General features: G+C 46.9%; 2 protein-coding genes across 3 annotated transcripts; one reads left to right on the top strand and one right to left on the bottom strand.

Moving 5' to 3' along the window:
- Positions 1-68,029: 68,029 nt before the first annotated feature.
- Positions 68,030-77,036, bottom strand: LOC115613577 (collagen alpha-1(I) chain-like). 2 transcript variants are annotated; one of them, XR_003993443.1, is made up of 4 exons: positions 76,638-77,036; positions 75,917-76,517; positions 75,615-75,758; positions 68,030-68,790 (listed from the first exon to the last, which is right to left on the bottom strand). XR_003993443.1 is itself a non-coding variant. In XM_030499213.1 (3 exons), exons 1-3 carry the CDS (start codon positions 76,951-76,953, stop codon positions 75,707-75,709), a joined length of 969 nt encoding a protein of 322 aa, XP_030355073.1. In that variant the 5' UTR covers positions 76,954-77,036; the 3' UTR covers positions 73,017-75,706. The 2 variants fall into 2 exon arrangements, 1 of the variants encoding a protein (XP_030355073.1); XM_030499213.1 differs by lacking the exon at positions 68,030-68,790 and having other exon boundaries at positions 73,017-75,758.
- Positions 76,352-223,891, top strand: MDGA1 (MAM domain containing glycosylphosphatidylinositol anchor 1). The gene is made up of 18 exons (XM_030499210.1): positions 76,352-76,554; positions 125,445-125,584; positions 128,379-128,553; positions 132,892-133,088; positions 135,924-136,056; positions 141,204-141,473; positions 141,875-142,204; positions 145,401-145,694; positions 170,294-170,563; positions 173,890-174,041; positions 192,949-193,126; positions 194,179-194,202; positions 201,283-201,435; positions 202,662-202,796; positions 220,216-220,346; positions 221,298-221,406; positions 221,513-221,589; positions 223,342-223,891. The coding sequence occupies exons 1-18, from the start codon at positions 76,488-76,490 to the stop codon at positions 223,402-223,404; spliced, it is 2,898 nt and encodes a 965-aa protein (XP_030355070.1). The 5' UTR covers positions 76,352-76,487; the 3' UTR covers positions 223,405-223,891.
- Positions 223,892-287,340: the final 63,449 nt, after the last annotated feature.

Below are 287,340 nucleotides of genomic sequence, written 5' to 3'. Positions count from 1 at the left end.
AGTCTGAAATTAGATACAGGTGCAAATTAACTAAGTCACAAGTGCATTACATTTGGTAATTTTTCTGTCAAGAGTAATGCTGAAGGGTTGCAGAGAATAACAAGAGCAGCCGAGAGCCAACTGACTGGTCCCGGTGTGCCCGGCCGCTGAGCATGCCTCCCTGGCAGTGACAAGAGGCAGCAGCGTCTATTTGCACATCGCGTGCTGCAAAGTCAGCCCCTTCCTGTTAATTTTCTACCTATGATTTTTGCCTGCCATGCCTTGTGGCTGGCTGCAACTGTCTTTTAGTACTCACTCCTCTGAATGCAGAGCGGTAGTTGTCATGGTTATGTTGCGGTCCTGGGATTTCGCAGAGGTAGCAGAGCAAGAGCCTGGATCCTCCTCCTCCTCTAGTGGTGTAGGCCCTGTGTTTATTCCAGCTGAAGGGAGAAGGGCTGTTAGCTGTCAGTCCACCCAGCTATGACAGGTAGATGAAGGAATCCAGCTCCATCTGCCACCAAGCAGGTACGTAAGGATCTTCTGCCGTCCTCAACCCAACTGCTGCCTCTCTCTGTAACTTGCAAGAGACCAGTGGTTGCGGGGGCAGCTTCCAAGCAGTCAAGATAATCCAATCAGTTGAGCTGTCATAACGCAACCATCAGATGCCTTGTCTGTCTTCCCTGTCTCTAGGGAGGTGTGAGCATCTTGTGTAGAGTACGGTATAAATAGCTTAAGTAAGGTGGGTGGCATAGGACAATAAGACAGTGGGAGAACTTGTGAAAGTGTTATTCTGCTGTGGCTGCTCACAGCTGCACAGTATTCATTTTGTAGAGGGGCCATTTCTGGCTCCCTATGACAACTCACTAGTCACTTCAGTTCCAAGGATGCTGAGATTCAAGTGCAGGAACTGTGTAAGTCTCAGTGCCAGCTGCTCTCCATGAAAACTTTCTGCCCTGATGCGCACTAATTGGCCCAACAGAGAGATTATGAGGTGCCTGAGCCAGGGAGCTGAGCTTCCTCAAACTCCTCAGATGAAGTTGTGCACTTATCTGCCAAATCAAGGTTTCAGTGTGCTGGCAGGTCAGCGTGTGGATAAAGCTTGTCCTGCTGCTGTCTCACAGGTAAGCGGAGGGCTTCATTCACCAAGCAGTTAATCTGGAGTGCTTTCACCAGTGCTAAATCCATACTGTTTATGTAAAAATTAAATTAATGGTTCTATGCAAATTTGCAAATTAGTTAATGACATAATTGCATCAAATGATAAGTATGGTGCTGCACAAAGCTGGGCAAGGAGGCCATTTCAGGCTGGGTTTCCTCTTGCTGTGGCATTCAAACAGCTCCTCATTCAAGAGGAGCTGAGCTCTTTGCCTTTGCTGAGCTCTTTGCCTTTGCTGGGATGTACATGTGGCTGAGATAGGGCTTCATGCCCCTCTCCCTCACCTGAGAGCTGCTGCATTACAAGGAATATTGCTCCCAGACATGTAGAGCATGCTGGAGATGCCTTCACTGTTTGGCTCCTTATTTTGAGATGAGGGAAAACTGGCATCAGTTGGCCACATTTTGCTCAAAAATCATATGCTCTGTAACCACAAAAATAGGTCAGCAGTTGCAGACCTGATTTCAGCAACATTTTTGTGTGTCAAAGTGTCGAAGGTAAACACACACTTTTAGAGCACAGCCTCTGTGAACTGCTCATAGTGTTCCATCCTTGACTGAGATCTTCCTTTTCCAGCAGCCAGAGCTGCCTTCCAGGAACACAGAATGTGACCATACAAACAGATGCTCTGGGTGAGACCCAAAAGCCACTTTGCTCAGACTCCAGTATCTGGCAGCAGCTGTTGCCTGGAGGAGCACCAGAAATAAGCCATTAGTCAACGATGTTTCCTTGGTGTGCTTTTGGCTGCCTATGGTGTGCAGCCATGGGACCTCCTGAGCCAGAGGTGGCACGGAGGGACAGCGACAAACTGGCTCTCATGCACACGCTGTGCTGTGCCCTGCCTATCTTTCAAAATAGCTTTGTTTTTTCCCTTTGTCATTCCTGAAACTTTCCTTATCCCAGTAGATTTTAGTGGATTTATGGAATAGTCCAGCTTCCTTCTTCGGGTTAGATCTCTCCCTAAAACATTTTAATTGTAGCATACATAGGACATGGAAACCTTTTGAGTATTAGATGAGAACATTATAGACAGTAGCCAGGCACCGTTAAAGTTGGGATCAACCCATACCTTCCAGATGCAAAAAGGAGTCAAAATTCTCTTGTATGTTTTAGAAATTAGAGTGGAAGTAATCATCTTTCAGGAGATGAAGGGGTGTGGTTCACAGACACAGGAAAACAGGAAGTCTGGCAAGCAATCACTGAAGTTGTTTAGTCCCTCATGGCTTCACATGAACACCCTGGTTAGTGCTCAGCTCTCCTGGGTGGTACAACTGCAAAGGTTTCTCCCCCACCTTTACTTGGAAAAGTGGTCGCGTATGTCAGGGTGAAGGGAGAAGGGACAAGTGATAGGGAGAGACTGGTAAAAGTGTGGTGTAAGGAAAGAATAGTTCAACCTTTTTGCTGGTACTTCTCCCACCGGCAGTTCTGCTTTCTGGATCAGATTTATAGCACATACACACACCCCACCAAGTCCCATGGCCCCTGTTTATTAGCAGAGGAACGCCTCTGAGCAAACTAACCTTATTCTCCAGCCAATGTCCTGGTTTCTGTCTTTAAAGCTGCAGAATTTCTAATCTGTTTTCACTTCTGTCAGTGATTCTGCAGTGGCTCCTGGCTAATCACACAAACTGTTCTGTAACCTTATCAGCTCTGTCCATGCTGATAGCATTGCAGCCCTCACTTACTCATAGCCACTTCTGTAATGCTGAAGTCTATGTTTGAACGCCGGTCTCCAAAACTGAAAGGTTAATCCTCCAAACCCTCCAGCACTCACATCTCCTCTTGAGAAACACCTTTTCAGGCCATTCTCCACTGTACTATCACAGTGCTGAGAAGAATGTAGAGAGATGTCCTGTTAAGATAATGACATTAAACTTCCGGTCTAAATTCACTTTACATGACACAGATGATTTTGTTACCGCTCCAGCAGAATGTTCCTATTTATTTCTCTGGAACATCTCAAGGCATCCTCACTTCTTTGGCTTACAAAAAGATTTCAGAACAGGGAAGAGTGGAAAGCTTTCTTGACCTTTCTGACCGTTGCTCTCCTCTGAGCATGCTCTCTCCAGGTAACTAGTCAACAGGACAAACTCATCTGGATAAAAGGTCACTTAAATTGTGTATACCATTCATACCATTCTGAATGATTATGTTCTACTTGGGGACATCATCTGCTGGAGGAGGAGGTTGAAGGTTAGGTCACTGGCCTTTGTAGCAAATTGACAGTCTCAGTGGTCTTGTTTCCAGGAAAGAATGTCTTGGTGCTAAAGTGAATGGATTGTAATCTTGTGACACAGCAATTACACATATTTTAAACTACTTCTTATTCTAGAAAGACGAACATTAACTACCTATCCAACCCCGTTTCATCAGAATGGTTTCACAGTTTTAATACAGCACTGATTAAATAGAACTGTTCCTTGGATGCAGGCCAATAACAAACTAGGCATATGTATGGAAGAGAATTAAAATACCCAAACCACGCCTGTCGCAGATCCATATAGCACAGCATCTTTTCTCTGTCAGGAGCCAAAAATTGGACCTCTCTGGAAAAATGTGAGATCAGTTAAGAAGCTAGTGATACTTCCCCACCTCTTCTCCAGCCTCCAACCTGCTGTGGCTCAACCTCTCTAGTGCCAGATGTGGTTTCTATATATTTGGTAGTGTTGGCATACTGCAATAAATAGTGCTGCCATTTCAGAAAGAGCTCTAAGAGAAAGAGCCCTAAGACGTTTCATAAGGAACTTAATTACTTTTTTGGGGGACTTTTATAACCCCCTCAACTGTCCAGAGTGTCTTGTCGACTTCAGTGGTAGAGAACATTATTTATCTTCTATAAGCAGATGGAGGGCAGGGAAGACAGTGTTGGGATTTGAATGTGCTGTTGTGGGTAGTGTTGATGCTCAGCTGAGTAGGTCACCTCCTTGACAGAGAATTTAAAAAGCCGTCCTGGAAATTAGCTATTCATCTTCGCTGTTAAGAGACTCGTGTTCATCTATGCAGTGCAAGGAGATCTGGCAGAATCTTTAGAGGTCACGTACAAAGTAAAGCTAGGATTGACTTTTTCCATTTCCGAAGGTGTTACAAGACAGAAACCAGAGGTCTGAAGGGGATAAAAGCACCAAGTGTATTAAACTTGTCCTCTGAAAAGAAAAACCCAGCAAGTGCTTTTCTGCTTAGACATACCCTACCTTTCCGTTCTCTTGCTTTTGGGAATATAGTATGACCATCAGGTGGATTAAGGGAATGACCCACTATCCTGCAAAGCTGAATATCTGTGCATATGTGATGATAAGCATTTTGAGAATATGTATTTTCCTTTGAAATGTGAATATGCCCCAGAGTACTGGGCCACAGGTCTGTTCTGGTACAGCAATTTCTGTGTTTCCCTTCCTGCTGTTTGCCCATGATCATGTTCTTTTGGATCTTCACCTGGATCAAAGCAAGCTGCCTGTAAAGTCTTTGTAGTTAGTAGCTCTCCCCAGCATCACAAATTTAACTCTATACATAACGAATGCAGGTTACCTCTTCAAGCAGGATAAAACTGCTGCATCCTTAATCTCATGTTACACAGATGCCCACATCAAAATAAAGACGTGTTTCCCTCTGTTCATCCTCTTTCAACTTGCAGCAGAGGGGCCACCAATGAGGTTAGATCTTGGGGAACTTTAAAAGCCACCATTTCCCTGGAGAGGGCTCTTGGATTTACCAACTCCAGAAATCACACAGTGACTGTTTAATTTCTAAAGTGTTAACTGAAATTTACTACAAATGCAACTTTATGCCAACACATTTTTTGTTGTTGTTGTAACTAAGGCAGCTATTCCATAGTTACTATTTTGGTTCCCATGACGACCGCATTGCTACCCGAGTTGGAGATGATAAAATTGCTATGTTGACAGATTCAGATTGACTGTTGATACCGGTTGGCAGAAGAAAGGAAGCCTTTCTGATAGGTTAATATATATATTTTCAGGAAGAAAACAAAAAGGCACAAATAATTTTTTTGGTACAGTTAAATTTTAGTAGCAGCAGAAATTAAAGTTCATATTAAAAGAACTGGCAGCCTGGAGGCTGCTGGAGAGGAAGGGAGGAAAAAAAGGAGAGAGGGAGGGATGAGACGATATCTGAATTTCCAGGGGCCTCTATACCTTATTGCCTGTTGCCCATTTTAGAGAAAGGTGGAAGCATGCATTGGGCTGGGTTGCGCAGGAAACCCCAGCACCTTGAAGGATGATCTGCTACCAGCTTGCTGGGACTCTGTTGAATACCAGGTTTTGTGTGTTAGGAAGCTTCTTCCAGAGTATTGATGGGATCTGAATATTGGCTGGCAGCCAGAGCAGTGGCTGGAGCAAGAGACCTTGGAAATACCAAGAGAAGGGAAACGGATCTTGGGTGGGAGGCTGGAGAGAAGCTGCAGTAGGATGGTGAAACTTGCCACATGTCCTCTTTTTGACCACAGTGACACTATAGACCAAGTTGGTCCTCTTTGCACTGGTCTGTTGAAGCAATGCAGACACTGTACAAGTGTGCTGAGGGAGTCTTTTGTGTTTGGCAGCTGTGGTGAAAAAAATCCTGGCAGGTTTTTCATGCACATAATTGTTCTGGAAGCCCTGAGAAGGTTTGCAGTAGGAGGGCTGCAGTCCCCAGCTAGCTAGGGACAGTCCTACAGTGGAGACTACTCTCTGGCATTCTCCAAAGGCTCTCCAGGCACAATTTTGTCCCAAAGCTTAGACAATGCATGTGACTCAATTTACAGTTTGGTAATCTGGGGGTTGCCTTTTCCCCCTTCAAAGGTGGTTATGGAAATGTACTTATTCTCAACATCAGAGTGGCTAAACAGATGCGGAGGATTTGGGCCCTGGACAGAGCCAGAAGAAAGATGGCAAAGCGTGCTCTGCGAGATGCGACTTGCCCAGGGAACTTGTCCCTCATTTTATACTTGAAATTACCTGGCCATCACCAGGACTGGGATCATGCATCTAGAGTGCCTGCCTCTGAGCTGTGGTGCACCCAGCACACTAGCAAACATTTGTGCTATAAAAGACCCCAGGTGCTTGCAGCAACACCGGTGATGGGGCTGGTGACAAGGTCAGCGCCATCATATCAACAGTGAAATGGGAAGAGGATGGAAGGATGGCGAGGAGAAAGTGAAGGGGAAGGAAAGGTGGAAAAGGTTGTTGTCTGCCTGAAGAAAATCTTCCCATGTGTACAGTGCCTGGTGCAGCCAAGTTTTTGGTTCTTGCCCAGCGCTCCTGGGTTCTACCACATTTGAAAAAGAGTCGAGGAAACGGTAGTCCATCTGTGGCTGTTCCTCATGCTTCCTGGGTACGGTAACACAGGGTACTGCTGGCCTGTTGCTCAGAAGACTTGCCCAGTGTTGATCCCAGTATTTACCAGCACCTGTCAGAGTCTGGAAATGACCATGTTCCAATGTGCATTCAGTGCCTGGCCTCCTTGTTCCTTACAAGGGAGAGTTTTGATTATTGTTCTATTTTCTTTTTTTCGTAAATGCTACAGTGCTTTGCTGCCTGCCGCTTCCAATCTCCTCCTAACCTCCCTGCAATCTCCTTGGCAGTGACTGTAATTTACTGTGAATTAACCTAGTCACCAGGGAGCTCCTAATGGCCGTTCTACAGGTTCACAGATTATCTTAAGCAACTGATATTTAGTGCAGAAAGAAGGAAAACTTCTAAAAGATTTAGTAAATGTCATGAAAAGTCTTTTACAGAGCTTGGGGCTTTTTTTTTTTTTTTGGCTTTTTTTTTCTTTTTCGCTAGTGCTGCTTGGCTTTCCCCACTTCAGGTAGAGGCCAGCCTAAGCACATAGCAAATCATTGTGGAGAGAAGGGCATGGAGAGAAGATGGAGGGAAACGAATGTGCCAGAGTGGAGGAAAGATGCCAGATCCTCTCTTGCAGTGTGGCAGCACAAGGAGGAGGTACATGTTGCCTGCTGAGGCTCCCCCTGTACAAAGATGTCTTGTTGTTCTTTATCTTGCTCATGTTACTTAACAGCAGGGCTGGTTTGTACAAACCCAGATTAGAGCAGATAAGGAAATGAAGCTCTAAATTATTCAGCAGGGGAGGGAAGATGTGGCTGGGGTTACTGGATAAAGCTGTGGCCTCCAATGGAGCTGCCTATCCCTTGGGGTTTATATCTAAATCTATTTGCACTGCTTAAGCCTGCTTTCTGGTTGTGGATAAACTAAGACAATGATTTATTTTGCTTACAAAGAGACCCTTCTCATAGCAGCTGCAGAAAATGGGACTAAAAAGGACCTCATGAGATCTGATGGTTCATCCTCCTCCACCAGCAGGGTTAGTTAGAGATGAGTCTCTCCCAGCAGACACATACCCACACCAGAAACACCCCAGGCAAGGCAAGCTGTGCCAGTGTGTTCCTCTGGTGTTTCCCCTTCTGAGGCTCATGATCCTGAGCCCCCTGTCAAAGACCCCTTAAATCCTTTTCTGCTGGACCTCCCAGGCCTCCCAAATCCAGTTTTGGGAGCTGCTCTAGTTCAGGGAGAACTCTTATTGCTCACCCTTTGTTTTAGTTATGTTGGAGACTATTTGTTCAGTATATCTCAGAGTTGGGTTTGGCTGGGCAGCAGGAAAGACAGGAGGCTTGGGCACCACTTGCCCAAGAAGGGGCTCTTACATCTCCTCTTGTATGTCTCTTCTCATGCTTTGTAAAGAGAGGCGGTGATGCACAATAGACTGGGCGGTTCTCCTGTTTGCTTTGCTGCTCTTTGCTCCCCTCCCAGTCAGTGTGGGATACTTACTGTTGTGGTGCTGAACCAAAATGCTCTCTGCAATAGCTAATTACCAGCACTGCTGCCTTCTCTGATGGCTGCTGCTCTATGAGTCTTCCCAATGAGTAAGCAGAACTTCTTCCATCTTCACACCAGTTAGGCAACACAGTGATCATAGGTGTCCTGATCTGCTAGAGAAGTCTTAGGATTGGGAACGCCTGCAAGCCCTGTAGAGCCACGGCAGACAAAGCTTTTAACTGTTGTTTTCACTGCTGTTATTTCACGTGGGATAGGTCGGATTGCCTGGATTACTTTTACTATAACTACACCCACCTAGGGATGAACAGAAATCCAGAGACAACAGAGACTTGCTGCTGCTGCGCTTGCTGGCAGGGTGTAATTACATCATAAGTTTCCTTTGCTCACAAAGCTGACAAGAAATTCCTGCTCTCGTACAATATTTTGCGGCCCCCTCAGTTGTCCTGATACCACTGATTGTAGCACTGTGCTGTGCATTGATGAGAAGGTTAACTTCTCCAGCCCTTTTCTGGAAGGTTTATTTTTAAACCTGTGCCTTTTTGTTTGTTGCTGAACACACCATATTGTGCAAACACCCCTTCAGCGGCAAGAAAGTCAATGCTGCTCCTGTTCAGATGAAGGGGTGTTCAGTGCTTTGATGCTTCTTCAGATGCTAAATGCTGGGATGGCATCCCTGTTCAGAAGTGGGAGAATCCTGATCACCCATTCCTCAGCTATGCTTTCCCCCCCTCACGCATGAAGCACATTGCCCATCTCAGGCTATGACCTTATCTGATCTCCCCAGCTGCAAAATGACTGACCTAGCAGAGACCTGACCAAGAAACCCGCTTACGGAAATTTGAGGTTTTTTGGCAAGAAACCACAGTGCTCATGCAATTTAGGATGTACTCTTAGGGACATGGTTCATGAACCTGATTTCATTGCTTTTGGGCTCTCGATGCTTCCTTTAAATGGAAGGATCAGTCCCAGCTTCCTGGCATGGGGTGCTGGCTGACACCACTGTGACAACTTCCCTCCAGGAGCAGATGTCCTTCCCTTTTCAGCACAGTGACTAATGCCTGTGCCGAGGTTTGTTGAAGACCCTGTAGAATCAGACAGTTGCAATGAAACTCTTCTTATTACAGACGCAGCCCCCAGTGAAGCCCGATATTCCTCACATTCCCTCCAGTTCAAAGTTTACTGTATGGCCTCCAAACTCCTGTGCGAGCAAACTGCTCTCAGCACCATCATCTATCTCCTTTTTGACATTGGAAGTCAGGCCAGGGCTTAATGGGTTGAAACACAATTCCTGCTCTCCAGCATCAGCTCTTCAGGGCCTGTTAAAGCCCTCAGTCCACACATTGGAAAAGCATTGGCTTTCACTGCTTTTTTTCTTCCTCATCAGACACAAATTAATGACCTTCAAGCAGTGCAGTGATACTGCCTTGAGCCATCTACTCTGCTGAGCCACTTTGCTCTCAGGTGCAGAGTGAATTGGATACAAACATTTTCGAGGTTCCTGGGGGATATCATGTTTGCTAGGAGCCAGGCTCCAAGGTCTCCCTCCACACCCCCGCTGAATTATCCCATTGATTAATAGTACAACTTGCAGTCCCCTCACTCCTTGCAAATAGGAGGTCGATCCCCCGCCATTTAACAGGGGTGTGGGACATACGAAAAGCTGAAATGTCAGCACATAACAGTGGCCATTAATCATAAAGCTGCTAAAGAAAAAATGAAAGAAGGAAACAAGAAAAGGAATAATCATAAATATCAAGGAGCAAATGTAATTGAGACAAATACATGTGTGGCGGCTGCTTTTAACTTTACCTACGTCTCAATTGGACAGGGTTGGAGTTCTCTTTGTTTCTGCTTTTGAAAAGTCTAAAACTCCACAGGTTTGATCAATGGTGAGGGACAGAGAGGAAATGAGCAGGAGACGAAAGGGCCGAGTTTCCCTAGAAGCTGTCATGGTAATTTATAGCCCTGGCAGATAAAACTTTTAACTAGTCAAATATGAGCTAGGAAATAGCGAAACCAAAGTGAGCCTTGGAGGAATGATCCCAAGAGAAGTCTTCTGGAAAGCACAACCTGGAATGAGCAGCTTCTTGCCTGGGAGCTTGGGAAGAGTCACTCTTGCCTCCTGCTCATCCCCTGGCTTGCTGTGGATGCATCTTGCTCTGGAAGAGCCAAGTGCTGTAATTTTTAGGGTTTTTTTGGCCAGGTCTGCTTTGGCTGGTGACAGCAATCTCTCTGCTTGGGATGTGGTGGCCAAGGGAAATTGAGGGAGATGATAGGACCAGTCTCAGCAAAAGGAAGTTATAGGAAGAAGATAAGCACATAATGACACTTGGGGCTCTGCTTCTAGCCTGTCCTACAAAGTAAGCAGCACCAATCTGAGTCAGTACCCCACTATGGGAAATAGCACTGGTATTTTGGTGTGTCTTTATTTTTGGGGAACAGCCACTCTCTGTCCTTGGAATCCATGCTCAACCAAAGATTCAGCAAGACCTGAAGGAATTGTGCAGCTAGTAAGATCTTTAATCTCTGGCAAATGCCACCGCTTTTCTCCCTAGGACAGAGTACCAGCACCCTGGACCAATTCTAACCCACTCTCTTCATTTATCTGTTTTCACATTTTGTGGCTGGAAAATGTGTAGTACTGAAACAGCTGCTGAACTGTGTCTGACCTCTCTATTTGAAGAGAATTGTGTGATGGTGAAGAGCAACGGATGTTTGCAGAATGAGAAGATGACCAGTTGGACACCAGGAGGCTGCTTTCTGTAGGGGGAGCCTGAAGCCAACTGTCAATTTGTTTTGTGGCAGAAATACGTGAAAGGGGAAAGTTAATGGAGTCTCCTGCTCTGTTACCCACACCATTGACACTGACATGGTTCTGTCTTTCACCCGAAATGCTGTATCACCCAGTGACAGTAACTTGCGGTGAGAGGACATTAGTGCAAAACACTGGCCGTTGTGTTTGCACTTCATCGCTTTAATACACCAGAGACCTTGGAAAAAGCCTCCTTTTTGGCTGGAGGCTGCCTTCTACAGAATTCATGTCCTTTCACCTCTGCTGGCTTTGTAAACTCCGTTTTTCCCTCCTTTCTCTTTCAACATCCCAGAAACACATTCCTGACTTTTTCACGATGCTCCAAGGGAGAGGCAATCAGGTGAAAGCTGATTCCCCTTTGCCCACTTAATGGTGTTCCCAGCAGTTTGAAAGTTCCACAGGGACCTAGATGGGCAGGAGGTACCACAGCCAGATCAAAGGCACAAGGGTCTGAGAAGCTGTCCCTCCTCCAGTTGCCAAAACACCTCTGTGCAGGACCTCATTCAGCCACTGGCCTGCTGCAGGTCCCAGGGTTTCATTCAGCACAATTTCTTCAAGCTAGAAAGTTTGAAGCCTGAAGCTCATTTTGGGTGCAAGGGATGGGGCACTGCTACCCTCTTCCCTCCAAACCAGTTTCTTTGGAGGATAAATGCATAGAGTGACTTGGAAGCCTTGGGGGATCTTGGTCATAAAACCATAATGCCTCCTAGTTGTGCTGGTCCATCCATCAGCAGTGAAAGGAGAGGCTGCATGGGCACCCTGACAGAAAAAGATGGTTTTTTGTGGAGCCGACAGTTGTTAGGGAAACCTGTTGCTGAGCAGTTGCTGTTCTCTGACTCTTGGCAGCTGCACTACCTCCTCCTCTAAGCCCAGGAGCCGCAACTATCACTTTGCACCCATAGGTGTAGCAGAGGAGCTCAGAGGGGAGCACTGCCCACGGCGGTGGCTACCTCAGTGTATGCTGGTATACAGTAAAACCAGTCATCTTCCCAGTTTTAAAAGGAGAGTTGATCAGCCTTGCTGCTGGTAGCATTTGCCAGGGGTTGAAAAAGTAAACTATACCACTGCTCACAGTCCTGTTCATATTGCAGCACGTTTTCTTTTCAGTTGGAAAAACACTGGCCTCCCTCCCCAGATTATCCAACATTTGAGCCAACATTTGATCCAACACAGTTAATACATAAATCCTAGCATGACTGGCAGCTACAGATGGGTGAACCAAGAAATTGCTTGACATATTTGTTTACACTGCACATGAAACTGGTTATCTTGTACAGGAAGGATAAGTCTAAATTATCAGTAATCCACTGGATCTTGGTAGTACTTGAAAGAAATTTGACAAGATTTGCCAAAACTCTGGGATATCCATGTGTATATCCATATACAATTATACATAAACATATACATGGTGTCACTGAAAGTGTTAACCTGCATGGTGCCTATTTCTCTCACAAGCCTAGACCCACATTAGTTCACTCACATGTGACCTCTTTGAGCATTCACACCCCTGAGAGCTACCTACAGCCACAAGCTGGTAGAGGGTTACTTCTCAAACATGCCTGTCAAGGTCATGTTTCCCTCCCTGCCCTCATATTTCCCTCCTTCCTCAACCAAGGTATTCCTCCTTTTCTCCCCCTTCCCATGTACCTTGCTCAAAGCCTTGGAGGGGCCAGTGCTATTCTGTGCTGTAAGAAACATTTTGGACCTGATTCTCATTTACACTACAACAGATTTTACAGCACTTTGGCAGTGAAAAGAAACCATGAGATGAATATAGATTACTCCAATTTAAAGCTCCTTTATATTATATAAGGGAACACCATGAAAATGGAAATTGGGTCCCCTATTTTTAAAGCCTGTCAGCAGGTGTCTATAAAACTAGGAAAGATACTTTTATTGCCTGGGCAATGGGAAATTACATCCTTCCCTGCATTCCTCTTGGTTGTACTGTGGGCCAGCTAAGGAGCAAAGTGCCCCAAAAGAGACCCTAGAGTGGTGAATTGCAGGGCAAGTTTGGATACTACCTACTTCTTGGAGGATGGGATCCATGTGTAGGGGGATGTTAGTGGGCTCAGTCCCAATGGGAAAAGCAGGCACGGTAGAAATTATTTGTATGCAGTGTTTGCCAGCTCTTCCATGTGGGCAAGGATGGGCAAGGCCAGGGGAAGAGCTGATTCACTGCTACAACTCATCACATCTTGGCTCTTCTGATCGCCTCCATCTCCACTTCCCATCCCTGCTGACTACCCTGCAGCATGTGGTGCCAGCAGCCATGGCTGCCCAGAAGTGAAGCATCTCCACCAAGCATCCCCTTCACTGGCTGCAGTCCCCACAGACTAGCATGCTGATGCTCTGCGGTGTGGTGGTGGCAGGATGCGGAGTCAGCTTTGCAGCACAGACCCTGCACTTTGCCTCACTGTCCTCTCTCTCCCTCTGAAACTATTTCTGTTGTCCCTGCTTGTTCAGTGGCCTTTACCTGACTGCCTCATTGCTCCCTGCAGGAACCCAAATGTCACCCACAAGTACTGCTCCTCTCCTGGGGGAATATTTATTTTGTTCTTCATGTCTCAGGTAGTGGGAAGTCTGGGTTTGGAGACTGATTTCCTGTAGCTCCTCAGTGGAGGGTTTAGGTCACACTGAAGGGGAAGAGGTCTCCATCCATCTCCATCCAGCACTGCTCCCAGTGGCTAGTGTGGGGCTGTGTGTGTGGGGCTTGCTCAGGGACTGGAGGGCAATTCGTGCATCCCTTAAACAGAGAGAGCTGATAGAGAATGTGACGGGTGGACAGGGATGCAGAGGATGGGAAACTGCTAATAATTTGGATGGGAAACCAAAGCCAATAATCTGTTTACTAAAGATGTGGGTACTATCCTGGGCGAGGAGAAGGGATTGATAATTTAAACCATTCAAAGACATTGCTGTGACTTCACTGAAGAGAAGGGAAAAAGTGAGCTTTCTGGTGCAGAGAGCTCCATGAAACCCCTCCAGCATGTGGGAAGGTGGTGAAGCGAAGCAAAGCAAAGAACAGCTGGAAATATGATAAGAGATCAACTATGTGGCAGTGCCATGATATTTCTAGATGGCTTGCTTTTCCTTGCAATACTGTACTCAGCCCTGGAGATCTGTCCAGAAAAGTTGTAGGGGAAGTGGAAGGAACTAAGAATCAGCCAGAAAAAACTTTGGGAAGGGGGTGAAAAAAAATGAATCTTTTTATTAAACAGAGGAGATAAATAACAATGCTAATGAGTAAAACAATAGATGGGCTAGTGACGGCATACTGGATGCTCCTAATTACTTTCTTTCTCAGAGATGAGTCATTGCATCAAAAAACTGTACATAAAAATCAAGAAAATTATTTTTGTGTAATACATAGCTCCAGGTCTGTGGAACTCCTTGCTGTTGGAAATTAATGTGTCCAAAAAACCAGAATGGGACCAAACAAAAAAATTAGGCATGAATATGGATTATGGAAATACCCCTAACTTTATAAGATGTGCTATCAATCCCCATGCTTCATGGCACAAGCCAGTTTCTGTGAGATGGGTGATGGAGGAAGTTTCTCCAAGGGACACACACTTATATAAATTTATGTTGCAGAGTGTTTTTCATTGTCCTCTGGAAGTCTCAGTAAGGATGTGACCACAGGATCAGTTCAAGGTCCTGCTCATCCCCATGTTCAAAATTGGAGGTGCAAGTCTGAGAGTCTCTGGAGCTCGCAGTCACAGATCCAGAGAATGGTGGCTTTTCCTTCCCCTGGATTTCCTCCTTCACAGCTGGATAGGGAGCTCTGCACACACCAGCTGTGCAAGACGAAGAAAGCGTCTCCCAGTCATCATGATGAGTAGACATAGGTGCAATCACTTTGGCAACTTCAAGCTCATTGCTTTACCATTAACAGGGTAGTAACACCTAGGACATGACTGGTGGGCAGTGCAAAGCAGGTTTTGGTCTCAGTAATGTAACATTTATTCCACAGGCTTTGAGCTTGTGCAGCCCTTGTGGGGGCTTCCATAGGGGAGTACAGTGCCCTTTCTGTTACGCTGAGGCTGTCAAGAATCCACTCAAGCGATGTAGTCAAGTTTATTGGAAAATCAGTGAAGGAAATCAGTTTGTGGGTCATCTTTAGAGGTGGACGAGCCTCATTTCCCTTCTCCCTCTTCTACTGTTGGAGACTGGCAGCACTGAGCGGGGGGGGGGGGGGGGCAAGGTCCATTTCCCAGTCCTGCTGCTGACTCATAAGCAAAGCCTGTCCTCCTGACCTCCCCTCAGGCTCCCTGTCTGTGGAGCAGAGATATTTACTTACCAGTAAGCACAGTTCCCCAAGCAGAGGAAGCCATCGAGCCACGATGCTCACACTCCTGAGTCTGGGCGAGCAGGCAGGTGGCAGCTGGCCAGTAAACTTGTAGAGACCATTTGAAATGGCCCAGCCCAGAAGCCTGCTGGCTGCAGGCTCAAGTCTTCACAGCTCTCCACTGGAGATTACAGGAGCCGAATTACTGTAAAAGTCAGGACGAGTGCCTAGCGCAGTGCCTCCAAAGCCTCCAGGGCTTGTTCTGGGAAGAGCTGCATGGGCAGACCTGCTGGGTGCCCTGCAAAGCCAAGGACAGTGCGGCAGTTGTCACTGAGGTCCACATCCATGGCCAGGGTCTGATATCCCAGCCCTGAGCTAGGGAGAGACCTCCCCAGCCAAGGGCAGTGCCTGTCGTTCTCCTCTCCTCCTGCAGTAGTGTAGCATCACTGCTCAGATGGAGTCACTCCTGGTGTGTGTGTCCCCCAGCACTGAAGGGGTGAGTGGGGCTACTGGAGGGCTGCTCTCAACCAAGGGGTCCAAGGTGAGTGGCAAGTGGGCATGTAGTGTGTGCGCCGTGCCTGGCCTGACCAGGCTTATTGCAGAGCAGTGGGTAGTTATTATTCTATCACTTGTGTGGCTTCAGCTCAGTGGCTTATTAGCAGGTAGGATATATTAGTAACTGTCAAACAACTGAAGAGCTACCTTGTTGGGTGAATGGATGAAAACATATTAACTCCCACAAAAGGGGGAGAGGCGGTGATTAGCTGGTGAGATGACAATATGAAATGTCAGAGGCACAGACAGTAAGCACAACTGTTCATTATTATATTAACAGCTTTAATTTTCTGCCTTTAACCACCAGTTTCCTGTCAGTTCAATTAGATTGTGTGTGTGTGTTTAATTTAGATCAATATACTGCTGTGTCTGGAGTTTTCCTCACATGTCATCTGCGAGGCAAGAAGTGGGCCAGCAAGCAGAAGCATCTTTTCTTACTGTCCTTGAGGTGAAAGGCAGTTTGTGAAGAGGGTATTTAGGTGATACATGTCCCGTTAGGTGAGTGTAACCTGCAGTGATTTGTGAAATTCCTGCAGAGTAGGGTGGCGAAGAGGTGATGGCACAGGAAGGTCTTGAAGAGGCAGCCAGAGTCAACAGCACATTGTAATATTTTTAGAGAATTATCTTATAGACAGCAGAAAATAAAGGGAGGAAGAGGGGGAGGAAAAGAGAGTCTCATGCCAGGAATGACTGAAGGCTGATTCTGATCGTGGTGACACCACTCTAAGTCTGAAGTTGCTCAGATGATGTTAATGTCTCCTTGATGCTTGTGAAAGTGAGATCAGGATTTGGGCTGGATGTTCAGTGCCAGACAACAGTGCGTTTAGGAATGGGATTTCCCTGGTTTCTCCTCTGTGAGCAAGTAACAGCATATTGACCTACTAGGCAAGAGGAAGGGACATCCAAGAGAGCACAGGACTTCCTGCACTGATTTCAACTTGGATTTGTTCAATGTCAAGGGACTTTCACCTTGCCTGGTGCCAAGCCCTGGCATCTCTCTCATCCTTACTGCTCTGCAGACACAAGGGTGACCTTTCTTCTTTCTGGGTTGGGTGATATGCAGCTTTCACTGGTACTTGAACCTTGTTGAGTGCTCATAACAGGGTAACACACAGAGACTGTGCACTTTCTCCGTCTTTCAGCTTTGGCCTAGGATTTTTGCACATATTTGCTCTGTACATTACTTAGGGTATTTTTCTCCTGCTTAAGTCAACGGGCTAGTACAGTATGACTCAAGAAACTTTATTTTGAGTAGCTAGTCATGTACTTTTGCTCTATTGCCTTTTATAGCTCTGATCTCTGCAAAATCTTCCTTCACCCTGCTGATACTCCCGGATCATTAAGTTCCCTATGAGCTCAAATGTTTTACACTGGTTTCTCATTTACTTTTGTCCAGCCCCTGGAAGGTCTGCTACTACATCGTCACCTCCTGGACTGGGAGGAAGCTCCCTGCTGTGGAGGGACTCTGACCTTCATGTCTTCTATCTCTATCTGTTGTCCCCACCCTGGAGAGAGGGATGAGCTGCTGAGGAGAGGTTCGTTTCCCCTTCCTGATCCTATTAGAACAGGCTTCCAGGCATAGGAGGAGATGGTGTCCTGTCAGCCATGCATCTCCAAGAAGTCCAGTGTGAGAATAACTGAACAAGGGATCCAAGAGCAGGGGAGGCAGAAGAGGGTGACTCACTAACCTTGCAAGGGAAGATGAGCAACACTGCTGCAGCACCATCCCCAGCACATAGCACATTCTGAGGGGGTGCTAGAAAGACGCCGCCTGCCATGGAGGTGTGCAGAAATGGCAGTGCTGGGGCTGGTGGTCACTCAGCAACTCCTAGCAAATGGGGCAAGGAGAGCAAGTGGGAGCCCCAGAGCCTGAGGCTGGATTCCAAAACCTGGATGTTGGGCCTAAGATGAAAGCCTGGGGTCCCTAGAATGTAATAGCCATCATGAATTATGGAGCACAGAGGCTGTCATATTAAATTAAACAAACGGTTTGTCTAGCTCAGAGCTACTCCCTGGCAGTGGTCAGCAGCACAAATTCAGCCTGCAGAAATGGCCAAAACAAAGTGCTGGGCTAGGATCCAGAGCTAGGCAGTGATCTGATTTTCAGTTCCTGAATATTTGGTTGATATTCTGATGTCATATATCATCTAAAAAGCTCTTCCTTATTCCCATCTCTAGGACTTATCACTCCTCCTCCTCCATTTTTCAGCGATAGCGATGATTATAGGGAAATATCAACACCTGAAAGCTGCATCAGAGGGAAGAACCAAGTGGCTGATTACACTCTCTGCCCAGGGAGTGGTGTTTGGTGCCAGCTTTTACCGGACTCATGGTGGAGCTGACTTTCCTTACTGTCCAGTTTAGAGAAATTTAGATGGGAGTTTAATCTCCACCTCTTCTCCCTATAACAGAAGAACATAGGTAAAATATCTCCCTGGATGTATAGGTATCCCTCCTGACCTGCCCTGAAACTCTGGCTGGACAGTAATTCCTACAGCCAGGTGCTCTCCACATTTCTTTGATGATAGGCTTCTACCTCCTTTTCAAAGTTAACAAAGCACCTGAGCCTGCATGTGTGTTAACTTCCCACCCAGAGCATAACCCTTTCTGCTTTCCGGGCTGGAGCATAAACATTACAAATGAAATTGCCAATGGGTAAAGAATGAACAATCACTTTCTTAATATTTTTTTTAAGGCACTTTAGTGCTTTTATCAGCAAAGCATTGTGTCCATTAAGAAACAAATTAAGTCATTCTGCAGGCAAGCTAAGTGCTGTTCCCATGCCAGAATTAATACTGCCTCTTTCCAACGGGGATGTTTAAGGGTCCCTCCCCCATGCCCTGGGATTACAGCTACTTTTAGTTCATAGAGGGAGGATTAATCAGTGGAGCTCCTTTGCAGAGCTCCTGAAATAGAAATCACAAATCAGGGAGACTGGGAAGGAGCCTGGGAAGTGACAAATGTGAAATTATGTTGCATTTTGTTTGGTGTCTGTGCAGGGAAGATGGCTGTGGCGACTTAGAGGTGCTCGCCTGATGTGGGGTGCAGCTAGTTCCTTTGGAAGGAGACCCGGAGTTCAGGGTGAGGGAAAGGCAGGGCAGGGAGGGTGGAGGGGTGGCTGCGAAATTCAGCACAAAGACAAGGAGTTGTGAGACTTGACAGGTCTGTGTGTAGGAGGAGATAGACAGAGGCAATATTGAAACCACCACATTGTTCTCTGCCATCAGGAGTGGAGATCCCGATGCTGCTGTGAGATCAGATGCTGTAACTGCCACTTTCTTTCAGAGCTTTCTTGACACAGTTCCCCAAATCAAATTTTTCTAGATTCCTTTTCCTTAAACCCATAGATGCTGATTCTCCATCTGTCCCACTAAATACAAGACCAGAGTGTAGGATGGTCTGCCTTGTTAGTATTACCTGTTGTGCTGGGTTTGGCTGGGCTAGTGTTAATTTTCTTCATAGTAGCTAGTGTGGGGCTATGTTTTGGATTTGGATTGGAAACGGTGTTGGTGGTACAGGGATGTTTTAGTTACTGCTGAGCAGTGCTTACAGTGTCAAGGCCTTTTCTACCTCTCACACCACCCCACCAGCAATGGAGCCCTGCTTTCCTGGAGATGGCTGAACCCCTGCCTGACCATGGTTAAACGGTGAATGAACTCTTTGTTTTGCTTGGCTTGCGCACAGCTTTTGCTTTTCCTATTAAATTGTCTTTATCTCAAGCCACGAGTTTTCTCACTTTTACCCTTTTGATTCTTCCCCCCATTTCCGACATGGAGAGGAGTGAGCAAGTAGCTGTGTGGTGCTTAGTTGCCATCTGGGGCTAAACCACGACACCTGCCTACACTTGGACCCATTTAACCTTGCCAGAAGGGTTCTGGTATTTCACCCCCAGTCCATCCCCTGGTGATGTTGCAGCTGTCCAGGTGTAATACAGGTGTGCAGCAAAGGAAGAATTAATGCAGTTAATTTTCATGTAAGTGGTACCATTATGAGTCCCTTTATACCAGTTAAAGTGTGACTGTGGAGGAGGAGGGAATACTACTGTAATTACATTGGCTTTGAAACTAATATAGTTAAGTCACTATGAAAAATTATGTGCAGACTATCCCTAAGGGTCTAAATTGAAACAATTCCTATTGAAGAAAAAGTCTAATAGAGAAAACCATTGACAAGATGGTGTAAAAACGGATAAACTTTCTCCCAGCTTCCCACTCAGTACATTTTGCCCAGCTAAAACTGCTGTATAAAGCTATACCATGGGGCTGAACATCTCCAGTAGCTGACGGAAAGAGGCAGAGCCTATCCTGGAACTTTATTACGGTTCCCCTGCAATATTACTTAGAGCAGGATGAGGTGATAGCCTGACCCCTAAAAGAAAAGGTGCACCACTGTTTTACAAAGACACCTGAGGTTGCTAATTGGGACTCATGAAACTGTCAAGAAAATCAAACAGTTGCTGCTTGTGATCTTTATCTGACCACACATGGGACCCCAGTATTTGCCCCATTAGAACATCAGAGGAGTTTTGCATTATCTGTTGGTTTTCTCCACAAACTTATGAACTTGTCTCAGAAAATCAGATCCAAAAAATATCCCAAAATGATTCTAAGTAAGTCCTTGTTTTTTTCAATGCAAAAAATATGGTGGGAATTATCCTTAGTTTCTAACAGTTTCAACTCCTTATATCACTGGACACATTAATTTAACCCTATTGTTCAGGGCAAGAAGGTATGATTGAAACACTTCCCTTCCTCCGTGGGTGGTTTATGCACAGAACCAAAACACCCCCAAGTGTGTGTTGATGGCCAGGCCCAATTCCACCCTGGGTCTAAGTGCAGGAGAGAGCAGATGCTCTGCCTAGCTTTAGCAGTCAGGGGCCTGCAAATATCCTGATGTGCTCGCACATCTCATCTGTCCATGCTGGATCGACATGGAAAGCTGCAGCAGTCCCTGCCACTTCACCTTGCCTGCGAATGACACTGGAGTCTGGCTAGCAAAATCTTCAGTTGTACACAGGGGAAGATGACATCTTCCTGCTCCCCTGTACCTCAACTCTTTGCAGCAGGTACTGAGTCACGGGCACATGTGATCCAGATATAGACTCTCTTGCGCAAAAGCTCATGGCACAAACACAGAAGCTTCAGTATTTTCTTTACACTGTCTCTCATTTAGGCAGCTCAGGTGTTTTAAACTGCGCATATTCAGGCTGGTACCTTCTGCACATCACTTTACAAAATCATAGAATCATAGAATAGTTAGGGTTGGAAAGGACCTTCAGGAGACCTGAGTGCACCATGCCTCAGAGCTGTCCTGCTTTTGACCATTTTTTCCTTGATATTCTTCTGTCAGAGTTGCTTTAGAAAATGCTTCCCCCAGTCTCTGAGGCAGTCAGATATGGGGACAGGAGGGGGGGGGGCATTCTTTCCAGTCTGCATGTGAAGATATTAATCAGGGGGCAAGTCCCCTGCTGCCAGGCCCACATGACGGTCCTCTCACACTTCTTTTCAATCTGTTAGACAGCTGTCATCCAACTTAGACCCCAAATATCCATCTTCTGAGGTGTCATCCTTGAAACAGCCTGTCATGCTGCCTTAGGCACTAGGGAAAATGACCTCACATCACAAGCCAGACACCAAATTCTCCCACCCTAGCAAGCCAGCACCAGTGTTTGACCTTTGAAGATGTGCTGCCTTTCTGCTTTACAGCTGAGGGCTTTAAGAAAAGGGTGAGAAGGTAAAGGGGTGGCAGAGGAGTGGTGCTGGATCTCAGCTTAACCAGCTGCTCTGTGGTGCTGCTTTGATTTAGGAGCCCTGAAGTATGGTTATCACTACGTCCTGTCCTTACTGTTGGGGAAACATACACCTGCCTTTGTAAATATCTGGAGGAAGAATGAATATTTATTTTTTCTATCATGTGATAATATTGAAAAAAATATTGATTTAACATTTTCTTCTTAAAAGGGTGGTATTGGGGGATGGTGCTTGTGATAGGCAAACATGGAAAATAGGAATTTCCACACAGGAATCAGCTCAAACATCAGATTGTACAGACAGAAGGAAATACTGGTAGCTTATAGGACAAGGAAGACAGGTAGAGGGGGAAAGGAGGTGAATGTAATCTCACAGTGTGTTGTACAGTTAAATATTATGAGCAGACAGATCATGAAGATCTCCATGATCTCCACTTGAGCATCTTAGGATGCTGTGTGTAAAGGCGGAAATGACCACGCAGAGAGGAGAAAGGAGCACCTCTGAAACAGACAGCCCCATCCGAGTGCGGGCAGTGTGCATCCCAATGGCTGGCACAGCCCAGAGATGAATAGCCATAGAGCATATTGCTGTCATACTGCAGCCCCCAAGCTGGGGGCTATCCGGCTCTTTCCAGAGCGCTCTCCAAACCTTATCACAGAAATACAGCCTCCAAACCAGTCTGACCATTTTGAATATTGCATTGCAGGTGAGGGCTTAGAAACACTTCCCATTTCTGGCTCTGCTTCCTGACAAATTTATGTTGCCTCTTCCTCCTCCTCCACTCCTTCCCTACATTCCACTTTGCAGTGCTGTGAGGAGCTGCTGTGGGTGGAGAGCTTTTGAAAGCTCCTGGCTGTTGCAATTCCTACCTACCAGAGAAGGGAGGAAAATCCCAACAGAGAAACATTTCTGAGGCCATGGGAAACAGCATCTTCTTGTCAGCTCCCCACACTTAGCAGTGATGCATACCTGGGAGAATGAGGCATGTTTATTACCCACTATACACACAATCTGGGACATTTGTTTGTGCCACAGCAAATAGTGGGGTCAGGCCCAAGAGAATGAGAGCTGTGATCTATGGCTGCATGCCCAGCTGCAGGGATTAGAGGTGCCTTGTCCTCAGCAACTTGAAGCAGAGAGTTCAAAACCAGAGACACTTGAGTTACTAAAGCAGCCACCCTCCAGAGCAACTGGCTTCAGTTTGGCTGCCCCTGAAGAGAGCTGAAGGAGTCTCCTATCCAAATGTGCTAAGACAAAGGACCTGGGTTGGTTTGACCCTTGAGCAGAGAGGTCTGGTTGTAGTGAAAATGGAAGGTTGTGCCTCGTAAGTAGTATCAGTGATTTTTTTTTTTAAGGGAGCATTTGTTTGAAGACCAGCTGTACTTCAAATGAAAGTTGGAGAGAACAGCTGCAGGCTTGTGAAAGCAGTGTAGGCAAATACAGCTTTAAGCGAGGTTCATAGCCCTGAATTCTGGCCTGCTGGTGGCAGTGGCCCCACTCGAGGTTTGAGTAGCCCAGGCACGTGGATCAGCCCCCACAGTTTTACACAGCCTTGGCAAAATAAAGGGTCTTTGTCAGCTCATTTTGCTACTATGCTGCTTGTTCCCATTACAAGATCACCAATGACTATGTTAAATAATATGATCTCCTGGTACTAAACCTTACGGTATCTCACTAATGGTGTTTTACCATAATGAAAATTGGCCATTTATACCTCTTGATTTTCTTTTGCTTTGCAGCCTTGCTCTAGTTTATGATGTTGCTTTGACTCTGGCTACTTAATTTATGCAATTCTGTCTTAAGAAAGACTTTGCCTGTAGCAACCAATTCTCCGTTGCCTTTTTATCCAAAGAAGTCCAATAGACCAATGAAACACAATTTTCTTGTGTTGAGAATTTGCTTGTTAGACCTTAAAGTATCTCAATCAGCGGCGCTGTAATTCTGTTTTAAATTTTCATTACAAAACTTGTTTATCAGAGTAAGATGTATTTCCTGATGAGTAATCCTAGTGTTTCTGAAAATGGTAGACCCAATGTTTGCTATCTTCCAGCTAACTAATTTTACTGAGACATTATGTATTTTCCTTCAAAACTTCTTTCTTAAGCACCTTCAGAATCTTTTAACCATCAGAGACTGGTGATTTACAACTCTTTAAAGTAATGCATCTATTCTAGCATTTTTTCTTTTGACACATCAATTCGTAATGGTGTCTCATCTTTATGTGCAGGTTGTTAGCCTCACATATAATTAAGATTGTCCAGCATTTCCCATCATAAGATCTTATTTTTAGTTATGCAAAACCTTTTCTGGGCAGAGATTTTTCATGGTGACTCAGCCTTCCTTTTAGGGGTACATGTATTTGTGACTGTTTGTTTCATCCAAAATGGTGTAGCAGTTTTCAAGAATAAAGCCAGAAAAAAATATGCCTTTGTCCATGTTAAGAAATAAAAATGACCTTTTGCTTTAAATGCTCTGTATCCAGCATGCTGTGGAAATAGGACTTGAAATTGAGTGCTTGGGTAGACTCTGGGTTGGGAATACACACTTTGTCTCTTCAGGAACCTGCCCCAAAGCTGGCTTCCAAAACCTGCACTTTGCACATGCCTACTGGAAATTACTTGGATTGTACAAGCAATGTTCCCCCAAGAGTCCAGTTGGTCCTGGCCATGTTTGATGCCCCAGGCTTCAGAATTTGCTGTACAAGGGCTGTAGCCATGTGACAACAGGTTTCAGTGGCTGCTGGCAGAGCAGATTTGCACAGGAGCCTGATGAGGGTTGAAGCTTCACCTGGGAGCTGATAAGAACAAGAGAGAGAGAGAAATGGGGCTGGGATCTGGAGAAGCGTGAAAGACTGAGACATGATGAGCAAAGAGACTGGGCCTGGAAAATGGTCTGGGTGAGGGAAGCGGATCAGGGAGCCAGGCTGGGGTTGGGATTGTGGAGATGGAGACTATGTCTAGGTGATGATGTGATTTCCGCCTTCTGGCCACCAGTGTGGCATTCATCTTGCAAAGCGTACACTCTATTTCTGTTTACTGTCAGTGGCACTCATAGGGAACAATTCCTCTGACGTATATTAAGTCTCTGTTTAGGATGAATCATGCCCCAGCTCTGCTGTGTTTTCGCTGCCTTGACTAGAAAAGTCTCCTCTGATGATTAGCTCAGGTGGACATCTCTGCATTTGATCAGATGGGGCCTGGGCTCACAGCCTGTCGGAGAACACCAGCTGCCCAGTCCCCTGGGTGTTTTAAGCCTTTGGAGGCTGATGACAACTGTGGATCTGCCTGTATTGCAGAGCCCTGGGCCCAAGCTGGCATGCAAACCCTCTGCAGGGCATGTCTCCATGTCCAACCCCTGCAGCCCCTGGATGAAGTGCTGATTCCTTGGCCCTTCCATCCATCTCTTCACCTGGCGTTGACAGGGATTTGCTGGATGAGGGTCTTGTGGGAGGCCAGTCTTCAGTGGATGAGGTTGGGTGGGTGCAGAGATAATGGTGGGACTCTGCAGGAGTACAGACAACCCTTGGATGTGGGTTGAGGAGGATGAGTGGAGCTGAGATTAAAGGGACAGGGTGTCTTGAAGACACTGATGGGAAGGGGCAGCAAGACTTGGTGTTGAGTCTGAGGAGGGGATCTGGCATGGGACACAAGCAAGAGAAGGGAATATAGCTGGGAGCAAGAAAGGGGAGAAGGGCACAGGCGATGAGGAACCCAACCGTGCAAGCAGCAGAGCAAACGCCAAGGAGAAAGGAAATACTGAAATGCTATTTATGATGTTAGTGCTGCCTACCTTATGCAGTGAATAAAACAGGGCCCTGCAGGGAAAATACTGTGTAGCCGCATAGTTAATGCATAAGGGAACAAGCTAATGGTTGCCTGAAGATTCTTGCCTTTTCCTAATTTTTCAGTGCTTGAATTTGTACTGTCATTTTAATAAGTTTTGTTATGCGTCAGATGTACATACACTGCTATAATGTTTCTGCAATGAGTGATGTGCATCCTCATTTTCACCCTGTTGCATCTCACAATGTTTCTGTGCTTTAATGCTTGGTCCAAAAAGCAGTTTATCCCTCCAGCTCTTTGCTGCTGTCCCACCAGCAGGTATGAGCTTGAAGAAAAATCTGAACCTCTGACCCTCCTGCCTAGAGTCAGGAACATTGCCCACTGAATTGCACTGTCACTTAATGCCTTATGCTGGATGCAAATGCTCATGTGGTTTACAGAACACACACTAGAGCAATGAAACACAGGCAAGGAAATCAAAGACGTATTTCTGCTCTGTTTTTGTATTACCAGTTGTGTTTAATGCAGTGCACTTAAAATGCCTCTCAAATACATTAGAGTGTTTTTAATGGTAAATTTAACTGCCAAACTACTGCCTGCCTGACTGAGATCCCTTCTCATCTTTGCATCTTATACTCCTTGTCTCACTTCGCCACTAATGGGAGAAGGGTGAAATGTGCCGCCAGCCTAGCGAGAGCAAATCCTGAGGAGTTTGGAGTCGTTCCTGGATTGTTCAATATCACCCAGGAGACAAGGCTCTTGCCTGTGCAATGAACATCGCCAGGTTAGGGCAGAAGAAGCAACAGTAACCTACTATTTTCTTCTTTTGGCAGACCTCTCTGAATTACACAGTGCTGAGGTCTGGGTTCATCTGGTGATTTGAGAACTAGCTGCCCTGCTACTGAGCAAGAAATAGAGATACTGGCCAGAAATAGAGATAAGAGACTGTCAATATCTGTTCTTCCCTTCATGCACACAGGAATGTTTTAGATTCATATAACTATTGCCTGGGGGCCACCATTTTAAGGGAAGCGCCAAGGCTAGGGTTTAACCTCCAGTACAGTTTTTGCTGGAAATAAGCCTACCCAAAAAATACCACAGACCAATAAAAATATTGCATGGCAATTCATTAAAAAACAAAAAAAATCCCATGAAAGAAACATTGTTAAAAACGAGGAAAAATCCCCTTTGGGGGCTTGCAACACAAATGTTACTCAGTGCACAAAATTCAGAGTAAACCTGACTAGAAACTGAAGTGAAAGCCAGGCGTCTGTTTTCATTGTCCATCAGAGAGTAATGCCAAAGAACAAGCAAACAGCAGAAAGTGAAAAGCAAATCGGATTTTCAAAAGCCTTGCAAGGACAAGTGTTTGAGGTATCCTCTATAAATCAGAGTACGCAATGTGTAGCACGCCAGCATCCATTCAGGTTAATTAGACAAAGTCCTGTGCCATCAGCTCTGTGAATAATCAAAACCTGCAACAGATGAGCAAGTGGCACCCACAATGTCGCAGGATAAAAATACAAATGTGGACACAATGGGACTGGTACAATTTGCACCTTCACACGTAATAAAGATGACAATTGCATGCACTGGTCAGTTGATTGCAGAGGAAGTGTTTCTCACCTACACAGCACTCCTGAGAGTCCCAGAGACCAACCTCTCCTGCATAAACAAGCTTCAGGCTCTACAGGGCACGTTTAGTCTGTGTCACCTATCATTAGTGGTGCATTAGGAATTGAAAAGAAAAACGGTTCTACCTGGTTTAAAACAGATCTATGAGTGGCAGACCAGGTCTGTCTTTGGTAGTGCTGAGAGGACGGTGTGGTTCAGTGCCTCTCTGAGCATCAGAGAGAGCTGAGCTGCGTCAGGGCTCGATATCAGGTCTTGAGCATAGTGACTGTGCTGGGCTGTATGGAGATCTGAGGTGGCAGGCACGGTCTGCCACAAGAGAAAGGCATGTTACATGAAAGTCACTTAACCTAAGGTCTTCAGGAGCAATTCTGTTATAAGCTAGCGATGAGGAAAGGAATAAAATTTACAGCAGAAAGTGTCTTCTTGCAGTAAATAGTTTTAATCATCATGGAAGTGAGGCAGACAAAAGGACTAGATAGCTCAAGGAAATGGTCTGAACTAGTCAAGCTCAGCAGTGATTAAAAGCTGCTAACACTTCATGGCAGTTCAGGGGATATTTGAGATGAGCTGATAGATCTCAGACCACAGGCATCAACATCTTTGTAGCATCACCTAATTGGCTCCCATGTTGGCAGTCTTAGCAGCGATGCCATGGTTTAAATGGGTTGTGGGGAGTAAATCCACTGCTCTGGGTGGGGAACAACCCGGAGCGCTCTGGCAGAGCAGGGGATGGAGATGTAGGCAAGCTTGTCATGCCAGTGGCTTTATTTTTCTTGCTCTGAGGAGAAATAAAAGCTCCCAGCAATTCCAGCCATCAGCCCAGTCCTGCCCGGAGAACTGAGATCTTTCCAATAAAGAAAGCCAACAGGAAGGCAAGAATTTGTAGCCCTGCTCTTCTAATTGCAAGTCTCTTCCCCAGCCCCATTAATTTCCCGTGAAACTGAGAAGTTTAGTCAGCATTAAATCTGGGAGTGTTGCCTTCCATTGGGGCTTTCTGTTATGCAGCAGACAGGCTTACATTTTTACAGTGACAAATATTTTATTGACATTGATACAATATATACATTGCAAAAGAGCATTCAGGATAAAGTATTTCTCTGTTTCAGTGGGGAGACATGTTTGCTATACAGACGGCTGGAGTAAATCTGGCCTCACAATTAAAATCTGTTTAGAGTTTGTAGCAAAATGACTGATGGATTAGGCTCAGTGCTCCATCAATCCCCCCTCCCTATGCCTCTCTGTAGAACAACATTGATGGCAGGTCATAAATAGCCATTTGTACAAAGTGCAGGAACTCTTTAAGTATCATTTTATAGCTAGTATATATATTCCAAGTGGCTGACAAAATGCAAAGTGCTTGGGGTCTTTAAGTAGCAAGGGCAATAGACAGTGGGTGGCAAGCAATACCTTTCTATTTGTACCAAGGATGCGCTGTCATACAGGAATGGGGATATTGTTAATATTCTGGTAAATGCCTTATTTGCCGCACATACAAAATTCAGGTCCTTTCCTAAAGAGAGTGGAGCGCTAAACAAGGTTTCCTGGCCACATTCCTGCCTGGTTAATTACATCCTGCTCTTTAAATCTCCCTAACACTTCAGATTAGTGCAGGGTTTCACTTTGCTTTTTGCCCTGTACTCTTGCCTAATTTTAGTGGACACCACTAAACGGCCACTTCATTCTTCTCCACAAGCTATTCATCTCAAGGCTGGAGGAAAAATTACGTGTTACGTAAAGACAGGAGGGCTCTACCAATTGTTAATTATTTCAGTGGTGCTTACCACCATGCTGGAAGGGCCCCATTACTCATCAAACAATGTTAAAACTAAAAGCAGAATAGAAATGTAAAATATTAAGGTAAAAGCACTACATTAACAGTAGCCACATGCCATAGGCAGGGAGGGCTGGCCGAGGCATGGAGCAGAATCCTGATGGCAGCCCCTTGTCTCACCAAGCAGAGAAACATCCTGAGCAGCCCTGAGCAGGGAAAGATGGCCTGGGCACCTCCCTTGCTGCAGCAGGTCTGCTGTGTGCCCTCATGGGACCTGCTCTAACTTAGCCTGTCCCTAAAGGCAATCTTATCCAAGAAGGCATCTTTGCAGTGCCTCTGTAGTGTAGTGAGCTCAGGCACATGTCTGCAGGCTACTGCAGAGGTGTGTGCCAGCAGTGCACGTGCCTCTGCCAGTGGGACACAAGCCAAGTTCCTGAGCTGCCCTGCTGATCTTCTGCTCTGCTGATCTGCACAGAGACCATGGAGAGTATCCTCAGCTACCAGAGAGAAGCAGCCAGCAACAGAGAAGGTTGAGCTCTGAGGAAACCTATCCTTTCAGAGCTCAGTATGTAGAAGCAATGCTCCCATTAGGAGCATTGCATTCCCATAGGAAATGTCCCTGTTCTCACCTGAGAGGTAAAGCCAAGAGTAAACTTCCCAGTGATCAGAACCTGAATCACAAGTTAAAGAGCTTTTCAAAAGTAGCTACAAAGGAAGAGAGCATATTGGGATGTGAGTACCAGCAACTCGTGTTGCCTCCTACCAGGGTGGTACAGGAAGGAGAGCTTCAGAGGAGGTTGTGATTCAGATCCCATGGCTTTAGTGAGGCAGCGATGTTCTGCTGAACACTAACTCCTTGGTACTTCTGCATGGAAATGTATGGCTTCAGCTCACAAGCTCAGTGCTTCCGGGAATGTTGTCCCCAGATTTGCCCTTAAATCCAAGCATGACCTCTACAGCTTCCCCATGGGATAACCACTTGGTGTCTGAGGTAAGAAAAAACCTCAGCAAAATTCTGCATCTTACCCTTTCTGTGATTTCTCACTTCAAGATTTCCATTGTTTAAAAAGTAGCAGTGATATTCCGACCCTTCGTATTTAAGAGGCAGAGATTACTAAACACTGGTGTAAATTATAATAGGAGCACAAGTCTTTTTCCCACTCTGGAGTCCTGCCATTTATTAATTTTCTGCGATAGTGAGTCATAATTTCTTTGAGGCACAGAGAACAATTCTCCTCCCTGACCTGTTATGGCCTGACAACAGCAGCAAAGCTCAACTGAAGAATAAACAAGGAATTATTATTTGTTCTTGGCTCAATTAATTCCTGGCTTGGAAGCTCAGTGAAGAAATCAGGCTATTTTCACATGTGCATTGTAGTAAAATGGTGTCAGGCTGAACCATGCCTGGCAGTACCTCATGCCTGAGAATTAGGAGGGAACCATTATATTTGGAAATAGAATCCTGTTATGACAATGGAAAATACATTCTTCCCACAACAGGATGCAGTAGACTCCATCAGCCAAAAGCCCAGGAAACCCAATGCCAGGAAATCCCATCTGCTTTCCTGGGATGCCAGTCCAAGGTGTAATCATGGTTGGTGTCAGAAACCCATCTGCAGAAAAACATGGGAACTGAGTTTTAGCCCTTATCACTTAATGCTATCCAAGCTCGACTTCTCAGGAGCATTCGGGAATCTGTCTCCAACAAATGCATCTCTGGAAGTATTAATATACCGGCTCACAAAGTTTTTTTTTAAAAGGATCACTCTTTCTGTTAGATGAACAATTCAAACACAGGCCTGGCTAAGCACCTCCTGTGGAGATGACACACATGTACCTGCAAATGCCTGCTGGCAAGTATCTGTCTTGCATGGGAGAGGATGGGGAGGAGAAGCCTCCCGGCCTCCAGTCACAGGCACTCTTGCACCAAGCAAGAGTATTTATTGCTATTACTTGATGTGAGAATGAAAACAATCAATCAGCTTGCTTTGCTTGATTTCTCATCCTACCAGAGTCAGCTACATTCTGAGAAAAGGTAGAAGTAAGAAAGAAAGAGGCAGGTCATGAAGGGACCACGTGTGCAGAAGGACTTGTACAAGATCGGATTGAGAGGTCTTCCAACCAAAAGCTCACATGAGTAAGATGCTGTGCATTCATCTACTGCTTTGGTTAATAGACAGAAAGCAGCTAGACAGTCAGATGCTGATCACCTTTACGCTGCTCCAAAACCATTCAGCAAAGAAAAGGCTACGCAACACTTGACCTGTGGGGTCCCAGCTATTGTAGAGCTGAGTCAATGGGACCTGGTAGACAAATGGTCTCAAACACAACAAGGGGCTTTGTAAGTTCCCTATAACACACAAATATCCCATACAGCCACTTAGGTCCAGCTTTGCTAAAAAACACAGTAACAGTGCTGGCAACTGTCTGGATGAGCCTTCTCATTTTCCATTGCTACCACTGAGGGAGCCAAAGCAGTCTTAGTAGCAGTGGGAAATTTGGGCCAAAAAGGCCTTGGACTGTGTTTGACATCAGGTATGTTGGTTCATTTTTTTTCAGTTGATTGACACTAAAGGGACCAGAGCGAGCTCACAATGGCATGTTGCTGCTGCTGCTGTTCATTTTAAGCTATCGGCATGAACAGAAACAGCCATTCTGTGCTGATGCCACAAGATTTTCAGCCATCTGTAACATTTAAGCCTTTCTCAGTCCACTATGAAAAATAATTCTGGGAGGACAGGTAGAGGAACAAATCCTTTGGCTCCTCTTAGCAGCTAGGTGAAGATGATAAGGCTTGGAAGGAGGCATTGCAGATCATCTTCTCTCCTGTAATGCTTCACTTCTATGAACCCAGTGGGGCAGAAATCCAACTGAAAACCCCTATTATATTCGTAGTAGTTAGTAAAAAGGTAATCTTCCCACCTTGCAAATGCCCAAGAGCCAAAGGTCCAAGAGACAAAGGACTCTTTACCCCATCTACTCAGGTAGAAGAGGAAATGTCTCTGACTATTTCCATTTGTAAGTATTCCCTACCCATAGTTCTGTATGTAACAGGGCAATAAACCACTCTAACCTTGGATTTCAGATTTATAAGATTCAAAATAATTTATTTTTAATTGCAGAAAACATTAATGTTTGAGGGTAACAATTAATTACTTGCCCACTCACCTGGATGCAGGTAAAGGGACAGAACTGATTCTAACTTGGAGCATATTGTGTTTACTCATGCCTTGCTGCTCACCTGTAGGTACCAAACGTTTGATTTCATTGACCTTGGTCCTTGCTTTGCTAAGCATTTTTATCTTTCATCCTGTAAGTATTAGCTGCAGAACATATAGAAATCAAGGAATTCAGAGAGTCAACATCGACTGAAAGCTTGACAATGACAGCTGTTATAGAAGACTGCTGAAAGATGATGGTTAGGGCACCACTAGAGCAGAAATGCCTCTGGTAAATTCCCCCCGTATGGATATTAATTGAGGTGAATAATTAGCTAGATTAAAAGAGTGAAGGCAGTTGATTCTGTGGGGATTATAGGAAGATCTGCAAAGGAATACTTGAGCTGAAATGCCTAGCCATGAGTGGAGTTTAGTAGATCAGTGTCCAGAAGCTATTCCCTATAGGACATCCTCATCAGTGAGTGAGAAAGGAATTTGATGAGTTGACGCTGTCATCAGGGATCCTGGGAAATTGGGGATTTAACTCTTTGCTGTCACTAGCATTCTGTTTTTTCCTCAGACTGTGTATGTGTTCTTCCTCTGCATGTTTTCTTTCCTTGCACAGCTAATGCCAAGGGCCAGTACATTTAGCTTTATGACCACCAGGATTGCAGTGAAAACTGGCCTCTCTTGGAGGTACAGATTCGCCACCAGCAGGAGGAGGAAGGCCTGGTGCCAGGCAAGTGCTGGCCCACAGCAATGGTTCCCTCCTCGTAGCGAAAGGTCCCAGACGGCGTGACATGAGGAGGTTTTGTCTGGCCTCCAGGGCTGAAATTCTGCCCAGTCTCTCAACATTTGGTTTTTCAGGTGGTCAGAAAACATTATTGAAAATGTAGGAAGTCTTGCTTTTTATTACCCTGCCGTTTTCAGTTATGACTCTGCAGCAGCCGTGGACAGAGACATATGTTTTATGGTAAAATATCCATCTCCATAGATTTCTTTTCCATGGTTATTTATCGTATTTGTCTTTCTTTAGCAGCACAACCATCAGTTATACACAATGTAAAGGAGAAGGTAATAAAGCGCCAAGTGCTGTGCTCTTGTCTTGCCAGCATCAGGACTGCTAATGGGACCGACCATCTAGCTCCAGAGCCCTGTTTATCGCAATGGACACAATTACCCCACACCTCAGTGTGAAGGGTAAAATCACCCATAATGGACAATTGTGAAACAGCAGGCCCATGGCAGGATGGGAGCATTCCTGCCCCAAACACTCCTGGCTCACACATGTAATATTACAGAAGGAGTTACACATCTGTCTTGCCTTTCTGCTGTATCAGTCAGATACACTATGAACCCAGTGGGGCAGCACACTGCACATAGCCCTTAGAAATCCTGAGGCAAGGTATCACAAAACCAGCTTGTTTTTTCCATTTTCTGCTACTTGTCAAGTGGTTTTTCATCCCACTTGTTAAAAGGTCGCTCAGCCCTTCTGTTTCTCCTCAGTGTTCAATTCTTGCTTCACGGAGGAGCTCTCTTCCACTTTTCCCACACTGTGCTGGTTGACAGACAAGCTTCACCACTCCTCAGCCCCAGCTCCATGGATCATCAAGGTTACAGGCAAACATCTCTCATAATTCTCTTTGTCCTTCAGGAAACCAACAGCATTTCTGAGAACCTGCTTTTTATAGGGAAGATGAGGAAAGAAGGAGAGAAGGAGCATCTCAGCATCTGTGTGACAGAGAAAGGCTAGCAGCATTATGCCTCTGCAGTGACATCTTTCAGGGCAAGAACACCAGAGCCGATCAAAACAAAAAAAAATTGTCACCCCTGGTTTAGTTTGTTCTTTATTTTTCCACTGTTTTTTTTCTGAGTTTCTTAAGAAACTGCCTATAGATATGCCATGATCCTGGTGACCTCCTCATTTTGGTGCCATCAACATCTGTTCTTATAGCTCTTCTTCTGCCATTCTTTCTTGTGCATTCATACCCCAACCTTTGTATTCTTCCTCCACTCAGACCAGTCTTTCTACTTCTGTCACAGTTCTCTACACTGCAACCACTACACAGTTGTCCCTTCAACTCCACCAGGTACCTGTCCTGTTATCCATGTTCTGGGGCAACCACAGTCAGTGGTACAGCACCTGCTTCTACTTCAGTTTCTAACCTCCAGGTTTTTCTGCAGATAGACCCCTGATACTGACTGTCCCATTTGTCTGCTGTCAGTTCTGAATCTTTGCAAAGCAGAGCTTGCCATCCTGATGGTATTCTGGTGTCCAGCAGTAGCGGTCAAGGTGAGACCTGGCTCTAGCCAGGACCCATATAAGCAGAGATGAAAGGCATTAACCTCTCCTGGCCAGGTGCTGGCTCTCATTTCAGGCTTGGTTAGAGTTGCTACTCCATCACTGGGTGGACTCTGAGATTGCTTCCCAGGGAGAAACAGCCAACAGGCTTTCCCCTTCCTCCCAGCAGCAATCTGCTGCTTATTTGGAAGGAGAGAAGGAACCAGTAAACTGGCTGTATGAGAAGAGGCAAAAATCCAAAACACGATACTGCCCGCCTGAAACTAAAGTTCTGGCTGGTTAAACTGGAGCCTGGGAGAAACACTGGGTCACAAGATGAAAAAAGCAAAATCTACTGCCAAGGAAGGCAGAAGACTACATGAGATGTTTAGATAATAGGGGGGAAAAACATCAATCTTGTTGGAAGCTGGAGAGAAAGGGAGAAAGACCACAACCTCTTTGATTCTGAAGATACTTCTGAAGATAAGGCTTACTTTTGCTGTGCATTTAAGGTCACTTCTGAGCTTTCTTTCTAAGCATTCAGTTTTGTCCATTGGTGTTCTTCTGTGGACCATCAGTTGCAAGATCAAGGGGAACATTTGGGCATAGTCCTAGCTTGTTTATGCAAGCAGTATCTCCACCAAATCTGGGAGAATTACTCTGGCTTTACATCCATATAAGAGCAAAATCTTGCAGATGGAGACTTCATATAACAAATGGTTCCATCTGTGAGTCAGATGCTAAGCAGGAGGCAGGTGTGACATACATCTGAGCAGTGGCAGACAGCCAGTCTTTAGGGGGACTAAGTTTATCTATCTGCAGCAAAACCAAGAGCCCAGTGGAAGAGAGAAGACCAGAGTCCATTTTAGAGGGCTAAAAGATTTCTGGGAATGGGAATGGGGATGGGATGGGGTAAGCCCCAAAACAGAGTCTGAGAAAGAGGAGGAAGAGAAAAATGTCCACCCAGGAAAGCTGGGTGAGAGAGTAGTGAGGGAAACTTGAGGCTAGAAAATAATAATTTTATGACGTTCTATTTACCTCTAATTCACACCCCCCAAATCTATTGGAAAGTACTTTGTTATTAGTTGGTGGAGCAATTTGTCTCGTTAATTCCGATAATGAACTATTCTATGATTCTATGACATCTCTTTCACAGTATCATAAGAATGATCTTGGTCATTGCCTTCAAACGTGGCTGAGTCATACGCCGGTCTAGACTTGCACCAAGCTGAAGGATACTCAGCTGGTAGAGTCTGATTTAGCTTGAGATGGAGATAGCGGAGGGAGATACTCACCACTGTACCTATTGCCTGGCAATGAAGGAGTGAGAGAAGTCCCACAGGCCTGGCTGCTAACAGAATTATACCTTTTTTTGCATAGAGAAGACTTTATTAGACAGCATTGGTGGGGAGAAACCACTCTTGACTAGAAAGTGGCTTTCCTTCAGGGTAGTAATGTACATTGTTAGCTAAAATCTCTGTTTTCCTCCACCTGAGAACCTTCTCTCCTCCATGCAATGCTGGTATGGGAGGAAGCTGTTTTGTCATTTAAAAGAAAGAAACAGATGGAATATGTGGCAGTGTTAAAAAGCTCCAGCTTGTTGCCACGGTAACTGAGGGGGATATATTTTTTAATTATTATTTTAAATTCTTCATTGTCTTCATTAAAGGTAACAACGATAGTGGAGAATAAACAAAGTGACGCCCTGCTGTGCAAATCAATCCCTCAATAAATAAAATGAAAGGAGTGCTCTGCATTGCAAATGCTGATACAGTCACCAGAAGGGTGAAAGGACTGCAGGTTATCTGAAGATGATGAATTATGCATGCTGGCACATTAAGGACACAACAGGGTACCTCTGCCCTATAACTTCTGCTGGGTGAGTTTGGACGAATCTGCTGGAGCACTGGACAAAGACTCAGCCCGTTTGCATCAGGGAACTGTCTGATCAGCTTTAGGGGTCAGGAAGGAATCCTCCCAAACATTCATCATATGGAGCATTGGCTAAGCAAGAAGCCATTCGCTTCTTGTGAGTCATTAAACAGTGGCACTCTGGAATGGAGGACATCTGACATCCTGAACTGATTGCCTGAGGAGTTACACTTGGGTAAATGATGAGTAAGTGTCTTCCACCCAAGGTATCTAACAAGCTTCACCAACTTACTGCACCTCATGCATATTGGTAGCACTCTGCCCAGCAATGAAATTCAGTTAGCCCTCCTGTGATCTATAGAAGTCACTTTTCAGTTCATAGCTACACATCAGTTTAAGAATATGAAGGGAAGAGGCATTCTTGGCCTCTATCTTGGATAGATCCAGCGTGGACTGCAACTCTTCTGGCTTGGAATTTGGTCCAGACACAGAAGTAACAAGAACACCAGCAGTAAACAGACTCAACTGTGGGTTTTATGGGGCATCTCATGTTAAAGAAAACATCTCCAGCTGCTTTGACCTTCCTTGTTGACTCAACCAGAGTTAGGAAGGTGTGCTTAGTCATTGACAGATTAAAGAATTAAGTACAAGAGGAAAGAGCTTAGGTGTCTGAGTGAAGAACAGGCCACCTTTGGAAAGAAATGGGGTTTTTTTCTTGATGAGCCCAAGGTCAGTGAAGAGAATGTCTGAACACAGTTCTAATTTGATTGAGAAATTACATTTTGTGATAAAGCTTTCATACACAGCAAAATCCGTTATTACTTTTTCTGACTGTGTTTGTTATTGTTGATGGAACAAATTAAAAATACATCCAAGCCTGGTGAGATTCTCCCTGGGGATGAGAGTGGGTACAGGTCCTCCAGCTTTCCTGCCTTTGCTCCCAGCCCTAGTCCTTTCCCAGACTTTCTGCACACCCAAGCATCCAAGCGTGAGGGAGAGAGAGCTCAGATGTGGGATCTGGGGCATAGGCAGCTGCTCCCTCTTCCCTCAGACAGCAGAAACGAATGTGGTCTAAATTTAACACCACTTCTTCTCCCTGCATCTCCAGTGAATTTTGAGTCTCCAGGGGCTGCGGAGTTGTCATGAGCAGGGATGGGGTAGCATCCCTAGCTCTCCCTGGTCTGGGAGCCCTGGATTTGCTAGACAGCTTCAGGCACAAATTCCCTTAGTTAAATAAATGGACAAGGGAGCCCATGACCCTGTGTCTTTGGTGCATAACCACTGCGATGAGAGTGAACAAACATCATTGACCAGGTATTAAGGCAGAAATGGTCTTTGGAAGATGAGAGCTATTTCTGAAATCATGTAAGCAAGAATGAATCTCACAGTTTTTACTGGCTTTACTTGTAGGCGACCTGGCTCTTCCAAGTACAAGGCAGAGTTGTCCAAGGGTCCCCTTCAGTTACTCTCTGGATCCTGCTTTATTCACCCCTTTAAGTGGCCACGGCATGTTAAGCAGCCAGAAAGCAGCTCTAAGCAGATCTCCTTTCTATTGAGCCAGAAATGAGGAGGTGTCTGCCTGCTCGGTTTCTCGTGACTACAAACGTGCCGGCCAGCCAGACCCTATCATTCCAGGAGTCTTCCTGACACAAGGGGAATAGTATTATCCATTTTGATAGCTGTTCACATGTCATTTAATCCTGACTCTTTTAGTAGGTCTAAGTATAGTATTAAGCATAAGAGAAAGTAGGAAATACTATACAATAATCATTAGAGAGAGAATACGATAGGAGTATAGGTAGTGGTTTCACACGTATGAGTACCCATTACCAAGACAGCTTTTGTCAGCTCAGCATTAGGCAGGTTAAGTGGAAATTAAATGTCCAGGAAATATTGGAGGTGTGAGACAAATTACTTGAGGCTTTGCACAGGCAAAAGATCAGAAGAAATGGCCTCATTGCCAAGAAGCCAGTAGATATGATTCTTTTGGCTTAAGTTATAACATAACTGAGGACACAGTTTAGATAAAGATAAGATGGTCTGGTCGTAACTGTGTTGCATTGTTCCTGATTTACTTGTGATATCACATTGCAGGATTGCTAAATATATTTCTTTGAACATATTACAGGAAATCCTAGTCTCACAGCGGAGGTTCCTTCAACCCTTTCTTGCTAATGTCTGTGGGGTCACATAATGCAGCTGAGTCCAGGTCTTCTGAATGGTGTAATGTCAGTCCTCACACAAATCTGCCGCTTCTCTCTTCTCCTTTAATCTAAAAATCCCTTTGATTTCCACCTGATACGCATCAGTGCTGTGGTTTTCTGAGAACTGGCTCAAGGGGGGGATTCAACTTGTATCTGGGAAAGGATGCTTGGGTACGTCTCTATTTTAACCTATTCAACTCATCCTTGCAGCGATAGCCCCAGTTACAGAAGGGGCGTTTTCTCCACTTGCTGTACGTGTCTTTTCACTCTTCTAGCAAAAGTGGCAGCAGGCCATGATCTCTTTACCTAGCCACTGGTAACAAACACAGCAAGGATCACTGGTCTCCCATGGCTGTTGTTGATAGCTTACAGTAGCTAATAAAACCCCAATAGTGTTATATCAAATAAACAGAAATTCCAGGTGTCCCAGGTGGAGCTGTCAGGAAATGGTATCCCATCCTCCCTGCATCTTCAGAATTTCAGAAATATCCCTGCTTCACAGAGGGAAAAAAATGGAAAACTTTTGGTCTTTCATGTTTTCTGGTGAGAGATGACAGTCTGGGAGCGGACACTCAGCATAGCTCTTGTGCAGGAGGCTACAGCATTGACCAGGGTTGAGTAAAACTGGAGTCTAGGTTTTTAAACTTAATTGCAGAGGCAATGGTTTTGAAAGTTGGGCCTTTACCACCGAACACCACCTCGTGTTGAGCATTCTGAGCATTGCAGATAATCACTTGTACTCTTTCTCCCATTTCTTTTAGAAACACCACCCAGGAGCGAAAGAGACTATTCCTGAGGCTGGGATGTTCTTCTGGAGAGGTTCGGTTTTTCAGAATTACTAATTTGTTACAAAAAATTTTGGGAGTTGAAAAATTCCCGCCTAGGCCTGGTTATAGGCATCCTCAGTGAGCACTATTTATCCCTCCAAAGCAAGGCTGACTTTGTACTTTGATACCACTTTAGGAAGTGGTATTACTCCTGAAGGAAGGAGGAGATCACATCCTTTTCTTTCTATGAAGTTAGTTTTAATATTTTTCTTGCACATGCATTTTTTATATGAATAAAATATGTACTATAGATATAAAATATGTATGCATATATATTGATATGTATATATGTGTATTATACATACGTGTATAAACACACAGAGTCCACAGTGAGCTTGCCCTTCCCTGAGATCAGAATGTGGTTCCTCTGTTTCAGCTTTCCCCTAGAGCAATGAAATAAGCTCTAGGGACAGAGATAGATTAGTCTTTGCATAAATGTTCTCCCTGGTCCTCATTTCCAGGAAGGCCCATACTGTGCCTCCATCTGCCTTGTGAGCTTGGAATTTTCCACGTGGACTCATTTTCCAGGTCCTTCCATGATGGTACTTACAGGGAAGTGCAAATGAGTGAGCTGGGAGAAGAGAATGCATTTTTGATCTCTCTTTTCCCCTGATCAACTTCAGTGAAGGAGCAGTTTTCAGAGGGTGGAGCATCTGACCTGTCTAATTTTATCTTTAAGGATGCAGATCTATCTTTTCAAAGCTGTTTTCAAAGTGACTCTGATAACAGGACTGCCTACAGATAGGGCTGCAATGATTATTCAAAACATTAATCAGGGAAAAAATTATGCCAGTTACTGATTAACTAATTACTGCAATCAAATATTCACTCCTCTCTTTGGAACGATGGGCACGCCACTGGGAAAAGGCGACAACAACAACAAAAACCCTCAACACAAAAACTAGTGCTTCAATCTTTCGTGATTGAGGAAAGGGGGAAGGGTCAAGCTGCAGGAGGCTGAAGGGGCTGAGGGAGGGCAGAGGGCTCCAGCTGGGGCCCCACTTGCCCTGTTTTCACTCCAGTACATGTTTGCCTACTCCAGCACATGTTTGCCTGCTCCAGCTTGTGATTTAATGAAACATCAGGAAGGAACAGACAGTGCCTCATTAAGGGAGAACCTTTTGAAAGTGACCCCTGCTTATGGCCACAAATTAGAGATTGAGCGATGCCACCCAGCTCCCTGCTTCTGCCATCTGAAATACACAGCAGAGGGTAAGTCCCTGCAGCAGCAGAGGAAAATCCTGTACTTGCAGAGAAGTTTTCCAGGAAACTTCCTCCATCCAGATCCCCCACTGTGGCTGGCAGACACTAATTCAGAGTCATAGAATCATAGAATGCTTTGGATTGGAAAGGACCTTAAGATCATCTAGTTCCAACCCCCCTGCCATGGACAGGGACACCTCCCACTAGACCAGGTTGCTCAAGGTCCTGTCCAGCCTGTCCCTGAACACTGCCAGGGATGGGGCATTCACAACTTCCTTGAGCAACCTGTTCCAGTGCCTCACTGGGAATACAGGGAGAAGGACATCTGGAGCCTTTGTGACACATTGCGCATACCACAACTTGCTTCAGAGGAGGTTTGAAAAGCATACATAGAGGCAATATGTAAAACAGGGGCAGGGAGGCAAAGTAACAGCAAACTGCATTATTCAGTCTAAATGCAAATCTTGACTAAGCATCTATCTGGCTGTGGAATAGTCTCCCAAGGAAAGGGGTGGAATATCCTTTGTGGTTTTCTTAAAATAGGCAGCAAAAGGTCTCAGTCTACTAAAACAAGGTCAACACTGGAATATTTTGTCTATTCAGAATTTTTCATACCTGCAACTACTGCTCTGCAGGTTGTGTATCTATACATCACTGCAATAGTTTTCAGTCTGAGTGCTGCAGATTCCTCAGAGCACAGAGGCTGCTCCTACAGGACTTGCAGATGATAAGAAGGAAACATAAATGTAGTCAGTTGTCTTACATTTTTTTGTATGGGAAATAAATAGCATTGACACTAGAATATTTTTAGGGAGCTGCTAAACTGGAAAAAGTGGTTTCATACATTACATCCTACTGACTGGAGACATTAGGGGAAGGAGATGGGTCAGAAAGGGTTTTCCAGTGAAAGGAAATGGTGCTATCTGAGAATTAGCTTTGTTTTCTTTGATAACTACATTTTCATCATTTCCAGTGTTATGTCTCTTACAGCACCAACACAGGCCTTGAAGGGTGACCTGAAGCTCCTGCTCTCCATCCTTCATCTCCACACCGCATTTTCACAAGTTCCAGTGGCAGTGGGGGCTTACCACATCTGCTGCTTCAGGCGCAATTAGAGACTCAGCATATGCACTTGTATCACTGTCAGTGAATTGCAGGAACTGGAGTTTCTCAGATGCCACTGACAGTAGAACACTGTCTGCAAAACTTTGTTACGGATCTTACTGTACAAGCAAGGGAAAAAAGTTTACACTTGGCAGTGAGGCACTAGAACAAGAAGCTGAAATACAAATCAGCTATAAAGTCAGCATGAGATTTGCAGACATTCTGCACTGCAAGAACTGACAACCCAGGAGTGGTCAGTGCATGTCAGTGCAGGAAAATACAGCAAAATCTCAAAGTTGGACAACACGCTTTGGATTAGTTTTTTGCCATTAGTGGTGATGTAGGGGTCTTGACGTTCTCTTCAGAGGTATTTGAATTTTAGAATGGCTGAAGTTTGTCTGATAGCCAAAAGAAAAAGAAAGAAAAAAGAAATAGAAAAGCCTTAGATGTTAATTGCTATTTATTCAAAATGTAATAACTGCAGAGCTTGAGATTCATACCAAATTCAGAAATGAGATCATGCTTCATAATAATTGCTATTTCATACTGTTAGCTCCTTAATGTTTTTTATTTTAAAAATCACCAAGAATTCCTTTCTAGTGCCACTGACACCCACTCAGCCACCTACTCACATCCCACATGCATACACACAATTTGCCCTTAAATGTTACTGAACATTTAAAAATCTCTTCCCTCTTGGTAATTTTCAAATATTAATTATTTCAAGTGTTTCATCTTTTAGTATAATAAGAAATTTTGTCTTGCAGTCACCAGTAAACTTTCCCTTTTCTGACATGTATGCAATGCATTGCACAGAACTGCAGAGGACACATCCATGATGTGGATTTATTAGGGACAGATCTCGAAAGCTGAGCTGACCATCAAACTGAGGGAAGTGATTATTCCCCTCTGTTTGCCACTCATGAGGGCATATCTGGTGCACAATGTCCAGACTGGGATTTCTCAGTAGAAGAAAGAGCTTGGCAAACTGTAGCAAGTCCAGTGCAAGAGCACCACGATGGTCAGGAGCTGCAGCAGACAGTGCAGAGAGAGGCCAAGGGAACTAGGTTTGTCTAGTCTTAAGTGAGGAAGGCAAAGGGGAGATCTAATTGTTGTTTTCTACTCCTTGAAAAGATTGATAGCAAAGATGTTCTTCCCAGAGATGAAAAGGCACAAGGCAGTCATCACAAATTGCAGCATGAGAAATCCCAGTTGGACATAAGGAAGAAATTTTTTACCATGAGGGTGGTCATCAGAGAGGTGCCCAGAGAGATTGTGGAATCTCCATCCTTGAAGATATTCAAAACTCAGCTGCACCAGTCCTTGAGTAAACCAACTCAACTTTGAAGCTAGCCATCCTATGAGCAGGAGTTGGAAGGTCACTTCCAACCTGGATTATTCATCAATTGTTTATTCTGATCCTTTCTCCTCCCAAGGTTGCCATCACACAGTGTTGAACTCATGGTCACATGGAAACTGCTGAGAGAAAACGCCTTTCTGAAATGCCAGCCTGTCTTCCTCTTGGAATGCAGGACTTGAAACTGAGTAGTAGAAAAACATCTTAAGAACACCTTGCAAAGTGGGTGCTTTCTCCATAGGCACTTTTGATGTTGCAGAAAATTGCAAAAGGCTATATAATCCAAAGAACTTGTGAAGGGAATGTGGTAGAGCATCTTCTTTGCTCAAGTCTCTGGAAGATAACACCATACCTGATAAAAATTTCAGGTCACAGAGTGAGATTTTATCTGGATCCATCCTTTGACATTGGGATTTCTTTTCACCCACATACACTCATACAATCTCAGAAACAGGGATGCAGCCTGTTGGTAACAGTTCTCCCCTCTCCCTCCGGTTGCTCACAGTTAGCCCTAGGCTATAAGAAGAAAACTAGACCACATTTGCACTTAGAGAGGGAAGAGGGCTGTAGATGCCTTGCAGGTGGCTCATTCCCTACTGTATGTATGTCTCCTTTTGTGCACAGAAGTTACCTGCCCAGCATGAGCATGGCTTGTTAATTTTGGTTTATAATCACAATTGATAATCAAGCGGAAAAAGATTTAAAACAGAGAATGTTGAAATCTGCTCCTTTCTACACACACAGAGGCATAATACTGCCACCTGCATATACCCCAGGCACGGGCTTCTGCATCCTCCAACATGCACACACAGCTTCTCTGCCTGTTCTCTCTCTCCCTGGCCAGTCCAATCCACTGGCAATGTCTGTTCCTTCCCACTGTCCTCAATTCCCCTTCACACAGCCTGGTCACCAGTATTTGTCATACTGGCACTGGTCTGTACTGGGAATTCCTGTGTGGAGTCTGGCACCTGAAAATGCCCAGGGAAAAGGAGGGCAGAGAAGTTGTCTGGGGGATGCAGAGTTTTTGCAGGAGGGCTATGGTCCGTACACCTTCACTCCACGTGAAGAATACTTTCTTCTGCCCCTCGCTATACTTGCTGAGCCCCCAGACAAAGGGGAATGTGGACTGTGTTGCAAAAAGTGTGAAATGGTTTTATTTAATTTTAAACAAAGTATTACTATATTACAAATCCATAATCTCTCCATGATCTTGCCTGTGGAGTCAAGGGGAGTAAGAATAGGAACTATAGCCACAGCTACTGCTTATATCCTTCCAACAGAGCTCCATGGGGTTACAGGTATGGCTGCTGCTGAAAGGACTCCTTTGTGTCTTAGGTATAGCTGCACACTCACAGTCCCACTGGGGGAAGGGGGAGATCTTTGCCTGTTGGAGCCACATTTTGCATCTGCTCTTTATGCACTGCTCCCTTCTGAAAGACACTTTAGAAATGTTAGGGATTATTAGAAAGGATGACAGAGAATTAAATATTTAGTCCCTTGTATTCCTCATTTGGATTATTTGAAAATCCTTTCCTTAATTGTCTTGTTCTGCTCCCAGAGTAGGGCTTTGCTGCTGGCTGCAGCTCCCACTCTTCATTGTTATTCTTACTTATCTCTCCTGCAGAGCAAGGCCCTGGCCAGAACTAGGGCAGATTGCATATGGGGCACTGTAGATACAAATAAGAAGACACGGTCCTTTTGCTGCTGCAAATTCACAGACTATAAAAACAAACAGATGGAGCATGGCAAAAGGGGTCACAATGTACAATCAAAGTGATCAGGGCTGTTGCTGGCAGCCATGGGAGCAGCATAATTATAGACTCCTTTTTTTTTTTTCCCTGAAGATACATTTCACTTGCCCACCATTTGGAGGGCTTGTCTGTGATAGTCAGAGATGAAGAAAGATGTGCAGGGGCACTTGGAAGGACAACAGCAGAGAGAGGCAAGAGGAGGGAGCAATGGTCAGGATCAGATAACCAACAACCTAGACAGAGCCAAGAAGGAGAAATAAGGCCATGTTCAAACTGCTGAAATGAGTAAGGAAGCAGAGGGGGGGGTGTTGCTGGGCCTGCAAAAGGCTGAGGAAGGCTGCTGGGCTCAATCCCTCTCATTTTGATGGACTGCAAGATCCTGGAGCCTCTATTCGTGGTTCAAAGTTCCTGTTGGTCAGAAATGAGCACCAATGCTCAAGCTTTCTCTAGGGCAATGACCTGCATACACCTTCCTCCTTGACACCTGACCCTCACCATGCACGGTGAGAAAAGACCACAGGATGATGGGCTGCCTCTGACTACCTTTACATGTGCAGAAACACCCGGGTCTTCAAGCACAGTCCTGTGTGTGGGGCTAATGTTGCCCCAGGGGTTGAAACAGAAGGGAGTAAGAAAGAGTGCTGGAGGAATAAACTGGAGATTAATTCATGTGAAAGGGAATGTCAAGGGAGGAGCTGAAAGGATATTGGGACACATCACACTGGGGTAAACCGGAAGGCCCTGCTTCCTCATCCCAGCCGGGAAAGGCTGTTAAGGGCTGCTGGCAGTGGAAATGGAGTAGGCAGTGAGTGGGGAATATGGAAAGAGCTGAACAGGCTGAGGCTTACTGTAGTAATAAGAAGGAAAATGACAGATGAAAAATAAAGCCCTAGAGAGGGATGAAACAAGTTCTTTAACTAATCAGCTTGTCCAGCTGAGTGGGAGGGTTAATCCAGCTATGACAGAACAAAAAGACTAAACACATGGGGCAGGGCCAGCCTGGCTGGAGAAGCACCATCTATTTCCCCTCCAGGGGTGAAGACAGTGGGGAAGGCAGGGCCAGGACAGTGCTGTGAACACTCAAAGACCCAGAAGCTGGGGGTCTTCCCCTGTTGTCTGAGAAGCATGTGGCTGCACAGTGGCTATCACCTTCCCTGCCTGAGCAGGAGGACATGCAGAGCTTTCCTTCACAGCTGGGAGAAGATGGTCCTCTTTGGTGCTCACTTGTAGCTAGCTTTCTGGGTTTGTTCTTGGGCAAAACAGAAGTAACACCTCGTAAAATCCACCTCATGCATTACAGTGTAAATGCTGAATTTGCCCAAGGTATCTGGCCAGGGCAGCTGGCAGAGATCTTGACTGTCTGTAGCAGCTGGAGGTAATCTCAAGGAGGCTGCTCGTGTGCTAGGCTATACCCGCAGCTGCTCCTACAGACATGGCATGTGCTTGGGTTACTCCGGCTGATCTCAGTTTGGGGTGGATGCTCGTTTCAAGCTGTGTTTGTGCCCCTAGGACATATAACCAGGTAGACTGGGAAAAGGAGGTGTAGGTTAGTGTAGTTCGTAGCAGATTTAGTAATTATTGTTCTCACAAGTGGTAACGGGTTTGGTTTGGTTATTATCTTTTACATGTTCTCCTTCGGTTCCCCAGAGTGCCTTCAAGCTAAGGGGGTCCCATTCCCCTATCCAGTAGTGATACCACTTCAGACAGACCGGGCCACACAGGGAATAACTGCTTCTGTCAAGTAGGTCAAAAAACGAGGGTGAGGGCATGGGAAGGAGCAATCTCCCAAGACAGAAAGGAAAAGGGAAAGAGTGCTGCCTTTGGAGGGCCCGTTGCCAAAGAAGAAATGTGACAGTCAGTCAGTCTGCTATTTCTCTGGCTCTGCAACAAAGGGCAGAAAGCCTGTAGCAGGGAATAGAGGCAGGAATGATTAACTTTTTGTTGTGCAATTGTGGGATTTTTCTCTGATATCTATTATCAATGGTGTTGAAAAGGCAAAATTTACAATGCTGACAGGATATGGGACTACATCCAGGTCCCTAACTATGCCTAATGCTGAAGGGTAAGATGTAGGACACAGAATTACTTGTATTATGGTTTGGGGTTTTTTGTTTGGTGGTTTTTTTTTTTTTTTTGCATTTGCTGCAGGAGATGTGTCTGAGAACGAGAAGGACAAATTCTGCTTTCACCCACCCTGGAGTATCAATCCCCAGAAAGACTACTGCCCATGTGCACCAGCACAACTGCAAGCAGAAGTAGCCCGCCGGTATGTGGCGTTATGGCAGGAGTGCACAGTGGGCAGCGTGATGCAGGGGTGGATCTGCAGTGGCATGAAACAAAGTGCCAGGTCTCAGTAAGCAGAGGCTGCACCACCCAGTGTGCACAGGGGACAAGGCCCCCCCGGATGACTTTTAACACGCAAGTCACTCACCAGTGGATAATGCGCAATTTTCTAATAATGGAGCCAGCAGCAGTGTACTGGAAATGTTTCTGAGCACAATGGCGTGCTTCTGTAGTTGCAGCCCGGGAGGCATGAAGCAGTGAATTAGGATGAGAGCCTCAGCAAGAAATTCTCGCTCTGGGAGGCAGGCTGCAAGAGAGACGGCTCCTCTTATTGCTGTTATTACTGCTTCTGAAAGGTTACCAGACTTTCTCTAGCCTGTTGTCGTGCCAGAGGGGATGGGTACCTGACTGCTGAGGAGTTCCTCGTACTCAGGTTTCATCATCCGCAGACCATTCCTGGCACTGAGCATATGAGGGATGTAGGAAAAGCGTGCTTTCACTGCAGCTGGGTAATCCCTTGGGGACTACTTAAGCTTAAGCTAGCCATTTAGTGATCCCCAGGATTTCTCTTCTCCACTCCATGACCACAACCAGTGAAAACTGGACAGAGAATCACTCTGTTTTAGCCACTTCCTTCACTGTCTTAGTTGTCAGAGTACATCTGCAAATCTGGGTCAATGCATTATCTGTCCTTCCTCCAAATGTTCTGCAGAGATATATAAGCAATGTCATCCTTTCCTTACAAAGGGAAAACCAAAGGGCACAGGCTCTGTGTTTGCCTGATGTCAGTTGGTAAGTTGGTGACAGGGCTAGGAAGCAAATTTTGCAGTCTGGATACAACTTCACCATCCTCATGACATGGTCCTTGCACTTTAATTAGAGGTGGCAGACAGTGAGTAGAAGGAATGAAAGCCACAGGGATTTAAAAGAAACAGCTCCCTGTCTTTGCACTTGGTCTTCAAGATTTTTGTGACAGTGAAGAACAATACTAAAGCAAAAATGCCTGGACAGCACCAGCGGGGCTGTGCAGCAGGTGGATCTCTGTCAGCTTCATAGGCATGAAGCTCTGCGGTTTTGGTTGAAAGTCCAGTTACTCTATGTAAAAAGTTCCAGAAAAAGCTTGGGCAAACCTGTAGCCCTGTAATGCAAACAACTATTGTTGTTGCTAGTAACAGGTCACAGCTCTGCTTGAGCTTTTCTTGACCTGCCTTCAGATTTGTTTTACTTGGTTTAGCTGTAAAAACAGCTTTGCTAACTGACCAGGTAGCTACAGCCAGTTGTTTTGCTTTTGTTTATCTTTCCATGGTATAACCGTATTTCTGACTCTAACATCAAGACGTAGCACAGAGAAATGTAAGTCTGGATTGACAATAGGCCTTGGGAAGTGGGGACATGGGATGCGGTTTAGAAAAGCACAGGTAGGGTGGGATAGCAAGAGATGGGGCACACAGGCTGGCACTGGAAGCCGCTTGTCTATAAACAGTGCTGCAACAGCCAATTAAAGAAATACAGCTGGACAAATGTCCTGGAGCTGGACAACCAGTTATTCTGGGGAGCAAAGAGAACAAGGAACAAGTATCTAGCATATGTAAATTGCATCATACATAATAAATTCTGATGTAATCTGGAGTTGCAGACTGATGAAGGAAGAGGAAGGTATAAAAGAAGGCATATAAAAAAAGATGCCAAGAACACCCTAGAGAGAGGAAGCAGAAAGCATCAATGTCCTTCCCATTGAAGGACTCCAGATGCTGGTGACGCATCATGATAACCCCCATCCCCTCCTGTCAGAGAGAAACCATCACCATCAAGACTCAGAAGAGCAGTGCAAGGGTGAGCATAACCCCAGGAAAAGGCATGCAAACTGAGAAGTTTTAAAATGCATTATTACTGTTACTGAGGAGAGGTTTTTTCTGTATGAAAGTGTGCTTCCTTTTTCTGTTATAGGCAAATCTGGAGCATTACTCTTGGATTACACTGTTAAGATTTTGATTATACTAAGAACAAATTCTTGGCTTTAGATATATATATGTGTGTGTGTGTGTTTCCACTGTGTCCATAAACACAAACTTCGTTATAATATTTGATTTCAACTTCCTGCAGATGGAAGATTGTTCTGGAATTTAAATGTAGTCCTTTTGCTATAGACTAACTAATGCAAATCCAAATCCAAAGAGGTAAAAGAAGTAAAAGAAGAAAACTGGAAAGGGTTTAAAAGATAAACTTGAACTGCTCTTTTTTTTTTTTCTTGAAGAGAATTGAGTAGAAAGACTGTTTCAGAGAGTGACCCCTGCACTTTCTCTGAAAAGACATGGTTATATCTAGGTGAACAGGAGCAAAAATCATCTGCATAAGAGCTTAAATGGAATAGTCCTCAGCCTCATGCAAATTGAAACATATGTCATTTAGCCAAGATAAATTCCCTAATACTCCTTCGTTATTTTGACACTTAAATCCTGTATCACATGCTTCTGAGCATCCTTCTGTCTGGTGCTGGGAAGAGTCAAAGTACATTTGAGCAAGATATGCCAGGCTCTGCAGTGGGCTTTCCAGGATAGGAGTAACCTGTAAAGAATTTCCCCCGCTGCACTTCAGTGAATGAGTAAGGGAGTATTTTTGAACAAAGGAGGCATAACTATACAAACACATCCAACCATCGGTGGTTCACTTAAGATTGTTATTCCAAACTACCTCCGCAGCAGGATATCCTTACTGCCTTGTGGGAGGCTATTCCATAGCCCTAACAGCTCTCATTACAAACCTGTGGTGTTTGTGAAGTCTGGTGGGATTTCACTGCCGTGTAAGCTGGCTGCAGTGAAGGCAGGGTCATGGAGCCGGTGCATTTTTTTATCTTGAGCTGACTGGTGTGGAGGCGAGGGGCTGGGGATGTGTGTCACTAGATCTGTTTGCCATCCATCCTCTACTCTGTCCTTGCTCTTTCCCTGGTACTGTCAGTGATGCTGGGATGCTGTGCCTGGTGGGCTGCCTCTGTGAGCAGGGTCCTGGGAGTTGCTGTGTGTGCTGGGCATTTGCTCTGCTGCTCCCCACTCTCTCCTGGAAGCAGTGAGCCAGATAGCTGAGCTTCTCCCGCCTTGTGCACAGCCACCAGAGCATTCGAATGTGCACCCCATCACTGTAGCTGTGTATGGAAGCGGGGGAAAGGCAGGAAACATGAGGTTTGAGCTTATCAGAGAAACACCTTCAGATAGCAGGTGAAACGGGCAACATTTGTGCACAGAATGAGCACGTATGTGCTACAACATATGCATTAACCATGAGGAGGGAAGCAGGGGGTTCCCATTTGCTGCTAAATCTCAGCTCACTCATCTGGAGAGCTGTTCCAGCTCATCTATTTGAACTATGTGATGGAAAGCTGTGGTGCCCAGTGTCCAGCACAGCCAGGCAGCAAAGAGAGCTGGTCCCTGCTGCTGACTTGCTGGGTGACTTTGCATATACCTGGTCAAGAGCATCCATTAATCATCTGGCTGCATCATTTTTTGAGGGCTGGCTATGCAGGACCCTGATGCTCGCTGGGTGTCCTTCCTTTGGTACTCGACAACCTCTGCAGCAGAACCTGAGCTTTGAAAAGAATCCCTCTCCTTGTGCCATGACATACCACTTGTCAGCCAACCTGAGAGGGAACAAGCACTTGTCACTAGGCACTGCTTTCCTGGCGGCTGGAGTGTGTGTGTACATGTGCCTGGGAAGTGCTGTTAGGGGGTAGCTTACACTTCTCAGAAAAGAAGTCGTGTGCTACCTCAGACAGGTCTCCTTAAATCTCTAGGTAAATAAAGACTCTAATGTCTGTTATCTGACTTCACAGCCTTTCAGTTTCATTAAGTTAATAGCCTCCATCAAGGGGCCAGCCCGGATGCTTGCAGTTGATTTAAAACCTGTGAATTCATCAATCTTAAATTGCACTTCAAGCAAAGTCAGCGTACCACACCCTGGGGACACAAGGAAAGCCTAATGCTCAGTGTAGGACTTTGATGCCAGCACGACAGGGAACAGATAACCAGGGTCCTTTGTGCAGTCCTTATCTGGGCTTGTTCAGCTGAGAACTCCCCTTGCTGTGCTCGTCAGCCACGTTTCTCTGGCGCACAGAGGGATACTTTGTCTTTGCAGGCAACGTTAAGCAGACAGCCATAGGGGGTTGTTCTTGCAGCCAACTACTTAGGGATGTATGAGCAGAGGTGGACAGGTCTGGAAGATGGGTTCGTGAAGCAGCTAAGCATTTTCTGTCTCGACTTCTTAGTTTAAGAATTGTCTTGTCTAGATCTCACATTTTGTAGAAGTTCTCCATCTTCAGTCTAGACTCACTGCATGGATTCAGAGGCGCAGCCTGGGTTTCCGGGTGCGCTGCAGAAACAGAATCAAACTGAAGATAGAAAAGAAACTCCGGAGTGACTTCAGTCGTGGGCCCCTTAGGCTGTTGGTGTTGCATCTTTCAACAGGAATAAAGAAACTAAAACTAAATCACAAGGGGGGAGAGAGAAAGAGGGAGGGAAGGCACGAGAGGCAGCCAACTCCCTATCTATCCATGTGAAAAACTCCTTATGTGAGCTCCAGACAGTTTCTGAAAGCGTCCAGACAGAGATGGAAGGAAGAGTGATATGAGCCTGTGTTTTTTTCCCAGATTTTTCTAATTTGTAGTTTGTAATGATACCTTATTTTTTATTCTTGGATGCTTTTCCTCCTTGCCGAGTCCTTGCTGATGCCTGCATTTCATACATAGCAAGGTCCTCATCACATCAAGAATTCATAATAATCCAAAAATATTCAATAGGAATATAAAATATTTACATGTGAAAGACTGTCAGACAGAATGAATCACTTGTGTTACTCTGTTGGAAATCGTTCACTTAGGGCATGAATTTTGCCAGGGCACAAGGCTCTGTGATCCTGATGAGCGCAGTGGGTACGATGCGGATGAGGCCCCAGGGTGGTCCTCGTAGCTCCTGTCCTTGGCTGCTCTGTGGTGTGTGAGAGTGGCTGGGAGCCAGGTATATTTCTTCCAGGATGGGGCAGGCTCCAGGTGTCTTTGCACAGCGATCCAGCTCTTGGGCTGAGTGCAAGGTAACCATATCAAACAGAAGGAGGCCAGGTGGCCAGGCTTGGTCCAGACATCTGACACTAGCAGTATTTACATCCCAGATCCTCACCTTCTTTTAAGTGCCTTGATGATTCTTTTTCAGCATAGGTGCACTTCTATTATACCCTACTTTTTTTGCTGAATCTGGCCCATGCACATACTTTTCTCCTGCACAGCAAGATCTCCATAGAGCCTGTCTGCCATCTCAGATTCCTTTCTAAGCTCTGCTCATGCTCTGACTTTCTTGAACCAGCCCTTCAGTACAGGCTCCTCAAGACTGTCAATTGCATCCTCTTGTGATCCTCTTTTTCAATAACCACAGCTGGATGCTGCACAGTTGCCATCCCATAAGCTGGAAGGAACAAAATGACTTTGGCAAGTGACCCAAGGGCATGTCCACACGGCACAGTGCACTGCTGTGCTGGAGGACTGAGTAAGCCCAACAGCAGGGTGCTGCATGGAAACATTAGCTTGGGTCATGAATGTGGTGTAGCAATGCCAGCAGACTGCTCCCAGCAGGACTAACTCCCTGGAGCCAGCACCACACAGTGCAGCTCCTCTGCCTTCAAAACCACAGCTAAGTCATGTCATGCAAGCCTGGAAATTTCTGTACGAGCTGCACTGCATGATGGACATATGCTCTCTAGCGTAACTGAGAGTAGGAGACGCGCTGTGGTTTTGAGCACACAGTCTAGGATCCATCCATGTGCATTATCACAGCAATGAATAAGTCAGTTGTAATTCTCTTACTGAGCACACCTGGTTACCGTTTGACACTAGTCAGCTAAAGTTCTTTTATAAACCCAATGTATAGAAATAAATGGCAGGAACCCAGATGCTGATTAAACTAGATCATGTCTGGGACAGTAGTCTCGGCCATTTGATATACCAATACAGTGCTCCTTCGAAGGTAAGGGGTTTCAGGGTGTGTCTCTGGAGAAAGATGCCTAGCCCAGGTCTGTTCTAGTACAGGAACTGGTAGCAGGACGGAAGTCTGATAAGAAAGGGTGTCTCGTAATTGCTTCTGGTTGTTGGAATGATTTGTAAATACAAGATTTCAGAACAGAGATACAATGCATCTCTGCAATCTGGTCATCCCTAGTGTAGTTTCTGTTCCTATTTCCATTCATGTACTAAACAGCAACAGCTGTCAGATCTCATGAGGCTAAGCAGGCTCCAATTTTCATCTGTTTGTTGGTTTAACTTTGACACACTGGAAAAAATATCATCATGTTACAATACTCAGGCCATAAATCCTGTGCTCTGGCAATATGCAAGGGGAGAAGGAGCTAAGAGGAGATTGGAATTCCCAGAAATCTATGCAGTGCAGGATTTGAAGGGCTCCTCTTCTCCTACTGCGTTGGTGTGGGACTGCTACCCTGTCATGGTCAAAGGTTCATTGGTAGTTGAGTTTCACTGAACCAGTCCCCAGAGAGTCTTTAAGGGATTGGACCAGAAGGTAGAGAGCAATCTAGAATTGTTTCACCCACTGGGAGCTTCAGCAAGTCACTTAACCCCTCTGTGCCTCAATTTGCATTCTTTAACCAAAGGCAATGTCGACGTAATGAGTTCTCTGGGTGCTCTGCTGCTAAAAAGGTGATAGTCGTCCAGACAATACCAGTATTGTATTAGCATTAGGGCAAGGAAAAGAACATTGCAGTCTCCTTTCAGGAGGCATCTAGGAGGAAAAACATTGGCCCATAGAAATTTCTGTCCAACATTTTCTCAGCATCTTCCTTGCATATTCCAAACTTTCTTGTTGCCCCTTCTCTGATGAACTCTGGGAGCCTAAAGGATGTCCATGCATATCTTCTCGCTCATACACATGGGGTATTTTTTTCTACAACATCAGTATATAAGAGGCTGTGAGGATCACAACTGTGCAGCAAAATGGAAAAGACATAGGGATTTGTATTTGCTGGGGATGGGGAAAAGGGGAGAATCATTCATAAATGTATTATAGATGACAATCTTGTGTTGACAGAGGGATGAACTAGGTGACCTAATAAAAACTGTTGTTACAGATTTTTTCACTTCTGTCACATAATAGAGGACTTCAGTCTCCAGAGCTGTCAATCCAACACCTTTCACTGGCAGTATTCACTCAAAAACAATCTTGGTGAAAGGAGAGAACCTCAGTTAACTGCTTGCCTGGGGCAAATAGAATACAGCCAGGAGGCTTGTTTGGCAAGTAATTATAAATGCACTTTTGCTGCCCAGGTGCAGGAAGCACAGCTTAAGCTTTTATTCATTATCATCATTAAAATTACCATTTCAGCTGTCGCTCTGGCATTGACAGTGCTTGCAAAATTGTGACCAGGTCAAGTCAAAATTGGCAATGAGCCTGGTGCTGGGCACCATGAGTTCAATTGCTTAAAAGAGCCAAAAAAACACTGATAAAAATGTTAAATGATTCAGCGGTACCTCCGTGCACTTTAGATTACAGGAAGGGGAGCATTGAGGACAGAAAGAAACCGAGGAGAACAAGAGTTCAAGAACACAGGAAATGCCACTTCTGATCTGGCCAGTTATCCATTTGTTTGGTATTTTGTCTTTCATATTGGTGGGTACCAGAATCTACAAAGGAAGGCTCACAGGCTCTCATGCTGGACAGTTAAGGATAACCATTGCTTAGGGAAATATCTTTCCTAGCACCTTCATTAGTGGTTGGTGTACATGCTATAATATGAAGCTTTTATATTCATCACTTGTATCTTAATTTCTTCTATTGTAAATCTGGAAAATTTCAATATCCACAAATATCTCCTTATTTGAATCCTTTCACACCCTGCACTTCAGAGATATCTTGTAGCAGAAATTTCCACAGGTGAATGAGAATGCCTCAGGAAAAGTATTCCCTTTGATGGAATACTTTCCATAGTGCTCAGTTTAATGAGATGTGCCTTTGGTGCTGGAGTGTGAAAGACAAGGTAAATAGAAACATTGAATTTGCTTTTCTACATAATTAATTCTAACTATTTGGAATGCCTATTTTATTCATATGATTTCAAAAATAAATACACCTGCCATTTAATTTGCTTCCTACATGGAAGTCATGCTATGCCTTGAAACAATTGTGTTGGCTATTTCTAGATCCTTTTGATTTCTGCTATGATTTTCTTTGAATACAAAACTGAACTGAACACAACATTCTGGGCATAACGCTCTTCCATATTGCTCTCACACCATTTTTAGTAAGAAACTCCACCCTATTCACTATGCACACCTCAACAAATGGAGAGCATTTGACTGCAGAGGAGCACAGTGCTGCACGGATACAGACTACAGCCTACAAGGCCATCAATGTTCATCATTTTGAACCTGGGAACACATACAGATACTTCAAATGAACCCATGCAATGTGCATTTTTTACCAAGAAACTTTACACCATTACACAGTTGATTCCTCTCATCTTTCTCTAGGTTTGACAAATATTTACCATTTGCAGGTATTGCCACCTTACTGACTATTCACCTTTACCACATTGTCCATTAATCTACAAACTAACACAGATCTTTCTAGGAGCTAGGTGCACGCTGATACTAATATTTTGCCCTGCTGGAAACGGCAAACTTGATGCTCAATTACGTATTTATTTTTAAAGACGCTTAGCCAGCTTGTCTGCTTGCCGCGGCATGATGTTCTCATTAATAGAGTACCTGATTGCCTACCCTCTTGTTTGGGTCCTGTTGAGAATGTTTTGAAAACCCAAGCTAAACCAGGCAGACAATTTTCATTTGTCCCATATTTGCTGACATGCTCAAAGAGTGCTAATAGACTGAAGTGGGTTTTGCAAATGCTCTTCCAGAATCCCTGGTATATCTGCAACTTTCAGATATTTTGTCATTCCAGTCTTGTTTTGGTCACAGGTAACCAACACTCCCTGCTCTGCTTTCCTAAACACCAATTTCAGAGCTGCTGCAACATCTGCCACCCCCTGATTCTCCTTACAGCTGATATCAGCCCAGCCGAATACTTTCTATTGCAACTTAGCAACTTCTTTCTTAAATTCATTCAGACCACCAGATGTACTGTGTGACTTTTGTCAAATTGCTCAACTATTCTGTCTTGCTGTTTCTCCTCCTCCCCTTTGTATAATAAGGTAAAAGTAGTTATCTCCCTCACAGTGGGTTGGAGAAGCTTACTTCATTCATTTTCGTAAAGTCCTTTAAGTCCTTCAGAAGGCAGTTGCTACAAAAGTGCAAAGTACTATTCAAGGACTTCGGCAGTGTTCCCAAATGCATATATATATTTTGAAAAATTTGAATCCACCTTAGAAAACATAAGTTCTATGTGAAATGCTTCCATGGTCATCCCTGTTTCTTATGTTTCACATAGAAAAGAATTGCCTTTCTTTGGATGGGTGCTCTAGATTAATTGTTTTATCCTATCTTTTTCCTACAAACATCCCTGACGTATTAAGATGTAATAACAAAAGGATTCTGATAGCAAGCCAACTGCAACCTCTGATTTCAATTTTTATTTCCATCTCCCCCTCTTATTTTTTTTTTATAAAGGCCATTTTTACTGCCTTGCCTTTCCTCTTTTGTTCTTTTCTGCTTGCAGAGTAGACAATGTGGTTTCCCCAAATTTCCAATGAAACTGAAACAAGGATATGATTTTGGCCTTTGCTTATGCCTTCATTATCACAGCAGCATCCATGACAGCGTCCCACCTCAGGGAACAGGGCTTACCTTGCCACTGCACACACTGGTTCTTGGAAGTTACTTTAGACACAACCAACTCCCTCTCCCAGCATCTTCTCCTCACATTTTATTTCTGTTCCTTTGCTCCTAACTGCACGTTCCAATAATCTGTCCTTTGTATTTACGTATTGCCAAACAGCTACCTTTTGACCCCAGAAGTCATTTAGTTTCTGTTGTCATCTCTACCTCTCTGATAATTGCTGTGGCAACTTTTTGCTGAGACACTTTCTTGCCACGTCATAGAGATAGTGATGGCTGTCAGGTCAGATCCCTGGAAACATATAGCTCATTAACCAGATGAATGTGCCTCTTGCCGTTCTCTGAGCCTCAGACAGACGCCCAGTCAGGATAGATGATTTTCCATCTAGCTGCACCCATCTCTGGGGCTTTTTCCAGGAGCCATTTCTCAGCTGATGGCTCTTAAAACTGGAGAATCATAGGCTTCTTTGCCCTGAAGTCCATCCACTCTGTCTGGGCTATCCCCCCAGCAGGACATCTGGCTATCACTGCAATTTAAATATGTTTAACTGCAATTAAGAAAGTGTATCAGTATTGCTTCATCATGCAGTGTTGCCCAAGACCAGACTGCATTTTAAGAAGCTTGCTCCACACTCAGTGCTTACCCTGGCCCTTGCTCCACAATAGCTCAGCAAGTTCACCTTTCTCCAGTGCTCTGCACCAGCTTCCCATGAATATCAGACCACATATCGCTTCCCCTTGCCGGAGAGGGGTAGGTACATCTTCTACGATGCTTAGATCTAGGGTTTATTGATGTTCTTAGATGCCCTGGGTAGGCAGGCTGCGGACATGGCTGCAGGAGGACCCTTTGCTCCAGACGTGCCTCTGCCACATGCTCACACCCAGCCAAGGCACACAATCCCCAGGGACTGGCCAGCATTAGCTCAGCAGTTGCTTTTTATAGCTTCTTCTGGTAACTCAGTAATTGATATCATCATCCAAGCTGCTTGAATAGATGTTTTCTGATCCATCTATCCCTCTTACAAGAGGGATAAAGGGGAGCAGGAAAAGCCAGGTGTCTGAGGCACCAAGAGGCAATTTGTAAACTGTATTTTGTCTGTTTATTTGAAAGCACAAAATTTGTCACTTGTGTGAGTAATTTACTGGTAATTATGAGCTTACAGTCTGCAGATAGGAAAATCAGAGCCAATGCGCATTTTCAGAGGAACAGGAAAATTATTCCAAGTACTATATAATTATGTACTTAGCTAGGACTTGCTCCTGAGCCTTTCTAGTACATTGTTTTTCAACTTGAGCAAGTTTACATACAGTTGCAGTAGCATGAATGTGGGAAGGGAAGGTAGTGTATGCCAGAGAGAGGGGAAAAACAGACCAACGGCAAAAAGAGCAGGAGGATAACACCCAAGGTGCTAAACAGTTAAAATTTAAAATTTCCTTCTCAAAACCCAGAAGAGGAGTAACTCTAGGCCGAGACTGTGCGGTATTTACACACCACTGCTGTACATCCTGCAGTCCTTACCTTTTGCTATTCCAGCCCTGAACTCCTCATGCACAGCTCTTCTCCCTCCTCTGGCTGCCACCATACACTGCTTCTTCCCATCCTAAGCTCACGAATGCACTCTGCTAAACTCAGCCCCATATGCCATACCTAGCAAGTGAACACAAATGATGGAAGGGAAAAATCTCAGTTTCATTTGTGCCTTAATGCAGCATTGGACTAGGATCACCAGAGCTGCCAGGCCAGTGCGGTAATCTCTTGCAGAGTACTAGGCACCCAGCGGGTCCAAACTGGGCTTTGTTAGTGCAGTATGCTACAGCTTCATTTTCATCTATATATCTCCTTTGTGAGAAAGTGAAACCCCAAAATATTTCTGTGGATTAAATCACATGGTTACTAAGTTGATAGTCTAAGGGCAAAGAAATGGGAGCCAGAGAGGAAAGAGATGTTGTCAGCTGAGATTTGAAATGGGAGGAAGAGTCAGTGAGGCAGGGAGCTACAGGAAGGAAAATGTTAAATACTTAATTGAATTTGCATAAGTGATTCCTTAATGATAAACTACGGATAGGTGAAGCAGAGAAATTAGAGATGGAAAAGAATTATTAGGTCATCTAGCCCATAAAGCAGTTGAGATAAAATAACAGTCTTGCCTGCTCATGCATACTTATGCTTTCATTCATTCTTGCTCCTTCTCCCTTTTGCATACATATATGAACTCCCTGGATTTCATTTGCGTCTCAAACCTACAGCAAATATTTTCAGAAGTTTTTATTATTTCTGATGTTTCTTTCAATGAAGATAATAAGGTGCAGAATTAATTAGCATCCTTGGAGATGGATGTTATTTGCCTGTTCCTACTACAGAACAGAACAGAGGCAATGTGTATTTGTGCTTCCTTTGCTGTGTGTCCCTTTTGCTGCAAAACAGTCTTCGCTAGATGTGGAGACTGAACCAAGCCCTGAGGCTGCCTGCTGAGATCCCTAGCTTGGCAGGCACCCCAGTGCCAAACAAGGCTTCTGTTTTCACTATGCGGACATTTATCTACCTGGAAATGGGCAGGCACCCCAGACAAAAATCATGAGGCACAGGCCTCAAAGAGCTGTAAAATTATCAGGATTAAGGCTTCCTGCTGAGTCAGTCACAGAGATGGATTCTGGGCACCAGAGCTCTGATGTTACACAGGGATCAGCATCCCAAGACCAGTGCTGAGCTCTCACCAGCAGCTCCCGCTGCTTGGAGAAATTTGCTTAACTTTTGCAGCTAGTTTTATCTGGAGACCTGTAGGAAGGGCTGTGCCAGTTCTCCTGGGCATCTTTTGTGAGCCTGAGTGTGTCTGGGAGCCTCTAGGGCTGTGGAGAAGACCACATATGTTTCAGCATTTAGCAGAATCTAAAGGGATTTTTATGTTTTGCCCATGACACTAAACAGCCTCTGGATAAAGTGTCATCTGTGAGGTTTCACCATGGAAATATGAATGACTTAGGCAGTTCTCCTTCCCACTCATCAGAAGGATAGTTGGGATCAATGCCAGCTTCACGGGGGAGAAACTAAGACAATAAACTAATTTTTCACGAATAATGGTCTGAAATTTTTAATGAATCTGCTTCATTCATGCTCACTCCAGTTTTGCCCTGTACATGCAGGACGAGCAGGATGAGCTGGCAGGTCTACTCAGGGAAGCAGAAATTTTAAGCAACTATTGCAGGAGAATGAGGAGATATTAAATTTACATTTACAGCAAAAAGTACTTGAGGAGCTGGTCTGAGATCAGAAACCCACAGGGAGATGACCTCCCCATCCAAACTTGTTTCTTTTTTGTGCAGTGACACCTTGCAAGAAACTGGCTACTCAAGGGGAACCATGAGCCAGATTTATTCCAGTAACTTCAAACTATAAGTGCATTTGCAAAAAGAACAATCTGCCCATTAATGGCCTGAAAGAAAGAACAAATTAATCAAATGAATGATTGAATATGAATTATTCTCCCAGTCCTTCAAATCTCCAAATGCAGTGCAAGTCCTTTCTAACCCAATCTCCTCATCGAATCTTCTCCCCTTTAAAAAGCTGTTGTATTATTTTCCTAAATTATTCATGTACTGAAATAAACGTGTTGGTTATGGAGTGGTCCCATCTTCCTTTCCTTCTGCTGAAAATATTATTTAACTTAAAGCTGGCAGTTACGTAATTTAATCCTTGCCTTCCATTATTAATGAATTTTAACATGAAATATGTAGGCATTTTCCCTATTCTGCCTTATGGGGCACTGGCCATAATTATGTCAGAAGGAATTTTTTTCTCCTTTTTTGAAGAAGTATTTATTAGAAACTGTCCTCCATGGTGCTGACAGAGGAAGTTTAAAGGGAAGAGTAATTTCTGCCTCCTTATTTTTAGCCTTCTTGTAGGCCATTTTCAAAAACAGACCTTTCCAGTGCCTCACAGCTTGTTGACTTGAGTCCTATGTCGCTTTCTGGGGTGATGGGTCTCTACCCCTGCAAGCAATTCTGATAAAATCAACAGATACGATAGTGAAGGTGAGTTTGGCTAGACCCTTTGCTGAGTTTTCTCATGAATTTTCTTGCTTGGGAGATGGTTATAATTCCTGTTTGGCTTATCTGGAAATAGAGTGTTGGGAAATGGTATGCCCATTTACAATGTGATTGCTGGCAATAGCATGTGGAGTTTCTCATTGCTTGCTCTTCCTCTTCTCATGAGACCAACCTCCTTTCCAGAGCTGCCAGCTCCCAAAGGACCTGGAGCTGCCCTCTCTGGTTGTCCTTTCCACCCCTGCATGCCAGGAGCCCCCAAGCTGTCACTGTCTTTTCTCATGCTTTCTGGTGTGATTATTCTCACTCCTGTTTGCACACACAGATGGAGCTCAATGGATCCCTAATAGCATCATTTACTTAATTAACATGCAATTAGCTTAATGAATATTTTAACCTCATTATGTAGTTACTCATCTTTATCTGTTGTGGGTAAGTCTAGTGCCCAGCTCTGGCCTATTATAAAGACAAGCCAAATTAGTCTGGTTCTTCAATTATGTTCGAGGGGCCTGTTTATACGGTTCTTTCTCCCTCCTTTTATTTGTCACATCCATGATGGAAGGGTTGGGATTTGTGGAGGCAGAATGTGTCTTTTTCTTCTTCTTCCCCTGAAGAATTAGAAATTTCCTTAGAGTTGAGACAGAGGCAGGGGTTGGTGATATTAAATTCTTGTAGGTGGGTGGTGTATTCTGCTGACTTGATCAGAATGAAACCTATTGCTCTACCCATGGGACAGACTTTCTTGGCAGTGAAATCTTCCAGTTGTGGGTCCTTCCTATTTTCAGCCTGCTGTATGTTGTGGCGATTATGTTACAGTGCAACAAATGTCTTTCTCCATCATGTTCTTCACACTCAGGATTTGTACCACAGCAGAAGCAATATCTATGTCTTGAAGGTGTGGGATGGCTGTTCAATTAGTTTGAAAATGCAGATAGGGGCAGGGGGAAGCAAGTGTGCATAAGGGAAGAAAGTTTGCTTGAGTCAAGAGTGACCTCTTGAGCTGACTGCAAAGCAATATGAAAGAGAGACTTGTTCAGTCTTAATAGATGGGCAGAGTGGTGACCTAATAGATCACGTCTTGGCTCTCTAAGTGGGACATATGTGAGGGGACATCTCACTCCTACCTTCCTCTGGGAAGAAAATTGAAAATATCCCTGTGTTTACTTGCTTACTGCTGGCATCTCAGTGGCACCCTTACCAAATGTCTTGTTATGTCCTGGGAAAGGCAGCCATGCCTCCTACCCCATGCCTGAGGAAGCAGACTGATAGGAGCCATTTGGTCTCAATGAGAATCCACACAGAAAGAGAGGAATGGACTTCAAAGATTTTAACAAAAAAGAAAATATCTCTGGTAAAATGCCATTAGAAAGTTAAGAAAGCAGTGAGCACCATTTCCTTCAGGCTATGCTTTTTGTTGTTTTGAGTCAGCAAGGCTAACCAGAGAAATAGAGCAGAAAGTTGAGATTATTGGGAACAGCTACAGTTGGGTTTTCAAAGGCTTCCCACATACTTCAAAGGAAAACAACAAACTTTATTTACACAATGCATACTCCTGCCTTCTTAACCCAGAACTGGCTGTGCAGAGAAGGAGAGAAGTGAAATACTAAGGGGCTGTTAGCAAAGAATAAGTGCAGAAATAATGAGAGATGTCTTTCTTAATGACAGGAAAACAATGGCCCTCCTCTGCAAAGCCACTGGTCCTGTCCATCAGGGCTGCTACATGTCTTTCTTGATCCTGCATTTTTCTGACAGGGTCTACCTCCCTGCCAGGCCAGGCCCAGAGCTCTCAGTTGGCTACTTCCAGCTCTCTGACTCAGCGTGTAGTGTTCAAATTCTGTCGAGGCATCACCCGGCTCCTGTCCCTACAGAGGAGCAGCTGCGTTCAAAGAGGTATGAGCTGAGAAGATTTGTGGGGGTGCATATTGCAGCAGGGTCAGCCCATGCAATCCATGTAAAGAGCACCAAGTCTGCATTATTTGTCTTAATCTGGCACTCTTACAGAAACAGCTGTTACTGAGCCTGAACACTTTATTGACAGGACAAACACAGCTAGAACAGCCATCCATCCCAAAGTCAAGTGGACAGACTCATAGTGCTCAGTGCTGTGACTGCTGAAGCCTAAGGATCAGGATTAACATCCATTTGTCCTCATCCTTTAGCTTGACTGAAGTAGACTTGTGTTGCAGGGTAGGTTGGTAGATCAGTCTCCATTTCATCCTGTAGCTACTGTGAATAGTTCCCTGTGCTCATCCAGCACTAGGGAGGGCCCTGTGCCCCCACTCAATATGAAAGACTAAAATTTTCCAGAGATAGAGGAGGTAACTGGTAAGATCCATGTGTAGCAGAACTTGAAGACCATGATCTCTGCTTATCACTGATTTCTACACAGGACTTCCCAAAAATTTTATGCTAATGTGGTGTAACTGAGCCAAAATGTCAGCCAGGGTAAACTGAAGTCAAGCCATTGACTCCAGTGGACTTGAGCCACTTTAACCCTAGACAAATCTTTTTGCCTTGTGACACAAGGCAAGACATACTACTACAGTCAGGAAAAGGACTCACACGTTACTGCTGTTGGACACACAGGGCTATATCCAGCTGGAAATATTCATGCATGTGCCAGAGGGAGCAAAAGCCTCCTCTCCTCTGGATCAAGAGGGTGAAGGCTTTCATTTTGGGTGTGAAGATGCCATTGTGTAAACTTTCTCATGACCTCTGGCTGTGCCGCCAGATCCAGGTAGGTACTGGAACCCTTTGTAGGTGTAGCACAAATGTGAATCTGACCCAACATACTAGCTGTTACTTTTTAAAGCGTTTTGAGTTGTCTTCATAGAGATTTCAGAGGGAATCCATGTTCACAGCCCCGCTCTGCATCAGCTGGCAAGCTCAGAGAGGTCAAGGGCTGGCTTCCTCACTGTTGGCCCTATTTGGGGAATAATCACAGAATCAGCTAGGATGGAAAAGACCTTCAAGATCACCAAGTAATGGCAGAGCCCTGTGTAAGAAACTGTTCTTCTCCTATCCCCTTGTTAGAGAGATCACTTTATTCACCAGGGCTGCCAATCCAACACCTTTCAGCAGCAGGAATTCTGTTTAGAATAAAACAATAGACCTGAAGTTGATAATCAGATGCAAATTATGTACCAGTATGCAGAAGACAAAGACAAGATTTGCATAAAATGTTTGTATGACAGTGGCTAAGTTTCCCTAATTTTTTCCCAGAAATATCAAAGCACAGAAAGCAATAATTCCCCACCAGCTCCCCTCCTCGAGCACAGCCTTCAGCCCCCAGTCCTCTGTCTGAGAGCAGAGCAGTTCACCAGAGGTGCCTCTTCCCCTCCCACATGCCGGGGGAGCAGTGTGCTGCAGGCAGGCTCAGGTCAGGCATTATGGCATGGACAGCAGTGTTTGTTTCTTTCCTCAGGAATCTCTTTTCCAGGAGGGGAAGCCATTAGCTAAGAAGGTGAAATGGATTTGCTGCTGCTCTGCTGTATTAACAGAGCTTGTTCAACAACTGCTCTCTGTAGAGCTTAAAATAGTCTTTTGACGATAGGAAACTGCTCACCAGCTCTCTTCCAACAACTCTGCTGACAATGTTTTTGTGTTCTTTCTGCCATACAAAATATTTTTAGATTGGTATTAACCTCGCTGTGCTTATGTGGGTGGATGCATGTATGTGTGTATATTATTACCCTTCATATTAACAATTGCAGAATGTACCTGCTTGATTCACTTTATAAACAGCAGAAATTACTGAGTATCAATTAGCTCCATGCCAAACACAGGGTAGGCTGTGTACCTATGAGGAATGAAGAATCACGGCTAGGATGAATGTGTAATCTTGCATTCATACTTTTGCTTTTAAAATGTAAGAATAAGGTTACAATCTATTTCTGTTTTAAAGTTCCATTTTGGGTCTTCTACAATTTTGTCTTGTGAAGTGTGTTTGGCTTGAAAAAGACCAGGCTGACTCTGAAAGCAAGGGAAAGTATTTGTGAAACAGCTGAAGGAGAGCTTATCAAATGATATTGGAGCAGTAGTTTATTAAAGATTTAACCCCTTTGATATTTTTCTGTTTGTTTACTGTTTGTTCACATCCCTCTAGCTCACAAATATACAGTTTATTGTCCTTCAGATTTTCCATTTCATTAATTCTGGCTGGAGGCTCTAGCAACAGCTGTATTTGAAGAAACTAGATTATAATTGAGAGGAATTATTAATGATTTTGTTGATGCCCTCTACCTTTCTTATTGATTTCAGTGGAAATCATCAGCTTGATAGTATTCCCATGGAGTTGAAATGGGAAGGGGCATATGTGTGAATGTCACCATTCCCTGAAGTTTAGCTGTGTGTGCTAAGAGCACAGTAGAAGTCTGCTCCTGCTTGGGGTGAGTAAGCCATCGTCATTCCCAGCACCCCCCTTTCCAGCCTGGCACAGTGAGATTGCATCATCTGTACTGGGTACAGTTTATAGGGCAGAAGAATTTGTTTTATACGAGATAACCCAATTATCTGCATCCTTTCATTTAAGTGGGAGGCTGTGTTTGCAGCTGTAAGATAATGATTCCAGGCTTATCTTTGCAGATGCGAGTTTCTCTACCTTATTACAGACAGGGCTGGTTTAAGGCACAGGCAAAGGTGGGAGCCTTCCAGGGGCAATCAGCAACCTAGTTTGCCTGGGCTGGAAGAGATGGGGCTGGCGTAGCTACAGCAGGCATCAGCCAACTGTCCAACCTTTCCCCCTGCAAGCTGTGAAGTATCAATGGCATAGAAAAGGAGAAACGCGTCCCAGGAGGGACCGACTCTGCTGCTGTCACACAGCTGAATTTCACATGCCCAAGGGTGAAGAGAAAATCCTTGGGCTGCAAAATTAAATTTTGCCTACCCTGCTGATAAGCCTTGAGCCAACTCTGATTGTACAGGTATCTTCACCTCCTTCTATTTTGACTACAAAGAGAGGCTTATTGAAAGGTTGATTTTGATCCCTGTTAAGAAAAAAATAAAGGAGAAAGACAATAAAATTCCTCTTGCTTCAAGGTTTTAGATTTCACTCTCACTGGCAATACAATATTTTCTGAAAGTGTTAAGTTACTTGAGGAAGAATATTTTGAATGTAAAAACATCTGCATTACCTCCATTTCAATGTTTGCTGCATCTGCCACTTTTTTTGTGACCCTCTCTGAGTCCAACTTAAACAGATTATCCTGCGAAGTCTTAAATAAAGGTAGGTTAGACACTGCTTCTGCAAGAGGCAATTTACTAAATCAGGGATGATAAATGTAGAACTGTGGTTTGAAAATGAAATGTGATTCTCCACCAAGACAAGCAAGGAAAAAAAAGTGCTAATATGAGAAATTTCTATTGGTAATTTCTTGATCGGCCAATGCTCATTTTCCAGAGAGACAGACATCTCTTTGTTCCTGTAAAATATTATTTCTCACCCATCTTCCATCAAAATGTCTGTTGTTTTCAGGGGCTCAGAGGTACTTCTTCCAGACATGGTGAATGAGGAAGAGTACTTATCACATCACCTCACACAGGTGATGCATCTCCTGCACCCAAACAGGATGTTTGGAGAGGGGATGAGCTCACACCCTGCCAGCTGAGGTGATTAAACTCCATGTGATCCCCAAGACCAAGTATGCACAGGGCAGCTGGACCGGTAGAGGGAGGCATGTTTCACCCTCTTCTTCACCTTCCTATCAGCCCCTCCAATGCCTCCAGCTTCCTGCAAAGGCAGGACTGTAAGGGAATTCTGGCAGGGCGTGAAGCAAGTGAGGGGTTGCCAAAAGCTGGGATGGAGAAAAGTAAGGGCTGACTGGGCAGAAACAAGGAGCAGAGCTGCCGGGTACCGGGGTCCCTGCCCAGACTCCCCTCCCAAACCTGTCCCAACCCTGCCCATGGCCCAGGACCACATTCCAGCCCAGCCCAGAGCCATCAGTGCCTGCTCCAGTGATGCTGCAGCAGTGCCACCTTACATGCTGGCTTTCTCCAAGTTTTGGCTGTCCACTTGCCCCCACCATCTTTCCAGCAGTCCTTGCTTCTCTTCCCATGCTTCAAGATGCCACAGTGTCCCTCTTTTATCCCCTCCACTGGCCATTTCTCACCCCCTCCTTTCTCTACCTGCCCCCATTAGGTCTTGAGTCAGTCCTGCCCTGGCTTCCCACTGGCTTCTCCCTTTCTCCTGGATCTTGCTGGTTCCCCCAGTCCCTCCTGAAGCTGGAGTGGAGACATGGCTCCCATCTTCCTCAGTCCTGATGCCAGAGACCAGGAAAAATCAGAGGGGGGAAATCAGAGGCATTTATTCTTCAGTGCCAGTGTCATATGCAATGAAACCTTCCAGCAAGACAGATACTGTAGTTACCTGCAAATCTGAAGGCTACTGAACAGCTGTAAATCCGATCCCAAATGCGTATTGTTCCCTCAGAATACTGGTTTGTGCACCCTGATGGAATATGGTACTGCTCTGCATGAAATACAAATGAATGGTTTATTATTGGCTTCTCAGAAATCAGGACTTGAGGTTGTTCCTTACAATGTGCTCTGATTAGAACAGGAGGTCAGACCAGCAGTGTTTCCTTCTGTCTCTGTTATCTAGGAATGATTTGGTCTGTATAAAAATTATGCTATTTTCCTGCTTGACTTTGCTAATACGGAAGTCTGCCGCTGTTACTCAAAAACCTCATCTGGTTTTCCTGGGGAAGTTTGAATGCAAGGGCTGATTTGGCAAGAAGAATCGCTTCACCCTTCATGAAAACACAGCCACCTGGGGAGCTGCATGGAGAAACTTCTCTGGAAACCCACGAGATGAGTGTGCAATGCTTGAGACACAAGGGGATGTGCATGAAAACACTGCAGCACCTGGTGAGCTCCTAGAGGGAGGTTTCAACAGAGGGGATTACATTTCCAAGGTTTAAGAAAGTGCTGCCTCTACAATAGGTAAGCCAAGCTTTATCTTGACTCCAGTGGCCCCGTATTTTGCTTTACATCAGGTTGACACTCTGTGTTATATTCCTTCCCCTTTATGAGATACTCAGCAATGGTGTGTGGTAGAGCTGGTTGCTCCCAATATCTTCATGGCCCAGTGCGAGGTCACCCGTCAGGCACATGTGCCCAGCACATCACTCTGGAAGCAGCAATAGCCATGGCCATCAGAGTCCCTGGCTCTAGTATCAGGCTAGTATGATTAGCTCTTTTTCTCTTTCTTCTGCAGTCTAGATGTGACTGAGAAATCAATCAAACTTCAACCTCTGCCAGCCTAAAAAGGGTGGAGGAGGTGGAGATTCCCAGCAGGTTGTATGATCTGTTGTTTTTCCTCTGGTCTGAAAGACAGGGAGAGGAGAAATGTCTTTGCTCCACATTCCCGCTAGCTTTCTTGGCATGATGAGCTAGCCAGCTAATAAGCAAGTAATTATACATTGGAGTATACAGTTCAGTGGCAACACCATCTGTCTGCAGCAGCACTGAGAAATGAGGGAAGAAAGTACTGTTCCAGCTCTGCTCGTGTCCCTGCCTCACTGTCAGAGTTTGGGTGAGTCACACCTCGACTTTGTGTTTCATCCCCTCCCCCTCAACCAAGGATTCTCGGTTTTGATCAGGGGTGCAATTCACGACTGAGACAGCTATGCCAGCAAAACCCGCCTATGTGAGTGCAGATTTGTTTGTTGCTCTGCTTGGCAGCAGTGGGGAGATGGGTGACTCTGGCAAGAACAGCTCTGATGGTGAACTGTGCCTCTCCACCAGCAGTACTTCAGTGCTGCATGGCACCTGTACACCTGGATCATGTCCCTAGGTAGCCCCAGCCACCGCTTTTCTAAAATGATTAGAGCAGCTCAAACAAAAAACACGTTGGAAAATGCAGTTTGTGTTTCTATAATTTCCTCCCAGTAGGGATTTTCTGTTAATTCCTTGTATGTACCATCTCGTATTACTTAGTTTTACAATAATGGCCCTTCTAACTCTGGTCTGCTAGAGAATCGTGTTATAAATAGCCATGGTAAGTTTAAACAGAGTATTTCACCATGGGTTTTCTAAAATAGATCAAGGGGAAAGACAAGGATGCCACTGTGCCTTGAGGATGTGAATGTATTTAAGCATAGAGGAAACACAGAATTTTGTTTTGGACCCACCCCAAAGATAAGGAGGGAGCAGTAACCCTTGGGGGAAGGGGTGTTTTAAAGCATCCATTCAGCAGGCACGATTCCAAATGTTTTCTCTTCTTTGCACATCTAGATTTGTGCGAAGGATTGTTCAGATACTTTGACTTGAACGGATGGTTTGTTAAAAATGTAGCTGTAGTGCCACTGGACGGGAGGGGAGAGGATGTGTGTGTGTGTGTCTACATACAGGTTCACGCAAAAACGAAAATCATTGGATTCTTGAGTTGAGTGTTCCAGCAGTGGCCAACATCTGAAAACGAAGAGGCAAAAGTAACTTGTAGGGGTAGCTCATAGACTATATATAGCATCCAAATTAGAAACTACTTCTGTGCAAGTTAACTGTACAGGCTTCATTCTCAAACTCATCTGAGGAGCCAAGCCTTGAGGGCTAGTTTTGCACCATGGGCTAGACTTGGATCACGAGAACACAGTGGCTTTTGGATTAAGTTAGGGAGGCCAACTATACCTGGTTTTTTACATTCCACATTTCTCTTGCCACTTGGAATTCAGGCATCCAAGTTTCCTTACAGTCATACAGGGTCAAAACACTGAGATGAAATAGCATATATGCAAGTAGTATCTGTGGACAGGATGCTGGGGAACGTAAATGAGGGCTGCGAGACCCAGGCTCCTAGCAGACGAACTGAGAGTGTTCTCCCTCATGGAGGTAAGACCTGCAGCACCCTCTCCCTTCAGAACCTGACAAGCCCACAGGCCCAAAGCAGGAAAGTTCAATGGCACTGGGACATCCATTGCTCAGTGGGGCAGCTCCTTGCCTTTTCTTCTTAAGCCTGGAAACCCTCTGATGGATTCATCTGCCACTCTGGGCTATAGGTACAAACAGAGTAAGGTGCGACAGTGAAACAGGCCATAAAAGTTACTTTGAACTAGAACACAAGTGTCCACATCCAGCTTTCAGTAGCTCTGGAGGATATCCGTACACTGGGGCCACTATACTTCCAACAAGAGCTCTAGCCCCAGGATTTCCAAAACTCAGGTTGAAGCTGTGCTATTTATAATGCTCCTGGAAGGAGTCTGGGGAGAGGGAAGATGGGTCAAGCCAGGAGAGAGGATTTATGGTAATGAAAGGAAATAGTGATCAGTTGGAGAGCTGCTGAAAAGAGCAGGAGGAAGCCTCCACTGGGGAACTGGGCTGATTCAGATCTCTCCAGTCAAAACAACCGTCAATGCTCAGGTGAGCCAGGGACTGCATGCTCATTCTCCTGGGCAAAACAAGCCCATACCAGTAAAGGTCTGACTGCCCAAGCTGTTTGGATGGTGGCAGTGCACATAGGCTTCCAACAGATTTGGATTTCTAATTTTTTTGTGGTCATGTTACAGCAAGAGGCTGATGGAGAGCTGCACCACTGACCAACAATGTATGGTTCCCCAGAGAGCAGTGGAGCTGCTTCAAGCGTTGAACTGCATGCTCTTTTCTGCAGCCTGCCTGGCACACTGTTGAATCTTTCTGTAACCATCTCTCTCAACTCCTGTGGTCAGGATCAATAGCAAAGGGAGACTGGCAGAAAAATAGTTTTCTCTGCAGCCTCCTTTTTACATCCAAAACACAGATGCTCACCTTTCTGAAGTGAGGGTGGCTCCATCTGGGGACAACAGGGACTGAGGAACTTCTCGTGTGTAATTTTAAGTCAATGTGTTGGTAGTAAATCATCTTCCCAAAACCAGGTGTGGGCACTGGCAATTGAAGTGAGGAGGTACCAGCTGGAGGTTTTCTCACCAACAAGAGGTCTCGGGGCATGTGAGCCCACAGCCTTACCTGAGTGCTCCCACAAAAGTGACTCTGCATGGTTGCTTCCTCCCCATGTCAGTCTATGTGAGACATTATGTGGACTCTGTGGATAAAGGCTGTCTCCACCAAGGTCTAAACAGCAAGCCCCCATCTGAGAGTTGTCCTATGCAGATTTTACTTTTGACTCATGTCAATCAATCATCTCCATGCTGTGAGCTGTGTTTAAAACCTCTCAAGGGAAATTCAAGTAGCACAGTCTCCTGGGAGTACTGACAACTGCTTCAAACACAACCCTCTGGCTGAAGGTATCTGTTTCAGGAGTAGCTCCTTTACCCTCCCCAGCACCACCACCTCCACCACAGGGCAGAGATCACACATTTCAGATCATCTGCCTGGAACTGGCAAAATCTGCAATCAATGCACCCTTTGCTGGCAGTGGCAGAGAGCAAGAACAGGGAAGGATCATGCCCAAACCCTTTGCATCTGATCTCTGTGAAAAATCATCCCTTTCCAGTGCACTCTGGGAGACATGTGCTCAGACAGGGGGGCTGAAGCAATGAAAGGAAGTGAAAGAAAGGGAGAACAAGTTCCTTTAACCAGCACCAGCTTGACATTTTTTTTAACTCACTTTTTACACATGAAAGGGAGGGTGGGAAAGCAGAAGAAAGCATGAATGCAGGAGGAGAAGGAGGCAGAGAGGAAAAAAAGATCAAAGAAAGGGTGAAACAGGAAAAAGATGCTCCCAGTGATGCTGAGACACTTGTCTGTGCCCCTATACCAGCCCCAATCTGTCCTAAAGCAAAATAACAGCAGGATCTCTGGCAAACTAGAAATATAGGCTAAAAAGCATAGAGATTGGTAGAAAATGTTGAGTTAAAAGCCCATAGACATAGCGCACAAGAAGTGGGATGTTGTGTGTGTATGTATGAGCATTCGAGTTGAGGAAAGACAAATGGCCACATGTTGAGATCACAGGGGTGAGGGGTTGCAATGGTTTTCCCATAAGCCTGAAGCAGGGAACGGATGTTTTTCAAAGCATAATTGGGTAAAGGCAGGAATAGCAAAACCCCATACAATAACAACCAGCTGCCAGAAATCCAGCATGGCCCTGAAACTGGCTGCATCAGGGAAGTGCAGGGAGGAAGGGTGGTAAAGCTGAGGCAGGATGAGTACCTTGGGTGAGGAATAGAGATGGACTCCTTCTTCATCACTCCTTTCAGTACCAAACACTCTCTGTGGTGAGGAGAGCTAATCAAAAAGCCAGAGAATACACAAGAGGCTCACAGGTACCACTAGTGTTGTAAAATGCATCTGGGAAGAAAGCAAGCACAGCATAGGTGTATTCCCTGGAGTGGAGATGAGGAGAATTGAGGACAGCAAAGCAGAGCCTTTGGGATTTATAGCCCTATCTTGGCATGCTTCATACTGCAAGCAGGAGATACCCAGGAGGTTTTGGGACAGTAGCAGCACCAGTCTAGCGCTAAGGATGTGGGAAGCACTGCTGTAGACTAGGAGGACTTTTTTCCCCAAAGAGATGCTGATTCCAGCACTTCATAATGACAGTTTAACTGCATCCTGACACTGCAGCTTCACCCATTCTTTCCTATCTTCCTGTAGCTTGTGCTTTGCAGAGTACTCGGTGCTGTTACCCCTAGTTTGTTTATGGCAGTGAGACAGGGCTCCCCCTCCCTACACTCCCTGCTTTCCCTTGCCTTTCCCAGTTCCCTTTCTTTGTCTTGCTGCCCTACCTCACTGCCTCAGGCCAGACACTTGCGCCTGTGATGTGCTGTTGCAGAGCCTATCCCAGCTCAGCTCCTCAATACAGACCTGCAGTTAGAGTTTCCTTGTTTTCTCATCTCCCTGCTAACATCTCTGCTGCAGCACTAGAGAGTCCTCTGGCTTTCCTCTACTGAACTCTCACCTCTCTTGCAGCATTTGGAGTCACCCTGGCTTACCCATTGCTTTTAAGGTTCCCCATTGTGTTCCTTTCCCCTCCTTATTTTCTATTTCTACTCCCTTTTAGTAAGCTATAGGAAGGGAAATGCTTCAGCAAAGCTTCCAGTTGGGCTCTACGCACTTCCATATGTGTGTGTAGGGAGAGAAGGGAGGAAGAGGTCGAACTTCAGGGATCCCAGAGACATTCTTGGATATGGTGCTGAGAAGAAAATAACAGGAATGAGGTGACAGAAATGTCAGGCCACAAGCTCAAGAAATCACTGGGGCCCAGAGATAGCTGCATCATCCCAGGAAAGAAATAAATGACAGACTGCACCAGACTATAGCATGAAAACATCGACACAAAGAGAATTATGTTCTTGCAACTGGACCTTGGCCTCCCACAGCTCTTCAATCGTCTCTTGCCTGGAGACATTGTGCTGTATATGATTTGCTCTCTTTGAACACCACATCTGTCCCAGCGACTGTCTACCTCTTAACATAGCTGTGAAATATAGGTGATGTAGTATGTATAAATATTTCAAAGAGACAGGGCTCATTTGACAAGTGGGGTCTTTAGAAGCGGCCAGATACACTGATTCCCAGCCAGAAAGATGGGACAAATACGTTCTGTGGAAACAGACTAGGAGGAGGAAAGACATGCTTCATCTTTGCTTTTTGACAAGTGGAATCACTACAGAGCACGGTTTCCTTATGACAAGTATCTACCTGCTTAGCAAGTGTACATAGGACTGCTGGCTTGCTGTCACCCATTGGAAACACCACAGTTCTGAAGGTTAGGATTTATTAGGCCTCAACCAATAATTAATTACCTTATTTAGCAAATGCAGTTACGTACTTGGGGTTTGGCAGTAATTTTTTCCACTCAGAATATACTTTGACAGTTTACTTTGAAATTCATTTTCATAAGCATTTGTGCCAGTGAAACATGAGCCTGTGCATTGAATGTTAACACAAAAAGGGGTGTGAAGTGCATATTTTGGGGATTTTTTTAGACTCATTATCCAGGTATGTAACACATAGTCATTCAAACTTTGAGGCACTATTCCACAATCTAATGAGAATCCCTGAAAAAAAACCCAACAAAATGGCAAGGCTACAAAATGCCCCATAAATATCCTTATTTCAGAATTATGAGAAGACAGGATTCATATCTCCATGCTTTTTTGCCTTTTTTTTTTTTTTTTTTTTAATCACTATGAAGTTTCCTGGATCTGCAAACATCTCTTCATCTCATTTCCTTGTGTTGCTTTCAGCTTGCTTCATGCAGATGTGGACAATTACAATTTGTCTCATCATCATCATCAGGTCCTGCTTCTCCCCATGCCCTGGTAATGGTGCTGCTCCACTTGTCCTCCCAGTGCTGGCCACCTCCTTCTACCTCTATGCCCTTTATTAATGTTGCCACCACCACTGCGGGAGGGATTAAATCCTTCTCAGATGAAGGTTTGTGGTATTAAAAATAAACTTGCTCACATCAGGTGCTTTCATAAGTGCACCTGCTCCATGCCGTCATCTTGGGAAAGGACACCTCAGAGAGACGCAGTTTCTTGGCAAATGTTCTCTTAGCGGGGGGGGAGAGGACAATAAAATATAAATGGAAAAAAACCACCAACAATCTAACAAAGCAGTCCTATACTGACGACATGCTGACAAGTGAGGGAATAGGGTCCAGTGTGAGACCCACCTTCCTTGCCTCTCGCAGGGGGGGATGCTGGCCCTTGGGGGAAGCTGCCCTGTCCGCAAAGCCGTAAAGCTGCTTTTCTCCTGGTACATGCTATTGCTTTCCTCTCCCGCTGAGCACCGCTTACAGTAGGAATAACCGCTTACTAATTAGCGGCTATATCTATTAATTGCTTGTTTGTTAGAGCATGACTGAGCAACCAGCCGCTCCATGGGCCATCTATCTCTCAATATTGTTATTATTATTTTTTTAATTATATTTTTATCCAGGGAGTGACTTGTTCACACGGTGACTCGGTGCCTCTTCCCCTCCGCTTTCTTTTCGGGTACAGCTCCCGCCGGCAGTCCCCGTGGCGAGTGGCCATCCATGCAGAGCCGCGAGGCACCGCGCTGCGGAGCAGCACCGTGAGCGGTGTGCGGCCGCCGAGCCCACGCGTGGCCGGAGCAGCATTTTATCTATCTCCCAGCAAAGCAGATGGAGGTAGGGATGGCGAAGCATTGCTCCGCACCGGCGCTCTCAGTGCCGGTGGTGATGACCGGGGCGGTCGCGCAGCATCTCCTTCCTCCTCCCGGCCGGAGATCTCCCCCGCGGGCCCTGCGCGGCGGGGAGGGGAAAGCGCAGCTTCCCCGCTCCGGGTTTTATGGACGAGCATCAGCACAGCCCCCCCGGTACCGCCGATTCCCGCAGCCAGGCACCGGGCTGGAGGCCCGCACAGCACCCCCGCCGCACTTAGCCCCCCGACCCGCCGCTCCCGAGCAGCATGCGCAAGGCAGCCCCCCCACCCTGCAACCTACCTGAGGGAGAGGCCAAAAACTTTGCTGGCATCAGCCAGCGCCGGCACAGGAGACCCCCCGGGCAATCTGCGCTCTTTTCCCCCACTCCCGAACTCGCTGCCCGTACAAGCCAGGAGGTGTCCCCAGTCCCCGCCGCCCCTGGGCTTTCCGCATCTCAGGTCCCACCCGGGAGAAGCCGACCTTGCCGCGACTGTCCTGAGAATTAAGGGACCCCGGGCTGACGGCTGAGCTCTCTGCCCGAAGCAAGCCCCTTTTTCTCCCCAGCCCTGCGGTGCTGTCTCTAATTGGGCCGGGGCGAGAGGAGGCTCGCAGAATTGGGCAGGAGGCAGGGCTCTGCCAAGCACGGCTGCTTTAATTGGCTCCCTTTTTCTTTTTTTTAACTGAAGAGGGATGAAATGGTGAAGAGGGGAGGGGAAAACCTGGAAAGGCAAAGGGGAGGAAATCACGGCGCGCCCGGCAGAGCGACAGGCAGGGACGGTGAGGCAGCCGTGGGCCCGCCCGGCCGGTGGGGCAGTAGCGAAGCCGTGCGGGGGCCGGCGGAGCGGAGCGCCCCCGGGCTGGCCGGGGAGCGGTGACGCGCCAGGCAACTTTTACAGGAGACTTTGGTGCTTCGGGGAAAGGCAGTGGGGCAGGGACCTGCCAAGCGGTTTCCAGCCAGCGTCTGGCAGGAGTAACCTAACTTTCTGTAGCTTCTTGTCCCTCCTCGGCGGCCCCTCCCAGCTGCGGCCCCTGTTAGTTCCCACCGGGAGCTCCGGCAGCCGCGTCGACGCGCGGACCCCTCCAGAGTCACAAATCATCTGCGAGGCGGGAGGAGCAGGCAAGCAGCGGAGGCGAAGCACCCACCCGAAACCGGCACACAACATAAGAGAAAGTTTTGAAGGGAGAAGGACCTGTCAGGCTGGGGAGGAGGCGAAGAGAGCCGGGCTGAGCCGCAGGCGGAGCGAGGGTGCGTGCTCTGGCTGCTCCTCGCTTGCTTCTCCCTTCAGGCTGGCTGGGGCGATGCAGTGCAGCTGGGGGAGCTCTTGGGAGCCGATCTAAAAGGAAAAAAAAAACCTTCTTGGATTTGATTAATTACAACAATCCCCTCCCCAGAAGATCAGGAAAAGAGGAGAGAGCATCACCTATCCCTCCCTCCGCCTTTCAGCAACTGGGTCCTACCCCCACCCTTCCTTCCCCCCCCCTTTTTCTCCACCTCCTTCTCCTTGTTTCTCTTGGGGCTGTGGCCAGAGCCTTGTCGGGAGGAGGAAGGGTGAGGACTCTCCCAAGTTGGCAGCACTTCGAGCAGCGCTCGGCGGCTCCCACCGGACAGAGAACCCCCCTTTCCCGCAGGGGCCGGGGACAGCCGGGCTCCGCTCTTGCCCCTGCCCAGTGCCCTGGGCTGGCCTCTCCGCGCACCCCGCGGGCGGGCGCGGCTGCCCGTTTTCCTGGAGACCCTTGAGCAACCTGGCGAAGGGAAGCGGGAAGCAGCGCTCCGCTTTCCTGCCCTCCTCGCTGCCTCCTTCCCTCGCTCCCTACATTTTTTTTTTTATTTTCATTTTCCTTCCTTTTTATTTTTTTTTTTTTTAATCCATCCTCAGGCGGCCCTGGTGGGGGGTGGTTCGGGGGGTCCCTCCCGGTTCCTCCCTCCGCCCGAGGGGCGCCGGTGCCGGGCGCATGGGGCGGCGTTCCGGGAGGCTTTCGTCTGCTCCTCGCTCCCCCGCCGGATGCTGCCTGGGCTGTTTTGACTGCTTTTCTTCGCCGGCGATGAAGGCTCTGCCTTGAAGATGGAGACGATCTGGGTTTTATTCTTGTCTCTGGTGCCGGTGTACAGCAGGGGACAAGGGGTTTACGGTAAGAGACGTTGTCGCGGTCGCCGTTTGGGGAGGTGAGGGGAGGGCGCAGACAGCGGCGGTGGGATCAAAGTTAAAAAGCACCTGCAGGAGAAAGTAAATGATGCCGGCGAAGCTCGTCGCAGCCTGAGCGGAGAGATTTATGCAGCAATAGGGCTTCCAGCGCCTGTAGCCACTTCATAATTCCTCGCCGTAACCTCTGGCCACTGCCGGTGTAGGAACCCGCCGAGGTGTCGCGCCGGGAGCCGGGGCTGCGAGAGCTGCCGCGGGCGGGAGCGACCCCCGGGCCCGGCCCTGTCCCTTGGGGACGCCTCGCTGATGTCGGCGTGCGAAAGGCGGCGGCGCGGCGCTGGGAGCACTCCGAGTTGCAGTTTCTTCGGGGCAGGGGGGGATGGAGCATCCCCTCCCCGCGCAGCCCTTGCGGGCTTGCTTCCTTGCAGGAGCACCGCAAGGGGAAGCACAGCGAAGGGCGGCCGCCGCTGTCTCGCCTGGGCTCGGTGCCGGGGGTCTCCCTTGCTGCCGGGGCCAGCCCGCTCCCGGGTCTGACTGGCTCGGCTCTCCCCGCCCGCGGCACGGCGATCCCCGCCGGGCTCCCTCCCCTCCCGGGGTGAGAGGGCTGAAGCTGCTTTTGCACCCTGTTGAACTTTGCTACCTATTTTCTTCTTCGGATTGTGTGTGTGTGTTGGGGGTGCTGGTCTGTGGCAGAGCTGATGTCGAGCTGCTTGGCTTTTTTTCTGTTTTTATCATCATCATCATTATTGTTATGGTGCTTACTTCCTTTCCTTGCCTGCAGGCAGGGTGGCAAATGGCAACCTCGCGGGCCCCCCCCCCCCCCCCGCCATGAGAGGTCGGCTCCCATTGCCCCCCAGCTTCCGAGGGCAGCAGAGGCTGGGGACGGCACCCCGTGCCCCCGCTGAGCACAAGCCCTGGTGGAGGGAACAGCCGGGATTCACTTTAGCCAGCGGCACAGCCTCCCCTTCCCTCTGCCAGCCCTCTCTTGATTCTTGCTTTACAAGATCTGCATTTCCAATACACTGGGAAAAAATAAATAAAAGCAACTCACAAGACTTGCCTCTTATAACAAGCCGGCTTTATCTTGGCTTACAACTCAGTTGTGCGTTGCTGTAAAGTCCTTCTGGAAGGCATGCCTCTGCCTCCAACAAGCCAAGCTCTCTGAGCTCTAAAGAGAGACCCCAGTGAGAGAATCCAGCCGCCCCCCCCCCCCCCCGCTCCCCCTTTTTTAACAGCACGCAGCCAGTCTCTTGTGTGAGCTCTGGCAAAGATCAGTTCAGTCTCACTGACTATGGGTAAGTCTTTGTAGGTCACTTTTTAATGATGTATTTCTTTAATGGAAACAATTCCTCCTTTCTCTGTGAGGGCTGGGATGTTAATTTGAGTTTGGGTCTGTTTTGTAAAATAACCATTTTAAAGAGAGGTTGTTTATCTTCCTTTTTTTTCTTTCTTTCTTCCTCCCAGTATATGTGTTTTCTCCCAGTCTGCATGTCCAGAGGAAAATTGTAGGACCCTCTGAAGGCTGGAAAGATGAGAAGTAGAATGAGTTTGTGGTACAGAAGCCTGGTCAGGGCAGGTTATTTAATCCTTTAAAACAGGTAATCTGCTTGTAGCTGAACTTCTGTTATTGTGTTTTAGTGTAGTCGCTCCTGAGTAGCTGTCACTTGCTGTAGAAGACCCTCTCTGCTCAGCATCGCAGCAAGAGAGACAGAGCTTAGAAGCAAGAGGGATGAAGCTTAAACTCGGTTTTGGTTAAATGTGCTTTAGAAGGTTGCCTGTTGTGTTTTTTCATCCACTTCAATGAACTTGCATTTGATAGAGTTGCTGCTAAATTAGATCTTCAGAATAACTTACTAATGTTTTTGTCTTTTTCTCTCAGAGAGAGATTGGAGAAGCTGTATACAAAAGAAAGCACAGATACAGACATGCACTAAGAGGAAAGCATCCTTTTAAGCCAAAATGGTACACTACTTCTATCTATTCTCCTATTTAACTACACAAAGGAGAAACCCAGTCTCTTCCTTCCTCTCCTCTCCCCTCCCTTACCTATTCAAACTATCTGTTGAGACCATCAGGAGCCTTAACACGCAATTGTGGCTGAGTGCAGCCCAGAGCAGTGTCTTGTGGAATCAGCACACTGCAACTTCTATGGTGACTAATAGTTTTCATATTGTCTTCCCCAATCCTGCCTTCAGTCCACTGCTCTGCACTAATTTAATGCCTTGTGCAGCCAGTGCTCTTTGCTTGGATGTGAGATTGCTGTTATTGATGGCTTGAGCAGGGCCAGATTGATACTGTTTTATTTGCAAGGATAAATAAATCAGGATTAGAAACTAGTCCTTCTACCCCCCTCGACTTTGGTTTGTCCTAAATGTTAGTGTCTTGCCATAGCTTTAAGCTCTACTGAAGCGTTCAGTGTTGTGAATGTTGGTCTCATGTGGCACTTAATGTAGAAATGATGGGAACTTGAGTATCATGTTTCAGATCTGTTTTTCTGCTTTTGAATATTTATTTATGGAGATGGGGAGAGGCATCTATATGGGTCTATAAATATATTTTACTTTAGTAAATCTGCTGAGATTAAATCAGATTAAACAAGATAAACTATCCATGTGATGTACCCTTTAAATAATACACCCACATGGATGGGCACAAAAGACCTCTGTCTAGGAGAGCGGAGTTGTTGGAGAGGTTTCTTGAGATGAATGGTATAAATAAAATGTGTGTAAGGGGGTTTCTGGGAAAGGAGCATTTGCAACGGAGGTGCAATTTAATTAGGAGTCAAGGTGCTTTTTGCCTGTTACCTGAAGAGACTTGTTAGATAAATTGGCATTTGTTGTAATGACTGAAGTGTGTCTGAAACCCTCTTCTCATAGCTGATCCCATCCTTTCAGCCTTGTTTGTTGCAGCAAGACAAGGCTGGCCTGATAGGGAAGGCAGTTCAGCAGACTGCCAAGAGGCAGTTTTTATTGGCCTTTTGTGGTACCCCATTTCACAAACTGTGTGTGCCTTCCAGTCCTGGTGTGTTAATGCTGCTGGTCAGGATGAGGAGCAAGCTGGGATAGATCTTCAGGAAATGTCAGAATTTGGGGGGAGGGAGGAAGAGGTAAGGAGAAAGGGGACTTGCCCTTTCAGCCTTGGAGTTGAAGACTATAAAGACTATAAATTAAACTGAAAGGGGAGGGTGGAGGGGTCGTGTCCAAAGGGAAGAGTATGACTAGTCAGCCTTGCAGATTTTGGGATTTGCGTAGCTCTGGCTCAGAGCTGTTGCTTTGCTTACTCCATGTGCAGATTATAATTAACATATCTGGGTTGTCTTGCAACTAGCACAGTCCAGCTGCTCAGCAGTGGCCTTTCAGGTTGAATAAGACTATGATGTTTTGTTCCTGCCTCTCATAATTCACCTGCAGAAAAGGCATTTTGGGAATGGTCATCACAATGTGTGATGAGAGGCTACAGCAAGGTGATGGAATAAATTGAGGTTTAGGCTGGGCAGCAGGGAAAGCTGCCTGGCACAGCGATCAGAGGGGCTGGATGGGCTGCATTGCTTCAGGTGCTAGGAACTGGTGGGGTGAAGCACTCACATTACGGAATAATCTTGCCCTGGCCTCTGAGGTGGGGGATAAATGACCCAGTAAAGCTCTTCTCTTTAAAGAGACACCATCGCACTGAATCACCCCTGAAGTGCCACTACAGGCAGCCAAAAGATCTAGTGAAAGAATGTTTTCTTGCGTCTGCAATGGAGGAGTGTCATGGTAAAACATAACCTGGGTTTAGGCCATAAACATCTGTACTTTTTCACTTCGTGTGCATGTGGCATGATTTGTTTCCTGCTCCTTTTACCTGTAAAGTAAACCTCTTTCCCTAGAGTTTTCAATGCCGGATGCCTCTCACCCTTCTCTTGCAACCTGTGTGCGTGCCTGTCTTTTGCTGCCAGTTTCTGGGGCACAGACACACTCTGATGTTAACCTTGAGCCTGGTGACCTGGATCAGTCCCTCTCCCCTGCTGCTGCCTCTGGCTGTTTTGCCAGTGGGAACAGGAGTCCAGACACGGAGCTCTTCAGCTATCTTGTGTTATCCCAGTGTACTCTGTGCCTTCAGAAATGGGTGAGCAGATTGCTGGCTAAACTCGTGGTGGAGCTGGCTCCTGTGAGCCACTTCTTGGCTGATTATGTTTGGAAAATGTCATGCATGAGCACAGTGGTCCTCCAAACTATATATATACATATGTGTGTGTGTGTGTGTATATATATATATGTACATATACTTTGTGCTCAGCCATTTTTTCTTGTTGTCCAGCCCTTAAATCTGTGGTAGCTTAGGCGGTAGCCTTTTCGTTACAGGAATGAGTTTTGTAACTGGAGGGCTAGAGAAAGTCTCACCGAAGGACTGCGTCAGTCTGAGATTTGCGTAGCCCTTCAGCAGCTCTTTAAGGTCAAGGCATTAAATCTGTCCAGCCCTGTGCTTCAGAATGCTTTGCTGTTCTCCAGCTGTAGTGTATCAGATTCACCCTCCTGTGACACTCAAGCGTCTGTTTTTAGGTCAGGTCAGTAGCTTCACACACCAGATAAGCCCTCAATTGGCTTTAATATGCAGTACTAGAAAACTGACATTATCCTCTTGACAGGTTGTTTGCAACTTCTTGGTAGAAGTCAAAATATTTCACTATAGGTGTCATCAGAAACCACCATCCTATGCTAATTTTTGTGGGAACATGAAGACAGATGTTGGATAATTTGACATGAGCAGCACAGCTTTTAAAATTATCACCGTGTCAGGTGTGCACTGGATTTTTTTGAAATATATATATGTATTTCAGATGAGTTTGAGAGAGGGGAGGGAGATACAGCAAGTGGCTTCCAATAAGTGGAAGATGCAGCAGAAGATGGCCTTGGAGGTTCGGTAGTCAGACAGCAATTCAGCAGTGGCAGTAAGGGATGCTGTGCTGCTGAGGCTGCTGTTCTTATTTTTAAGTAACAAGACAAAGTGACTTCCATGCTGGTAACTCAGAGATCTTGTGACACTTCACATCAACCTGAAGCCCCACTGTTTTGCCTGTGTTTTTATTGGAGTTGCTGCTATTCTGCTTGCTTGAATACTGCAATTTCAAGCTTCCAATCCCTCCCTCCACACACACCATGCTCTCTTGGTTCATTAAGCACAGTCTATGGCTAAGAGTCTTGCCTGCGTGGCTACGGCTTATCATGAGGAGGGCAGAGTTGGGGCGTGGGGAAAAATTGTGTTTGCCCAATGCCAATGTGCTGGCAAAAGCAATATAGAGAGAGACGAAGGGCTGAATCATACAATACCAGGTTGGAAGAGGGACCTCAAGGATCATCTGGTCAAACCTGTGTAAGCAAAGCATGACGTAAAGTAGATGTCCCAGCACCTTGTCCAGCCAAATCTTAAGTGTCTGGTTTTGGGGAATCCACCACTTCCCTGGGGAGATTATTCCAGTGGCTGATTGTTGTCATTGTGAAAAAGTTTCCTCTTGTGTCCAGTCAGAATTTCCCCAGGAATAATCTGCACCTGTTACCCCTTGTCTTTTCCATGTCACTCCTTGTAAAAAGCAAGTCTCCATTTTCTTTGTAGACACCCTTTAAATACTGGAACATGGTGATGAGGTCTCCCCTGAGCCTTCTTTTTTGAGACTGCTCCAGGTGGAGGGTGTTTCTTTGTTTAGGGAAATGTCTGAACCTCACCTGTGACAGTCATCTTTAGTCAGCATAAGGTAAGTCCCACAGCCAGCTGGTTCTCTGGAGAGACACTTCACTGGTGAAGTTCTCATGAGGATATGTGAAAAGTTGATATTTTTTGTGCAGAGGGGTTGCTGCTTTGTGTCCTCAGAGGGGGCTGCATTTTGCTGTGGAGAAGATGAACCTTCCAGGCAATAGACAGTGGAAACTGTTGGTTTGTTCTCAGAGATGCTGTGGGTACCTACATCTGGTAATACAATGTGGACTTCTTCAGGCTATGAATCCAGGTCTTACGCAGGCTGAGCCTATTAAGACTTTGAGACCACTTCTGCTCTCAAGCAGTGAAGGTAAACATATCAAGTATCCATATCCCAGCCACCTTTTGCCAATCATCATCTGTTGGTGTTGCACAGGTTGAAATTCAGAAGGGGAAAATGTGCCAATGTCCCCCCAGCTTGTGGGGTAAGCCAAGGGGTACGGCATGGGTGCTGCACAGCAGACTGCAGATCTGGCAGGACCTCCAGCATCCCACAGAGAGTGATGCGCTGCAGAGAGGTGGGAGAGGGGACTGTGTGTGTTTCATGTCTCTCTGCCCATGTTTAAAGGGTGAGATCTCTACTCTGTTAGGATCCAAAGTACTTGCTTCGAAAAGAAAAATGCTTTAATCTGTCCTTTAGTTAGGGGAAAGGGGCTGAAGGAGCAACAGAGGTTTGGGTTTTATAGCCAAGCACTTGCTTTGTGTTTAAAAGAAGGAATTAAATGTGTGATAACCCATGGAGAAGACAATAAAAAACCTGCTTTAAAGAGGCAGAAAAGAACTTGAGAGGTGGAGCCAGGAAAGGGAGCTCCTGGGCATCAGCTGATCTCGGCTCAACAAAAGTTAAATCAGAGAAGGGCTGTTGCCAACAGGTTATCAGGGACCGGGCTTGATGGGAGGCTGAGACTTTCCATGCCGTGTGTCGGATGTTCGTTGGAAGACAGGCTTGACTCCCCGCTTCTTTCTTTCACTTCCGCCCAGGCGCAGCGCGCCGGCTGCAGACGACTCTTGCTTTCCCTCCCGCCCAAGGGAAAGCCCAGCGAGAAGCCGTCTGTCCTCCGCCGTCCTGCCTACGGGCTCCCCTCCAGCTGTGGCTGGGCGGGACACATCTGGGCGGCGGGGCCGTGCCGTGCCGCTCTGCCGCTGCCCGGCAGAGGGAGGCGTTGCACCGACCCGGTGGCGGGTGGGGGAGCGCCGGGCTGCGACCTGTCCCCGGGGCGCTGGGTGCCAGGACAAGCCCAGGGCCAACCCCATGGGAACCGGACACGCGTGGGGCGGCGGGCTGGCGGGGCTGGGCAGCGCCAAGCGACCTCCGCGGGCAGCGCCTCCTGGCCGGTGCCGCCTTGGTGGGCTTCGGGAAACCCGCCCGTCCGTGCTCCCGGCGCCTTCCCGAGGGTGGGAGCGGGGATGAAGTTCGCGGGAGTGAACACCCGGGAGTGAGCTGCTGCCTCTCCCAGGTTTTTAGTACTGGCTGCTTGCCTGCTGCTCTGCATCTCCCGCTGGCTTGTTTTACGGCCCGAAGCTCTGTCACGTTGTACCCAAGCAGTTCACGATCTTTTATTTTTCTTACTACTCATTTATCCTTTTGGTTTTCCTCTCTCCTCAGTACTCTTGTGGAGTTGGGACAGTGCTGTCCTTTCCTTCCAGAAGCCACCTGTTGTCTGTTTCCCATGAAAGACCATATAATAAAGTCAGCACAGGTCTCTTCAATCTTCAGTTAACTTTCACCCGTAGTCTACATTTCTGTTTTTCTTCACGTATCTGTGTCATTGTTGTTTGGGATTCTTTTTGTTTGGGATTTTTTGTTTCTTTGGTTTTGGTTCTCAAAAAGAAAAAGTGGGATTATAAAGGTGTTACAGGAATTTGAACAGATAGGAGGGAAGAGGGATCCTCACACATGGCTTTGCTCTGGCAAGAGGAGAAAAGAAGACAGCAAGGTGGTTGGCTATCAGGGTCTGTAGAAGAGTGTTCAGGTGAGGGCATTAGAGCTGTGATAGATCTTCCTGGCTCTGTGAGGCAGCAGAGCTGAGGTTGTCACAATAGAGGTATTCGATCGATGCTGGTGCTTTGGCTCGGGAAAACCATGAGTTAGGGGCCCCAGCTTAGCGCAGTGTTGTCTTCTGACCATTGTGGCTGCCTACAGGGAGCTCTTTGTGCCAGCATATTGGCTGTGCTGTATCCCAGGTTAGCTTCTGACTACTAGTATCTTTAGTTTTAATGGCCAGATACTCTTGTCCATGACTGGCAAAGAGAGATGCCTGAAGTTAACCAGGGAACTAGAGAGAGACATCTGATTATAAATCATTAGTTCTTTACATTTTTTACTTGTTCTTCTAGACTAGGCAATATGGTTACACTAGTATTTGACTGTATTCCCAAAATCTTCATGGTCTACTAATGTTTAAACTCCTGTGAGAACGATGGTCCCTTCGTACACTTCCATAAAGCACTCTGTTCTTAGTATAATGCTACTAATGAGCAGCAGTGTAGATACAGTTGTGTATTTCAGTGGTTGCAAACAAAGCAGGACCACTGGGGACAGCCGTGGTGTTGGAGTGGCCCTAGGATTTGGAGTCACTAAGACTGCTCTGTGAGCAGGTCACAGCTCTGTGCTGGGCTGCAGATCTCTGGAGAGAGGGTGCAATAAGGTGGCGAGCAAGGATCTCAAGCAGCTTTTATCGATCTGGCCAGCCTCTTGCTTTCTTATTGTTCCTTTTACTCACGCTGCAAATCACTCGTGGACATGGTATTGGCTCTTATCCCTTTTGCTTTAGCTTTCACAAGGGAGATATCACTGATGTAACTAAAAAATCTGGCTGTAATGTGATGTGCTGGCTTGTGGTTTCTCTCCTGTGTGAGTGGTAGCATAGTACGAATGGCATGGAGATACTTTTGCTGTGTTCGTGTAAATGGAAATGATGGCAGGGTGAGCGTAGCAATTGACCAAGGTGCAGTAAGAACAGCAGTTTCTAAAGACAAATTAGCAAATGTCACCTAAAGAAGAACTGACGTAACATTGAAAGCTAAAGTCAAGCTGTGAGAAAGGCTTTAGGATGTCTGCGGGTGAACATTTATACAAGAGTAGCTGCTTGTCATTGCTGCTTCTGTTTCAGAAGGAAATGGTCCTTCACTAACTGGCTTAAATTGTTTTAAAATAGATGTAGATGGGAATCTCATGTGCCTTTGTGATGAAATAAAAAGGAAAAAGATGTGATTCAGACAGATGTTTGAGAAACGTGGCAAAATGGCTTTTGCTTACAAATGCTGTTTCACCTGGTGCTTGTTGCATGCCTTGCACGGTGGAAAAAGGCATTTGTAGAGTGAAGAGTGACTGTCTCTCACTAAGCTTGATAAACAGATTATTCTGACTTAGAGCATCCCTCAAAATAGTGGAAATGTGAAGAACAGAGGCTCATAAAAGAAACCTGAGCAGCAAGAGCCAGCTGGGGATGGGAGACTGAACTGTCCTGCCAATCAAGTGAATCCAGCTGGGATGTTAAGAAAACTGGTCTGGGACATTTCCACTGCAGTTGTAAGACCCTGAAAATCTCTCTTGGAGTGCATAAGTAGGATTTCTTGTGGGTTTATGTGTTTCCCATCACTGCGATATCTATGAACTTCCACCTTTACAATGCCTCTGTTGCCTACAGTTATTCCACTCTGCATGTGGGGAAATGAGATGGAGATTAAGTGATTTGCCTGTGGCAGAATGGAGAATCAAACATCAGCAAAGTTTTAACCATCTTTTTCTCTCTGGTACAGTGCAATTGATATGAAGTGCAATCCCTGTCGCTGATGGATCCAAGGTAAAGACATCCTCAATAAGGAGCAATAAGTCACTGAAAACAGGTTCTGATCCAGTTATCTCAGAATCAAGCTTTTTTTTAGCAAGAGAACAAAACCGTGTTTTGTCTTTCACTACTAATTTAGCTGATCTTTGTTCACAGGTTAGGATTTATTTTGGGGCATAAAATAAATGGACGTCTTCTAGAAGTTGAGCCTTACTGTATGCTGGGAGAGAAAGAGAAATCTCTCAATCATGGGTACATACATGGCTTTTCTGTGTGAATCTGCAGGTGCCTTGAAAAGTTGCTCTGAGGGAGATGTTGGACAAGGTTAGTTCTGGAATCGGTTGACTCATTCTACAACAATTTAAATTATTTTGCACTTGATCAAAGAAGCAGTATTTCTTTCTATGAAAAGCTGTTGTCATGAATGGAAATGACTATTGCTGGTACCCAAGGAAAGAACAAAAAGTCTGTGTTTGCCATGAAGGAGTAGAGATTTGGGATGGGAGAGGGAAGCAGGGAACCATATCATAGGTACCTGATGAGGGGAAAGTGTCTGGGACAGAGGAAGTTATGATAACAAGGGTGGAGCTATGGCTCTAAAATAAGGCTGGATGCCAGAGCAGAACACAGCTTTTGAAGAAGTAAAAGAAAACTCTGAATATTCCAACACGTTTTGTTATTTTAAGTATGTGCTAAACCATATTCCTGTTTTTCTTGCAAGTACGAAGATAGGAAGAAATCTCTAGTGTTTGTTTCCCAAATGCTAATGAAGGCTGAAAGGAATTAATGTCAGTGATTTTTTTTTTTTTTTTTAATTATTTTTAAAAGAGAGTTTTTCTTTTGTATTTAGAGCATCTAAAATTCACAAATATATGTTTGAGAAGGGGATTATCTTGATCAGACAGCAAAATAATTGCTGACTAAGACGACCACCTTATCTCTGGAAGTGGGCTCAGAATTGGGCAGCGGTGTTAGCTGCAGGTTGGGAAGATCCCCATTTTAAGATGTAGTGAAAAATGGCACCTTGCTATTCCCAGTACTGCTACAAATAAGGAATACTTGGAAACCAGATAAGAATACAGGAGCTTTCCAATGCTATGAGACTGTGGGATTAGGGGAACGCTTTTGCAAAAAAATCATCTAATGTGGACGTACACTATGCCTACGCAAAAGTAGAACTGTAACTTGTGGGTGCACTCTTGAGCTAGCTTTAAATTAGCTGTTCTGGTTACTGATTGCAGCACAGCTGTAATGGTGTGGAGCTCAGCCTGGCCTGTGCTCCAACCAGTTTATGCCACATCCCAAGAGAGCTTTGTGTGCTCATGGGGTCAGCTGGCAGCAACGTCCTGCCCTCGACACCTTGATAAGTTGTTGGGCATCTACACGATATTTGTGCTTGCTTTTGGATTGCAAACAAATATACTCAACCCCTGGCTGTGCCACTGGGTAGTGATCCTATAAATCCAGCTAGCTGGCTTATTGTGGGGTGCAGTTTGAAGTTTGAGGGTTGCAGCAGCTTAGCTACAGGAAGCCAGTAGTTGTGAACTGTAGCAAGACAAATGCTAGGGTTTTTCTTGCTCTGTGGCACCTTTCAAGCAAGCATAACTTGCAATGCAGGAATGCAAGCTGGCTTAATGCAGGTTGCTGTGGTGAAAGATTGCCTCTAGACAACAGGCCTAGAATTAATCTTTAATTTTGAATTTTGAGAAGCTGTTCCTGGATAACTCCTTATGTAGACAAGCCCTGCATGTATCTGTGATTAAGTTTTTAGATTGTTTTTCAAAATGGGATAGTCAAGCTCCTGGACCATGTTAGCTGCATCTGAAGACGTTACCCATAGAAACTAAGCTCCAGCTTTGGTTAAAATAGCACAGTAATAGTTTGTTTTCTGGCTGGTCAAATGATAAGCAGCTCAGGACTTTCATCCTTATTCCAGCAGAAAAATGCAATCGACAGTAGAGAGTGACTGTTTACTATGATGTGCATGATTAATACCATAAATCTTTCATGTTGGGTTGTTGGTTGAAAGGCATGAATATCACCACAACAAATTGAAAGGAGCAGTTTGTTACATATTCGTGCCTGGCAGTCAGGCTTAAAACTCCATGTAAAAGGAGGAATTAGCCAAAGCGAATGGTAGTTATCGAAACTAGAAACCACTTTGGCATTTGCTAAGCCTTGGCAAAGATGCCATGCTGATTTTTGCAGATCACAATGAGCATATGTACCTACTTGTGGCTGATGGTTATTCCAAGTGGCCAGCAGTAGTGTGTGTGCTATTTGACAAACAGTTCTGCTTCTCAGATTATTACGGAGACGTTTCAAAGTATGCTTGCAGCACATGGCTTGCATAAGGAGATGGTTTTAGATAAGAGACACGAGTAAAACACAGTAGATCAGCTGCTTATCACTCAGCTTCAGATGGGTCAGCAGGGCATTTTGTACAGACACTTAAAAGAGCAGTACAGAAAAATGAGGGGCAAACCCTGCATCACAGCATTGCAAACTTTCTTTTCTTGTACAGAACAGTGTGCAGGAAATCTCCAGCAGAGCTAATTCTTAATAAAGGATTTTAATTTAAGAATTGCATTTGATTGTCTCAAAGCAAGTCTAGAGGAAGTAGTAAGTGAGGAGGGTGGGGGGAGGAAAACACTATATGAGCTTTTTGCTTGTAACGCCTAAATAAAAGCTTTGCAGAAGGAGGAAGCAGGGGAAGGTGCTAAAAAGTACTAGGATCTGTGATATGCTTGGCAAGGTAGACAGGGAAATGAGAAAGAAATGTGTCTAGCTATTGCTAGATTTAAAGAAAGAAAAAAAAATAGAGAGAAAAGAAATGGATGCTGTTGATGGTGTGTAAATTCTAGGAGTGAGAATATTCCTCTCTTTCATTGGCCTCATGATAATACCCGTGACATTGCTGCTGTTGAAAATGAGGGATTGGAAGAGCAAGTGAGAACAGCCACCCGCACCAGGCAGAAGCCTTGCCTGAACAGGCTTGCGTGTCTCTGAGGGCGATAGCTGTAATTCCAGGGTCACGTAAAAGGGGGATAGTCTTAGCACCTCTGTTGGAAGAAACAGGAGGATTTGCATATGTACTCCTGTATGCTCTTTTTAAGGTCCTGAATGCTCTGTGAGCATTGCTCTTGTCTGTAGAGAAACAGCTGTAGGTAATACCAAGGCTGGAGCCCACACCCCAGGGTGGTGTAAAAAGGGTGATAGCTCATAATTAAGGGGTTCATTTGCCAAACTAACTCTTCTGCTTTTTCCTGTATATTATTTCTCCCTTTTTGTCTGATCCAGTTAGTCACTCTAATTAGTTTTAGAGGCATATTGGGCTGATTGGATTTTTGTTGATATAAATTCTTATTCCTTGCGTGTGCCTTGTCACACCTGCTTGCCTTGCTGAGACAAGATGACTCTTTACTTGCCAGCCCAGAAGGAAGCAATGCAGCTACAGTGCTGTGAGCAGGCAACTGTTATGCCTGTGATCCACCAGTAAAAGCTGCTGGCCAGACTCTTGACTCCAGCCTCTGTTACTCTGAACAGTTGTGCTCTTCCAGATCCTCCAGGAAAACAGAAGTTAGAAGCAGGTTGTGGGGAAAATCTTAGAGGATTCACTTTTCTGGCTACAGTTTTTGGCTCTGCTGTGCTACGCATGTAGATAGCATTTTAATTCTAAGGCAAGGGAATTAAATCCCGTCGAGCTGTTGCTCTGGTAAAAATGCTGGCCTGAAATGCTATGCATAATGGCTTGGATCCTGTTGCTGTCAGTCTTCCTTTATGACTTTTTGTTAAGGGCTTCAATGTAAGCCAAGTATGTTTGGTTGTTTGTGTTTGTTGTGGGTTTTTTTCTAAAGCCTTAAAACTGCAGAAATAGGCCAGTTTCTCCTGGCCTTCTGCTTGTGCAAATAGAAGGTGGTGCCATTTATCTGCCTTGAACAGATGTTTTGAAGGTGAAGCTGGCAATTTCAGTGAGGTGTTTGCATCTGGATGTGAAAGGGGAGGGCATAGACAGACAATCTCGGTTTTCGTGTTGTGTCCTCTCTTGGCAGTTTACAGGGTTTCACGGTCATCTGATTCTATACACCTCCCTGGCCCCCGCTCCATTAAATTTTGACTTGAGACATTTTTAGCTTTGTGGCAGTTTCTACTTCGATGCATTGATGAGCGTCTTCTCATTGACGGCTGGTTGCTGTGGTCACTGAGCTGCTGCCACTGTCTCGGGCCGCCCCTCAGCTGCCTTCGGCAAGCTTCTGTTGGAGAACCTGACAGCAGATCTGTCATCAAAGCACAGAAAATCCTCGAGTGTGAACTCTCTTCATAAAGCATGCTTGTTTTGTACAGCCAGAGTGCAGTGCCTCGAGTCTTGGGCTAGCTGGGTTATGTGCTGCCAGAGAGGCCAAGCTCCGTAGTCACTGGTTTTTGGATGCACTCTCTGAGATGCTGAATTCCTTCTTTCTGTGGCTTGGAAGGGGTCAGGGCACTGTGGTTTCAAAACCCATCACTCTGGAGGACTCAGATTATGCTTGTGATTGTTCCAGAATGGCGTAATTCTTCTTACACTTGAACTACAGCTTAAGTTTCAGCAAATTATGCCTCTGCTTTTGTTGGTCAGTCTGGAATAATGGCGAAAACAATTTTTCCTATCCCAAAAGTTTTTGGCTGCTTTCTCTGGTATGTGATACTACTTGAGTATCCTTTCCTAGAGATTGCAGGCTTGTCACTCTTATGACTTGCTGTCTTGAAGTGGAAGTAGCTGGCAAGAGTTGTTTGGGTTTCTTTCCCTGCTCCCCATCCTTTGCTTTCCTGCAGGATTGTTGTGCTCAGATAAGAGGAATTTTTCCTTTCTGTGCTTAATTGCATTACACTGGTGGAAATCTTTTCTCCTCACCTTTGTCACCTACATTTGTTCCCCAACTTTTCTGGTGGCTGTAAAAAGTACAGCTAGAAGGAAAGAACATAAATAGAGCTAGTGTTTAGCATCTCACTTGGCTCTGGAGATAAGGGCCTTGTGGCGGGCAGCCTTTGTTCCGTTGTCCCTACCATCTTCCCCTCTTTTCTCAGTTCCTGTTGTTTCACTTCAGAATCCTTCCTGAATTCACTTTGCTTAAAATAATATTTGTTTGAACAATAAAAGCTGTATTAAAGGGATTCATTATCACTTAGTTTAAATACACGTATTGGCTCTGCGAGACAGGGCTTTGCAAAGGAAGTCTATCTGTATGCTTTTGCACATAAAATGAGTATGTCAACAAAATCCTGCAAGAGGCCTGCAACTGAAGAGAGCCCTTCTCCTCTTCTTCCCTGCATGCAAATATCCAAATACAATGGCAGTTCCTACCTCTGAAGCAGCAGCAAGGGAAAACCAACCGGCATTGAAATGCTGCCAGCAATACCTTAATACTGAGCTATAGCAAAAGACGGCTGGAACCTTGGTTTGATCTTTTTGTATGAATGAGATTAAGTAGCAGGCATGGTGCTGGCAAGGGCTATTTTCCTGACCCTCTTCCACAAAGCTTTTGAACGCTTCTGGAGAAGCATGGACAATCTTTAGCACCTGCTGAAGGAATGGTGATTGGAGAGCTCGGCGCAGCGGAGTGCTCTGCCTGTGTCCCTTTCTCTTGCTGGAGCCATCTGTCTGCCTCATAGTTGTTGTGTGTGTGGCTTGACCAGCTGTGCTTGCAACTGGTCGCTGTTTGGGAGGGTTGATATTTTCAGCTTGATTCTCCTGATTGTAACCTGAATGGATGACATCTAATGAGTTAGATACAGACTGGTGGCACCGGGCAGCTGAGTGAGAGGTGGAAGCTTCCCTTGCAGCTGAGGGGTAGTGCCTTGCACAACAGCTTTCTATCCTTCTCCGCCTCCTGTGTTCATGGCTAGTTTGTGGTGGCTGTCTTTGTGTGGGAGATGTAAGGGTCTGAGCAGTGCTGTAAGTCCTTGTTCTGCCTTTGCTGCTTTGGATTTTATTTTCCAAGTACCTTGTACACTGTGAAGCTGTGTGGGTCCATACAAGCCTCCAAAGTTGCTGTGAATCTAGGATCTTTCTGTCAAATGTAGCCAGATTGTTTGTTACTACTGGAGAAATATGTGAGAAAGACCTAGGCATAATGAGTTCAGATTACCCTGCTAACCAGAGCAGATGGACTTTTCTGCTGCTTTGGTGTCCCTCCTTTCCTGTCAATACTTTTGCAATTACTCATACAGAGTTGACATTAAATGTATCATCTTGCTTGGGTGAGAACCTAGCCTGGTGGTCACTGGGGAGCTGGGAGTTTGGGTTTGAGGGCCAGCTCCTGGGTCTCTTGGGGACTGTGTGTGAGGCAGGACTGCTTCCGTAGCCACGCTAACAGCCTATGCTCCCGCACTTACTCTGCTGGTGTGAACTGTCATCACTGCTTCCATTTTAGAGCAAGAGTGAGAAAGCAAGCTTACTTTCATCCGATTTGTTTTTCTTGTCAAGTAGCTTTTCAGGTTCCCAGTGCTCCCTCACTCTGCTTTCCTTCCTAGAGATATCTCGCCAGCCTCACCCTCTCTGGCCAGCTAAGTGTCTAGATATCAGTCCATGATATTCCTAACACAGGAATTATTACTGTCTTTGCCTTTATTTTTTTTATTTATAGTCTTCTTCTTGGGCAGATACCTGGATTACTTGTCGATCTTCTCATCACCCTCCAGGAAAAAGTACAGTCTCTAAGTCTCATAGAATCACAGAATGGTTTGGGTTGGAGGGACCTTAAAGATCGACTAGTTTTAACCCTCCTGCCATGGGCAGGGACACCTTCCACTAGACTAGGTTGCTCAAAGCCACATCCAACCTGGCCTTGAACACTGCCAGGGATGGGCCAGCCACAGCTTCTCTGGTCAACCTGTGCCAGGGCTTCACCACCCTCATAGTGAAGAATTTCTTCCATATATCTAATCTAAATCTCTACCCTCTTTCAGTTTAAAGATATTACCCCTTGTCCTATCACTACGCTCCCTTGTAAAAAGTCCCTCTCCAGATTTCTTGTAAGTCCTCTTTAGGTATTAAAAGACTGTTATAATGTTATATGTCTCCCTGAAGCTTTCTCTTCTCCAGGCTGAACAAGCCCAGCTCTCTCAGCCTATCTTCATAGGAGAGGTGCTCCAGACCTCTGATCATCTTTGTGGTCCTTCTCTGGACTCTCTCCAACAGGTCCACATGTGTTGGTGGCCCCAAAGCCAGAGTACTCTGGAGAGCTGGCAGCATTCCGGGTGGGGTCCCACAAGAGCAGAGTCTGTCAGTGCTTGAGTGCTTCTGGAATTTGTGTGTCTCCTGGAGCACTGCCCTTCCTGATGGGGGCTCAACTGGACCAGGGTACCTATCAGCCCAGCGCTGATACTGAAATAAAGCCAAAACTCAATTTAGCCATGTTCCAGGACAGAACAACCTCCAGACACCAAACTTCCAAGCGTGAAGAGAGATAAGGCTGTCTCCTCGTGATACTTGTGTGCTTACAATGTACACTGCTGCTGGATCAGTATTTTGTTGCTTCTCAGGTAACTTGTGCATAGTAGGTCTAAAACTTACGTTATTCTGCAGCATCTGCAGATGGTTAGGTTGAATAGAGATAAGTGCAGTCCTTTTCACTAAAGAAAGAATTACATGAAGCCTACTTGAATTGTACAGTGACCTTTCTTTTTTCCTTCCGGTCTCTCAGGAGTGTGACTCTTCCCCTTTCGTAGCTGGTCTGTTTATTCTCTCCAGTGTCTGGTGGCTTTCCCCCAGGAGCATGCATGCCCACAGACAGCAGCAGTGAGTGCCTTAGGTGAGTAGTATGGTTGTAGGCACTACAGCAAAGGCATTTTCCACCCATTTGGGGAAAACTGCTTTTATCTCTCTGATAATCCACTAGAATCTCCTGGAATCCGTGCCTGGGGAAAGCTGTGACATTTTGCATTGTTTTGGGAGCTCTGTGACCACCTTCCCAGAAGCTCGTTCTGGGTTTTATGGTCCTCAAGGGGGGAAACAGTACAGTAACTTCATAATGGTGAAAATCAACACTGTATACAGAGGGGAGAGGGAAATCCATGTTTGTTTTTAAAGGAAAAAATAAACCCTATAGTTCTGTTTTCTTGGGACTCAGCTTGTATCTAATCTGTGGCATCTTTCCGTTCCTCTCACCTTTTTTTGGGGAGACAACAAGGCTCAGATTTACACCTGCACCAAAGTAATTCTAATTGAGGATTCAGTCTGAATCTCAGTGAAAAGACTGACAGGAATTCCTACTGCCTGGACTGCAGCCTGGTTTAGAGGCCCTAAACCGTAAAACCCCTTGTTTGTCAACATCTGCAATAATGGAACAAATCTTAGAAACCAAACAAACCAAAGCAAATAAACAAACCCCCCCAAACAAACACCACCACACACACACAACAACAAGCCCACAAATAAGCGAAAGAAAACTACATTATTAATGTTTAATGTCCATGATAGTCCTCCTTGGTGGTTTTAGTATTTTCCCTTGCTTCTACATCTCCAAGTTGAAATCTATAGGTTTAAGTGTGTATATTCTTAAGGTGGTATGGCCTCTCTTCCCCACCGGAGGGGACAGGGGCACAGAGCAAACCCTCTTGGCTAGGTGGTACCAGTCTAGCGCTTTCTTGCCTTGGTTACTTCATGGAATAATTGGGTTTGGAAGGGATCTCTGGAAGTCACCTGGTCCAGCCCTCTGCTCAAAGTAGGGCTTGTTTGACATTAGAGCCAGCTTTGAAGTTAAGGCAGGATGTTAAGGACCTCATCCAGTTGAACTTCGAGCATCTCCAAGGATGGAGGGTCCGTAAACTCTCTGGGCATCTCTGTTGGTGTTAGACCACCTTCATGGTGACATAGTTTTCACCTTTATGGCCAATGGGAGTTTTCTGTGTTGCATGTGGTGGCTTTTGCCCCTCCTTTCACCATGCACCTCTGAGGAGAGTCTGACTCCATGTCCACCTTCCTCCCTACCCCACATCCCAATTAAGTAATAGCAATAAGATTTCCCTTGTCTTTGTTTTTTTTAAGGCTTGAGGAAAAACAAATAGAACAACCAACAAACCAACCCAACCAAACTTTTCTCTGCTTTTCTTCATACACCACATGCTCCACCTGCCTGACCATTTTGGTGGTCCCTCACTGGACTTGATCCAGTACGTAAGTTCTGCTTTCTGGTAAAATATCTTTTCTGGTTTCTTCCAGTGAGACGGTCCTTGCTGCATAGTGTTTATGGAAAGGAATGCTTTATGGCCTGTCCCCCTCTTTAAAATTCTTTGATTAACATGCTGTAATTAGCACATTCCTGGCACAGTCTGCCACAGGCAAGGAGGGAAACTGAAGATGCATTGGTAGACAGTTGTACATTTTCCATTACGTGCAACTAGTTTCTGGTAATAGTTATATTTAATATTCTTTTGTGAGTGTAACATAAAATTGAACAACCATGGTGTTAGAGATAGTGGGAAAGGGCAATAAACCTATTGACCATATACCACAGGGAGTAATATAGGTGTATGTATCTGTGTGCATTTACATATATTTATTACACACACAAGTGCACTTTGGAGGGTCTCTCTTGAGATACTCAGTTGTTTGATTAGAAAGCAGGTAGCATCCAGCAGATGCCCATGTCAAGAAGAGAGGGTTCTGTTCCCAGTGCATAGCAGTAAATGACTGGGTAGGAAGACAGAGGTGCAGTTTCTCAGGGAAGCTTTGTAAAGGGGATGTCAGGTCTCACTCAGACTGTTTAGTTCAAAGCTGCTCGCGGTGTGCTAATGTGACAAGGGGACTTCATCTCACGTTGAATGCTCTGGGGTTTCTTCACATTTCGAATTCTCCATAGGTGCCCAGCTGGTGGCTTTGCTTCACAGCGTGATGTGCTGGAGCAGGAAGCTGAAGATTGAGTTGTGCTTTCTCTCTCCATTTGACACAGTTGTAGGTGGCATGGAGAGTGGGATGCTGGGGTAGGAAGTAGAAGGATTTATTTTACTCCCACTGCATTTTATCTGGGCAACATGCCCTATCTGAACAGTTGGTTTGGTACCTTCTGTTTTTAGTATCTGTGTTCTTTTTCTCTCCACCACACCCCCTCCCCCCCCCCACCCCGGGCCATTTCCAGATTAAAATGAAATAGGTTCTAAACTAGCAAGAAGGGATTGGGAAGTTGAGAAGGTCCATGCATTCAGCTGCCAGAAACACAGTGCTGAATCCCTGTGAAAGGCATCAACTTTGCTTATTCCCTTGCTGGTATAGCCTTTCAAAGAATGGGATGACTTCTGATGTCTGTACATCTGAAATCTAGCCCAGGTGTAGTTACACATCTCGACTGTTACCAATACTGAATGAAAGGACTGAGCTGCTTTTTTTTATTAGTTTATTTTCTAATTCCCAATGTTGAAACCTGGCTGCTGACCTCTTGGGTTTTGTGAGAGGGGAATGTGCAGCCAGTCCCCACTCCTGCTCTGCAGATTTTTTTTTGGTGGTGTTTGCATACAGCTTTTCTTGAGGAAGATGTGTGAAAATCTTGCTCCCAAACCATCTCCTCTGAGGCAGTGGCAGTGCTGCAGTTTCACTAGGAAATATTAATGTATGTAAACATTTTTCAAAAGGCATTACATCTTCCTGCACGTACTTTATTATATTCCCACAAATCTGACTAGATTTGATAGATAGGTAACCAAGGAGCAAGGATGGGGGAAGTGTGCTGGAGAGGGAAGGAGGGAAAAGGGAGTGAGATAAACACAAACCTGCTGTAATTCAAAACAAGGCAAAATCAGATTGTGTGCTTTGGCTAATTTTCTTACTCAGGTATTGATCCAGTGGCTGCTCCAGAGTCTATTAGCAGTCAGCCAGTGAAAATATTTCCCATCGGGGGCTCTGACCTGAGACGGGGGTGAATTTATAGCAATTTGTTCAAACAGAGGAAAGCTTTTTCCTCTGATTTGTATTCCAATTTGCACAGTGTACAGAGGGGTGCCCCATTGTGGGGTTTTGTGGGGTGGTGGTTCTCAAGTGAGAATCAAGCTTGAGCCAGGTAACTGGCTGAAATAACGCCTCATTAAGCTCCGAGCTGGGCCACCTTCCATCTGTCTCTTTGGGCTATCTGGGCACTGCAGCAGGCTTGCCTGCCAAGGAGAGCAAAGCAGCCCTTTGCATCTCCTTGTCGGGGAGGATGCGCAGACCTGCCATGTTCAAAGCTGCCCCAGGGAGGAGAAAACTGCCCTTCCTGCAGCCTTTTAAAAGAGATGGAGAGAGAGAGCAGAAGTGTTCTCTGCCTACACCTTCCCTCTGGGCTGCCAGTACCGGCTGAGGAACAGGTTTCCTTTGAGGCTGGCTCTCTCCACCAGTGGGTTTCAGCTTGGTCCAGCTGGGCTCACAACTGCTTTGACCCCATTCGCTCCTACTGGACACGGCCAGTGTGGGTGCTGCTTTTCAGGTTCAATGCCTGCTACAGGAGTAATTGAATCCTGATGCTTTCTTGGGGTCTGCAAGAAGTTGCTTGATAACATCAAGCTTCGGGCCTCAGCTTCCACCCAAAGCTGTGCTCAGGGTGCCATATGGTCATGGAGCTCCTCTTCTTAGCCTTCCCTGTTGGCTGCCTGTTATGTTATTGCTTCAGAAGTAACTCAGATGAGGAAACAGTCTCAGCACCCCTTAAATCCAGTTCCTGCAGCTATCAAGAGCTACCAGAAATCTCAACAGTGAAAAACCTGGCAAGGTTAGCAAGGCTCAGTTTCCAGTGTTTGTTGGGTCACCAGCAGGTCTGAAGCCAACTGCTTCCTGCCAGTCCCCGTGCCAGCCTTGAGACCTCCAGGTTCGCGGTTTATCCTGTCTGTCTTGGTGACGAGGCAGTTGTAAAGTCGTGGTTGGAGAGATGGGGAAGAGATTTGGAAAGCTCTTGTTTATGCATAGGAGCATGCACTCTGCCTCTGAGAAAAGTTAGTGGTGTGTCTTGAAATACATCATCTTGAAATATATAAGAACTGGAGAAGACCTCTTAAACTTAGATGACCAAGCTCCTGATCTTTATATTGGGCTTCCACATTAACCAGTGACACCATGCTGCCTGTTTTCCATTACCAGCCCAAATACGGCAGGCTAAGGTGGAAAAATCCTTCTAGTAAAGAGAGAAAGAGAGGAAACCCTTCCTTTGTATAAAAGCAAAGGGTAAGAGTAGGGGGGGAAATAGGATGGGTTCGTTTTCCTTATGCTGTTTTTTAGCTTTTAAAATTGGCTGGAATTCTTCTCAGCCTTGTTATACTTGCTTTAATTTAGTGATGGCCACAGAAGCACTTTGAGGGAGAGAGAAGTAGGAAGGCAGAAATAAATAATGACTTCAAATCTTAAATCTGTGTCATTTTTAAACCACGCATTTATTTTTGACTTGGCTGTAATTTTCAGGAACCAGCCTGGGTGCCAGGGAGAGCAGTAATTCCAGCTCTGAGAAAGAGTGGGAAAGTTTGAGATTTTTAAAGCAGTCAAGCAGAGGACCCTGCAGTTGATAGCATGAGGGAAGTGTGCATGGGGATAACAGCAGCAGCATTTTAGCAATATTTAGCAGAGTATTTTAACAGGATTGCGGCTTTAGAGTGTAAAGTCAGTAGAGAGCTTGTTAGGGTACTGGAGGGAGGGCTAGCAGAGGGCAGGCTCCTCTGCCCTGGCTGCTGCAGGAGTGCTGCCGACCACATTCCCAAGAGAAGGAGAGCCCTGTTTCTCCAGCTGGCAGTATGGCTTTCTGGAGAACAGGCAGAGCAAATGCTGTGCCAGGCTTTCTGAGCAATGTGGGCTAGAGGAGGACAATTAAAATTCAAGGTGCCACTTGCTTGACAGCAGTGGTGATTGGCTCCCCTCAGGTGTAGGATTTTAAGCCTTTCATGCCAGCTAATTGGTCCAGTCCCTGCCCTAAGCATGACCAGTTTCCAGGGCTTTAGCAGAAAGAAGAATGACTCATGAAACAGAGTTGTCAAGCTGCAGGTCCTTGGTGTTGCTTCGGATGTGTTGCCCCTTCATTCCACTGTCTCCCTCCTTCTGGGCACAGGCTGTAAGAGGGGGAACTGAACAGTTTCTGTTTTCTTTCACATTTTGCCTGTCCTCTGCAGTGTTGGTTCCTGCAGCAAAGAAAGCTGTGCTTTGCTGCTGTGCTGAAGAGATGGAGCTAAGCTGGTATTGTGTGCTTGCTTCCATGGGGGATCCTGTGCACAGCACCAAGCAGCAGCCTGTAGGAGGAGGAGACTGCTGGGGTAGGACGATGCAGGAAGGTGGCTGGGGGCTGCTTTGCCTTGGCTGTGGGGAGAAAATGCTGTGAGTGACCCTCCTCTGCTGAGGGAAAGGGGGATAAGGAGGGATGTATAGTACTCACAAGTTACAAGGACTGAGGCAAGCTGTTTCCTCCAGTTGATGTTTAAAGTTTTGTAGTGTATATTGTGAAGTATAGCTTGGAGATGGCTACTGGGAAAGCATATGAGGTGTATATAGAAACCAAGTGTGCTCCTGGGATGCACAGCAGTTTGTGGCATGTCCCCAGGATAACAGCCTCTTGGTGTCCCTGCTGTTGTACAGGACCAATTCATCATCTTTCTCCTAGAAAGTGCATTAAGCTTTGCCTGTTTCAGGACGGCGGTAAACAGCACCTGCTTCCCTCCACCATGTTCATAGACATGTATTCTTGTGTTCTTTTTAACATCTTGTACAGTGTATTTTTTTCATGAGGTGACACCACTGGCAGGGTTAGTTCCCCTGAAATGCTGAAGGAAGCCTTCCCTGCAGGCTTCACTCACTTCTATTTATGTGCTTGCCTACCCACGCTGCTGGGGCTTGGTGTGACTTGCAGGGAGGGCATTGCTTCACTTGAAGTCTCTTCCAACTCTGAATCTCATGCTGCACAAGCCTGTGTGCGCAGGCAGGCTCCAGGGGCTGCATCTCCTCCTCCTCTGGGGTTGGTGCCATGACACCAAAGGCATCAGCTCCCTCCACTGGCCCTCCCTGCTGACCCTGTGTAGTGGTTTAATTCCAGACGGCAACTAAGCGCCATGCAGCTGCTCACTCATTCGCTTGCTCCCCCCATGTCAGGATGGGGGAGAGAATCAGAAGAGTAAAAGTGAGAAAACTCGTGGGTTGAGAAAAAGACAGTTTAAGGAAAGCAAAAGCCACACACACAAGCAAAGCAAAACAGGGAATTCATTCACTACTTCTCATTGGCAGCCAGGCGTTCAGCCATGTCCAGGAGAGCAGGGCTCCATCATGTGTAGCAGTTACTTCGGAAGACAAAATGCCATCACTCCAAATTTCCCCTTTACTTCTTCTTCCCATAGCTTTATATGCGGAGCGTGGTCCCAAATGGTATGGAATATCCCTTGGGTCATCTGGGGTCAGCTTTCCTGGCTGTGTCCCCTCTCAACTTCTCGTGCAACTCCAGCCTCCTTACTGGGTGGTGTGAGAGGCAGAAAAGGTCTTGATGCTGTGTAAGAACTGCTCAGCAATACCAAAACATCCCTGAATTATTAACACTGTTTCCAGCACAAATCCAAAGCATAGCCCCATGCCAGCTCCTACAAAGAAAATTAACTCTACCCCAGCCCAAACCAACACGTTCTCCACCCCTTATTCCATACCACCTACATCATGCTTAGGTCCCATGCGATCCAATACATCCGCGTTACCCACCACCACCCTTCTTATCCTTTGATATAATTCACAGATATCATTCCCTTAGCATATGGACCACCACTGTGGCATGTCTGTAATATGTCCACAGAATGCCCATTGAGTCCGTTTAGTCCATGACTTTGGGCTCCATTTCTTATGGTGGTCACTCAGGACAGGAGAGGTGGTGTGTTGCGTGGAGTTACTGGGCACCAAAGGTAGCCTGGGTTGGGTTCTTGTAAGGCATATGGTATGAGATATGTTTCCAGCCATCTGATAGTTGCTTCCACCATTGTAAGCACACAGCACTTGCCTTGGCGGGTTTGTGGGAGTGTGATATAATCAGTCACGCCTCCCTATATTTATATTTCAGCCATTGTCCTACATACCAGAGAGGCTTTAACCGCACGGCTTGGATGATTGCAGGTGTGTTTCATATGCATGGGTAATCTGTGCAATAATGTCTGTGGTCAAGTCCACCCCTCGATCATGATCCTGTCTATATGTTGTATCTCTTCCTTGATGGCCTGAGCTGTCATGGGCCTATCAGGCTATATATAATTCTTCTTATGTTGCCTTTTCATGATTACTTCCAAAATTTGAGAGTGACTAAGATTTCCTGTTTGAGCCTGTTGTGTGATCAGTGTGACCCACTTACTCACCATAGCATCAGTTGTGTGATGTGTAGAGGGGATCCTCCCTTTGAACATCCAGCTCCATACTACCTCATATGAAGAAAATTAACTCTACCCCAGCCAAAATCAGCACACCCTGGCAGCTCTCCTTGGCATGAGCAGCAGTTTACATCTCAGATCACAGATCAAGTGTAGCAGTAAATTGGAGTTAGTGTGGAGATACTCTGTGTTGTGGTCATCTGTGCAGCTTGGATTGTGGCTGACACACTGGCTTCCCACAAGGCAGGAAAAGGCAGTGATGGGAACTCTTCCATTCTCTCCCTGTGCATTAAGGGCAAGTTTATGTGAGAAATGAAGGGGACCAAGGGGAGCAGTTTTGCCAGGCAGATGTGCTCTAGCCCAGATAGCTGCAGTGGATTCAAAGCTGTCTCTTTGCCCCCTGTGCACTGCAGGGAGCTGAAGCTTTCATGCTCCCAGCTTGGATGCTTTCTGCTTTTTCACCAGCCTTGTTTCTGTAGAAGAGGCATGATTCAGTTACGGAAGGGACTGGGGGGGGGTGGAGGGAAGAAAAAGTTTGAGAAATGCAATCCAAGGAAAACCAAGACAATTATCGCGCTACAAGATGAAACTTGCTCCTTATACTACTTCCATTCCTGCCTTAGATACAGAGCACAGAACTGAGTTTTAACTGCTCTTTGGTCTTTAAACAAAATACCATCTCTCCAGTGAGCAGAGGCTTGCTTTTCCCCAAGCAGGTCTGATGCTGCTCCCTGATGTTTCCTCTCTGAGAGTAACCTTAATTCTCTCCAAACAGTTAGAAAGGCTATTACTTTTTTCATACTCTTCACTCTCATTTACCTGTTTCATTTGGGCTTGGCAGCCAGCAGCATTAGGCAGGAAGGTGCTGGAGAAAGGAAAGCAGCATGGCTCCAGCCAGGTGAATCTGGAATTTCTTCTTGTCATGGTGCCCTGGGAAAGCCCTTTACAGACCTGGCTGGTTCTGGTGGCCTCCCAAGGCACCCATGAGGGTGTTTAGTCTCTTACAGCTGCTGAAAAGCTGCCTTCCCTGGGCCTCTAGCTTATGCCTTTCATGTGGGAACTGACACAACAGTGTCTGTCCAGGAGCACTAATGTTATCAGTGAGTACACAAGGGCACTCTGAGCCCTTTCCGTTAGCTGCTAGTTTGTTTTTTTCGCCATATCTTTCTTCAGCTGCATGAAGTAGAGCTGTGAACATCTTTATGCAGTGCTATGGGGCAAGGACACAGGATACAGGAGGAAATCTCTGTTTTGGGAACTGATGGGAGCCTCTTCGTGTGCTTTCATAGCATCAATAAGGGGTGAATGGCAAAATGCTGTCGTGCCCAGTGTGCTGGTGGGAATACCCAGTGTTGCACTAGCCTTTTGACTTGCCTGGTTCTTAGAGATTAAAGAAAAACAACCATGGGTTTATGTTCTGTTCTGGACTATTTTATTTTTCTTTCTTTTAATGACTGCAGAAGGAGTTTAATGCTTGAAGTGAGGTCATATTTAATGTTCCTCCTTCTCCTGCCCTACCCAAGTTGTGTTTGGTACTGCAACACACCATTAAACTGCTGCTAGGCTCTGCCCCCACGTGCATGCGTTTCACTGGCGAGTGGACTGATTTGGGTGAGACAGACCATGAAACAGCCTACATGTGTTTAGTTTTATGAGGAAGGAGGGAGCATGCAAAGGGAGAAGCGGGTAATGCTAAAGTGCAAGGATCAACCTCCACTTTGAGGAATCTGACTCAAGTGATGAATAGGAGTCTATTGCAGGTTGCATGTTTAGTTGCCTGAAACCTTTTGTTAAAGAAGTTATGTGGGAGGCTTTATGCCTTCCCTCTTGGAAGATCCAGCCTACTGTAATGTGCATTATTGGGTTAACAGGAGGGCAGTTGCCGCATTGTCCTGCATCTCCAGCTACCCCTTCCCCTTGTTTCCTTCCTCCCTGTAGCTGGGTTTTTCAGACAGTGCAAACCTGCAGCCCTCCCTGACAGGCAGGACAGTCTGCAGAGCTGTGGGGTGCAAGACAGGGCTCCAGGAGGCTGAGGGGCTCCATGTTTTGGGGCAGTTTGGAAGTGAAAGATCTGCAGCTCAGGAGTCAACTGACAAGGATGTGCTTGCAACCTCCTGCGGGGACAAGGCATTTGCACTCTGCATCTCAAAGGGATGCTGATGTTGCTTCAGGAGTGCTGGCTTCTGCCTCTAGGCAGTGCTTTACAGCATAAATGCCACCACTGCCAAGGAGGTGACTAGCAGACACTATTTTAATGAACACAAAGGCGGCTTTCTGTCTGCTTCTGCCTGCTCATCACTTTCCTCCCTTGTGTTATTCCTCAGGGGCTGTATCTCTTCAGCAGTGAATCAGGTTGCTCCTGAGTAAACCCCTCCATCTTGCAGCACGTCTTTTTCTAGGCTGTTGGGGTGTGGCAGGAGCAGTTGTAGTGAGTGGTTAACATAGAATGGGGATGTATCAAGCAGCCCACACTAACATGTGCTGGATGCCTTACAGAAAAGAGGCCCTGAGGGCTGTGGTGTTTTCTGTATTGTGATTCCCTTAGTGGGAGGCTGGTAGACATTTGACTGGGCTGTTGGAAATTGCAAGGATGAGCACCAAAGAGGCTGTTCCTCATCGTACATTGCTGAACAATGCTGCAGCTATGGGAGCAAATGTGTACAGTGACCTTCTGGACTGAAAACTGCTGATTCTTTGAGCATCCTGGTCAGAATCCTTACTCTCTCTGTGCCTGGTTCCCTTACCTGTGCAGCTGCTGACCAGTCTGCCAGGAGGGCATGGACATCTGTCCCTTTGCAAATGAGAAGCCTGTGTAGGGCTGTAAGGAAGGGCAGCGAACCACATCCCTCCAGTCTAAATGTATGCCCTTCACAGAGAAGAGATTATGTGTCTGTTTCCCTCTTCTCTCACCTCCCTTTCTCCAGGTATGGTGTGGGCTCCCACAGGACGCCACAGCACCTCTTACTGCTGTCTGTCTTTGGAGATGAGCAGCAGGACATCAGCAGGGCCCGCTCCCTGAAAGCTGTCTCTGCTCTCCATCCTAGCGGACCACCATCGCTATGGCCAAGAGCGCAAACTCAATGACGCAGTTTGTAGCCGGTGTGCCTGCTAAACAATGTAATTTCTGTGTAATGGGAACAGGGAATCACCCAGGACCGCAGGGTCCACTATCATTGAGTTGCTGTTAATGGAGAAGGGACGCTGAATTGAAAGCAGTAACGCTTGTTGAGTGCTCCCGAGGGAGGAGGAGAGCACAGGCTGCGTCCTGTGACAGGGACAGGGATTGCAAGCCAAAGTCTTGCTTGAACACTCTTAACCCATCTTTAGGACTCTAGGGCAGCCTTTAGGTCTGGAGCAGGCATCGGTCTGGGATGGCAATGTGAGGTGAGCCCTGCTGAGCTCCCAGCCTGTTTCTCAGCATGGCTCCAGTTTCTCTTCCCCACTGCTGCAGTGGTTGAAAATGGTGCATTTTGCTCTTCCAACATGGTGAGGCTTCCCATGCTGCAGAAATGATTAAATGTTTTGGGAGAAAAGCTGTAAATGCTCGTCCTCAGGCCTCAGGTCTTTGTCCTGCCCTCTCAATCAAGCTCCCCCACCTGCCGGACACCCGCTAGCTCCAGCAGCAAGCAGCCTCTTGCCTTCGAGTTGTGCTCAGAAGCTCAGCAAGAAGAGCACAAAGGGGAGCAAAGCTGAGGAGTCTTCCCATTTTCCAAGGGGGCTTAGATCAAGGTGCCAAGACCCACTACTGAAATGTGTATCTGTGACCTTTGTTGCTCCTGTCAGGGACTTCACAGTCCTCAATGTGACACCAACTAAGTTGCAAAGCCGCATCTCAGCAGGTGACAGCTACTCTTGCTGTCTTTCTCACTCTGTCTGGTGACAGGATCTCCTTAAACACGTAGTTGCATTTGCACTGTGACAAGCAAAGCTTGCAGAGTAAAGTCAAACAACTGATGTGAAGCTTAGGCTCAACTCTGCGTACACATAATCTCCTTCGCATTTTGCCCAAGAGCAATGGAGTAGTGATAAAAATATCCCTTAGGTAGCGATTCTCATGACATTAGTCCTTAGCCTGGCTGGAAATGTCCTGATCTGCAATGTTTCTGGCCCAAGGTAATTTAGCAGAAGCTTGCAATTGCATTTAGCTCCAGCCACCTCTGAGCTCTGCTCAGTGAGGCAGTGTTTGTAGAATCTCAAAGACTTCATTATCTTGGGGTTTGCTGCTGGATTTTTATCTAAAGTTATGTGGGCTGGAAATCTTGCAGGCCCAGACACCTGAGATCGCAAAATCAATTCTGCCGTCTATTAAATAGGTGTAATTCCCATCGACTGCAGTGAAAGTTACAATTTTGCAGCGGAAGGTGGAATTGGATCCATATGTATTAGAGACAGAAAACCCATCGTTGGCTTCCTCTAGACCTTTTTGCAAGGTCAGTGCAAGACACTCTCTAGGTGTTTGTGACCAGTTCACCCAGTCTACAGTGGACTGGAGATGCCAGTGTCTCCCACCACCCTGCTTCACCATTAACAACTGAAGTGTGACAGGGTGGAGAGCAAAGCCTACTGCTAATGGTTTCCCTTTTTTGTACATGTTTTTTAAGCATTTTAATTTGTGACATTTTTCATTCTGTGAAAGCTTGGATTTTCGTTTGGGTTTTTTTTGTTGGCTTATATTAAACACTAAAAATATTGAAATTAATTCCTCCTGGCAGACCTTCCTATCCCTCCAAGCTACCTTCAGTCCCACCTCTTCCATCTTCTACTTCAGAAGAGAACAGCAATGTTGTCAAAGCAATGTGACTAGTACTGAACAGCAGAGATGGTTTTGACCTTCCTGTCCTCCTGTAGCCCTTCTGGTAGAGGGCTTCTTCAAGCCCATGTTGGTATAGCACTAACACTGAGTGTAACTTAAATGCACTGCTTTACTTCCATGGGCTTAAGCACTTGCACTGGGTTGTCTGTGTGGACACATCTTGCTGAAGCAAAGCATGGGGATCAATGTCAGTGCAGTTGGATCAGCCCAAATGCTGCCCAACGATAGCTCTGGCCTTGCTATGTAATGGTGAGGCAAGGCTGGCTGTAAGGGGTATGGGAAACAGGCATTTAGCTAGGACCAGTTGGGATGATGGGGGCTGTGGCCTTGGTGCCCACCTTGTGCCTGTCAAAGCTCTCGAAGTTAGGGCTGGTAATGACTGCTGTGGTGCAAGCCCCCACGCCAGGGAAACAGGAGAAGTGGGCTTTGCTCTCTAGGGTCTTCTGTGCTCTTCAGCTTGTTCCTGCCACATCTATAAAAGGAATAGCCAAGGCTCAGGCCTTGTCAGAGCTGGGTTTTTCCTTTGTTTCTGGGTAGGCTGGAGCAGACGGGTACCAGCCTTGTCTTTACTTGTTCACAGATGCTTGCCAGGTTGGATGTGGAAAAGGGCCAGTCTGGCATTGCCAACAGCTTTTTATAAGGGGTGTTTTAGCCATGACCTGTCTCACATATGGATTTCATGTGAGCTGCAGGCAGCTGTGTATTCTTTCGGACCTGAGTAGGAGTCTGGCTGTCCTTTAAAACAGACCAGATTTGGCTTGACTGCTTCTCACAGCTTGTAAAATACCAGGGAAGCTTCAAAGTAACGGCATGCCAGAGTTAATGAGATTGAAGGCTTTCCTGCCTTGACAATGCATGCGTTTCTGGTCTCTTCTCACTGTGACACCAGCTCTGCTAAGAGCTGTACCAACGTGTGCTTTGGGGATGCAGGGTTTGACCAGGCCCTTTGCCACCAAGATCTTCTGCTGGAGCAGAAGCCCAGGGCAGTGCCACTGTCCTGCTGCATGGAATCAGAGCTGTGCAGCTGGCCATGGAAAACTTGCTGTTCTTCCATGGGTGCTGGTGAAAAGTCTTGAGGCGACAGATAGGGAATATTCTGCAAAGCCGTTAGATGCAGTTGATTGTTAGTCTGTACTTACTTTATTGAAGATCTGCTGGAGGATTTTAAAAACTGTGAAGTTCAAGGACTGAAAATCTGCATGTTCCCAAATTTGAGGTCACCTGAGTGATGAGAGACATTCTGGTATCTCTAGCATGGTGCCACAGTGTAATCAACAGCTAAGTTGCTGTAAATCCAGCGTGTCTTTCTTTACCTCAAAGCTGCTTCTTAAGGAGCAATAATAGTGTGAATGAGATCAAATGTATGCCTGTACCACTCTGGAAAGGAATGGAAAAAGAAGTTGCTGGTTGGTTGTGGTCATTAAAGACCAGAATTGCTTTTTTACCCTGCTACAAGTTCTGGCCAAATTCCAACTTAGGTAATTATATTCTGCTTCTCTAATTCCCTCTGAAGCTTCAAATCAGTTTAGATTGCTTTTCCTTTTCTAGCCTGAGCAATTAGATAATGTGTCCTGAGCCCTGTTAACCAGCTATGTTCCACCTCAGAGGAAGCTGCCTTCTATTGCTTATGGAAGCAGCCCCTTTCCCCCACCTGTGTACTTGTAAAGTCTTTTGATATGACAAATGATGGCAAAATGTGAGGTAAAGTGACTTCTCACAGCTGGGGCGTCTGGCATCTCCGTGTTGCTAAGGGCAAGCTGCAGAAGGTGCTGAATTCTCTACTCATTCTGCAGCACGCACCACCTGCCCCGGGTGGTTTTGAGGAGAGTAACACGCTTTACAGGAGTGCAGATGGGAAAGGGGTGTTGCTTGTCATCATGGGTGTTTCAGCAGTGGAAATGGCACTTGGAGTAACAGGCAGCAGAGGAGAAAAGAAACAGAGGCTGTGTTGAAGGGGAGTGCAGCGGACATGACATGGGGAATTATGAACTGCAACATGGGGAGGGGGAGGCACTTCTTCCTAATGGCTCTACACTGCATATATGCATCCAATTTTCCATGTTACATTTGCTAGCAGAGCAGGTGGTGATGCTAATCCTTTGCCCTTATCAGTCATGTATAGCAAAGATTAGCAGAGCATCCTCCAATGAAGCACACCCTCTCCAGTTTCTCCCCTGTAAAACTGAAGATGGTGAGGGGATGTTTGGCTTGATCCTTTGACAGGCCAGAGAGAGAAGGGATGTTACGCTGCCGCGTAGTGCCACAGACATTTTGTATTCCTTTTGAGTCTCAAGTGAGTCAGTGTAGAGAGGAAGTGGTTTTTAAAAGTGGATTTAAAAGTGAGTATTGAGTGGAGCCCCTTATGTGAAGAATGGTTTTTAGCTTCTCTTGCTCTCATCCTATGGACTCTTCAAGTGGCTGTTGTCTTTCTTGCGGTGGTGTAGTCTATTTTCCATCATCACCTGAAGTCCTCTGAAGAGAAAGGATGTGTTTTCCTTGCCGTGGTGGTGTATCAGGCCGAACCAAGATTGTTGATAATCACACCTGTTACTGTAATATCTGCTGTGAGCTCAGATCCCCTCGCTGTGTGCCTTCAAGTGATAAACAAAAAGATGACAAGTGTGCTACAAGACAGGTGCTTTAGGTGCTGGTTTTCCACCCTTAAACCTCCGTCTACCGGGACAACTTGGGCTGAATGCCAGAACAAGTTCCTTGATGCTAATACAAAAGTAGCTGTGGAGATGCTTCTCTGGGGACATTTTAAAGCTTGACCAGGTTCACAACTGTAGAGCAGGCTGTAGGGAAGGCTTGCAGATGACCTGGCAAGTACCATGTCTGTAATATGTGTGGTTCCTTGAGCTCTTTCAGTAGCTCACCTGAGTTTTTCTGTTGGTCCGTTTGCCTATGGAAAGTGTTGGCATGTCTGTATGCATGTGTGCGGGGAAAAAACAGTATCACTTTTATCACTTTGGTGGTAGCCAAAGAGAATTGGCACCAGAAGAAACCATGTGGGCAAATGCAGTAAATAATAGTGAAGCCTAATTAACAGTTGCACAAAATATCAGCAGGGCTTAGGCATCTTGTTGATTTTGGAGTCTGCCAAAATAGGGAGCTATTCTGCAACCTGTGTGTGTAACGTCAGGACAGCCCATACCCCTACTCCCCAGTACAAGGGCACGTGTGGTGGGAACTCAGTCACATGTACTATCTGGAGGGCTGTTAAATGCATGTATTGGGAGAGGGTTACTGTGTCTGCATCTGTTGTGCTGGGGAGAAAGCTGGTACTGGAACAGCTAAAGCAGTTGCCAGCAATTTCCTTCTCTGGTGGCAATTGTTCTCCAAGAAACTCTCCAAAGGCTTCTCCATCTTTGTTGCACTTGGAAGTAGCTGTACTGCAAAACACTTCAGCAACCATGTTTCTCATACTGAAGAAATATAAAGCTGTTGGTATGTATTTTTACAGAGCCACTGAACTTGATGCACTGTGGCTCTTGATGCATAGGACTGGTAGCTGCCTGTGCTCTGGGGGGGCTCTAATCCTGCACAGCCAAAGGAGTGGTATGTCTTTACTCCTCCAGGCTAGTGACTGGAGACCAGGACTTGGGGTGTATGGGAGTGGGGCCCTGTGGATGAGTTTCCAGCTTTTTTTCAGCTCCTTTCTAGATGCTTGTGGGGTCCCTGAGCGTACTTGCACCTCTTTTCTCCCTGCCCACCCAGTGTCCCTGCAGCAGTTGCTGTGTAAAGGGTTACGGGGTCACAGCTGTGCTGCTTCAGCCATGTTTAGTTTTCCTCACATTCTTTCTGGGGTGCCCCAAACGGCTGCTCAAAATCAGCTTTAAATTTAATCCATGATTACCTCCAGGACCAAGAAAATACTTGGCACTGTCTTGCAGACTGATGGTGTCGGGCTTAATTAATGGAGAGCAGTCTGTCCCTACATGCATCCGGCCCTGCCTCCTCATCCTTCCTATCAGTATCAGTTTAGGTTTGTTTTTAATTATTTTTAAGTGTTGCGCAGAACAGTAAAACCCACATCAGATTACTGAGGATATTAATCCTTCACACTTCCCTAGCACATTTCATCTGATGACAGAGGTTTGTTTTACAAACATTAATTACGAAGCTTCATAAACCCCCCTGCGAGGAAGGTAATAACCACAATAATACTTAGCACTTATATGGTGTTTTGCATCTTCAGAAAGTTGTCCAAACAATAAGCTTTAAAGTACCCTGCATGACATGGAAGTGCAATTATTCAAATGACACATGGGGAGACAAAGATACACTGAGGGGAGAATGTGGTTGCCCAAGGTCACACATCAGATCAATTTCTGACTCGTGCTCGCTGAAGGTTATTCTCAGTTTCTGGATTACTTTCCCACTCTCTGCCTTCCTTGGTGTCATAGCTGAGCAGTGATCTCTGAGAGTGGTAGAGGGCAAAGGCCATAAACTGAAGACCACTAGGTCCGTGTAACTGAGCAAAAACACAGGATACCATGTCTCCTGGGTGGAGTTGGGGTAGTTTGGCTGGAAAACTGTGGTTAACAAGGCCCTGAAAGAGCTGTTTGCTGCCAGAGCTCGATGGTGGCTGGTGGTTTGGAACATTGCTGCTGCTGCAAGTGAAATCCTTTGGTGTTCCCCCCTGCTACCTCAGTTGGCTCCCTGCCCTGCTCCTTTGGCAGGCAGCAACAGGGAAAACACAGGGCTGATCACTGAACTTTTTTGTTCTTTGCCTGTTTTAGGACGTGATCAAATAGGGAGAGAAGCTTGAAGGCATGGTGGCTGTAATATATGACAGAGTGGCTCATTTTTTGGTGTTCAGCAATAAACATACTTGTTGCCCTGTGGAAAGAGGAGCAGACCTGGCTGCACCCATTGCTGGAGCAAGAAGTGCCTTCTGCAGCCAATTTAGTAAGTTTGTCCAGGCCAACTTGTGTCCCTTCAGATGAGGATTAGCAGAACTGTTTTGCAAGACTCAAATGGTTCTTGGTGGTTTCCCCAACGCAATTTGTAACAGAAGCCATCTTTTGTCATATGGGGCTTTGAAGTGCTCCATCCCTGGCGGTGTTCAAGGCCAGGTTGGACAGAGCCTTGAGCCACTTGGTTTAGGGCAAGGTGTCCCTGCCCATGGCAGGGGGGTTGGAACTAGATGATCTTAAGGTCCTTTCCAACCCTTACGATTCTATGATTCTAAGATAGGTGTGCTGCCCATCTCTGTGAAACAAACTGGTGGTGCTTTGGTAGCTGGAGGACAAACACTGGGGAATAATTCCACAGCCCCTATCAGCCATCAGTTTGTGGGCTACTGGAGAGCTATGCTCCTCTGGAGTCTTTCTCCTTTGTGCAAAATTGGAGCATGTTAAAACCGGGTGCAAAACTAGTTTTTATAAGGTAAACCAGTTCCTTGCATGATGGGCAGAACAAGGGACTTGCTCATCTAGGGGGTGGCAGTTCAAGTTTGCACACTATGGAGGTTCATGTAAGTGCATGTTTTCAGAAATGGTGCCTCTTTCCCTCTTTAGTATTTTCATTCAAATGGGAAGCCCACAGTCTAGTTTTGTGTTAATTTGTCCAAGGGTGTTCTGCAGCAGGCTGGGTTCATTGGGGTCTTTAAGAGAGGAGGCTGGTTTGAGACTTTGCTCTTCTTGTGAGTTTGCTTTCCTTCTGCCCCTTTAGAGACTGAGGGACTGTTTTGTTCTCCATGGGATAGGCTGCTCTGTGTCATTCCACAAACAGCTGAAGGCCAAGGGATGTTTTAAATGAAATGAGATTTCTTACTAAAATCAAGAGAATATCAAATAGAGCTGAGGGCAAGTGATTTTAAAATATGCTGGGGTCTTAGCCTACCCTTGGCCTTGCCTAAGTAGGCCAAAATCTTTTCTGTTGCAGAAGAGAGTCTGAGAACAAAAGTCGTTAAGAGCTTTCCTCTTCAGACACGGTCAGCTTTGAGGCTGGTGCCTGTCAGCATTTCAGTCTCTCAGAGCTTTATTTCCTTAGTGTCAAAGATCATCTTGCTTCCTTTGCAATGCTGTCAACTAGACCCTGGCTGCTTTGATACAGCTGGGTTAGTCCCTGAATCCGCTGTTGAACAAGCTGCTCAACAATGTTTGCACAAATGCATGATCTTGGGTAGAGAATTAATCTCTGTCCCTACCCCCTGTGCAGTCAGCCAGCTGAGAAATTATTTTAAAAACCATCCCATGTGCTTTAGTGCTTCCTCAATTTCCTCTGCCAGTCTCTGGTGTTTCAGACGATCTTTTGACTCCTTACAGATGCAGAGTAATAAATTCATAACCTTGCTTTGTGGAACTTTAGCTCCCAAGTTCATTGCTATCAGTCTCTCACCAGGGAGCAGCCAAGCTAGCCTGCCTTGCTTCTCCTTGCCTGTGTTTCAGTAAAATAAATAATAAATAAAAAAGAAGTAATCAGATACTTCTTCTTTTCTCCCAAACTCTTTACTTGTCCATTTTCCTTTTTGTCTTTCTTCCCCCCACCCCCTTCTTCCCACAAACAGATTAACTGCTTGAGCTGCCGCAGTTGTTTGTCAGAATGAACTCTACCAACATGGCACTCCCAGAGCTAGTCTTGTTTTGCAGGGGTTGGGTCATGCTCCTGAGACCAACGCCTGGCACTTGTGGTTGAGGAGAGCTCTTTGTAATAGTGCCCCAAAGCCCATCGCATTTGCAAGAACAGCCTTGTAGTACTGTGTTAGTACATCCAGAGAGTGGCCCTATCTTACCCAGAACAGCTGTAGGACAAAGGGACACTATAGAAGGCTGAAGCTTGTACCTCGGTGCTGAAGAGGCTGGAAACAGGCTTGTGGTTTATTGCCTCTGAAAACTCCTGAAGATGCAACTTGTCCTCTGGGCATTGGCTCCCCTATGACCTCCTCAGTCTCCTGAGCAACAATAAGCAGAATATTGGGCTGAGGAATGCCTGCCAGAAGCAGTATGGCCAGATGTGCTGCACAGCTGGAGAGGAGTAGATGGATAATCTATTAAAGGGAAACAATGCAAACTGTTTGTTATGGTGTCAAGAATATTTCATTGCATGAGCAGCATGTGGCAGATGCAGAGTGACAGAAAATGCTCCCTGTGTGCAGAGCCTCACAGAGGCAAGGAGGGGTCCCCCATGTCCTGCCAAAGCAACTGGCAGGGGGTACCCCAAGCCTAAGAGGGTTGTGGAAGAGTCTCCTCTAGCATTTGTGTGCAAGGGGAGATAAGGTGGCAGATCCTGCATCCAAATTTCCCCACCATAAAATCAGTCTTAGATGTATAATGGTCTGACTCTGATATGTGCACCACTGCCCTCTTCTGTGTGCAGGGAGGATGCCAGTTGTGAACAAGGCTGTGTTGCACACCGCGGCCACTTCTGGGCAGAAGGACCTGTGCTCTGCCCTCTCCCATGATCCTGGAGTACTTCGGTGCCACTGCACATGGGGATACCCTTTGCCATGATGTCCTGCCTGGCAGCTTCAGAGCGGTGACTTTAGCGTTTTGTGGAAATACAACTAGGAGCTCTGCTGTTGAGGATGAACTCAGCTTTGCACATAAACTGGGAATTTCATCTCTTTCTTATGTGTGAAAAATCCAGCTTACCCTCTACAGATTTACAGTGCTTAGTTCTCACTGGAAGAATGAATTTGCAGAGAATTTGCAAGTCAATCTATTAATTGGCTTGAATTAAGATTAATTTTTTTTTTAGAATCCTCAGTAAGGAATTTAGTGTTTGTCAGTCTCCTTTGTCTGGAATTAATAATATAATAGCACAGGCTCTTCAAACATGGCATGTAATTAGAATTCATTGAAATCTTATGTCTAGGCTAAATTTGAAGAAAATAGGTTGTAATTAAACTAAGCTATTAACAGTTACTGTGTCTAATTATTGCGACTATGTGGGTCTGCTCTGGGTCAGGTGGGAGATCATTAGCCCAAACTCAAACCAATCCAGGATTTAAAAATGAGCACTAATTAAGGGAGGAGATATGGACAGTTAAAACACCCCAAATAATACCAACACTTTGCAGTTATGATGCCATACACCAGCAACATTATGGCTAAGATGTATTACTGCCATCGGCTCCAGCTAGGATGAAACTGAGGTTTAAAAATATTATGCATTTTCCCTCTTTCTCAACCCTTGGCGTAATGAGCAGAAGAGATATTAATGTGTGTTCCCTGACCCTGCTACATCTGGACTTTTTTTTTCCCCAGTATAATCTTGAATTAATTTCCTCAATTGGTTATTCTTGTCCCAGGGAATAATTACAAGATTTCTGCGCTGTTTATAACTCCTCAATTAGCTGTGAGTACTTCTTCCTTTTACCTCTGTTTCCACCTGGTTGCAGGTCTTTCAATGGCACGTCAGAAGGCTCCTGCATCCGCATCTGTGCTCTGTTGTGTGGGTGCTGGCCACCAGTGGCGGCACTTCTTATGGGGAAGGATTTGTCTTTTGCTCTCACCCCTTCTTCCCCTCCTCTCTGTCTTTATTAGGAGAAAAGCAGAAGGGAGAGAAAACAAAGAGCTGACAGAGATGAATATGCTCTATGAATCAAAGCCTCTGGAAATACTTCTATGGGTTAGTTACTTTCCTAGTGTGAGTGGGAGACTTGTACAAAATTTCCCTTGAACTGTTCTTTCCCATCCCTAGAAAAACGCCAAGGAACTTGGATGAGAGCATTTTCAATGGCATCTGTCTAGCACTCCTTTGTTGCCTACTTTGCTACAGCTAATTAAAAGAGAAAAGCCTTTTAATATTTAAGCACCATTAACTCGGCTGAATTATTAAATGTCAATTTGCATTATGTGCATAAAAGGATCAATAAACAAAGAGAATAAAACAATGGAGGTGGCTGGGGTTAGAGAGATGTCAGCTCCTCTTATCGGAACCAGGGGGAATTGCTTGCTTGTCTGCCAGGTTGTGGTTATTACTTACTGGTACTCAAGAGGGAAAGAACTGGGGACTTTCTAGGACTCTGCAGACCAAAGGCTCTGCAGGGATGTAAAAGATGCTGTCAAGATAAAACGTTCCTTAGCTTGATTTCCATGGGTGTCACACGTCCCCTATTGCCTCAGCTTTGCTGACAGTTTGCTAGCATTTCCTTTTGGTGCTCCCTCTCTTCCTTTGGGGTGAAGTTGAACTGTCATATTTGCTTTTCCCTCTCTAGGTCACTTTGCTTGCAGGCAGTAGATTTCAGGCTCGAGTTCCTTGTGCTTGTGAAAAGGGATGTAGAAGAAAATCTAAAGGAAAACATTTTTTCTTGTGTAAACCCTTCTGTGTTGCACAAGCAGCTTTCTTCCTCTGCTCCCTGTGAATGTGAATTTTTAGTGCTGTATTGGGCAGCCTTGGAGGCTAAAGTTTGGCCTTTGCTTTGTAAGGCACTAACTGGAATTAGGTACGGTTTGATCCCTGGCTGTGCTTCAGGCTTCCCGCCCAACGGTGGACAAGCCTTTCGTTTCTTTATCTTCCCCAGTTGGCAGCTCCCAATAGCAGCATTTCCCCACCTAACAGCACTGCCTGGGGGATAAAAGCATCAGTGCTTTGTGAGGGCCTGTAAGGGAGCCCATTTGAGCACAAAGGCTTCTTTGCACTGAGGGGCTGTGTTGCCAGGAGCATCGCTGTACCATCAGCAGCACCTCTGTATCTAATCCTGCTCTTGCTGAGAGCAGAAAAGTAGCCAGCAGAAAGGTGCCAAATCTCTGTTGTCCCCTGTGTCCTTGGCATCTCTACCAGAGTGGCCAGTGGGTGGTTGTGCTGGGGTTTGTGCCATGTTTGCCTGTCTTCCGAGTGGCTTGGGGCTGAGAGCTGGTCTCAGGCAGTCACCATGCTTTCATCACCTGGGAGGTGACTTTGCTGCAGGGGTCCTGGGGTGCCAGTGGGATGGGTATCACTGTTCACAGAGCTTTGGACAGAGACAAGTCCCTGGTGCCCGCCACTTTTCAGTAGCAAAAATTGATTTTAGATACTTGAATTTCTAACTATAGTGAGAACAAAACAGGCTTTCAGTGAAATTTTATTTTAGTCTCTTTCTTGCAGCTCTTATCACCCTCTCCTGCACTGATTCCTCCCTCTCTCCATTTCACAATTGAAATAGCCTTTCATTTTCTGCAGAAGCTTGGTATGGCAGCAGATTATCGTGGCCATTTGTTGAATCTTCCTCCTCCTGTGTGGAGGGAATGTTTGCGCTGATGTCATGGCATGATTGCCCTTACATCCTAGCTCCCTCCAAGCTGGCTGGCTGGGGCCCTGGAAGCAGCACAGCCATGACAGGTGAGAATTTAGCATAGATTTGGTGCCTGAGTGTTTACCCAGCTACTCAGATAGGCTTTGTGGTCTGCACCTGGCTCTGTGCCTCTGCAGAAGTTCTTCTGACAAGCTGTTGTTCTTTGCTCACATGGACAGGGAGGTCCGCAGGAGAGCTGGGGAACCAGCTGGTCAAAGCCCCAGTTGCCTTGCTTTGCTAACCCCACAGATATGCACCCACCCTCTGGGGTTGGCAGCTCTGAACATACAACATCCCCTTTGGCTCTCCATGTAAACAGAAGTCCTCTCTTCTGACAGTTCTCCTCTACCAATCCTTATCCTGCTCACCAGCCCTCAGTTTCCACCTTGCCTTTGAAGAATTTGAGCCTTAGGGTTTAGCGTGTTGAACAGCACCAGCTGGAGCTTCATGGAAGTGCTCCTATTCTTACCCAGTTTGTGTTAGTGTACTCTGATTGCACACTGTTCTGGGGTTTGTTCTTTCTCTTGTCTATTGTTTTAAGTGTACTTGGAGCTTGAATCTGTCTCTCTTCCTGTGTTTCCAGGGTGGGTTTTAGCACGTGTGTCTTTGGTGGAGTGTTCATCAGCAAAGTCTGGAGCATTCCCTGTGTGTCCTGCCACCTGGGAAATCCAGTTTGAAACCACTACCTCTGCCTTTCCTTATTTTTCATTATTCAGGAGCCACAGCTGTTGCCTCATGTTTTTTTTCCCTTTTGATATGAAAAGGAGCCTGTAGTTAGTCATTGATTAGAGTTCATGCACTTTTGCTGCTAATCTAGTCGACAGATGATTAGCAAATTGACATTTTTTCCTCCCTTTTGAAGGGATGAAGTGTCTGTGTTGTGCTCTCCTTTCATCTCCTGTGTTAAATGCTCCAGCAATGACACAACAGCTGAGTTTCAAAGAACGCTATTTTATAGATCTGTGTGCATGGACCTCCTTGCTGAAGAGTTCCTGTTGTACCAAAGTGGCTTGAAGTATGAAAAAGGAAAGGAAGTGGAGCAAGCAGTGCCAACGGTGACTTTGGGAATGAGCGGATCTTGAAATCAAGGGAAAGAGGAGAGAGGTAAAACCCTTGGGACCGTTTGATCAAGGCCCCATTTGCCTGCAGAAGTTATTAGCAGCATCTCCATCTGAGCCAGCCTTGGCTCCCCTGTGAACTGGCTGCTTGCAGGCTCCTGGTGATGGGCAACACTGAAAGCTGAGAACACAAGTGCTTACAAATGCCAGAGGGTCAGCAGGCTTTCTGAATACCTGTAACTGTTCATGCCCCTTCAGAGGGTGGTGGATGCTTGGAGCAGCTGGGGATTGACTGAAGGGATGGGAGAGCTGGTTGGAACTTCCATAAGAAGGCAAGGAATCAAACCTGCCAAGGAGCCTGGTGCTGCCCTGTCCTCCAAAGACTGTTCCTGCAGTACACGGACAGGTTAAGCAAGTATCTGTGCAGCCGTTGTCCACTTCTCTTTGTAGCCCTCTTCTCTAACTGGACTGTTTAATTTTCGATATTTTACTAGCTGACAAACAAGTCAGTCTGTCAATGTTCACTAGAATAGAGGATGCCTGATTTCTCCCCCAAGCTGCTTGCCTCATTTGTGTTTTCCCCTAAAATGCTTAGAAGCTTTAAGGAGCAGCCAGACAAGAAATGGGTTTTTAAGTGCAAAGCTTTGAGCATTCGGCTTAGCAGGATCACCTCGCTTGAGTGTGGCTCTGTGGCTCATTGGGTTTTGCAGAAAGATTTAGATACAGCTCAGGCTCTGAAGCTGGCACAGTGGGAAGCGGGTTGGGAAATAAAGTCTCTTTTATGGCTATTATGAGACAAACAAGTTTTTTTCATTTCCTAACCAAAGCTGGAAGCTTCAAGGACAGTGTCACTGAGGTGCAGGTTCTGACTGCCACCGTATCTGTAGCCCCTGAAGACTTGAAGAAAACCTACTTCATGTTGCTGGCATTGAGTCATCTTTACAAACTCCACTCAGGAATATGAGTTAGGCAGTGATGCAGAGCTTATGCCACTGTAATGTTGTGTGTGTAACATCTGTCACTTGATTCCTATGAAACAAAGCTGACGATCGATTTTGCTCTAGTGCTTGATACTCTGCAGTTAGGTGGACCTTTGTAAGAAAATCTTGGGAACACCTAGGAAAACCAGTGAGCTGCAGGCAGTGGAGCTGGGGGTTGAGTGGGGGGTGATCAGTGATGATCTGGTGACTGATACATCAATAAAGCACATAATACCTCATTAGTTTTGAATTGAATGAAGGTCTCGGGAGCAGGTGTTGCAGTCACAGGGGGTGTACCTGCTATTCGTGACATGTCACATGATTTTCTTGCTGGCTTATTTCTAAAAGAAACAAAATTATAGAAATGCTTCAAGGAAGCGACATTGATTAAGCAAAAAGTTATTTTAAGGCCGTGCAAATCATCTGGCTGAGCTTTGCAGAAGGAAACTCTGGTTTTGGAGATGCAATCAGCCAGAGATGTAAGGACATAGTCTTGGTCTCTTCCAAGTTAAAAAAATAAAAATCCTGTGCTATTTTAAGTAGCCAAGTTTCATGCTCTGTGATTACTTTCCACAACTCTGTCATTTCTCTGTGCCCTTTCCATTGAAAATTATATTCTTCTTCTCTTGCTCAAGAGTGTTCTGGAGTGTTGTATGGGGTTAGACATGGTTGTTTTACATATTGGAAGTGGTTGTGTTTCTTTTGTGGGTGGATTGATGTTTGTGTTTTAATTATGATCAGTGCAGAAACACCAAAGGAGTCAGAGACATTTTGCTGCTGAAATATGACATGTTCCCTCCTGAAAATTCAGGCCAGGAGTCCAGTAAACAGATTTTTTCTTCCCTTTTTTTTTTTTTTTTTAAAGTGTACATGGTTTGGGCTGTGGTGAAAGCAGACGCATGGAGGCAAAAGAGCGTCTGTGGAGGCTTGTCTGGGGTTGTAACCCTTAGCATCAGCATGCAGGGATGGCTTCCTAATGGCTTTTGTTTTAGGACAGCCTTGTGGTAGCACAGAGCTGCCCAGGTAGCACTGTTGGAAGAGTCAACAGGAGGTGCTTGGGCAAGAAAGAAGTACAGGGAGAAGGAGGACACCTGGGACAATGGACGAGATTTGCTCCTCAACTATTCCTTGGGGTCTTCTGCGTTACGTCCCTCTCTTGCTATGGGACTACCCTGACCTTGATTAGGCTCCAACTTTTAATACAGGCTAAGATGTACAGGCAGTTTCAGCTGGGGAAGTTCCCTGCAGGGGCTGTGCTCCCTTTGCCACTGTGCTGGGAAAGATGCTGTGAAGGGTAGAGGTGTGCAGGAGGAGGCCCCAAAGCAAGCAGCCAGGGAACGTGTTCAGAAAGCAGTGGTGACAAGGGTTCCCTTAGGGAGGCTGAGCAAAGTCATCCATCCAGTGCTTGAGCTCAATTACACACACACTGCCATCTCCTCTCCCTCTGCTGTTGTGCTGGTCTTAACCGCTGATAGATACGGGCAGTCTTTCTTCAGCCATTAATACGCTATTGATCCACAGCCCTGACGAGAGTGTTAATGGACACTGATTGTGTATTATTATTTCCATAATCATCCCCAAGCTGTAGTGAATTTTCCTTTTCAAATGGCCTATCGATACCATGCCCTGCATTGTGGGTTGGAGCTGGCCTGGTTAATTTGTTTTGTCAAAAGTTTCAGCAAAGCCTGTGGTCTTCATCCACAGTGAGACACAGCTGAACAGTGATGGAGCACACAACAAAGCAGCTGCCACCCCCTTCCAGAGCGGGCGTTAGCAGGGTGGTTTGTTTGACCATCAGGATGCTTCCTCTGCAGACTCTTCCCATCCTACTAGACCTTCCTCACTCCTGACAAGTGTTGGTAGCATGTGTCTTCCCTTTACTTGTGTGCTGGCTTCTCTTTGTGCTCTGCTAAGAGGACATGACCCCTTTCTCAAAGGTCTTGTGTTTGTATGCCCCTGCTCTTCAAGCAGAGTTGTGCATTGTATGAACAGGCGGGATCAAATGCTAAAGCAGTGACTTCAAGGCCTGAGAAGCTCCCTGGGTGCTTTGCCATGCAGAGTTTGTAACAAACAGTGCTGCAGGGCAATTCCACCCATGGACAGGCAGTTACTGAGAGTGGCTGTTCAGCAAGGAATTCCACACGTGGATTTCCTTAATGAAATGCTCATTCAACCCCACTTACTCCATGAACATGGTGTATTTTTCCCCTTGAGCTCCCTTCATTCCACTTGCTCAGGATGGGAAGGGTGAGGGGACAGGCAGGTTCTTGAGGGAACAGGAACATAAGCCACAGATTAGCAGCAAATGCCCCCCCTGCTCTTGCTCCTATGTAAGCCAGCAGTGTGAGTCCAGGGAGCCTAGGAACAGGAATGGGGAAGGACCCTGGCTCCTTTGCCTAGCTTATGTGCAGAAGAGGCTGAATTATAATTACACCAGATGTATGGGAGGGCATCACTTGCCTTGCGAATAAGGGTGGTAGATAAAGGCTGAGGAAGAGGGAAAGCTCCAGATGCAGCTTCCCTCTCTCCCCACCCTGCAGGAAGGTGGTAGGGGAGATGGGTGGATTCATTGTCCCTGTTGTGTGTAGCTGCAGGTATCGGGCCAGCAGCTTTGGAGGTGAGTGTTCTCCATCCTTGAAGCTGTCTGCAGGACATGTGAAGGTGACGAAGGTGGTGGTGAGTTTAACAATGATGGCTAGTGTTAGCCTGCTGAGAAGGCAGCAGTAAAGTGCAGTTGATGCTGTGCTGCAAAAGGGGTAGCAGCCTGCCCTTGCGGTTGCTGGGTGTGACTGAGGGAGTGTCAATGCAGTATCTGTCACTCACCACCCTTTCTGTGAAGGAGCGTTCCTCATTGCCATTGTAGCAATGGGATCTCAAGCTCAGAAAGATGAATGACTAGACCTGTGAACCAAATACAGATTACTCAGTCCTCTCCAAAAGACCATTTCTCTCTCCTTTCCTGCATTTTAATGATATTAGCAACCTCTAAGCACCAAGAGTCTCATAAACTTTCCAGATTATGGTAATAATAACATTGTACACTACACTGCGCTGGGAATAAAGTTATTTTATCCACTCCAATTTCTTTTTGTTTTAATGTGTTAACATGTCAAGTGAAAGCATTGTAGGAAATCTCAGTGCAGAGACCAAATGCATTGCAAGCCAGCCCTTTCCTTAATGCTGCCTGATTTCCCTCCCTCTGCCCCCTTGTAAAGCATGTCGCACTCAATATTTCGCTGGTCTAGTTTCTCTGGAGGACTTAGTATTGGGAGCCCTCCCTAAGTTGATGTTTTACCTGGAAGTAAAATGGAAGTGATGAGGCACCTGTACCTCAAAATGTTGGGAAGAAAGGGTGGGAACGATTCCTCCTTCCCCCGTATTGGTCATTAGAGGTCTTCCTTGCAAGCCTGAGGAGGGGGATTCTGCCCCGGCAGGACTTACCAGGGCAGGTTGTATCTGTGCAAGGGTTGTTCTTGTGGAGCAGTGCTGAGACTGGCTGAGACTACTGCTTCATTTCTAACACCTGGCCTCATGCTCCAGCCTTTATTTGCCCTCCTAAGGGTCTTCTGTGAAAGTGTTTACTCTGACAGGCATGGTCCTGCTGTCCTGTTGTGCTGGCAATGCGCAAACCGTCTGCATGCTGAAATCCTCCAGGAGACCTGGGATGATGTCAAATAATAATGTATTCTTTCTGTTCAAGCACATTAAAAGTGCAATTAATCCTCACAATCTCTCTGCCCATCTGTAATACAGCATGTGGTGACTTTCCCAGCCGTTGCATGCTGTGGCAGGCTGAGCTTGGAGCAGAGACCTTCCCAAGTGTCATCTTGTGATTTAATGCAATTCTGTAAGAGCTGGGTTGCTTCATTCATTGCTCAGCCTCTGCTACTTTACTAATGTCAAATTGTAACCAGAGGCAGAGTTTCTCAGACTCCTATGCCAGCTATATGAGTGCTTTTCTTTCCGAGATAACTCCAGGCTCCCTTTTGAGGGATCTGGGTTCATATGGGGTTTAAGACATGGCAAAGCGGTTGTTATTCTACTGGGGACCTGTGCTGTTATTGCAAGAGAGATGTTATAGCTCAAGCAGTGGAGATTCTCTTAAAGTGGTGTTCCTTTCTGGTGAATGTAGCTGAAAGGTATCAGTAGCGTTAACACAATCAAGTTAAGATACCTATGAAGAAAGATGGGTGTGCACACCCTTGCTTGTAAACTTCGTTGCAGCTCAGTGGATCCAAGAGAATTTGGGAGAAGAGGACAAAATTATGACACAGGGCTTATCCCCGGGGTGGTTGTTTTGCCATGTATGTGCTTTGTATTGCCAAATAAGGAGTAGTTTCAATAATATTTCTATCAAACTCAGAGAGACACCTGCAAATTACCACAAGGTATTTGGGCACCAGAATAGTTGCACAAAACCCCTCTAATCCCATACCATTGTACCTAATGATTTTGCTGTGGAAATTCCCCAGGTGGCAGGAAAGGGTTACACAAGACAGGTGAAATTGTGGAAGTGAGATGGCCAAAGGGAAAAGAGTGGAAGTTGAAAGACTTACCATGTGGGGTACAGCAGAGCATCTGAAGGAAACATTTAACTGGGAGCTAGAGCTGCAGATAAATATTCTGATTCTCCATGGGGTGTCTGGAAATTAGTTTTTGCAGCAAGGTCATGTTTGAAAAGGGAGAATAGAGCCACCAGCCGGCAAATGCGGCTCAGAAACTGTGAGGAGAGGTTTGGAGAGCTTTGCTGCTGCAGAGTGCCAGGATCCCACCGAAACACAGGCAGCACAGGTGAGGGATGGGGGGGAATATTGTACAGGATGGGAAGGAACAGGGTCTCTCTCTTAAACATAGGGCAGGGATTCTTCAGCATCACAGTCTGGGTCTTGGCACTGTGAGTGATGCTCTGCAGTGCACGTGGGGTTAAAGGTGTGATGGCAGGTCTGCAGAGGACTGATCCAAGGGCTAAAACAGCACAAGAGACTGTCATTTGGATTAAGGTATACTGGCAAAGGTTATATACACCTTCGAATTACTCCTCTGCCACTGTTTGCTTGGCAAGCATTCATGATGTCTTTTCCTCGATAAGTCACTATTTTACTTAATGTATTTACATACCTGTATGTATATCCATACATGTATGTTTATAAACACACAGGTGTGTGCAAGCACATGTATAGGTTTCTGCTTTTTCCTTCTGCAATCCAGGCAAAGGAAGGTCACTCATGTACTCAGTTGTATCCAGTGAAGCTTTGACAGTCAGTTTCAGCATTCCATGATGTTCGAGCAACAGCAGGCATGTGCCTGGGAGCACTGCAGAAGGGGAAGATGGGAGAAGCTGAGGGATTTGTCTGTGTTTGTGCCATCATATTATCCAAATCCACTTGTTGCTTCTTTTGGTTAGCACTTTAGACAGTAATAATGATCTTAGCAAGGTGCCACCACTCTCGAAAGACAGAAGAGATGCAAAAAGAGGGAGTAGCTTGCTGCGTGTGCCATGCTGCTGCCTGAGTGCTGGGTGGCCATGGCAGGCTGTGCAGCCCCAGCAGCAAGAGCAGCTTGCTGCTCACTAGCCCTGTGTCCACTCCTGTGTCACTGCTGCTTGGTCAGTGCATTGTGGTGAAACCAGTTCATAAAGGCTGACCTCAAAGGCAGATCTCCTCCACTGCCTGAGCCCAGACTGCGCTAGGTCTGATGCTGGTCAATTTATGTTGGTTAATCCAGCATAAATCTGATAAATCTGAGCACTTCCCTTGCCCAAGTGATTGTGTTTAGAGCATTTTGGTCATGCCAAAAGAATTAAGGGAAACAAACAAACAAACAAACAAACAAAAGTAGTCTTTGAAGCTCAACTAACCTTGAGGAAAAAGTGGGTGCTCAGTTCGGCTCTAACAAATTGTGCGAAATCTGTGCTTGTTTCAGAAGGCTCATTGCTTTAAACCCTTTGATCATGTCCTCAGTGGTTTGTTCATTTGTGGTGTATTTCACTAATGGGAGCTAAAGCTGCGACTCCAGAGTCACCTGGAAGCATAGTAGCAAGACAAGGAAGAATCCCGGGGGGCTCTCACTGAGGAGCCAATTCCTAGACACGTTTGTGGGTTTCTGTGTTCCTTGAAGTGTAATGGGAGTTTTCCTCTCGAACAAGTACAGGTGTCCTGTTGGGCTGTGCAGTCACCTTCAATACATGTCAGCTGCTTCAGTGATCACACAAATGCTTTTGGAGCCAAGGGCTGTTTGCACAGGACTCCGGAGCTGAATTTTCTTTCCATGTGTTTTCCACTTCACTTATTTTCCTGGCCAGACTGGCAGTAACTGGTCTCCATTTGAAGCCCTAGCTGGAGGGATCTCTAGAGGTTATTGGTCCCTTGGTCCCACAGATTGTTCCCTCTGCCTCAGGGCTTAGATTTCTGTGTAATTTAGGAAAGACTTGTTTTTCCTGCAGCGTGTGTTATGCTTGGTGTGGGGATGTTTCTAAAAGCTCTACAGAGCTTCAAGGCCCTTTCTGACTCTGCTTGGTAGTTATCCGAGCCCCCTGCAAAGTAAATCATAGTAATCTGGCCTGGTTTAGACAGTTGTAGAGCAGTTGTGATTTGACCAGGTCCCTGCTTTAACTACTTGCACAGACTGCTCTCTGGAAGAGATGAGAGCAGAGAATTCTTCGTCCTCAGCCTGTGTGGGAAGGTCCACATGCTCCATGTTCTGCTCTTCAGTGCCTAAAGCTGCTCATCCCACAGGACCAAAGGTTTTTAAATAGCAGTTGATGCCAGCTGCCCAGGAGATGGGGAAAATCACTCAGTTTTCTATCTCCTTAGACCTTTGTGTCTCACACCCAGCACTGTCTGGCTCTTCCCCTCTGTGGCTCAAGAGGTGGCTCTTCCACCCTGCCATGGGAGCAGCCACCCTGGACAGTGGGCACAAGGGGCTTGGTGGCTGCTCGCTTCCCTCTTTACCTCTTCTTTCCTCTCTGCAGCTCCTGCTCAGGCCCAAATCATCCATGCTGGGCAGGCGTGCGTGGTGAAGGAAGACAACATTAGTGAACGCGTTTACACAATTCGGGAGGGGGACACGCTGGTCCTGCAGTGTCTGGTCACAGGACACCCCCGGCCACAGGTAAGCTGTCGATCTTGCCTGGCACCCCTGCTCCCCATGGCAACTCTCTGTAGTCTCCACATAGAGGAGAACTGTGGGCAGCAGGGTGCTCAGCTTTCTCCCACATATCGAAGTAGGGATGCCCCATAGCAAGCACTAGCCTGTTAAGCTATGAAGCATCTAGTCTTGCTTTCATGGAAAACAGTCCACAAAGCTCTGCAGGAGCATAGACAGAGCTTCTAGTGGTCATCAGTATGTGAAATCCCACAGAAAACTGAAAGCCCAAACTGAATCCATTACACAAACCACCTTTAAATCTTTAACCCTCTTACTGCAAAGCAGGAAAAGCCTGAACAGGTTAGAGGAGGCTTCCCGCATGTGTTGGCCAGAGGAGTTGGTTCTTTATGGTCCTGCAGTCTCCTAGCTTCTCTGGATGTACAACCAAGGGGAACCTGCTTGGGGGAGTTTGGGAAGTTGTTCATGCTGAGCCCCATGCAGAGCCCACTGGTCATTGCTTTATGGCCACTGACTAGAGGCAGATTCAGACTTGCAGTGTTGGATATATCCATGCTGTGGTCAAAGTCACAGTTCAGTGCAGAGCTGAGCTTGCGTAACTGCTGCAGTTCTTCCCCAGGGTCCATAGAGGGATGCATAGCCTCAAGCCCCATGCGGGCATCTCCCCACCCTTCAGATGCTCAAGCAGGCAGGCTCAGTGTTAGTGTGGATGTATCTATAGAGATACTGGACCAGAGCATGGGTCTGCCCACTCTGGGACAGAGTGTGGTAGGAGTGGCAGCTAGTGTATACTATGAGGCTGGATGTGACAGAATACACTCAAGGGAGCCAAGTACAGTATGTATGCCTTCTTGGCCTCCTTCCCAAATCCTGACACAGATATCTGTGCTGAGAACGCATGTATCTTCATACACCAGTCAATGCCACTGTGGACTTACTTTTGAGTAGCTACTTGGCTAAGAGGCAATGACAAAGGAGAGGCAGAGAGACTCAGCCAGCAGAATTTGAAATGGTTTATCCATCAAAGCATATCCTGGAAACAATAAAAAGGAAATAATCTGAGCTAAGATAGCAAAAATGACCAGCCTAGGCTTGTGACAGTGACGGGCAGATTATAGCTGCATATGTCAGAAGCTGAGATGATGGGCTGGCCCTGCTTTAGGATGTTGAATGTGTGGGAAGGTGGTGGCAGGTTTCAGGGATTTGAGCCTGAGTAGCCAGAGAGGTTGCTGGAGCAGAGGCTGATGCAGACAGCTAGTGGGCAACATTGTGGCTTGCCATTGCCTGGACATGCACAGGGGACACCAGACCCACGAGGCATGACCGGAGAGGCATGACCCACACACATAAAACATGGCATGCATCCTATGTCTACCCTCCCTCCTCATGGATAGATTTCTTCCCCAGCTAAGCTCTTATCTTAACCTTTGTTTAATTTTTTATTTTCCCTTCTATCAGCCAGTCATTAAAGCATGAAAATGTGGCCAAAATACTTAAATGAGATTAAAATTGAAAAGATTAAAGAGCTGGCTGAAGTGTCCTTTCAAACAGGAGACTCTGAGAGTCTTGGGGCCCTTAGACAATTTCATAATAAGTCTACAAATGCTAAATAAATCCATGGTCATTAGCTACAAAAATCTGCTCAGTGTAGTGCTCTGGGAGTGGGATGCAGACACCCCTGCTCTTTTTAGAGCATCAGCATCAATCAGGTGATGGCAGTGAGTTTCAAGCAAAGTCTGGCAGAGTGGTCAAGGTGTCTGGTCTATCTTATCTGTGGTCAATGTTGCATGAAAGTCTTTGTTCTTTCTATTTGCTGATCTTGCCAGATCTCAGTACCAGAGTCTAGATGGGCACCAGTGTGGGAGACCACTAGCCACCAGCCTTTAGAAAGGAGGTTGCAGATACAGGAAACCAATGGTCTGAGAAAAGCTATCTCTCTCTCATTTTCTTCTCTCTCTTTCATTGTCTGGACTGCAGAAAACAAGGGGGAAGCTTATACTGCCACTGTTAGGGCTGTACCTCATTCCAGACATAAGAATAACCATTCAATCTTTAGGAGTTCTGTCCTCTTAACCACCATTCACCATGAATTATCATGCAGATCAGTTCCCCTTGCAAGCCAGGATCTTAAGACACGTAACATAAGGACAAAAAATGCAAGATAGCTTGGAATCTGAAGGGATTTTTTCTTTTCTTTTTCTCTATCTTTAAAATCAAAGTAAAAGCTTGTGTACTGAAAAAGGATGGCTTATTAAAATAACACACACAGGGGTTCCCTGTGGGAAAGAGGCAAGAGCCAGATAGCAGCTGCATTTTCCCACTCTTTCTTGGAAAAGCAAAAAGCAGAAATAGCCTTGCTGTCCAGAGAAAGGTGAGTGTTGGCTGCAATAAAAGCTCTGTAGCTGTGAGCTGATGTCTGCTGTAGCTTCATGGCCCACCAGCCACATGGGGTCCCACGGCTTAAGGCTGAAAGTCCTGTGTTTTGCAATAGTGATGTAAAATTAACCAAGCTGCTGAGTTTACAGGAGCAGAGCAGGAGTGGTAAATGTGTAGTGTGTGTCTGAGTGAACTGAGGGGTTACCCTGGGCTCTTGGATGTGAGGATGAGAATCAGCAGCTGGTCTACCAAGACATACTGAGATCAGTAGCTGAACTTTGGTAAGGTCCGGTGGTGCTGTAGGGCCCATTTTTGAGAGTGGCTAGGGAGGAGGGGGAAGAGGAGTAAAGGGAGTGCTGCTGTCCCTTGGGATCTCTAGTTTGCGTCACTGGTTGTTTGCATTCCTCTCATTCTTCTCGTGCAGGTGAGATGGACCAAAACCGCTGGCAGCGCATCGGACAAATTCCAAGAGACGTCAGTGCTTAACGAGACCCTTCGGATTGAGAAGATCCAAAGGCTGCAGGGGGGCCGCTATTACTGTAAAGCAGAAAATGGGGTTGGGGTCCCTGCCATCAAGTCCATTCGAGTAGATGTGCAGTGTAAGTTGTTTAGCGGCAACCCAGACCTTCCCACAGTTCTACTGCATGTCTCTGCCTTGCTGCAGGGCCAGCAAGGAGCTGCATTGCCCTAGGACCACGTGCACCTGGTCAGGAGCAAAGGGAATGGTGCAGTGTCCCCAGGGTCCATTTTCCCTAGGAGATTAGATCCATCCATGAACAAGATAGCTCTGCCTGTCCACGGGAGTTATTCTTACCCAGGAGCCATGATGTCAGTAACAGCCAGGGGTCCCTAGAGCTTGTCTGGGATGTAGCATTCTGCTTTCTTTGTCTTCGTTTTTAAGTTGGCAACGCTTGAAGCAAACCAGTGCTTCTTGAAATTGGTAGTGCCTCAGATACTTGAGACATTCCTGAAACCAGTGCCCTGCTCCCAGAATTGCTACTTTGGTAGCAGGGTGGAAACAGAGTAAAAGGCTCTGGGATGCACCTGAGGAGGCTGAGCTGTGAAGGGGTCAACCTGAAGGAATCTGTGAGGACCCCTTTGCTTCAGTGACTCAGCATTTCTCAGGCTGGTTATAGTGGTCATTCTTCTTGTGTCCTGGAGATGCTGTTAGTAGTTCTCCAACTTGGGACCCAAATTTTGAAAGTTTCTCATGCTGGCTTATTTTTGGGCTGTTGTGGCCAAAAGGAAGGGAAATTAACCTTATCCATAAGCCCCATATGGGAGGAATCCAAGATTTAAGGTCTAGGCAACTTTAAAAGAGATTTACCCTCTTGGGGAAGATTACCATTGTGTTTATTGTCCTTGGCTATCAACTATTCCAGTTATCTCCAACCCAATTAACACCAAATCCATCTCCTCACTCATATCTTCTGAGAAGGCCTAACCAGAAAGAGGTTAATGCTAAAAAGATGTGAAGTGTGATAAAGCAGCTGGAACTCTCCCGGAACCCATCACCACCTGTTTCCCACACTCCTTCTAGCAAGACAGTCTTCTGTGATGAGGCGCACTATGATTATCTGTCAGAGGACCAACCTTCAGGCTTCAAAACCCCAGTACCTGTCTGGAGTTTGGGCAGAGTTTTGCTTACAGCAACTGCTGCCTGTTCTTACTGCCCAGCCCTACAATGATGTGACCCTCACAAAGTATGCCATAGACTTGAACATCCTTATGCTTTGGCAGGTTCATGATCTGCAGCTGTATTCTGTGGCTTGGAGCAGCTCCCGCCTCAGTTCTTTCCTTGCCCTACCCTCTATTGGAGTAGCATAGTGTGAACACCATCCTACAGACTGGGAAAATAAATTGCTTCAGCAGCAGCCTCTTTGGATAGGATGAGCATTTCTTCATTGTCATTGCATAGCTTTGAAGTTCTGATACCCACCTAGACTTGCTTGGCGTCTCTGCCTATTTCTTCTCCTACATGTGGTGGAGGCATATGGACTTGCTTTTCTCAAGCCTCACTGTGAGACCTTGCCTGGGCCTGTGTCTCTGGGAACATGACTGTGGCATGAACCTCTTTATGCCCAGAGGGCGCTCCCTTTACTTCTGGGGTGCAGGCTGGAGCTAGAGTGATGTAGTGTCCCATGGTCCCTTGTGCAGCTCTGACCTGTAGAACTATGGGGCTAATGGGATAGCCAAGGGCTTTCTCATACTAACATCTACTCTGCAGATGGACTTGGTAACGCACCTCTGTTCTGCTTACTTTGAGTTTTGGGGAGGAGAGGCTATTTTCTGCTAGCATTTGCAGTATGTGCAAGGGAACACATAGGAAAAGCCACACTTTTTGTCGAACGCTCATCCAGGCAACCTTCAGCAGAGTGAACCAGAATTTGAAAACAAACCCCTTCTTTTCCCACATCTCAATTTGTAGTTAGAGGTAAGTAATCACCCTCATGTGAACCTTGGTGTCCTTGACAGCTAGTGCTAGTCCTCACTCATACTTTTAGAATTAGACAGAAAGGTTGTGCAGAGAGCACCATTGGTGCCAAGAGGGTATTAAACTGGAAACACTAACCTGTGTAGCAAGTTATTCCTTCGCCCCAAGTGGGCATCTAATGAGGCTGTAAAGTACTGGTGTGATACTGGCAGAGAGGCAGCTGCTGTTTGGATTATTTCCATGTGGGAGAGAAAGAAAGTAAAGAAAAAGAAAGAATGGATGTTTACAAGCTTATATTGCACATGAAACATCCCATGTGACCATCTCCATGAGCAGCCGTGGGCCAAATTTATCATTTGTGCAGCTCACTGACATCAGTGGTATTACTTGTACATCAAGGACATACATATCGTTGTAGGTCTTATTTTAGCTTTTCTCAGGAGGGCTAGACTTGGAGCTGACTGCTATGAAAGAAGGCTGAAAGATTCAAGGGAAGAAAGGTTTAGCAACCAAAAGAAAGATGGTGTTTTCTGTGTGGGGAGTAGCTGGGAGCCGGGAGACCTGAATGGTGAGTATCTTCTTTGATCATAAGGGAAGTGTTTTGCCATGCATCCTGATGAGAAATGGAGCCTCAGAAGGATGGTAGCTATAGAGTTACTCTTGTGAAGTGTGAACAAATAAAGGAGGGTTAAGGACAAAGAAGGAGGAAAGAGGGAAGGCTGTGCTCACAGTCCTGGTCCAAAAGAATTTGGTGTAAAATTCAGTCACCCTGGGCACATGGAGACAGTACTGCATGGAGAGGAGCTGTGGGGTTTTTTCTACCTGTGCATGTTTTTCTTCAGCCTTGGGTTCTGTTTCATTTAGGGGCTTTGGGGTTTTTTTCGTGCCTTGTCCTTGTTCTGCTAATGGCTCTACTCATATCTCTGAACTATGATGTGGTCAAGCAGGTCCCATTACAATTGCTATCTACCAAGCATAGAGCTCATTAAAATATGCAAATCCACAAGTTGATGCCTGTGATTCAGAAGAGAACATATGCTATTTGTATAACAAGTTAGAAGAAACTCAGCCCTGCTTCCCTCTTCCTTTCTGGGAGTCAGGTCTCCAAACTTACAAATCTCTGAAATAAAGTATCAAGAAAATTAGTTTGCATAGGAGAGCAGCAAGTGATGAGCATGTGTCCTCTTACTCTCTGCTAACGTGCAGAAGACAGCACTGGCAGCACTAGAGGATACTGGGTGCGAGTGCCTCAGTTTCCTTGCAGTTGAAGATGGGGTCATAAGGCTCCTGAAAGTGTAGAATTGTTTCACCTGAGCTCAGCAGATACCTTTTAAGACATATATAAGGGCACAGGGACAGATTTCAGTTTTAGGGGTCAGTTGGTCCCATCTTGTTAAATGGGATCTTTACATTTAACCCCAATCAGTCTCAAAGTGGTTCTGGGAGGAGAAAGATCTGAAGTTTTCCCCATGCTTCTTTGATGTTCAAACACTGATGTCTGGTGCAAAAACCCAAGAAAATGATCTATTTTTAACAGGAGGGCAATCCTTGGGGAGCAGTATGTTTTGAGTGGATGGAGAAAGCATGCTCCCTACAGAGCTATTGTTTGTGTCCTTTCAAGTTAAGGGACTGATAACCGTTGATTTGTGGTGGCTATATGTCCGATGCAGGTATGGTGAGGGAATTGGAAGGATTGTTTTCTGTAAAGGGAGAAAACAAAAGAATCTGATTAGTTTAGGGGTGCGTGATAGATAGGGATACAGTGAATAGAAGTTGCTGAAGAAGAACAGTCAGTACAGACCTTGAAAAGAAGAAAATACACAGAGGATATTTTAATAGGAAGACAGAGAGATTGTGCATACTTATCACAGTGTTTTGCATCTCATGTTCCCATGGCTCCCCACGAGACTTGCTCCTGACTAGGAGATAACTCTCTATCTCAGCTCCTTGATCTTGTACCGATTTTTACTTTCACTCCTCAAACTGAAGGTTTGTCATGTCATTTGTGTGGGCATCTCATAGCCATGGGCTTAGCTTCATGATTTCAGGGGGAATTTGGGAAGTGTAAAGTGAGAGCAGAAGAAATTATGATGGAGCAGAGTTTCCTGAGAACCTTCTGACCTCCCACTGACGTAGACAGCGGTGACTTTGGGTGTGGGGTGCCGTTGGCGAAGGCGAGGCAGCTCACTGCTCTGAGAAGCATGTGGCAGGCAAGCAGTTTGCTTGAGGACTACGTGGGGATCTGCATACCAGAGGGTGCTTTCTATTCTCTGGAGGTTGTGTGGTGAGCAGGAGAATTTTGGCTTCTCCTGTCTGTTCCCTTTAGATATTGTTTGTGTTAACTGCCCTCAGATCAGCTTTTAATTCAGCAGTTGCCATCAGCCAAATGTGTGGGAGCTTGCCCTCCCCTCTGTGGTACCTGGAGCATCATCTGCTCTGCAGGCTGTTTGTGCAGACCAAGCTTCACTAACAACTGCTGCGGCCCTCCTTACCTTCCTTCCAGATCTAGATGAACCTGTTCTCACCGTTCACCAGACCATCAGCGATGTCCGTGGCAGCTTCTACCAGGAGAAGACTGTCTTCCTCCGCTGCACTGTCAACTCCAACCCACCAGCTCGTTTCATCTGGAAACGGGGAGCTGAGACGCTTTCCCACAGTCAGGACAATGGTGTGGACATCTACGAACCCCTCTACACACAGGTGAAAAAAAACAAACTTCCACCAGCTTGTGTTAAGTGTCTTGCTGATGCAGGGCACTGCAGTAGAGAGTGTTTCCTTCCCTGTGTGGATTATGATGCTGGGCAGAAGTGGGGGCTGCAGCAAGGAGCACTGTCTCCAAAAGGGCTGGTAGAGCCTACTTCTCTATGTAAGCGCTAAGGGTATAAGAGGAGTAGAGTGGCAGGAGGGAGTGTAACAGCCTTGAAGTACTTCCCCTTTTTGGTTCTGTCCCTGAGAGCAGGCCACAGCTCCCCTGATGAGGTTACATAGCTGTTGGATGGCTGAGACTAAAACCCAAGGAAACAATCCCAAGATCGGGTCTCTTCTATCTCCCGTTACTAATTTTATTTAATTAATTGAGTGCCCGAGCTCCATACATCAGGGGAAGTGCTTCCTGTTCAGCAGTGTGAGCGAATGGCAGGCATTGTCATGGGATCTATGAGGCAAATGATGAAGAGCTTTTCCTTATGGCCACAAGTAACAGGAAGCCCAACCACTTGGGCACTTCTGGACTGTTGTCCTGTGTCAAGGTGTCCACATCTTGTCTATTTCTCCTGCTTGCCTGTGCTGGACTTGCCCTTGCACAACCATGTTACCCCTCTGAACACCACTCTCTTCACAGCAGTTAGCTTGCAATTACAGCAGGAGACCAAAGGGAATTTTTCTTTAGCCAACACACTCTGGGCATGTTATCCTAAGCTGAGCTCTGGCTCTGAATGTCCTTCAGAAGCTAACCAGCCCTAGTGCTTCCAGCAAGGCTTTTTGGCAAGTGATGGGTGGGAAGAGAGGGCTGAAAGGGCAGCTTCCCAGGGCACCCATTTCACCCCACACACCTTCCTGCGCTCCCAAAGCCGGGCCTTGTGCACATTCTGGTGGAGTTTGATTTCTGGGTGATGCCCCAGGCAACTTTTCAGTTAACGTAGTTACGTTCATCTTTTATTGAAACACACCATCTCTGTAGGTCATGGAAATGGGCAGCCAAATGGAAACATTCAGAGGGATGAGGAGAGAGAAGAGAGCTGCAGATTAGCAGCAGATTTGCAGAAACGCTGTAGGTCAGTGCTGCTGTTTGGCCCCAAAGAGAGCTTTGCCTAGTCCAGTGCAATGTGGCATCCAACTAGGACATGCCTGGCCTTAGAGGAAGCCACAGTGGGCTCTTCCAGCTTTCACTAACTCAATGTAATTAGCAGGAGACATTGCTTAGTGAGAGGATGTCTTAAGACTTGAGGTATTTTCTTCTGCTAAATAAGGCATCTGGCAGAAATTCACCTTGTTGCAACATTAATGTGTAAATGACCCAGCATCCTGCAGCTCCTGTCAGGACCCATTGCAACATGGTGGGTCGTTCCCAGCTCTGAGAGAGAGTGTTAGGACTGCTGTGCTCACACAGGCATGCCCTATGGTCCTCTCCTTAGCAGCAGCATAAATCTGTAAGTTTGGGTTGGTAAGAGTTGAAGCTAATAGAAACTCCTCTGCAACCCTACTGGGAGGGGAAGGTGTTGCTGGAGTTCAAATGCACTATGTTTAACAAAGCACACTTTGCAGGGGGTTGTAATATTGTCTTAGAGATGAACTGGTATCAGTGTTAGGTTTGGGTAGGCTTTTACATTAAAAAGGAGGTGAAGACTTTACTGTTTAATCTTTCTAAAACTTATTTACACTGAAAGTTTATACACATTTACCCAACATTTACTAATCAATAAACAGGACCCTGTAAGTAAGTAGTTGATATACACATTGTAAATGGCATCATTTGTGTGGCATAGCAACAAATCTCAGGGGACAGGACTTTCATGGGGTTATTGGTCTCCTAGGTATTTATCTTTCTCCCTTACTCAGTTCACATTGTTGTTCTCTATGTATTAGCATGCCTGAGCTCATTGTCCAGTCCCTTGAGGTTGTCCTCAAGAGGATTTGTCGTGCTGACACCTTCGCACATTTGCAGGCAATTATGGAATGATTTCTCTGGAAGAGATGTAGACAAACACAAGGAGAACAACAGCGACAAGCTGTCATGGGCAGACATACAAGTTGCAGGGTGTGCAGACCACAGGATGCATTTTAGGGCTTTCCACATTCCATAAATAAAAATCTACAGAACACATCTATTGTTAATTTAACAACTTAATTCTGTTTCTGTAACAAGCCAGTAACTAATGGAGTGCCCGATAGTAATTTTGTTTGTTTTTTATTTTAGTATGAGAAAAGGCTGCCATAATCCGTGTAGTCACTCTGGATTTACACCAGCATAAATGAGATTAGAATCTGGAGAAGAGAGATCAGAAAGTTTTGGGGAGTTCTTTGAGTAGTTCTCTGATTTATCTTTTTCCCCTTGTAGTGCAATTTTTCACAGTGTAACTGTTGAACTTGTCATATTTATGCCAACATTAATGCCTGAATCCACTCTGATTTACTTTGGGTTTGCAATGTTGAGACCCCAATAACATCCCTTGGGTTCCTATTGACATCTCAGTGTGAGATCTCAAGGTCTGTTCTGGGATGTTGAAGGTTTTTCAAATTCTGCAAGATGATTCTGATGGCAGTTGGCAAGAAATTATGCCTAGACCTGTTCAGCAGTGCTTTCAGGTTAAATGTCAGTTGGTTGCTGGCAGTTTTGAGAAATCTTGGAGGTGGAGTTACTATTGCAAATATTTGGTGTCTCCTTTCTGTATAGCTAGGGGAGCTTGAAGTCTGCACAGTTCCCTGGGGTTTTGATGGGAGCTGCTGGAACTTTGGGACAGGTTGTGGACTTGCAATGATGAGCTGTGCTTTGTACACCTCTGCCTTTTCTCCTCCTCTTTTTTCCCCACCTCCCAGGGCGAAACCAAAGTCCTGAAGCTGAAGAACCTGCGGCCCCAGGATTATGCCAGCTACACATGCCAGGTGTCGGTCCGCAATGTCTGCAGCATCCCTGACAAATCCATCACCTTCCAGCTCACAAACACCACAGGTAAGAGGGGACGCAGAGGTCCCCACATCCCTCTGACCCCCCACCTGCTCAGGAGCCATTACCTCTCCAGGAGGGTAACACAGCACCCTGCCCAGGGCCTGCAGAACCTCACATTCATGTACATGGCTGCTAGGATTACAAATCCTTCATGCAGAAGTCTTGTGGCCAGGGATGTTCTAATTTCTTGTAGCTATGCGTACACCCAGTGCCTTGGCCAGGCCTGCCGTGAGATCATTAAAGCAGACTACGTGTAGGTGTTGAGCCACTATGTAGTTTTTAATCCAGACTCTGGTTTATTTATTTATAATTCTAAGTGACTTTAAAAATAGATTTGATTCAGTCCAGAGTGGGGCAAATGCTGCAGGAGTTCTTACAAATAATTCATTCATGTGTGACTCTGGCCTGGTTTGCCAGTCTGTGCTCTCAGCATCTCCCAGCTAACAGGCTCCATTGGTGCCGATGTCTGTGGAAAGCAAATACCTCCGGTGCCTTCCCAATAAATAAATTTTACACTGATACTCATATTGGCAGTGCTTGAGTGTGCCTCCAGTTGCAAACAGAATTAGTTTCGTGCCTCTTGCTTGACCTGTAATAACTGACTGATAACCAAGTATAGCGTACCAAATACTTGCAAGGCCTGATTGCAACCTGTCCGTTGAAAACAAACCACAACAAAAGCACACCCACAAAACCCCATACCCACAAAGCGCCCACATGTTGAATATTCGCAAACAATAAGTAAATGTTTGGAAATCACTTCCAGCCCTGGGGTGTTCCATGATCAGAAGGAAACACAAAGCAGTTTGCATCCCTTGTGTCATCTTTGTGCAGTGGAAACAGAACTTTTTTGATGTTGCCAACTGTTGACAGGATATTGTTGATACTGTGAATTACATTTATTCATCTGACTTGGCCCCAAGGTGCTGAACAATAGTTGCATTATTTTATGTAGAATGAAGAAAAATTATGAGCTTGAAAAAGTGAACTATTGCTAATGTCAGAAAAAAATATTCTTTATATAGTAAGATCTCTGAACAACTCACACCACTGCCTGAATTTCTCTCAGGATGAGACTGTAGCGGATGCTGGAATATTCCCTTTAAAAACTTATCCTGTGCTAATGATGAAGAAAGGGATCTCATATAGCTCTTCTTCCCTGTTGTGCCTTTACCTTTGAAGAGTTAGAAAATCAAATTTCTCTTCATGTCCACTCCCCCCTGCCAGTACAAGCACAGGGAAACTACTCTTCATTTCTGTTCAGCCCCTTAGTGTACGGGGAAAATGTGTTTTCAGATTGTAGCCAGATGAGGAGACAGCGATATAGCTGAACTTACACCAATTTCTTAAGTTCTTACCGAAGCTCTGAACTTGGGCCACATAGCACATAAATCTAGTTCTTTTTTCTTGTTGTTTAGTTACATATGCGTATTTATACATAGTTACAGTGGAACCTGACACTACAAGCTCAAAGGGGCCATGGCAAATGTGTTCCTCACAAATTGTATTATAAGCTGGCGGTGAAAATGAAGCTGGCATTGCGGTGTGAGCAAGGTTTGTGTTCAATAACAGAAGTATATTTAACATGAAATATTATCTGGCTTACTTGCCCTGTAGGTAGTATTGTGCGTAGATGAGAAAATATTAAAGAAAAATCTTTAATTCTCTCCTTTTTTGCATAGTTCTTTTCTTTCCCTCTTGCACTTGTGCTTTAGCAGTCTCTGTAGCCTTGGCTGTGCCCCGAATTCTGAGCAGCTTTGCTCAGGATGCCTTCACCTTTGCAACCGAAGAGGGCCCAAAGAGCACAGAGGTGCATGGAAATCAATCTATTAAATATTTATAGACCCAAGTACTACAGACCTTGAGGGTCAGGTCATGTTAGGCCAAGGGAATCTTCTCTTCCAAGTTCGTTTGCTGTTCCTCAGCTGGCTTGCTTTGTCAACTCTGGCAATGGCCTTTGGGCAGATTGTAGTTTCCCACAAGGGATGTGCTTTTCCCAAGCTCTTGTGTCAGCAGAGCAGGGAATGGGCAGGGAATGGGTTCTTGGTCTGCAGCCTTAATGGGAAGGTGGTTTTATCTGCTCCTTCTCTGTCCTGAGGATGTCGTGTTGGCTCTAGAGCAGCAGGTTGGGTCTGCAGAGCCACAGGACCAGCTCAGCACTGGGCTGTCATCACCTGCTCCAGCACAGTCAGGCTGATGTTTTCCCCTTCCTCAATTTCTGCAAAATTAAGCAGCCCAGCTGGTTAATTCACCTGAAGCTTTACTGCAGCAAATTGGACTTCAAAGGGAATTGAAAGCGACTCTTTGTTTTTAATGGTCCCCTTGCTGCTCAGCAGACTCCACCAGCAGGTTTTCTGAGCCAAGAACAAAAGGAATTGCCACAGGTTACAAATAAATGAGATTCATCTCCTGCATAACAATGTCTGCAGACTGTTAACCTCTGTCTGCTGGCAGGGTGGGAGTGGGAGCCCACGCAGGCTGCCACAGCTAGGGCTCCATTTTGGGCACCACATGGGAGCTTGCTGCTTGGGGCTGTGCGGGTGGCAGCTTTGCAGTTTCCCTGCCTACCTTTTGCATGCACATACAACCTGCCCGGAGGCACTGCTTACACCAGCATGTCACTTTTTTTTCCATGTTGCCTTGCCCAGAGCTAGGCAAGATGAATGTCGATCAGATATGTGCACATCAAACACAGCAAGAGCCCTAAATCTTAACCAGAGCATGCAGGACCTCTGGTTTGTGCTCCCCAACTCTGGACATAGGCTGGCCTCAGCCTTTCTCTTGTTCTGATGGGGATGGATGGAGATTCCCAGGCAGGATGCTGCATCTGTCAGTTTGGTTGTGCCCTGTGAGACTGCCCGGTGTCAGAGGGAAAGAATGGCTATTTGGTGTCAGCTACACACAGCTGACAGCCTCTTGGTGACAGGAATGCATCCTGCCTGACCACTGTGAGTTGGGCCATTGCATTCCTGGGCTTCATAGCATCTCACGAAACTGCCTGGAGCTTGGAGAAGATAGATGTACAAATCCTCTCTTTGCCAATTAGCATGTATTAACCCTTGCACACTGTTTCCAAGACTCCAGCAAAGAGACCTGTCAAAGGCTTTGGGTGCAGGCTGTGGCCTCCTGAAATTCAAAGACACTGGCCTCAAAATGTCCACTGCAGGTGGCAGAGGAGCCACCTTCTTCCTTAGGCACAGCTGGCCACCTCTGGCACAAACAGCATGCGCTGTGGCCGGGGAGAGGACATTTGATTCAGTGCACCAAAGCAATATCCCAGCATGGCAGTGGTTGCACTGCTAAATTATGGTGCCGGTTCTGAGGAGAGAGCGGTGCTCCTCGCCTTGTTTGTATGGGCTGTAATTCAGAGATCCAACGCAAATCCAGCACAGCTCATTAACGCAGGGTCCAGGGAGAGAAGAGGCAGAAATAATGATGCCATTAAATCAGGCTTCATGAATATGGAACAATGTCTTATTTTGCATTATTATGGCTGTTACTTAAAACATACTCCCTGCCTTTGTGCTGGGGACTGCTACTTTCTCAGTTCTGTCTGGATGGAACCAGTGATGGTGCTGACAAGGGCTTTAAAAGGCTTTTCATGGGAAGTTTTTTTGGATCAGTTCCTGGAGGGAGGTGTAGTGAGAAGGATGCAGAAATAAAATAAACCAAAACCGAGTACTAGGATATTCAAAGGAGAGGTTGTCTAGACATTTTCTAGACTAGTCTCAGTTCAGTTGTGCATGAAAGATAATCCCTGTGACCTGGTCTGTGGTCCCTAGGTCTATAGAAAAGTGTATTTGACACTTGTGGAGGTGAAGGAGGTTAAGAGTAGATGCAGTTCATGGTCTGTTATGGTGCAGACAGGTCCTGGTGCAGACAGGTCCTGTCAGGCTTCCAGCTGCAAGGGCCAGGTGCCTGGCAAAGGCTTTGCTCCTTGAAGATATCTAATTGGGTATGAGAGGTGGAGAAGCATAGCATGGGATGGCTGAGATCCTTTTTTAATGGTAGACCTTCCCTAAAACTCCTTCTTGGGATAGCGACTCTGTGTGGGAGGAGTGGTTTAATCACAACTGTTCATGAACACAAACATCTGTTGGGTTTAAGTAGACTGCTCTGAGACAGACCTTTCTCCTTCAGCTCTCTATCTGGGCTGAGCTCTGGTGGTCAGGCAGAAGGAGCAGGCTGTGACTGGGCATGTACCTGGTGCTCTGCCTGACCTTCCGATGGGATTGTGAGAACTGTCCAGCAAACACTGACATCCCAGTGAAATTCCTGGTAGGCTTTGGATTGGGTCCTGAGAGGCAAAGCCCAACCTATGGCTGCAGCTTCCCATGCCTTGTGACAATGAATCTCTTGTTCTCCTGTCCCCTTTTCTTTGTTGCTTTTTTTGTTTCTTCTCAGAGCTCAGTCCATTGTGCTGTTTCTGTCCAAGGCACAGGCAGACTAACTGTGATTCATACAGTAGTGTTGCAGCAAGGGAGAGACAGGTACTCTAGTAGGAACTACCAGTTGAGCCTTTTCGCCAGTGCTGCTTCTGCAGGCCTGCCTAGAGTCAGGGGAGTTAAATACAGGCAGAACAGAAGGCACAGTGGTGTCTGCAGAGGAGAGGGCTGGGTGCAGTGGGGGTGAATAATGCAGAGGTATGGTGGCTTTCCATTGCCCCTCTGCCTTGCTGCAGTTGTTTCCATCAGGAGTCAGGAAGCCTCTAGCCTTAGGTTTTCCACTGCCAAATTTTGTCTGGTTGCCACTCTTACCTGTGCAAAGGGGCTCTATCAGGCTTTTCTTCTGACCTGAGTCCTAAGCCATAGAAAACCTGCACTGAGTACTGCAAAAGCCTAGATTGTGCCCCAATTCTAAGCACTAGTAGTGGAGTGGTTTAGGTATCACCTCCATTCTGGGGCGGTGTCAGGTCCTGCCTACACTGTTTCCTAACCATAACAGAGTACTCTGACTCAAAGACATGGTAATGATCGTGCTTTAGGTTCCCAAACACCTTGTATTTGCAATGAATGCATGGATCCCTCCAGCTCTCCCTACTCAAACCAGCCATTTTCAAATGAACAAACCCTAGAAAGTATGAAGTTGTGCACAGGCAATTGGATGGGCCTTTTTTACACTCAGAAGTGTACCTTTTTGTACTTTTCCAGCTCCACCTACTCTGAAGCTGTCTGTCAATGAGACGCTGGTGGTCAACCCTGGTGACAACATCACTATGCAGTGCTCTCTGACGGGTGGTGACCCACAGCCAGAGGTGGTTTGGTCTCACTCTCCTGGCCCAATGCCTCCCAATAGCCTTCTGCAAGGAGGCAACCTCACCATCTGGAGGATCCGTGTGGAGGACTCAGGCTACTACAATTGCACAGCCATCAACAACGTGGGGAACCCAGCAAAGAAGACAGTGAATCTGCTGGTGCGGTGTAAGTGGCTCTTTTTCTCAGAGCATGGGGTTTTCAGGGTGGAGGGGCTAGATTTGCATTTTTCCTGGCTGTTCTTGTACAGCTGAGGGTTAATGTGGAACTTAGCAGCAATTAGTATTCTCGAGAAATGCCTGAGCAAGCTTCTCTGCTCCCAGACCAACAGCTGTTCTAGCACTGCTTGCAGCCTCATCCTGGGCTCTAGCACTATCCTGGACTGGAGAATGGTCCTAGACTGCCAGATGGGAGGCCTTGGGGATATTCTGTAGGAATGTAACTGGGAGAGGTCTTCAGACAGATTTTGCATGGAGGTGTTGCCTTCTTGAAGAGCAAAAACGCGGTGTCCTGTCCCATGCAAGATATTTTGCTGTCCCTAACCTTTTTTGTGCTTGTGTTCATCCCAGCCATGAAGAATGCCACGTTTCAAATCACCCCTGATGTGATCAAAGAGAGTGAGACCATCCAGTTAGGGCAGGACTTAAAGCTCTCATGCCATGTAGATGCTGTCCCCCAGGAGAAGGTTGTCTATTCTTGGTACAAGAATGGGAAACCAGCCAGGTTCTCAGACCGGTTACTCATCACCCGGAATGACCCCGAGCTCCCACCTGTGACCTGCAGCTTGGAGATTATTGACCTGAGATTCAGTGACTATGGCACCTACATGTGCGTGGCTACCTTCCAGGGAGCACCTATTCCTGACCTCAGTGTGGAGGTGAACATCTCCTCAGAGACAGGTGAGCCTCTCTGTGCCAGTGGGGGAACTCAGAGGAGTGGTTAGCATTACGAACTGCCCCTGACCCCAGTGCCTCTGGCTTTTTTGAAGGACCTCACATTAGTGTCTTGAATCCAAATCTCTCATCCTCAGGCAAGCATTTAACTAAGTCTGGAGATGGGTGACAGTTACGGCTCCTCTGCCAGATGTGTTATGCACCAAGTAGATATTTCTTTATGTTTTCTCCTTATGAAAAGTCCAGCCAAAGCTTCAAGACAGGTTTACAGTGTGGTTGTTCAAAGAAGCCTCCAAATTGTGATGGAAGAAAGAGCGGGTGGTGTTTCACCAAATTTCAAATGTCCCTTTGCTTAGAAGGAAGTAAAAGAGAAAGAAAGCTGCTCTTTCCTCTCTTTGGCATTGCTTATGAGGAATGTCCCTTTTTTCAGAGCTGTGGACAGGAGATTGGTATCATCTGTCATAACAAATTCTATGAAGAGCTTTAGTGTTTACTGGATTGCAATTGCAATCTGTCTTGGGCACTCTGTAGGAGTCCAAGTGTTACAGATACTCTCTCCCTCCCTGTTTAAAATCAGGGTCAAAGCTTCACCCCATGGCTTGGTGAGGACAGGACTAATCTGTGAGTGTGTTGGTTGGTCACCTCAGGGATTGAAATACAGGGTCTCAGGGCTGCCTTTTTGTTTCTGGGAAAGTAGCAGGTCCAGCTCTGCTCTCCATTACATCCATGTCATCTTGCTGCCTTCTCAAGACCTAGAGGGTACAGCACAAAGCAGTATTGCACCAATAATCTGGTGAGGACTCCTGAGGGGAGCCAGCTGCCCACATATTTTGTCCTGAAACTTCAGTGAAAGTTTCTTCTCCATCCCTGGTTGTGCTGGATCCTTGGCCTGGCTGGTCCCAGTCTTGATTTTGGACATTGCTCACTTCTGCCCCCTCACCCCCACAGAAAGTGCTGCAACTGCTTTTGATGCTTTGGGAAGCCCCTGTCTCCCAAAAATGCTGGGGCCAGCTGGGACTTCACCTAGTGTTCATTAGCATCTGAGAAAGCAAGCCCTGACTATGCTACGGACCCACTGAACACCCAGGGCTGGTGCTTCCCTTCGTGGAAGATAGGGCCCTCTCTATGCCAGCAGACACCAACCCTGTTGTACCAGCAGGGAACAAAACCAGGAGAACCTCCAGTTCCTAGAACCCGCAGTTCCCCTGGGATCCCTTCAGTCATGGTGCAAAGCTGGCTCTCCCGACCTTGTGATCAATCTTTTTTGCCCAAGATCACTAGATGGCAGAGTGCAGTTGTGTTTAAGCCTGCAAGGGTAGGAGGCTGCAGAGGGTTGGCAGACCCTGGGTGATCCCACCAAAAGGCTGGGTAGTGTCTGTTGGTGCAGATGTTGGCCCAAGCACTGGCTGGTTGCTGCCTTAAAAGAGGTGTCTGCAGTGGCAGGTTGCCTGTCTGGTGTAGGCTGAGATCCCTGTGCTCGTGTGGATGCTGCTGATGGGGGAGGGCAGTCTGGGTGTTTTGGAGCCTCTGTTTGGCAGCCTGGTTCAGTAGAACCACTTTGAGACCCAGGGAGTGAAAACCACCATCCCTGCCAGAGTGGACCTCCATGCAGCAGCCAAGAGATCCCCATGAACAGCCACCTCCAACATGTGGTTCCTACATAAAAACCCAGTGGGTTTTCCCCTAGCCACAGGGTTGGAGCAGGAGGGTGGCAGCAGGGGCTCCAAGTTTCCCCACTGGGCAAAGCCTGAGCTTGCCAAGGTGGCTGTCTCCACTGAGCAGCTCTGAGGAGATAGCTTTAATTAAAAAAAAAATCTTCAAATGCAATTTACAGCTTTTCCCCGTGGAGAAAATTGCCTCTCACCAGGTGAGCAGCTGCTGGCAGTGTTGGGCACTGAGAGCGCTGTCGTCCCTTTGCGCTATGCAGGATAGGGTGTGATGAGGTTCCTCAGCCCACAGGAGACCTGTGAATTGAAAATGTGGCTTCCCTCTTGCGTAGGGAGACTGGGTTGGAGCCATCCTAAATCTGCTCATAAAGCAGCTGTGGGATGTAATGTGTACAATTACTGTAGCACACTCTCCTTTGCTGGAGTGGAATTGAGCTAACATCGGTCAGACCGACTTGTTACAGCCTCTGTAGTTCTAAACTTTGATTTAAATGGAAACGAAATACATGGCATTTGCAGTTATGGAAGTGTCAATCCAAGTGTTGCTGCTGTCAGCAGAAAGGGCTCAAAAAGTAGCTTTCAGAAATTGATCGTGGCCATATTTACCCCAGTTGAACTGTTAACTCTGAAGCCTAATACAAATAAAATGGCAATATTACATGGGGTTTAGTACAAACATTCTTTTCCTGGGTTCTTGGTGGAGTGGGCATGTGAACAGCAAACCTCTCCCCAGCAGCACCTTTTAGCTGGAGTCATTGGGTTTCTTTTGAGCTTTGTTTACCAGAAAAGCTTTGTTGTCAGTTGATAGCTGGATGTTTCTTGAGTGTTACTGTGCCTCCAGCTCTAGCCCTGGCTCTGCAGCAGTTCTGCTGGTTGAGCTCTTCCCAGCCTGGGAGAGATGCCAGAAGTGATCTTTGCTGGGACCCACTCTCACTCACGTGAGCCAGAGATAACCAGTGTGCTCTGAACCTCGACATAAAATAAGCAGAGACACTTAACCGAGCTGGCTCCTTGCTGTAATTCAGGAGCAAACAGGGATCCTGGATGTCCGGTAAGGCTGGAGATATGATCAACAAGCACTAATCCTGTAAGTTTTGGGTTTGATCTGACCTGGGTAAAGGAACTAGATACCTTGGCAGGTATTAATTTAATTTCTTGGTCAAAAGATTGCAATTCCATTGAGAAATTCACTGATGGCCAAAAATTGAGAAATGGATAGAAGAGGCTTTTGCCTTTGGATTCCTTGGTGCTAGCCCTGCTGCTGGACATTTTGCAAACAGAGGGATAGGAGCTGGCACTTGCCGTTGGTATTGGGATACATTTTTGGAGAAGCTGGTATTTTCCTTGGTACCCTGCAGCTCCAGACCCTGTAGGATGACTCCATGGACACTATGTTCCTATAGAGGTTGTACCATGTCAAGCGGAAACTTTTGGAGTTCAGAGCTGTTGGTGTGAGTCAAACACAGGCATCTCAAGAATGTTCCTTGCTCCCTGGAAACTCATGTAAAATTATTCCCTTCTTGTCTTCCTTTTAGTGCCGCCAACCATCAGCGTCCCTAAGGGTCAGTCCACCATCACCGTCCGGGAGGGCTCCAGGGCTGAGCTGCAGTGCGAGGTTCGAGGGAAGCCCAAGCCACCCATCATCTGGTCCCGGGTAGATAAGGAAACCCCCATGCCTTCAGGGGCAATGACGATGGAGACGTACGATGGGAAGCTGCGCCTGGAGAGTGTGAGCCGAGAAATGAGTGGGACTTATAAGTGTCAGACAGCCAGGTACAATGGCTTTAACATCCGACCCCGGGAAGCCCTGGTGCAGCTCAACGTGCAGTGTGAGTATAACCATACAGTAGCACCTGTCTGAATGCCTGTGTACGTAAAAGCCTGTGGGCTGAGCAGTGCTGACACACTTGGTGCTGCTTTCAGGCATAGTTGATCTTTCTTACCGGGCTGAGCAGACACATCTCTCTTGTCTAGGGACCTTCGAACAGTTTGTTTAATTGGTCTGGCTACACAAGGTTCTGCACAGGATACTGTATGGCCAGTGTGTCGGAAGTGGAAGGGAGATGTGTTGTGTGTGTTGGTATACAGCGCTTTCCATTTCCCTACCAGTGGATGAGTGCAGAACAGCAGTTTTACCAGGTGTGTGTTTGTGTGCATTGCATATGGGTAAAATACCTTCAGGGTACATTGGTAAGTTTGTAAAGTCAAGCACTCAAAAGGTGCCAAGTGAATATTAATTAAACCATTTCCACCCCACAATCCTTTCTTCAACTTAGTTACCCCAGCTGTCACTTCTGGACATTCCTGAACCATTTTTCCTGAAAAGCAGAGCTAGGCAGACACTAACAGGAACGGAATACTCCCAAAGGCTTCCATACAATAAAGGTGTGAGCAACAGAAAACTGATTCTTAGATTCAACTTAGTATTGAGTGATTTCAGCAACGGGTGGTGCTCCCAGCCCTGCTTGTAGGCAATACCTGTGCACAAAGGTGAATGTGGAGGTAGGGATGCTGCTGGTGTCTACATTGGGTGACTGTCTCCATCCTTTCCCTGCAGTGGTTTCTCCCTTCAGAGAAGTGAGTGCCTGCTCAGCTGCCATGCTGTTGAGGTGTGTTTTGACATGCGGGGGTCTGTGCTCTGCCCTTCAAGACTTTGAGTCAGGCATGGGGAAGGCAGCTATGTAAAATGCCTTGGTCTGAAAGGAGCTGTGACTGTAGGAGTAGCCCTCCCTGCATACCTCATCCCATCAGGATAGTGTGATAGCTGAATTCTATTAGAGTCCTCTGAGCAGCGGGGTTTAGCAGGTGTGGGTTGCGTAGGGAAGACGTTAATTTGCACCCAGCCTCCATGCACAGCAGAGCAGTGCTCATTAGACATGCTGCCACACTCCTCCCAGGCTCTCTCTTCAGGAAGAAGAGACGTGAGACCAGAGTGGATAACCTGGCTAAAGCCAACCAAACACACTGCTGAGAGATGTGAGCTGCTGGGAGCACAGCAGTAACGGAGATGTGTGAAATCCTGCAGGCACTTTGAGTATTCAGAGATGCCCTTTTAAAATTATCTCTGTCTATTCAGGGGCATGGCAGGAATTAAAATACAGGATGAGAACTGGGAAATGTGGGCAGGTTTCCATGCAGGTATGTATGTGTGGAGAAGCTTCCCTTAAGCAGATTGGAAATGTGCATCCTGGTTTAAGCTGTTTTGGAAAGCAGGCTCTGTCAGGCATATGGACATGGCAGGGCGGGTGACTTTTGGTCACCTAAGAACTGATGGGAGATGCAGCAAAAATCTCTGGAACAAAGAACTGTCAGACCTGCTGCTGTCCCCGGTTTGGCGTTGATGTTTGGAAGCTGTGTGGTCCTCGCTGCCCTGCGTTGCCCCTGCAGAGGGAGCAGCAGTGCCGAGCCTGGGATGAATTCTGGGTTACAACCGGTCTGGAGGCGGATCATAGCACTGAATCTTGGGCTGGAGGGGAAGGACATGACTCCCCTCACACGAAAGATGGTAGCTACAAGCCAGAAGCTGTTCTGGAGCCTTTGATGTGACCCCAAAGAAGGCAAAGATGTGGTGAACTTCTGTGTAAAGAGCAACTCAACATATTCTTTCTATAGCTCTTCTCAAGGCCAAGCAATGCTTTATTGTGATCTTGCTGGTGGCATGGTCTATGCGGCAGCCCACCCATCAGTTCTGTGTACCCTTAGTTGGAGCTGCGTGTGTACTGAGTGTTTGTTACACCTGAGCTGTCTCCTCCTGCCTGGAAACTGTGGAAGGACCTTACAGTGGCACTGCCTGTTCTGCTCCTAAGTACGCAGCTTTGGTTTTGGTGCTGTCAATTTGCTCCTTCCATCAGCATGTAAAACAAGCTGCAGACCAATAAAGCAGGGCAAGAATTGCCCTCATCTCCTTTATAGGCTCTAACCTTTCTTCCCATGCGAAAAAAACCCAAACCTCAGCAAACAGCACAGTCCCACTTTATCACTCTCCTCCTTGTTCATGGAGCTGGAAGGAGATAGTACCATGGCAGGAGCCACTGTGGTTAATTGAAACTCTGCTCTCCAGCACAGGTAGCTCATTAGTCCAGTGGCTTGCTCTGGAATTCTCATCTTGTTGGAAATGGGGATCGTGTGGCTTCTGCAGCCCCTGTGATGAGCACTTCCCCCTCGTTCCCTAGCCCATGCATCCCACCAGAGAGCCACTTCAATGGGGTGTACATCCACACAGGCATGCGTGTGTGTGTGTGCGTGCATGCGTGCATGCAGGCAGGCGTGCCTGTCTGTGTTGGTGTGAGCTCCTTTTGAACTGGCTCACTCAAGGGAAGAGCAAATTCTGGGTGATAATGTGGTTGTTTCTCTGATTTGCTCTAAAGCTAAAGTTGCAAAATCGATACAGCAAATCTGATTAGATGTCAGAACCTGTTTCTGTTTCTCTTCTCTTTTTCTCCCCTCTCCCTCATGCATATAGTGCTGTATTGTAACAAACTAGCCCACAAATAGCCTTTTCTAACTGCACTGCAGTTGTGGAAAGAGAATAAAAAGACAAAAAGACCAAGTCAGCTGTCAGGGGGAAAAAAGAAGGTGTTTGGGTTTTTTATTATTTTTTTATTTTGCAAGCAGAAAAAGCTGCTCTCCTTTTATCTTATGAGCTGTAATTGTTTGTCATCAGCCCTGAGAGGCTGGACTTCTTGGTCTGAACTGTAGAGTTTTGGAAGATTAATAAGTTCATGAAAGTCCTTGCAGCCTTATAGTTCTGTGGTTAAGGATGAAGAAATGTTGTATCCTGGTCAGAGACTGGGTTTGTCATAACTCCTGGGAATCTGGCTACCACTTGGAGTGGCAGTGTCTTGTCATCTTTTTCCCATATCTTCAAAACAGGAATAAAACTGACCCATCTCTTCAAGGATTTGTGGGGCATAATAAACATAGCACATTGAAATCTTGAAATAAAAATAGTCATGGAAAAGCAGATTGTTGCTGTTAATAATATCAATGCTATTGCTGATGCTGTTGTCAAGGCTTTTTTCAGGACCAGGTACTTGCTCAGAAAAATCCCAGCGGAAAAATGAATCCTCTGCAGAGGTGGGTTTAAAATAAGGGCTGGATCACCCTGTGTAGGTAAGATAGCATAAGGCTGTAAAACACACACAGTGGGCTTGAAAATGTGCAGCACTCTGGATTTTGGAATACAGTATGTCATCTGAGCCAGTATATATGAAAGAAGGAAAGAAAGAAAGAGTGTATGTGTGAATCAGTGAAAAGAATGCTACCTACATATAAATTTAACAAATGCATAATAACAAATTGAAAAAAAAATTACTACATTAGCCGTGTATCCTAAAAGCCTGATCAAAATAGCATTTCCATGAATTATAAAGATTAGTAGTGACCCAAAACTCTAGCTGTTGCTATAACTGGCCTTTGAGATGACTGTCATATCACAGTGAATTTTACTCTGTTAAAGCTACATATAACAGTGTGGTGTAAATTGCAATCCTGGTACATTATCCTGCTGGAATAATGTTGTGTTAGCTCTAATGCTTTGTCAATCCTGAATAGCATGTCATAAGCTACTGGACAGCTCAGTGAAGGTCCAGCTCAGCCTTGCACTCATTATACCTGATCCTTGATATATCTACCCCAGTATTTTCCCACAGATAGGTTTTTTCTTCCTCTCAGCAGTCACTGCTTGCTGTCTCAAACCCTTGCTCAAACACCTGAATGGGTTCTCCCTCTTTGGATAGCCACCAAAGCCTGGTAGCAGAGTACCTGTCTCCTCTGTTAAGAGATGTTAATTAGTTCACCAAATTCTGATGATTGGATAAGCAGACTTTTGCTGATGCCATTTTTGTCTTTGGCAGAAATCTTGGTGTCTCTAAGTGCCCAGAGAAAGAAAGGAAAAAGGAAGAGGAGATGTTTACATAGGGTTAACCTTATTTTGGATAGTCAAGTCTGAAGGATGATCCTGTTTCTCATCTTTGGGTCACACAGCAGGTGAGATCTTGGCAGAAAGACTAGAAAAGGAATTAACCTGGGTGTCTCCTTCCCTGGAAGAACATGGCCTGTGAATTTGTCCCCTTCTGGATCCAAAGTAATAGTCTACAATCATTTGGGATTGGTCTCCAAAGGACTGTGCTTATTGCTTTTAGGTAGAGTTTTGCCACATTAAGCAGCAGAGGGATTATTGTGTGTTATCTTCAGAGCATAGTGATTATTAGGTGTAATCAGGAAAGTAGACTGCCATTCTCTTTGGAGTGGCAGTTATCATGGTTAACGGGATTTCAGGAGCCATTGCATAGTCCTAGATACAGGACTGGTAACCAGCAGATCTGACTCTGCCCTGACATGGGAGGCAGCCAGAATACGTCCTGCTGGGGCATCTGTTGCCCTTGTCACTTAAACTAATGTTCAGGTGGGCACAGATACGTTTTCCCATTCAAGCTCACATGCTGCAAATGTTATTCCTGGTCACGTGCTGTTGACTCATTCCTCTTTAAAATCCTGCTGAACCCATTGGCAATGCTGTACATCAGGCAGGCAATAGTCAGCATCAATTTCCCCTGAGCCAGTATATATGAAAGAAGGAAAGAAAGAAAGAGTGTATGTGTGAATCAGTGAAAAGAATGCTACCTACATATAAATTTAGCAAATGCATAATAACAAATTGAAAAAAAAATTGCTACATTAGCTGTGTATCCTAAAAGCCTGATCAAATTAGCATTTCCATGAATTATAAAGGGTTAACCCTATTAACCTTATCTATGTAGCAAACAGAAGAGTAGGGAGGAGAGGAGGGGGTGATACTGTAAATAAGTAGAAAGCATTGCTGGATCCAAGCAACTGGAAATGGAAATGCATTAAATTGTTTCGATCAACTGTTGAAGCCATAGCTCAATGTCAGTGCTCTTTGCTCGTGCCCTGCCCCCTCTGAAACATAAGCCTTGATATTAACTGCTCCACTAAAAGCGCTCTCGAGACATGCTCTTGGCACGGAGATGTTTCTGCAGAGTGGCTAGGACTGGGCTTTTGGCTCCTGAGAGCTCCTTGCAGCTCTCCCTGCCTATATGAAGGGAGTCTAAGAGAAATGAGCCTGTCTATGACCAGAGTTGACCCGTATCTGTGACTTAGCTGGCTTATCTGTCTTGCTACTTGGCCATGTGAGCTGGAGTATGAAGCCATCTGCTAAGAAATTTAGACTTGGCTCGTTTCATTTCAGATCTTATTTTTTAATAGTGACTTTTAATTTTTTTCATTATTTTCATCAGCAAGTCCATCCTGACACCCTCCTCCAAGCTGAGGAGCACAGTTCAGGAGCTAACTCGGGGGCAGAAGGTGGTTTTTCTGCCCTTGCAGTGGCTGGGGCTTTCCTACCCTTCCATTCGTACTTCGGTATTACTGTTCTGCATGGTACAGCTCTGCTCCCAAGACAGGGAAACCTTGGTCTCTTCTCCCAACCAGACCTCTGGGGTGTTCTGCTTTATTTTAGACTGTCAGAGGCTTCAGAATGGACAGATGTTCCAGGGAAGGTGTGTCTGTATTCAAAGCCGTGTGAAAACTGTGCCTTCTACAAGTTCAGTGTTTGCAAACCTGGAGAACTTCCTTAGTGAAAAGAAGAAAATAATTTGTAGTCATGGGCATGACCTCAAACCGCCAGTCTGAACAAAGCCTGACCTGGTTGTTAGGTTCCACTTTGATGGAAATCCTCCCTGCTTATCCCCTAATTTGTTGTACAGTGGTTTGTGTGACTAAGCTGAAAGTATACATGTTGTTTCTGTGTTTCTATCAATACACAGAACCCTCCTGCTCCCCCGTTAGGAGAAGAGAGTTCTGTTCCTGATTGTCAACATGCTTTCTGCCTGCAGTATTGTGTCTGGGATTAAGTTGCTTTGAGCTTGTGTTTGTGCACGTAGCCTTGTCTTTGGCAATACGGAGTTAGGATTGCTCACTCTGCTTCCCACTGCCTAGGCTGCTAACAACTAATTAGAGTTGTCAGTATAAGGACAGGCTGAAGGAGGAATCAGTTTTCCTCCGTCATGGCTGTAAACCCAGATGACCACAGTTCAGAGCACAGTAACAACCACAGAGGCTTAGCTGGCCTCAGATTTTTTTTAACAATTACCATCCCTTAGTCCTGGGGCCTGTGACGGGGGCTGTGACAGTATTTATATCGGTTTTGGATTGGGTCTTGAGATGAAGTTGTACCAAATGTAGCTGAGAAGAGGATGGCTCCTGTTTGATAAGGACTTGTTGGCCCTACCCTCCTGCTACTGTAAGGATGCTGAGCTAAAACCTTTTTCTTCTTTGTGACCACCTTTCTGTTTGTGGAGCAAAGCCTGAGGAGTCCCTGTGCTGCTTTTTCATGGTGTTTGGTGTACGCAACTTTGAAGGAAAATGTCTTTCACATGCTAAAGTGGTTGTATGGATTTTGGCTGGCCACAAGTTTTCTCCTTAGTGAGTAGCAGTTAGGACTTGCTCTGCAGGACCCTGGTATCTTCTCTGCTTGCTGCCTTGTGGGGAAGGTTCCCGCGTGCTGCCACTCACCAAGATTTTCTTGGGAAGCCTCCCTTGCGCCCGGAGCGCTTTTCTGATTTTCCTCTTTGATTGAAATTGGTCTGACAGAGCTTGTCTGCACGCTGTGGTGGCCAGGAGATACAGGAGACTTGAGACATAAATCAAAAGGCCCAGATGGCAGGGAGAATTCACTGGAGCAGATTTTGTGAAGCTGGCATGTTCAGTCTGTGGCTCTACACGCTGGATGCAAAGCACAAGGAGGCCTCCTCCCTGTTGACCTGGGTAAATGACTGTGGAAGAAGAGAGGATGATACCCAGATGCATGCATCAGAAAGGTGGAAGCCGTCCTTAAAGAGGGGGCCTGGGTCTGCTCCATAAGTCTGCAGCCTGCCTGCACTGCTGTTGAGCCTTTGTGCAGCTCATTGCTCAGTTCAAAACACCTCTGCGATTGTAATGATAGGCTGAGTAAAAGCTTGTGTGAGAGCTCCTCGCCTAGAGAGATGAACTTGTTTGTTCAGAAGAGAACTGGTTTAAATCAGCTAATCCATTTCTCGGATATTGTTGGGAGAAACAAATACGCTTTCCATAAGCTGCCATTATCCTGTTTTTTGGACAGACTCTCTGGGAAGAGCAACTTAATTTTATCAAAAGAGAGAGAGACATCCAAGCTACACAGTTTTGTCAGGAAAGAAGACACAAGAGCTATATAGACACAATGGATGGCACACAGTCTTGGTCATGTCTCTGTGGACAGTTTCTCACCCACCCTGGCCCTTTCAGTGCTGAGCACCACATCTTGTACTGTTCTAATTCAGACACTCCTTTTAAGGTTTCCCTGCCATGGCTGCTATTTTCCCTGTAGGATGTAGCTATACATCAATTTGTGGAGATAAAAACCAACTCTAGAATCTTCTGAAATGCTTTGTGCTGGGCATCCTGCAAGGCTATGCATGTTTGGGTCTTGGCCAAGCGTGTCCTTATCTTAAAGCCACTGGAGCATACTGCTGCCAAGCTACTGTCAGTCACTTTCCCAGTGCTTCCCATCTTGCTGTTCTGAAGAAACCACTTCGGTTTTGAGCTCTGTTTTGTTGTTTGGGTTTAGGCCTTAGGTGAAACCACATGTATCAAAGATCTCTGAACTGCCATAACAGCTGGTGGTACCCAGACTGCATCGAGGCAGCCTGGCTGGAGGGAGAGGTTGTCCTGGCTCTGCTTCTGTTTGCATGGGTGTGTAACACATATTCCTCTCTAGCATGCACTGTTCTGCCATGCGTTCACCTCCAGTCACCAGGTCAGAAATGATAAGCTTGGCATGGCAGCTGTTGCCAAGCTTTCTCTCTTGGTCTGCACAGCACCAGTACATGTCCGGGGGATGTGGTAACTGGGCAGAGGAAGAGCCATGGATCCTGGAAGATGGCATGGCAGGATATTCCCTGCCAGATGTGATGGACAGGACTGATATCTGGGTTTATGGGGAATGCGTTAGGGAGAGGAAATGATGGTACCTGTTTGTATGGGTTGGATGTAGTGGGTATATTTGAAGGAGAAAAGCCAGTAGAAAAGACTGGGAATAGGAGAGCTAAAAGAATGAGAAGGTTTGTATATATGTTCTAGCAACAGAGAGAGCTGCTGCTGACACCTAAGCAAAGTAGAGTTGGGAAGGCATGCACTATATGTAGTAACACTGGCCTCAGGAGACATGGGGCAAGGGAGGTGGTAGACAGCAGGAGTTAGAAAACTGCTGTCAGGTCTCATTTTAAGGCTGGCATCACAGGACAGGAAAGGAGGGGATGCCCTGTCCCTGTCAAATTCTGCCTCTTGATGACCAGGACATGAACATGCTCTCCCCATCTGTGGGGAGAGGGATGCCACAGACCAGAACTCACTAGGGAACCAGGAAGACACTAAGCAGGCAAAAATAGCCGTTCATTTTCTCATTGTAACTTTTAGCTTCTGCACAAGAGCACGAGGCACAGAGAAGTGAAAACAGCTGCCCACACCTGCAGGGAATCATAGGACATCAGACCTGACACAGGACCCGTGTCAGGAGAGCGGAGTCTCTTTTCCCCTCAGCTTCTTTCCCAGAGAGCTATGTTGTGCCATGGCATTGCAGCTGTGCCTTTGCTTTTCTCCCGTGATTTTGGGGCCATAAACTATGTCAGGCAGCACCTTTGAGGGAGTAGGAGCAGGCTCCCATGCTATTCCTCACCTCCTCCCTGCACCCTGGCATTAGAGCAGAGCTATTTCCTCCAGCCCAGCTGGAAGACTGTGGCAGGCACATGGAGGCAGTGCACAGAATAGTGGTGCTACTTTTGAAGAGGGGGCTTGTGCAGGGAAAAACCTGAATCACTCCTGATATGAACAGAAACACTGTTTGGAAACTGAGCATCCTGGGGCAGGGGGGTTATTAGCTGTGACCATCCTGACACCAAGCTCTGAAACAGCACCAACTATGTTCGCTCCCTACAGGGAAACTGTTTTAATGTGAATTAAATTTCAGAGGTGCTCAGACTTCTCTACATCCCAGCAGATATTCCTGCTGCCTTTTCTGTGCTGGGACACTATACTGGGAGTCTGAGTTTTTGGGAAGGTCATAGGGGCCTTTTGGAACTTTCTGTGGGGAAACAACTGTTCAGTTACTAGTTTATGCTTTTCAGCTTGGGCTAGTCTCTGGTAAAGGAACTGTTTTTTATTGAAGCCAGGAAACAGTGTTTTCTCAATAAGCAGAGATCACATTTCCAGCACACACCCCTCTCACCCTATTTCACTTCATATAGTTCCTGATTTCCATTCCTCTTTGCCTCTCTATTGCAAACACAATTGCCTCTCTATTGCACACACTCCTACCTTATCTCAGCTTTCGCTTCTGATTCGAATTTAATTGGCCTTCAGGACTTGAGGTAAAACAGTTGGTTTTCTTTTATGAACCTGCAAAACTATCATTGGTCCTAAGAATTGACAGACATGCTTAAATTTCCTAGTTGTATGCAGACCTGTTGCATTTTTTATGATTTCGGAGTCCTTGTTTCTAGAGTCTTGTGTGATCGCGGGAAACCATGGAAATTTTTCATTACTGTGGACTGGGAGGAAGCTGGCTTCTGAGACTGTTTGCTTATTTGCCAAGCTGAAAAGGGATGAATGGGATGTAGAAGAGACTGAAAATTTCTTAATTTCTGTGGTGAAGAAGAATCTGGGGTAAGTCCCTGCTGGCTAAAGAAAGAATGGCAACTGAAGGCCATTCCAGCCACCCTTTTGTATGAGAGCAGATCTTTTGTGACCTGCTCTCACATCTGATGAATCAAGTTCTGTAAATCTTATCCATCACAAATATGCTACAACTCTGGGCCCAACTCAGCCAAGCTGTTCTCTCTACAACTACCTAAAAGGAGGTTGCAGTGAGGTGGGGGTTGGTCTCTTCTCCCAAGTAACAAGCAATAGGACAAAAGGAAATAGCCTCAAGCTGCTTCAGGGAAGGTTTAGACTGGATATTAGGAAAAATTTGTTCACCGAAAGGCTCATCGGGCATTGGAACAGGCTGCCCCGGGGAAGTGGTGGAGTCACCGTCCCTGGAAGTGTTCAGAAGATATGTAGACAAGGCCATTAGTGACATGGTTTAGTGGTGGACTTGGCAGTCCTGAGGTAACAGTTGGTCCTGGTGATCTTGAAGGTCTTTTCCAAGCTAGTTGATTCCATAATTCAATGATCCGAAGCATCTGATGTGAGGAATTGGCTGGAATTCCAAAACTAACAGAGGTTCCCGACAGTGTATGTGATTGAGGTCAAGAGGACAATAAATAACAGTGGCATTTGCACTGAACGGGGATTTTCCTTACCAAGTGCTGGTTGCAAAGAGGTATTTTACTGTCCTAATCACAAGCTAGAATACAGTAGCTAATAACAACTTAATGCAATATAGATGGGCTTAATAGTGCTAAGTCTGCTGGGATTTTCTGAGCAGTTCATAGCTTATGCATAATACGGGCCCTTTAGCCAACATCCTGGTATGCTGTAAAATGGGGAACTGGGGCTTGAGGGAAAAGGAGCAGCCATACATCTATGGTGATTTGCTGGAAAGAGCATAATGGGTCTAAAGGGATGAGAAGATGGTGGCGGTTGGCTGGGATAGAGGAAAACTGAGCAACACGCAAAATAAGGGTTTGTGGTTTGGGGCTGCCGGTAATGAGGCCTTGCAAAAATCCAAGTTTATGCATGCAAATAGACAAGTTTTCATTTTGATTAGCTTTCTAGGAATGAACTCACATGTATCAATGAAAAGATGCAAATGAAACTATCTACAGGTTTTAAAGTGAGGAGGAAAAATGGTTGGGATTTGTGGTGGGTTTTGGTTTGGTTTATTTTATAAACCATTTGGGGAAGCTTGTATGCTCCAGCCAACCTACCCAAAATGCTGGGACTCCAGCTTCCTGATCACTGGGAGAAAGCAAAAGCTCTTTGAATCTCTTTCTAATCATTTTGTGCTGTTTGTCTAGACAGGAGAGTTAGTTATATGCCAAGCTAGTGTCTCTCACTAGTGGAGCTGAGGAACAAGGTGAGTTTACCTTTGTGGATCTAAATGTGGATTATTTGTACAGTTTCAGTGCAGTATCTACTCAAAGACTGAAGTGACAGAGAATTCAGTGTGTGCCTCAGTAAGTTGTTCCAATGCTTTTTTACTCTCATGGTTCAGTTGTCAAGACTTAATCTAAGCCTGTCTCATTTCGGTTTCTAACTGCAACCTCTGTTTATGCCTTTGTCTTCTCACATTGCTGTTTGTTATCAGCAGTCTCTTCCTTGTGTACTCTCAGACACCAGAACAAGTAATCTCTTAGCCTTTTTTCAGAATGCAAGCCAGAAAGTCTCTTTAGCCATTCACCACAAGGCATGTTTTCCAGCCCTTGATTCATTTTTATAGTCCTGTTCTGAGGCTTTTTTCAACATCATTCTGGTAGCATGGTCACCTGTATTAAAAAGATTTTCAAAAATGACCTCACCAATGCAGATGCAGAGGTTATGTCCATCTCACAATACATTTAGTAAGCTTTGGCTTAATCATTCAAAGATTTGGACATCTTTGGACTATGGAATTGAGCTGAAAGCTGATGTTCACTGGGTAACAACAACTCAGGCTCTTCTTGAAATCGTCATTTTTTCCCTAGTAAGACAAATTCTTTCCTCAACAGTTTTCAGACCTTTACATTATGACCTTTAAAGGTCCCATCCAACCCAAACTATTCTACAGTTATCAAAGATAAGTTGAATGCAGTTACCATAAGCCCATTCCATCAAACTAACCAAATTGTCCTGCTTGAGGTATCTCTCTAGTATGTTATTTACTGCTGCATATTTTGTGTCCTTTACAGATGTTGGTATTTTGTCCTGACATAGGCACTTAAGGATAGTGATTGTCAGTTATTGCACATTAAAGCGCTGCCTTTGTGTGGGAGGGAAGGAAGCAAAGCATAAGCCACATCCCAGTGCTGTGCCAAAGTCTGTGCCTAGCCACCCCAGCTGCAAATGGATGTAAGGTCATTCAGACATAAAAGGTGGTTATGTGTGATGTTGGGTACACAGCCTGAATGGGGGACTTTATCACTGATATGCTGGCTGGATCTTTGACCTTGACGAAGATGTGAAATAGCATCAGTTTAAGAGGTTCACATGGGATCTTACTAGAGATGTCTTCCTGGAGAAAGTCTTCCCTCTTACTAGAGAGATCTCAGTGGTGCATGCACCCATTTAAAATTTCTTTCTGAACTCTTTTGGTTAATGTGTTTTTAATCTGCTTAATGTGGGCTGCATTTGAATAGTATTACATCTTCAATTAGTCTGTTGTGTGGAAGCAAGCCAGGATCCTTCCAATGCCTGAGGATGTTATGACAAGATAGTTACTTTTCTTTTTGCTTTCTCAAACACTACACAGTTTGTCTGCCAAGGATCCATAAAAACTATATTAATCATCATTCATTTTTTTTAACTTGTAAAGTTGCATCCCACATTCCTCCTCCATGATTTTTTTCCCCCTGGAATCAGTGAGGGATAAAAAGGTTTATTACTGTTTGTTCTGTTGCTTACATTGACCCAATTGGTTTGTGTCTGTACTCCCTTAGGCGATACATGCAAGGAGGGAACAGAATAATTTTATCTTCTCTGGTGTTTGCAGGATGCTATCACAAACTTCCCCTCAAAGGCCTGGCTAGATGGAGTTTTCCCCCATCTTTTACTACTTTCTATGGCATTTTTATGATCTGTTAGTGTGTTGTTCTGCCATTTTTGCACTGATGAATTCAGATCAGGGTGCACAGATCCAGCTAGTCTTACAAACAGGACCTAGAGAAGCCTGTTTTTCCATCATCTCTGGCTTTTACCACATATTTAGCCACAGATATTCCTAGTTTTAAGTCCACACAAGTTCTTTCCAGAGCTGTACACAGAATTATATCTTCTCTCTGCCCACCACAGTGGGATGGCTCAGCAAACATTGCTGGACCTTCATTAAAATGTCCTTTTCACCTGGCATATCTGATTTGGGGAGGTGTTATTATCACGGAGAGGCTGGAAGGAGCAGCCATGTTACAGTGTGTGCTGCCTCAGACCCTCGGGCTTATAGTTGCTGATAGATTGACTCAGGCCAGGATCCACTTTCTGATCTTGATGCAATGGATGAGAACAAGGAAGGTAGCAGCCTTACTTTTTGTGTCCCAGAAGAGTCAGGAATGTGAACAACAGAAACTTTATGCAACCAGCTTTAGGCATTTATCTGTTAGACCAAAATCCAGCCATCAGGATGCCTTTGTACTTCCCATTTGTCCTACATACTGCCTTTGCTGCAGCCTAAGTCCTCCTCACTCAACATGAAAAAGGCATGTGATAGGCATGTGCCCACATTACAGGCATAATGCTCCTCCAAAGGGTTCCTGTAGTGCTGGCCCACTTTGAGGGCAACCACAGAAGCAGCCTGGAAAATCGAATGTCAGAGCAGATCTGTCTAGTGAGAGGGACTGATAATGAATTTCCTTCTTCTGGTTCAAGTCCAGAGGAAATGGGACAGAGCTGATAGCCAGATGGGGAGGTCATGGGAGCAGGCTGCTGTCCTTGAATGATTGCCAGTTCTGTCATTGGCCCCCTTCCTGTGTCCTCTGCTGCAGAGGAGACCCAGAGAGTGATTTCTGGGAGCCCACACCACCTGCAACTGTCAGAATTGACAGCGCTATTCCTAATGCAGGGAAAGACAAGAGCCGCAGGGCTGCATCTGCCTCAGCAGCGAGGCTGCTGTGCTGCTGCTTCTCTGGAAACACGGTGGCAATGTAGAGAGGAGACATAAGGTTTGCAAAGGGGGAGTGAGTCCTTCATAGCTCACGTCCATGCCCTTCTCTGAGATGAGTGGTATCATCCATGCCTGAAGAAATGGGACTGCCAAATCCTCTGCTGTCTCTGTAGGTGGTTAGCAGTTTAGGGAATAAGGGGTAGGGAGATGATTGTAACCAGCAATCTGCCAAAGATATATTCATGAAAAGCTGACAGTTATAACAGATTGTCCTGGTTTCAGCTGGGATGGAGTTAATTTTCTTCCTAGTAGCTGGTGCACTGCTGTGGTTTCGGCTTTAGTCTGAGAACAATGTTGATAACACACCGATGTTTTAGTTGTTGCTAAGTAGCACTTACCCTGACCAAGGACTTTTCAGTCTCTCATGCTCTGCCAGTGGGGAGGAGCACAAGAAGCTGGGAGGGAGCAGAGACAGAACACCTGACCCAAACTAGCCAAAGGGATATTCCATACCATAGAACATCATGCTCAGTGTATAAACTGGAGGGAGTTGACTGGAAGGGGCCAATTGCTACTCAGGGATGGGCTCAGGGTGAGCAATTCTATTGTGCATGACTTGCGTTTCTTGAGGTTTATTCCTCTCTCTCTTGCTATCTCCTTTTCCATTTTTTACTATTATTATTTTACTATTATAGTATTTTATTTCATTTCAATTATTAAACTGTTCTTATCTCAACCCAGGTGGGTTTTACCTTTTATTAATTCTTCTCCCCATCTCACTGGCAGTGGGGGGAAGTGAGCAAGTGGCTGCCTGGTACTCAGTTACTGGCTGGGGTTAAACCACAACACAGATAAAGCTTCTTTTTTTTTTTTTTTCATAATTAATTAATAGAGGAGGAGTTTCACACATGCACTTATGAAATTCAAACATTTTAAATGCTTGCAGGTAACACTGTGCAGGAGGGAGAGGGAAGATGGGACTTTCAGATGACAGAAATGGTGGCTATTTGGCAGCTAGCTTTTTGGAGCCAGTGACTATTCTGAAAGACCTCAGCCCTTCCATCTGCTAGACCACCTGAACCTATCCTCATTTTTCCATCCCTCGCCCATGATTGATTTGATGTACCTTGATTCATCTCAAGTTGATGATGACAATGATGAAGAGGTAACCATCCAGAGAGTGACAGCAAAAATGCTTACAGTAAAAAATGTTCTTGCTTCTCCATTCTCTATGCTATATATACTGATCATGTGGTTTTAAATTGCATAAATTTCGTAAGTTCCTGTATGCACCACCCCCCTTGTTACATTAATTCTTATGGGGAAAAATTGCTTTGATACCTGTTGACCTCAGCTGCTTCATCTATGAGACTGAATGTTTGCTATAAATCTTGTAGTTTTAGCATCCTTTCAGCCTCTTTCTGAACAGTTACATTTTCATTGTCGTCATCTTCCTCAGATGAATCAAGATCAATCAAGAGTGAAGGATGGAAAAATGGGTTAATGATGACAGCAGTGCACAATATTAAATAAGTGGCAGCAGAACTCCGAGGTAGTGGAAAGAGAACTGATGGAGAACTGAGTGTTATTGCTCTATGTCAAGTTCTTCCCTCTTGGTCCAAATTCCCTGCTAGGCCTGAAGGAGAAGCTAAGGAAGAGTGTGGTTTGTATGGGGAAGCTTGTCCTCCTTCCTTGCTGTAGTTAAGTGGAGAGCCACTGTATTAACTCTTCCTGGTCTAGCTTTGCCCCATGTGTGCTTTTTGATTGCTAGTACAAACAAAAAATTCAAAGTAAACATATTAAGGAATGCTGGTTAATATTTAATTATCCTAATTGCCTTGGATCGCCCTCCTTCCCCTACCAAGGCTCTCCTCTGTCCCCTTTCCAGCTCTAATCCCACCACCCCTTCATTGAAGCAGGTCTGACTTTTTAAATAACATTTATGCTTTTGGCTATGTCGCGTCTTGCTTTGCCTGCCTATTTGGAAAGCAGTTGTGGGGCTATTGATCATCTAGTGCTCCCACTGTAGCTTTCAAACTGAAAACAGAAGGTGAGGTAATGCTGTAGCCCAGCTGTGAGGAGAAGACTCTCACCCCCTGTGTCCCCAGCAATCATTGCATTTCTAAAGCAGAGACTCTTCTCCATTTTGACAAGACTGCACTTCTCAGGGCACTTTTTCCTACAGCCCCCCTGCTCTTAGCTTTCAGTTCTTTCATTAAAAGAGTCTAAATGTATGGAGGCAGTTGAATTGCTCAGGCAGCTGGCGATGGAATAGGAGCCTGTTGCTATTGGATTGCCACTTGGAGTCAGCAGTCACCTCTGCCTGGTAGCTCCTCTGGTTGTGGGTGAGATCCTCCATAGGAGACCAGGGGAAACTCAGTCAATTCCTTGTAGGTGGCAGCTGCATGCTCTGGACATGAGCCCTAACAGTGGTACTAATTGGTTGCTGTTTGGAGTCCAAAGATTTATCACTGTATTTGCTATGGGAAACGAGCAGGCTGGTGTCTGTTTTCCTTTCCACAGTAGCTCCGTTGTGGCACGCAGCAGCTCAAACACAGGAGGTGTCTCCTGTCCAAGAGCAGGACGTGCTGCCCAAGTTTCAGATGTGCGTTATGACTCAGCTTACTGATGAACTCATTAAACCAGGCACAGGTTCATACAGGGAGGTGGCACTGGCCACTTTGTGTTGGTGTCTTACAAGCATTCACTTTGGTCTGCGTTCATCCCACATAGCAGAGATTAGAGGGCTCGATCACCTTAGGCTCCTTGTGCAGGCACACCACGGAGGGAGGTAATGCCAGCTAGGGATTCCTACTGTCCAAATCGCTCTCTGGAGATGTTGCTCTCAGTGGCTTTGGAGGGGGGTGGCGTTCCTAACTTGGGTGCCTCAATGCAGAGCCTGAAGTTAGATGGGATAGATTTGGGCTTTTTAACATGTTCCAGCTAGCTCTGGGTTTGCTGTCAAACCTGGGGGGATGATCAATTCTTTCTCAGTTGTTCCAAATCCTCAGGTATGTGGAAGCCCTATGCTAGGACAATGAACATCACAGATTGGCTGTTTTCCCTCCATTTTCCCTTTACACCGCGGATGGGAACATAGGGAATGCATTCTGTTGTGACGGGCCAAGCAGCTCTGTTTCTGCTCACAAGGTTGCAAATGATACCTCTTGATCTCTGCCCCGTTATAGGCCCCTGTGCCCTGCTTGTCTCTGCCAGGATGTGAAGAGAGTCAGAGCTGTAGATTCAGGTTTCTCTTTTATTTTCTCCTTTTCCAAACTTTTTACATGTGATTCCTCTGGCATTTAAAACTCTAGGACAGTGTTTCTGCCTTAAGAAAACAAAACCTAAATAGGAACTAAAGTTGTGCTTCTGCCAACTGAAGAGCAGAAGGAGAGAAAGGGGAATTGTAAAGATATGTATACAAACATACATACCCATATATAGTAAACATAAACATCATCTTATCAAGGACTTTGGGAGAGGACAAAAGGGCTAAGAATTCTCTCCTTCTAATGTTTTTTGAGGTTAGGGGTACTGCAGATTGGACATAAAGACACATATGGGGAGGACTTGCAGTAGGCTTAAACTGCAGCAATGAAATTGGGTTAGATGGCAAGAAAAACTAGTGATAAACTGAAGGAAGAGGAAAGATGTGTATTCTCTGTTTTGGAAGAAGAATCTCATTTGGTTTTGGTTGGAGTTTTTTTGTGGGTTGATTTTATTTATTTCTTTTCCTTAGTTTGCACTTGCAATGAGTTGCTTTATTCCCAGAACTACCCAGCTGAGTAGCTCACCTATGAATTATTGAGTAGTAAGATAAGTGGTTCTCTGCCAAAAGCTAATGCATGTGGGATGCTTTTGGGGAAAGAGTATCATTGGCTGACTGTTAGTGGATGTTTGGATCTAAACTATTTATATGCTGTTGGGAGCAGCATGTCACTGCCAACTCAATTTGTTAAACAGAAACATGTAATAACAGATGCATGGGTATGAGCTGACATCTCGTTATCTTCTAGAAGACAGAGGCAGAACGTGAGCAGAGAGTTGGTGGTCTGACAAGGCTACACATGGGAGGGCTCCCCTCTTGTGGGTTGTGAGTGGGCAGAAGAATCCAAGATCCACCCTAGCCATCATCCTGCTTCACCAGCCTATAACTAGCAAAATTGGCTGTGAGTTAGAGACATATTTTCATGTTAGTCCATGACAAAAAGAAAAAAACAACAACCCAAAACAAACACACACACAATAAAAATCTAGATTTGGGTTATGCCATTAGTCTAGCAGTAATTGAAGGTGTTAGCTCTGAAATGCCCACTCTTTTGCACTCTTTATTTCTCTTGTTCATAACTTTGCTAATTGGGTGGTATGTGGGTGGGGGGAGGATTATCAGCCTGCATTTCACATACAAATGTGTTTGTGTCTTTTGTACATACCATATTTTCCCACTTATCTTTTTCAATTAGGAGAGCATACTGGTTTGAAACCAGGGACTTGAAAGTAAGTGAGGCATGAGAATGAGGTGGCTTCACACTGCAGGAGAATACTTGTCTTTGTACTGTCTTGCTAGCATGAATTAATTGGGCAGTGAGTCTGAGTGGTGTTCCAGCATGTCTGGGACAGATCTTTCTTGAGGAGGTGTATCTGTGAGGCAGAAGGTCTGGATATTCCCACCCGGGATGGAGTTTCTTTAAAGCACTCTGTAAAGTCAGCGAGGGGTCTCATGTACTAATCAGCACAGCTCTTCATGCAGAAGAGGAAATCCTTTAGTAAAGCCCTCTTTATTAAAACTAGGTGAAGACTGGTTGAGCTAATTGGCTTGGAAAGTTCGGAGAAGAGGAAAGCAGAAAAGCTGGTAGTGAATACATTTCATTTGCTCTTCTTTTGAAAGCAGTCAACTAGCACAGAACTAAGCCTTCTCTGCTTTGAGCCCTGCTTCTCTAGACCCTGCACTTGCTTGTCTAGCAGGAAAGGGATGCAAACAAATTTGTTTTGTTTGAAATAACAATACTTGTGACTCGGCTTTCAAGCACTTTGCAAAAAATACACATTTTATCTCTTTATACGCAAGGAGACTAAAATGCAAAGGCAAAAGGCATAGAAGATGAAAGAGAGATTCTGGCTTTTAGCTGAAATAGATTGAGCAAAGCTTCCTGCATCTCCTCTCCTCTAACTGCTCAATTATATAATCTCTCAGAAACAAGCAGATGAGACTGGTCTTGTAAATATTACTTGGTTATTTGTCTCCACATGGAAAACTGTTGGTGCCTAATGTGCGTTCTTGGGGTGTTGCATGGAATAGCATTGCTCGGCTGTGATTTCACAGCCTTGTGACAGTAAAAGAGCGTCCCAGTTGCTCGGGTAGAGAGCTCTGGTCTCTCCTAGAGCTGAAACTATGCAGTTTTCTACCTGCTGTGAAAGCAGGGGTGCAGTATCTTTGATGCCTGTGACATCTTTATTACCTCAGATTATGGTACTAGATGCTGGATAAGGAAGGCACAGTTTGTTTGGATTGCTTTGGTTGTCTAGAGGAGGTTAGGGAAGACTGCAGAAGAGTACCTATCAGAATTTAAATGGATGCTGGATGGGGTCATACAAGTCTCATAAGACCCTAATAGCAGCCTGTGCTTATTTGTTTTCCAGAGAGAGAAATTACAGCCTGGTGTTGTTAGCCACTATGGTTAACGAAATACACCTAATAATTATAATTAACCATGAAGTGCAGTCTTTCATACCAGTTTATTTGTGTGTCCTTTGCAAAGTTAATCCAGCGAGTGGTCAATTAGCTGTCACACATGGGCTAAGGTGAAGATTACAAGCAGGAGTTCCACTGGCTCTGTGATTGCATGGCTAAGCTTGGAGGGAGTCATTCAACAGAGTGAGATGAGAGCTGCTGAAAATAAAGCTGTGTTCTAATCTAGCAAGGCTTGCTATTTTCATCACTTGTGTTACGTGTTGCACTTGTAGATTTAAATAAAAATGTAAATGTGACTGGCTCTGGAGGGTAGAGTAGAGAGTGTTTTTCACAGGGGAGGAAGCCTGGGCTGGGGACTGAAGTGTGGGTCAGGATACAGGACTCCTGTGCTGCTTCTGCCTGCTGCTCCTGCTTCATGTGACCTCAGGCAAGTTGTCTTTCTGCTTCTCTTTCTCCACCTGGATATTGCTGCCCAGTGGTGCTCTTTGCAGCAGAGGAAGCATTGTGGAAAGTAAATCCCTATAGAAAAATGCGAGTGCAGCTGCCATGGGCATGGTACAATGCGTGCCGCTGACCACCTACAGAGATGGCTGTTGTCAGCCGCTGGTCAGGGTGCTACAGGGGGTGAAGGGCTGTCTGTGAGTCAGAAAGCAGGTTATGAGTGAGCTCCTCAGTTCTGACAGCCCTTTTAAAATGAGCCAGCAGTGGGAATTGGCTAGGATATGCTATTCATAGCCCACACACTATGGTGGGAAAGCAGACTTTGCATGGGTCTTGCATCATAGTGTTGTACTGTGGTGTCTAGGAGTTTTGACCTTCTCAGTTCTTGCCTGAACTCTTAATGTGAGGTCTTTTCACCCAGTATTCCCCTATTCTATGGATGCTGGTTTCTGTTTAAGCTTGTCATTGGTTCTTGTGCATCAGTCCACTCCAATATGAGCCTTTCTTGCCTTTCATCCATATTAGATTGAGCAGCTTTATGACAACAACCACATTTTTTAAAGTGGGGAAAAAAAAAATCACTTAAAATTTTCTTTCTGTATTTACCCCACAAGTGAAAAAAATTCCACAGTGCATCACTGCCATCCTGGGATGCTCTGACTTCAATGCTGGTGAAGGAAGCATCTTTGCCTTCTAGAGACGTGTGAATTTCATGAAAACCTGCAGCAATCAGGCAGCATCGAAGGGATCACTGAGTACCCCATCTCTAGCTGTGCCCACACAGGACAGCACAGTGACGGTGCAGGGAGACTGGTTTCTCCTCCAACACTTTGGCTTTTGTAAGGAAGAACACTCCTCCCTTCCTCAAGGCTAAAATAAAAACAGACTTAAAACAAATACTTGGCTTGACCACAGCTCAACAGGCAGTGCACTTCTCACTCAACCAGCAGGATGAGCATTTCAGTCCTGGTTATTTCCAATGAAACCAAGAAAATAAGAGGTTATTGGGGAACAAAGCAACACCCCTGGACAGTTGACATTTCTCTGTTGTGCATCCCTTGCTCTTGCCCTTCATCACTGTGAACACTGTGCTAGCTTAACAACCCTTCGTGCAGAGCATCTGCTCTGGCTCACAGCAAGGGAGCTGCTTGCAGCCTGGCTTTGCTTTAGGGTGCCTGGCATGCTGAGTAGGTTGCCCATATTCCACTGAATTGGTTTGCTCCCAGCAAGCTTTTTCTGCTGCAAAGGCAGGCTGCCACAGCTTAACAAGGCTGCTGGAGGAGCCTCACTCCTTCAGCATTGCCTAGAACGGTAATGCACTGCCCTCTTCGTCCCTTTCATCACTCCTCCTGCCAGCTAGCTCTTCTAGACTTAAGTCGCGTGCTGAGAGAAAACAGTAGTCATCTATATTTGCCGTGTTTCTTACCAGGGGATCCCGAAGCCCTGTATATGCAGAGAGGTTTTTTACCTCCTCCTTGAAAGGTTGCAACCTGCTGCTTGCAATGTGGCTGTTGCTTTTGCTGCATGCACAGGAGTTCAGGGCAGATACAAAAAGGCAGTTGAGGAGCCTCTGGACAAGGAGCTGCCTTTGGAACTCGGATAAAAACTGGAGTTGATATCCAGGCTCCCCAAAGAGTACCATGGCAGCTTAGTGAGCCAGAATAGAATTGCTCCCTTGCAGCTACCAGGGATGCTGCTTCCCTGTGGGTATGAGAGGCACCTGGAAAATCATTACTGTTTCGTGCAGCTCCCTAAAGGTGTCCATGTAGGAGGCATGTTGGAGGTCTCTGCTCTGAGACAGCCACCATCTCAGATGTACTGGAGCTGTTTGGTTCCCAGTTCTGGGGAATCAGAGCACCAGCTCATTTAAACAAGCTTTCTCTTGTGTTTAAGACAGAAATGGGAAATAGCTGTGTTGTTATCTGCTAGGATTTGCAGACTGAATCTAGCCTTGGTAGTGGGTCTCCTTTTTGTGTATAACCTACTTGAAGAACTGTGGGCTCTCCAGTAGCCATTGGAGGCCAAAGCTGATCTGGCTCTGTAATTGCTGTTGACCTTTCTTTGCTTTCATATCTACTGGCAGCTTTCGGGAATAGCGGCCCCTTGGCATAGTACTGCATCCTTTGCAGTGATGGGATGACCTGCTTCAGCTCTCTCTCCAGAAACCCCAGCGGCTCCAGGGCTGCCTTCAGAGTTGATGCTCACTGGGTGTTTCCTAGTGCCAGAGACAAGAGGAGAAAATGCAATCAGTTTTTACGTTATAGGCACTTTCAGACATTCCCTTCACAAGGTGATAACATAGGCCCAGAGCCTGTCCGAGTGCAAATCAAGTAAATCCCATTTCCCAGCTGAAGAAGATTAAATATCTTCTGCATCCTTGGCTGCCCTGCTGTTCCTGTGACCTAAGGAAGCATCCGGAGTGTCCCAGCCTTGCTCCCTGTGACCCTTTACCAGCCCCAGACACTCCCTTGGTGAGGCCCAGGAGGGCACTTTCCTTGCAGCATGTGTCCTTGCAGAGGCCACTCGGTCCAGTTTCAGACCTTTCTCTTCCCTGTCCCAGCTCTGTACACAGATGCAGTGAGCGAAGCTGCTCTCCCACCCCTCTCTGTCCTCCTCATAATTGCTTTGCATACATCTGGAGCTCCTGTGCCATTTTTTAAGCCTTCCTTTCTCTTTCTCTCCCCTTTTTCTATTTTTTTTAATTTCCTCCCCCCCCCCCCCACCCCTACATCACCAGCTAGCCTTGATTATAATGTGAGACCCCACCGGCTTCAATTAAGGAGCAGATATGACCCAAGAAATGGGATAGCAGCTAGGGATGGAGATGACACATTCATGACACTAGGTCTAATCAAACAACTTCTCACATTATTCTCACCGTGAGGTGGGAGACATGTGAGCCAAAGGCAAGTCAGCACTTGGAGCACCCGCAGAGACACATCGCTAGCAAAGCCATCTGTAATGAGCTGACCATGCCACTCAGCACGGCAACATGAGCTCAGTCAAGGGCTGTTTTTAATCCACTTAAGTGCAGTCAAGGGCTTGGAGGCTGAGAGTTGGGAACAGGTACCTAGAAGACAATCAGCCACTGTCAAACAAGGGCTGTCAGGTGGAGGGGATGCTTGCACACTGTATACCCCCAGATGCAGACCTTGGGAGAGAGGACACTGTGCATGCAGACCTATAGGGTGGTGCATGCACCGCCTTCATCTGTGGTGAAGATGGAGATGGAGCTGTAGATGGGTGTTGCTGGGTCAGGCTGTGGGAGGGGAGTGACTTGGTGCACTGGAGCTCTCTGGGCGCGGTAATGTTCAGGGCAGCACGGATGCTGTGTAACCCATGATTCCTGGTGGAGCTGTGTCTGTGGCGCTGCAGATGCTGTGTGTGGCAGGTTTTTGAGCCTGTCTGTGCTTGGCAGCTCTGTGGACCTTTAGAGGAGGCAGGTGCTTTGTAGATCTGTAGTGCATAGAATTTTCTGTGGAAGAGAAATGCTTTGAACCTGGAGAAGGTGAGTTGTGATTGTGCTGAAGCTGCTATAAATCTGTTCTTCCTCTTTTACATTCAGGCTAACAGCTGTTTTGTGTTCAGGAAGCTCTTCTCATTTTGGAGGGAGAGCTTCTGGTTGTTCCTGTGCTGTAGTGTTTTAATTAAGAGTTTACTGCAAGTGAAACATGTCCATCAGGTGGCTGTGAAGATTGAAGTCCTCTGCCATTGCATCAAATAAGGGGTAACACAAGCAATACCAGTCCAGAGCAGTCTTCTTGCTCTGCCCCAACAGTGCCCAAATTGTGAGGTTCCTGTGAATTTTTACAAGTGCTGAAGAACAAGACTTAGTAGCCTCCCTTTACATAGGAGGTGGGTACACATCACAATTCTCACTACTGGCAGAGAAGCTGACATGGAGAGACATGACTCACTTTCCAGTGTAAGGGAATTGTTGCCAGAGGTAAAAATAGACCCAGAGTCCCTGTAGCCAGTCCCTAATGTGTTATGTTGATGTATTTGAGAGAGGCCTCCCAACACCCCTTGAGGTCTGTGGTCTGTGGGGACAGTCAGTGCATATCCCTTCATCTGAAGATAACCCTGTCGAATGTTGACCAGAAGAACATGAATGTAACTGCTTGGGAGCATACCTGCCTGCTCAGGGAGTGCAGTTTATGTTGAATATGAGGACTATGGTTATTCTGATTAATATTTGAGGATTGACTGCAAGCCATGGCACTCAACTGCTGCAGTTGCACTTCTCACATGAACGAGCAGGGCTTGGTAGCTCCTCCAAGCCGTGTCTCACTGTGGGATCAGTACCATCTAAAGGCCACCCCTACCTAGCAAATAGGATAGTCAGAAGGGGATATCAGATGACTATTGCTGCTTTAGTCTTTATGAAGCCTGGCTCCTGCTAGAAAATAAATATCTTCTTGGAAATCCTAGGTGCCTTTCCCCTCAGAGGCACCCCTGATGACCGTGCTGAACGAGATATCTGTTACCTGATGGCATCCCTGTCTGTTGCTCTGTTCGGTCTCCAGTCCCTCCTGTGGTGGAGCCAGCCTTCCAGGACGTGCGCCAGGGCATGGGGCGCAGCGTCACCCTGCGCTGCACCATGTTGAAGGGCAGCCCCATGAAGGTGGCCACCTCTGTCTGGCGCTTCAACGGGTCCCTTCTGGCACAGCCGCTGGCAGAGCAGCAGGACTACTCAGAGCTGAAGGTGGACAGCGTCAGCCGGGAGACCAGCGGTAGCTACGAGTGCAGCATTTCCAACGACGTGGGGGTCTCCACCTGCCTTTTCCAGGTGTCTGGTAAGTCACAGAATGCACATCAAAGTGAGCTGTTGGATGGGGTCATGGAGGTGGGAAGTCTGTTCCCATAAACTAGTGCCAGTACAGGCAACCCCTGCTGCCTCCTCTGAACATGGTGCTGTGCTCAGAAGGGATGACTTTCCATAAGCAAACAGGGAGATCTGCCTCCGTCGTTCAGGCAGTTCTTCAAGTCTGGGTTGGACCTGGGGCAGTTAGTGCCAGCCACTGGTACATTTTAGCAGTGTTTGACCACTTGTCTGAAAGATACAGGACTTAAACTCAAGGTTCCCATCAGCTTTCAAGCTTGGACAACCTTTATTCTAGATAGGTATTGATCAGGAGGAGTGAAAGCCTCTCTACATCCTCCCAACAGGCTTCAAACTATCTAATTTCCCCTTTATAAGCAAACAAACAAAAAAACCTGTATTATGTATTCCTGTACCTTCTTTATGTCTCCTGTCTCTCTGTGTCTCATGATGCCTGCTAGGACAAAAATGAGCTGGGAGTGGGTACTAGTGCTCAATGGATTTGTTCCGCACAGTGTTCTGTGAATCCAGCAGGCACCATAACAGGACTCCTCTCCAGCACCTGCAAAGAGGGATGGCAGAGTTATAGCATCTAAAAACCACACATCTGACCTAGCGTCTCCAGTTGATCATTAAATCTGTGTTTCCCATGACCCCAGAATTGACTTGAGCACCAGTTTCTAGAAGAGCTCTCCAGTGAAGTTGCCTTAATAAGCCATAAATTCAGCCAAAATGTTGGGTGTTCAGTCCAGGGCCAATTTATAATACTTTTCTAGTCAGGGCTGAACAACGGAGAATAAATAACATCCCAAGAGGCCTGGTTTTAAAGCAGATCTTTCCCAGGGTTTGGAAAAGCTCAGGTATGCTGTAACTCTCTGATGCTTAGAAATAGGCAAGTCCAAAACTCTTCTACTGTTTGGGTCCATTTTCAGGACCTTGCTCTCGTGCCTTGAGATTTCCTAGAATTTGTCTGGCCATGGATTTTGCTTGAGAACTTTGGCCTTCTGTACCCCTTCTTCATATGCTTGCAACTCTCATGACACTAAGCGATGCAAACCACATGCTGCTTTGAGCCACCACAGCAAACTGTGTCCCTAGCAAGCTTTGGAATGTTCCCAGAACCTGAATTTTGCTGGAAGTAGTAACAAATACATATTGTCACCTGGTGTGCCGTGCTGGGACCCACAAGATATGATCCCCTCAGCAGAAAGCAGCATTCATCCCTTGAAAGCACTCATCAGGAAAGTAGCAAGCATTTATTTTCCTGCCCCCCTTCTCCATTTCCACGGCATTGATATCTGATGGTACCTTTTCATCTCCAGACATCTCTGCCTGTGTCCTGAACAATTAGAAATCAATTAGACCTTCTGAGCCTGTAGAGCAACCTGAAAAATAATCCAGTGGCTACACTGCTGTGCTTGGGCTCAGGACTGCTAGAGTTTTAATTCCCATCAGCCACTGCCCTCCTGTGCGAGCGGGGAGAGTAGCACAGTCTATGAAAGAAGTATCATAAACCTTCCCATCTGACAGGGAAGCATTGACTCATTTGTGACTGTGAGGTGTTCAGGTATACTGGAAACAGAGTACATAAATCTGCCCAGAGTGGGATTAGTTTCTTCTGTGGTTGGGAGATTAACTGAGATGTTTTGGAAGGATCGCGAGATGTCCAATACCCTCCTCTTGAGCAAGTTGTCAGGGCAGCCCATACTGGCGACCACCTGCACTCTCACTAGCGGCAAGCACAGAAAACCCCTGAAAGATGGAATGAAAAACCTTTAGCTCTTCCCATCAGCTGTAATCAGAAGAGAAAACTTTCCATCAATAGTAAGTTTCTAGAAAGGAAATTCCAAAAGTATTTTGATGTGCTTGATTTCTATTCGAATGCTAGTTTTTAGCTTCTGTTTCTATCTTGAAGTCAATTAATAAGGAATTAATATCATGCAAGAGGATGACTATCATCAGTTCTGATTTTATTTTAGAATCTATTATGAAGCTTGACTTCCACAGTCAATACAAGTTGAATAAGCAGCAATTAGTCTTTGAGGTGGTTCCGAACTTCTTGCTTGTGCAAAAATTCAAGTCAATAAAAATAATAAGAAAAAAAGGACTTGGAAATAAACATCAATATTATCCATCTGAGTTAATAAAAAATAAACATTGAATCTTGTCGAGACTAACTATAACCACACGGGATGGCAGGTCCTGCGATTCAAGTGGAAAGGTGCAGCAGACTGCCTGGGGAGACGAAGTTTATGCCTGTTCTGCTCTCCAGCATCCCTTGCTGCCCAGGCACCTTTCTGGTTTGTGCAGGTCCAGATTGGACCTGAATCCAGAACAGAGAGTTTTGGTTCACGTCTAGGTCCTGCCAGGACACGACTTGCCAAAAATTGAAGTTCACAGGGTGAAATGAAGGTAATTCCAAATAGGGCAAAACCAATTGTGGGTAATACCTTGAGTTGCTTCTGGGCCCTGTGCACTAGTCCATCAGCCACTGGGCTGCATGGCAGCAGCCTTTGAAATCTGTTTGGTAATGGTTCAGGACAGCAGCGGCTGGGGAAATGACAGGAAATCCCTTCTTTAACTATCCAGTTTCTCTCTGGCACATGATTTCTCTTGTGTTTCCCTTCCTCCTGCTGCCCTCTGTTTTTAAGGGGAGATGTAGGTTTAGAAAAGACATCTCCATCCCTGCAAAAGCTCCTGCTGTTTTTGCCCAAGCTGAGGTCAGCATCCCCTTTGCTGCCGAGTTGACTGTCATGTTAGAAAGAGGCTGGAGCACTGTGTTACCAAGGCAGGGAAGATGCAGAAGGAGCAAGGTCTACTTTTTAATGCCATGGTCCCTGTGTGATAAATAACACTTTTCCTATGACCTACTGGCCAAATGATCTTTCCTCAGGGTTTGTTAGCAGGAGAGTCTGTAAAGCAGCAGATGAAACAGGAGAAATGCCTGTTTAAAGCTGTTACCTCAATCTAAACTACAAAGTAAGAGAGAAAAGATTAGAGCTGGTTCCAGCTGGAGAACTGAAGTTGTTCCCACCTTCTCTGGTGTCGGTCATGCTCTGCTGGTGTTGCAGGGCTGCTGACCCTCCCAGTAGTTTAGGCTGTGAAAGCAGTCATGATTCAGAGAAAATGATGGCACATCAGTGTAACACCAGCTGCAATAGTAAAGGTGTTGATGATGTCAAAGGCAAGTGGATGAGCTGGGCAAATGGAGCTGTTCCACTCTCACCATGTCTCTTTGTAATTTTTGTTCCCCATTATCCCACACTTTTACTTTCCTCCACCTTTTTTTTTCCCCTCCAGCAAAGGCTTACAGCCCAGAGTTTTACTACGATACTCCCAACCCCACCTTGAGCCAGAAGCAATCCAAGAATTACTCATACATCTTGCAGTGGACACAGAAGGAGCCTGATGCTGTGGATCCCATCCTCAAGTACCGCCTGGAAGTCCGGCAGGTAAGGTCTACTCTTCTGGAGTCCTCAACACATGCCCTTGGGAGAGGACCTCTCAGGATGCAATTGCATCAATGTCTCCTTGCCAGTTAAGAGCTGAAGATGATGAAACTGCCAGATCCTCATGGTCTTGCACCTTCCCCATCAAGTGGAAGAGACAGGCCAAGTGCACAGCTCTGCATTTGTTTTTACACCTGGTGTTGAGTACAATCAAGAGCTTTCAAGGCCCTACTGCCTCCCATCAGATTGTTCATGCTCAGCGTTTCGAATGGGGTTTTAATGTGAACAAAACCCAGTGGTCATTAGTAGGTATTGTAGATTCTATAGGCCAAAGACTCAAGCAAGTGGAATTCCATACTCCTCACTCATATGAAATAAAGGGAATAAGCTGAAGAGCTCTTCAGGCAGGAACTGCAGGAAGAAGTCATCGGCTGTTTGTGTTGGAGAAGGGCTTTCATACTGTCACAGTAATGAAGCTATTTAGACTATATAAGCTCAGCAGGGGAAGAGAAGCAGGTTTCAAGGGTTCTGAGTCTGAAGAGAAATCATATGGGGGAATGAGGAGGGAGAACTGAGGAAAATCTGAAGAGATCACTGGTTGGAGAAGGTTAGGGAAAACGAGTCTGATGTTTTTAAAGAGCACATTAACCTAGAAGGATTACAAGGTACTTTCATCCATGTGCTGAGGCAAATGGCTGTGTTCAACATTTTTTAAAAATGAGGACACATAAAATTGGTGGTTCTTGCCATTCAGTGGTAGCTTGGAAGCAAATGCCTTTTGTGAGGAGAAGTTTGTTACTGTAGATAGAAAACAAAATAATTAAAAAGATCCAAGTGTCTCTTTCCTCTAGTTCTGCACAGTAGGCTGCAGTTTTATGTCTCTGTTTGATTGTGAGCTCTCTGGGGTGGGACAGCCTTTGTTTGTTACTCAAACTGTGTAGAACACATTGGCAGTGCTTAATAATAATACAGGACACAGGGGAGCCTCTAATAATGAAGGCAGTTTGTCATAGTACCCCTTCCCTCTGAGCCAAGTTTCGCTATTATGAGCACTGCAACTCTATGAACTAATTTGTGATTTTTGTCCTTCTCCAGTGATGTTGAGGTTTTTTTCTCATTTTGCATGGTGCCTAGAAGTAATCTTGGATCTGTTCTGCATTGAGCTCCTACTGAAAGGAATCAACAAAAAGGAAAATCACATTTCTGCTTTAAGTTATGACATGAAGTAAGCTAAGTGCCCATGCAAACTTAACCCCCTCTGGTTTTGTTCATACCCCATCAGTAACTACTCCTAATGGGTTTTTTGCAACATCACCTCATAGTTGTGAGTATTGAGCAGTGTGGTTTAGAGGAGTTTTATGCCATGGCCCTGCTGTAACCCAGTCTCATGTATGGCAGGCTCTTGGCAATGGCGACAGGTGCCATTGTGGTGGCCTGGGTCTAAATAAGGACAGGCAGAGAGAGGAGGAAGCAGGGGAGATTTGTTCCCACTTCTATCAAGCACAAGTAGGAAACACTCTGGAAAAGGCTTTCATGGTATTGCCTCCTCATTGCTTCCCTCCGATGAAGACGCTTGCATTTCACAGTGAGGTCTCACTGAGCCCTTTTCATTTCCATGAAATGGAAATGCAGATCGTATTCCCTCTCATCTCCAACCTGCTGCTTCCCAGAGTTGCCTCTGTGCTCCTTGTCCTGCCTTCCTGATGTTTTGCCCACGATGTCTCACTTGGGCTCCAAGCAGCGTTGTGACATCTCCAGACCTTTCACAGTTTCCCTTGGGCCATCACCCTCTTTCCTGTCTCGCAGGCTTTTGTGCTTTGTTGCACCTTCTTCATGCTGGGGCACCTGAGCTAAGCTTTGTATCCTGCTGTTCCACCGTTGGACCGCAGAACATAATGACATTACTGAATATAATTGTGAAAAGCTTAAAAGCATTGCTGACTGGAGAGCTCTTAAGAAAGGGGATTTGTCTGCCTGAGTGAAGAGCTGCTGTTTGCATGTGTGCCCTCCTCACTGGGTACACTCCCTTCCAGGCACTGGCTGGGGAGGTACAAAAGTCCTCCTAGAGAGCTAGGATTGAAGTGGAATGTTCTCCTCAGATAAAACAGGCCTTACGTGCAGGCAGATGCTACTGATTTATTACCAGCGTCAAGCTGATGAAAGCTTATCCAGCCAGCTAGCCCACCTCCTCCTCCAGCCCTAGAAGCTCCCCAGCCTCCGTGGTCCTGGCAGGTGTTCTTCAGCATCTTAAGGATGAATGAATGTGGTGGCAGCAGCCTGCAGTCTCAGAGTGGTGAGGGGCTGTCTGGGGGGGATTAACTCTTGCTGAGCTGGGATGCGCACTGGTTGTAAAATGGTTTGCTGGTTCTCGTTTAACATTCCCTGGTTTGCTTGGCATATGTGATGTGAAGCTCCCCAAGTAGCAGGATGCTTTGCAAGGCACCTGGGAGCTCTTCAATTAAATTTGCTTGCTGCAGCTGCTGAAAATGGGCTGCGTGAGAGTAAAAGTGCTGCTTATTAATTGGCTGGTTCTGTGGCTCCTCCAACTCTTCCTGTTCAACAGCTTCCGATGGCTGGTTGGGCTTGGGCATTCCTGGGAGGATTGCAAGCAGTCTGGGGGAATTTGGTTTCCTAAGCGATGCATGGAGGTTCCCACCAAGACAGTCGGGTACAATTCCACAGGAGTTGATTGTTCTTGCCACTGCGGAGCAGGCTGAGCAGTGCAGCAGACGTACCAGTTCCAGTAGAATAAGAATTAACTTCTGATTAAACCCAAACAAACAGCCTGACAGCTTGGAGCCACTGACCCATGCAAAGCACATACGATAGCAATGTGGAGCAAGCTCATTGTAAAGCCTCAGATGTATGTCTCGGAAAGAGGCTCTTAATTCCCAGTGTGCATCAGTCAGGTGTGCTTAGGCAGTGGCATTGTGTTCAGTGGCAATTCAGAGAGAAGTAGATCCCCTCTGAGGAGTGGCAGGGGCCTCAGACGTCTGTCCTGACAGCTTGGGAGGTTTTTCCTTTCTTGCTCCAAGGCAACTGATCAAAATGCCGACCACCTTACTTCACCTTACCAAGTGAACTGAAGGAGTTCACAGCTTTGGGTGGTTTAGCTGCGAGAAGATGCCATGAGGCTTTTGGGCTATTTGTTTGGTCATCTTTTTTAATTCCATGTATTCTCATAGCATAGAAAGGCACTGGGGCGCTGCACTCCAGCTGAAAATATTTTTCATTGCCTGGGGACTCAAAGCAGCCTCCCCAAACCAGATCTTTGCTTAAAAAATGAAAAGCCTTTTAAGTTGCTTGTTTCTCTCTGTGTACTTTATCCCCTCCCAGGGCTCTGCTTTAACATTAAAGAGAAATGAAAAGCCATCTAGTATTGCAAGCAGGTTGCATCATGGAGGAAAGATCTGAGTTGGGCTGGTGGTTACAGTTACAGGGAATAGTGGCAGAATTACTGTGCACTTAATGAGCTGGAACCTGTTCGTGACCTGAGGCTGCAGGAGAAAGAAGGAAAAGGTATTGGTGCAATAGAGAAGTTTAATCTTCATTGTGCCCCTCAAGGAGACCCGAGGCTGCTGTCTCCTCCATAACTTCTGATACACAGGCTCAGGCCAGAACGGGGCCAGTTTAACACATTCCTGTCTTTCCCCTCCTTGGAGCAGGCTCAGCTCTACCTGCCAGAGAGACGCCTGAAATTTGTACAGGGCCAAGCCCCAGACCTATTTGCTAAATTAGCTCACTGGCTTGTCACTTCAGATTAATTCCTGTCAGGGAGACCATCTTTAATGAGACTGGCCCTGCGCAATGCCTGAGTAATTGTACAGTCTCTCTTTGTTTGTACTTTCATCCCCTCCATGTTGGATAAACATCCCCTGCTGTCTACAAAACTCATCTGGGCTCTGGAGCCGGCTGCCACTTGCCTCATCAGCCAGCCAGAGCAGCATTAATGAGAGCTGCGGCAGTGGGGAGCTGGGCTCACCGTGTGGGGAGGTGACAGTTAACAGAGCTATTTGGACAGACATAGGACAGGGGCGTAAGCACGAATTTAATGATTGTGATTAGAGTGGAAGGGTAACTCTGCTGATGGCCATCACAACGCAGCGGGAGAGGGTTATGCTGAGGCCCATGGACTCAGATCTGTATGTCTTCATTCCTGCCTCTGAGTTGTTCTTTTGCTCTCCTCTGAGCCCACTTCAGCATCTGTCAACTGCTGTGTCTCTTTGGCTTCATTAGCTCATGGAGCTGAATGCCCCTCCCAGGGCACAAAGACCAGGGCAGGGACGCCTCTCGCTCTCTTCACACACAAAGCAGGGGTGGTATCACTCAGAAGGGAGCATGAGCAAGCAGTGCACCAGCCCATAGTCTTTTATGTAAATGCTTAGTTGAGAACACTGTTGGCTCACATTGCTGTGCTTCATGCACCACTGTGGCTTGGTGAACCCACATGTGTGGCCCTTGTGCCATGAGGAACCAGCCTAGTAAAGCTGGATGCATCTTACAATGCCTGTAAGCAACCCTGTGACAAAATAAACAGTGAGTTTGGGCAGCTAGGGTAGAACAAACTTCCAAAACAAGCTAATCCACCCAGCCCTGTACTCATCAGGAATGAGAACATCCAGGCCAAAAGTTTGTCTCCTCCCATCTTCAGCAGTAGCCAGTATCTGGAGAAGAGTATAAAACCAAGACAGACACAGCAGTATTGCTTTGTCTGCCTCTAGATATCATAACAAGTCCAGAGGAGGGAGGGTCACGAGGATGATAAGGGGGCTGGAGCACCTCCTGTATGAAGAGAGGCTGAGAAAATTGCGGCTGTTCAGCCTGGAGAAGAGAAGTTGCATGGAGACCTCATAGCAGCCTTCCAGTATCTGAAGGGGGCCTTCAAGGATGCCAGAGAGCGGCTCTTCGTCAGGGACTGTAGCAATAAGACAAGGGGTAATGGATTCAAACTTAAACAGGAGACATTCAGATTACACATAAGGAAGAAATTATTTACTATGAGGGTGATGAGGCACTGGAACAGGTCGCCCAAGGAAGTGGCGAATGCTTCATCCCTGGAAGTGTTCAAGTCCAGATTGGGTGGGGCCTTGAGCAACCCGGTCTGGTGGGAGATGTCCCTGCTCATAGTAGGGGTATTGGAATGTCCTGGGTTCAGCTGTAGCAGTCACTTTTCTCCTTCTTAGTAGCTGGTGCAGTGCTGTGTTTTTGACTTTCAGCCTGGGAACAACGCTGATAACACCGATGTTTTTAGTTGTTGCTAAGTAATGTTTACTCCAACCAAGGACTTTCTCAGTCTCATGCTCTGCCAGGGAGGAGGGGAAGCCAGGAGGAAACAGAGACAGGACACCTGGCCCAAACTGGCCAAAGGGGTATTCCATACCACAGCACGTCATGCCCAGTATACAAACCGGGGGGGGTTACCCAGAAGGCCAAGTTTGCTGCTTGGGTCGGGCTGGGTATCGGTCGGCGGGTGGTGAGCAATTGTATCCTCTCCCCTTTTTATTTCCCTTATCATTATTATCATTGGTGGTAGCAGTAGTGGTTTTGTATTATACCTTAGTTACGGGACTGCTCTTATCTCAACCCATGGGAGTTATATTCTTTTGATTCTCCTCCCCATCCCTCCGGGAGCGGGGGGGGAAGAAGGGGGTGAGTGAGCGAGTGGCTGTGTGGTTCTGAGTTACCGGCTGGGCTCAAACCACAACATGGAACTAGATGACCTTAAGGTCCTTTCCAACCCTAACCATTCTATGATTCTATAAACCCATTATGTTTATTGGATTCCAGGTTAGGAAAGGCTGTGAATGCAGGAAGTGATGTGCTGGAGCGGGTGGTGGCCTTTCCAGCAGCCCATCCCTGTGCTCTGGGAGGTGAACAAAGAACACCTTTTCTTCTGCAGGAGCAACTGTGACTTCAGGTGAAGATTCTTGGGAAACAGAGTGCCAGTGCCTTGGGGATGCACCTGAGGGCTGCACTTGGGGCTGGGGGATGCAGAGAGCGAGGGAAGCAGGCAGCTCTGCGCAAGGCAGGCAGGGATGGCAGAACTTGCTTTACAAACAACAGGGCTAATATTTTGCTAGCTTCGGGGGATTACATGCTGTCTGGGCAACGCTGCCATCACCAAGGTAACCGCCTCACGTGGGCTGTGACAGGCCTGGGTCCATAGCCCTCATCCTGAGGCTCCGTGGGGCATTGGGACTCCAATGGCCCCATCGTGTGTGTCCCCTCACTAGGGCTGCAGTGGGGTTTTCAGCTGGGGTGCACTGCAGCAGCTAAAAAGCAGTCAGGGCTGTCTCCTAAGTCCTTTTTGTACTCAAAGATGAAAGCTTAAAGGATGGAGTTGTGGCTTGTAAAGTAGGGAGGGACCCATCCAGCTCCGGATAAAATGTGACCTGTGGCGCAGTGGCTTGGTGTTACCTGGAAAAAAGAAAAGGGCTTGTGGTGCCACAGCCACTGGGAAATCCTCCTGCAGGGAGGCTGCTTAGCTAGACAGCCCAGTCTGATATCCTGGTCTGGGGCACAGACAGGCCACATGGAACAGGGATGGGCAAGTCCCTTTCCCTTTCCACCTTCCTGTTAGAATATCACAGTCCTGGCAGGCTGCAGTGAGGAAGGGACTGTGACTTCCCATGAAGCAGCAGATGGTAGCCCTCGCTGCATGTAAGATGTTGCATGGATAAAAACATTTGCAGGGTGGGACAAATGGCACATCCCTTTATTGCTCATCATTTCACTTGATACAGGCTGCACTGGTCCTGTCTCACAGGTGTTAGGACTGGGGACAGCAGTGACTTCGCCTCTCACTGTTTGCCCAGGACTGAATCTCAAAGCACACCTTCTGTTGTAGGATGGCTTACAAGTCACATGTGTCAGGAAGCTTCTTTAGTCCTGTCTTCTTTTTTACTTACCTTGGCTGCCAGTTTGATGTCTGATCACAGGCTGCTGTCGTATGGGGCAACGTCAAATCAACGCAATTCCACCTACATGCTGAGCCATCCTCTGTAATATGAAAAGGTGTTTTTTTCAGGTCTAACTCTCCCATCTCCTCCACTGATGCTTTTTTTTTTTTTTCTTTATTTCAACATTTGTTCAGGCAGTGAGAATAGGCAGATTACATTTGTGCTCTCATGTCAATTGCCTTCAGTTGTGCTAGTGGCATGTGCAATGCTGTGCAGAACTCAGCCCTGAGGGAGGTAGGAAAGGATGCAGAAAGAAGCCAGTGTGTCAGCGGGAGGTGTGCCTGGCTGACGGTTTGAACAGCCATCATGATGCGAAGCCAGGGAAAACAAGAGAAGGGAGAGGTGAAACTGCCTTTTTAGGCTGCAAGAGGAAGAGAGATTTGGAACTTGTGGTGGGATTGAGTGGCACACGCTGGTGGAAGGAGAGCTGGCTGATCAATAGCATTTGATGGACAAACTGTGCTTGAAGCTTAATGGGATTGCTGTGCAGGACCTGGGGGTAAAGCAGCAACTTTACCACAGGTGTTTGGGAGTGGAGAGGGCAGGATCCTGTCTCAGATGTGCTCAGCTGCCTGAAAATGGGACACAACTTCAGTCACTGCAGCTGACAGCACGTTGAGCTGTCTCTCTTTTCATCCCTAGCAATCTGTCACAGGGGATGATGTGTCAATGAGACCAGCTGCTACAAGAAGGTCCTCTTTACCTGTGCTGTATGGGAAGACTCCAGGACAGCTGGATGTTTGCTGGGGTGGGAAACAAGGAGCTTTTTCCACATTTTGTGTATGTATTCTCTACTGGCTAAGTCGGGAACAGCGGAGCCTCCACCCAGAGCAAAGGAAGGGAGTTTCCTCCTGGCCATTGCTCACTGCAGGCAGAGGTGTGTCTGCCCAGCCATGGTTGTTAGCCCTGATCTGAGTGATTTCTACAAGGCTGGCCAGGGAAGCTCAACACGAGCCTGACCAGCACTGACAGGTCTGGTGAGTTCAGTGGAAATGGCTGGGAGCCATGGGAGGAAGTGTCCTCTTTAGGTCTGCCTAACATCTCCAATGTCCCTATTGAGACTTCCCTTTGCCTATGAGAGTTTAACAAACGATGCCTAACGAATGAATTAGTCTGACTAATTCTGTCTTTTTGTATTCATAGATTGCTGTTCGGTATAATTCATGTTTTTTCCTGAGCTGGTTACCCCTGGTCCACAGATCATTTGTTATCAGTTAGCTGGGAAAATTGGTAGTATGAGCAGTGACAGGTTAGTTATGCCTTGGTCTCATGGCACCATTTCTCATCTCTGATTATCCAAAGTAAGGTGTGGTGGGTGACCCTGGCTGGATGCCAGGTGCCCACCAAGCTGCTCTGTCACTCCTCTCCCCAGCAGAATGGGGTGTGGAGAAAATAAGACGGAATAAAAAACCCTGTGGGTCAAGATAAAGGCAGTTTAATAAAGCAAAAGCAAAGACCATACACAGAAGCAAAGGAAAACAAAATACTTATTCTATACTTCCCATCTCCATCTCCATCTCCCTCCCAGGAATTAGGCTTCAGTACACATAGCAGTTGCTCCGGAAGACGAATGTAATAACAAATGTTGTACCCCCCTCTCCCCCGCCTTTCTTTTAGCTTTTATTGCTGAAGAGGCATCATATGGTATGGAATATCCCTTTGGTCAGCTTGGAACAGCTGTCCTGGCTGTGCCCCCTCCCAAGATCTTACTCATCCCCAGCCTACTGGTGAGGGGGGAATGTTGGAGACAGCCTTGATACTGTGCGAGCACTGCTCAGCAGTAGCCAAAACACTGGTGTGTTATCAACACCTCTGGAGCTACCAATACAAAGCACAGCACTACGAGGGCTGCTATGGTGAAAATTAACTCCATCTCAGCCAGACCCAACACATAAGGTAACCTGCCCAAAACAGGACAGCTGAAAGTTCTACAAAGTGACTTGCTATTCATAAGGTGCCTTGCAGCAATGATTTTGTCTTAACATTCACTTTTTGTAAGTACTGCTCCTCATGCAGTTCAAGTACTTCACTGTGCAAGAGAGAAAGCAAGATACTTTTTATGTTGCTTAGTACAAGGGAATAATTATGAACAGTTTTCCCACTCCTAGCTCTGTTTAGAATAGTTAGAGTGCCTGAGAAGAACAGTACAAATTATATTGCTGGAAAGGCTCATATGATCTTAAAACATATCTAGTAGCAAAATCTCATCTATCTCTACCTCCTAACACCATTGTTCAGGGTAAGGAGAATGTGAGAGAAGAGATAATCACATTCCCCCAACCAATATACCCCTCATATCAGCCTTGCAGGCTTGAGATGTTGTTTTCGCGCTGTTGTGCTTGTTCGTATCCACCAGGCTGTTGGCTTGTGTTTTACAAAGCTGAGCACAGGATGAAAAATGCTTGCCAGGTATCAAAGATAAAAGTGAGTCCTTCTTCTGCATCTCTTATCCACACTCCTTCAGTGGCTTCAAGGGATACATGCTAGTTATTGAGCTTTTCTGAGAGTCACTATCGATAGGCTGTGATGCAGTTTCCTCCTGTTTACTCTGCTCATCTGTTGTTTCAGTAGTTAGCCTATGTTCCTCCTACTGCTTCAGAGTCTTTTCTTCGTGCACCTTCTTCCCCTTCCCTGATCCCCCTCCTATTTTCCACCTCTTCTTTCTGTTGCTTCTGTTTCCTTTATGGTTTTTGTACTTGGTTTTGTGTTTTTTTCCCCCGGCTCTCACTTCTTAGAACATGTTGGAGATAAGAGGAGGGAATGTGAGGGGGGAAGGGTTTGGAAGAGATGTAGTCTCTCCTGTAGCTAGTGACAAACAGGCAGGAGTAGGCACTAGATAGATGTTTTGACTGTGTTTCATAAGGAAATGAAACGTACGCAGTCATGCTGCCAGTGCAGGCAGCATGAAGCAACATGAAGGGCTTTATGGCTCTCCCTGTACATGCTGTGCTGCCTGCCTCTTCTTTGCTAGAGGCACGACTGCAAGTGCAGTTGAGTTAGTGGTGGCCTATGGGCTCTGGAATGATACTTACTATATACTTTCATTGCACTTGCCAGGCGGGGAAGTCCAGAGTCCCACACAAAGGCTTTTTCTGCTCTAGTAAGCAATAGCCCATCCTTTATTAATTGTTTTTAAGGGTAAACGTGCCCTAACAGAGGGCTCTGCCAGGGTCTGTAGAGAACCCAAGAAAAGAAGCCTGGGAGATGGCAACTCCTGTTGGTAGAGCATCTCTCCCTTGGTAAGTTACAACCATATTATAGGCAAAATGGCTCAGAGCTCAACCTAGTTTGCAGCTGGGCAAACTTGGGCCAGGTTGTTCTTTATTCTTGGAGCCAGAAGTGCTGACAGTGTGTGCATAGACGTGTACTAGTCACGTCCAGTGCAAGGAAATGGGTGGAAGAGGAGACTGTGCTCACTGAGATTAGGGACAGGTATAAAGTTGGATCCAGTAGGACACCAAGTAGTGCCAATTTTCACATGTAAGGCTCAAAAGAGACTGGAACTATTGCTCTTTGCAGGAGGGGGCTGTGGAGCAACATGAGGGATATTGTCCCTTGTTCAGTTTATGCCCATGCTGCAGACAGAGAGATGATTTCAGGCTTTGCAGGGCATAGTCAACAACAGGGAAGATCTTGCAGCAGCAATACAGAGCTTCCAGTCTGAACAGAAGGACCACATGTGCCTTCAGGATCGAAGATATGACTGTGAGACAGTAGGAGAGAGATAACAAGCGTAGCTAGACATACACGTAACCTGTCTAGCTCAGTACCAACCACAGTGACGGCAACATAGGCTCCTTTCACAGCCTGGGGAGCGTGTGGCTCTCCCTCCCTTCCCACCCATCACCAAATTCAGATGCTAGTTCCCCCCTTTTCTTCTCTAAATCCCAGGCTCCACCTCATCAGGATGTGCAGCCTTGCAGTGCCCCAGTAAGCCCATGGTTTGTGAAGTTGACAGTCATGCTGTGCCTCAGTTAAGGTTTTTATGTGACTGTCTCCCTGACAAAGTGAAGATCAGTTCTGTTCTTCTTAGAGCAGGAAACATATGCTAATAAAATACATATTGCCTTCTGATCAGCCCCTAATGAAAGACATTATTGAAGAGTGTGGAACAAGCACTTACAGTAATTCGTGACAGCTCCAATTTGGCTTCTCTGGGAAGCTGTAAACTGCTGCTCTTGGCACCTAATGAGGATGGGCAGCTGATTACATGTGCGAGAGGAAGAGACTGTCTCCTGGCTTAGATGGCTCCAGCTGTCCTCAGTAGCTACTGAAGGTCATAGTTGCTTCTCTCTTTGGAGTTGGGGATGTTTCAGCCCAAAAAGGGAGCCTCCTGATAAGGACAGTTTAGGACAGAAAGTTTCCAGAGCTCCTCATTTAGACTGAATAATGGATTTGCTTTGGCTGTCCCTGCTTGCTTAACCCCAGGATCTGAACCTGTGTGCTTGACTGATGAACAACATAGGTATGAATTGCAGTTCACTGGTGTGCTTGTCTGGCAAATGCTAACTTTATGTTTGCAATGTGATTATTTGCTCTGGAAACCCTTAATGAGTAATGGTTATCAAGCAAGGAAAATGAAATAAATCCAAGTTTAAACTTACCCTAGCCCTTTAATTAATGCTATAAATGCTTAACATCATTTCCATTTAAAGTAGTCATGAAGTACTAACCCAGGGAAGTGTTTTAATCCAATCTGACAAGCACAGGAAGTTTGATGAGAGATTATAAAGAAACATTACAGTGACTGTCCTCATATTCAAACCAAATTTCTCCACTATCCAAAACTTACCTAAGTAGCTTTTCCAGAGTGGGCAGGCATCTTCCCCGTGGCTGATACCAACCAGTTAAATCAGAATCCCCTGTTAGGATTGTGCTGCTGCGATTTTGTGCAGCTGACACCAGGTTGGGAGGCAATGCCACCTCAGTGAAGGACCAGGATACCACAAGGAAGATCTGAAAGATGGAAAACTGCTTGAGTGGTTCAGGTGGGATGAAATGCAGTGGTACAAATGCAAGGGTATACGTGTGGAGAGTGCTATCAGAGGAATCTGCTACAGGCTGAGAGCTCATCAGTGGGAAACGACTGAAGTGGAGGATGAGTGGGTTGACTTCAAGGAGCTGCTGGTAAAATGCAGGTGTGAGAAAGGGCAAATGTACTCCTAGGTGAAACCTGAGGTGCATCCAGGCAAGGTGGAGAAGTGCTACCATATTGTGTGTGCAGGCCTGGGATACTGAACTCCAGCAAGTGGGATCATGCAGAAAAGGATTATAAAGTAGATCAGGAAAAGTGAGAGTCTGTGTTGCAAGAGGAGGCAGAGTGCTCGGCTTGCTTAGCCTAGCAAAGCAAAGGCTGAGAGGTGGTGTGATTGCTGTCTATAAAAACAATAGAGGTTCAAGCAGCAGGGAGGAAAAAGAGCCATTTAAGCTAAAGGACAATACTGACACTAGATCAACTGGGTGCAAGCTGCTTGTGAATAAATTCAGGCTGGAAATGAGAACATTAGGGTGGTCAGGCTCTGGAACAGCCGTCCAGCAGGATGAGCAGGCCCAACAGGAACAGCTTTTAAGATGGGATGTGCTACATTCATAAAATGAATAAGTAGAGGTAGCCCCTGTGGTGACAGGGGACTGGGCTCTGTCAGTCACATTGTATTTCCCCTGCTGTGTCCCTGATCATGGCCATGCTTTTTCTTCTCTGAAGCTGTGGAGGATAGGAGGGGGCTGCCAGTGCAGAGGGGGTTTATCCCTCTGCCAAAATACAGACAGCAAGAATCAAATCTCTGGTGTTCAGTTGCAATGTCAAAGACAAACCATCTTCCTCTGCTCCGTCCTGTGGTGCCAAGGTGACATCAAGGACCAGAATCATAATCCATTGCTAAGTGTCAGAAAGTGAATGGGAAGAAGTGGAAGAGAAGGGCCAGATCAATGGCACATTTTTCTATCATTGTGGAAAATATTGGAGCCTTATGTTCAGGAGAGGTTCCTAAAATTCTCTGTCCCCACCTGCCTCCTGCCTCTGTTTCAGGACATTTTTCATTCCTGCTTTCCCCAGGAATTTGGAATGATCTTATTTCTACCTATGGAACGAACTCATCTCCTGGGCTTGTTCTCCAGCAGTGGAGAATGGATCTGGCCCTTGGATAATTTGCTCTCCATCTTTGACACTGTAAACTCTTGACACACACAAATCCTGTCATCATCTTTTACTTTTTTTAACTTTAAGAAGTCCATGGCATCTAAACTCTTTGAAGTTACCTTTCTGCAAGGCATCCTGTAGCTTTGGAGGTGCAGTTGGGGCAGAAATTGAGGACAAGACATGTTTGCTGAGGTGGCAGGGTATCTTTTATTGCAGAGCCCGATGTTCATCCCAGGAGTCGTTACCAGCACCATAACAAAGCTCAGCCTCTTCCAGTCCTTAGGATGAGGTGCTTGGGAGTATCTTTCCTGACTGTCACCAGTTTAAGGCCACAGGCACTGCCAGTCCCATCATGTTGAGGACAACGGTGTGATTGTTTCGGGTCTTTGTGAAAAACACTCACTTTGGAAGGGATCAACTCTGTCTTAGCTGGACTTTTTGAGGATGAGTTCATGGCAGTCGCAGCCGCAAGGGAAATCTGATGTGAGATGATACCTGTAGCACTCTAGGGCAGAGCAATATAATGTGTCTAAGACTCCAGGCAAACAGGCTGAACTGATAAAAATGGAAGGCTCTTTCACACCCTGAGTGATATTGCCTGTCAGAGGAAAAGTGCCTTTTGCTGCTGCCACCTTCTCCTGGCCCCTGGGCCGTGCTAAACAGGCATATCTATGCCTGATGAGAAACTGGGCACTTGGTTGAGACTTGACTGTTCTCCTGGGCAGATGAGAGAGATGGGCGCCCTTGCACCTACTGCTGACAGGGCACTGAGCTTTGAAGCCCTCCTTGATTGCTGGCTGCTTGAAGACTGCAGCCTGCCAGCTGCATGGGCAGTTGAAGATTATTTTGTCAACATTATTGCCCCATGCTTCTTTCAGACCCTTTTGAGAAACCAGGGCTTCCTGCACCACCAGGCTCTCCAGGGCTTCTGGTCCCGTGCATGGCTGCTCTCCAGAGTGTCCTGACACTCGCAGATGAGAGAGGAGGAGAAGGCACATGCACACAACTCAGCCTCATGCCCTACTTGTCTATGTGCTAGAGACAGTCTTGGTCCGTTGTGCTCCTCCGCGGAGCTGTAGAAGGAGCGAGGAAGAGCTTGTCAGAGGGAGGAAGCCTGTGTGCAAGGCTGTGTCACACCAGCCTCCCTTTGTCTGCCATCTCATCTTCCTTTGGAGAGGCTGGTTTGGCTGGGGATGGAGCGGGGAGCTTTCCCAGTGGCGGACGTCTGTGGTTGGCTGGCGAGGATGGAGGGCGAGTGCAGCCACCCCTATCTCATTTGTGCTGCAGGAAGGAGCAGCCAGGGGAATTTGAATGAGGCTGAGAAAAGAGGGAGAGAAAGTGAGCATGTGTGTGTGGAAAGGATTTAGAGGGGAGATACTGGAAAGCAAAGCTAGTGCTCATGCCCTGAGAAGTTGCTGAAGAAGCGGGACAAGTAAGAGTAGCAGTAGTGAATAGCAGTGCTGCAAAGCTGGATGCCTGCAGAGCAGTTCCTTTGTTCTGATCAGCTTGTTGGGGAATCTGCATGATTTTAATATACAACTCCCTGGGGCTTCATGATGAAACACATTTTCCTTCTATTTTCTCCCTCAAACAAGCACGCACAGCTGTTTAATGCACAGCTAGTTGTGAGACCACACATGTAGCTACGCAAGTCACACCAAGTCCCAGCACAGGTAAGTTATCATGGTCTTGTGAACCCATGTTCTGTTTGTTGAGCAGGACTGCAACATTAACTATGGACCGATGTGTGTATTAATATCATTTATTAGCTTTATTATATCTAATATGTGACTGGCCTAACCATCGTTCAGTCTGAAAACAACATCCTTTTTTCCTTTAATAGCCTACATAAACAGAAAGTGTAGATGTGTTGGTGTCATACTTTGGACCCCTTTGCTGTGACAACATCCCAGCTGGGATGGAAGCAGAGGGCATCCTGCTTTTCCCTCCGAGGCTCTTGGTGTGTGTTCCTGGACGATGAGCTGACTCAGCCAGCCACAGTGGGACAAGCATTCTCTATGTATCACAAGCCAGCTCAAATGATAAGACAAGGGACTGGGCAGACAATACCTACCAACAGAATGTGATGGTCAAGAACAAGAAAGGGCACACCTAGTTTGCAGGTCCTGGAGTACATATAAGCGTGTGAGTGTGCTCTCCTTGGTTGCTAATACTGCTTACAAGTGACGGGGAAAGAGGCAGGTTGCACACTGTGCATGTGAATACATACATCCCACTCAGGGCTGATTTTGCCCTTTGTAAGGTGTTTTTAGTGAACCTATTCTGCAAGAACATTCTCCCCTCTGCAACTTGTGTGATATTCACAGCCAGCTAGTGGAAACAGTGGTTTTGGTTTATTTTTCCCTGCCCATCCCTTTCCTCTGATTATTGGAAATGAAGGGAGGTAAAGGCAGAGCTGAGGCTGCGCATTGCGCAGTGCTCTTGTTCTGGCCCCCCTGGCAGCATCCTGAGCCTGATGATGAATGAGCTTGTTGTGTGAGATCCTCCACTGAGGCTTCAGCATCTCTAATAAGGTGGCCAGTGTTTCACTGTCCTCTGCGCCTGCCTCTGCTTTATTAACTGCACTGCAGCAATATTAAGCTGGAGCACTGGGCCAGTGTGATCAGAAGGAAAGAGGCTGAGGAAGAGCTGGAGGGAAGAAGATACCAGGATAGCATGGGAGAAGACACACAGAGAAGGAGAATGAAAGCACAGTGGGCTGTTAAGGCATAGGATTAAAACATGGGTTCCTGCTGGAGTGATGCATGCAGGTCTGCACAGAGCTGCTGCTGGCAGTCAGGGAGGCCACGGATGTTTAGGGAGGAGGAGGAGGCAGAGCCAGACCTTGGTCTTAATGTCTCTGTCTGCTGGACCTGTGCTGGTGACTGCAAGCTGGCACCTGCTCCACATGTACACAGCAAGGGCTGGCTGGAGCTGTCCTGTTTTTCTCCCTTGTGCTGATTTTGTGCCCTTTAAACTGTGCTGGCAACACATCTGGCCCTTTCTCCTGACCACTGCAGCTAGCCCAGGGAGGTCGTTTGGCCCATGCTGCTTTTCGCTCAGAAGAACTAGTCTTTCCAAAGGTGTCCTGGGCCACTTCTATCAGGATGCCAGGACTGTAGGGACTGTAGTAAGGATGTGCAGAGGGCAGCCTTGCTGGCAGCCAGTTGCCATGCCTGTCCAAGTTGCAGGTTGAATAGAGTCAAGATGCACAGGCTGAGAGAAGAGCTGAGTTCAAAGTATTTGGTGGAAAGAAAGGCCCCTTGCAAAACTTTTCCCCTATAGTCCAAGAGGAAGTATGTGCCAGGGCTCAGCCCCTGGCCTCTCCTATTAGTGATCCAGGTCTCTCCTTGGAAGCAGGACAGTTGTGACCCTTTGGGGGTGTATATGTGCCTTTACAAATTTCTTTTCTCACAGCCGAAACTGTGAGGCAGCCAAGTATTTATTTGGTTAAACCCACATGCCCCTTAGGATAGACTCAATTAGGGGCTTTGCAGTCCAGACAGAAGGCTGATTTCTTGGTTTGTCCTGGATTAGGTGGTGTGGGAGAGTAAGTGATTTGACATAGCTCCCAGAGGCTTTAGATACCCAAATTCCACCGAACTCCCAGCTGAGATGGAATTTGCACTGTCTGAATCTCACCCTCAGGCTTCTCTCTGACAACCCATTTTGTTTCTCTTCTAAAGGTTATGTCTAGATGAGGGAAATGGCTCCTGACCTCCTCCTGTTTGCTGGCTGCCTTCCCCGACACCCCAGCGCATGGCAGCCTGTGGGGAGGAGCTGCTGCCAGCCCCCTCAGTCACGCTCCGCTCCTCAAAATGCCCCATGCCAGGAGCTGTGCTGCATGAGCCTCCGGCTTCAGGCTTGTGACCCCTCCTCTTCTTCTACATAACTGGAGATCCGGTGCTAATGATCCCAGCTGAGGTCGCTGCGGCTGGGAGCCAGCTCTGCTCTCACTTGGCAGAGCAGTGGTGCAGAGGGCTGGCAGATGGGAGGGTTGAGCGGTAGGCATGCCAATTGGATCAGCATCCAGCTCGCGTGCGTGCAGATGGGGCGTTATTGATACGAATGGATCCTGGCAGCATCCCGGTGCCAAGTTCGTGCTTGGTTCCTGGAGGCACTGTCCTGGTCCTGGCTGCTTGGACTGCTCCCAGGTGCCTTGTGGGAAGGCACTGAGCTGGGGGAAGGCACCAGAGCAGTTCCCGGCCCTCTGACCCATCTTGCCAGAGGGAGGAGGAGGACAAGGAGGGTGGAGAAAGCAGTTCTTCAAAAGCAACATGCACCCTGATCTGTTTAGGTACAAAGGTCTCTTTTAGGTACAATCTAAGGCAGGTACAAAGGTTTTGTTCACTGTGAGAACCACATGCAGCAACACATTCCCAAGGGCCAGTCCCTGCCCAACACAGTAGCATGGCAGGATCTGGTCCAGCCCTGCCCTTTCACTTGGGAGTGCTGTCCAAACTGCGGGTAGATCAACTCAGGTGAGGAGGTGGGTTGTTGGGCCCTGGCCATGTTGGAAGTAAACAGAGCTTCTTCACGGGAAGCTCTCTATTGACAGCCATTTCTTCTGAGTTTGAGCTTAGTTAGCTATGCTAAGGCTAGAGGCAGGCAGAGGAGGGATTGCATGTGCTTGTTCTTACCAAGCGCTACATCTATATTGCTCCTCTGCCTTATGTTGCTGATGGCCTTTGCTTCTGCTGTGCCCTCACTCCATCTGCTTGCCCCACACTCTCCACACTGACAGATTTGCTGCAAACCTTCCTCCCTCTGTCTCTGTTCCAATAATCCTGCAACTTCAGAGTTAATGGTGAACACTGAGCCTGCCTATCAAGAGAATTGCCTTTGCAATGGAACATGTCAGCCTTGAGAATATATCAGAGGCAGAGGAAGGCTTAGTGGGACACCAAGTTCAGGTTCAGTGGGACAGTGAACACTGGGCCATGGAAAGCCCTGCTGAAGGTCTTTTTAACAGGACCAGCATCCCCAATAAAATATCTTGTCACAAGGATCCAGGCACTGCACAGGCAGGAAATTCTAGCTTCACAGTGCAGTCCTTATTCTTGTCCTTCCCCTGCCAAGCAAGCATGACTGTGGCAGGGAAGTTTCACTGACACATAATTCATCATTTTTAGTGGTGGTGGTTTTGACAACAATATTTTCCCCGTTGCTTTCTTGAAACTTCCCTACTGCCTTAGCAAACTGAACAATGTTCAACAAGCAAGGTTCAGCTCCTTCCAGTGGGCAACAGAGAAGGAGGGAGCCTATGAATGACTCCAGAGGACCACTGACTTGAACTAGATCCATTATTCTGGTCTCTGAAGGGTGCTAAGAAAGCATGGCAGTAGACAGGTCCCAGTGAGGCACCACATTAAATGTCATGGTGCCCAGGCAGCGAATGAATGAATTCTGCAGCAGTGATTGTGAACTGAAGGGTATCTTGGCAAAATGTCATGCTGTGTGTGCACAGGACTTCAGTGTGCTGATACAGGTGAGTTGGGTTCATTCCTCCCCTCTAGGAGATATTGGTTCCAATACAGAGTTGCTCCAGGACTTGTAGTTCAAGTTCTCCCCCAGTCAGAGGGACCCCAAGTCTTCCCTTCAAGGAGAGTTCAGGCTCTGTACCTGGGGTGAGAATTTGTTCTGTACCAGGGGTGAGAATTTTCAAACCAATTCTGCATAAATATCTCATTGATAAATCAGGTGTACTTGTCTGTATAGGAAGAGGAGGAATAGGGTGTTAGATGGTGGATAGGATCCCTCAAGTTTCCAGTTTCAGGATTTTCATAACACTGTGGGTTCTTTCCCTATGCAGCTGGCTCAGAGAAACACCATCCAAACCTTCATTCCTGTGCAGAAAATGGAGAAAGGCCTGTTGCTGGAGCATGTCTTGCCCAACCTGAAAGTGCCTCAGAGCTATGAAGTTCGTCTGACACCCATCACCAGCTTTGGGGCTGGAGATATGGCTACCCGCATCATCCGGTACATGGAACGTAGGTGTCTCCTCCTCGGTCCTGGCTACGAGAGAAGGTCCGAGCCTCAGGCCCAGGGACATGGGCATGTGTAGATGTTGTCTCCTGCGACCCTTAGGTGGATCTCTCTGCTCTATGGAGTTTTGATGGCACGGTGCTATCACATTTGGCCGTATTTTGATTGTTGCCATCAATGCAGAGCACTAGATAGACACCGCTGAGGGTCTCTGTCCTTTACTCAGCAGTTCTGACTCACACTCTCCACTCTGTGGGCAGGAGAGCCCCAAAACCCCATTCCCCCATCAGGCCACGCTGCAGCTTGCCATGGTACAGTGGCATATTTTAGAGGACAGTCACTGGACTCTGCATATTAGCCACATGCCCATAAAAGTAAGAGGATTTCAGGGGGCTTCAGTTCTTTCCAGAGTTGAATGCACAGTTCACTAGTAAACCTGTAGGTCTCTCCAATACCCTGTATCCCATATGATCCCATTGATATACGTTGACCATGTTTCTCTCCCCAGCATCCCAACAACTCACTAGATAGACCCCCTATTCCCTCAATCCTCTGATTTCTTTTCTCCCCTCAGGAGTTTGGACCCTCTATTTCAGCAGAGAGTACAGATCCCCCTCCTCCTATGTTTGCATGATTTCACAAAACCCTCTTGTCCTGTGGAATGACGTCTGGTGTCCCCAGCATAGCTGTTGTCTCAAACTTCCACATTGTCTCAAACTATTTTGATGTCCCTCTTTGATATCAGGCTTTGGTATCTAAGTAGGTGTTATCTCAGTGGTGCTCCAGAAGGAAACTGCTTGGGTTGCCAGAAGGGTTCCCTTGTGCAATCCTGGGATCACCAACCCTTAGGTGGTGTTTTCTTAAGGTCTGTTACTGCTTGATTCACATTCAGCATCTTGTTCCATCACCAAGGCAGACACCAAGCACTGCTGTTTCACAGACATGCTGCTAGGAGTACCTATGACCTTTCTCGATGTGTTCATTTTATTTTCAGACTTTGTTTGTGATTTGAGGGAGTACTAGCTGTTCTGACTTGTTTTTCTGTTTCCTTTTCCAGCAATCAACTATCCCAACCCAACAGGTAAGTAGCAAGACCTGCCTTGTATTTATGTTTGGAATGTAATGCATGTTAGTCCTAAGCGCTCCAGCAGACCAGGAATACACAGCTGGCTTTGCCAAATCCCCAAAAGAGGATGAAATTGCATACATGAATGCTTCCAGTAAATAATGCCATTTTTTGTACCTGGAGTTGCTGCCGGAAGATATACACCAGAGATATGCCTCCCACTCGCACCTGATATCTCTTTGACTGGATAGGCTGTGATCTTGAACCCACTCTCCCCTTAACATTAGCAATCTGCATACAGTAAGCATTTAAAGTTATTAAATGTTGTCCAAAATATCTGTGTTTAAGGAATGTTTATCCCCCATCCTCTTCTGACAAGGAATGATACCACTTGACATCTCTGCAGGCTGGTATGGAACAGTTTCCAGCTCAGATGTGGTTCCTCTTGCAAACTCCTTGAGTACAGTCCCTTTCTTCTTCCCTGCAAGTGGCACCACTGTTTACTTGCTTATTTACCTTCTGGTCATTCCTGCCAAGATGCAGGCCTATCCTTATTGAGCACCCAGCGTTCCATTGATTTTGAAAGTAGAATGCACAATGTCTCAGAGTGATGGTCTTTAACAACAATATGATCGTGCCCATCGAGCATAAAAGAGGATTTCTAGCATGCTGTAAGTAGCCATGGAGTGATCTTCAGAGGATGAAACAAAGTCCCTTTGCTTTGACTGCTAGATATAAGCCCAGGCAAAGCCCTTGAGCAGAGATAGGCAGACTACTTGCTGTTGGTCCATGGTGAGCAGGTGATTCCATGTAGCTGTTTCTTTCTCCTGTTTCCAGCTACTGAGTCAGCATTCAGTCTTTTTATATATTACTCTGTGTATGTATAGGCAAGTACTACTGCTTCACTGCAGAGTAGCAGTGAGGAGAAGCCAGGGTTCGGCAATGGCAGCCAGGAATCAGGGTATGGGGTTATCTTGTTAAGACAGCCACGAGGCATTCACTCTTGCAAGTTCACACCCTGAGCATAGTTTGATGAACCATACTCTGCCTGAGAGCAGGCATTTCTTATATAGTCAGAGGGATTGTGTGGCTCTAACTCCTGATTGCCTTTGCTTTGCTTTTCCTCACTTTCTGATTCTCTTTAAATATTCTCTATAGAAGACTCACTGGGAAACAGTGAGCCTATTGCCTGGGATACACTTCAGAATGTGTCGCTCGGTACTTGCTGGAGGAGACAAGCATCCCAGCCCGCAGGTGGAAGTGACAAAATCTGGCCTTTTGCCACTTGCCTTTACACTGCATAAATCACTGTTAAAGCCAGAGCAACTTCAGTCCTAATTGTGTCAGTCTCTTGGGGTCTTTGTAAACTAAGCCTTCAGTCTGCTCCCCTGGGATTGCTTTGGCAGCTTGATTGAGGCCAGAACAACTGCATGAAATTTGCCTCTGGTGGAGCATAACTCAGCCAAGCTTGTATTTTCATGCAGTAAATCCAATGCTGAGTTTCTCTTTGATACAAGTTACCCAGCCTGTGGTGGATATTAGGACGTGGGTTCATGCCTTGAGGTTGAATGTGTAAAGACTTGCTCTCAGAGATGCCCCCTCCTTTTCACCTGCTGCCAGTGAAATGTGAGCCCAAAGGCCTCTGGGCCACAGCTCAGTTCCAAGATTCTCATCCTAATACATGGAAATCCATCTTATTTTCCCACTTCCCCTGCTACCACCACCTCAGGGAAAAGGCTTGGCACGGCATTGTAAAAGTATCTTCATGCTAGGCTGCCCAGCCAAATTCTGGGAGCAAACATTGAGAGCTCTCAAGTGAAAGGCAAAGATTAGATGATTAATGCCTCTGGCAGCCTGATCCAAGGGCATGCACAATGGTGATTAATTTACAAACTCTGAGAGTCACTTAATGCAATTATTTCTTCATGCATTTTCTCTCTCAGCCTAATAAGATGTTAATGACATCGGGGCAGGCATGCATGTGGCATGGTTACAGAGCCAGGCACTGGGATTATAAAGCAATAACAAAGTAAAAGCAGAGGAAGTGAACAAAAGACATCAAGGATTTCAAATATTTAGAGATTAGTGGTAAGACTGACTGTAACTCTTAAAAATCAGTTAATCTGGTTCTAAAAAAACCCAGAATTTATCTTTAAAAAAACTGACTTAGAATTATCTTCATTCTACAGTATTACGTTAAAGATCTCTTAGAATAACTGGTTGTTTTAATGTCATGACCAAATTCCAGTGCTGGGCAATTTGCTGTGTCCTTCTTACTTCTCCCATGCAATTTCATTTGGATATAGCCTTCACTTTCTAACCCAAACTTTGCAGTGCTGCCTTGCAAGCTATTCCAGCTCATCAGCAGTGGATGGCTTGGTTTCCCTGGCTCTAGCAGAAGTAGCCTTGCAACCTTGGTGATGAAGATATCAAGAAGCATATGGGTTTGCTGGGGTTTTTTTCCTCTTGGCCGGTGTGTCTTGCCCTTCCAAAGCAGCAACACTATTTCTCATGTATCTGCAGTCTGGCTGTATGTGTTGCTAAAATGTTTTGGGATCATGGAAAAGTACAGTGCGTGGTGATCAGTACCAGATGCTGGTTGTTGTAGATTATCCAGGCTCCTTGCTTACTCTCTAATGCTTTTGTGTCCCGCTTCTGATAATGCCTCATAGTCCAGAGGAATCTGAGTTTGTTGCCCCATGAGCATGTGAGAATGAGATGTGAACCTGGTGTCCAGAGCTGGATTCCTTGAATCTGTGCCCATTCCTCAGGAATGTGTATAACAGAAAGGTTAAAAAACGTGACCTCCACCGATTCCTGTATCCTGATGGCAAAGAGGACTGCCTGGGCCATATTATCGCCTTGTCACAGATGGAGATATGAAAGCAGATGGCAATCCAGTATGACCCAACCTGTTATGGTATTGTGAAGCTTTCCTCCACTACTGGTTAAAAATGCTTTAGAAACTTACCATGATAGATGCTTTTTCTTAGATCCCAGCATACATTGAGGTTGCAATAGAGTTTTCATTGTCTTCATCATCTAGATGGGGAAACTGATCTCCAGAGGGAAAATGATAACCTGTGGGTCATGCAGCAAGACTGCAACAGAGCTGAGGCTCGGAGCATGGTCCCTATACTCCAAGCCAGTTTCAGTCATCAGATCACAGCCAAATGACAAAGACAATTTTATTCAAGTGCATTCCATCTGCTATTCACCCATAGTCTGCAGCTAGAATAGGATTATTATTATTTGCATTCATCTGGCAGACAGTATTTCAGGCCCAGGGATGGCTTCCCCCTAAGGACTTGAAATGAAAACCTTCATTATGTTTCTCAAGAAGGCAAAGTAACGAGAAATGCTAATAGCCATAGCGAAGGGTCTCTCCACAGGGGATGCAGGGAGGTGTCTGTAACCAGGAGCAAACATCTCTGCACTTTGAGTTGCCAGCACTGCAAAGCCTGCCAAGGAAATCTGTTTGGTGAAGACAGCACTAACTCCACCCTTTGAGGAACCAGCTCCCCTGCCACCTCCACCTCACCTCTGACAATCCAGAGAACAACTTCTGTGTTCAATATTTAAATCCACTGTTTAATTTTTAAACGGGAAGCTTCCTTTGCACCATAGTGCTGAGCCAGGATCCCTGGCAGATGGTGTGAGTCTGCAGGAAGGTTTGCTTCACACAGCCAAGGTCAACAGTTAGATCACTGCTGTGGCCTCTGAGACACAGAAGGTCATTTAAAGGTTTTCTTTGCAGCTGCATCTGCCAGGTTTCCCCTTGTGAGCTTTACTGATAACAGTCCAGAGCTGGAATGCTGGCAGTGTCCCAAACCACACCAAACATCTCTTTGTTATTCTGGGCACCTTCACTTCTAGCTTGGAGAAATGCCAGAGCTTTGCCTTCCTCTGGCTTGTTTTAAACCAAAGGACCAGGAGTCAGAGCACTTGGATTCTGTTTCCAGCTTTGGCACTGCCTTCGGTGACCTTAAATGTGCTTCTCTATACTTTTGTGCATGTGTTTCCCCATGTGTAATGTGGGAGATATATAGAAAGAGGCATTACTACCTCGTAGAGATGTTAAGAAGCCTTGTTCATTAGTTGTTGCAAAGTGCCTTGAGATCCCAAGCTAAGCAGAGGCAACGTGCTGTAGTTACAAACTCCTGCAGAGCAAATGGTGCTGCACACAAGCTTGATCACATTGTGGTGTCTGTGGGATATCTAGGACCCTTTTCTACTTTATGCTCTCTACCACCTGTAAGTAGCTGCATCTGAATGAGAGGAGAGGACAGAGTCAGTCTCCTTCTGTGGGTGTGAGGGATTTCTTACCAATGAAGCACAGCAGTCCACCAGCTGACACAACCAGGCTTTGGTGGCAGGCTGGGTTAGGGTTAGGGACTGAGGCTGTCCTCAGTCCTTGTCTTGCACAGCTCTCTTTGGTCTCCACCTGAGCTTGGACTTTCTCCTTAATCTGCCTTTCCTTTGGTTTCTGTGCCTTGTCCTTTAAGGGTCTGCTCCTTCTCAATCAGTTGCTTGGCTGGCCTCTGTGTTAGAGCTTCATTCCCTGTTATGGGAATTTTGTGCTGGAGAAAGATGTCCCCTTTCTCCTCTGAAGGTCAGAGGTGCAAACCATCCCAGTCCCTTTGACTGAAAAAGGACATTCATGGTGGATCCTGCTGTGTAGGATAATGCCATCATAAGAGAAAACTTGTGTCTTTTAACTGCAGCTGGCAACCTGTGAGCTGGAGCCACATGAATGTTTGTCTTTGTTTTGATGGAGAGAAGCCAGGGGCATTAGAGCAACCCAGAAATAATAGAAAGCTTTAGGGCTCCAGACCGTCCTGTGAGGACCAGTGAGCGTCTGAGACGGCCACAAACTCCCTTCTCTTAGCCATGAGGGCTGGGGAAGGACACTTAGAAGCTGATTTCTCACCCTTTTCCCCCTCCATCTCCATGTGCTGGGGATGAAGGAGGTCCCCTCCATCCCACATACCCATCCCACATAGTTGGCCCACCTCAGACCCCACCAGCATCTGCCCTGTCATCTGCTTCCTACTCCTCCCTCCTCCTTCATCTCCAGCTGCCATGTGCCCCTCTGTGCTCAGAGCTGCAGAGCAGTGGCTAATTTGGATTAGGATGCTAATTAGAAACGAGCGGATTGTACGGAAAGCACTTAGCCAGGGTTAATCAGCAGTTAAGTGGCTGGCCCAGCCGAGCTCCCAATGGCTGTGCTCAGCTCGCAGGAGCAGCATTTCCCCCTGTGCTTACAGAACACCCAGCTGCCCTGGTCCGTGAACCAAGCCCTTGGCTTGCAGCACAGTGCCTAACCTATGGTGGCAAAGACCTTTTTGTGAGCCATAACAGGAGGCTGCCTCCACTTTTCTCACAGCTTTGATGGAATGCTGGAGAGAGACAGGCAAGAAGGGGAACCCATTTCCCTACCACAGGGGTGTGCAGGCTATTGATTTCTGTTTGGATGATGGTTGTTTCCATTTCCAAATGGGAGGGGATGCAGAGGGCCTTAGCTGCAGAGTAGGAACCAGGAGGTGTAGCATCTCAGAGTGAAGATGCTGTTCATTCATGGGTGGTCTTTCCTCTCTGGTACAAGATGGCAGATTTTGGTGTGCATGGAAGGTGTGTGAAAATCCAAATCACAGAGTTCCATGTCAGGAGCTTTTGGCTCTGGCATTGCAGAAAGCCCATCCCATCCTTGGCACCCAGCCCATAGGTTGCTGACCCTGCTCTGCCCTACATGTTCTGCCAGAGTCACCCATGCTAGGACAGAGAGCTTCCTGACCAGGAACCAGAACAAACCATCACTGAAGATGCAGGAATGTAGGAGCCCAAGTAAACATTTGGGCTTCTCTTCATCTAGGCATGATAACAGTAATAGTGAGGGAGAAAAACCCCAAAAAGATGAATCTTGCACCAGCATGCCATAGATGAAGTTTCTAGCACTTCCCAAGCCTTTAGCAAGGGCCCGGATTTCCTCTCTGTATGTGTTCTTCCATGGCTTTTAAGTACTTTATCTTTCAGTTTCATAGCACACGTCCTTGCTCTTATATAAAGGCAGAAGGTAGAGATCTGCATTTACTGTGTCTGTGCCACTCACGAGGTCTGAGATCCCGCTCTCAACCCATTCTCCAGCTCTGGTTTTTGCCCAGGGACCTTTTAGAACACAAAGCACTTTTTACATCAGGTCTTGGACCAGTTTTCTCTTCTGCCTGTTTCCTCCATTCCTTTCCTACTGTGTCTGCAGTGTAAAGCTGGTTCTTGGCCTTTTTTTTTCTGTGGCTTGGGAATCTCTTTTTTACCACAGAGGTTACCATCTTCAGCCTGGTCAAGTCCAATTCATTCCAATCTCTGCAAGACGATATTGGGTTACGTCTATGCACAAGATTTTTCACCTGTCTTACAATATTGCTGTAGGGTGTAACTGTCTTGTGGTAGTAATAAAAGTGAGCCCTGCTGCACACGTGGTTGATCCTACATAAAAATCTTTTACCTACATGACTTATTTTGTTAGGGGAACCAGCATAAGCTGCAATATCAAATGTGCCTTTTAGCTGGTATAAATTGGATATACTCTAGCTAAATGACACATTCATAGCACTGAGATGACCTCTTCTCCACAGCTGATTTTTTTTCATGTGTGCCATAGTTTAGTTAAATATATAGCCCAAAGCGGGGGTCATCTGCTGGAGCTTTTTCCTCTCTCCTGGGGAAATTATTCTACCATCAAGTTGTTCTGGTTTAAAAGCCTCTGTGGCCTGTTTGCTTTCAGTGCTTTTTTTTACCTTCCTCTATGTTTGCCCCTTCAGACCTCCCAGCAGAATCTCTCTTTCTCTTTAGCCTTCTTCCATTTTGTCAAACCATCACATCCATCAACCTGGATTAAGCCTTCCATAATCATACTAATAACAGATACACTCCTTTTCACCTTCCTCCTGAGGTTGGGGGCTGCCCATCTGTCCCCAGCTTGACGCAGAGCCTCAGTGGTGATGTAGCAGTGCTGTGAGACATGCTGCAGGCACCCAGGCAACCTTGGGGAGGAGGTTTGAGAAGCAGCAGCTGAACACCCCATTCCCTTCCCCACAGATAACACTTGCCGCTTTGAGGATGAGAAGATCTGCGGCTTCATGCAGGACAAGATGGACAACTTTGACTGGACCCGGCAGAACGCCCTGACGCAGAACCCCAAGCGCACCGTCAACACGGGGCCCCCCACAGACATCAGTGGTACACCGGAGGGTAAGCACACGTCTAGGGTTCTTTTGGCTTGGCTGCGGAGGCGAGATGTACGCCGTCGCTCGTCAGGAGTCCTGCAGCTCTGGGAGCTGGTGGAGCGCTGATCTGCTTTCCACACAACGCGCTCCTCCTCTGCACGGGGTGCAGGGAGCAGGCAGTTAATTTGCATGTTACTGATTGGCGTTAAACACACAATTAAAACACCCACGACTTTGTTTAAGGGAATAGTGTGAGCATTAGTTCTTGTTACCAGCTAATTGCCTGCTGCCTAATGCCCTTGTCTCATCTGATGCTTATTTTGAAGTCAAAAAAGGATAAGCAAGTAGAACATCACTAACAACTAGAAACAACCCTGCTGGTTTTAGCCAGTTGTTTCCTTAAAGAAGGTCTTGTGGAGGCAGACAGATCTCCTTAGTACTAAGCAGGAGCATGAGAGACCAGGCGGGAGCTGCCTGTGGGGTGGCAGCAAGTGCCTCACCTCCAGCTGGAAGAGACTGGTGTTGTGTATTGCTCACGCTAGCTGTGGACAGAGTACATGCCCCCATTTTAGCTGGACATTACTTTCCCCTTTCTCTAATGAGGAAAGTAAATTTGTATGCAAGCACAAATCTTTGAACTCAGAAAAAATGGGAAACATCCAATGGTCAGATAAGGTAATGGCTTTTCCCATTAGTGTTCAGTAGACCAGCCTGATCAAGCATTGAAAACTATGCCAACAAATTAAATAGCTAATCTGTTCTTCCCTGAGTTGTTAACAACTACCTTGGTATTGTTTTCTTTAGACAACAATATTGTTTAGGCCAGATATACCGAATACTCACTCCCTCAGCTTGAGGCAGAGAAATAAGGCTGCAATGTTTTCTCCCTTGTTTTTCTGGTTTTCTCCTTACACAGTGCAGTCAGCTCTGGGGCTTCTCGTGCCACAGGAGAAAGGCTCATTTTGCACCCAGACAGATGTGTGTGCACATGTTCAAGCATTCATCTGCTGCATGCTTTCACAGAGGGTCTGCTGGTACCCATCTGTCCTGCTCTCCCCTCAATACTGCAGAGGGGAGGCACTGCAGACATCCTGCAGGTGTCTCTGGCTGGGATCACAGTGGATGCAGAGCCAATGAGGAGAGCAAGGCCATGTCTCTGAGAGGAGGAGTGGTCTCCCAGCCTCCAGCATCCCACCACTTGCAGAAAGGGAGAAGCAGTGCCTTTCTCCACCTTTCCCTCTTGTTCTGTAGGTTATTACATGTTCATCGAAGCATCCCGGCCCCGGGTAACAGGAGACAAAGCCCGGCTCATCAGCCCCCTCTACAACATTACTGCCAAGTATTACTGTGTCTCCTTCTACTACCACATGTACGGGAAGCACATTGGTGAGTACCTTCTGGGGAAGGGTAAACCCAGCATAGTGCAGGCTGTTGGGGGAGACCTCCAGCCTCTGGCTCCATGAGCTGTGCCTGCAGCCAGCAATTCAGGAGGGTGGGAGTCCTAGTCCAGTGCTCGAAGCATCCCAGGGTGGGATGCTGCTGTCAGATACTTGTCCTTTACCCACACCCTAGCAGTGTCAGGGTTGTGAGTCTGTTGCAGCCCATCCTCAGGGCAGTATCTTGCAGTCACCCATCACCCTTTCCTCTCTGGCTCAATCCTCCTCTAGTATAAGGCTCCCTACTCTCCACAAAAAAGAGCATTGTACCCATGTGTGTACATTTTCCCCACTCATGGCCACAGCCACCTTTTTCCAGGCAGCAGAACAGCAGGTGGACAGTCCATCCATTGGCAGGGAGACAGAAGTGGAGGGGCTTTGTCGCACCAGAGGGCTCTGTGGTGGCTGCAGCTATTTTGGGGTGGGCAGGATTCAGGTTCCTTCAGCTGTGCCAAGGGTCTGTCTGCTCTGCCTGACCCCCTCCTCTCTATCTGTAAGCCTAAGAGTGCAGCAAGCACCCCAGAAGCGCCTGGCACACTAATGAGTTTCCATATCCAGTCAAGGAGCAATTGCTAATTCGTCACCTCTTGATTATTAATTTCATTAATTTGAATAATAGATGCACTCTTCCCACGGCACGCTGGGTTATTAATCACCTGCTGGACTGGAGCCTGACTGAAAAATCAGGTCCCAGGCAGAAATGTGTCCGCCCTTCAATAAACGGGGTTAATTAACAGTACTCTGCTCAGCACCATTGATGTCACTGGGAGGGAACATGCTCCTGAGCCTGGCCACCACATCTCCGCATGTGTGTGGCACAGCAGAGGGGTTAAGCTGCAAAATCTGGGATCTCCTTCTCTCGGTAGGGTTGCGGCTGAAACCTTGACTCATGGGTGCCAGGGGGTAAGGGCTGGGCTGCGGGTCAGTAAGCAGGTCTGCATCTCTGTCTTTGCTCTGAGGGTTCATATTTGCTGTCTGCACTCAGAGCCTGGCTATGTCGGACGTGTTTGCATCACCTGTATTCCCCCTGCAGCCAGGCTGCTCCGTGCTGTATTCACATGGTGGCAGGTTGCTCAGGCACAGCACTGGCAACATAGGTGCACACTGGGTTTTCCTGGTCTTGCTCAGCTGACAGAATCCAGTTGTTAATGCCGGCTGGCAAACTCCCTTTTTCTCTGCAGTTGCCTGCTGTGGTCAGTCAATTGCTGCCCAATTCCTGCATGTCTTCTCCTGGAGGCTTTGAAAGGGATCTCATCTTTGTGATTGCAATGAAAGGTGGACCAGACCAGTGGGGGACCGGCAAGGAAAGAAGATGTGGAAGGAGGAGGCTTCTCTTGCTTTGTTTCCATTAGTAATACAGCTGTGTGTCATACTTCCAAGTTCAGTTCACAAGGAAAGTAAAAGCCCAACAACTTTTGCTTCCTTTTGGAAGAGAGCTCTATTTCACAGCTCTCATGTGGTGATCTGTCTGTAGATGGGGTGGACTGGGCATGTCAGGGAATTAATTCATTACACGTTTTTGGCTTTTAATGTTTTAACTCTTTATTCATTTTCTCTACCCACAAATTGCCCAGAGAAAAAGATGCAGTGACTCCCAAGACCTAAGAAAGTTGCAGAGTACAATTTTCTATTCCTTGGCTTCAGGCACCTTTTATATCTGTTGATTTTCCCTTCATACTCCATGTTGCTGCTCCTGCCTGCTCCCTGTTCTTCCCCTTGTTGCACGAAGGGACTGATGAATTTGTACGAGTTGGATAGACTCTTTAATGCCATACAATGATTTCCAGGGTGGGTGCTGCTGAGCCGAGAGCAAATAAATTATTAAAAAATTAGACTGACTAGATAGAGTCAGCAAATGAAAGAGAAAGAAATGAGAAAAAGTTATTTTCCTCTTGGCCTGTGGAACATGTGCCTTGGTCTAGCGAACCCACAATATATCTGCCTGCAAATTGAACTTCAGTACCTTGTATCAGCTCTCTACTCAGGAGAGAGTATATCTTTCAGGGCCAGTCACTATATTCTGTAATTGTTTTGGCTTCTGTTCTACATATCGGGGCACCAGGGTGAAACTGAGACCTCTCCAGGAAAAATCGGAATGCCTGGTAATCCTAAAACTGCCTGTTTTTTATCATTCCCACTATGCTATTTACTAAATCTTATGCTACTTGGTCGTTTTCCTTACTGCCACGCTGGCAGCACTCTGGCATAGCTGTCCTCATCCCTGCACACGCACGAATGAACCTGCGTTTGGGACACGCTCTGTTTCACCAGCAGGTCTAATGGCTCATCTACATTTCTAATGCACTTTGGTTTTTCCCTGGCTCATTTCGCTTGTGTGGAGGTTGTGAAACCCTGCCAGAAAGCTTCGATTTGTTCAGATGGTGCCAGGCTCTATCTATGTCCTTGGTGGCTGAAGGCCTCTCAGAGTCCACTGAGGAAGTGGCAGGCTGCCTGAGGGCAAAGCAAGTTCCTTCAGGTCGTCTTCTTTAGCCCTGGCTTAGAAGAGAGTGCGCCTCTCAGATACAGGGCTCCTTACTAGGGCTCCTCCTGTGAGATGGGGAGACAGAGCCTGGCCTTCTACCTGTACCACATAAGCAACCATAGGAAGGTAAAGATGGGGTGACTACAACCCTGGGCCATGTCCTGCTCCCATATAGCCAGCTGTACCTGATGCCTGCAGACGCAGCCCCAACCCCTGTCTCACCCAGTGCCAGCCCAGTCCTACAAAGCCAGATGCCAGCCCTGCTGAGCCAGCCATAGCACTTAGCAAGAGCCTACCAGATTGCTCCTCTTGGCAACAGGACATCTCCCAGACCGAGCCTCTCCTAGCAGCTCCAGCTCCATTGTGGAGCAAACCAAAGCTTTGTCACTATGAAAAGAAGCTGTATAAAATCCCAACATTTATTTATTTTTTTAATAACCCTTTTATTACCTTTTTTCCCCCCTCTACAGAACTTGAAAGCTGGCTTACTCTCACAATTTGACTATAAAATATCCATAGCCATCCAGGCAAATCTTCCTTGGGAGAGTTCCCAGACACTACTCGTTTATAATAGATATGATGAAAGAGAGAAACAGAATACAAATGGAGCATTTGTAGCCATGGTATAAGATATTCAGCAAGTAGCAGAGCAGGGTGATGTCGAATATGAGAGAGCAGGTTGAAGAGGAGCTCCCTGGAGGCAATTCCCATTCTTCTGGAATTATCTGGCCGTTGGTTTTCCTTCCTCTAGCATCCTCCAGAGCAAGCATTTGCATTGCCCTACAATCCTGCCAGCCCAAACACAAAAATCAGGGGGAGCGGAAGGAAAGAAATCTTTTTTCCATGAGGTATTCAAAACCAAGGGTGTCTTACTTGCAGAAGGCACAGATACATCAAATGAGGAATTGCTTGCTTGCTTCAGGAGAGGGAGTTAGCCAAAGCAGGCAGTGACCAGTTGCCCAGTTTACAAAGCCTCTTTGTCGAGTTGGCTTGTTGAGTGAGCATCACAGCTGGGAGCAGATCCTCAAGTCCTTGCTTCAGCCATCAGACTTCTCTTCCTCCCTTTCCAGGGGCTGCCTAGGCAGGGTATGCTTTGATGGGACAGTGCTGTCCATGGGCTGCTCCCACTGCAGTCTTGTGCCACGTCTCTCATGTCTCCTAGCTCAATGGTAGCCAAGTTATGATCTGCACAGCCTCCTGCCCGCTGCTGGATGCTCTCGCAGGCCCTGCAGCAAGAGAGGCCTGCAAGGAAGATTGCTTAGAGGGAAGAGGAAATTTCAGTGGATTTAGCTTTTTGTGTAGCCAACACTATAATAGCTCCCTATCTCATCAGCCAGTGACTGTGCTTGTGAAGAAAACACTTGGGTCAAAGAGTTTAATTGCTCTCAGGAGTACCTACATAAAAGCAGTGACATAGGATGTAGCAGAGCAGCGGTTTTTTAGATTACTTCTGATTTGTGAGCTCACTGGTAGACCCTTTTCAAACTATGTTTGTTGTGTTTTTAATAGCAGTAGTCACTACATACAGGCTTATGACGAGGTATGGTCTCAGAGAGGAGAGAAGACAAAGAGATCTCCTTGCCGTGGGGTACTTCCCAAGATGGGACTGTTCAGCTGCTACCTGTAGTGAAAGTGTCAAGTCCTGAGCTTCAAGAGCTGCGCCTGACCGAATGCAATGTCTGAAGACCCTGCTCTTGGCTTGCAATTTTTATGCTTTAAGCCTCCTTTCTGCACTAGCAGTGTCATGGTCTTGGCCAGTTCCTCTCCCAGAAATCAGGGCATGGGCTCATTTTCTGGCATGTATCCAGCACCTGTGAAGCTCATAGTGCTGTTAAAGGTGCTCTTGTTCCAGCTTAGTACTGACACAGACCTTATCTGACCACCCCAGCTAAGCCTAGCCTATGTATAATCAGGATGGGAAGCTTCCAATGAAATTGTAAACTACTTATTGCTCTCTACAGCTTCATGAGGAGAAGTGGAAAGGGAGGTGCTGATCTCTTGCCGGTACCCAGTGACAGGACGCATGGGAATGGTTCAAAACTGCATCAGGGGAGGATCTGACTAGATAATAGAAAACATTTCTTTACTGAGAGTGTGGTCAGACACTAGGACAGGCTTCCTGGAGACGTGATTGAAGTAGTCAGGCAGTTGGACTAAATGATGGTTGTCGGTCCCTTCCAACTGAAGTATTCTATTCCTATTTCTATTCTATTCCATTCCATTCTATACTATTTTATTCTATTCTATTCTAAGATAATGTGAGGAACAGGGATTTTGCTTCTGAGTCAGCAGCAACAATGAGATCACTTGCCACAGCATCCAAGTTCAAGAAAGCCATAAGCTGTTCCAGAGGTCATGGTGGATGAGCACGCATGGGAACTAGTGTTAGCGCAGATACCATGTGGCTGCATCTTGTTTCTGACAAGTGACAGTAGTCAGAGCTGTCAGATTGATAGGTATGTCAGTGTAAAGGCAATTTGAACCATGAAGACATCCTTTTTGTAAGATTCAACATTGTAGCTCCTTCATTCCTACTCAAACCTTGTTTATGAACACAGCACCCTGCTACTGCACGCAGTTATACAGGTGGCACCCTTGAGTTAGCTGCATTCTGTTGGATATATAAAGTTTTCCTTATATGCAAATGCATCCTTCAGGAAAGCCATGCCATTATCTCCAGTGCAATAACTCTACATGGTAGAGATGACTTCACTGGATTGATTGAGGGGAGGCTGATTTTCCTAATGAGTATGATTCACTTCCCTCTAGGCTCTTGAAAACAACTTGCAGTTAGAGTTAAGTGAAGTTTGTAATGAAAAAACGTATTCCGTTTTTTTAATATTCTTCATTTTCCACTTATTCAGTGGGGTTCTTGGCTTTACTCATTTCTACATCAATAAATGTGTATTTGACTAATGTTTTACGCAGACATCCAGCAGCTTCCTGTGGGCTATGGTGTGGACCCTTTGGAGAGATTGTGGTCTCTTCCGGTACTGTTTGTTTTTTGGGGAAGTTAAACAAATACCATGATCATGAGCAAGGATTAGAAATACCTGGCAAGATAACCACATATTTGTAAAATGTCATTCAAGCTTTGTAGGTTCAATGCAGTGGCTCTGAACCAAAGACTGTTGAAGTCATTGTTTTTCTAAAGACTTCAGTGAACTTCAGATTAGAGGCATAGATTTAAAGATTACTAAGACCAGGTGGGACCAATACATCACCTAATCAAACTTTCTGCATAACCAAGGGCAGAGAACTCTCTTCAGTTACTCTTGCGGGATCCCAGTAAATACTATGTGTCTACACCCTCACTGGATGTTTACTTACAAAGAGCATCAATGCCATGCTTGACACAGCTTGCCGAGGTGGGACTGAATCATCTCTAAGCCAAGAGCTTGTCATGTGAACCTGAAGAAGACATGGAGAGGAGGGAAAGATATTCAGATGTGGATTGGCTGTATGTAATTTTTTGCCCAGGGAGGTTGTGGATGCTCCATCCCTGAAGGTGTTCAAGGCCAGGTTGGACAGAGCCTTGGGCCACATGGTTTAGTGTGAGGTGTCCCTGCCCATGGCAGGGGGGTTGGAACTAGATGATCTTAAGGTCCTTTCCAACCTTACTATTCTATGATTCTATGATTTTTATTCTACAAATAACATGTCTTCATGTTGATGCAGGCATTCTGCTTAGTATCTTGAATCTGGGTGCACTGATCCCTGCCTTTCTTTGCCTCACACTTATCCAAGTGTGCATCACTGAATCAAGTTCCCAGTGCAGATAGCCACTGAAGTGTTGCCTTCTTCAAAAGGCAACTCTTCTGTCTTACCAGTCACAATCTGAACACATCCCTGCTGCAGAATTTGTTGGGGAGGTTGTCAAGGGCACAGATTGCTGACACCAATTCATTTACAGATGCCCTGAATCCCCACAAATCATCTTTGCTCTTTGCTCACCTGATTTGAGTCACTGTTACTCATCAGGTGGGAAGCTGCTATGATCCCCTCTGCCTTCCTTCAGCCTCTCCATGAAGCATCTTTCCATTCAGACTTGGCTCACAGCAGCAGCCTTCTTGTTCGGAGTTGACTAGCTGTAAAGATATACTGCAACCTGATTGTCTCCTGAGACATCGGGTGTTGCATCAATTATTCAGACCCTGAAATTGCTAGATACAAAACTTAACAGACACTTAAGAGGAAATAGGAGTATTTCCTATTTCTCAGTGCATATACAGCTATTTCTTTAGCACTCCCAGGTCACTCTTCTCTCCATGGACCATTAACTATTTCACCAGTGCCATGATTGTACAAGTGGAGACTGAAGTTGCTCATTCCAGATGCACACCTGGAGACACCCTGGGCGCTCTGACAGGATAAAGGCTGGGGAGGGCAGAGTGCACAAATATCTAGCACTACTTGTGCAACCATCCCAATCTTTAACAAGACATGATTTTGTAACATGTGTTGAAATGCTTCCCAGAAAATCAAAAAATGCTCAACAAGTGTCAGTCATCACCATTACTTCCAGGAGTGACTGCCTCTCCCAGAGAGAGCTCTGCAGGGACGGCAGGCACCCAGCACTTGAATTGAAGGAGTTTGCAGATCCAGGTTGTGAGTCTCACTCTATCAGCCAGTGCCATGGAAATTTTCTGGTGAAAGTACAGCCAGGAATGAAATCGAAAGGAGTCTCTTGCTATAATGCATCCTGCCCCAAAGCCGGGGAGCACAGCCTACTCTAACAGCGTTCCTGCAGCAAACTGCTTCCCAGGCCTGAAACACTCACCTCTCAGTACTCCTAGGGTGAGGCAGAGGAGATGTCCAGGGAGCAGATTTTGAGTGCTTTCTTCAACAGGAAGAATATGTGATCTCAGCTGCTTGTTCCTGCTGTCTTGCTGGCTTCAGCATCACACTAAAACAGCCCATCTGCTCCAAGCCCTGCAGCCGTGCAGCTGCCCTGTGTTTGGCTCCTGGGACTAAGAGACCACAGACTAGGTGATGATGGGGAAATAGGTTGTTAATAGGGATATATAAAAGACAGGCAAAGGCTCCCTCAGCAAGACTACACTGCTTCTGCAGGATTTTTGTCAGGAACACTCCCACACACAGAACTTGTATCTGGGGGCTCTGAGAGGCTCCCTCCTCTCTGGCTGAGGTCTTTGCAAAGCTTGCCCACAAAAGCAAGGGAGGCAGACTCCACTCGTCTGGCTGTTATGCTCTTTTAAACCTGGCAGTGTTTGTGAAGCAGACTTCTGTTTCAGCTCATCTGAGAGAGCTGAGCACAGTGCGTGCTCTTCAGTCTGAGAGCTGAGCACATACATTGCACAAAGGACCCAGCTGTCTCTGGTGGCAAAGGTGAAAGTTGGGAGAAGAGAGAGCATTTGCCTGGAGGCATATGGGCATGCCACAAATCAGAAGGTGAACAAGGAGCAAGCAGACCCCACAGCAGCTATAGTTCACACCGATGGCTTCCTGAGTCTGCAGAATTGGTGGGAAAAGTTGCCTAAACATGGTCTTCTTCTTGCTACATTCCTCTAGGCTGGCCTTTCCTCCCTAAGTTAGAAGCCAGCACTTCTGGGGTCCACCAGGTACTGTAAGAGGGAAGGAGCTGCCTGGCTGCCTTCAAACTGCTTGGTTCCAGAAAACATTAGAGGGGAGGAAAGATGGACTGCTGCAACTCACTCGCCTGAGGCACAGAACAAGTGCAATGATCCTGTCCATCTGGCCGGCACTGCTGCCTGTGGAGGCTCTTCACAGCTGCTTTATCAGAGTAGGACACAAGCCCTGCCTTGGACTTGGTCTTTGTAATGAGAAATTATGGTCTGGCATGTGCCCTCTGTAGGAATTTAGGACCATAATCCAGACAGTCCATTCTGGAGGTTGAAATTAATCTAGATGCTCTAATTTACAGTGCTCAGCTTTAGGAGACCAGTGAGTGATGGAGGCAGCCAGGTGAGAAAAGTTGGTGTGTCTGACAAAGACCAACACTGGCTGTCTTCCGACTTCGGAGAAACTGGAGTCTGACCCAACCAACTCACCCTCTGGACCTCTTTTGGAGCTGTATCTGGACATACCAAGCCCCTGTGCACATGGTTTTGCTGGCAGCTGAAGCTGTGGCCAGCCCCTTTCCCCATGACATGCCCAGTAAAGGCAAATTCACATGCCTTCTGTCCTCCTGCCCCATGCACCCACCAGAAATGGTGCAGAAATGGTTGCTCATTAAATTAAAGGAAAAACGGTGCCATGTTTGGGAGGATTAGGGCCACAATAAAGGCAGCAGGGCTGGCCTGTTTTCCTGCACACAGAAGCTGCCTGCCTTGCACTGGGCAAGAGTCAGGGCTTTGTAGGTGCGTTCCCATTGGCAAATCACAACCTGCTTGCCCGAAGCTGCAGAAATGAAGGCATAGATGTCAGTGCTGAGGATCCAGGGCTCAGAGAACATTGGGCTCTTACGCAGCCATGGCCTTGACAAGTGACCAACTCTGAATTTAACCCTGAAACATCCGTTCCCCTTGCCCTGCTAAAATCGTCTTTCCTTCTGCTACCGCAGCCAGCTTTCCCTGGTCAGACACTTTGTACCTTTTGTACATCTTCCCTCCGAACAGAATTTCACTGATGAGAGGTTTTTTTCCTCTTAAACAGACAAAAACAAAGATTCGATCCAGCTGTCTAGTTTTATCTATTCAAGCTCAGCAAGGAATGCAACACTGCTGTCTGGGAAGGATCTATTTCTGCCTGCTCTGCATTTACGTAGATCGTATCATTGCAGGCTTGCTTGGAGAGCTCCCAGAAGGCAAGGAAAGCTTTTGGCTACATAGTTAGAAGCAGTGGCTATGGAAAGGTCATAACTCCTTTTTTAGGGCTGAGTGTATAGAAGAGGAGCTGCACAACTGCACTGAGACCAGGAGATCTCTCACCCTGCTCCGTGCCTTCAGGCAGGCTACATTCTCTGTGTGTGTTAGTATGGAGGATCTTTGCTAGAAGCAAAAGGGCAAGCCCCAGATAAAAGGAGGTACCCCTTAGGGCAAAGGGTTGTTCTCAATTTCTAGAGATGGAGTTCTGCTCAAAATGTCCAGGAGGACTTCTTTCCACAGTTACATCCTCTCCTTTTTAGATTGGGAGGTCTCTAAGGGTGCACATCCTCAGCTTTTACAAGGCGCTCTGGATAAAAACAAGCTGTTGAGGCAAGTCTGGAGTATAAAACATCAGGAGACAATTCTGACAAATATATGGGTTTTCTTGTAATGCAAATTCCCCCCTTCTGGCGCTGGTGGTATTTCCTGAAGAGTGAGAAATCTCATAAGAAAGAATCTCTGTGTAGAGAGGTGTATGGACAGACAGATGTTGTAAATTATCACACATAGTGGTTATGGAGGGAGTCACGCAAGGAGCTGGAGCGTTAGCATGAATTACAGTGGCACAGAGGGGACAGAGCACATAGGAAGTTGTCTGCATCCAGACAGTGCCTTTTCACAGCATGCTGCATATACCAGCATCGAGGAGGCTGTAGCAAGGCAGGATGAAACACAGGGGGGATCTCCATCTCATGATGGAACATCACCATATTTGGTGCTGGTGGAGAGCAGAGAGACCAGCAAGGCAGCTCAAGCACCATCCTGCTCAATAAGCAAGCAGGGGACACACACCAAAGTCCTTCCCATCATTGACCCTGAGATTACTGGGTGCTTCCCAGTCCCATGGATATGGGTCAGTGACCACCTCTCTGGGAAAGCATTTGCGTCCCCTGAGCTGGGGCTGGGAAGAGCAAGCTCTGGAGAAGCTGGGTGCACATTCTCCATGCCAGGCTTGACAACAAAGGGGGACGTGTGCTCAAGCGCAGGTGGTTGGAGTCTCGCTCAGCTCACAATGCCGTTTGTTTTCTGCTTCGGTGGGCTGTAAATAAGCACACATCCAGCTGAGACAGTGGTAGGCAGCATCCTGCCTGCCTGCCTGCCTCCCTTTGCCTACAGAGGGCAAGAGGTCTCCAGGAGCTGTGGGGAAGCTTGAAGACGTGGTTACTATTAGTCTGAGTGTCTGCACTGAAGGCAAGTGGGACCATAGCTCGGCAAGCGATAGGCAGAGGGAACTTGCTTCTAACCCGATCCCGTGGTCAGACGTGCTGTGAAATCGCATGATAACTCCCGTGCTGGCCATGGGCAGGCGCTGTGCAGCGCAGCAGCGTGGTGAGCTGGCGCATGGGAACAGAGCCGCTGCCTGCGGCTGCATTCAGGGGCTGTGAAAACACAGCTGGGCTTGGGAATGGGAGCCAGACACCCCATCTGGTCTGTAGGGAAGGACACAGTCTGGGATGTGATTAAGCAAGATGGTATAATGAATCAGACGTGAAGTTGGCGAAAAGCCCGAGGACTCCCAATTTTTGTCTTTTAATTGCCAGATTCTGTACTCTCCTACTCTGCTCTGGCTGCGTATTGGGTGGGCCTTTGTTCTTCTGGGGTAGCATAAATTTAATATTATGGAGCGTGGAGATTTTTTTCCTCCCTTTTTTTAATTCCTTAAACCACATCCTGTCGTCCACACAGAGAAAGCCTGTTACTGGACACAAACAACCTCTGAGGGAATTTACCATGAAAAGGGGTGGCAGGATTTAGTTCCATACACACAGCATCAGAGATGGAAGTCTTGTATCATTCATCTTTCTATGCCAACACTTTCTCTAATTAAACCATGGTTCAAATGAGCAAAGGAGCTCAAGCATAGCTCCATTGCAAGTCTGCTCCTACCATATCACCATCTGCTCTCTGTGTACACAGACAGGTGGGGATATGCTGGAGAGAAGGAGCTGTAGCTGTAGTTGGCCTGCCTTCCTCCCATTAGCACTCATCACGAGGCAGACTGACCATACCATTGAATTTACCCCACTGGCTGCATGCCCCAGGTTCTATTGCCCAGCATGTCTTCCCCAGGGATCAGCTACATGTCCGCTTTGTCTCTTTACAGTGCAGTGTTGTTGCTTCTTTGCTAGTCCATTCCCTCCATCCCAAAATTCATATGCATGCCAGACAGGTCAGATGTATAGTGATGGATCATAGATCAATCTGTGCAATCGGCTTTACCATGTCAGGGGATGTTGCTTCAAGCTCATCCTCATTTGATGGTGGTTTATGAGGTCAGGGGTGGAAATGTGTGTGGTTCTTTGATTTTTTTAAATCCACAGTAAAATCCAAAGGAAATTCCCTGTAGCCAGATACAAGTAATTTTCACAGGTTTGCTGTAGGGGAAACATTGCCAATCGAAACTTACCATATTGCTGTTCATATCCCCAGAAAGTCCCAGCCACAGCAGGGAACTGGAGGCTTTGATTCCCTTGATTCCTTTCACTATAGCCTCCCCAGTGTAACGAAGCAGAAAGAGAGCGTCCCATAGCAATTAGCCGGCCTGCAGCACAGCACTGAAAATGCTCGGTGCCTCTCTAAAGCCGATGGGGATGAGTAGAGGTGGGATAGTGGTGCTTTCCAAACTCTGGCCAAGACTCCATTTTCTCACTGTTGATAAGCTGTCTGAACCCTGTGCTTTGAAGTTACTGAAGCGATGGCTGCAGGAAGGGGTCTGTGTAGTGATCCTGTGAGTGGACCCTGCACACCAAGCTGAGATCTGTTAAAGACATGTAAAGATAAAGCTCTCTCTAATCAGGAATGGAAAGTAGCCGAGAGGCTTTAATTGTCTTACTCCACATATGTAATGTATGAAGCATCCTTAGAGACTGTGACAGAGTAAATACATCCTATCATGGCACAAAGACAACTTGCATTCCTAGAAATTATGAGTCAGTACAAGCTGATATTATTTCTTCATCTCCATCTGTGCTACAATTGTTTTTCCACCCTCTGCTTTCTAGCTCTCAGAGCAGTAGCTTTCCCCCACAGTACTGTAACTGAGACCAGTCTGACACTGACTGCTATTCATTAACATCAGTTTAGATGAGATAGGGAAAGGGACCTGTGTTTGTTGCAGAGATTATGAACAGTAATAGATTCTTTCTGGGGACTGTCAATCACTCCTGATATTTGCCTGCACTAAGCTTTGGGCTTAAAGTTTGTGATCAGTGGTAGTAACACTAAACCCCACTTAAGGAAATGCTCAGAGCCCCTGTTAGAAAGGTAAGAGATTTTTTTTCTCCCTGGCTTGGTTTTAGCCCTCATGCTGGATCTGCAAGTGAATCTGCCAGGCTATACAAGGTCTGAGTCCTCTCCACAGTGTATCTCTTTCCATCCACTGGGTATCTCTTGCCATTAATCAGTTTATTTTTATCTCAGTCTGTCTTGCCTCCAGTTGAAATGCCATGGGAATTTCCACAAGGGGTTTCAGCCCTGTATTCCTAGTTAGGTGCCAAACCTAAACCAGGGGTGCAGAGAGGATTACTCATGGATAGCTGATCTGAGATCTCCGACGTGCTGGAGCAGGGATCCTGCAGGAGCACAGCAAGGAGTCACAGGGAGACCAGGCTGCATGCAAGCCTGCAGCCAGCTCAGCTCCGGGCTGTGGATCCCAACAGCCTTCCCTGCCATCCCATGGAGTTCTTCTGCATTTGGCACAGCACCCCATCTCTCAGCATGCAGTGTCTAATTCTCTTTGCTTCCTAGCCCCTCTGGCTGCCCGCCTTCCATCATTGCTGCAAATACTGAGCTGTGCCTCAGCCTTTCCCCACCCAGTCTCCCAGCATTAATCCCCAACAGCTGCCCCATGGAGAGTTCTTGAGAAAACATTACCTTCTCTGCCATCCCACGCAGACTGTGCCTGGGGCCCTGCCTTCACAGACCCTGTAAATGCCTCCCTCCCAGTCCTGACTGCACTGGCTCTTCTGGATCTACACTACTATTCAATGCAACAGTGAAGTCCCCATCCCCTGGAAACTGAGAGGCAACCTTTTCTTGTTGTGAGAAGGTAACATTTAAAGGCATCCCTTGGGCTACTCTATCTGGCGGCCCAGCTGGTGCTCTTTTGCGTGAGTGCCACTCTTTTGAAATGCCAGCTCTGGTCTTAAAGGCAGCCAGCAGAAGGTACGGCTCACTCTCCCTGTAATTGATTCCTCGTCGCTCGTCACTGGCCTTTATTCTACCTTTTGATTAGGAAGAAGGAATAATACAGATTACAAGACAAATGCAAAGATTGCCTTGTATGGGGACAGGTTACAACAGGATTGCTGGTGTCCTGGGATTTCCCCTGTGTTTGTCTGTCTCTGGTCAGCTGGAGAGATTTAGCAGCAGATAGATGGCCTGTCTTTGTGTGTGCCTTACCAGCAGGTGCCCTTAGGAAATGCCAGATGGGGGAGATGGGAAAGGGTGACAATGACAGGAATACATAACGAAACTGGCCAGCTGGATTTGGACTCTGATACAGGAAACTAGGCATGTTTGTAGTATAAAACCAGGCAAAACGGGTGGCTGCAAGAGCTGGCGCTGGAGGACATCCCAGATGGGCCTTTCACACCTCTACTGGTGGAGGCTTGGGGGTTGGAAAGCAGGTCCTTTTGGTTCGTCATTTTGTGACCATTGGAAAGGCAGATGATGAGCTCAGGCACTTCTGTTCTCTAGTGTCTTCTCGCTCAGGTCTCCTAAAATGTTTGCTGTGTTCCTGAATTCCCCTCTAATTGAGTGAGTGTTACTGTCCTTCTGGAATATCATCATCATATCATGTCAGCAGATACAAGTAGGTAAAAGCAGTTTGCTGAGGATCACGTGGCAAGTCACTTCAGAGCTGCGAATGAGTTTCTCACACCCCACATGTGCATGGACCGTGCATTAGCCACCTCCTGCAAAGTGGGATTTTGATATGTAGTCTGTGCTCTAGGAGGGGCACCTTACAAGCATCAGGTGGCTGGTTTGGTCTGAACTTGTGCGGCATGCTGGAAGCTACATGGGAAGTGAAGATGGTTAATAAGGCATGAGATGGGTATTGCTAGATTGCACAGACGTAGGTGTGGGCAGGTGTGAATTCACCAGAGATCAGGTGCTATGGATGTCAATATCTACATAGGCTCCACTTCCCTTTTTAGCCTGGGACTTAATCCATGGATTTTCATGACTGTAAGTGGGATCCTGGAACAACATTTGATTTTAAGGCAGCAGGCTGAACCCAGAGCTTTCCCTTGGAAAATACAAAGCTCTGCAGCACTCATTACATCACACAAATTGGCTTTTGGAGCGAGAGTGGAAAATGGAGATAAAGAAGCTCTGAGCAACTGGAAAGATGACTTGGAGATTTCTGTAGCCCAGGACTGCAATGTTTTGTGGCTCTACCTGGAGCTCAGACCTGAAGGTTCATTTCTAGGTACCCCCATTTCAGGCTACGTGCCCTTAAACTTGGCTGGTAGCTTGTGGCAGACTGACATATGGTAGAAGTGAATAAATTAGAAGATCTGCGTAATCTTTAACATCTACAACACTGTGGACACAGTTCAGATAGGATAGAGGCTTCATCCCTGTTTAGTTCCAAGTCCTGGAGTCTCTGTCACACCTTCCAGAAGTGCATTCCCAGGGACAGCATTGCTGGGAAAGGGAGGTGTTGTCATTCTTTCCCAGCCTCAGGGAGGCTCTGTAATTTAGCAGGGATTGCAGGTAGGACTATGAGATCAGGCTCCCCTTCACAACTCTGACTGATGTGTAAGACAGTGAGGGGCATGCTGTTCATCTGTTTTGACCTTCAGTTTTCCATGTGTAGACAGGGGTGGTGAAACACTGCATGTTGTGAGTAGGTAAGGGAGCTTCTTTTCCAATTGCGAACCATTTGAAGAATGTCTGTTCATATTCAGTATTGTTCTATTAGGGAATTCGGGGGCCAAAAGGTTGAAACATTTTTCCTGATGCTGGAAGGGCGTGGAGTTGTCAGCCAGGATATGCTCAGGCTTGGTTTGGGTTTAGGCCAGGCATTCACAGCCAGTGCTTTGAGAGTACTAATCTGCGTTCCAGATACTTCTCTGGATCCCTTTCTATATCTCACCTTGACTTTTTCCCAGGTCATCAAAGTTCATTTGCTGCCTGATTTGTCCCAGTGCTGCTCAGGCCTTTGAGTGGCAGATCCTGGCTGCAAGTCCCCTTTTGAGGATAGAATAGGCAACAGTTGGTTTTAATGCTTGCTTGCTAGCAGCTTCATAATAATTCTTCATTCACTCTCAATTCCCAAACCTCACCAGCCCTGGTGTCTGTAATTATCTTTCCTGCATTGATGTTGATCGATGGGGTTATGCAGTTCCTGCATGGGCCATCAGTTTGGCCAAGGGCCTCTGTGAGGACTAGGTATCTTTCTTAGACAGACTTTCCCTTGTAGGAAGCTCCTGAGGGCAGGACAGGCACTAAGAAACCAGCAGCTCAAGGCTGGTTTCGCTGGAGGCTCCCGTAGTGACTTCTTGTCCTTGGCAGCATGTTTCCAGGAGGGAGATCCCACCCACTTATTTCTGTCTCCCCAGGGTCATGCAGTGCCAGCTAGTCTCAAAAGAGAGAGAAACAAATTACTTCACTCCTTGTCTTGGGTTGTGGTATGCATCCCAAAATGGGTACCACTGGGGAAGGGAATTGGATACACTCTCTCTGTCCCATCAGGCCTTCATCTAGTTTTCTCAGCTTAACTTGGTGCCAACACTTGTGAATATTTCCAGGCACAACATGCCACTCTTTCATCAGTTCAGTAAATTACACGCATATTTCATTCTTTTAACCTTTTCTGGTAAGCCAACCATTCAGAATCTAAACATTTCATCATCTTTATTACACATCTCTGAACTCCCTGTGATGTATCTCTTGCTTTCTGACAGCCAGGTACTTGACAGGGATACTTCCAGGTCCCTGTCCTTCACACAGTGATGTGCCAAGAATGAAGATTTTCGGGGGATCATGTGGGAGGAAGGTTACACAGGAGAATCTCTTTCGCTGCTTCTTCCCCTGACCTCTCACTTCTGCATCTCAGTAGGGCATACCTGGGCAGAATGCAGCATCCCAGGTGCAGACAGACTATAGACAAATAAGTAAGGGTTATTATTGCCTCTCTGCTCTCAGATGTAATATGTCTGTGTATGGAGACCACAAACACTGATGAGTGACAGCATGACTAGAATTGTGATTGATTGATTGATTTTTTGGTTCATCAGCTGAATTGGAAAAAAAAAAAGAGAGAGAAAAAAAGTGTTTTAATCCTGAGTGAATGTTTTAAAATGGTTTTTCACTGAAACAAAAATGGGAAAAAAAAAAACCAGCTAAAAATATGCTGCAGGAAGACAAACTGAGATAGTGTCATTTGTGGGTGGAGGGCAGGGGGCTGTGACACTGTTTTCAAAGTGAGAACTGGAAATGCTTTTGAGATTTGCTGGCTTAGGTTTTGGTTTAAAGGCAGACAAAACCTTTTGAGAGTTGCTTTGTTTGAAAGAACTTGGAAGTCAGTGTTGATTCAGAGGGTCTTCATGTCCCTCTGGAAACGTGGGGCTGGGATGGTACAGACAGTACGGTACAGGCAATGCCCCCCAGCATTTATTTCCTCAGGAGATTTCAAGACTTGATCAGGCAAAGCCATGATACCCTCATGTAGAGCTGGAGACAGCTTCAAGCAGGAGGTTGGATGGGACGCCTCTGGAGGTCCCTTGCAGCTAACGTTTCTGTCACCCGCTTCTTGTGCCACCCCAGCCATGCTACAGACTGCTTCTTCCCCGTCCTGTCTTTTGTGTTCATCTGGGTCTTCGTCCTCCCTCGGATAGCCCAGATGGATGAAGCATTGCCAGTGGCACTTGCCCATCAACCCAGGAAAAAGCTGGCTCCCTGCAGAGGTTACCGCTGGGGCTCTGCAGGCTGTCCCTGAGCATACAGCTGTGGTTCAGGGCTGAGCTCCAGAGCTGTGCTAGCCCGGTACGCAGGGTTGTGCACACCAGCGCCTGGTTTCTCTCCTACAGGCTCCTTGAACCTGCTAGTTCGCGTGCGGAACAAGCGAGCCATCGACACCCAGGTCTGGTCGCTCAGTGGGAACAGGGGGAATATGTGGCAGCAAGCACATGTGCCCATCAACCCACCCGGGCCCTTCCAGGTAAGTCAGGTCCACAGCCAAGGTCCATGTGCCATGGACTGTAGGAGACTTCCCAGCAGAGATCTGCCTCCACGGCACAGGGGCTGGTTGGACACAGAGAGGGCACTGGGTGCTCTCCACCCCCAGGGTCACTGGGACAAGACAAAAGCTTGGTGGATGCACATAAATCAAATCCACTTCTCGCTGAAGCCACTCAATGTTGTTATGTGCAAGCATCAGTTTGGCACTATAAATTTTATGATTATTGCTGGTCTGGAAACTGCTTGTCAAAGAGCTCCTTCTGGTATCAGGTCTGTGTGACAGCTCTCTTGGTGCTGGCCTGTTGGTGTAAAGTGACTTTGAGCACTAGAGGTTTCTTCTACCATGTGCTGCAAGAGCACACCCCCACTGTCCCCCTGGTTTAGGACTGTAGGACATCTTGTGAATATGAATGATGCATTCTGTATCTGCTTATCAAGTGGCTTAGGTGTACTCAGGAGATGGGCTGCTTCATCACTGGATGTTTTATTGCTGATGTTTTTGCCCAACATGCTACTTTGCTGATGTAGGTTTGTTTGTGAGAGCTGGGCCTGTGCAAACTGTTAAGTTGTGGCACTGTGGCAAAATGCCCAGCATGCTTTTGGGTACTTTGAAATAATAATAACGTAGTTACTCTTGCGAGCGCTGTTCGGTATCGGTTGGTTAGTTAGTGCAGCACCCTTAATATAGCAGAGCTCTACACGCTCATTTATTACTCCACAAACACTCAGTACATAGGGCTTGGTCCCGTAAGCAGTGGAGTCCAGCTCTTCAGATCCTATGAGTACCAGCGAAACAGGAAAGAATCATAAACTTGGGGATCTGATAAGATCTGGTCTGTGCCCTCCTCAGCTCTGCAGAGCCCCACAGCGTGGGAAAGGTCCTTTACAACTGCAGCCTCACACTGGGATGTGTCCCATGCTCTGATTGCAGATCATCTTCGAAGGTGTCCGGGGCACAAGCTATGAGGGGGACATTGCCATCGATGATGTCACTCTGAAAAAGGGGGACTGCCCAAGGAAGCCAGTTGGACCGAATAAGGGTGAGAGTGTGCATGCCTCAGAGGAATCAAGTGGGTGGGAGTGCATACATGAACACATGTGCTGGGGATGCACAGCTAATTTCAGACCATATTGATGTTTTGGTAGGACTCAACAAGAACATTGACTCCATCAGCAGAAGTCAGCAGAGGGGTGTCAGACTCTTGAACTTGTTCTTCACAGTTGTGAGTTAGGAAGAGCTCAGAGGAACAATCAGATCTTGTAGGGACTGCGCTGCCAGACACCAGCATGCTGAAGTCTGCACCCGTATGTTGGGTTGGGGGTGTCATCCCAAACCCAACACCAGCTGAAGGTTTCTGCAATGTCTCCTTTCCTGGAATCCCTAGGAATGGGAGCTGTGGAAAGGGAAGTACCTTCTGCAGGCTCTAATGGCCTCTGCAGCATGAAGTCAGTTCTTCTCCAGGAAAAAAATCTGCCTTTTGGGGCCTGGATCCAGGGAGGGCTGGGCTTCTTCCCATTGTGCTCTGAGCAGGGAGGCACTGCCAGGCAGGGTATTGCCCGTGAAGGATGGGAGCAAGTTACCCAAGCTGTATATCACCTCCTTTCCAATCCTGACAGTGTCGTGGTTTAGACCCAGCCGGTAACTCAGCACCACACAGCCTCTTGCTCACTGCCCCTTCTCCCCTCCTGGGACAAGGGGAGGGAAGGAGAATCGAAAGAATGTAAAACCAGCAGGTTGAGATACAAACAGTTTAATAACTGAAGTACAATATAATACTAATAATAATAATAATGATGATGATAAGGGAAATAACGAGGTGAGAGAATGTAAAACTAAAAGGGAAAGGGAAAAAACAAACAATAAACAGCAGTGATGCACAATACAATTGCTCATCACCCACTGACCGATACCCAGCCCAACCTGAGCAGCGATCAGTCCCTTCCGGGTGACTCCCCCAGTTTATATAGTGAGCATGATGTGCTGTGGTATGAAATACCCCTTTGGGTAGTTTGGGTCAGGTGTCCTGGCTTTGCTCCCTCCTGGTTTCTCATGTCCCTCCTCGCTGGCAGAGCATGAGACTGAAAAGTCCTTGACCAGAGTAAGTGCTACTTAGCAACAACTAAAACATCAGTGTGTTATCAGCATTGTTCTTAGACTAAAGCCAAAACACAGCACTGCACCAGCTACTAGGAAGAAAATTAACTCTATCCCATCCAAAACCCGGACAGAATGCTTGAGCTAAATCCCACCAGCCCCTTTCCAGTCCATTCACATCATCCTGGTGCAAGCATTGCAGAAACGGAGGTAATCCCACACTCACTGAAGCGCACTGTAGGTTGAAGCCACAGCAAGGTGCATAAGCAGTATCTAGGCATTAGTCTTTGGGCAGGAATCACTGGTGTGCCTCATGCCTTGGTCCTGCCTGTGCCCTCAATAACATTCCTCAGGTGGATGTTATCCACCAGATGTTCCGAGCATGAAAACCAGAGCCAGACAGGCACTTTTGAGCAAGGTTCAATTTGTCCTATTTGTTTTTGAAGGAAAAAGCCTTGTGGAGGAAGTTTTAGCAGCTTTCTTAACTCCAAAGATGAAGGAGGAAACAACATAATGTCTCAAAAAGATTTTTGAAATTTTAGGTTCAGGTAAAGATCCATTTCAGCCTAGGATGGCCACGCTGTAACCAAAACACAAGCAGAACCTTTTGTTTGACTCAAGTTGAATCTTCTGGGGAAGAAAGGGGGGTTGAATTGCAAAAATAACCAAGATTTAACCTTTTCTCCAAGTTGGAAAATAAATAGTTTTGGGAAGCCTTGAGAATGTCCAGGGAAGGCCGGAAAGATCTTTCAATGTATCTGGGAGGTGCTTTGTGGTTTGGAGTGGGAGGAGAGGCAGAGACAGTGGTGTGTGCTGACTTGTTTGGTGAGCTCTGGATCTGTCCCATCACTAATTCTTTTTCTCTCTCCTCGGCTGGCAGCGGTTGCTCTTCCAGGAAGCGGTGTTCCGGCCCTGCACAGCCCTTGTCTTTGTGGCCCATTGACTTTCTTCCTTTATGTGCTGCTCAGATGATGGCAAGAGAGCGCTCCTGTCTTCAGACCAAGACATTCCTGCTCCCTTCCTACTCAGCCACCTCTGCTCCTCTTCCTCCCCTCCTCACTGGCACACCAAAGTGTCCATATGTTACCAAAGACTTGACAGGCATGACCACACGAAGGGATCTGGTTCAGAACTGGAGCACTCCTTGAGAAAGTCATAATGTCTAGAACAAAATATAAAAATAAAGACAAACGTTTTTTAAAAGCACGTGCACGAGAGTGAGAGAGAGAGAAGAAAGGAAAGAAACAGAAACACACAGAAAAGAAGGAAAGACTAAAAATAGGAATGAAGAAACGTGAAGAGCAAATGATGGAGGAAAACAAACACCCCCATGTTTCCTTGGGAATGTTGGACAGGGCTTCCTCAGGGAAGTGGGAACTTGTTTTAAACAAACAAACAAAAATATATTAAAGCACAAATTTCTACCAGAACAGTTACCTTCTTTACTGCAGAGCCCACAGCTTAGTGGATGATACACCGCAGTACTCCCCTTGTCTCCCCATGCTTTCCCGCTGGCTGGGGCTGCCCTGCTGCCGGCCTTGACCATGGGGCTGCAGCCACCCCTGGTGCCAGTGGCCAGAGCATCTTGCCTCGCACCGCGTGTGCTTCCATGTCTCCATCCATCCGCATCTACCAGGCTCTCATGTATTTAATTGTCCCCTGTGTGGTTTGCTTTGGCCTTTCCCCACCGCTCCGTGCTTCTCACCTGCCAGCCTGAAGAAGATGGAGCAGGAAGGGACCCATCACACGGACCATGCTGAGTGGTGGAGAAGTCCCAGCTGGATTGGCTGCAGCATTGGCCTCCGAGCGTCTCTTACTCTCTCTCAGCACTCTTGCTGGGTGGAGAAACTATGAGAGCAGATCTGAGCTGCAGACAGAAATGTCTCTCTATGGGGTTGAGGGATGGGGCAGCATGGGATGGGAAGGGGAGGAAATTGCACATTGGCTTCCCCTTGTGAATGCTGGGATGACAGTCACCTCAATCCTAAGCCCAGGACTGCTTCTCTGCCTGTCTTTTGTTATCTATTTATTTTGGTCTTTTATTCCATTGCTTAACGTTCCCCATCTCAAGCGTTTTGAATTATGAGAAGAGTCAGGCATTTAAACCTTCTTCAGCCAGACAGCAGGTCCTGTGCCTGTGACCCAGCACCATGGCCATCAGTTCAGGCAGCTCCAGTACTGCCCTCTCACCTTCTGAGGCCTTTTTGCACGCACAGTGCGTTAGCTGCAGGGTGGGCAAAGCATGGCAACAGCATTGCTGCTCAGGGAAAAGGTGGCTGAAATTTGTCAGCACGTGCAGCCTCACAGGCACTCAGCTTCCACTGCCAAAGCCAGCGGGCAGAGGAGCTGAAAGGTGGAACAGGCAGGAAGGATGGAGGCAGGAAGCTTGACCCAAATGAAAGGCTGGTGCTGAACTGAAAAACAGGGGAACGGGGATGAGGGAAATTCACCGGTTTCCTATTGGCATCATGAAGGGTTAATGCTGGTGTCTGTCTCTGCTGCAGACCTGCAGCAGGTCTGGCCTGACCTCCTCAGGTCCAGATGAACTCCCCAGGAGAAGGGTCTGCCCTGCACCAGCCAAGTGGGAGCTGTGATAGCCTTGTTGCAACTGGGAGCAGCTCTGGACATGACTTACCTGCCTGCACAGGGCAGAGTTAGCACCACAGGACTGTGAACTGGGTTTTACTAGCCCCTGCTCTGGCAGTTCAGTAAGTGGGACTCTTCCCCCTAAGGAACACCCCATCCAAACTCCATACCTGGAGCACCACAGATATATGACGAGCTAGCTCTCTCACTTGCCAGAGCCCCCAGTACCCATGGCTCCCTACCCATTTCTGATATATCAGCTTCTCTGAGCCAACTCTGTCTAAAATCACCTGAATGTATTAGCTGCCCCCTGCATTGCTCAGCTTCCAGCAACAGCTGTTGCCTCATTTCCTCTACTGATGGAGGGGGAAAGCTCTTTATTTAACTCCCAAGAGATCCAGTTTGAAGTCTTGAAACCCATCACTCTCTAGCTCCTGTAAGGGCATTCATCTGCGCTAATGCTTCCCAGCCATCATTGAAGAGAGAAAGGGCATCAGCTCCAAGGGACAAGGAGACCTCCTTCACAGGAGGCCTCACAAGACAGTGAGAGGGGGTGATACAGGTCTCCCTTGCTCCTGATGCTTTTCTCCACTTCAAGAATGAGGACTGTGTCTTCTCTCTCTCCACTCCTCCCTCCAGAACCCAGACCTCAATCACACTGCATATTCGACCAGGAGACCTGTAGCTGTGTCCCAGGGCCAGGCAGTGTTGTGGGATGCTGTGAGTGTCAGCAGCGATTCTGCTTCTTGCTGCCTCTCTGTTGCCATTTTCATGAGCAGCCAGTGCCACCATCATCTTTTACCTGAGTTTTTTCAGTTCTATCCTTTCCTCCATGCTTGTTGGAGGCCAGAAATCATCACCCCGCTACTGAAAAGAGTCTACTTTCATTCCTAGGAGAGGCAGTGCTTTCCATGAGCCCTTGGATGCTTCATGATAGCTCCTGATCTGTCAGTGGCAAAACATTTGTGTTATGTTGCTGGCTTTAGGGGACTTCTGCTGGGCAGAAGGTGGAGACATGAGCATTCCCCCATCAGTAAGAGATAGGCCAGGGCAACCATCTCACCTTCTGGGCTCTGAGGCAGAGACTCTTGTGGCTTTGCTCCTACTGGCTGCTTATCCAGGATTGTACAAGCCTGTTTTGTTGATGTTTAGTGGGCAGCAGAGGAGCTGTGGGGCCGAGGAGGTGCAGCGTGAAGGTTCAGGATCACAGACAAAACATTATCTGTGAGGCAAGCATCAGCCAAGGGGCACCACGTTTTCAGAAAGGGACACCCGAAGGGAGTCCGTGCCCTGCTGGGAAGGATGTAAGTGCCTCACCAAGCCAACCCACAGCACAGGGGCAGTTGCGTCCAGGGCAGAGTAAGCAGATGGCCCCAGCCAGAGGTGAAGCTTTTTCCTGCAGGCATGGGCCCATCAGCTTCAGTAAAGTCTCAGGGAGCCCCTTCCCGCTTAGAACTCTGCTCCTCTATCTCTGGCTAGAAAGCAGCTGGTGGTAAGTTTGGGGGAAAGTCGTTAACCCAAGTGCCTCAGCTTGTCAGAAGTACTGAGGACAAAAGGAAGGACCTCATTTCCCTGGCAGATGTGCTAAGAGAGCGTATCAGAGGAAAGAGGCACTTCAGCAGCAAGGATGAGAAGTTGTGCAATGATGGGGGGGAGGCAGTGTTCCTCCTCTCTGAGGACAGTGGTATTTGTGGTTTACTACCCCATGCTTGATGGGGCAATTCTCCTTGCAGTGGTAATGAATCCCAGATGAGATATAAAGCCATGCTCCTTACCCCTTGTAATTAAAGATCCCCTCACACTTTTCACAATGTTCTGGCTAAATTACAATCCTTGAACTTAATTACATACTGTCTTCTTAAATATCTCTTGCAGTCCCAACATTATATTTCTCTTCCTGATGTTTTATGTTGTTCTGTGCCTGTCGAGTTGCTGCTTTATTCCACTCCAGAAGTGGCTGCATTTCGGTGATGGTGGAGATTATTCCTGTACATAGTATGAAAGTCCCTGCAGAAGAAAAGTGCAATATAAATTTAAGAGACTGCTTTTATTTACAAGGATACTTCTGCTTGGTAGTTGTAGAAATACATTAGGAAGAATGCTGTGTGGGTGTTAGCCAATATATACTCAATTTTTTATTTTTTTCAGGGTATAAAACAGAAAATATGTGAGTGTGCAGGCTCCTGGGTATAAGTTGTAGATATTAGAAGTAGTGAATGCTACTGTGTAGTTACAAGTTGGGCTTACAAAGAAACTTCCATTTGAAAGCTCTTTTTGTAGTTGTTCATTGTATTCTGAAATATATACTTTTTTAATTATAATTTTCCACAGTTCAATGCAAGTCCAAGTAACAGGTCATCAGCAGGACTTTAATCCATGGCTTTTAACCATGTGAACATCAATTCCTCCTGCTTGCTTTGAAAAGCAACTCCGGGCTGGTACCAGTAATAGACTGCTTTTCTTCCACATAGATCAGCCACTGGAAAGCAACGGAGTTAATACGTTTCATTTGATCTGGAGTTAAGTGATTTGGAACGCCCGAGTGCAACTCTTCCCAGCCATATGGGAGTGGAAAAGCATTTCATCTGTATGAAAAACCTCATGTAGTGCACAAACGGTTTGGAAACTCCTAAAGTGAAGTGTTGTGATTGGCATGCATGCAGAACTGCCCCAACAGAGCTGCCTGAAAAGCAGCTGTGGCAGCAGTGATATGGAGCCCTTCTTCTGGGAAGTGGCTTTCTTCTGGAAAGAAATAGAGTGGTAATCAGGGAAAAAGAAGGGGGGAGAGACAGAAGTTTAGGCTGGTAAATTTCTTGCAGAAATGATTTATAGATGTATGAATGAGTGTAGTAAATATGATACGAATTGTATTTTATTCCCTATTGCTATTCAAAGTACAGAAATCTAATTTCCATATGAAATCCTCTGGGTGCACTATCCAGAATGACATGAAAATGCTTTAATATCAAAGGGAGAGCAGTGTCTGGATTCCTCTTCCTCCTCAGCCCATCCCTATTGCTCTGTGTCACGAAAAGCATGCTGCTTTTGGGTTGGTGCCCTGTGCTTCTCAGCCTGGGAGGAACAGTCACTGGGAGCAGCAAGCAGCACTGGTGGGAAAAGCATCCCTCCATCATGCCATCACTTCCCACAGCCTTGTATCCAGTGTGAAGCTGTCCTGTGCAAGGCACTGGCAGGATCAAGCCCTGCTCCCCCCTAGCTCTCAGTGAGGCTGAGGCAGGGAGCTTTACCTGCAGGAAAAGCCAGGGAGTCCTTGACGCTGCCCTGAGGGACCCCACCTCCCCCAGGCAGTGGCAAAGGAACAAGGCAATTTTCCCTCCTAGATGGGTTAAATTGCATCACCCCACTCAACGAGACAAACTTTTTCCTTAAAGCAGAGAGCTCAGGGAGTTGCTGCTTCAGGATGGTGCTGTCTCGGTCCCCTTTGTCTGTGGGAGCCATGCATATATCCATCTTTCCCTGGAAATGCTGCAGCACTCCTTTGCCTCCTGGGTGCCTTTGGACAGCCTTGTAACAGCATGGAGGGACGCACCACTGTAGGCTCTGTGCTTTAAGCTGGGTGCGGTGGGACACAGCATCACAGCAACACCCAGCTCTTGCACCCAGGGATCAGGACCTTGGTTTTAGTGAGGATGAGAAGTTGCATTGTATCTCCTGTGCAAAAGAGAGGCCACCTCACACTCTGGGCTTTGGCAGAGACCAGCTTTGGTCCCTCGCTCTTTCTCCATCGAACTGCCCTGACACCTTGTCTTTTCCAGGCTGCCCTCAGTGCGGGTGTAGCCCTGTTTGTAGACACAATAGGCATACAGCAGCAGGACCCCGTGCAGGCTGCAGGAGAAGCCAAGTGTTGCCGCCACTGATAACTGCTCATCCTGCTAAGCCTGGGAAGGCATTTAGTGCAGACAAAAGACATTTGCAGAAAAGCAAGTGCTGGAGAGATCTGGAAATTGCATTTTAACAGGACCCAATTTACACTCCATGGTAATAACTGGCAGCTGGTGGTTTCCAGCAGGGAGCTGAATAGCCCCGGTACACTCAGCATCCCAAATGATAGCTGTGTTATATGTTTTTCAGTATTCCCCTTGGCAGTAAGACACATGCCAGTTTGTCTCACCATCTGCCATCACCTAGCCCACCACAGGGGGATTCTGGGGTCTTCTGATGGCTGCTGACAGCCTGGTATGGTCACATCAAACCAGAGTTGGCCACTTGTGCCCTGGAGGCCTTAAACATCCTTAGGAGTACTGCAGGACAGCCCAGAGCCACCTTCATCCAACCTGCCTTTCCAGAGAGGAAGGGGATGCAGCTTGCAGGGAGCTGTAGTCTCCAGGACACTTCTTGCCCATGGAAGAGCAGTGCCACCCCGCTTCATTTTGGCTGAGGTTTGTGCCTGACACCTCGACCCTAGGTGGGGTATAAGGTACATGCTCAGTTGCTTTGCCATCAAGCATTCTTCCTCAAAAGGAGAGAACTCCAGAGAACAAAAGCAGGTTAGCCAGGCTGAGCCCAAACCAGCCAAAAGTGAGGGGAGCCCCACTTCCCTCCTGCATTGCGGCCTCGGTGGGCAGGCACCGACCGGTTTTCTTTTGGTGACTGTGAGATACGCTGTGGCACTTAGATGAAGCTGTCTCTGGGTGTTACTTGTACTGTGTAGGTCCAGCCCTGGGAGGGTGTTTATCTTAACAGCTTGTAAAGGGACCAGAGCTGAAAACTGAGGTGTGGGTGTGTTACAGCTGCCAGTGATGCAGCCTTTTCCCACTGAGCACCCTCCAAGGTGGGGGCATTTGGTGTATCTTGTATCTCTGGGCCTTGTTCTGCAGAACCAGCTATGGCTATCAATAAACAGATCATGAACAGCCGGGAGAGGCGATAGCAGCCTGGTCAGCTCAGGCAGCACCTGAACTGTGGTGAGAGGAGAAAATGGATTTCATTTTCTCTTTGAAATTCCACAAGCATTGACTGGGGGCAGTATTTAGGTCTTTTGTATAGGCAGCAGCATCCACCACACTGGTATTTACAGACTGGGAGCAAAGGAGCTTTCCTGTTCATTTATTTGGTTGTTTCCTGGAGGCCCTCATATGTAACATCCTGGGACAAAAAGACTCCCTCTAAGTTTGCTGGAGGAGACCTTTTCCTCTCATCAAACCTTGATGTCTGTCCTTTTCTGCTGTCCATCCCCAGCTGCTTGGTGCATTGGTGTAACTGGTAGCATTAGCACTGGGTAGAATTGCTTAGTGTCAGTGCTTTCAAATAGATGAGCTTGGCCTGTTTCCCAGTTCTTGGGATCTTCTAGATTTACCATCTCACTCCAGAGGGCTGCAGAGCATGCATTCATCTCTCAGGACATTCCCCAAAAGCTGTGGGTGCTACAGATATGTGGCTGTGCTTTGTGGTTTTGGTCACAGCCCTTGCCTGACAGCATGGAGACAATCTCTAATGTCCAGATGAAAGGATCTGGTGTCAGTGTGGTTTTGCTTGGATCTTTTCTCCCAGGCGGAACCATCCTGCCTGTATTGCAGTGCACATAGCAGAGGAAAGGGACCGTCACCCAAGATCTAACTGTCTCATGGGGAAACAACTGTGGCACCTCCTGCCTTTGGCCAGACGTGAGAGTCAGACAGTGTTTCCCACACTCTTCCTCACTCCATCCCCCAGCTCTGTACTTAACCTCACCAAGTGTTTCATTTCCAGCCTGGAGAGATCAGCAGCAGGCTTCATCCCTGGATCCCATAGAAGGGGATCACACCAAAATCCTGTCCTCAGCTTGCGAGGGGCGGGGAAAACCAGCTCAGGCCCGACAGTGAGCCACTTCAGTGGGATCCAGTGCCAGTGGGACTACATCACCCTCATGCTTCTCCAGGTCACCAAGGCCAGTAGAAAGTATACATTGACCTGACAGAAGTGTTTAGAAACAGCCCCCAAAAAGAGCCACACACAGACTTTGTGTATTTGGGGAAACTATGGAGAATGGCGGGGTCCTCTGGTGTCTCTTCTTTTTCCATTAGTATCCTGGGTGGAGACCCTGGGATAGAGCCCCATTCCCCACCACATCCTTATCCCCGCTCTGCATCTCATAGGGTGCTATCACCGCCATCAGGCAGAGCTGGGACCCTCTCGCCACCACAACACCAAGCTGTCCACAGCGTTAAAAAGCACAAAACACAAAGGGACTGAACTGAACCTTTGAAACAGGGTGAGATGTTTTTTAAGCATTGCCTCATCCACCCCGCTCCCCACCCCTGACGCACCCGCCATGTACCCTGTAGACTGTCAGTGTGGATTGTTTCATTCAAATAAAGCTGCAGTACTCCAGTGGGTGAGCCTGCGTGTCCCTTTGTGTTGGGTCAGGGTGACAAGGTGCAGCCCGCAGTTTGTGCTCACAGTGGCTGGGGCAGGGAGGAGCTCGTTTTGCTGCCTAACACTGAGGTACATGCCAGCGTTTGACCTTTGGGTCTTCCCAAAATGTCTACTTAGGTCCCCGGGGAAAGCTTCTCATTTTTGCTCAAACCTCACCACAGGGGCTGGACATAGGACATGGCACAGGAAGGTGTGGGGTATCTAGTGCTGGGGGAGCCTTGTGAAGGGAGCGAGGGGTGGGTGGCATAGAGCCCTCCCCTGATGTGCCCTTACCCAGCACCGCTACTGCCTTCCGCAAACCTCTCCTTCCCCAAACCTCTCCTTCCCACCCCAGCTATTGAGGTTGCTGGCTCCTGCTGCCACTAAGCAAAGCTGATCCTCTTCTGTCCCTTGACCTTGACTTCTCCCTCGAGGAGAGGGCAGCAGCTCCGAAACTAATAGGTGTGAAACAAGCCAGCAGCTGTGGGCTGTCAGTGTGGTGCCAGGTCCCCTTCTCCTTGTACTCCCCTCCACCCTGGGGTCTGCAGCATGGATTGAGCTACTCCACAGACCTGTCAGGGAATAGAGAATGCCAGCCATGGACCCTGTGATGCCTACAATGTTCTTGGGTGAAGGTGCTTTCTCTGTGCCATGAGATCTGCTACTCAGCTAAAGCCTAAGTAAAAACTGCCTCATCCCAGCACTGTGGTTAGAGCAATACTTAAGAGAACTGATGTGAGAGCCAAAAACAGTTTAATTTTTACACGCCACATGCTGCAAATGTTGGCTGAAGCTCCACAGATGCTAAAACATTAAACAGCACCCAGCTACCTGCCTTGCCTGTGGGCCAGTAGATCACACAAGCCACAGCCATACCCCCCACTTTGGCTGGTGTTAATGATTCTGAGTCAGTGGCATCTTGGGCTGCCTGGAGAAAGTCTGGGATAGGGCTCAAAGCAATGCAGAAGGGCCCTCTAAGTCAACCCAGCATTTCTGTCTCCTGTACCTCCCTCGCAGTGAGCAGTTGTAAAACCCACTGGCAAAGCTGATAGCTGGTTCTACGCATCTGTGAAAGTAACCATGCCTAGTAAATGCTTCCTTTATTCTCTCTTATAATGAAAAATAACTGCTCCAGATGGGAGTCTGGAGGGAGATGGATACTGCAATTACTGTGGAGATTCTGCTCTTAAAGATGGAAAGTATTAAATACATATATATATGTATATACATATATATACACATATATATGCATGCACATGGTGTTCATCTTTGTCGCTCCTGCACAGATTCAGCTCACCCCTGTCACGCACATGTTGAGACAGAAAGTCCCGCCTCTGCCATGACTTCTCCTCGGGGCCCCACTCCATCGGCACACAGGCCAGAACAGCTCTGAGGGGCTGGGCAGGGCGATGGGCTGCAGTTTGCAGGAACCTGGCTTCATTCTTGCACAGGCTGTGGGGTAAATGAGGCACAGAGAGCACCCCAAGAAGGAACATGTAAGGTTGTTAAGTATCACCCAGAGAGTTGCAGTCTGCTCCAGCCACTAATTTTTTGTTCTGCTGCTTCGTACTTTTGTCATTAGTTGTTAATTCCGCCTGGTTTATATGTCCCAACACTAGGGTCTGCTTTGCAGCAGCACTCACATCTTCAGCGTGTTGTCAGCTATAAAATGATACATACTCCAAAAGCAGGGCACCACCATTGAGAATTACCTCTGATAAACCATACTTTACTCTTAAGTTCGCATCTATGCTTTACACCCCATCTGCAGTCGTTCTCACAATTTACAAATATATTCCTGAACTTTATGTTGCAATTCTTCCATGAAGGAGAAGAGGATGTGCCAGCAGATTAGAAACTAGACTGAGGTCCAGGCTGCTCCTGCAAGGTGCTCTGTACTGTTGATTGTGCGGCTGCTACAGCTCAGCCCCTCCTGCCTGTACTGCAGGCAGCAGTATCACCTCCAAAGCTAGAAACAACGCTACTTTTGTTAAAGCTGGATTGCTGGGAATGCCTGCCAAAAAGGCCACGAGGGAGTGAGCCGTTTTTGTCTTTGGCTCGGTGATTTGATGCTGTGCAATAAATAAAGCCTGGAGCTAGACAGTGAATGATGAAGATCGAAAGGAGTATTGACTGCATGTTCAAGTGAGTACAGCCCTTCACTTGAAACCTGCAGGAACACTAGTTGTACAGTCATTAGGGAGAGGACCGTAATGCGGATATACAGGGATGCTTCACTGCACTTCTGCAGGCTCCACGCTGGCTGAGCACAGGAGCACTGGCTTTGCACCATCACACATTACCTGCTGGTAGGCTCATGAGCCTGTGCAGGGCTGCCCTGCTACCTGGTGCTTAGCAGAGGCTATTTCCCACTGCACCAACACGTGAGCCCAGCTCTCAGAGCCTCTCCCCCTCCCTGCGATGGCAGCAGAGGAGATGCTGCTGAGGGGACCCAGAGGCATCTTGCAGAAGAGGGTGAGCAGCACAGCTGGGTAAAGATGTGGCTGAGAAGGTGCTCCTCGTACTGGGGAGGGTGGAAAGCCACAGAGCACCAAGCTGAGATGGCAGGGACCAGGTTTTGGCGAACAGCCCTGCTTGGCAAGGAGGTGTATAGGAACCACTTGTGTGGTTCCCTGCCAGGTATCTGGGGATGGGTATAGGGGTCAGGGATGGAGGGGGGAGATGCAGCTCTGATCTCTGCCAGGTTGTGCCTCAGCGAAGGCAGGTGCAGGGTGCCAGCAAGGCAGTAGGTATGTGAGAGCAGGGAAGGCAAGGCTGAGGGCACATAGGTGCACTGGTTGTGCTACACACATGCATGGGATTGTGCACATATTGGGGGGCTATGTGAGTGGCAGATCATTTCAGCACGTCCTTTGGATCCCTTTTTCCTCATTTCTCTTCCCCTTCAAGTTCAGGGGCCCTGTCTGGCCGTGAGTCAGTTTCCCAGAGAGGAAGAGAATACTTGTTATTAGCCGAAACTGCAGAAAATACAACAATCTGGATTTTAAACATTCTGACCCTGTTATTTTAACAAGCCCAGAGAAAAAAAATAAATGGTGCTGACTGGAGAGGAAGATTTATTGCTTGTACAACAAGGCCAGGATTTATAAGCAGAACAAAGTGACCTAAAAAGTAGAGAAGATTTAGAGATAGAGGCTGTAACTACAGCCCACCGCAGCAGCATCCATGCGCCAGCCCATGTGAGCCCCAGAGCAGAGCTGGGTCATGAGTCTGGCTGGGAAAGCATTGTCCACCTGCGTGGTGTACAGAGGCAGGGGAAGATGTGTTGGTTTAGATTATGCTTGGGTATCTGGTGACGGAGAGGCACCTACCTCCAGCTGCCTTTCCCCACACATGCTGTCATCCTCTTCCATCATGTGGTCCCTTATACCCACCACACATCTACCCTCATGAGGCCTCTGCCTGTTCATGTTTCCCTCCCCCAGCCCTTTTCTACCAGCAATAGCCGTGTGCCAATGCCAGCTACAGGTCTGCTCCAGGCCTTTTGCTCCCATTGGATCTCTGATCTCTGGAAAACTCTCCTCCCTCCATGGCCTGCCACCAGCACTGTCCCACCTTGCGTGGAACAGCCACCTTCAGCTTCTCACAGCTGTGTCTTGGTCCTCTTTGCTGCCCTGGGGACTCTTGATGCGAGAAGACAGTCTGGAAGTCTGGGCTCACTGCCCTGTCCCCTGCTGCAGCAAGGGCACAGAGTGCTGGAGCCCTCCACACTAGCTCCGCTACCTCACCTAGTGTAAGGCAAAATCACTGCCTGCTCCCGCACCTCAGGTTTGGCACAGAGCTGGTGCTCCTCCCTGCGTGGAGAGGGAACTGGGATTAATTAGCTAATGACTTCACATCGCCTTGAGGAGAGACAGGCCCACAGACGTCAGTACTTGAACTGTGCCTAAAGCTCACTGTATGCCTCCCGTGCAGCTCCAGCTGTGCCTGATGCTCTGAGTGAGAGCCAGAGCCGAGCCAGAGCCAAGCCAGAGCCAGGCAGTTGTCCTGAGCCCGGCAGGGCCTCTCTCTGAGCCAAGTGCAGGTGCGGTGGCTGCACAGCTCTGAGTGACTAGACCTTGACCTAGGTGCTTCAGAGAGACCTCAGCATCAAAACCGAAAGGGGTGAAGGCTCTTTAAGAAGATGCAGGAGGCTTGGACAGCTGCAAACGGGCAAGGATCTACCTGTTGTACCCTCCAGATATTCAAGCATGACCTCTATAGCATAGACTAGAGATACCAGAGCTGACCACAAACCACAGGGCTTGGGCACTGGAGCAGACTAGACAGCAGAGAAGCCAGCAGCAGCACATGGTCTGCCCAAGGTGAAGGGCTGCAGCTCACCTGGCTTTGCACAGCCTCACTCCCAGCTACCTCAAGCAGCTCCATCTTTCACTGCAGGCAGCACTACAGATTGACTTTCCCCCTCACCAAAAAATGCCTCCTGCTTTTGACAGTGGAATCATCGTCATCCCCAATCCTGGCCATTCCCTGCCCCAAATATGGGCTCCTCCTTCTGAAACACCCTCCTCCTCCTGCAGTGTTTTAGTTCCTCACCCCAACCCTGTTCCTGCCTCTTACTCTTGCCCAGCACCCCTTGCCAATGCTGTTTCACCCCCACTCCCCATCCTTTCCTCTTAATCAGGAGCAACTTGGAATTCATGGCTGGGCCTTCAGGAAATCAGGGAACCTGAAATCGTTTGGTCCCTTCTTCTGAGAAAACTGGCAGCATTGCCATAAAAATGAAAAATTCTTAAAATAATGCATGTGGAGAAGCCATGTGCCTCCCATGCCCAGCGCTTCTCCCTCCTGGCATTCCCGGCTGCACACACCCGCCTCATCAGCCTTCCCCACGACTGTCTCCATGATTTATGGTCTTAATAACTGAGCCTGAATCCTGCTGCCCCCCCTCTCTGGGGCTCATAACCAGCTGCCATTCAACCTCATTGCGTAGCATTTTCTGGTGCAGTCCACAGCGTCTCTTCAGAACAACCCCGTCCCTTGCTCCTCTCCGCTGGAGGAGACACCTTTCCTGGAGGAGACCTCTGGACAGCCCTGCCCCTTCCTTTCTCATAGGACACTTTCCGTTACCTTTTGATGGAAGTCACTATCAGCCTCCAGCAGCAGGGGTAAAGGGTGCTTTTCCATGTGGATATACCTGTTCCTCCTCTGCAGCACACTGTCAAAATGCCAGCTCCCCCCACAGCCATAAATGCCTCCCCACACATGTTCCTATAGAGGAGAAGGTACAGAAGAAGGCAGGTGGTTCCTTAGAGGCTGTTGTTGAACAAGTATGAGCCCAAGGACCTGGTCACAAAGATGCAAGAGCAGGGAGGCTCTGAAGGTGACCATGCAGGGTCTGAAAGCTGAGGGTGGGGAACCCCCATACTGAGTGCATTTGCAGGCACCACCCTGCCACACAAGGGCCTGTTTTCCCAGCCACAGATCACCTCATAGAACCATTTAGGTTGGAAAAGACCTTTAAGATCATCAAGTCAAGCCATTACCCCAGCACTGCCAAGTCCACCACTAAACCATGTCACTGAGGGCTTCATCTACACATCTTTTAAATACCTCCAGGGATCGTTTGTCAACCACTTCCCTGGGCAGCCTCTTCCAATCCTTGTCAACCCTTTCGGTGAAGAAATTTTTAGTAATATCCAGTCTAAACCTCCCCTCGCGCAGCTTGAGGATGTTAGCTCTTGTCCTATCAATCACTTGTTACCTGGGAGAAGAGACTGACCCCCACCTCACTGCAACCTCCTTTCATATAGTTGTAGAGAGTGATAAGGTCCCCCTTGAGTCTTCTCTTCTCCAGACTAAACCCCTCTAGTTCACTCAGCCATTCCTCATCACACTTGTGTCCAGGCCCTTCTTCACCAGCTCCGTTGCCCTTCTCTGGCCCTGCTCCAGCACCTCAATGTCTCTCTTGTAGTGAGGGGCCCAGAACTGAACACAGGATTCAAGGTGCAGCATCAGCAGTGTCCAGTACAGAGGGATGATCACTGCCCTGGCCCTGCTGGCCACACTATTTCTGACGCAGGCCAGGATGCTGTTGGCATTCTTGGCTGCCTGGGCACAAGCTGCTCGTGTTCAGCTCCGTCAATCAGCACCCCAGGTCCTTTTCCATGAGCAGCTTTCCAGCCACTCTGCCCAAGCCTGTAGCATTGCATGGGGTTGTTGTGGCCCAAATCAGGACCCAGCTTTTTGCCTTGTTGAACCTCATACCACTGGCCACAGCCCATTGATCCAGCCTGTCGAGATCCCTCTGCAGAACCTTCCTATCCTCCAGCAGATCAACAGTGGTGTCACCTACAAACTTAATGGAGGTGCACTCGATCCCCTCATCCAGATTGTTGATAAAGGTATTAAGCAGAACGTGCCCCAACACTGAGCCCTGGGGAACACCGCTAGTGACTGGCCACCAACTGGATTTAACTCCACTCACCACCACCTTTTGGCTTCGCCATCCAGCCAGTATTTTACCCAGTGAACAGTACATCCATCCGAGCCATAAGCACCCAGGTTCTCCAGGGGAACTTTGTGGGAAACAGTGTCAAAGTCTAGGTAGAAAACATCCACAGCCTTTCCCTCATCCACTAACTGGGTCACCTTATCATAGCAGAAGATCAGGTTAGTCAAGCAGGACCTGCCTTTCTTAAACCCATGCTGACCGGGCCATGTCCCAGCTCTGTTTTCCTATTACTCCTTGGGCACCAGGGCACTGGTAAAAAGCCCTGCTGACTTGCAGTCTCTGGCAAACTAAGCACCTACTCTCCTGTTTGTACTCCAGAGCACATCACTCAGAAGCAGCTAAAAGGAGGTGAAAGACCCCAATTAGTCTCCAAAGAGTCTGCTTGCAGTTTTGAGAGCTGCTCCAAGGTCTCCTGGCTTCTTGGAGGTAAGGCTAACCTCTTGGACTGATTGACAGCAAGGGAGAGGCTCAGCAGAGTTCCCCCTTCTCTGATCCAAGCTGCATTCCTGCCTGTGCCTGAAACACCACACTTCGGCAGCTGGCGCCCCTCCTGCCCTCCCTTCTGCAGATTAATGACTCTCTAATTCTTCATTATCTAGTGCTGACAAAGGTGGGGTCCTTTGCTTGTCGCAGGGGAGAGCAAGCAGAGGAAAGGCACAGGGGGCATCCCCAGAGAGGTAGGAGCTAATGAGACATAATGAGACAAAGCATTTGCTTTGCCTGTAATAGCTGGCAATAGGTACTGCCCTGGAGGCTGGCTCAGGAGGACTGGGCACAGAAAACTGGAAGAGCTTCTGATTTTGTGCAAGTATCATTTTCACAGAGGCCAAGTGGCCACCCAGATGAGCATGAATGAATGAATGCTTTGCTGAGCAACAGAAACAAAAAAGCCCCGGCCACAGCCATGAGGGGGGGTGATAGGTCCATCCAGGAATTGACCCCTGAGGTAAGAGGTGGATGCATGTCAGCCTGTGGTGCAGACCACAAGCACCCATGCAGGCAGGGAATGTGCTGGGGGAGTCTGCCTGTCTTCCGTGAAGAAAACAGCAGGTACAAAGGTGTAAATAACTCCTCCCCAGTGCTGGCCATGGGGGGTGAAAGAGGAGCACTGCCCCTATAAATGGATGCTCTGTGTTGCCCAAATACTGAGTCATGGTGGGGGTCTCCTGTCCCCCTTACCATTTCCTGCTTGGGGGGCTGGATTCTCCCCCAGACCATCCCCACACACTGCTCCCCCAGGGATGCTGTGGGTCCTGGGCTCCCAGGGGAGCGAGCCCTGGCTGCAGTGAGGAGGCAGCCAGCCAGCTCGACACGGTTAACAGCTCTCCTCAGCCACCAGATCATGATGGATGAGCCCTGCCCCATGGAAATGTCACTGCCTGAACAGAGCGTGAGCTCATTCCCTTCCGCCTCTGATCTTAGCACATAGCCTGGACAAACAGCCCCTGTCCTTGCCGAGCAGGCAGTCTGGCTTGGCCTCCCACCTTTTCATGACGATGTTCAGGCATGAGAGGCAAAAGGAGACGTGAGTTTTCAGGGTCTAACCCCACTCACTCCAAGGCTTGCTAATTAATAGAAGAGGCGCTCCCCTCCTCTGCCCAGGAGAGGAGGAGATGTAAATGGATGACGGATGGTCTGGTCAAGCATTCAACCTTGCTATCTAATTTGAAAAATGGGCAAATGAGGTAATTATGGTGAGATATCGATTCATAGCAACATGCCGCATGAATGCCATAGCAATAACTCTCAGTGCTGCCATGCAGCTCCCTCAGCCCCTCCTCAGCTGCAGAAGGCAAGCTCAGGCTTTCCGCTTTAGCCTGTACATGTTTGAGAGATGGAGCCAACCAGTGTAGGCAGCAACAAGGCCACCTTCTGCCCCCAGGATGGGCCTGAGACTGCTGCTCCCACTGGTGAAACATCTTCAGGAGCTTGGCTTTTATGGTCTGTGTTTCTGGTGCCTGTCTTCAGTCAGGTCCAGTAAAGGCAGCAAGTGGGGAAGAGGGAGTCATGTTGGTGGAAAGTGTAAGGAGGCAAGAGAGAGGCACCACGCCACTACCAAAGGCTTCCTCAGTGGCTTTGGCAAAGACACTTAACTGTATCCTGTCCAATTAGGTACTTGGCCGTTTCCCATTGCAACATGAATATTTTTGCTCTGCATCTGGAGACTACCATCTCCACAGCTGTGCATAGCTGTGTTTTAGGAAGTTGCCTACTACATCGGTAGTGCACAGGTAAGTTCCTAGTAGGCTTCTTAAAGATGTAAGTGGAGATAAGTTTTTCTATCAAATTTCCATTTAAGTCTGAATGTATTGCAAACACCACAGCATATAGGCTGCACTCTGACCCGTAGCTGTGTGGACCTGTGCCTAACCCTTTAGTCTTTGGTCTGTTAGTGTGTTGGCAAGAGCCAACATGAACATCGGTTATAGTCAGATGGAGGTAGCAGACCCCAGATATTCTCCACACTCTCAGGGCAGAACAACCACCCTTGTGTGGCTCATGAATTGTCCACAGGCGAGAAACCAGCTTGTGTGCCCAGAAGTGAGGGGAGAGAGTTGAGGTCCACCACGTACATCTGCAGGTCTGCAGCCAAATGGCACTGGGATCCACGCCACAGGAGCCAGACACAAGGCTGAACCTGCTTGGGTCTGCCTTCAGGGTGCCTGAGTGTCTGTCTTCTCCACACCACAGCCACATCAGGAAGGTGTGACAGGTATCCGCTCCACATCCCTGCAATGCCAGAGGCTTTTCCTGGCAGCTGCTGCAGGTTTTTCCTTCCTAACCAATGACTTGGGAAATTGATACTGTCAGAGAACAGTCACAGCTCTATTCACAGCTCAGCCACTTACCCTCTGTTTCACCTCGTGTAAAGTCAGTGATCATTATAATCCCCTCCCTCTCTGGCAACATAAAGAGTCAATTAATAAGTCATAAAAAGGTGTGCTTTGAGATCCTTGGGTAGACAGTATTCCAGGGCTGTTATTGTTACTAGTAATGGCACATACTTATACCACTTACTGGTACTTCAAGCTACATTAAGGTAATTCCTGAGATGCAGGAGACTTCACACAAAATATATGGCCTTCTCTACCAAAAATACAGGCACCTGCTAGTCGTACTGAGGCAAGTATTACCATCTTCCTTTCTCCATGCTCCTTGTGTCCTGATTTTTCAGCAGCACATTGACTTCATCCTGCCCCTTCAGAGGGTTCTAACCTCATTTCCATGGCCAAATCTGAAAGCCTTTATGTCTTCCCCATCCTTCCAGTTTTCTTCATTACATCAAATCCTTTGTTACACCCTCTTTCTGCTGAGAGTGTTCCCTCAGCCTTTGCCCTGTGCATGTGTCTCCTGCCTTCTCTGCTTGCTTCCTCAGTAGCTCATTTAACGTATATTCCTATACCCTACCCTCCTGACCCTTCTTCTGGAGAGAATGTCAAATCTCTGAATCATTTCATGACTCAGTTCCCCCGCTCCCTTTGTCCTGCCACCCCACTTTAATCTGGGATGGCCACCAAGGTGCTCTGTATTGATGGAGAAAGAGAGGGATCTTGGACGGGAGGTTGACCTCACCTGTCTTAAACACCTATCTGGGAGGGAATAAATGCCCTTTTCCTCCACTGACTACAGCAGGAATGCAAGGAACTGATCTAGCTTCTGGATGGCTGCTGCAAGGGGGAAGGAGCCCACACGAGCCCCCAGCAGTGATCCAAGTCCACCCCACAGCCCATCAAACCTTGTGCAAATACAGCCTGCAGAGTGATCCCCTCCCAGCAGAATTAAACTACCAAAGGGAAAAGGCTGAGAAATGGGTCCCTCAACACATCTGTACAAGGGTGAGAACAATGGTTACCAGGTTATGCTCAAATGTCTCCTCAAGCTCTTTAGACACTGTTTGATGTCTGCTATCTGAAATTTTAAACCTCCAAACATTGATTACAAACTACTCACTAACAAAGAAAATATTTGTTAGTTTACTCCAAGTTTATTAGATGTTAGACCTAATTAAAAGTTCCAATGCGTCGTAAATGCTTCTTTAATTACAGTGAGACAGGAACATTAGAGTTGTGGGTTTGTAGAGAAAGTACATCTAATTAGGCTGGTATATTTAGGGCATTATTTCTATCTATCTATTTGAAATACATTGCACTACATGTTGCTTATTCCAGTCAGAGCTTTACAGAAATGTGTTCCAATCAAAAAACCACTTTTTTTAATTTCCTCCTACATTTTTTTTAAATGTTTAATTTATTCTTAATGAAAGAAACTAGACTGAGAGTCCCTGGAGAATGAATTCCCTTGTTTATGCACAGCACAGATAATAGGCACTGCATGGATCAGTACTGGGATCTTTGTTAGGAGCAATTGGGAAGCTACAAATCCATCATTCAGTCCTTCATCTCGGCATGTGCGTCACCAACAGTGAAAGCAAGTTTTTAGGACGCGAACACTTATTCTGTGGCACTGAGATGATCTTACTCAATTTACCCAGCTAAACACATTTCTACATGGCTGTATTGCCAGAGGCATAAGCCTGCCCTTCTCCCAGCTCTCCCAAGTGCCTTTTCTGACTTTCAGAGTATCCAAGCTCAAAATCCTCCACTGGCTCCGCAAAGCTAACGGACCATTTAATCTCAGCTTCATGAGACCTGAACTTTGCTTCAAACTGGGAGCAAACAGGGGGCACCCCTTCCCCACAGCAAGCCTTGAAGAGCAGCAGTGTAGAGGTGGCTGGTGTAGTCCTTGAGCTGTGGATCCATACTGTATGGGCAGTGGGATTACCCTAGTTCCAAGATGCTACTGGGAGGGGAGTGGTAAGTTATAATGCGTATGAAGGGGAGAACATGTTCGGGGGGGCTGTTTTAACCATTTAAGGAACACTTAATGAATTTGTGGTCTGCATTATCCATAGGCTTTGCTCTTGCAAATGGGGGGTGCTGAAGTCTAGTGTGCTTCAATACTTCAATAACCTGTGTCAGCTTTGCTTCATTTATTAGTTTTCCCAGCCTGGTAAAAACTTTCTGAGTAGTTCTGGGGCTTTTTTGTTTTGGAAGTAGTTTTGGAGCCAGTTGCTCCAAACCAAGTACCAGAAACCACAAAGCTCTCAGGAACCAAACCAGGACCCATTAGCAGTCCAAGGAGGGATACTACACATTGCCCTCACTTTGCGCATACGAAAGCAGTGTGCCAAGCTGCCACTGTCGTTAGCTGCCCAGAAAAGAGCAGTGATTATCCATGGAGAGCTGGGGTCTTGCTGAGGCATTGCTTTGGGTGCTGTCTCTTGCACAAGTGCTGTTGCACATAATGACACTGAAGCAGCTGCTGGAGCATGAGTGTGGTGTCCCAGCAGCAAATAATTCTGAGCCTTAAAAAAAAAGGCAGTATAAGCCTAAAACCATGAATCATAGCTTTCAAGTGTCCCTACTTACCTCCCTGAGAGCCAGAAGGTTCACATCAAAGACTGCGAGAATGGAAAGGGAAAGGGCTGGTGCATGCAGAGCTCATCGCTGGACAGCCAATGATTTATCTTCCAAGGACTCTAATGCAGCTGGAGTGCTCAGCCAAGTCTCATGTGTGAAGACTCCTATGAATGACCTGCTCTCCTCCACTGGGCTCACATGCCACGCAGTGACACTGCAAAGCCAAGGCAGCCCTGGCCCCATGATACAGGCGGTCAAGGAGTGAAAGCCACCTCCTCTGGGGGCTGCAGCGGGGCATGGAGGGACAGACCTCACCACGCCATGTCCTCACTGCATGTGTCCCAACCTAGTGCCACCTCTCATGATGTGCCACGTAGGGTACAGCCCTCGTTTGACATGAGGAACCAACCAGAGTGCTGACAGCAGCTGAGCTGCCAAGCACTCCCCTCCCTGGGGCACCTCCAGTGAGTGCGCACAGTGAGGCCAGCGGGCTGCAACCACTGCCTGGGGACTGTAGTGCTGTGAACCCAAACACATTAAACAGGCCACTGGGGCTGTGACCCATGGTCAACGCATTTACAGCAGGGGCATAAAGGAATAGCAATGAACTGGTGCAATGTGTTCACCAAAATCAGTTCTTTGAGGGAGGGCATGGAAGGACAGAACAAAACCACTTCTGGTTGCTGGGCATGTAAAAAATCACCAAAAAGCACTTGGAAACCATTGGCATTTGCGCACGTGCACGTGTGCATACAAGGGGGACGGCAGGTCCTAGAACAAAGCCCCACACCCCTCAGTGTGTTCAGAGTCTCTATCGGAGAAACTGAGCTAGCCATGAGCCACGAGATCCCCTGTGGTTTATGCTGCCACTTCCCACACAGCGCTGAGGAGAGGAAGGTCTTTCTCAGGGCAGTCCCAGGCTCACGTCTAATCAGATCCATGGGGACTTTGCCCAGAAAAGTGATCAGATCAGAGCTTCACTGCCTCTATTTTTGTAGGTGGCCACCTAAGCTGCTGAGAAATCTTCCTGAAGAGCGTATTGTGCAGAGAGCCCAGAGCAACTCTAATTTACAGCCAAATAAAAAGTTCTCCTTTCAAAGTTCTTTTATTCCTTTTTAATTTTCTCCTGTTGTTTGATTTCCCTGTGCTTTGAGTATGAGCAGAGAGTGTGGGTTTTCCATGAAGAGATCTATGTACAATAGCTCTGTAGATTACACTCTGGTATCTTACAGACTGTTGTCTAATGACCTCTCAAAGATCTCTCAGGAGAACACTTCACTCCATCAACTTGCTCAGCAATTGTCAGCAAATCCTAGATGCTTATCATCTGCTCCTGGGATCCTTCCTCAAATTTATTTCCCCTATTCATCAGTCCTGCTGCACACAGAATGAAGGTAGCAGGCTCAATGTCCAGAGCACCTGCAAATGCTGGTATAGACCCTCCAGTTGGGCCATGTAGCATTACTGGACCTTCCATGACTATCTATGGCAGTAGTATGTGGATCACTGGTTTGTCCTTCACACTCCTGCTAACCCATCCTCCAGGAATGGTCTCCCATAGAGGAAAAGAGTGGTGCCACACTGCTCCAGGTGCCTACCCACACTTGAAAGCAGGTGCTAAAAACTGTGGGATGAAGAATGGATGAGCCCTCAGTTCATGGCAATTCAGCTTAGCTAGAAAGAGTATTTTCCAGCCCCACCTTGTCTATGCTTCTCTGCAGGAGTACAGGGGTTAGGGACATAGCTCATGGGTCTGCGCTTGCCAGAAGCATTGAGAAGCCCATAACACACATAGAATAGAGCAAGTGGGGAAGGAAACCAGCTGGGTTAGCAGGTTACATGAGTGGAAGTCCTTCTGGCTGCAACGTCATCCAGAGCAAAACCGACAAGAGCTCTCAGTCTTCTGATTTCCATGTGTAGGCTGATCAGCAAATGGGGCCTGGCAGGAAGAGCCTTCACGGGGATACTATCACACTGATGCCCAGATATGCTGTGAAGATTGTTTCTGCAGCTTTCTCGGGGGCATCTGGCATCAGCCACTGTCAGGGTTGAGATAAGGGCCTGGAGGGACATTCACCTTGTCCAGTGAGGCCTCTCCTGTGTTCACAACGGCCACTGTTTTCCTTTCCTCACACCTTTTGTTTACTGCTTTGCTTCACAGCTCGTGTTTTTCCAGGCAGCAATTGTCTCTCTACGTATACCTGAGCAAGGCTGGCACACAGCACACATTACTGCCCTGTAAATGCCAGTCACCTGCCCTGTGCACCTCCTTGAGACGAAACCCTGCTCCCTCCCACCACTGACACCCCCTGCCAGGGCTCAGAGCCCCACAGCTCCCTGCAGACTTGTGCAAGCCTTCCTATACTCCCCTGCTCACCTGTCCCTGCATCTTTAAACACCTACAGCTCCTTTGTATTCACATCTTCATCCTTGACAACACAGCTCCCTCCCCAAGCTCATGCTGCTTTCCCTTGCATGCCAGCACCTGTGGCATCTCATTCCCCACCTAGCACAGGTCTTTTTTATTTCTCCTTTCCTCCCTCAACTATTTGTACCAATTCAGGTTTTACTTAACCTCTGCAGTTTAAAAGAAATAAGCAAACCCTCTGTTCTGGGGAGAGTGTTGGGTTCAAAATTCTCCAATTTAATGCAAAAAAAAATATCTATCTTGGCTAGGAAATTTGCTTTGGATGATGCCATGATCTGGAGAGACACCTAGGTTCTGTGAGCTGATTTCCCATCTCTGCTGCCCTTCAGGTGAGAGTGCTCAGCCTTCTTGGAGTAGTTTCTCTTCCTGTTTCAGACATACAATGCCTTTGATTCACCTGGCAGCAGTTCATGCTCAAAGAGTTATCATTTATTTTACAGACAAGGCTCTAAATGGATAATGCCCAGCTTTGATAGGTAGCTCAGTACTTGAATGCACTATAAAACATTCAGCAGACTCAATAGCTGCCTTTCTATTCAGCTGCATCACAGCCTCCTGCAGTTTAGATATGCTCTGCCTTAACCCATATCTCCCAGGTCTCCAGAGGTCAGGATGGCTCAGCAGAGAACATGGCCAGCAGAGAGCTCTCCAGAAGAATGCTGGACCTGGGATGAACAGTGTGACCCCCCTCATCACCTCTGCCCAGAGACCAGGGGTTGAGGGACCTCAGGAAATCCTTTTCTCCTGCTTCAGTTGCTTCTGCCTGGGAGACCACTTGGCCATCTCAATGCTTCCATTTTACAATACAGGAATGAAGGCGTTTTGTGTCCAGATTCTTGTTATTGAGCAATATCATAACTCATAGGTCCCACCATCTGCACGAGTAAGATGCTGAGGGCTATGCATCTCGCACCCACAGCCTGCTTTCTCCATCCACCTCCTGCTCATATCCACATGCCTCCACCCACTGAACTGACTGCAAGCTTCAAAAAGCAGAAGGAGGAAGAGAGCAGCAGGAGTAAAATCCAGCTGTCATAGGAAATGTAAGGTGAAAGCAACAGGTCAGAAGGCAGAGAGGTGGGAGGTGGTAAGAGAGCACAGAAGCTTTCCTGGAGTTATGCTAGTTGGCTGAGCATTCGCAGGTCCTCATCAGCCAGACTGCAAAATCTAAAGAAGTCTAAAACTTTCTCCTGGCTACAGATGTGCAGGCTCACAGAACAGCCCCCTACGTGAGCCAGGCGGCACCCAGCCATCAGAAAGAAACCTAGGCACAGGGACGGAGGAAGAAAGTACATGTAATGCCTCACCTGCTCAGCATACAGCCACCCTCCTCTTCAAAGATGCTCTAGCTAAGGCAAAAACCTGCACAGAGCCCACCAGGCTGCCATTTTTCCAACATGGAAGTAACAGCAGCTTGCCAGCAACCTGCAGGCAGGTTAAAAGTGTTTGAGTCACAGCAATAACTGGGGTCCCAGCCAAGATGAGAGTGCTGGCTCGTGCCATGCAAACCCACAGGAATCAGCAGAGCTTCTGCTGTCACTTTGCAAGACAGAGAAGGTGGGGGGAGGCCTGGGCAGCATTACACAAGGTGACGGCAAAGCTCCTCCACCTGTACAGGTGCACAAAACCATCCCTTGACAAAGCTGTTGGTACACAGCCCTCAGGACTTACAGCCATTTCTTCCCCATCCATTTTTGTGGTCCAGCTCCATCCTGTTCCTGGGTTGCTGGTGAATGAGGAGAACCATGAGACCCATGCATCCAGCACAGCGAACTGCATGGTGCAGGCATAGAGCTGTGAGTAATCCACTCATGCAGAGGGAAAGAGAAGGAGGATTAAATATGTCCAGTGCTCTGGGCAAAACAGGCTTTTCCACTGGCTTGGGAGAAAACTGCTCCCCCTATGCTATGAGAGTGAACAATGTGTAACACCTGAAAAAAAATGGCAGTTTACTGATCGTAATAGGGGCTAAAATTTATAATCTGCTGCATAGCCTAACAGTGTCTATTAAATCTGCAGACAAAGCATTTGCTGAGATTGTGGAAAATCTACAAAACCTATCCTCAGAGTCACTGGAAATGATAGAGCATTTCTGTTTTTATAAAGAGAATCTGAAAGAAAATTAACATTTCTGGAAACGTGGCTGGAATAGCGAAATGGCCAGAGCCTTGCAAGGGTGCAGGGAATATAAATGATGCATGACGGAACTGGGTACTCTGTGTTCAGGGAAATAAAACAACCCCCAGCCAGTGATTACAGATTAAGGCTGATTTGCCCCCAAACCTGCTCAAGAAATTGGAATATCACTGGAAACAAGTACTAAAGACACCAAGGATTTGTGACAGCATCAGATGATCTGCACAACGCATTAACCAGGAGTTGTGCAAAAAGCATAGTGTGGACAACTGTCAAAAGCAAAGTGCTTCCACTGCAAGAAATGATGCCATTTTGAAAGTGTTGTCAGTTCTTGTAGGATTGCTGGGGACTGTGTCCGAGTGAGTGCTGAAAGCATCAGGTGATAGAAGCAATCGGCTATGATTGCAGATCGCTGAGCTCCACTTCCAAGTTTCAGCCCAGGCAAATGAAGGCTTGCAATGGCAACAGCCTGACTACACAGGTGGAAAATATTCCTGACTTCTTGCTGCTTTAGTCCCAGGCTGGAAGATAGTGTTGGGATAAAACAGGTTGTTTCTGGTGTTGGCTACAGACAGCAGCAGTTAAGTGCCATGAAGAGCAATCAGGCAGTCAAGCCATCCTCTTGTGCAGTGTTGAGGAGGTGCCATGAGAAATGCTGAGAAAGCTGAAGTGGGTACTGCTAGGATGGATGAGATCATGTCTGCACACTAATGACTGCTTTTGTCTTTCATTGTTTCAAAACAACAGTAAAGTGTTTGTCAAGGTTGCCTAATGCACAGTGCCAGAGCACATCACTCTGTAACGCTCCAGTGCTATGCATCTGTGGGAAGATTCCAGACAGGAGTTTTGTGTGGCAGCCAGAGAATGGAGAAAATGTCCTGCCGGAGTCTGGTTACCCCTCAAAGACCCCAGAAAGGCTGCTCTGCACCCTGTGCATGGCCCAGGTCCATACCAGCCCATCTGGCCACTGCCAGGACGTGTGTCCCTTGCAGCTCCTGGTTGGTAGGCAGCTGCCTCCGCTTCAACTACTTCAGCACAGCATGGGCAGTGCTGAGGGCCTCAGCAGAGAGGGATTTCTTAGCAGGCTCTAAGTGGCAGAGGTACAGGTCCCCTCTCTTAGCAGGTGACACTGACAGTATCAGGCAGAGGACAGGTTCAGCAGGATGTTTTATAGCTGAGTCACTGTGGAAAAGAACCTCGCAGCAATACCAGGTGTGCACAAGCAAGACTCATGACCTTGCTCAAGTGACAGTAACAAAACAGAGTAGACATTTGCTCCTGTAGCTACACTAGAAGAGTCGTCTCTTCCACACACTGGTGCCATGCCCCTAAGATGTTATTGAGAACGACACTGTACATCTCTCTGACTGCTTTCGCCTACTGCACATTTTCAACACCTTGCATCCCTTTCTGTGCCTCAGCATCCTCCTGCCCTCAGCACCCCATGAGCACAGCACTGCTGTAAGCACAGCTCGACTGCTAACAGGGCAGATGGTGATCGTCCCTGCTAGCAGGGCAGCTATGGAGCTGTGGATGAGTCAGATACTGCTTAGCATGTGTCTTCAGCCCCTGGCTTACTACAGACAGCTACAGATACATGAGATAGTGTTATTATTACAGAAAAGCTCTCAAGGGGCAGAGCTGCTCTGCCCCTTGGGGGGCTCCATTTTAGTACCCCCAGGGCTAGCACCACTCTGAGGAAGGCCTGTCTGATGTGAGATACGACACAAAAGGCTTGCTGGCCTGGGAAGAAGATATTACAGAGAAAACAGAGCAGGAAGAGCCTGTACTAGACCAGCACAACACATTCGTCAAGTCAAGCCTAGATACGATGACTGGGGAGGGACGCATGCAAGGGGAAAAGCCCCATGGCTAAAGAAAAATTGCTCTGTCCATCCTTTCCTGGAATGGCTGTGGAGGTGAAGGATCTCCCTCCACAGCCAGCCTGGCCTCAATGCTCTGGAGCAGTGACAGAGAGCATTAGGAGACCAGAAGTACTGGATTAGGACAAGATACTCTTTCTCCCGATTTAGAGGCCAGGGCCTGTTCTCTGGTGTGGAAAGCAAGCAGCATTGGTTTTGACATTCATGCAGCTAAACTCTTCTGAAGCAGGATGGTCTGGCTGGCAACAGTCCTGTGGCCATGCTGTTCCTTGAACTGAGCACAGAAGTGTTTTAACCTTCTGAGCCCTGCCAATGAAAAATGCAGAAGAGAATGTATCTTAGAGATGTTTGGACTTTAGAAGCTAAAAGTCAAAAGAGAGAAGGAAAGAAGTGCCTAGAGCTGACGTTGCTTTTGAAGTTTTCCCAGCCAGCATTGGGAGTTTCATTCAATTAAAGATGTTTTTATCTAATATAATGCATTTGTGCTCAAGCTGCATGCAGAAACAGACATATGGCAGAGAGAGAGAGCAGCTAATGCCTCCCTCACGCCACCATCAAGGTACTGCTATAGCACCTTCCATCTCAAGGGACTCCCACAGGTAACAGGGTCCCTTAGGGCTGCAGTGCAGCTGCCCCTGTGGTGGACTGTGAGGCAGCACTTGCAGAAATTGGGCAAGGAATGAAGGATATCAGTCCCAGTGGGAAGCTTGGTGCACAAAGCAGGGTCACAAACTGTGGTATGGTCACAAAAGCAGGACTGAAAATTGTCAAGGCATTGAGAAGTCTGTATTTCAGGATTTAGCTACAAGATTGTTCATTCTGAAGCAAAGCTTCCCTTTGTGTCAGACCACACCAGTGATGCAGAAAGCCAAGGCTGTCTGCTTTAGCACGTTGCATGTGCTTTGCAGGCTTCCCAGGGGAATATTGACCAGGCAAAATCCTCCTTATTCTAGGAGATCTGGTGAAATCTTGACTATGGGGTAGACCTTCTGGAGACTTAAAATGGTTTAAAAGACCTAGTCAGCCCCCAAGAACTAATGAAGGGAGCAAGCAGAAGTAGGTCCCACATCTATTGCGTTAGTCTGAGATACATAGTCTCTGTAAACTGCTGGGAAGCCCAGTGCTTGTCACGCAGTGAAGAGATGCCTTGATGAGGTAGGACAGGCAACAAGGCTCCCACATAAATTCAGAGCAGTGATTCGGCTGGCTTCCTTGGAGGCGAGGGTGCCAGGGAAGGAAGAGACTGTGCTCCAGCACCCTCTGTGCCCATGGGCAGTGCTGGACCAGATATTCCCCTGGCTTTCCCACCCACACCAAGCAGGCTACTGCACAGTGGGATTCCTCAAATGAATAGAACCATTGAGCAGCTCCTGGGAGGTGCCTTAGAGCTACATTTGCGTTCAATAGAAGCTGGGGTCTCCCCACTGTGAATGGGGGTCAGAAACTCACTGGTTGGGTCTGTCCTGGAAATTACCTCTTTGGTTCCTGCAGCCAAGGTATTCCTCCATAAAACTTTACGAGGGAGCAAGGAGAAGAGTTGGGTGACAGCTCTCAACCTTCGTGATTTTCTTCTGTAACCAGAGGAAAAATCTGCCCCCTCCTGCTCACCATTTAGATGTCTGTTGTGCAAATGCCTCCATGTGAAAGTCACCCCAGGCTCCTCTTACAGAAGAAGAGCCACTTTAAAGACAAGAGAAATCTCACCTATTCCAGATGAGAGCTGATGAAGTGCCCTCTGAAAATGCTTATCAATGCAATGAATTGCACAGTCTGTTACTGAGACCTTAATCCTTGGCTTTGTTGTTATATATTTATTTTTTCTTTATTTTTTTCCTGACAATAAGTGAGTCTTAGGCAACCATGACAGGCCCAAAATATATTGTTCCTTCAGAGGAAGGGAACCCAAAAGAAGGCTGGGGAGCAGATGAAAGTTTTCAAGGAGGCTGCAGGAGTTAATTTGAGGTCCCCAGTAGGGGATATCCTGATGTTCCTTCTGGACCCCAAACTCGTGTTCTAAGTGGCTTTTGTTCTAGCTTGAAAGGAGGTCAGCTAATGAAAAAGTCTGCAAGAAACTCACATCATTGGGAACATGGTGCAGCTGGCTCTGATATTGTGGATTAATATGACGAACAACGAAACTTCCTTTTTTGTCGCTGCTTGAGTTTTGTGATTACGAACCATACCCTTATTTAGCAAATATAACTTAGGTAATTAATAAGTCAGCACACAGGTGTCCAGAGAGACATGTAGCTAACAGGCAGCGCATGTTAATAACGAAGCACAAGCTGAGAGTTTTCAACTCATCTGGCCCACAGGAAGAAAGGAAGCAGTCAAAAAGACAAACCTGCCCTGGCAAGGGGGACTGCTAATAGGCACAGAAATTGTCTGGGAAACAATGTTGAGTATCCGAATCCTACAAGAAAGTGTTAGTTAAATCTTTGCATTGTCACATTCCAGGCTGGTCCCTTCAGTCTAAAAGGGAATTTGTTGCTGAGCTCCTACATACAGTGGGTAGTTGTGATTGTTGTACATCCACTCCAGCAGGAAAGGGTTTCCAACTCTGGCCACAGACCACAAAGAGGTCAGTACACAGTAGGCATTTATTAATTTGCTCTAACATTGGTTGCTGGCTTCTGAGCTCCACCAACACTATTTTTATGTTTTTTCAACATGATGTGAAATTTGCTGTTGTTGCTCATGCGCCCTTTATTCCACGGCTATCTCAAGGCGATCTCTACTCCCTGCTTCATCTCCTGGTCTTAAGGTTCTTAAAACCTTAATGTAAGACCAGAAAGAAGATTTCTTTATAATTCCCTTGTCTGCTATGGTATGTACCCCCCACTGCCCTCTGTTGCCCTTGAAAAATGATTCAGGCCCCTTGTGGACTCCCAATCCCTGAGCAGACATTCTAAGTCCCTTTCAGTGTGCCTATTTATAAATAAAAGCAAAACAAACACACAAAAGTCCACAAAAGCTCTGTGTGTACCTTGCTACCTAGAAAGCAATTCAACCCATTATATTTTCTCCAGTAGTTTCAATGTGCAGCATCTCAGGGGTTAGTGCAATGAACGTTAGTCATAAGCTAATCGGAAACAGAGGTGCTTAAATAATTCAGAGGCTGCCTTTCTTCCTGAAGAACCTCAATACACAGCCCTGTCATACCATCAGTGCAGTGCTAGCAAAAGGCAGCTCACTTCACAGAGGGTGTCAGTCAACTCTGAGATGACAGAGGCAATACCTGTGAAAAGCCACACTCCAGGAGATGTGGAGCGACCCACGTAATTCCTGCACATCTTTCTCCCAGAGGAGCTAGGGGAGGGCTCTGCCATACCTCCACTCTCCCAGGCACTCAAGTAGCTTTCTGAAACACAAAACCATAGCAATAATGTTTGGGTAAGGAACAAGATTAGGGCCATCCCCAGGCACAGACCCCTGCAGGGATTCCCTACACCTTGGGAACTGGGAAGAGAAAAAGGGGGTTTCTCCCACAGGCAGCACTCAGATGGCATTGTCCAGGTCTGTTCACGCATGGATCCAGGTCTGGAAGCACAGCTGTAGAGCAGTGACAGCCAAGGAAGGGAGACCCCTCTGCTGCCCAGTGCAGGGATGGAGCTGGACCCCAGCCATTGCTGGGCAGAGCCACAGGCACATGCTCACAACACACATGTGCAGGTGAGGTTTTCAGTGCCAGCCTAGCCTAATGACCCTGAACCACTGCATCCCCATTGCATGATAAAGGTTTTTTTGTTCTGAGAAGGCTGGCTTGTATGACGGCAAAATATCTGCCTCTGACAGGGCAGGGACTCTTATGACCTTATGAGAAGAGTAGCTGTAAGAAAAAGCAATGCTAAACTTAGAGGCTAAGTCCAAAAGGAGTGAGGCTGCCTGTGATTTGCAAAGAGAGGGTCTAATGCTAATGGGTGCTCCTTGGACTGTGACAAGGAAGGGAAACCAACATAACCTCTGGAAGTAGCATCGAACAAGGAGAGACCAGGGAGAAGGCAAGGAGAAGGCAGCATGGCACCAGATGGGTGACAAGGACTCAAACAATGTGCAGCGGAGGGGAAGGAAAAGACAAGAGCCCAGCTCACACCAGGGAACACTGCCTTGAATCTGGTGTGCAACCCTAGTGGCAGGGATATGAAGGAAGCAGCCAAGCAGGCAGCAAACAGCATCCGTTTGTTCCTAGTTGGTGGGCAGTGTCTGACAAATGCAAAGTTTGGGATGAGGGAGCTGGGATGTAGACAGAAAAAGACAAGGAGAGTCTCCCAGCAGAAAAGCAGGGCATGCTCTTGACTGTCAGGACTGAAGAAGGTCACAAATTCTCCCAAACAACAGCTAGGCTGGTTAAAGGGCTTGAACTATAAGATAGTGTTGTTGGATTTACTGACAGCTCTGGGAAGGAAAGAAAAGTGCATAGATTCCTGTTAGCTATATTTACACAAGCCCATGTCTCTGGCACAGGATATATCAACCAACCAGCATCCCACAGATTAAAAACATCAGTCACCTGTCTCCCTTCCCCTGCTAAAAATACAGGTACAAACAGAAGCATGCCTACAGTAAAGATGTTTTTGTTCAGTAGGCTGAAAAAAAAAGCTGGGAAAGCCCCCCAGACCTAACAGCTTGAAAGGAACTCCTCCTTATGCCATGATAGCATTACTACACGTGCTGGTTTGCCTAGCTACATGTGTCATAAAGCTTTGTTAAGTTATTCTCATCATTAGCGGGATAATTTCTTGTGGCAAGGAGTTACACATCTTAGCACATGCTGTGTGCATCAGCACAGCTTGATCTGTAGCATTGCTTTGCCTAAAGGAGCTGAACTTACTCTTATTTGCAGAGTGAATTTTCCTTGCCCTCAGCATGCTGAGAATAAAGGTGTGTGAGACAACAATTAGCTCACAAACCTTGTTGGGCATTGCAGTTTAATCCTCTCAGCCCTGCCTTCTTCCCAGCACTTGCACAGCAAAGCCAGCGAGGGGTTTCTGCAGGCCTGCAGGTTCACCTCTCATTACCCGAGGGTGCTATGTGCAGTTACATAAAAGCCTCCATGCTAGATACGGCATTCCCAGTTTGCTGAGCCCACCAACAAAGCGAGCCTGTGCCTTCTCATTACAGCACCCTCTCAGGAGTCCAGCTTCCTCTTCGCCTCATGCCAAAGCCTGATTCATATTTCAACACCCACATGACCTATAATGGACCTTGGTAAAATCAATCAATATGCTTTCCCTCATTTCCCCACGTCTGTCTGCTTAATGGAGGAAATAGCTGCTGCCCAAGACCTTGAAACTCAATGGGGCTTTTTTTCCCTCACACAAATGTACTTGACCATGAGTTTAAAAAAGAAAAATAGAAAAAGCAGAGCCTCACAATGATGATCTTTTTCTTCCTGTTTTTCAAAAGCAGAATGGAATGATCTGAGTGGCTGGTAGAGGATGAATAGAGACCTTCACTGCGGTAAATCCAGCAGGACTGCACAAGGATTTTCCCTGCCATTAAGCCATCAACCTGCAATTCCTCAGACTTCAGGATCCCAGAAAAATGATGGGAGGTCAGCAGTTCAGAGGGGTTCAGTTTGCCTTATCTGTTGTCACCTATCTCACTAGGGTAAGTGGAGAGAGGTTCTTCCCTTCTGTTTCTATAGTATAGGAGAAATGTGCTTATAGGGCTGGAGAAGAAGATAGATTCATAGCCCTGTCACCTTCATGTTTCTTATCCTCCACAACTTAATTACTAGGACCATGATACAGATTCCTTTCCTCCTTTGTGGAGATACAGCTTGGCGCCAAGCCACTGGCAAGAAACAAACCACAGGCCATGGACATTAGCACTGTGCTTTGCTGGAAAAGCCTTACACTGAAAGGGGGAACTGCAATGGGATGAGATGGGATAGGATAGGATAGGATAGGATAGGATAGGATAGGATAGGATAGGATAGGATAGGATAGAAGCAAGCTGTCAGATCACGTGAAGCAATAGAGCTAGGTTCCCAAACATTTGGAAAATTCAAGAGAAATCCATGGAGGGCAAATGTCTAGCCAACATGCTTGGCAACTCTGGACCTCATAGCAGGCCATACAGCAGACAATACAGAAACAGCAGCCAGGAATTAATAAACCAGCAGAAGGAAAAGGCTGAAGCGAGGTTAAAACACTGGCTGGTCAGCTGGGCCAAGCAGAGAGGAGCCCTTCAGGAGAAGGTGGTGTGCTGTTGCAGGGGTAAGCAGATGATGGGACCATCCTTGCCAGCTAGGCCACTTGCCTGTTGAGGCTACATGCACAGCCGCTGCAGCAGGACTGTGCAGATGCTGTGCACTGCAGCCAGTGCCCCAGAGTCTTTTATTTGCACAGCACCTGTACCTTCTGTGCTTTTTCATCTCCACCCACAAGGTGACATCTCTTACCATCCCCTTTCTAGACCAAGAAATGCTTAATCTAGCCAGGGCTATCTGATGCATCTACCCACATAAATTCAGCTTCCCTTTATTCTCTCGTACTTCTCCAGATTCCCATTAGCACAGGTTTGAAGCAGAACATCAGCTCTTATAGCTCTTTACCAGGTTGTTTACTGCAGCATCTCTCTGAAGTCAGAGAAACTGCAGCCCTAGTGCCAAATTCCATTTTAACTACACAATCAGTTATCAGCCCATTACCATAATAAGGAGATTAAAAGCACTGAAAATGCACACTTTACGCCTGGCTGGGGACTCTGCTGCTGTCTTCCTTAGTCCCGCCAATTCCACTTGGGCTTTGCCTGTCACTTTCCTCAAGGATCCCTGGGGAGGGAAGCAGTGGCTGGAGGCGAAGGGCAACACCTTGTATCAGCTGGGGCAGATGATTCCTCATACCCAGAGCCTCTCAGAGGAACTAAATCAGGACAGTCACCTTGGGCCCTTGAACGTCTCCTTCTTTAAGGGTGTAACCTGAAGCATTTCTCCACTGGCAGGGTTGGGTTTAGAGGTCTGTTCCCCCTGCACTCTTTCTTCTAGGACCAGCCTGGGAATCATTTCAACCATCCAGAGTAATCTTTCAACCATCCAGAGTAATCCTAGCTGTATCCAACCCCATTTCTACCTCCCATCTGCAGAGGGCAAAAGATACGGTTTCAACAGTATATACTAATCGCCATGTATTTCTGTTTCAAAGAGGCTCAAAGGATATTTCTGAAGTAACAAATGTGCTCCAACACAACAGGGGGAAGGCATGCAGGGACCAGGATGCTGATGGATGCCTCCTGCAAGCATTTCTCAGGAGTCAGCAAGTCAGACTTGCATCTGGACTGCAGTAGCTGAGTGCAAGCACAGACCAGAGCATTGGTTACAATTGAGTCACCTGCCACTAAGAGCAAACATCTCACCAAGAGGAAAGTACAGACTCCAGATTTATTCATGTACCATCACCAGGAAACCTTCATTACAACCGTTACATTGAAAACCAAGCATTTTACAAAAGCAATTATCTACCTACCAGGTTGCTGCTATTTTATGGAAGATCAGTAAAAGCCAAATTTACGTCCTATCCCCAGACTCTCTGGTTTTATTTTCTGATAAGCTGTTGTGTTTCATTCCCACCTCCCAAACCATTTGCCAACGGCTTCAGCTTCACACTCCAGGAGGCAGGAAGCCCTCGCTTCAGGGCTGGGAGGCTGGGTCGGGGCAGGAAGAATGGACTATTTACCCTGTTTGAGCACTAGTAAAGCTACTCAACTCCGTGACACAAGCAAGGCAGACGAGCTGGCAGCAAAGGCTCTGTGAGCCTCTGCTCCTAGAGTGTCTGACCTTGGGAATAAATGCTGGGAATGGCGGGGGGTTAGGGTAGGCGGGGGCATGTACCAAGCAAACACCTGCATGGCTGTAACTATAGCAATGAGAAGAGCACTGGGAGCATAGAAGGGTATAGCCGCTCAATATTTACCTGGTGTGTTGTATTTTCTGTTGCCTGCAGAGCCAAAATACGTTTGCTGCTACAGCATGAGAAAGGACACCATCATCTCAAGATCCAGATCCCAAGCCTGGGATGGGAAACTTACATTAAACTGCATTGACAGAAGGAAGTATTTTATACAGGTTATTTACTAAAAGTGTTGTGATACTGCTACACTGCAGGGGAGGCACAAAACTCCAACTGTTGGTGACCATTAAGTACTCCTCCCCACTTCTACAGTATTTCATTTCATTTCCTGCCCTAACGCCTGCTGTCCTGTCCTGTCCTGTCCTGTCCTGTCCTGTCAACCAGCTCCAAGATGGGGTCAGCTGGATTTCAAGAGGTAGAATAGCAATCCATAAACACACACACACACACAATCATGTGCGCTGGCCCAGAATCTTCTAGCTTTACTTGCTGGCAGAGTTTGAATCTGCCAGCACTAGTCCTACAATGCATTTCTATCACTCCCAAAGGTAATAGTAATAGGAGACTCTTACACTAATGTCAGGAGCAGTCCAGGAACTAGATACAACCTGGGGGGGGGTTGCACTGAAAAGCAAAGCTGCACTCAGCCAGGGAATCGAGATGCAACCAACTTGCAGTGTCTCCCCCTACCAGGGGGCTTTCCCAGCCTGGACCACATTTTCCTTACACACCACACCAAGTTTTGACTCTAAACCTTCCCCCATCAATGCTTGTCTTTCATTACCAATGTGAATGAAGAGTTTCTTCCCCAGAATGTCCTGCCATAGTCTGAGGGCTGAAGCATGGACATGAGGCTGCAAATACCACTTGAAGGTAATATAATAGAGTATCACCCTAGTGAGAAGAGTCGCTGGGCAAAAGACGCTTGCAGGAACAAGCACTGCGCCTGCCTAAGATGTTTATGGCTGTGCATGTAATTGAGATGAGAGAGCAACAAGTCAGAGGGAGGTGAAAAGCTTTCCAGAGTCCCTGAAGAACATGGCATCTGCTGCATGTCTCCTTCCATCTGGATTAACCGCTGCCTGGTCCCAGCAAAGGCTCAGAGCTGGAGTAGGGGGTGTGAGGGTTGGTGTTCCCTGGGGACATTTTCCTTCTGCACCTCTCTAGTTAAGATATCAGAAGTGAGATTTGTCACTTAACCATCTGGAACAGGCGATCACAAGAGGCTGCTGCTCCTCAGTCTGTCACACTTTTAAATTGTGCTAATGTCATTCAGATGTTTCACAAAGCAGCCCTGACAAGCAGGCATGAAATTAAGATGTTTGTGGAGCTGGCCAAGTGGGAAATGACAACAGGGGACCAGGGAAAAGCAGAGGAGGGGGACACATTCAGAGGCAGGAAGCTGCACTGGAGGCTATTTGCTTCCTCTCTCTCCCATGGGTGTGCTACAGTTTGGACCAGCTCAGACAGGAGGGCTGATGCAGTAGCATCTCCATGCCAAGAAAGCCAGGAACATCTCCCCTGCTTGCCCCTTGCTGCTCTCAGGTTGCCCAGCTTCAAGATTGAACCCACGACAATGTCTCATGTCCTCACTGAACTGGGATTTATATCGAGGGGGATTCCATTCCCAGGAAAGTGCACACATCCTATGGGACAGCCCTGTTTGGAAACAGGCTGAGGGAAGGTGGGGTGGCCGGAGACAAAGGGCATCCTTGAACCCCACAGTGCTGCAGCCCTGTGGGGTTTCCCTGCAGGCAGAGGACTGAGCATTCTGCACTCCTGCCTCAGCCCAAGCAGTGCTGCTGGGGCAGCTGGTTCTCATTTCATTCCGCAAGGCAGTTTTTTACCAGCAGGGAGTTGACATGGGGCTTTAAAACACTTTCTAATTAAGGAGCAAGCCAGCCTGGAGAGCAATTAGGTTTGATGCATCCCATCTTTGAGAAAGTCTGCATTGAAAGCTCTGGAAAACATCCTGAGCTCCAGCAACTAAATCTTCTCCTTCCCATTCCCCCCAGCCCCCTCATCTGCAGAAACGTCCTTGGGGCACAACTCTCTCCCTGTGTGCCCACTGACCTGGTCAGCTGGAGCAGGCGAGGTGCAAATACACCGTGTGTAGGGGGAAAAAGCACAGTGCAATTCAGACTGGAAGGAGGTAATTGTCTGTAAGGCAACCAGGCATGGCTGCCAAGATTAATCCAGCCCCTCTCCCATTCCCTCAGCCTCAGGGGAAGCATACCCCCATCCTCTGCCCCCTGGGCTTTGCAGAGCTGGTGAGCTGCTAAGATGGGTGGGATTCATGGCCAGTAGGGAAGACATTCAGGTATGGCACTGCCTGCAAGGCAGGATCGATGCCTCGCTTTCCTACACACTCACAGCTTGCCATTGAGCTTCCTTTGAGCTGTCCGTGCCTCAGTTTCCCCTGCTGAAAGATAGCATTGGAATAGCTACAGTGCAGATATTTCCCCTTGTCTATTCAGAATGCCAGCAGAATTCATCAAAACTGACTTTTCTTTTTTTGCTTTTGCTCTGTAACCACAACAAAAAATCACTTTCTTCAAAATAATCCACGAAAATACTTCACATTTTCAGGCATGTCATTTTTGTTGATCTTTCCCTCTTTTCCCCCATGTGGAAAAAGAGGAAGAAAAGACAGTACATATTTGTTATACATATTTGTTGTTTTCTTCCATCTACAAAACATAATATTTGACAGAAACAACAATCTGCTACCTAAAAAAAAAGTGTATAGAAAAGGGTTGCTTTTTCAACTGGAAAATATTTCCAAGGAAAACAAGCTAACCATCTCCAATTAGAAGTTCCTGAGAGTAGAGCCTGCAATGCTGAACTCACCCTGCGGCTGGTTGGCTCCTTCTCCTGCTCTGCAAGTGGCTGTCCACTTCCCTCCATCAGGAAGGGGGAAGCAGGAGATGGAGAAAGGCTTAGGACTCTAAAAGGAGGGAGAAACAGAGATTGAGAGAAAGAGAAGGCAAGAAGGACAGAAGGAAGGAAAAGAAAGAAAAAAGAAGGAATAGAAAGAAAATTTTTAAAAAGATAAAGAAAAAAAAGGTGGGTGTGTGTGTGTAAAGAAATTAGAATAAAAATCTTCAAGATTAAAGATCTGCCTGATGCTGCTCAAGCCAGAGGAGGGAGATGGCTGCAGAGGGGAAACCAGGGGGAGAATGACTGGGGAAGTGGTACAAAGAGTGAGGTGAAAGGGAAGGAAGAGAGGTGGAAGAAGCAGGCGGCTGCAGTGCCCCAGCACAGGCCACCCCAGGAAAGGGGCTTGCAGTGCTCCTGCTCCCTGCTTTTGGTAAACTCCAGGTCTTCTTTTCTTGTCCTTTTACATAGGGGCATTCTTCCTCCCTCGCACCCCCCCAGCTCTTTCACCCACACTCCTTTCTGTCTCCTCTCCCTTTCTCTTTTTCTTTCTTCCAGATACTTTCACCATATTTCCATCCTGTTTCGCCCACATCTCCCTTCACTCCCTCGTCTCCTTGCTCCTCTCATCTCCTGCTGCCTCTCTCTCCCTTTCCCCCTCCATCCCGCTCACTCTGTCTCCCCTCCAGCTCCCTCAGGAATTCTCTAATGACTTAAATGAAACGCCAGCCTTCTTTATCTTCAATAGCCCTCCTTGCTGAATCCCCAAGAGGACCCAGCCATGCACAGCAATTAGGAAACCAGTGCCTGGGGCTGCTGCGTTTGCACTGTCAGCATGGAGATCCTCTTTGCCCTCTCCAAGAAGAGGCGGAGATCTCGGTAAAGTAGGAAGCACCACCAGCACAGGGAAAGAGGTTACAGCAGGGTCTCAGGAAGACTTCTCTAAGCCTGCCAGGTCTCAAGCCCCACCATGGTGCTTTTCATGTTCCTCATAGTACCTACATCTCCTCAGAGCCCAGCCTCAGAGCTGACCCCAGGGCTAGAAACACACAGCAGCCCCAGCAGTGCAGGGTCTGGCTGGGAAACTGTCTCTGGGGACACCAATCCCAGTTTCAAACTTCACACAGAACAAGACTTGACATTGGCAGGCAATAAGGAGGGTCACAGCCCCTACTGTGGCATACCTGCTCAGAGCATCTCCTCATTTGCAGACCCAGCAAGTTCACCCCAGCCTCTCTTCCCAGCTCCCATTTTGCTGCCCTCCCAGTGTCCCAAAGTGCACATGGGATCTGAGGTCTCTGGTCCTGCATGAGGTGGAAGGGGTGAGTGGGACAAAGCTTTCTGTCTGCCCTTAGAGATATGGGGTGGCTTGAATAGGTGCCCCTAGGCCTTCCCTGACCTGCTCAAGGTTACTTCCCAAAGCCCCTGGCTCCCTTACACCTCCCCTTTCCAACCGAGTGATCAAAATCACCGATTGTGCCAATGGTGTTGAGGATGCCTAAGCATCACTTCTGAATTTCCAGTGAACTCAGCTCCAGTGTGACCCTTTTGACTGTTGCTCTGTCCAAAATCTTGGTTCTTCATGCCCTTATTCCTCTTGCTAAAGCATCCCAGATAGACAAAGCCAGACAAAGCCAATGCCTCTCTGTGTGTTGATGAAAAGCTTCTTTGGAAAAGCCTCTTGGGAAATGCTTCCCACTATAGCTAATTCTGTTGTTCTTTAATACTAGCTGCCCCTCTCCTCTGCTTTGTCTTGGTTAGCCTCTATTTGTGGGAGAACAAGATCTCAGGATGGGAATCGTTTCACTGTTGTTTTTTTATCTGAGCAAGTCACCCCGGGGTCTCTGCTTCACCAGTGAAGAAAACAGACTCTTCCATGATGTAGTTTGTCTCATACTAAAGCCAATGTCTAAACTAAGTCAGACAAATCGGATCCTAAAAGCACCTTGTCCTCTCCCCTAGGGAGAAGGGGAGCAAGGATCTCATTTGGGCAGAGACAGGCAGACTGGGTGTCTGAGGCAGTGGGGAGGCCCTGCTAGGTCTCCTGAGGACCTGTCCCAGGGGACATCCTCCACCTGCCCTGCCCCTGGGAGCCCATGGATGGTTCTTTGGGGGATGGATCTGCAAGGAAAGGGCCGGCATGACACAGAGCAGCAGAGATCACTGGGGTATAGTCCTTATTCTCAGGATGAGAAAATGAGACACTCATGTCCTCAAACCTCAGTGTCCCAGCAGCCAGCAGCCTCTCTCCCCTGGCTCAGTAGGAGCCTGTGCAGGGCAGGGGAACGCAGCCTTGGTTTTGCTCTAGCAACAAGAGGAGAAAGGCTTTCACAAGGTGCCAGCTGGTTCTTCTATTTTTTTCCTGACACTGATGGGTCATTTCTGATGGATTTAAGACTTGTAAGCCCTCTTTAAAACCAGGTTTTATCTCACGCACACCCTGGTGTACAGAGGCAGCAGGTTTACTGCATGCCGGCACTCCCCAGCAGGCCAGGGATGAGCAATTAAGCAGCTGCATGCCAGATCAGGATTAACCGCTCTCCTGTTTGTCTTAAGACCCTTCTAATTGCTCCTCCCTATGACTGTCTCTCATCTCTCCATACCCCAGCCCTCCTGTCCCCTCACTCTTCCCACCCCAGCCAAGCGCCCAGGCTCTTGGATGAGGAGTTGAGGAGCACAAGTGACACCCTAGCACCTGCTTCCCAAAAAACAGTGATGGAGGTGCCTCTGCTGACAGGTTTCACTCACCGATCCCCAGCTCAGCAAAGTGAGGGATTGTGAGGCTGGCTCTGGCACACAGGAGCTCAGGTATCCACCAGGAGGAAGGTAAAATAAGAGTGGGGAGGATGAAAACCAGCCAGCGCTGGCTTTGGCTGGAGAAGGGCAGAGGGGGAGAATGAAATCCTAATTTCAGAAGCTCGTTGTAGGGTAATTATCAAACAGCAACAGTAGTCTGGGATGCTTGCTAATTAGGCCACATTCTTTATGACTAGTTATTCTAAGATGTCACTTGACAGACTTGGGGGGGAGGGATGTGCACATAAAGTTGTTTTTAATTACATTTGGTATGCTAATTTCTGATATAAAATAAATATTTACCAGAAGCAATATTCTTCATTTCACGCTGGCTGCACCGTGGCATTTATCAAGGGTTACAAACAGGCTGCTATTGCCCAGCCCTCCCTGCTGGCACATCTTCTCCTCTCTCCTCCCCTCAGCCTGAGAGAAGAGGGATGGATGCAGCTGTGACTCAGGAGGGGAAAGCAGCAGGGAAGGAAGCCGCAGCATCTTTCTCTTTACCCAGTGGCAACTTGTCCTTTTCCTGCCAAATGGCCCTATGGAAGGAGGATGCTCAGAAGAAGCCCCTGGCCAGCAGCTGGCTGCTGCTCCAGGGCTGAGAGCCTGCCCTGGCACTTGGCAGTCCTTGGAGGAGATAGGAGATATCGCTGCCCTGCCAGAGCGCCTGGCTCTTGTGCATCAAGCGTGACTATCCAACAGCTCCAAGGCTACAGACCTTTATTCATGCAGCATCTATGTTAAAGACAACCTTTAGAGCCCTGGTGGCTTCTATTTTTTTTATTTTCCTTCTTCTTCTACGCATGAATTAACCAACATTTCAAGATGGAAAACTGGTGCAAATGGAAAGCCCCAAATATTTCACAACGGTTTTGACAATCTGGGAACTTCCCTTTCCCTACAAATGCATACTGTTGCACATATATTTTTTTTCCCCATTCACTGAAGTCAGCTCTTGTTGCTACACACACTCTGGGTTTCAATAAACTGGAGCCTCCCAGTGGAAAACCCCATTGCTGTGGCACTTTGTTGATCAAATATTAAACTGCTCAGGTTATTGCAAAGCATGCTCCTCTCCCAAGGAGATAACTTCTCACCTGGTGCAAAGTAGTAGCTCACTGCTTGACCTGACCTAGGCTGTCCACCAAGAGCTAACACAGTCAAGAGACACTTGCAAATCCATGTTCTGATGTTTGTGGTGATATATCATGGAAGAAGTCGGAGTCACCTGGGTTCAGACACTTGGATCATTTGAGGATGTGTATTGCCTCCACCAATACTCCAGGTGGATTATTCCCATCACTTAGATCACTTTGATTTACTTTTTGATGAGTAATGGATTTCTGTGTTATAGAGTGAGCCCATATTACCACTGATGTGGCCTATGAAGAAGCATGCCAGATGCTTTGAATTGCCCAGGAGCTGGGGAACCACCCCATTGTAATCAAACCACCCTGTTCTTTTTCGCGTATGTGAGCCACCTCTCAGAAAACTCCTACCCTTTTACAGCGCCAATACTTGAAATGAAACCATTCAGTAACTTACCATTTCAGCCATTAAGGGAAAAGGCAGAGTGCTGAGGGTTGAGAAACTGTTTCTGTGGGGATCAGAAAAAAGAAAGAGTGCCCATCTGAGGAGCAGAGCTCTGGGGATGATTTTGCCTTGCACTGCGTATGATCCGCTCCGTCGATGTGAACTACCATTTGGCAGATAACCCACTGATTAGCAGTTCACTAAGTTTTTACACCCAAAATGAAATGTCTCAAAAGTGCTTAATGGTTATATGCTACTTAGTATTTAATACCTGCTCTTCCTTCCCCCACAGACTAGTCACATTTGGGTGGATAACACAGACTGCTCTCAGTCTAACGCCTGAGTGTGTGGTGGACAAGGAGCAGGAGCAATGGAGGCCAGCAGCATGGCAATGGGTGAGTTAGCTGATACCGTCCTGCCTCACAGCTTGGCACACAGAGTGGAGCCAGGGCTCAATGGATTTCCTTTTTTTAATACCACATTCCCTCCAGGAGGGCCCTTTGCTCTTCCCTTCAACCCTGTGCTCCTGCCTAGGAGGGAATTACAGGATGGGATGCTGTGATGGAGATGAGCCACCTGGTCCATTCCTGGATACCAGGGCATGGGTGTTCCTCAGAATCCTTCCAGTCCTATCATCAAGCACTCCAAGACAAGTACTCCCACGCCTTCTCTCCTCAGAGGGACCGGGGAGAAGGTTTCCAGACTGAGGGACCACAATGACAGGTAGTCTTTTCCCTCTGCTCACACTGACTCAAATTATTCCAATCCCCCCAGTTTTGCCTCAGCCTTTCTGGCTCCGGTTCACTCTCAGCCTTCAGCAGGGAAAAAGCCCTTCCCCAAAGCCTTTTCTAAGTTCTGCTCATGATAGCGTTTGAGTGCCACAGGTATTAATGAATTATTCATCTGCACTTTCTCTGTTGACTCAGGGGTTTTATTATCTTCATACCTGATGAACTGAGGGATGGAAACAAAGCCAAATTCATTCCAAAATATCATTAATTTGGGATGCTAGATTTGCAAAGATCTCAAAGTATGATTTTTTCGGGGTTTATATGGGATTTTCTGTGTTTGAAGCAGGAATCCATCTGGTTATAATGGACAGCACAAGTCAGGCTTATTACTCAGAAAATGAAGAACAAGTTGCTCCCAATGAACATCTCACCTTATGCAACCTTTCCCTGACAGCAAGGAGCTCAGTAACAGGAAGAAAGCAAATCAGTCCCTTGGGTTGGGCAGCATGAGATCGTCCTTCTGCTCTTTGCATTGGAGACAGAGCTGCCTCCTGCCTCACCTCACCCACCTGCACTCCCAAGGGAGACTCCTCCTGAGAACAGGGAGGTGGGGAGACATCTTTTAGAGGCAGTGCTGGAGGATGCTTTGTGGACTGAAAACAACAGAGTAACAGCCACACCAAAGGAAAACTCATGTAGATGTTCTCCTATGAGGAAAGGATGGGAGCTGGGGTTGTTCAGCCTGGAGAAGAGAAGGCTCTGGGGAGACCTTATTGCAGCCTTTCAGTACTTAAAAGGGGCCTTATGAGAAAGATGGGGAGAGACTTTTTAGCAGGGCCTGTTGCAACAGGATGAGGGGTGATGGTTTTAAACTAAAAGAGAGGAGATTCAGGCTGGGTGTGAGTAAGAAATTTTTTACAGAGAGGGTGATAAAACACTGGTACAGGTTGCCCGGAGAGGTGGTGGATGCACCATCCCTGGAGACATTCAAGGCCAGGCTGGATGTGGTTCTGGGCAACCTGATCTAGTTGAAGATGCCCCTGCTCATTGCAGGGGGGTTGGACTAGATGTCCTTGGAAGGTCCCCTCCAACCCAAACTATCCTATGATTCTGTGATTCTTTTTTGGAAGTGCTGTCAAACTGGACCGCAGGAGCCACAGGAAGACAGAGCAAGCTCAGCATACACAGGAGCTTCAGAAGACAGAGCAGTCCAGCTGCAACCAGTCTTTACAGAAAACACATGGGCCGGGCAGTTTTCCAAGATGCACGGCTTTTCACTGGGACAGCTCTAGTTAGGCTGAGTGGTATTTTACAAACATCGATTCCTGCCTCCAACATATAAGCTTGCACTTTCCAACCACCCATCTGTCAGAATTCTGTTCAGTGTGGTCAAAGCAGTGGTGTTTGTTTTTTCCCTAATCTTCTCCTCAGAAATGAATGACCCACTTTAGATGAAACATTAAAACAGCCCAAGGCATATTTCTAGCTTTGAAAACTCCCGCTTACACAGTTAACATATGGATAAACTTCGGAGCAGGCACAGAGGAATGGACGTTTTGAAACTAGTGGCTCTACTGTAACAACGAGACTGGGTTTAGTGAAAAGATAGCTGAGCCAGGCTAGTGGTTAAGCCACAGGATTTCTAGCTTCTCTTTTTTGTCAGAGATGCAGTACAAAACCTGTACTGCAGAAGAAGGCTTCACTGGCAGAGCCTAGACATCCCCAAACGCTATTCCCTTCTTCCCTCTCCCAAGGCCGAAGCAGGCTCCAGCTCTCTTGTGCTTCAGTTCCAGACTAATTTTTATTTCTTTCCCCTGAAGAAGACTTCAACAGGTAGGAGAGACTTTGCCACGCAGATTCCCATGCTCATCCCTATCTTCAAATTTCATCCTTTACTCCTTATAGTAACCCTTTAATCTGACTCGGAAAACAAGCCTTTATCAGAAAGCATGCGCTTTCTCCTTCAGCAGGCTCCCCAGAAAGCCTCTAACACGTCAGCCCTGGTTCTAGCAGTCTTAACGCTTTGAGCACTGACCTACTGATTTCTGGACATCCAACAGCCCTGACTGCTGGTCAGACAAACAGCTGAGACAGAAATCCCTGTCTTGTGCCTGCCAATGATGCTGTCCCCTCATCAGATGGCTTGTCCTCATCCCTTGCTGTCTTCAAGTGAGAGCAGCACAGCCCTGGGTCAGCAGCAGGGGACCGGGATGCAAGGTGGACTGCCCAGCTTTCTAGGCTTGCTGGGATGAAGCATCAGCAAGTGTGACAGAGGCAAGGTGAGGTATCAGCTCAACAGGATGAAGGTCTTTCCTCTTGAACTGGCAGATCCAGACTCCTTGGTTTTATAAATTCCTACAAAACAATGTGTGCTAGGAAGGGGGATCTTTTCCATTTTTTTTACTTTCTTCTCCATGCTGAAATCACTGGTGATGCTGGACACAGACAGGAAGTTCTCCATGCCCCACATTCTTCTTCTCTTCAATCTCTGCCAACTCTCACTCCATTTGAAATAATTTTAAAGGCACTCTTTAAAGCCTCTCACAAAGGGTTTCGTAACGTGTTCCAACAGGAGCCATTGCAGAAAAAAAAATCCCTCCCTTTATTATCCCAGCTGCAGAATGCTCTGCTTTTGTGCTCTATAAAACAGTTGTGTATCGTGTCCAGAAGATCTTTGCTCCACATTAAATCCGGGGGTGGGTGAAATGTCAGCTTACAGTTTAGCCAAGATGTGGTCCCTTAGGCTTTGAAATGCAGTCTGTGGCTCCCTTAATGTCACCCTGTCCTTCTAATGGGTATAAAAAGGACACGGGGGGCACCAAATCATGAGAAATTAACAGCAGAGGCTGTGTTCATCCTTCCCCAGCCTGGAATGTCATCGGTTCTAAAGCACTACAAACTGGCAGACAAGTCAGATACAGAGGCCAGCTCTGTTAGTAGAGGCCTGATAGCACATGGAGAGGACATGTATCATTGCCCCATGGCTGCTAGAGGCTAATTTCTTAGGAAATCTCATAGAATTTTACAGGTACCAGCTGGTTAAATGGAATGATTGGAATCAACCCCCTGCAACTCTTCTATTCATAGGCCTTAGCTACCTTCTTCCCAAGCAGGATTGTTCCCAAAACACCATGTGGAGAACACAAAGCACACTGAAGAAAGGTAACTGCTTTATAACAGACAAGAAGCAGGGAAGAAAATCCAGGACTGATGAGACCTGAGCTCCTGTCCTCAGCACTAGACTGTGGCCAGGTCAGAGCCCAGGAGCTCACTCCCTGGAGTCTGGCTTTAACATTGTCCTGTCTGAAGCTGTGCCCAATGCATTGCCCTGGACGTGTGCCTGGCTAATGGGATGACAGGAGACAGACATGAGGAATGATCCTCACATGGCTAATCCTCTACCTTTCAAGTGAACAAAAAGCTCTGTCAACAGCCCTCAAACAAAAGGAAAAAAAAAATACAAGGATGGTTTATATTTAGCTGATGCTGTTGAACCTGCAGGCTGCATGCTAATTAGCTGCGAAATGTAATGAGCTCAACTTGAAGCATGGGGAAGAAGAGAGGGTCTAAAACCAAAGATTTTATCCTAACTGTTGATACTGCAGAAAATCTTCTCTGCTGGTTGTTTGTTTCCTTGGCTTTATGGGAAAAAAAATCACAAAGGACTTGAATGGATAATGACAGTCTGGTAAATACTCAGTCTCCAAAGACCTGTTCCGTTTAACACTCACTGTTCCTGTTCAGGACTGCTGTTTGATACTTCATTGGGTGGAGACCATCAAGGCCGTGAATCAGTGCTGCTGACTGATCATATGGCATAGGCACATAGCTTCCTAACCTCTTGATTTAGATCAGGGCTGTGTGTCACCTCCAGGTAGGAGAAAATAAGGTTATCATCTGGCATCAACCACAGCAGAAAAGTCACAGTCAGTGCTGTGATACTGACAGGTACCACTTCCCATGTTGTTTCCAGAGATTCCTAAGGGAGTAAATAATAGGTAAGGATGAGTTTCTCCCTTCATTTGGCTTTTACTACAGAAAGAAAAGTGGTCCCCCATGAAATGCTGTGGCATTGTGGCAAGCTCTCCAAGCAGCTAACTCACCTTAGAGAGCTCGGCACCTGAGCAGAAGTCCCACTTCCCAGGGAAAACAGAGCAGGGCTCCTCCTGGAGTCAGTGAAAGCAGGAAAGAAGATCTTTTTATTCCTATGCCCAAAGGCCTTTCTATTCCCCTCAACTCAAGTATTAACTCAAATACATCTGGTCTGGTCTGCCTAAGACAAGGTAAGTATCTGGTTTGGTCTGGCTGAAGCTGGTGTGATGGGTTTTGTTTGTATCTGGTCTGGTTTGACCCTAGCATGGCTTTTTCTGATTTCATGGAGTTTGGTTTTGTTTTATTCGCTTCAGCATCCCTCAGCAACTCATGACCAAAGGTTTTTTGCCAGGTTGGGATGTCCCTTCACATGAAACCCCAATGAACACAAAATGAGGAAGAAGTTATTTTCTGAGCAGGATCAAAACCATAAGGAAAAAAAAAAAAAGGGAAAAAAAAAACCCACAAAAGAAAAAAAAACACCGAAAAAACCCCCCTTAGGGTAAATGCAGATCATTGCAACTGGCTAAACTAACAATGGGCTCAGCAGAAGCCTTGGAAAACTCAGTGCTGATCTGTTAGGAATGACAATAAGATCAGCTGCTACTTTAATCAACAGATTGAACACAGCAAGGAGGCTCTTCCAATTTGCTTTAAGCTGACAGCTTCCAGAGCATTTTCTCCAGGGCACAGCGAAACCTAACCCCTGCTCCTTGCCTGGAGGGGGAAGTTGGGCATCCCCTGAGGGTGCCAGCGTGGGACTGCCCACAGCTCAGGGAGAGGATAACCTCACCCAAAGGTGAGACTGTGGAGGACACCACAAAGTTGTGAAAAACCCAGTCTGAATTGACCATATACTGGACCGCACCAGAGTGTAGCAGGAAAGAAGTCCATTATGCATCTGTGATCCACCACACACTCAGGACTCAAATCTCCCAATCACACTTAGTGGATTCCTGCCTTATCTCAGCTCTCCACTGTCCAATGCTTTCCTCTGCACCCTTCTCCCACCTGCCATGGAGGATGGAAGGAGTCTCTCCTCTGGACATCACTGAGGAAATAAATGATACCATAATAATGATAATAAAACTAAACCCTTATTCCTCCTCCATCTGCCAAAGAAATGATGCAGCATGTGGGTGCTTGAATGCACCAGCTTAACAACTCGGATAGCTCTGAAGTTTGCAGAACTACCTTTTGCATTGTGTGAATGTGGGCCACCTCTTATACACAAAGGCTCAGAAGCTCCTCGGATTTCAGTGACCTTGGTGTCTGTGAGACAAGAGTCCCAGCTCAATTTGAGATGTTCTGGCACTTTGTATCTGGACCAAGGCAAAGGGAATTGCAGTCTAATGAGATGCCAGTCCCAACTGGGATGTTGCTTAAGGAGGGAGCAGGCAAAGGAAGCTCTGATAGCAAAAGGCAGAGAAATGAATAGGAAGAACAGCAAAGCAAAGTGAGAGAGGCCTGTTTCCTTCACAGACAACAAGGAGGCTAGGAGTGGAAATAAGGAATGGAAGGCAAAGGGATAACACAATAAAGGTTAATGTGGACAGGATGCCGCCTTGAATAGATAGCACAGCTAAAACCAGGTGAGCAGCCCTAGAAATCTCGACGACTGTTGAAATGAGAGACACTGTGATGCGGGAGAGTACGCTGGGAACCCGGGTCATGGACTAGAACACGAGAGCCACTGTAGGTGGGACCTGCAGCGCTGCACTGAGCACACAGTGTGTCTGGGTTACACTCCTGCTGGGGCTGACCATTTGCCCAGGAACGCAATCTCTGCTGGGTGCTCTGCCACTGCTCAGGGGAGCTCCACAGCAGACACTGGTGGGTAAAGGGGCCAGAGGAGGGTGGCCCGCGAACTCACCATGCGAGTGCATGAATCCAGAGGCATCCTGCAAGCCTCCTGCAGCACAGCAAGGGCTGGGACAGAGGCACTGCATGGGAGCTGCGGTAATAGTCAGGACAGAGAGGGACTGGTGCAGAGATCACACCATCTGCACAAAGATCAGAGGTTTGGACACAGAGACATGGGTGAGGCAAGGGGAAAACATGACTGGGACAAGGGCTGCACTCACTGAGCACAGGATCCACTCCCTGCTTTCAGCTCTGGGTCCCTCACTCCCAAAGTCTCCTGCCCCTGGGATCCTGGCAGGCTCCAGAGGGGCATTTTACACAGCAGTCCTTGTCACTGACCTTGGGGAGCCACATCTGGCCCTTGGCTCTCCCCCTATCCTTTCTCCTTTCCCCCACACCGGCCCCTCCAGTCCGCACTTGCTGCCTGGCTCCTTTCCTGCACAAATCATTTTCTTGAGCAAACACAATTTGCAGAGATGGCGAGGGGGGGCTGCACAAGGGAAGGCTATTACTGTTCTCTCTGGGTAAAGTGTGCCTCATTATGAGCTCTCTCCATGGCTGGTCAATACTGCTTCCCCGGAGGCTGAGGGACATTTCATTATTCTTCACATTACTTTGTTCATCTCCTCCATGTTTCAAGGGGTATTTATTGAACGCTTTGCATAAGCAGCTTTGGAGCAGAACAGCACACAGAAAGCATGGACAGAAAATACTATTGACTAACACAGAGGAAGCAAGGGGGGGTCTGCCAGCATTGTCCCTCTGGCCAGCAGCCACCACCTCCTGCTGTGGGTGGTGCCACCACCCTTCTCCCACAGAGAAACCAGGTTCCTCCTCCCGCTCTGCCCTGGCACTGTGTATGGAGACAGAAGTGGCAGTGAGCATGAAGAAGTAGAGTCTGCTTCTGCCTTCAGTCCCAAGCCACAGAAAAAGTCTTTTGTCTACATTATAGACAGCACACCACAAGCCCTGGGATGGGGCTGAACACACACTCATAAAGCAACTTCTGTTCATATTACAATAAAATGTGTTAAACTGCTGCTCACCATGATTATTTTCCAATTACATTTCAGTTTAGCTCAATTACTTTCCCACTGCTGCTTGGTGAATCCTCTCCGTTTTACCTTTCAATAGCTGCTCCATGTTTTACTCCCCTTCCAAGGCCAGCTCTGCCATCTCATCCTCTATTGGGCAGCAGAGACCAGGTCCAAGCAGCACATGGGTCTTCAGCTAGGCACTTGCTCCCAGAGTGGCTGAGGTACCCCACAGACGACCTCTCTGGGAGGGAGCTTCCTTTATTCACCCTTACTTACACCTTGGGAGCTTCCCCCTTTTGCTATTCCCAGTCCCAGCTCCCTCCTTTCTCTGGCATTGGGACCAAGGCCCTTGGTATAGAACTGCCACCGTGGAGGCTCCTGAGCCCAGGGGGCTCAGGGAGCCCTTCCTCTTGCAAGGCAACAGCAGAGCTCAGTGGACGTTATTCCTTCTTTCCTTTTGTTTAATAACCCTAATTTCTCTCCCTGCCTTTGCACAGGCCTGGGAGACATAGGGATCTCTCTTTGGTTTGGATGCATCCCTATTTAGGAGGTTAATTACAAAAACTGTAATTCTGTGGGCCTCCTAATGTTAAATGGAACAAAGGTTAATTGATGTGATTACAGCTCATGAGCCGAACTTAGTGGGATGGATGATTTCAGGCATACGGGCTGCAATTATTTCTCCCTCTTGGCTCATTGGGGTTTTGCTAAACCCATAGTAGGGACCTAATGATACTTAATGGCATGAAGATAAAGCAGTTAATAGTTACATAACTCTGAAGTTTAGTGTTCTTATAGCTGAGCTGACTGCCATGGGGTGTTTTTCGAGCAATGGATGTGAAAGTGCAATAACTATCCTACCAGGTAAGACCGAAGTCCCGTCCCACTCAACAGCCTGTCTCCAGCCATCAGCAGATGAGAGCAGAGCAGGCACGCCACAGGATTCCCCCACCTTACCCTCCCAGCCACCTTTGGCTTCGAGACGTCCTGGGTCACATGTGTCATTCCCATGGTTAATACTTCATGGTGGATTTTTCCTCCATAGAGTTGTCCAGTCGCATTTGGGATGCTCCGGATGCTCCAGATGCTCAATGCCCAGCGCCCAGTGACGCTCCACCATAGAGCCATCTCCTCTGCTCTCTTTTGAAACTGCCACCTGCCACTTCCCTCTGACCCCCCTGTTCCCTGATGCTGGGATGGAACAATTATTCCTTGTTCTCCTTCTCCATAGTACTCACATTTTCATAGCTCCTTACCTGTCTCTTCCGGGCAGGGGGGGATCCTAGCCAGTTAATCATATTTCACACTCAGATCATTCCCCACCTTTGGTCATCCCTGCTGCTGCCCTGCTCTGAGCCTTTTTTGCCTGTGTTATATAAAACACAGTTGAGCTAGAGAAGCCAGGGCTGTATACTGCACACAGCACGTGGGCAATGGCATAATGATGTTCTTTGCTGTGCTTTATTTTCCTTCCTACAGCTGGGCTAGCAGGAGCTTCCTCTACCTCTGAGCCATTTCACTGAACTGCCATGCAACAAGCTCAAAAGGATCACATCGGGTTTGCAGCAGATATATGTCCCACTGTGGCGTGAGACATGGATGAAGAGCTTCAAGGAACATAACAGACCCTCCTAGCACTCAGATATAAAAAGAAACTCCGCGCTCAGGACTTCCAAATCAATTAATAGCGTCCGCAAAAACAGCTCATTTATTGCTGTCAGTTCTCCATAAGAGCTATAAACCAGCTTGAATTAGAGCAAAATATGCCTGACTGGTGCTGAGTTATGTCCGGATATAATTCTTGTAATGTACATAAAACACAGTTATAGAAAAACCTATAGGTTTTCCTTGGCACTTTCATCTTTACTTTAAAACCCTCTCTGGGCAGAGAACAAGCACAGGGATTCTAAGCCTCAAAGGAATCTGTATGTGAGGAGTAAGAAAAACTAAGAAACTGTACTTTCTCTCACAGCAGGCACATTCCAGCATTACAATTGCAGTCACTGATCCTTCTATTATAAGAACACAAGTAGTCATTCTGGATATACAAATATTGAAATTCCACACAGTATTTCCATGGGTTGCTGGAAAGACCATTTCCCCCAGCCATGCACTAGGATTTCAGATGTGCCCTCTGAATTTCCTTGATGACCATACAGCTGAACAAAATAATGCACATTTTTGATGGCACATTTGGCTAGAATGGCATTAAATTTACAAGAATAAATTCAATTAGCAGAACCGTTCATTCCCCAGCATTTAACTTATTTGCACTGAATAAACACATCAGACAAGCCCTTCTGTAGATATTATGCACAAATGCTTGGCAATAGGAATGTACTCCTTGGTGCGTGTGAGTATAATGGAAGGAAATGAATTTTTTTTTCAAATAATAATTATTTTGCATTTATAGCAAATGTTATAGTCAAGGATCTCAAAGCACTTAACAGGTGAAGAGTGACAGGATGCTGCCTTTTTTAATCTTGAGCACTTGCTTATATGGATTTATATCATCACAGTGTTTTCCTGGCTGCAGGAAAACACAAAACTCCAGCCATCCTGCAGGCACCCTCCCTCTGCCCAAGCAAAGGCACTCTGTGATCACGGATGCCACAGGAACAGCAAGCAGACCTGGAAGCACACACTGACTCTTTGCTAGGGCAGAGCTTTGTGCAGGGAAACTGCTCGGGTGGTACTGGGGAAGGAGCTAGCTTCACTGCTGCTGTAAGAAGAGCGATAATGCCCAGGAGATCCTGCCAAACAGTCCCAGCAGAAACTGCCTCCAAATCCAGGCATCACTTTAACCTCAAAGGGCTTTGGCACAGAGAGGCAGGGAGTCCAATCCAACCTTATTTTTTGTTCTTGCATGCAGATCTTTTTTCACTTGTAACAGTGACCAAGAGGTGAGGTCGCCTCAGACTCAGCCCCTGCTATGTCAACAAGGCAATGTTGACAATACACTCCTTCTCACTTGTTTCCTAATAGCCTGAAAGAGCCAGGAGCTCTCCAACCTCTGCTGTTACCTTTAGATTTCTCTTAGTTCCCTTTTCCTCATGCTCAGACGCAAACACCACCACCCCCCACACTCTCACTCCTCGCTCCCAGCTCCTCGAGGAGCAGAAACCCCAGAAGGTGCTCGTGCTTCTCAGATTGGTGCCGAAGGGAGGCGAGGGGCAACGTGGCTGGGGCCCTGCTCTTCGTTAGGGAATGCAAATGGGACTGCTTGAATTCATTTCACTAATGAGTGATGACTGCATGGCTGACTGACACACAGCGAGGGGGTCACTGAACCTGGCAGCAGAGAAGAGCTGTGTGATACAGGCTGGCTCTTCCTTCCCTGCTCTTCACCACCATGCCTTTTGTTTTCAGCATCACAGGCCTCCGCTTGGCTTTCAACTAATGGCTCCTGCGGCAGGTCCCGTCAACAGGCTGCTTGAAAGGCACAGCTCTGTTGCAGGGGGAAGATGAGATAAAACGGGAAAGATGGGAGGGAGGCTGTGGAAGGCAGGCAGAGATCAGCAATGAGATGAGAAGGTGAGATGGAGGGATGAGAAAGCAGGGTGCAGAAGGCAGTGGGGGAGAGACAGGAGGGATGGAAGGATCATTTTCAAGATGTTAACAGCATGGTCCTGAGCACACCTCCCTAAGCGTGCCCACAGACACCAGGGACTTTGAGCATGAGCAGAGAGGGAAGCAGAGAAGGGGGCAGGTGAACAAGGTGCAGTCCCAGCAGCTGGACAAAGGGTGCCTCCCAAAGGGATGCTGTTCTCATTCCTGCAAGCAAGATGCTCCATTCTTTGGTCTCCTAAATGAAGATTCCCTTACCCCCCAACCATAAAGCTGGCCCTGTTCCTGCCCGCCCAGCAAGAAGGGTGCTGGGGGCCCCCCACTCCTTTGAGTGCCAGCAGTGTTTGGACGGAGGATGGCCAAGGCAGAGCAAAACCTTTTCTGTTCTCTGTCTGCAGGTTCATTTGCTCCACCAAGCCTTGGCCACGGCTTAGCAGAGATGCCAAGGGTCGCTTTATCTTGCCTGTTTGTTTGGGCAGCCAGTCAAGCAGCTAGTAGCAGAAACAACAGGATTTTCTCTTTCATGCGTGTGGGCAAAATTAAATGTGATTTGAACTCACTGCTGGAGCTGCACCAAATGAGTCCCCCAGGGCATGAGCTGTCAGGCAGGAAAGGAGAGGCCGCCCTTCCCAGCACAGGGAGAACTTTCCCCACCACAGCAGCACAGGCAACGTGTCCAGGAGATCACCCCAGCTCCTTCACATCACTTGCTGCCAGAAGGCTGCCCAGGCTGCATCAGAAGAGGCTGGTGGCCTCTGTCCCACCTCCTCCTCCGCCTATGGCAAGAGCAAGAGGCATGGGATGCCCACCTCTGTGTGTGCTCAGGGATGCACCTCCAGCACACACACGCCATCCCGCTCCCCAGCCTCCCAATGGAACTCGGGTGTCCCCCACAACACTCACTGGGATCAGGCCCCTCTCATGACTTCTGCTTTGGGGCAGCTCCAGGACCACAAAGGTCTCCTCGGTCAGCTCCAGGAGGAGTAGCTGGCATTGTCCAAACACAAGGCCCACCTTGCAAAGAGGCCACGCTGGCTTCCAGGAGTCCGAGGCTCCCTTCTCTTGGCTGACTGCCCTGGGAAATGCAGTCCCTGGCTGTCTCAGCAGCCAACTGATGCCGTGCTATGCTGCACCCCAAAGTCCGCAGTGAAGGAGAAGTACTAAATATGGATCTGCTCTGCAGACATGACTCACACTCTGTCAGGGTCATCCTGCTCTCTGTATGTGCTCAAGACTCGCTTTTCTCAGCCCACTGTTTTCCCCTGCTGCTGTCCTTCCTATCCACCCACCCTCCTGCCAGGGCTGCCTAATATGGCAATGAAGGTAATTGAATCTGTTCCAGTTGTTAAAATCACTACTTGTGTGCAGATTTCCTGTTTGAAACACCGCCAGCAGGTGCCACAGCTTGCAGCTCCTGCCCTTTCCCAGCCAGGCTGGGTGCAGCAGGCGATTGCCCTATACCTCCCTCCTGCCTGCTCTGCTGGCTCCAGGTGAGGTGCAGAACCCCAGCGCTAATGCCCACAATGCCAGCCTCCCCGTGTGCAGGTGAGGAGTGAAGGCAGGAGAACCCCCTACAATTAGGGCTGTTCCGCTAATTTTGCAGCTGGAGCAGCTCAGAGTCAAGGAACAGTCCAGACAGGCTGCAGCCGTTTCTGATGATGCTTACTCCATAACCACAGCCTTATCCATGAGGTTGCTTTGTGGAGCAGCTGGCTGGGAGCAATCTCCCCCTCCAGCCCCCTGTGCCGGCTGCTTGGCAGGGAAAGGAGGTGCTTTGCCAGCTTCATTGCCTGGAGAAGCAGTCCCTTCTCCCCCAGGCCTGGGAGAGGAAGGTGGAGGCTGAACCCTCCCTCATCCACCTCCCCACCTTACAGCACAGTGCCATGATGGCCATGAGGCTAAGAAAACAGGACAGGGCTGTTTTATTCAAGCACATATCACATTTCCAGGACAGGATGGTTGCAAGCCTCTTAGGAAGGGGTTCATATAGCAAAGCCCCGCAGGATGCCTTCTGCAAAGGGGCCCTAAGCATGGGGGGTTTGGGCTCTGGGGACCCTTCCCTCTGCCCAGGGCCATCTATAGGAGAAGTTTTGTTGGAGGGAGCAGCACCTTACAGAGGGAGAGGGGCAGCGAGAGAACTTGTTAGGGGGGGAAACCAAAGCAGTGTGCATGCTGGTGGGAGGATGAGGTGAGGGAAGGCAGCATCCTAGGCAGGCAGGAGGGTCCCCTTCCTCCTGCTCCCTCGGGGGTTCATTACAGGCTGGTATTTGCGAAGCGGCACAGCCATCCGATCTGGTGTCACTCCTCGCCACCCCGCACATCAACAAATCCCTTCCCACGGGAGCCCAGTTAATTTGCTTCCCATCTATTGATCCCTGTGGCAAGTCACCATTAGCAGCAGCTCCGCCTGCCTCCTCCTCCTTGCCTGGCTCCGCTGGGGAGGAAGGGGAGCAGCAAGCTCATTACTGGAGAGAAGCGTTTAGGGGCAACCGGAGATGAAAGGTGCCGAATTGCTCCCTGGGCCCACTCCCCATCTCAGAGACCCTCCTTATTTATAAGGCCAGCAGAATCCCCCTGATTAGCGAATGCTTTCAGGCTCCCCCTCCCCTGCACTCAGCATATTGATTAGCCTTTGTTCGCTGCTTTATGAACCCGTTCGTTAATGGGCTGGGAGCTTGTAAACGCACATTGGATTTCCTTTTAAATCTGCCTGAACGAAGGAACCGCTGAGTGTTTACAAGGGGGAGAGTTACAGCCCTGCCGCCAATGCCGGCAAACCTGGCTGACGCTGAGAGCGGGGTCCCCCCTTCCCCACATCACACCCCTATCCTGCTCCACCTTGGCTCCTCTTAGCCAGGGCATGCTTTGCTGAGGGCGAAGAGGGGACAGACTGAGGAGGCTTGGGTGGCTCCTGCCCTTTGTGCCTTACCCCACACCATGGTCCCTCGCATTCTGTGCCCCAGCTGGGGCTGTGGAAGGGACCAGAGCACACCACAGCTTTCTCCCTGGGGCACAGGTGACACCTTTCTGCTGGTCCCTGGCTGCTCTTGCTCTGTCGACTCTGACCATCAGTGTCAGCCATGTGGTGCCACCCATGGGATGTTCCTCCACCTCTTGCTGATGTTTCCCAATGGCTCTGTGAGGTACCGGCTGCATCCCCATCCTTTGCCCAATCCCTGAACCTGGGGGGAAGAAGAAGGCACCAGTCCCCAAGGAGATGGATGGGGAGCGCTCCTGAACGGGTTACTTAAGGCAGGCAAGAAGCTAAGCAGCTGACAGAGGGTCCCTTCCAGTGCCACATGCCACACTCCCCTGAGCGTGGCAGGAGATGTTTTGGGGGCAATGCCAGAGCCTTGGTGCAAGCCATGACAGATCAGACTCTTGAGTTGATCTTTTTGGTGTCACTTCTTAAAAATATGTTTTTCTCCCTGCTCTGCAAATATACTCCCATTATTTTGAATGCTAACGGGATTCAGTGAGATGGCAGATGGCTTGCTTCCCCCCAGGAGGAAAAGAGGTTGAGTTCCCTGATATATACTGCACATTCAGTCCTGTTTGCTCAGCTGTAGATCTGCCTGTCTGGACTTCTCTAGGCCATCCATCCTCCTACTATCAGACACAGCCAGGACACCATCGCTTACTCCTAGAAGTTTGATAAAGCTGACTTCGTAGTGTTACAGCCGAAGGAGCTCCTTCCATTGGCTAAACCCTCCAGTTTCAGGCTTCACAACCTCCACTTCCTTTTCTCACTGCAATTTGATTTATGAACCTGTAAGGTTTCTTTTCAATGTCATCAAAGTGGATATTTCAGGGTCATTTTGACTGCAGATTTTTTGCTTTGGAAGTGTTCCTCACAGAGCTCACAGCAGCCTCTGGTATGAGAGAATCTCCTCACCGAGAGATACATCTCTGTTGTTCAAGCTAAGAGTCATTCATTCAGCAGAAAGTCAGTAGAAAGCTATTAGAGCTGCTTGAGCTGGCTATTGCAGGGAAATATTATCACTTGTACTAAGCTAATGTATTGCTTTTTCTTGCAATACTCCAATGCATTGCTTTTGCTTGCAGTTCACTGGGTCTTTCCAGGGAGCCACAAGCCTAAACTAATGCTGCAGATGCGTTTGCCAGGTACACCGCACTGTTACCCGCTTCCCTCAGACAGAAAGCAGGAATGTAAATGTAATAGGCTTAATGCAGAGTTGTTGGCACAGTGAAGCAATAATAAAACCAGGACTCTCCAGCCTCCATTTTGCTAGGAAACTGAGAATCTGATTTATGCTATTTAAAATGGGCAAGGTTCAGGACTTTTAGCACTTTCAGATATGTTTTGGAGCTCTTGTCTGAGACCAGGGAAGTATTTCTGTGGTGTGATAGACAGGGGAAAGGCATCCCTGTCAGCCGGCAGAGTCTCACCTCCTTATCTGGAGTCCCTTCTAGTTCAATGGGCCCCAGTTTGGCTGAGTCCTGTTTGACTCAAGCATTCATTGGAAACCTTCTGCCTTCCAGGCACCAGAGACCTTCACCCTCACGCATCTTGCTCAAATGCTGCAGGACACAGCATATGGCAAGCAGCAGAAGTCCCACCCAGAGGGACAGGAATATCCACAGTCGTGACACTCTCTTCCCCACCAGTTGACATGTACCCAGCACACACCAAAAGCAAAACCATTTTAACCAGGCATTTCTTTCCAGATTGCACCCACCTTCCTTGCTGCAGCAAAACACAACTCCCAAGGAGTTTTACAGAGCAGAGACAATCGTCTGGCTCTGCTGTCTTAAATATCCCACTATGGAAGTAGTTGGAAATGTTGGATTTTTCTCCAGGCCTGCATCTAACTGCTGTTCTCACTGAAAAGGAAGCTTACACTATCCCCTGGACTACACGTGATGGACATACTGAAGTGATGCTCACATCCTTCACCCGAGTCCTCGGCTGGCTCTGGAACAGGAAACCTGCCAGGACAACCTAGCAGCCACAAGAGGTAGCCTTGAGGAATCAGTTACAGGTATTCCCAGTCTGCTATGAGGTTCCCCTCTGGGTCAGTACTGACTTGTGCATCCCAGATCAGCTTTAGAGAGAAACATCTTTTGTACCATTGTGGAGTTATAGCACTAACTGTTGATAACTATCCAGGATCTCCTGGTGCTTTCTGGAAGAAGGGCTTCAGTGATCTCATCATGCCACAAGTGAGTTGTTGACCTCATGGAGTTCTGAGGATTGTCACAAAAGGTGCGGTGTTTGCTGTGCTGGGACTCCTCTCAAGTCAATGTCTGACTTTTCATGCACGGGAAATGGGGTATCACTTACATCACTACAAGAGCAAACACAAGCCAATGCAAAAATCATGTGCTAGCTAAGGCAGAAGATTTATGAGAAGTTACTTATCAGATGACATAGTTGCTCTGGACTTACAGATGATGCCCAAACCCTGTTAAGACTTCCAGGTCACCCTGAACCCCAAAGAGAAAATCTAAGTGGAAGAAATTTTGTTGATCAGCAGAAAATAAAGTTTTCTGAAGGCTTTCTGCTATATCAGCAATGCCCAAGGGGACCTCATGAAGACTGATTCTCCAGAGACAGAAACATGAGCTGGAGACCTCATTTGGGTATTTTTCATTTTCCCATCTGGAAACATAACAGAATAGAGATCCTCAATGGCAATTAATTTAAGGCTGGGACAGAAATTGCCCACCATCTGTAGCAAAACCAGAGAAACCTCATCCAGAGACTTGCATCAGGAAGCCAGGGAATGGACTTGGGGCTTTCTCCAATGAAGTTTCCTTGCGTTTTTCTCTCTCTCTGGATTTTTTATCCAGAAGTCATAAAAACAGCTGCCACCTAAATTTTCCTTTTCAGTGCATAAGACATGAGGAAGGGGTATGTTTGTGCATACAATCCACAGATAACCCAAAGCCTGAAGCATACCAAGATGCTCTTTAGAGGGGTCCTGGCTGGAAGCCAATTGCATTTTTATGAAAGGTTTTACCTCCTGAGACTTTAAAATCCCGCTGCATTCCCTCACGGGTAACTCCCTTCCTAGAAGCTGCAGCAAGGTCTCTGGGATAAACTACCCAAAGAAACGCTGCAATTTATCAGTGCCTTTACTTTTGTCTGTAGACTGTTCTGCTGCAGCATCCCCATCCATCCACTCACATAGCTAGTCACGTTGAGACAGCAAAAAGATTACACAAGTTCAGGGGACCTTTGGAGCTGACTTTCTGGGAAAACAAGTTTGCTCCTTCTATCCATTTCTTTTCTATTCACAAACAAGACACACAAAGGTATTTCTTGCCACTGCCCTTTCTGCAGCACGCCCTGCCTCTGAGCAGCAGCTGGCAGCAGTGTGTCTCACCTGAAGTCTGCGACTTTGTCCTTCATAAGACTGCTTCAGTTATCACCATCGGGTGAGCCAAAGATCAAAAATAAGTTGGATGGGGACAGAGAAGTAGCTCAGCTCATATAAGGTGGGGAAAGCAGAGAAATACCTTTTTCTTCACCAGAAATGACCTCGTTTTCCCAGCAGTGTTCAAGGCCAGGTTGACAGGGCTTTGGGCAGCCTGGTCTAGTGGAAGGTGCCCCTGTCCGTGACAGGGGTGTTGGAACTGGATGATCTTTAAAGGCCCCTTCCAACCCAAACCATTCTAGGATTCTATGATTTCCAGCAGTCCCATCTAAGAAGACTCTGGCAGCCAGTTCAAGCGCTCCAAACCTGGCCAGTGCTCTGTCCACACCATCACCTTCAAGGTGGAGAGGCTCAGTTAGCTCAGGACTCTAAGTTGAATCCTGGGGAGACAAATCATCCCTCTCTGATCAGCCCCGAGCCAATATTAGGAGTTGCTGGTCCTGGAGTAAAGAGCACATAGCACAGAGACTGCCCGTGCTTTGCCTTGGAGTTGTTACACAAACACCACCAGCCTTTCAGGGAACTGCTTTCCACATGGTACATCCCACGAGTGGTGGAAACGCAGCAGGACACAGATCAAGGAACATCTGACAAGATAAGGGATAACAAAGGGGGAGATGAATAGTATAAGATTAGAGCATAAGTTGTATGGGGGTAACAGAGAGATATCCCGAGTCCTTTAAAATGCCACACATGGGGAGGCAGCCACGTAAAATATAGCGGCAGTGTAAAAATCAAAGTCTGGCACTAATGGCAGTGATCTTTTTTAATCTATTGATTAAAGTAGTGATCCTTTCCAGCCCAAAACACTACTAATCTGTTGCCCTGGGAATAAACTTGAAGCTGGGAAGGAATAAGTTGCCCTCTCAGGTGCATTTTTCTAGGTTTTAGTGTTCTTATCACGCTAAAATAGGCTTTTGAGCTTTCTCATACAGAAAAATAAAAAGATAAAAAAAAAGAAGAAAAAAATCATGGAAAAGGTGACACTCCTCTCATAGGCGGGGAATCAGAGTATATGGAGCACAGCCCAAGTTTAGTTAGTACCTTAACTGCCAGGTTAGAGCACACAGACTGAGCCCTCACTGTCTCTCCAAGTGGAGATGTCCCACATAGTAACAAGTAATTAGGAGAGACCTAAGTCATGTAACATACATACAGAGACAACAGATTTAAATTACTGGGGCAACTTCAAGGTGCCACCTCTTTCTACACATAGAGCTGCCATTTTTAGGTGGCAGCTGGAAGGTTTGTTATTTAATGTATTACAGCAGCAGTTCAGAGACACATCCAGCCTGCGTGCAAGTGGTGCCCACCCTCACTGTGGCACCTACTTCTTTCTTCTGTATGTGGAGTGAGGCTTGGACAGCACAGGACCAGTGAGGCTGAATTCCTAATCTCGCCCAGGCAGAGCAGTCGTAACATCCACAACAGCAGAAACAGCCTGAGAATGATGACAAGGAAGGAGACTGGAGACAGCCAGGAGTAGAGTTGGGACCCCTTTCACTGGAATCAAGTCCCAGCCCAGACATACTGGGATCATCCGTGTGGATGCCAATGTTGCTAGACACTTCCCAATGACACACATGTGCAGATGTTGTCCAGCAGGAGCAGTCCATATTTGTCTCCTCTTTATGCCCTCTGAATCATCCCCTTCAAATAAAGATTTCTCTCTATCTCCTTCCTCTTACTCTCATTAAAGTCTAGAATAGCCCCAGCTCCCTCCCTCCCCCCACACCTGGACCAATTTAGAGTGTTAATTAGTGATGAATTAGCAGCACAAATCCCATTTGAAGTCCCAGACCCACTATGATGAATTCCTATGAGAGACCTGACAAAACTGATGTTAATATCTTCCTTTTCTTCATCAAGCAATTACTTCTCACTTCATTTGTCTGCAAAGGCTGAGCCCACACCCTCAGCTCTGGTGCTGGCATGTGCGGTTCGACTTTGTCAATTAATTATTGAATGGCTTATTTCACGCTGTTAGACTATTAAAAAAAAAACCCACATGTGAAAGCACCTCCTTAATTATTAAATTTCTACATGTTGGGCATTAAAGCTCTTAGAGGGAACGCTGACACCAGCCCTTTCCCTCCTAAAACTGCCTGCCATCACCACAGCAGCTGGGTCCCTGCCTGGCTGTTTTAATCAGAGTGGCACTTCACTTTGCCATGCGGAGATCACGATGAGTCCGACCCTGATCCAAAGCCTGATGAAGTCAAGGAAAAGATTTACATGGTCTCCAGAGATACTTGAGTCCTTCCCAAAGACTGATGTGCTCTTACACGCAAGTGCTTTGGGGATCTCCTCCTCCACCAGGGTGATTTGTAGAGGTTCAGGGCAGAAGAAACAGTTATTATCTCTGCTGTTCCTAATAGCGTGGTTTGTTGAACTGCAGTCAGCAACCCTTGAATTAAGTCCAGAAACATGGTCTCCAGGCCTTTTTGGTTGATCAAAGAGCTGAGTCCCAACCTTAGCACTACTAATTGTCTATACCCAAAAGGAAACTGATTCTTTCTTCTCTGCTCAAGCTACCAAAGGGCAGGATTCATAGAATCATAGAATCATAGAATGATTTGGGTTGGAAGGCACCTTAAAGATCATTTAGTTCCAACCCCCTGCCATTGGCAGGGACACCTTCCACTGGACCCTCAAAGCCCCATCCAGCCTGGCCCTGAACACTACCGGGGATGGGGCAGCCACAGCTTCTCTGGGCAATCTATGCCAGCGCCTCAGCACCCTCACCGTAAACTCAGCAAATTCAGTAAATTCAGTCCCAAACAGCCTCCTGCTCCCAAACAAGAGACCCCAGCTCTGGGCACCTCTCCCTTGGGTACCTCTCTTCCAAGGGGTGAGCTCTTAGCTGGTGACTTGCTGTGCTTCCAAAGAACAAGGATTTGAAGCAGATGTTTCATTTTTGCCTGTCAGCTTTGCTCAGCATCCCACTGGGGAGCTGTGGACAGAGGTTTTGAGTCACTCTGCATCAGCACCAAAACAGCCGACCCATCTCTGCATGCTCTCCAGCTGACTGCCAGAGTGACTGGTAGCTCCAAGTGACGGGCTGCCCCAGGAGACTCAGCAGTGGTACCCTATCCAGAGTCAGCAAGAAAGAAAGATCTCCCAAGGACAGGAGCAGCCTATGCACCTCCTACTGAGCCCACTCTCTGGTTTCACTCCATCCTCCTGGAGCATTCAGCAGGAGGAACCATCTCGGGGCCTGTGACAACCGTGGTCTCAGATGCCCATCTCCCTTTAGCAACAGTGATGCCTACACCACAATGTCAAACATAGGGCAGCTGCTCACACCCCCTGCTGGCATTCACTTGCTCCCAGCCCAGCTGCTGGGACTACCATGCTGCATGCATTCTTCATGGGGAACCAGACACTCCAGGCTGTTAGGAGGCCTGCTTGGCCCAGCTAAACCCCAGTGAAGGCAGCTCTTAGGTTGAGAGGAAGGGACTAACATCAGGAAAGAGCTGTGGGGATACCTCCGTCCCAATCCTGCTGTTCTTTCCCATGCAGTCACCTGCAGGGAAGCCAGCAGCTGAGCACAGGGTCTCCAGCATAGCAGCACCCACAGCCCAGCCCCACACTGCACATCAGAGTGCTGGAAACAACTACAGGAGCAGAGGGCGAGAAAAGTTTCAGGACTGTGTGTGCCAAGAAAGGGGTAAAAAAGCAAATGCATCCTAAGTTTCAGAAAAACTCCCTACCTCTCCCCCCTCACTGGATTAAAGACTCCAGAGCTGTCTGCTCTGGAGTAGGCAAGGAGCATCCATCACAGGCACCAGAGACTGCAGGGCCTGCTTGAGCTGGGACTCGCAGAGCCTTTTCTTTCACTGACTTCCAGTCTGGCGCAATAAAAATGCCCCTCTGTTCCCTGCAGCTGACTCGCAAATCACAGCCCTGCACATCAGAGAGAAGTGAGCAATTAAAGAGACAAAGTGCTGAAAAATACATAACAAAAGCCCTGCAAATGGGTACTGGAAGCCTGGAGAACAAAGGCAACGCATGTTAATGATGAACATGATTTGGTTAATTTTTAATAGCCCATAACAGAAGCAATGGATGGGAGAAGCAAGTGGGTGTCAGGCAGGAAACTCTTCCTTTCTTCCCAGTGCCCTCCTCATCAGAGATGACAGCCTGCCCCCTCCCTTCCCACACGAGACTGTCTTCATGTCTCTGACCCAAGAAGCTTTCAAGGGATGCAGTGCAGATGCGGTTTTAAGTATGAGCTCCCTGCACCCACAAATGCAGCCCGAGAGCCCTGGGGAAGCCTGGCAGGGAGCAGGAGGATCTCAGCTTGTGTGCTTTCAGGAAGTTTAAGCTCAAAGACATTGCTATTTGGCTAGAGATGAAGGCATGTGTGCCATGGAGCTTGCTTGGGTCCCTTGCCCTGCTGCCTCATGGCAGGAGAGGTACCACAACCACATGTATGCTGATATCAGAGCAGGCATGCGCATGCTGGCTCCTAGCTGGGGCATGTACATGCATATCCCTGAGTGTGCATCAGTTATTTCTAGGTATCCCCCAGTCTTTCTTCCTCCTGTCCTCCACAATCATGTGAAGATCAAAAATACTGTCTCACCCAACACAGAAACGCAGGATGAAGGAGGGCAAACAGGATACCAAGGCCAAAAGGGCAGGGAAAAGGACATGGTGTCACTCTGTGATGGAAAGGCTCTCACCTCTGTTTGCAGGTAGTGAAACGCCAGCGAGATCAGCTCTAACAGTGCAAGGGGGCTGCAGTGGGGATGGGAGCAGGAGGGGATGTGTCCTCTCAGGAGCTGCAGCCTGGCAAGATGCTGGGGAAAGGACTGTCGAAAACTAATTTAAAAATGTAGCGC

The sequence above is a fragment of the Strigops habroptila genome, chromosome 10 (assembly GCF_004027225.2).
Source record: "Strigops habroptila isolate Jane chromosome 10, bStrHab1.2.pri, whole genome shotgun sequence".
Taxonomy (NCBI): domain Eukaryota; kingdom Metazoa; phylum Chordata; class Aves; order Psittaciformes; family Psittacidae; genus Strigops; species Strigops habroptila.
The sequence above is the reverse complement of the archived record's forward strand: the minus strand, read 5'-3'. Positions and strand labels throughout refer to the sequence as shown.

Excerpts from the sequence above, each read along its gene's own strand:
- MDGA1 (XM_030499210.1), top strand. The coding sequence starts at position 76,488 with ATGGAGACGATCTGGGTTTTATTCTTGTCTCTGGTGCCGGTGTACAGC. Across the intron at positions 201,436-202,661 it reads CATCAGTGGTACACCGGAGG|GTTATTACATGTTCATCGAA; the intron begins GTAAGCACACGT and ends CTTGTTCTGTAG. Across the intron at positions 221,407-221,512 it reads GCCAGTTGGACCGAATAAGG|GACTCAACAAGAACATTGAC; the intron begins GTGAGAGTGTGC and ends ATGTTTTGGTAG.
- LOC115613577 (XM_030499213.1), bottom strand. The coding sequence starts at position 76,953 with ATGCTCCATCCCCCCCTGCCCCGAAGAAACTGCAACTCGGAGTGCTCC. Across the intron at positions 76,518-76,637 it reads TCATTTACTTTCTCCTGCAG|AGACAAGAATAAAACCCAGA; the intron begins GTGCTTTTTAAC and ends CACCGGCACCAG. Across the intron at positions 75,759-75,916 it reads AGAGAAACAAGGAGAAGGAG|ATCGGCTCCCAAGAGCTCCC; the intron begins GTGGAGAAAAAG and ends TTTTCCTTTTAG.